We start from the raw sequence: 276,270 nt of genomic DNA, 5'->3' as shown, positions 1-276,270 counted from the left end.
TATCTGACTCCTGGTTTTTATTGTTAAGACCACAGGCCTCAGCCATGGTGACAGTTTTGCTTGCTCCTGATCCAGTTCTAGACCTTGACTAACACTCTTCTTCTTCTGCCAGGAATGCACATCCCAGCCATGGTCCTTGTCATCACTGTTTTCCTTCTTCCGAGAGGCTTGCTTAGTCAGCTCTAGCCAGGGTGGGCAACTGTCTCCCAATCATTCTCTCTAGAGCATCATTTTGTTTTGCTTCTGCTTGAAATATTCAGAGTAGAGGCACTGGATGTATTGTTACATGCCTGTAATCCCAGTTACCAGTGAGGTGGAGGTATGAGGATCATAAATTGGAGTAAGGATCATGAGTTTGAGTGAGGATCATGAGTTTGAGTGAGGATCATGAGTTTGAGTGAGGATCATAAGTTTGAGTGAGGATCATGATTTGAGGCTAGCTTGGGCTGCATAGTGAGTTTCAGGCCAGCTTGGGCTACAAAGTAATATCTTATCTCAAAACAAAGCAAAGCATGGGCCTGGAGAGATGGCTCAGTGGTTAAGAACACCCACTGCTCTTTCAGAGCACTTGGGTTTGTTTCCCAGCACCCACATGGAGGTTTACCACCATCTATAACTCAAGTTCTGGGTGCTGATGCTCTCCTCTGGCTTCTGAGGGTACTGCATGCATGTGGTGAACATAAGTACAAGCAAAGCAAAGCAAAATAAAAACAAACAAAACAAAAAGCAACAACAGGAAAGGCAAGGGGTAGAGATGCAACTCAGTGGCAGAATATTTCATGGTGTGCATAGGGTCTAGACTTGATCCCTATTATGACCACAAAAATAAACAAGGAACAAAATCCTAGTAAAAATCATCCAAAATTATCTTGTTCAGTCCCTTTTTCACTTTATAGCTTCACCTCTCTCAACTAAAGTACTAACTCTGAAATTTAGCACTTCTGAGACTTAGGCAGGAGGATCAAAAGTTCAAGGCTAGCCTTGGCTACATAGCAGTTTGGAAGCCAGGCTAGACTGTGTGAGATCCTGTCTCAAAACCAAACATCTTCCACCCCAAAATTAACTCTGAGAAGAAGGGTTCTTCTCTGTTTTTGTTTTTTTTTTTTAAACTTTTTGCGTCTCTACTTAATGCACGATTTGGAATACACTAGGTGCTCAATAAACAAATGTGTGCTATGTAAATGAGTGACCAGGTAAGCTAAAGGGACCAGGAGCAGAGACAGTCCCTTGAGACGTGGGCAGGAAAGGCGCCAAGTGTGTTTCTGGCACCTTTGCTTCATCTGAGGCTGCTCACCGTGCAGTCTGTGGATTCTATGGAAGACTGGTGAGCAGACGCTGAAGAGTCAGGTAGTGAGTGCTGGGACAGTGGATGGGAGTGTGACCGTTAGAGTGACCATACAGACGGCGCTGTCCTGAAAGGTGTTGCTGCATTCCTCTGTCCCCAGCAGCCCAGCTCTTGTACTGTAACATTCTATAACTTTCCATGGCTCTTTACAACTTACTGGGAGTAATTTTCCACATGGCAACCCAGCTCCATTGAGTGCAGCTGTAAGGATAGGGCCCCCAAACAGCTGGGAGGAACAGAGAGATGGGAAAGGGAAGAGCTGGTGCCTCTGGCTCCCGACTCTTCTTCACGTGGGAGAGTCCTGGTAGGTGACAGTTTTCCTTTGTGGCTCCTTAAAGAGAAAGGTTAAAAAGGCTGTAATACTGTCACACCTACTCACATCCATACACCTAGGTCTGTTTGTGTTCACAGTTTGTGGCTCACAACCCATAATATTTCCCAAGTGTCTAAAACAATAAGGTTAAAGTAGTTGGTCTTTGGTCCTTGGTTTATAGCATCTTGAGACCAGATGCACTCACCAGCATCATCACAAAGCGAGGTCTCTCTGACCTCTTTTTCTCCGCAAGCTAAGCCAGAGGAACTAGAACCTCTCCTCTCGGGAGCAGGGCCGTGAGAACCTAGAGTGACACTCCCTCCTTTGATATACTGCCCTAGTTCAGTGTCCACTGCTGTGAAAAAACACCAGGGCCAAAAGCAACTTGCAGAGGAAACTCAAAGCAGGAACATGGAGGCAGGAACTGAAACAGAGGCCATGCTGCCTGCTGGGCTGCACTCCATGGTTGCTCAGCCTGCTTTCTTACACCATTTCAGGACACCTGCCCTGGGGTGGCACCACTACAATGGGCTAGGCCCTCCCACACCAATCATCAATCAGGTGAATGCCCCAAAGACATGCCAATCTGATGAAGACATTTTCTCAACTGAGGTTCCCTCTTCCTAGATGACCCACACATGTGTCGAGTTGGTGAGAGCTAACCAGGACACTCCCCTACCTAGTCTGGCGATGAGTCATGAGACCTTATTCAGTTGATTTTCTCATTGTTGTGACCCACATACCTGACAAACAGCAACTTCAGAGAGCAAGGGTTTATTTGGGCTCACAGTTCGGAGGAACACGGTCCACCGTGGCCAAGGCATGGTGATGAGAGCAGCTTGGGCCACGGTACTGACCTGGAAGGCAACCATGGGGAATCCAGTGTTCAGCTGGCTTTCTCCTCTGTTCCTTTTGATTCCATCCTGGTTCCCAGCTTGGGGTACGCTCAGGGTGGGTCTTGCCTTTCTAGAGAAACCTTTCTGGAAACATCCACAGATGTGTTTCCATGGTGATTCTAAATTCAATTTAAGTTGACAGTGAAGACCAATGACAAGATCCTCACTTTGGTAGTGGTCCTGTTCCTGGGTAGAGGAAGTGCTGCTGAGGGGCCGAGAACGCAGCCAGGACTGGCTGAGTCCACAAGGCAGAAGCTCCAGAACCGAAGGCTCTTCCAGGCTGCCTTCATATCTATTAACGCGTCCTTTACAATCAGACCTGTGACACACCCGACCCCCCCCATCCCGACACCCGCACCCCAAGCAAATTAGTTGAACCAAAGGAAGGGATTGTGGAGTCCCCAGTCTTAAGCTGGGCAGACTGAAGTTTTAGAGGCCCAGACTTGTGAGTGGTGTCTCAGTGGTGGCACAGTGACACTGACTGTAGGTAGGTGGTGTCAGTCTTGGGGTAGAGGATATCTCTGAGCATCTGCCACAGAACAGATTGCTTGCTGGTGAGAAAACCCTGCGTACTTCAGAATCACAGAGATGGCCTGTGTTGTGAGTACACACAAGAGTTAAGTTTCTGTTTTGGTTTGTACCATGTGTTTGTACAGAAGTCCGTTTTGTCTCCCAGTTAGAACTGAAATGTGTGGTTTTAAGCTCAGAGCAGATATTAAGACACATTCTCCCCAGGAGTTTGGGCTGGAGCCTGGGGCATGCCTATTTATCATGGTTTCCTCTCTTTTGTGATTCTCTGTGGTTATTGATGTCTTTGGCTCTGGGAAAAGAACCAAAAACAAAAATAGCAACCCATGTATGAAAAGAGAAGGAGAGATCAAATGTGAAGGTTTTCAAGAGTGGACAGAGAGAGAGGCAGAGCCCCTCAGAGCATTTCCTTTAGAGTGGCCAGGGAGGCCCCAGTGGGATCGGGGCACTCCCACAGGTCTTTTACAGAGCTAAGGGGGCTGGGCTGGGTCAGGCTGGTGAAGCCTCAGCACGATCCTGGACCGCTCCCAGGCTCAGCAGGAATTACAGGTGCTGTCCCGGCTGTCCCCGAGGAGAGCTGGAGCTGGACTGGCTGTGTCCTGGCAGCCCTCGCTGGCAACAGCCTGCCACCCCCTGTGGCTGTGGCTCTCACTCCTAGCACTTTTGGGAAGAGGCAGTTGGAGAAAAATGCTCACTCATCTTGTAGTGTCTTGGCATTTCCCAGCACTGTGTTCTTATTGACTCAACAGCCCAGCGGCCTGGCAAGTTCTCCTCTTGTGTTTTGCTTTTTTTTTTTTTTTTAAAGAGAGCTTCAGGGTGCCCCCCAACCATTTTTCCTAAGATTAATTTGTTTTATTTTATATATATGAACGTTTTGCCTGCACATATGTAAGGGCAACTTGTGCATGCCCGCTGCCCACTGAGGCCAGATGAGTTATTGGATTCCCTAGAACTTGATTTACAGACAGTTGTGAGCTGCCATATTGGGGCTGAAAACTGAACCCAGGTCCTCTGCAAGAACAGCAAGTGCTCTGAACCCCTGGGCCATCTCTCCAGGCCCCTCCTGTCATGTTGAGTGATTGCTGCTGCTTAGGCCCCTCTCATGTCCTATCTGGTTTTTAGTTTAGATTTTTCTCACAAATCCATGAACTTCTGTACTATCTGGGGCACCTACAAAGCAATGAGGCATGCACGGGCTTGTTCTCCAACGTTCTGGCTTGTTCTACCATTTTTAGAGGGTTGGAGACTGTGGTTACCTGGCCTGCTCCATATGAGCCTCAGGATATAATTGGGCGACTACCTGCTGGAATGCACCTGGCTTGCTGAGGCAGGACCTAGCGCTCTGTAGGCATGGAAGGGAAAAGGGCCAATGGTGAAAGCTACAAGCTGGCCACATAAACTCGAGAACAAAGACACCACAGTTTAATTCACAGCTAGCAAGCAGATCCCTCCAAGATCAGAGGCAGGCCACACCTGCAAGGTCATAGATGCCGGTGAGGGCCACTGGCCAGCGACAGCCAACACCGGTAGGGAACAGAGCAGAAGTCATAGATGCAGAAGTCACAGATGAACAGAGCTGGGCACCAGTGTGTGACACCCTACCCCCCACCCCGCCCCGCCCCCACAACTGCTTGAGCAGCATGTGAATAGTACGTGATCACCTCCACAGTTGGGCCAAGAGAATATGCCAATATTCTGCTGACCCTGGATGGTTTTTTCCCCAAATGTGCTCAGAGAATTAACCGATTTCTACTTAACTTAATTTCTACAAAATCTGTGAGGCTACTATTAGCCTTGCCTTTTTAGACAATAAATACTAAAAGTTATTGAGAGTTTAGCCACACAACAAGCACTAATGTAAATATCCTGCATGTATCAAAAAAGTTCCATGTGGGGCTGGGTTTGTTGACAATCTGGATTGTAAGCAACAGAAACTAATTCCGGCTAGCAAAGAAAACTTTACTGATATGATGGTAGAGTATGTCATGGACAGCTTATCAGAGGAAGAGTTAGTGTGCCAGACATGGGCGTTCAGGGAACAGTTTTGGCCTGGTTTTGTAGGTACCTCAGAAGGTGGATTTGGAGATTAATCTGGTACAGGCTCAGGGCCTCCCCAGTCCCCATGTCTGTTTTAAATGTCACATTCCTGGGAGTGAGAATCTGATTGGCCTTTCTGGGGTCATTTACCTGTTTCTGAACCAATCAAATTGAAGAACTCTGTAGCTCAGGCAGATGACCCCAAGAGTGGCCATCTTTACATGGAGGTGTTCTCAGAGAAGCAGATTCACTCTGAGTCATTTATCAAAAGGCTAATAACCGCATGCTCATGTTTCTGGGATCCTGGTTCATTCCAATGTGGGTAATGGAAGAGGATTAAGTGGGAAGAGCCTGGGGCTAGCAACAGGGAGAGTGCAGGATGGTGGGGTTACAATCCCAGGTCCGAAGGAAGCGGTGGCTTCCAGGACTTGTGGAGATAAGCAGCTGTGCTACCTGGGGAGGTCCTCAGCCTCTCTCTGCAGCCCTGCAGGGTGGGACCCAGGTACAGAAGCACCAACATGTCATGCGCCTCCCGCCCTCCCATTCATTTCTCTGGTCAACTGGGAGAAGTCGGAGGGCAGAGGAGTCCCTGGAGACCGTCTGTAAAAGGCCAGCCTTCTAGGACACAGGTCAGGGTGGGGAGGGTGGCGAGCAGCTAGGGAGGTGAGAGGGGAGTCAACACCATAAATCCAGTTTATGGGCGAGTGACTAGTCCAAAGTTTGGAGAAGGAAGTTAGTAACCCCCTTAAAGTTGACACAGGTAACTGGAGGGAAGTCTTCGGAGCTGATTTTTGGTGGTTTGATACAGTATCTTTCATGTAGTCCAGGTTTGCCTAACTCTCTGTGTAGCTGAGGATGACCTTGAACTCATCATCCCCCGGCCTCTGCCTCCTCAGCTCTAGGATTTCAGGCACGTGCCACCACAACTGATGAAATGGTGGGGTTTGAACTCAGAGTCTCGTGCTAGGCAGGCGCTCTGCCAACTTAGCTAGGTCCCCAGCCCTGGAACCCGTGCTTCTGGATGGTGTTCTCTGTCACCTCCCAGATGAAGAGCCTGAACTCACTGTCCACACAGCTCAGGTGAGCGACTTAAGACGGAAGGTGTTCCCTCCTAGCTGCCAGAGCAAAGCCTCTCACCTGCCTCCTCAGAATGGTCCAGAGAGACGCGGACCCCCGCTTTTTCTTCAGACTCTCCCCCTGAGGTTTTCGGGGCCATGTGGTTTGGACGCTCAGGGGCAGCCTAAGTACCATCCATGCTTGAGTGGGGCACAGGCAGTCCCACTCTCCTGAGGACAGGGATGTGATGGAGATTTCAATCGTATTTCAATTAAGCCTCACTTCTCTCAGTCCTCAAGAGAGCCCAGCTAGGCCCAAACCACAGACTTGTGAGAGCAAATGCCATTATCAGGCGCCTGTCCATTACGCAGATGGGCCCATCGGCACCTCATTTGTCTGACCACTCACTTTCCTACCATTGCCTGGAGCCAGTCAGTTATGCAGAGGGAACTTCATTAATAATAATAATAATAATAATGTTCTCTGCACGGCTTTATTTCTTGTCTCATGGTTTTTTCTCTTCTTTAGCTAGTAAGGGGCAATGCCTGGCATACATTTACTGTGTATTAGATACAAGGATTACCTCATTTCATCTTGACAATAAACCTAGGAGGTAGGGTAGTAATACTTAATCCCCACCTCATAAATGAGGAAACCAGAGCTTAATGTGGTGCCTAAGGCAACATAACAAACATTGGGTCCAGGATCTGAGCCCAGAAAGATGAACTGCAGAGACAGCACAGCTCATCCGTGATGCCTGTTAGTGCCTCGGATGACCTGTACTCATAAAAGAGTGGACACTAGTTACCCTTCATCCCTTTCAGAGGTGAATTCTGATATATGTACAGAATAGGGACACGGTGGAGACGACATGTGATCACCAAATATGTGTGCTCTTTAAAAAAAGGATTTCTTTTACGTCTGAGTGTTTTGTGCATGTATGTACATGCATGTCTGGTACCTGCAAAGGCCAGAAGGTGTCATAGCCTCTGGAACCGGAGTTACAGACAGTGGTGAGCTGCCATGCAGGTTCTGGGAACTGAACCCGGGTCCTCTGCAAGAGCAGCAGGTGCTGACTGCTGAGCCATCTCTCCAGCCCCCACGTAATCCTCAAGTTCCCCTTTCCAGTGGAGTTCAGGTGGAGCTGTATAACCGTGTCTGGTCTGTTAGAGGGTGGCAGAAGTGATCCATATCAGATTCAGCTCGGGCACAAACCCCTCCCTTTCTCCCACCCATTCTCCTCCCTTTTCCTGTTTCCAGAATTGGAGGGCCCTAAGCGACTGAGTCACCACAGGTAAAGAGCTGTTACTGTTTGGAGAGAGCCAAGCAGTGGAACTGACAGCCTCTGCTGAATGGTAATGCGTAAGGCATGAGCTGGTGTTGGGTTAGACTAGATTTAAGGGTCTATTTGTTTTAATATACTTGTTAAGTGCATGAAAAAGTCAAACAGGCCGGGCGGTAGTGGCACATGTGTAGCTTGAGTTTTCCTGCCTGGCCCACAGTCAGGACAAATCTCTCTCACCTGCCAGTCCCACAGTCACTCAGACCCGACCAAGTAAACACAGAGACTTATATTGCTTACAAACTGTATGGCCATGGCAGGCTTCTTGCTAACTGTTCTTACAGCTTAAATTAATCCATTTCCATTAATCTATACCTTGCCATGTAGCCTGTGGCTTACCAGCATCTTCACATGCTGTTTCTCATCATGGTGGCTGGCAGTGTCTCTCTTCCACCTTTCTGTTCTCTCAATTCTCCTCTCTGTTAGTCCCGCCTATACTTCCTGCCTGGCCACTGGCCAATCAGTGATTTATTTATTGACCAATCAGCAACACATTTGACATACAGACCATCCCACAGCACACATGCCTTTAATCCCAGCACTCGGGAGGCAGAACCAGGCGGATCTCAGTGAGTTCGAGGCCAGCCTGGTCTACAGAGCGAGATCCAGGACAGGCACCAAAACTATACAGAGAAACCCTGTCTCAGGGGGAAAAAAAAAAGTCAAACAGTAAAACTGGACAGAGACTTGCAGAATGGATAAGAAACAACTCAACTGTATGCTCAACAAAGTGTGTGTTAGCTTCAAAGACAGTGGATTGAGAAAGAGTGGGGAGATGGCTCAGTGGGGAAAGGAGCTTGCCCCCATTCCTGACGACCTGAGTTTGACCCCCAGGACCCACATGTGGAAGGAGAGGACCAACTCCTGCAAACTATCCTCTGACTTCCATTGCATGCTGTGGCATGAGTGCAGACACACACACAGACACACCACAGACACATACATACACAGACACTTACAAGCAAACGTAGTAAAAATTAAAACAACAAAAAAGCTTCCTTAAAAAAGGACTAGACTGAAAGTATAAGAATGGTGTCTTAGTTACTGTTCTAGTGCTGTGATGAAACACCATGACTAAGGTAACTTATAAAAGGAGGTATTTAAGCATTTAACTGGGGACCTGCTGACAGTTACAGAGGGTGAGTCCATGACCATCATGGTGGGGGACATGGCAGCAGACAGGCTCGGGGCTGGTGCAGTAGCTGAGATATTACGTCTGATCTGCAAGCAGGGTGCAGAGAAAGGAGGGGCAGGAGAGAGAGAAGGCGAGACCCTGAGAAAGAAAGACTGAGCCTGGGCCTGGCATGGGCTTTTGAAGCCTCAAAGCCAGGCATACACCTCCTCCAACAAGGCACACCTCCTAATCCTTTCTCCAAACAGTTCCACTAACAAGGGAACAAGCATTCAGACATAGGAGCCTAGGGGAGCATTCTCCTTCAAACCACCACAAATGGAAAAAGATAGACCATGCAAACAGTAACTGAAGGAAAGCCGGGGTGGCTAACAGCAGACAAAATAGGTTTCCAGGCAAAAATTGTTGCTAGACAAAGACAAACATTTTTACAATCATAAAACAGTGAAAGCATCACAAATGTATAAAACTTTGAGCATATGTGCCTTCACTAACACAACCCAAAATGCATGAAGCAAAACTGGAAAAAAAATGAAGGAGTAGTTATCAGTAATATTCAATACCTACCTCACTTTGAGTAGTACACAGGGCAACTGGACAGATCACGGGGACAGGCTGGAATAAAAATGAACTTAAATAAATAAAAAAGGACGTAATAGCAAAAGAACTCTAACCACCAACAGTAGAATAAAAACTCCTCTCAAGTGCACCTGGACCATTGTTGGGAATAGACAAGACAACAGGTCATAAAAACAAAACCCTCAATACATGCAGAAGGGGCAGCAAAAGGAGTAACCCTTCTAGGGACAAACTGAATGGAAGGGGGCAACGTTTGCATCCAGAGAGCAGCAGGCTGTCCTTGACATTAGGGAAGACCTCACCAAACAGAAAGACACTCTGGATTCATGAATTCCAAGGCTTAATACTGTCAAGATGGCTACACTCCCCAGACAGATCTGTTCAGCTCAGACTCTATCAAGACCCAGCTGGATTTTTACAAAAGTTGACAAGCTTATAATAAAATTCATGAAGATTCAAGGTATCCAAACACATCTTGAGAAAAAACAAAATTGGAGGGCTCATGCTTTCTGACCTGAAAACTTGGCAAAGTATTAACAGAATAACCCAAATAGTGTTGCGCTGGCATGGGGGGTAGATACAGTGATCAGTGGCCAAAACAGAGCCTGAAATAAGCTCATGTTTGTATTGCATCCAGTGGACTTTCTACAAGGATGTCAAGAGCATTCTGGGAAAAACGAATAGTCTCTTCAATAAAAGTGGTAAGAAAACCTAAATAACCATGCAAAAGAGTAAAGCTGGACTCTCACATCACATACAAAAATTACCATAAATTTTATTGAAGACCTAAGTGTGAGAGCTACAATGATAGTACTGTCAGATAAAAACAGGTGGATCCTTATAGCTTTGTGTTTTATCTGCATGTGTACTATGTGCATGCCATAGAGGCCAGAAGAGGCATCAGATCCTCTAGAACTGGAGTTATGGTTGTAAGCTACCATGTGGGTGCTGGGAATCAAACCTGGTCCTCCACAGGAGCAACAAGTGCTAGCTCTATAATGATGTCTTTCTTTAAGAAGAGAAAAACACGCTTTCTTAAAGTCCAGGGTCCCATAAAAGACACTAAGAAACAAATGAAAAGACAACACATTGGCCAAGAGAAAACACTTGAAAGTCTGATATGCAAATGACATCTGATAAGGTCCAAGTATCCAGAATATGTAAAGAACTTTCATAAACCAACAATAAAAAAGAATTAATCTAATTTTAAAGTAGGCTGGCCATTAAGAGTTTAAAATAGGCTGTGTGATGATATATTGTATGTAACCTAAGAAATAAAGCTTGCCTGAAGATCAGAGGACAGAGCCAGCCACAGAGTTGGCCATAGAGGTCAGGCAGTGGTGGCATACACTTTAATCTTAGCACTCGGGAGGCAGAGGCAGAGTTCCATCTGGATTTCTGTGAGTTCAAGGCCACACTGCGCTCTACAAGATTAATCCAGTCTGAAAGAGAAACAGAGGCAGTGGTGGCACACACCTTTATTCCCAGCACTAGGAAGGTTGAAACAGGAAGTGATAGAGCTGGGCAGAGAAAGGAAGGAGGAGTCCCCTCTAAGACTCTAAGATGGGAGGAGACAGGAACTGGCTCTTGCAGGTTGAGGAGTTGGTGAGGTAAGTGTTGGTGGCTGTGGCTTGCTCTGCTTCTCTGATCTTTCAGCTTTCACCCTGATATCTGGCTCCCGGTTTTTATTAAGACCAATTAGGATTTGTGCAACAAGGCTGGCCAAAAGGTTGGCCATTATTGGTCATTAGAGAAAGAGACCCACAGGGGGTGCCCCAGGCAGCCAGGAGAAAACATGGGCCCGACCCCAGACAGTTGGGCACTATTAAGGTAAACAAATATATGGCGGGTATGGGAGAGAAAGAGAGACAGTATGGTTCATGTCCTGTGGAGAGAGGCAGATCCGAAGAGGTGAAGGTGGTGAGGACTAGGCTGAGGTGGGTGGCTTGCTTGTCACCATGGCCATGGTGATGTACGGACCTGGGCTGCTGCCACAGCCCTTGTCTGGATCTCTGGCCCTGCTGCAGCTGTGGTCTGGTTTGATGTTCACGGCTCCTGAGACCACCGAAGGCTGTATCAGGGCTGTACAGAGTTGGTCCCGCCCCTCACTGGCTGCAACACTAGGGACTGGCCCTGCCTCTTACCTGCTGCAGCGCTCCAGAGAGCATGTCCTGTACCTAGTCTTGGCAGCACAAAAATTGACCCTGTTCGTGGGGGCGTGGATGAGCTGGTCCTGAGAACATGAGCGTGGGAGAGCTGGCCCCACCCCACTCGTCTGCCATGTGATGGCGTGGATGAAGGAAAGATGCCCTCCCCCCTCCCCACCTGTGGCAAGCGAGAGAGCCGACCCAGTCCCTCACCAGCTGCAACACTCAGAGAGGGGCCCTTGCACAGCAGAGCTGACCCTGTCAACAGGGCATGGGTGAACCAGCCGGAGAACGTGAGCACGGGAGATCTGGCCCTGCCCCTCATCTGCCACATGGTGGCGTGGGTGAGGGAGAGATGCCCCACGACCACCTATGGCAGGTGGGCTGATCCTAAGGTCATGAAAGTGGAGAGCTGTTCCTGCCCCTCACCTCGCCTGGGTAACACATTAGAGCCAGTCCTGGTGGTGTAGATGTGGGTGACACAGCCCTGAGGGCATGAAGGCAGGAGAACCAGCCCCGCTCCTTGTTCCTTGCTGCATAGGGTGAACTAGCTGGGGCAGTGGTGAGGATGGGGCAGAGTGGGAGGGTTGACCAGGCTATGAGTTGACCCACCCTAACTCAGGCTCGGAACTAGGGCTGTGAGTTGGCCCACGCAAACATCCACTCCGTCTATGATCTGCTGGAGCACGTGAAGGGACTGGTTCTGCAAATCCAAAGCTGCGGGATCTCCTGACACAGGGCAACAACAGGATGTCCAAGAGGAGTCCCAGTGAGGGCCCAGTCTTGATAGTGCAGCAGAAACCAGAGGCCTCAAACCAGACCAATGATTCTTTGCAATGAACACTTGCAGGTAAGGATATATGGACAAAAGGGTAAACTGTGTGATTCACCATGTCACACTACAGCTTCTACAATGAGATTTTTCTTTTTTTTTTCCTCTCTTAAATTTTATTTTATTTTATTTTTTGAAGGGGGTGTGGGGGAGGTTGCAAGGGCAGAGGAGGGCAGATACAAAGGGACGGGGAGATGAATGGGATTGAGATGCATGAGGTGAAAGCCACAAAGAATAAATAAAAAGTTAAAAAGAAAAGAGATCTTAAAAAAAATAGGCAAAGGTTTTGACAGATATTTCTTGAAATAAGATGTAGAGTTGCCAATAAGCGTACAAAAAGATGCTCTCTCTGTCAATCATCAGAGGGATGCAAATCAGACCCACAACGAGATGCCGCTTCTGCTTCCTACTCACTAACACAATCAGATAAAGACAGTGGCAAAGGCTGCTGAGGATATGGGGAGCCTGGGACCCCCATGCATTAGTGGTGGGATATCAATGGTAAGGCCACTTTGGAAGACGATTTGAAAGTTTCTTAAAATGCTAAACATGGGATTACTGTACCAGTTACCAGTTTCCCTCTTGGACATCTGTGTAAGAGCAATACAACACACATCCACAGAAAAACTTGCACACAAAGGTATGTTGGCAGAATTATTCATATTAGCTCAAACTTGTCAAAGACCCTAAAGTAAGAGCTAAAAAGATGATATTCTCAAAAGGGACTATGTAAAGCTCCATGGCTTTGGATGAAATAATAGTTTCCTTTTTTTCTAAAGAAGAAAATAGACTTCCTCAAAATTAAAGTAAGCAACCTATATATCTGTCAGCAGATGAGTAAGCCAAAAATGGCGTGATCATGCAAGAGAATGTCATTTGGCTTCATACTACACCATGGATGGACTTTGAAATACTAAGTGAGAGAAACCAGACACAAGAAGCCTTATGCCATACAAATTCCCAGATTAGCAATGTCTAGAACAAGGATTCTTTGAGGGTTTGTAGCAGGCTTTCTTAGACTGCCAGCCCCCAAATCATGATGTGGAGACTTACTAATAGTTATGAATGTTCAACCTTAGTTTAGGATTGTTCCACTAGCGGAAACACATGAACTGTGGACCAATAGCTGAGGAGCCCCCATGGTACTGGACTAGGCCCTCTGGATAAGTGAGAGAGTTGTTTAGCTTGAACTGTTTAGGGGGCCCCTAGGCAGTGAGACCGGGACCTGTCCCTAGTACATGAGCTGGCTTTTTGGAACCTAGTACCTATGCTGAGACACTTTGTGAAGCCTTGGTGCAGGGAGGAGGGGCTTGGATCTGCCTCAACTGAATGTACCAGGCTCTGCTGACTCCCCATGGGAGACCTTGCCTTGGAGGAGGTGGGAATTGGGGGTGAGTTGAGGGGGAAGGCTGGAGGGTGAGAGGAGGGAGGACAGGGGAATCTGTGGTTGATATGTAAAATGAATAGAAAATCTCTTAATAAAAAAAGAGGAAAAAAAAGGATTGTCCCACTAGCTCTTATAACTTATTTTAACCTGTCTCTCCATCTACATTTTACCTTTTTTTCATTCTGTATGTCCTACTTTCCTGCTTTCTATGTGTCTGTCTGCTGGCAGCTGCCTGTCTGTCTGGCCCCTGGAGTCTCCCTCTCTTCCTCCTTTGTTCTATTCTCTCCCGAGCCCAGATTCCTCCTCCTACTTATTCTCTCTGCCTGCCAGCCCCGCCTATCCCTCTACTGCTTAGCTATTGACTGTTCAGCTGTTGATTAGAACAATTGGGTGCCTTAGGCAGGCAAGGTAAAATAAACGCAACACATCTTTACATAGTTAAACAAATGCAGACGAGAAGTGATAAGGCTGGACAGAGAGAGGAATATAAGGTGAGAGGAGATGGGAACTCACTCCCCTTTTGGCTGAGAAATTGGTGAGGTGAGAAGTCTCTCTAGTGGCTGGCTCCTTTGTCTCTCTGATCTTTCAGCATTTACTTCGATATCTGGCTCCAGGTTTTTATTATTAATACCAATTAGAATTCTCACTACAGGTGATGCCACAAGAAGACTCTCAGGTGATTAAAATGAGTAGTGGAAAATACCTGACTGAGGGCGTGACTGCCACTTGGAAGGATCAAAAAGCAGCAGGCAAGAGGAGAAAAGACAGCACATTTGAGACCACTGTTAATTGTTTTTTACTCTTGGGGGGGCACCACCCAGCTCCCAAATAAATCACACACATAGGCTTATTCTTAATTATAAATGTCCAGCCTTAGCTTGGCTTGTTTCTAGCCAGCTTTCCTTAATTTAACTTATCCTATCTACCTTTTGCCTCTGGACTTTTCTCCTTCTCTTACTTCTGTAAATCTTACTCTTACTCCGTGGCTTGCTGTACATGTAGCTGGTGGCTGGCCCCTGGAGTCCTCCTCCTTCTCTGGCTACTTCTCTTTTCTTGCTTCTCTATCTCTCCTCCCAGATTTCTCCTCTATTTATGCTCTCTGCCTGCCAGCCCTGCCTATTTCTTTCTCCTGCCTCACTATTGGCTGCTCAGCTCTTTATTAGACCATGAGGTGTTTGAGACAGGCACAGTAACACAGTTTCACAGAGTTAAACAAATGCAACATAAACAAAAGTAACACATCTTAAAATAATATTCTACAACAGACCCCTATCTCGACCAAGTGGTGCTGAGTATGGTCATTGGTGAATGGAACCGACTAGATGCAAACACATCAGTAGCTCCTGGAGGAAACAGTATTGTTAGAGCACGGGTCTGTATAAAAACTCAGGAGCTGATTGGTTAAGCCTTTAAGCAACTTCAGGCAAGAAGTGGGTCCCTCCCTTAAGTCTTGTTCTCCTCTGTTCCCTCTTTCCAGGTGGCCAAGGGAAGTAAGGGTCTAGGAGGAAGCTGTTCAGAAAAGAGGCAGGGATTGCAGCAAACAATGGGGGCGGGACTTCCTGCTTTATAATGTCTGCCATAGGTACCTTAGTATTGTTCCAGGCCCTGGCGCCATGGATGCTTCAGGCTTCCCTTTCTGAGTGCTTACATCCTGTTCCTGTTCTGTGGTTTGTATGTTGCCATGAGTGTCTGACGATGGACAACCTGCCATTTTAGTTCAAAGGTCCACCCTCTAAGGGAAGCGTGTCTGTTCTTGACTGGAAGGCCCATGAAGTGCTCTGATAGATTTTGTTTATCTTTTTGAGACAAGGTCTTGCTCTGTAGCCCAGACTGGCCCAGAACTCATGGTAATCTTCCTGTCTCAACTCCAGACCCTGCTTGTGGTGACAGATTGCACTTTGGTGGTTTCCCATGAGGAGCAGCAAGAGCTGGTCCATGTGTACAAACGTTCACTCAGAGGGACATGTTGACTAGTAATTTCCCTTTCTTGTCATGTCTGAATTTTTGGAACCAAGCTTTTGCAGATTATAAAAATGAGTTTGGATGTTCCCCCCTCTGCTTGTATTTTCTGGACACATTTTTAGATTACTATTATTTACTTCTTGAGTTGTTATGACCCCATCTTGGCTACAGTTTTTTTTTTTTTCTGGGAATGATTTTTTTTACTTTCCTTTTGGTACACTCACATCTCTATCTGTCTATATGACTATAAGTGATTTTTGTTTCTTGTGCCAATTTGGCAAATTGCATTTTAAGGAACTTGTATGTTTTAAATACCAATTTATTAGCCTAAATGAAGGCACATAGAAAGCCATTTGATTATTGTAAGGTTATTTATAATATCTACTTTTGTTGTTTCATTTTGAGATAGGTTCTTACATATGTATCCCTGGTTCAAACTTACTATGTAGCTGGGGATCACCTTGGACAAAAGTCTGCCCACCACCTCTCCAGGGCTGAGATTACAGGTGTGCCCCGGCACACCTAATTTTACATGGGATAGGACCCAGGGTTCCTGCAGCCTAAGCAAGCACTCTATTGCCTGAGTTATGTCCAGGCCACTGCCTAAATTATACTATCTTCTCTCAAAAAAAAATTGTATTATGTGGTATGTGTGTGTGTGTGTTAGCTCATGGGAATGCGGTATCTGCTAAAGCTGAGAGATGATTTTTAGATCTCCTAGAGGTAGAATTGCCAGGCTTTGTTACCAACCAACATAGGTGCTGAGACCCAACTGAACGCTAGGCCTCTTTAAGAGCAGCGAAAGCTTTTAATAAGTCCATCCATCTTTCCAACCCCTTTATATTATCTTCTAATGAACTTTAAAAATTAATAAAGAAATTAATTTCAAACCTCCTTCAGGTGTTTGTGTTTCCTGTTTCTCCTTAATTATCATGTTAGGAGTTTATCAGTTATTGAGCTCTTTAAAAATACCCTTTGAGTCTAAAGTTTAGGCTGTTAATGCTTTTCCTTTGTGTGTCTGTTTTCTATTCTTCCGTGTCTGATCCTTGTTCTTTCTTTTGACTTCTTTGGACTTTAACTGGCCTCATCTGCCTTCCCCTCATCCCACAGGGGATTTTCAGTGTTGATTCTGTCCTGCTGCTGAATTCTGGGATCCTGTTCCTCCTCCTTCCCATCTCTCCTATTGTCTCTCTGATCTTTCAGCATTTACTTCGATATCTGGCTCCAGGTTTTTATTATTAATACCAATTAGAATTCTCACTACAGGTGATGCCACAAGAAGACTCTCAGGTGATTAAAATGAGTAGTGGAAAATACCTGACTGAGGGCGTGACTGCCACTTGGAAGGATCAAAAAGCAGCAGGCAAGAGGAGAAAAGACAGCACCCACAACTCCCAACGCCGGCATGCTATCTCTTCCTTAAGAAAAGATTAGATCAAAGCTCAAATTCTCTACTACAACTATGTAGCCCAGGGTGGCCTTGAATTCAGAGAGCCACCTGCTTCTGCCTCCTGAGTGCTAGGATTAAAGATTTGTGCAACCATGCCCCAAAGTTTCTTTTTTTTTTTAAATATTCATTATTTTTTCCTTCCTAAAAACACAGTTAAGATCAGGTCAGTCCTAAAGGGTGTGAGAATGGTGTGTTGGCTAGTTTTATGTCAACTCAACAGAGGCAAGCTACAGTTATCAAAGAGGAGAGAACCTCAATTGAGAAAATGCCTTCACAAGATCAGGCTGTAGGCAAGCCTGTAGGACATTTCTCTTAATTAGTGGTGGATAGGGGAGGGCCCAGCCCATTGTAGGTGGTGCCATCTCTGGGCTGATAGTCCTGGGTTCTACAAGAAAGCAGGCTGAACAAGCCACGAGGAGCAAGCCAGTAAGCAGCACCCCTCCATGGCCTCTGCATTACCTCTGGTCTCCAAGTTTCTGCCCTGTTTGAGTTTCTGTCCTGACTTCCTTCAATGATAAATAGTGCTGTTTTGAAAGAGTAGGCCAAATAAACCCTTTCCTCCCCAAGTTGTTTTGGTTATGGTGTTTCATCACAGCAATAGTAACCCTAACTAAGACAAATAACAAGCCACTCCCTGGCAAATTGGATGGTGTGATTTCAGCTGCTGACAGCTGGTCAGAAAGGACATTACTGAGTACTTCAGTGAGGTGACTACCTGGACAAAGCTGTCCTTTGTGTTAGGGCCACGATCCTGCTGGAGAGCCTGGTGCCTTCAGCACGAGGGGTGTAGATTTAGGAGCATTGGGGTGTGTCTGTACCCACTCTGCAGAGCCGGCAGGCTGCAGTCTATGTGCAAAAGACTCTATGACAACGGTTCTCAACTTGGGGGGGCAACCCCCAAAGATCATCGGAAAACACAGATATTTACATTATGATTCACAACAGTAGCAAAATTATAGTCATGAAGTAGCAACAAAAATAATTTTATGGTTAGGGGTTGCCACAACGTGAGGAACTGTATTAAAGGGTCATAGGGTTAGGAAGGTTGAGAACCACCGCTCTAGGGACCCCTTGAAGAGAATGGTTTTGCAGATGCTACTTACTCGAGCTCAGCCTGAGAGGAGGCGGCTGTAATGGGATGTGATGCAACATGAGACAGTCATGGAAACTTCTCAGGGAGTACAGGGCCAATCTGCTGTGCGTTCTTTGTAAGAGTGACCACAGGAGACCAGGAAGCGTTGGGAGAAGGGTTCCTGCTCCCCTCCACACCTGCTATGAAAGACTCTGGGAAATATATTGGAAACAGCTGTGTAAGCCTCAAGCTGGGTTAAATTACGCTGGACTGGACCAGGAGGTCGAAGGCCTTCACACGGGGCTGCTGTAGGAACTGTCTGTGACATCAATGTTCAGCCTGACTGGGTACCACCCACCAGCTATGAAAAGGCCAGGGAGGTCAGAGGGAAAAGGTGGTGACCCTGAGAACCGTTCTGAGGTCCTCAGCTGAAGAGAGGGGGAAATGAGAGGGGCAGGTGGCCTTAGCGACATACATGATTGTTGCTGTGAGGTTCATAGGCTGCAGGCTGTATGAGAGAAAGGAAGTCTCCTTAGGTGTGTGTGTGTGGGGGGGGGGGTGCTGGTGAGACCTTGTGCGGGCTTTGAAGACACAGGAGGGGTTTGTGAGGAAAAATGCCCAGCAGCATAGCGATGCTCTCCAGCCCTGAATACTGCTCAGACCCTCATGGTTTCCCCGGGCCTTTCTTCCACCTTTGTAAATAGTCCCGTTACTAAGTCAGTCATTCTCACTGGTCTCTCTACCCAATTACCCTAACATCCTTCAACTAAATCATCTCTCAATCCATCCATCCCTGATGCGGGTGCTGTCTGTTGGGACCCTACTGACAGAAGGGCCACACTGTTGATGGCTAGTGGAGGCCTCTGAGATTCCAGTCCTCAGCCACTGTTGGGATGGAGGTTGGGGGCGGATTTAAAGGGCACGTGATGCTAACTTTCATTGTCCACTTGTCTAGATTTGGAATCACCAATGGTAGACATTTCTGGGTGTGTCTGAAGTGTTTCAGAGAATTAAGGGAAGAGGGAAGACCTTCCTTGAACATGGGTCCTCTCGTAGGTTCGGTTTCTGCACTGTACAGAAAGAAGACAGGAGGAAGTGAGCTGACATTCATCTCTTCGTGCTGCCTGAGCGCAGATGTGCTGTGACCTGTCGCCTCACACTTCTGCTGCCGCGCCTCCCCACCACGCTGGACAGCATCCTCAAACCGCGAACTCATAAACCCCTCCTCCAGGAAGCTCTTTTTGGTCAGGTGTTTCTCCACAGCAGTGAGAAAAGCATTGTGTATATGGTGGCTGTCTATCACGAAGGTGAGAACTCAGCCCTGGCATACCCCAGAGACCTGTGGTGGGAATTTGGTTATCCTTTGACGTCCGAATCATCAGAGTGGGCAGAGATTAGCTTCGATGTGAGGAAAGGAGATTATTTTCTCATTGACGGCGTCTAATACCTGACAAGAGGCAACCTAAGGGAGGGAGGAAGGCTGTTCCGGCCCATGGGCCGGGGATACAGTCTGCCATGGAGGGGAAGGCGTGGCAGTGGGACCAGCTCCTGTCCACAGCGATGGGAGAGTGCTCTCTCCCATCTCCGTGGGCCAGGAAGCAGAACAAGGGCAGTGCTTGCGTTCAGGTCATGTTCTCTCTGTTCTCTCTTCATTCATGGGCCCCAACCCTGAGAATGGAGTTGACTATGTTCTCACCCTCTCAGTTAATTTTCTCTAGAAATGCCCTTATAGATGCACCAAAAGTGCACACACACACACACACACACACACACACACACACACACACACATATAAAATGTCCTTATATATGTGTTTATTGATCCGATCAAGTTGTTGGAATGAACCATCACAGATACGATGGTGATATTAAAAGGCTGCAGGTGAGGGCCAGTCACCTCAGCTAGATCCATAGCATTTGCTCTCTGGAGAGGGGCTTTAACAGAAGGCCAGGTTTAGGGGGGCAGGGGTAATTGTAACTGGTGCCTACTGTGGAAGGTTGTGGGTGTATGTGACCCGGGAGCATTTTTATGAGTGGACCTCTCTATAACCATGAAGGGAGAACTGAGGTGCTTATAAAGTACCTCTAGGCAGAAGGCTCGCCGCCCTGGCTTCAGTGTCTACACACATGGAAGGAATGCTTGGGTCAGAAGGAGCTGGAAACACGCAGAAAATACCAGGGCCCCAGGGAGAGTGGGCACGAGGAATTTAAAAACAGGTTTGTGAGAGATCTAATAAATGCTGGAAGAGTGGCAGGGTTTGGAAATGCTGGTTTGTGAACAGCAAGCACTGCCCTGGAGCACTAAATGTGGTTTTGCTTACCCAGGCTGTGTGCTACTTCCTCTTAGCAAAGCAAGAAACAGTACACATCAAAACCCAGCTCTGGCCGTGTGAATTCAGCAGAATGTCTAATCACAAATATGTAATAGAAAGAAAATGAGAGCCGAGTGTTGTTTGCATGCGCTGTCCCAGGGCCTTTGCATGTGAGTTTCTCCTGCCTGGGGCCCCACTCTTGTATCTTTGCTCACGTCTCTCTTCCAGTCATGGCTTACGGTGGCCGCTTGATGAATGTCTTGTCTCAGTCGTTAGCTGACAACCTTCATGAAGGAGAGGACCACACTCTACGCTCCACTGCTCCTCTAGGACCTAGTGTCTGATGCCCGCTGGGGGCTCCGTAAACGGCTTTACAGATGCCAGTGTGTTTGAAGGCCCTTCCAAATGTGCTGGTTTAAAACTGGCCTCCTTGGGGTTAGGGATTTAGCTCAGTGGGAGAGCACTTGCCTACCAAGCGCAAGGCCCTGGATTCGGTCCTCAGCTCTGAACAAAACAAAACAAAACAAAACTGGCCTTTTCAGTGAGAAGAGGTGAAGTATAGTATGTGATGGTGGTGACTCTGGGCCTGTGTGACCTGAATTTCTCTGAGTAAAAACCTCTTTCTGCCATAGCTATAGTGGGAGTGAGTGTGTGAGGCCAGTATGGCCCCTCCATACATCAGAGCTTCGTGAACAAGTGTAGTGAGGGCTTTGAACAACTCAGACTGTGCCCTCACAGGTGGGAGAGACACCCAGCTCCCTTTGATGTCTTTGAAGTTGCCCAAATGTTTTCACTTAACTTTGGAGCTTATAGTGGCTCCTGCTACTCTGCAGACACAATGGCACCCCAAACAGCTGGGAGGAGTTTGGAGGTGTGAAGATAGCATAGGGTCGATATTCTTCTCTGTTTCCTTTAATGTGAGACTCTAGGCCCCGTGCAAACAAATTAGCCATGGAAATCAACGGCAGTTATATTTGGAAAGGAAAATGCCTTGATGGAGTGATAAATGAGAAAAGAAACACAGACACCATTGATCAGTGATGTTACAGAGCAACTTAGAGTGGCCAATGAGAAGGTAATAGGATGGCTCCCTGTCTGGGCAGACTGTTCAGTCAGTAAAGCACGGTCCATCCAAGCATAAGGACCTGGATTTGATCTGCCAGGATGTATGTGTCTGTGAGCCCAGCACTGGGGAGATGGATACAGGAGAATCCTTGGAGTTCTCTGTCAAGCCAGTCCAGTCAAATTGGTGAACTCTGGGTGTCTTAAAAACTACATGGAGAGACAGTGAGGAAGGGATCAGCCATCGACCACTGATTTCTGTACACACACACACACACATACACACACACACACACACACACACACACACACACACACACACACACGGCCCATGCTATCTGTCTCTAAATTCCCCTCTCCCGCTTCCTCCATGGAACACAGCTGGAATGGCTAAAGGTTCCCCTGTTGACATTTCCAGAAGAAAAATTTCTGTTTGCTGAGGGTGAGGGATGTATTTGAGGATGGCAAAGCGTGGGCTGAAAGGAGCCTGGGGGTTGTGGAGTGGTGTGCAGTTTTCAACACTTAATTAGGAAGAGGTTTTCTTTTCTTGCTTAGGTCATTATTTTAGGTCTGTGACCATCAGCTGAAGCTAACTGCCAGAAGCTCATTGTGAAATACTAAATCGTTGACGCACAAGTATCCCCTGTGTTTATTTAGAGAGGCTCAGAGCTAGGTGTGGTGGTGGTGCCTTTTAATCCTAGTACTCTAGAGGCAGAGGCAGGTGGATCTCTGTAAGTTCAAGGCCAGCTTGGTCTACACAGAGTTCCAGGATAGCCAGGGGTATAAAGAAAGACCATGTGTTTAAAAAAAAAAAAAAAAAGAAAGAACCTGCACTTTGCCACAGTCAATGTGGAGTTGATCTGCTTGGTGCAGGAATTATTTTCAGTATAAGGGAGACATGACTTTTGCAGATGGCTGGAGTCAGGGGCTCATCTTCTGGGAGCAGTAGACAGGTGATAGATGCCATTGAATCCTAAGAGATTTACTTCTCTATCCCAAGGACTTGTCCACTAGACAAGCAATGAGCTAAGGAAACTGTCACCGAGAGCTGTTGGGGTTTTTCCAGTGCCCTCCGGGGTCTGAGGACCTGGACCTCTGTGTGGTAGTGACTGTTGGGTCTTCATTCCTCACATACACTCTTTCCCTGGCTGTGTCCTCCTGTTCCGTGGCTTGGCCCATTTGGACGGGGAATCTTGCTGCCCCTTCCCAGAGCACCTTACCTCCTTCCCCTGAAGGGTTGTGGGAAGTTGCATAGTTGATAGCCAGCCATCTGCCCTGCCCTGCTCATGCTTAACGATGCAAAGAAGTAGTGGAATTCTGAAGTAGCAATGAAATGCCTTTTCAAACTTTTGGCTTTTACGTTCTTTATGTTTTTGTGATTTTGTTTGTAGACAAAAAGGCACATGACTCATAAAAGGATATAAGGCTAATTTTCTTTCATATTTTTATTATAGAAATACACATCTAAGGTAAATTTGCAATTTTAACCATTTTACAGGGGCAGCTCAGCAGCACTGGTTGAATTTATATTGTTATGTAGCTGTAATAATTTCTTGTTTGTTAGCTTTAGAGGTGGGGTCTTGGTTTGTAGTCAGGCTTTCCTGGAACCCCTCATCCTCCCAGCACTAGGTTTACAGGCTGGGGCCATCATGCCTGGCTTTCCTCACAATTTTTTTAGTATTTTATTTTCTGTATCAAATGAATCCCTTCTTCCCTCCCTCCATCTTTCCTTTCCTCTTCTCCTCCCTGACTGGATCTCATGCATCCCAGGCTGCTTTGAACTCACTGTTAGCAGGGAATGACCTTGAATTTAAGATGCTCTTACTTCCATCTCTCTCTCTCTCTCTCTCTCTCTCTCTCTCTCTCTCTCTCTCTCTCTCTCGGTTTTTTGAGAGAGGGTTTCTCTGTGTAGCTTTGCGCCTTTCCTGGAACTCACTTTGTAGACCAGGCTGGACTCGAATTCACGGAGATCCTTCCGAGTGCTGGGATTAAAGGCGTGTGCCGCCGCCGCCGCCGCCGCCGCCGCCGCCGCCGCCGCCGCCGCCACCACCACCACCACCCCCCGGCTTTTTTATTTTATTTTATTTTATTTTATTTTATTTTATTTTATTTTATTTTATTTTATTTTATTTTTTGGTTTTTTGAGACAGGGTTTCTCTTTGTAGCTTTGTGCCTTTCCTGGAACTCACTCTGTAGCCCAGGCTGGCCTCGAACTCACAGAGATCCGCCTGGCTCTGCTTCCCAAGTGCTGGGATTAAAGGTGTGTGCCACCACCGCCCGGCTTTCAATTCTTTTTTAATTTTTAAAATGGAGCATATTTTCTAGTTATCTGAGAGTTTCATGCATACATATGTACAGTGTATGTGGATCCTATTCATCCCACTGCTCCTCTCAACTCCTTTCAGGTCTATCCCTGACCCTCCCGCTCCTTCTCATCCTCATGTCCCCCTCTCCTTTTAAAATAACTTCTGAGCCCAATTGTGCTGCACGTGGGGCCAGCCAGGAGTATGGCCAACCAACTGGGGTTCACACTCTTAAAGACAACTGATTCTCCCCTGCAGCCCTCAGCTGTCAACAGCTCCTAAGACGGGGGTCAGGGCTCATGAGCCCCCCCCTCCTCCGTGCTCAAGTGTTGACTGGCGTGATTGTGTGCAGGCCGCCACAGCTGCTGTGAGTTTATAAGTACAATAATCCTGTCATGTACGGAAGATACTGTTTCACCTGAACCTCTGGCTCCCGAAAACTTTCTGCCCCACCCCCAACCACATCAAATACTTAAGCTGACTATTTTTCCCTTGCCCAGAGGTATCTTATCCTATGAGACTATAACCTCATTCTTAAAGAAATTCAGGAGCTTGGAGACTATAACCTCATTCTTAAAGGAATTCAGGAGCTTGAACCATATGCTTTTCCTCTGGTACAACTGAAGCTGGCCCTCTTCCTGGTGTCCCTGGTAGAAACCACGGTGCTGTGGATACATTGGGTGTTGATAGTACAGTGAAGGACTGATAGCAGCCAGCCTTCTGGAGCCTGCCACACAAATCTGATGCAAATACTGTGTGACAGGACAGTTACATACCCCTGCTTCTGTTCAGCCTTTGCCTAATTGTTTGCTGAATGGTTGGTGGATGGTCACTCCTGAGCCAAGTATAAGGAAGAAGATGGCCCAAGACTGGGAATGTCAGTAGGAATGCTGGGAAAGAGTATGGCATAATAGGAATATGTATGTGTGTGGTGTGGAGTGTAGTCAGATCAATATGGTGAGCATATCTCTAGGAAGCAAAGATCCTAGCCTTGTCTGAATTCTACACACCTCCCTCCCTCTCTCTATTTCTAAACATTATAAAGAACCACATTAAAATCAGAAACCTGGGCTGGAGAGATAGCTCAGAGGTTAAGAGCACTGGCTGCTCTTCCAGGGGTCCTGAGTTCAATTCCCAGTAACCATATGGTGGCTCACAACCATCTATAATGAGATCTGGTGCCCTCTTTTGGCATGCAGGTAGAACACTGTATACATAATAAATAAATCTTTGAAAAAATAATTAGCTGGGTGGTGGTGCACACCTTTAATCCCAGCACTGGGGAGGCAGAGCCTGGCAGATCTCTGTGAGTTCGAGGCCAGCCTGATCTACAGATCAAGATTCAGGACAGGCACCAAAACTACACAGAGAAATCTTGTCTTGAAACACCCCCCCCAAAAAAAAGATTAGAAATCCAACTTTTAAACCACAAGGCAAGAGATAGTGGAGACTGAGGGCTGATGATTCAGGGTAGTTCTAAGAAAGGGTTTAATAAGCAAGGATGTTTGAGGCTGTGACTCCTGTCTATGAAAAGTCAACTATGTTCTTGCCAGAATCTCATTCCTGGTGTCACCTAGTTTGATTTTGTTTCAAGTCTTGGAGGGAATGCAGTGACAACAAGAAAGGGACTCCTAATTTAATTAGCCTCCATCTAATTGAAACCATATGCTTGTTAGGCCTGATCCCCAAGAGCATCGGCACCGCTGTGCTTTCGGACCCAGGAGAAGCACAGGCTGTGGGCCCCAGCCCGAATCCCCAGTCACTAATCTCCTTCAGCACAACCCAGAGAGAAGTGAGAGACCTAAGCCAAATATCTCAGCCCCCGAGAGGCCAAACCGAGTCATCCTGAGCCCTCTTCCTCTCCCCGTCCAGGTCTCTCGTGATACCTATGAACTCCCTCTCCACTCCTGCCACAGCCCCAAGAGCTTGTGCTTTGTGATGAGGGCCAACTCCCTCCACTGGTCTCTAAAGGGCTCAGACTGGACTGTCTTCTTCTTAGGACCCCATCTCACAAAGCAGGAGCTGGCTCTTTACAGTGAAGGAAGGGCCACTCTACCCTCTGCCAGTGGATGGATGCCAGCTTGCTCAGGATGGCTTGTCCTAAGAAGGAATCAGTCTGCAGGTGAAGTGTGTGTGGGAAAAGGCTTGCACCCTGTCACACCACAGCACCTGGGTGGGCTGTGATGTCCTTCCATGGCAGGAGCCAACACCCCTGCCCTGGGCACCCTTCCCTCCAACCATTGTGTCTTCTTGCTGCCCTGTTTCTTCCCTGTTGTGAGACCATATGCCATGATTTCAGTCCACTCAATTCAATTAGCAGCAGCCCTCAGGCTGTTCCGGTCGGGAACAGACAGAAGCTGTCCAGGTACCTTTGAAGCACTCTCAGAAGCAGAACCCTTTCCCTACAGCCTCCTTTTGGGGTTGGGGTGTGCAGTTTGGCTTCTAGCATGGGAGACTGTGAGAGGAAGCAGAGAGACTAGGAGTTTGGACAATGCCACCCCCGTCTTGAATGTGTGCATGTTCAAAGTGGGGCAACTGTCCAGAGGACAGCATGCCTGTGTGGGAAGCGAGTAGCTCTTAGCATTTAAAACTGCTTCAGCAAGCCCCAGTCCCCCAGTGCATCAGAAGTACTTCCTGTTGGAGGTGTCCACATCTCTGGCTTCATGTGTCCTTTAAGATGTCAGAAGGGCTCAGTGAGTGGAACAGTTCATTGGAGGAGAGGAGCCAGCGTGGCAGGATGTTTTTCCCTGGAGACGGAAGCATGAAGGAAAGATTGGTGTAGGCTGCTGTTAGGGCAGACAGGGGGACAGGTGTCTCAGGGAGGTGGTTGTAACATGGATCTTACATGATCTTATTAATAAAAAAAAAAACTCAGAGCCAGCTATTGGGGTGAATTCTGAAAGATCAGAGAAGCAGAACAAGCCACATCCAATCTCACCTCGCCAACTTCTCAGCCAATCCTGTCTCCACAAACTGGAAGCCTCTGAGTCCTCATCTGAATGGAACTCAGCTGAACTACTACTAAAAGCCTAAAAGCTTAAAAACCTCTAGTTTCTGATCCTCATGCCTTATATACCTTTCTGCTTCCTGCCATCACTTCCTGGGATTAAAGGCGTGTGTCTTTCCCAAGCAAGACATGAGATCTCAAGTGCTGGGATTATAAGTGTGTGCCACCATGACTGGCTCTGTTTACAGTGTGGCCTTGAACTCCCAGAGATTTGGATGGATCTCTGCCTCCGGAATGCCAGGATTAAAGGCATGTGCTACCACTGCCTAACCTCTATGTTTAATATAGTGGCTGTTCTGTTCTCTGACCCCCAGATAAGTTTATTGGGGTGCACAATATATCAACCACAGGTGGTTGTAGTGGCAGAGGCTAGCTAGTATTCACACTGACATGATTCAATAGAAGGGAAGGCTTAAATCAGTGGTCTTTAAAGTGGGGTCTGCAGAACAATCCACTGAAATATAGAGGAAAAAGAGGAATAAATACATACATATATATTATAAGAATATATTTTTTGTTTAGAAATTTCTCATGCCAATATTTACTTAATAAATCCACACAGGCACTCCTATTCAGTCTACAGTCTAGTGTTGATCATACATAGGCAGGAAGGGAAGGGAACTTGGGAGCTCCTGGTCCAGGAACTTTCAAGTTTGGGGGGGTGGTCTTCCAAATGACTTCTATCCCAGGCAGTGGATAGATGGATTATGCAATCTGATTCTGCTGAAGCTGTTCTCATAAAACGGGTGGGTGGTTTGGGAAAGACTCCTGCAAAGGCCCAGAGACAGATAATAATATGAACAACAGACTCAGAAAAAATGAGTCCCTAGGAGAGGCTCCTGCTTTTCCTTCTCCTTCTCCCTCCCAGCTCCACAGAAATCAGGCCTTGTGCATACTACACACATGCTCTACCACTAAGCCCTATTCTCAGCCACAGAAATCTTCTTTGAGGTTCTTATTTAAGAATAAAAGACAAAATGTCAGGTGACATCATTGGAGAAAGCTGCTGCTCTGTTTGCCATGGTTAAAGTGACTGCATTGGTCAAGAGAGAAGACAATCATAAAGGACATTGTCTTAGTTAGGATTTCTACAGCTGTGAAGAGACACCATGACCATGGCAACTCTTATAAAGGAAAACATTTAATTGGGGCTGGCTTACAGTTTCAGAGGTCCAGTCCATTCTCATCATAGCGAGGAGCATGGCGGCATGCAGGTAGATGTGGTGTTGGAGTAGTAGCTGAGAGTCCTACATCTTGCAGGCAACAGGAAATGGGCTAAGACACTGAGCAAAGCTTAAGCAAAACAGACCTCAAAGTCTGCCCCCACAGTGGCACACTTTCTTCAACAAGACCACACCTACTTCAACAAGGCCACACCTCCCAATAGTGCCACACTCTGTGAATTTATGGGGGCTAATTACATTCAAACTATCACAGGCACCATATTAAAATACACTCAGAAAACATCACGGAAAAGTCAAAGGAAGGAAATTAGAATATATGATGTGTTGTGCAGGATGGGTATAGGCTTGGGTGTAAGTTGCTAACATATTTCATCCTGTCTTTGCCATATGTCTTAGCTAGGGTTTCTATTTCTATTGCTGTGATAAAACACCATGTCCAAAAGCAACTTGGGGAAGAGAAGGTTTACAGCCTGTAGTCGGTCATCTAGGGAAGCCAGGGCAGGAACTTGGAGGCAGGAGCTGATATGGTGGACACAAGGAGGGCTGCTTACTGGATTGCCTCTCGTGGCTTGCTCAGCCTGCTTTCTCATAGCACCCAGAACCGCCATCCCAGGATGGCACTGCCCACAGTGGGAAGGCTCTCCCATATCAATCAAGAAAACGCTCCACAGACTCATTTACAGGCCAATCTTATGGAGGCATTTTCTCAATAAGATTCTCTCTTTCTAGATATGTCTAGGTTTCTGTCAGGTTGACAAAAACCAACCAGTACACCATGAGTCTTCTCTATTAACCAAGTTAGTTCTTTGATGATTTCAGACATACATAGTGCATTCTGGGTATCCTCTCATCTCTATTGCCCTTCCCAGTCCTACTCCATGCCAGTCCCTTTCCCAGATTCATCACTTAGTTTTATTTTGTGCACTGTTCAGTTTAGTTTACGAGGGCCGTTGGACTGGGGCTGTCCACTGGAGCATGGTGGGGTCACTAGTGGGCATACAACTGAGGGAAATGACTCTTTCATTCCATGAATCTATCAGCTGTGAGAGTTAAGGACCCCTGAGCTTCTGGTACTTCCATGTCTTGCTGTTGATGGGCGCGTTCTTGGGCAGATCCAGGGAAGCCCGCAGTTGTTGAGAAATTCTGATTGCCTGGAAGATGCCATGCTTCCTGATGATAACATTCATGAAATCCTGTTTAGTAAAATAAAGATAAGGATGTGTTCACAACAATGGACAACTTATCCCACGGTGAGGACTACCATATGCTGGTAACCCTGTTTGAAGACTGCCACATGAAACCCATTCACTCTTGCCTGCATAAGCTGCCACAATAAAGTTGAAGGGATATGGTTAAGAAAGACCCTTAAAACACAGTGGGAGCTTTATAACATTTATAATGAAATATTGGGGGACACAGAAAATCCTGACTATTGCTCAGAAGTTCACTGATGTCTCAGGGCCAAGAACTTGATATCTGTGGAATTTAGAAATGTGTCTCTTTAACACAAAGGACAAATGTCCCAAATTTGCTGACCTCTGCTGACTATAACTGTTATAAGTGCACGCGTGCGCGCTGCGCGCGCGCGCGCGCGCACACACACACACACACACACACACACACACACAAACAACAGAAAAACCAAACCAAACCAAAAAACTCGCAATGTCTATCAGGCAAGGGGGATATTTTCAAGGAGATATTTTAATAAATGAATCACATTACAGGATTACACTACAAAAAGTGGCATTTTGACTGTTCCTATTATGTAAGTTTAATGGCAAAATGAAATGTATCACTGCTGTGGGATGTCTTTCTGTATGCTGTGAATATGTGTGACTCCCATTAGATAATAAATAAAGCTGTTTTAGCCTATGGCAAGAAAGCTTACAGCCATGTGGGAAATCCAAGTAGAAGCAGAGAGAGAAGAAGGGCAGAGTCAGGGGAGACACCAGCCCGCCACCAAAGGAGCAACAAGATGTCAGCAGACCAATAATGCCACGGCCACATGGCAACATATAGATTTAGAGAAATGGGTTAATTTAAGAAAAAAAAAAAAGCTAGCTAGCAGGAAGCTGAAGCCATAGGCCATACAGTTTGTAATTAATATAAGCCTCTGTGTGATTATTTTATAAGCGGCTGTGGGACTACAGGTGGGAGAGATTCATCCGGACTGCTGCACAAGGCAGGATGGGAGAAACATCTGGCTACATGTCCTCTTTCCCCTTTTGTTACAGTCTGCATGCATGTGTCAAAGCTAGAGGTTGTCTGATGTCTTCCTCAATTTATCCCCACCTTATTTTTTAAGACACAGTCATCACTGAATCTGGATCCTGCTGATTTGTCTAAACTGGCCAGCTAGTAAGTCCCAGGTATCCTCCTGCCTCTGCCTCCCCAGCACTGGGACTGCAGGGATGCATTGGTGCAAGGTCAGGATATGTGACCAAACTAAGGTCCTCATGCTTTCAAGAAAGTACTTTTACTGACTACACCAACTGGCCAGCTCTGAAAGCATAATGTTTACAATCTTATAGGTTCATTATCTCAATTAAAAATATCCTTTGTATTAAAAATATTTATAAAAACAATTGATGAAATACTCAGAGAATATTGATTTCAGTGACAATAGTTTTCTGTGCCACTTGATATTTACAGGTTGGGAGGTGTCACTTAAACAGAATTATGACTTAATAAATGCAAAGACAGTTCTTTTTATCTTTGCATGATATATCTTTTTAGGAAACAAATAACAACAGCCGGGGGTCTGGAGAGATGGCTCACAGTTAAGAGCACTTGCTCTTGCAGAAGATCCAGGTTCTATCCCCAACACCTGCTTGGTGGCTCACAACCACCCATAACTCTACTTCCAGGGGATCCAGTGCCCCCTTCCGACCTCCTCAGGCACCAGGCACACAGGTGGTACACAGACACACATGGGAGCAAGACATTCATACACATAAAATAAATTATATCAGAACAATAGCCATTAGAACCAAGTACTGCTATTAAGTGAACTTAGAAGCATATGTTCTTGTCTCATTAACTGTGAAACTAGGTTTAGTAAACTATTATTAGGGTTTAGTAAACTAGTTTAATCCCTGTGCACTCATCAGATTGTGGACAACTTTAAAGTGAAAAGAAAAATATACAGCACACCATTCACTAAAAAGAAAATAATTTGCTGGGCGTGATGGCACATGCCTTTAATCCCAGCACTCTGGAGGCAGAGGAAGGTCTCCATAGCAAATTCCAGGCCAGCCAGGGCTACATAGTGAGGCTCTGTTTTGTTTTGGTTTGCTGTTGTTGTTTTTAATTATTGGTTCATCTTTATCACATCTTTTAAAACTTGTTAGTGTGCTTTGTAATGTATATTGGCAGTCACATATGTATCGTTTATAAATAAGTAGATTGTAAGCATCAGGCTATGAAGTAGAAAGAATAAAATTTGGTGCTTAAATGAGACAGCTCTGCAGTGAGTGAAGATACGTAGTGGCAATAACTTAATCCCAGTGTGGATTAAAGACTGAGTGCTTGGTGATGTCAAGACTAGAAACACAGGCAGGCCATTAGGAGTCGAGCCTGGGACCCCCTGGTTGAGAAGCTCTCTACTATGATAGCACCTGCTGCTCTGGAGTATTCTGGGCCTACGATGGGATTCAAAAGCTATTAGCAGGCAGGAGGCTGTTAAAGCCGTGGGGATGGGCCTGGATTCTCTGAGTGAGCTGAGGGTGTGATCCAGGGATCTGGCATCCTGAGATTCTCCGGAGCAGAAGCAGCATAATGGAAAACCAGGCCATGAAAGCTGAGAAACCGGTCACCCAAGCCAGTGGAAAGTGTGCCTCACACAGCGTGGTTGTGCGAGGGCGGCAGGCACCGGGTGCTAACTTTGGGAGCTGTGTTCCAGGGAGGAAGGCGTGGTCAACAGACTCCAGTGCTTGAAAGAGGTGAGCAAGGGTGCACAGAAAGCTCCTGCTGGCCTTGGCAACTCGGAGGTCATTCCGGACTTTGAGGGGCGGGCATAGAAACCAGACCGCAGAAGGCTGGAGAGCAAGGGAGTGTGTGTGTGTGTGTGTGTGTGTGTGTGTGTGTGTGTGTGTGTGTGTGTGTGTGTACGCGCACGCTTGTGTGTTGGGAGGGGCGGGAAGGTGATTCAAGGGACCCGGCCGACACCTGGAGAAAACCAATGCTTGATGATCGGTTTAGCTACCGAGAGTAAGTGTCCTGGTGGGGATCGAGCCTCCAGAATCTCATTTTTGGGAAAGTCCAGGTGGGGAGGGGAGGAGGTCGGCAAACACCTTGGAGCCCGGCGTTGCAGCTGGGCTGGTGGTAGCGAGGCTCAGAGCGGGTATCCCCGCTGGCATCTGACCCCGGACTGTGTCGCATCCCCGCGGAGCCCGGGTGGAGCCCGGCTCGCTTCCGGCCGAGGACAGGGCGGCCACCGCTCCCGGGTGCTCAGGTTTCCTGCCGGCAGCACGGCCCAGCGCCCTGGGTAGCTGCGGGTCCTCCAGGTAGTGCGCGATCCCGCTGCGCTGTGCAGGCCGCTCGCGCTTCTCTCACCCGGCCACCCGGGCCCTGTCGCGCAGCGCTCGGCTCGATCCCCGCCAGCCGTGAGCTCCTGCCGGGCAGGCACCGGCTGCGAGCGCGGCCTGGTCGGGTCCAGCTCGGCGCGCCCGGCCCCACAGGCGTCAGGGCACTGCAGCCGCTGTCCTGTGCGCCCTGCCTGGCGCGGCACCTGCGCTCCAGCCCGGCGGCCAACCCCCATGGCCCTGCCCTCCGAACCCGGTGAGTGCGCACGATGCTGCGCTGCCGACCTTGGGCCGGCGTCCTGCGTCCAGTCCCTTGACAGCGAAGAGACTTGAACAGTGCCCACCCCCAAAGCTTGTCCCGGGCCCCGTGCTGCCTTTCCCTACCCAGCAGTGGCCTGGGCTCCACAGGCCTCCGGTGAGCCTGAGGCATCCAGGGTGCCTGGCTTAGACCAGGTTTGCAAGATTTAGGGAAATTAAACGACCCGGGACATGCTGGCTCCTGAGCTCCCGGACAAGTTTCTAGGCGCGTGCACGAGACCCGTTGGATGTGTTCGGCTGTGTGGACTTCTAGCAGGAGGCAGAGGGGTGCACGGGATAGTAGGGGGATGAGTCGTTTGAGGGCCCCTTTTCTCTGTCACTGGGTGAGGGAGGAGTACAGTCTTGTGCTTTAGTAGGTTGGTACCGCCCTAGAACTTCCTGTAGCTGCTTTGCGAGCAGATTTGCTAATGGCTGGTCTAGACTGGCAGAGGCCTGTGATGTAAGATTGAGAGGCCCTAGATAGAAAACTACTCCTAACTAGGTTGTCCCCAAACTGTATGTAGCTGGGAGCTTCTTGGTGAGAAATATGTCAAGTTACTGAGTAAAAGCTGGCATCACTAAGTCCAGCATGGTTCTGAGCAGTTGTGAACTAGGCTGGGACACTGTGAGAAGACATGCCTCCCTAGATTCAAAGAGTCAAGGATGAGATGCTGTGGAGCTTCTGAGCCAGGCAGAAGGAGCCTCTGCCTGCTCTGTTCCATCATTAGCTCCACCTCTGGCGAGCAACTTGGAGGGACCTGGCTTGCTCCGAAGAGGCTGTTCTCTCTAGGTGCATTGGTGGGAGACTCTTTGATCTTTCAGGCCTATCCATTCTTACCTAGCCTCAGACCTGAAGGCCTGCATATAGGTTAACAGGCCTTCACCTACATCAAGAAGTTCTTTGAGATGAAATATTCGCTTTTCTTGCTTTTATTCTTGCTGGTCACTCTTCAGATGGCCTCTAGATCAACCACAGATCTTGACAGTATCTTGGGGAAGTGAAATGTAGGCTTAGGATTAAGTAGGAATATACTTTTCTCTCCTAAAGCGGTTCAGTGGCCTGGTTCTGCTACCAAGTATATTGATCTATTTCCTCCATGTGCTGACCGCTGTAGGACAAGAGACAATGGCTCTGTCTTTCCACACAGGGTGTGAGGACTGACGAGGGTATAGACTGATGGCTTGAGTTCAGGATGTACACAGTCACCAAGAAGTGCCAATGATAGAGGCCGTGGCTTTCCCCCCAGATCTGGCTTCATGTTTAAACACGCCTTCCGTCTTCCCGTACCCAGGTAGGAACTTGGGAGAGCACCAGCTCCGCCATGGTGTTTGATAAATGTCAAATAAAAGGAGTCAGTGTCGGTGTGAAACTTTACATTCATTTCCCTGCCGGACTCTCTTGTATCTGATATCATGATGACGAAGAAGATAATGATGCTGACAGAGAATACCTACAAAACACATATGCTGAGCTAAGGATGAGTCTCAACACTTCCCATGTGCTGACTGATTAATCATGGCATCTCATGGCATTGCTATTTTTATTACTCTTCCATTGTAGGGAATAAAAAAGCCATGGAAATTTCATCATCTGCCCAAGGCCATATAAACAAGTGGTGGGACAGGATTCAATGCCACGTAGTCTAACTCGAGTCCATATTCTTAACCATACACACAACTGACTCTTGAGATCACCATAGGGGGATTCTACCTCAGCTTAGACCATTCACACACTCACTGTCTTATGTGACCATCTAGTCAATGTGTGAGAGTGTGTGTGTGTGTGTGTGTGTGTGTGTGTGTGTGTGCGCACCTTGGCACTGGGATATAAAAGCAAATGAGACCGGTGATGTGTGTGGAGGTGATATTTCACAGGTGCCCAACTCTTGTTACACATGTCTCAGAAACGAGAAGGAAATTGGCTTCTCTAGGCAAGCCTGTGCCTTGCTTTTAGAGAGCAGAGTACTGTGTTTCATGATGAGTTATAATTTGATTCCAGCCTTTGCTGTCCCCCATGTAGGGACAATTAAGTGACATAAATGAACACACCCTGGTCTCTGGAGAAGGAGATGCAGGTCTTGGATCTTGTTATCTTAGGTCATCCTGACAGCCATTCAGGAGGGACGGGGAGGGAAGTGAAGAAGCTGGGCGGACGGCTCAGTGAGTAAAGTGCTTGCTGCCCAAGCATAAGGACCTGAGTTCAGATCCCCAGAACCCACAGAAAAACTGGGCACATCAGTGCTCATCTGTAACCCTAGTATGAGGAGGACAAGACAGGCCGATCCTGGGGCCTTCTGGCCAGACTAGCTCATCACGGGCCAGCTCAGTAAAGAGACCTTGTCTCAGAAAGATAAGGTGAGGAGCAATTGGGGAAATTGACATTAACCTCTGGCTTCCACATGTTCAGGTGAGTGCATCTGCACACACACACACACACACACATACAAACACACACACCCACACATACAAACACACACACACACACATACAAACACACACACCCACACATACAAACACACACACACATACAAACAAACACACACACACATACAAACACACACACACACACACACAGAGAGAGAGAGAGAGAGAGAGAGAGAGAGAGAGAGAGAGAGAGAGAGAGAGAGAGAGAGAGAGAACGAGAACTGAGGCTCTGAGCAAGGGATGAACACTTCTCAGTCAGTCCATTGAGGCATGTGGGCCACAAGAAGCAGCAATATGCCAGTCTCAAGGTCAACCGTGACGTCTTGAGCATCACAGGTGCTTCTGAGACAGAGCAGTCCCTGTTCATTTAGCACTACACGCCCTTGGCCATCGTTCTGCCCCTGTTGGCCATCATTCTGCCCCGTCATCGGAGCAGAACTGCCTCACTCCTCTGTCTAGACCTGGTGGAGCTGGCCACACAGTTAGCTTGGTCTCAGGATGGCAGCTTTCTCTAGATTGGAAACTGAAGACCAAGAGGAAGGAGCTTCCCAGCTCTGATGCCATGGGATATTAATAGGTGTCCTTTCCCATGATGGGATGGCCAGTGAAGTGTGTTCACTTCACTCTCTTTACTGCAGGACTTCTCACTGATGCATCTGCTAGTAGAGATTGTGCAGGGCTGGGCAGAGGTGGCACACGCCTTTAATCCCAGCACTTAGGAGGCAGAGGCAGGTGGATCTCTGAGTTGAAGGCCAACTTCGTCTACAGAGTGAGCTCCAGGACAGCCAGGACTACATAGTGAGACCCTGTTTTGAAAATAACAACAACAAAAACCAAACTAAACCAAACCAGAAACTGTGGGAATCCTTATAAAAGAAAGCAGTGTTTTCAGATCATCTTCTCTTTTGGGTTCTACAGACTGCACTTTGTTTAGACCAAGGCTATCTAGAGTCCCATTAAACCTGGAGAGTAAAATTACCTGAGTGGGTTGGACTTAGAGCCATGGTCCAGGATGCTCACTTTCCCCACATACCATTGCCTTCCAAAATGCCAGCCATGAGAATCATTTGTCCCATCTGTCATTTGACAGAGAGAGAGAGAGAGAGAGAGAGAGAGAGAGAGAGAGAGAGAGAGAGAGAGAGAGAGAGTCCAAAGGCCAGAGGGTGTCAGAGCTAGAGTTCTAAGTGGTTACTTGATGCACATGCTGGGCTTGAACTCAAGTCCTGTGCAAGAGGAAGAGGCACTCTGAATCACTGAGCCATCTCTTTAGCCCCTTGACAGAACAGCTTACGGGCTTGGCTTCCCCTTCCCCCATGCTATAATAAGCACACTGAATTATTTAATGACCAAACATTGCTCCCGTTCAGGTTGTGTGTGGCCTGCTGACGGTACTGTTGATGAAACAGTTGTGTGGACAGGTGGACTGTAATCTCTGGGTTGCTGAAGGCCAGAAGCAGGTCATGTGTCAGCAATGTAACCCTGCTCTGGGCTCACAGGAGTCACAGTGTAGGCACAACAAGGCACAGCCTCTCCATTGGACATGAGGAGGTGACTCAGGTCCAAGACTGGGCCACAGCTAGCCTCCTGGTAAACAACTGACCTGCTCTTTCTGGGCTCCTCTCCCTAGGATTTCAACAGCACCGTGGAAATAGCCATCTTACTCAGGGGAATTTCCTAGACCCACACAGTTTGTTGAAGTCACTGGAAGGCTGTGTGTATCTCCAGAGCCTCTCCATTTTCCTAAAGGGCTGAGGAAAGGGTATACACAGGGCTTGTGTATGCCCTTTATATGTCTGGGTTGTCCTCTGTGGGTCACTTAAGAAAGGACAGCTAAAGAATCCAGCCTGCACTTTGGGACACTACTGTGAGCAGTGGTAAGAAGAGGCGGGCTGGGGTGAACCTGGTCAGGCCAGCTTTGGGGTGTTTTTGTGCACATGCATGTGCAGGAGAGAGGGGGGAGGGAGGGGGGAGGGAGGGAGGGAGGGAGAGAGAGAGAGAGAGAGAGAGAGAGAGAGAGAGAGAGAGAGAGAGAGAGAGAGAGAGAGAGAGAGGGAGAGAGAGGAGACAGGGAGACTGTGTTGAAGGGAGTCTGGCAGTGCTTGTCAGGCTGTGGGGTCACTGGGATGTGTGGCTTCTTTTAGGGATGAGAGGGAAGAGTAGGGTAGGTAGGCTTTTCATCTCTGCTGCCTGCCCCTCAGCTGCCTGCTTCTGTGTGGAGGCCACTCCTTATTCTGGGCTCTGTTCTTTCCTGGTCAAGGAGGAAGCAGTTCATAGTCCTTTCCTCTTTTTTGAGGGGGAGGGGAAGGAGGAGGTAGTGTTGGGCTCTGGGTTCCCTGTCGACTTGTGGGGCGCCTTCAGGAGGGTTGTTTTGCATGATGGGGCTGCTGACAGCAGGCAGAGCAGTCCCTCTATAGGCGAACCTCCTTGATGAGGTGAACCCTCTGTCCCATCAAGCCTCAAGTGGGGTTCCTACAGGAAGCAGCCAAGGTGATGGTTTCACCAGTCCCCACTCAGCTTTCATTGGAGCCTGGGCGTTGGAGGGAGGGCAGCTTATCTTGTGTGGCTGCCCTGGAGGGCAGCGGCACTGGCTGCTTTCATTTCTTCTGGTGAAGGCTGGGAGCAGGGCCAGGACGTGGTGTTCAGGATCCTACATCCACTTTGCCTTGGATAACCGGCATTACCTGAGGCCTTTAAGGCTTTTGGAAATTTTCCACTTGCGTTTCGTATTCGCAGGAGAATTTCCAGCCCAGACTTTTCCTGCTCACAGATATGCAAAGCAGAGACCTCCCACCCCAACCACAGCAGGGAGGACTCGGCTAGCTGCTCCAGCCCTGACTCAGCTCCAGGCAGCACAGGCAGCACGTCGCCTGTGCGGCATCCTCAGAATCATTTATGGAGACGCCAGGCTCAGGTCTGTGACATGGGTTCTGCACTGAGGTTCTGGCAGGAGAAGGGAACAGGTCTGCTAGTGTAAGGCAGGATTTTGGTGGCATTGGGCCACCTTTCCGGAGGGGCCACGGTGCCGTGGGAAGTTGCTGTTTGTTGAAACTGGTGGTGTTTTAGCGCTTTCCAACTCCTGGGGGATGGCTCACGCTCATTAGAGGGTGCTGTGTGTGTAGCAATAAGATAAGCGAGATCGTTAGCTGACTGATGCTGGTGAATTCACAGTTCAGCCTTACAAGCCTGCTGGCTTCAGTTGGTGAATGGTCAAAAGCCAGGCATGATGGGGCAGCTGGAACTGAGCTCTACTTGGCATCTGCAGAGTGGGCTTTCCTTGGCAAGACTGGCCTGGCAGGTGCTAGGAGTTTGAGGGGGGGAGGGACGGCAGGGTATCCATCCAGGATGGCCAGAAGGCAGCAGATGTGCTGCAGGGGTCAGGGCCCACTGAGGTCCATTTGCAAGACTGGGACCAAAGTCCTCACCAGTTGTGTGGGACACTTGTCATGATCTGTTAGCCGCCTCCTGCAAGTTCTGAAAAGAAAAGGATCTTGGTGGGAGGGGGCAGGAGGGAAGAGATAACGTGTGTGGGGAAATGGCTAAATACATCACATGCACGAAAGTGACATCATGAAACCTGTTATTTCATACATTTTTCATACATATTTACACTAATAAAAACTTAAGAGAGAAAAAGGAAAGGGCCCTAACGGGGAAGCACTATTTCATGATCCTAGAGTCTCCTGTGTGCCTGGTGGACCTGGGGAATGCAGCGTCTCCTCCATTATTGCTCTCAGGCCCCGCCTAACCAGGAGGTGTATCTTCTCTTGGGGCCCAGTTTGAGGAAGGCAGGTTCAAGCTGAGGAAAAAGGGGGAAGATCAAGTGTAAGGAAGATGTGTGAAGAGTATGTCTGGTTGACTTAGGAAACAGTGCTTCAGGGGTGGAGATGGCGGGCTGTGTAAGAAGACATAGAGGCATAAGGACTGTCCCAAATGCCCCTTCCTGAGGAGGCCCAGAGTGGTGTGTCAGGCTCAGGTTATGTGCATCTGTTGGGTGGAAGGGTGGTTGTACACAGCATAGGACCTAGGCAGAGAGCGTCTCTGTGGTACCAACCCCTCTGGGCCGGTACCTTTCTGTGTGGGTCAGGCAGGAGAGGGCCCAACAGTCAAACCTTGGAGGAAGACGTTTGACTTACTGTCCTCTTATGGAGTCTTCAAGCCATCCATTTTCTTTCTATTATCTTAGTATCTTAAAAATGAAAGTAGTTAGGTGTTGTGGCACACGCTTTTAAACCAGCGCTCAGGAGGCAGAGGCAGGAAGATTTGTGAGTTGAAGACCTGCCTCGTCTACACAGCAAGTTGCAGGCCATCCAAGTGAGCTCAAAAAACAAAATGAAAATAAGAAATGAAACTATAGTTGCATTGACTATTAAAATGAGATATCCCAGCTGGGTATAGCAGCTTATACATTATAGTCCCAGAACTCAGGAAGCTGAGGTAGGAGGATTGCTGCAAATTTAAGGCCAGCTTGGACTAGAGTGAATATCAGGTTAGTCTGTGCTATATAGCAAGATTCTATCTTAAACAAAAATAAAAACAAAGCAATCCAAACCCAAACAGCTTTTCCCTGCCATCCTGATGTTTTGAGTGTGTTACAGTCCCATGCCATCAGGTTGTTTTGAGTGTGTAACAGTCCCATGCCATCCTGTTGTTTTGAGTGTGTAACAGTCCCATGCCATCAGGTTGTTTTGAGTGTGTAACACTCCCATGGCATCTGGTCATTTTGAGTGTATAACAGTCCCATGGCTCTGATCATAAAGGAATGCATTTTTATATCATTGTAATCAAAGCACAGCACAGTTTTGTATATTAATTCCTTATTTACTATTATTTCATAGGATTTTAAAGATGTGGCTGCTCCTGTTTCCTAGTTCAGATTATTTTCTTGGTGATTTCAGGAAGGTTCACTTCTCCAGCAGCATTGTGTCCGCTGCCCTTTGTCTGGGTTTCCCTGCATGTACGTCTGAGATGTGACGTGAGGTTTGGGGTACTGCTCTTGACCAATGGACTAGGAGCTGGGGGCCAGGGCTCACATTGTTCCCACTTGCCTTCCAAGCTGGGCTCTTGGTGCTGCCCGAGCACCCTCCCTGTCACCTTGTCTTGAGCCTCTGCTCTGTCAGCCCCCAGCCTCCCACACAGCCAGCTCTGTTCCTCTTCCTCCCCGCAGGGGACAGGCTTCTGCTTGTTCTTGGCTGGTGTGTGGTCCCTGCTCCTCCCTGGACCCTCATGGTTGGATGCTGAGGTCCCCTCCTCCTCTCATCTTCCTTAGACTGAGAGGCCCAAGAAAGGCACATTCCTGGGGTGTGGGGGAGGGAGGGATTTGGTTTCAGAATCAAGACCACAGACACGGCTCTGACTGCCCATTACCAACCCGTTTTCTTCCTTCCTGTGTGTGTCATGAATTAGCCCCACATGCCACAGAGAAGACCAGTGCACTGAACCTCCAGCACAGGAAACCTCTCCACTACCTAGAATTGCGCCACTTACAATAAGAGGGCCCTAGAGACCATTTACATTGTCCCTTAATCTCACAGATGAGAAAAATTTGAGACCTAAGAGTGACTGACCCAAAATGGCCTAATGATCCCTGCCCCTGTAATTGTTCCCTGTCCTTGATGGAGAGCAGCAAGGCCCATCCCACCCTCATCTAGCCTGGCCAACAAAACCACCTGAAACATCCTTAAAGAAACTGGTAATAGGTGGGTGGGACAACCTGCCCCCCACCGCCATCTTACAAAGCTCCCAGGGAAGGCATCTGGACTGTTGACAAGGTGAATGCACCCAGTGAATATGCTCAGGACAGTGAGGGAGAAGGGAGGAAGGTGTGTGTGTGGGGGGGACAACATGTAAAGAGGATGAGGAAAGCTTCTTTTAGGAAGTGAATTTTCAGCTTCGTAAAGAATGTTATTGTTCAAAGCCTTTGTTGTATTTGCTGTGTCCCGTTAGATAGTTCTGGAAGGTTGGGGGGAACTTGGGATTTTGGTCTCAGAGTCCTTCTTTTCAGCACAAGGCCTTATTTCTTGCATGAAGAGTACTCCTGGATATCTCCAGGCTCTACGGAAGCTCATGGTTAGCCCTGAGCTTGGGCCTTCCCTCTTGGAGGAGTGGGTGTGCACTGGGGTGGTGCTGTGGCGGTGGTGGCCCCTGGCAGACTGGAGAAGGGTTGTTCTGAGCCCTCTCTTGAGCCCCTCAGTTTTGGAAGTGAAGTTAGGAGGGTGGGGCTGCCCATTCCCACAGGTTGGAGAAACAGAGGAGCCTAGATGATTAGTCCGTTCTTTGATTTCTGACATTTGCTGCTTATGAAATGTGAGCCGCCCTGGGTGCTTCACACCCACTTACTTATGAAACTAATTTTGCAATCTGGTCTGCTGGGCTTGCTCTGGGAATCCATCTCCATATCCACAGCTGACTCAAGGACCAGGCCTGGGGTCAGTGGCCTTCTGTTCTTCACTCTGGGGACTCGGGACATCCACAAAGCCAGGAAAGCTCACACTTGTTCTTTCTTTTCAGCCGAGATGCCTCGCCAGTTCCCCAAGTTGAACATGTCCGATTTGGACGAGCAAGTCCGGCTATTGGCAGAGAAGGTGTTCGCTAAGGTGCTCCGAGAAGAGGACAGCAAAGATGTTATGTCCCTGTTCACTGTCCCCGAGGACTGTCCCATCGGGCAGAAGGAAGCCAAGGAGAGAGAGCTCCAGAAGGAGCTGGCAGAGCAGAAGTCTGTGGAGACGGCAAAAAGGTTCGTTCCCATGACCCAGCTTTCATGTGCGTTGAGTTGTGTGACCTGAGTTGGGACATCTGAGGGAGATGACATGTCCCTGGGTCTCTGGTGCTTTCTTAACCAAGGCCACTTAACTCACAGCTATTTATTGAAGGATGCTTTGCTGCCTCTGCCTGCTTGAAAAGATCAAAAGCCACTGTTCTGATGATTGTGCATGTTCATGTGCATGCAAGTACATGTGTGGGGGGTACACAGGCATGTGTGGGCACCTACATGTGGAGGTCAGAGGTCAGCCTCAGGTGCTGTTCCTCAGAAATGTCTACCTTGTTTTGTATTGGAAGATTTATTTTATTTTTAATTTTAAATTTTGTGTAGGCATGTGTGTCTATGTGTGGGTATATACATGTTTGAGTGTGCCTGTCTGATCCCCTGGAACTATAGGTGGTTGTGAGCTGCCTAAAGTGGCATTTGGCCCTCTGGAAGAGCAGTATGAACTTTTAACTGCTGAACTCTCTCTTCAGCCCTAACATCTATTCGTGTGTGTGTGTGTGTGTGTGTGTGTGTGTGTGTGTGTGTGTGTGTGTGTGAAGCCCTCTGAATGAGCAGTGCAAGATTTTAACTGCTGGAACACCCCTCCGACCTCCACCTTGTTTTTGGGGTCTCTCACTGCGACCTGGGCCTCTCTGGCTAAGCTAGACTGGCTGACCTGTGAACTGACTCCAAGAACCTGCCTGTCCCTGCCTCCCGTGTGCTGGGATTATAAACATATAACACCAGGCCCAGCTGTTTATGTGGGTCCTGGGGACAGAGCTCAGGACTTCATGATTGTGCCATGGGCACTTTACCACCTGAGCCATCTCCCAGGCTCCCCTGCTGCTGCCATGGCAACAGATTGTAGGTGGAAGCACACACCATTTTCACATAGCATTTCCCTCTTTGGGAACTTAGGTAAAACACTAGTTTTACTTGTTTTCATTTTCTGTTAACATGCTTCACTGTTTGCCAAGCATGCATTGGGACTGCAGGTGTCCCAATGTGCACTATAGATAAAGTTTCTGCCCCATGGAGCTCACACTGGGTGGGGACAAGAATTAAGTAACTGTATAAATTAGTACAAGAATGACAAGTTATGATAAGGACTGGACTAGTCTGAGTCTAACCAGAAAACAGAAACCACCCAAATACTGGAAATAGAATTACCATGTAAGAAATTGGTTATATGGCTCCCGAAGATCTGAGAATACAAATGGGAGAGATTTACCAGAGGTGACATGTAGTAGAGGACAGTCACCACCTCTAGGTGAGACCGACGATAGAAAGATGTGCTGTGGCTGCATCTGGGGCTGGGGTCACCTGGGGAAGCTGGACTAGGCAGCGGCTAAGAGCTGTCTCCAGGGCTGAGAGGAGGGCCAGGATTCTGTCCCCAGCTTTACCCTTCCTGGACCTTCTGTGTTCTCACAGTATCTGCTGAATCTAGTTCAGAAGCCACATGACACCCTGGGAAAGAGAGGAGAGGGCGTAGACGGGATTGGAGACAAACGGGCCTAAGAGTGGTACAAGTGCTATGATGTGGATGAATAAGGAAGTGTGTGTGTGTGTACATGTGTGTGCGTGTGCATGTGCGTGTGTGTGTGTACATGTGTGTGCTTGTGCGTGTGCGTGTGTGTTATGTGTGTGGTGGGAATTGGGTGCAAATGAGAATGAAAGTGCACTATTGGAAGATGTGGTAGTCGAGGGTGGTTTTAGTTGACATTTCAAGTCTAGCTGTGGTTTGGCATGTGGCAGCCTGACAGGCAGACAAGTTAACCAGAGCCATGGGCCCTCACACCTCCCAGGAAGCCCATTTAATCAGAGGGAGCGGCCCTCTGCCTGTGGCTGGAGATGAGCGGGGACCCATCAGGCTAGCCTGTACTCCTAATAAACAGTATGGGTCTCAGGTAAGAGCAATGGGGAAGTTCTCACTTTCTTATTTTCTTAGGCAAGGAGAATTATAGAGGAATAAGGCATCCAGGAGTCTCTAGCGGGGCTGTTAGCCAGGTCCCTGTCTGCCCTGTACTCTGCAGACTTCAGCAGCTAAGAATGCCTTGGACCTTAGAACCTCATTGAATACTGCTCCTGGACAGACCTCACAAGGTCCTCATTTTACTTTTTTAACTTTTTTTTTTTTTTTTTTTTTTTAGGCAAGGTCTCATGTAGCCCAGGCTGGCTGTGAACTCTTGATCCTCCTGCCCCTACCTCCTAAGTTTTGATGTTACAGGCATGAGCCACCATGCCTGGTTTATATGGTCGTGAGGAAGGAACCCAGGGTTTTATGCATGCGAGGCAAGCCTTCTACCAGCTGAGACTGAACCATATCCCTAACACAGAGGTCCTTCCCTTTGAAAACAAGCCCCACTTCCTTTTTTTCTTGGCAGGATAGGATTTTGGCATTTCCTTGGAAGAATGAAGTTGATATTTGTATAGAGAAGCAGAGGCAGAGCTTGGCCATCTGTAAGATCAGTCTCTTTCCTCAGATGTGCCTTGAGCCCTTGAAGGAAGGGGTCATCGCTAACCACTGAGTGCCATCCTTGTGTCGGGAGGTAGCTGGCCTCAGACCTACTGCCATGTTCGTTCCTGCAAAGGAAAAAGAGTCAGACTATGGTGTCCCTTGTCTACACTGCCCTGGCATCACAAGGACTGGCCTCGGGGCTGAATGCTCGGCAGGGCCTTCTGTGTGCTGTGAATAGGGCATTCTGGGCCTTCCTAATGAAAGCAGGAGTCCCTGGCATTTGGAATTACCAAGAATAATAAGTGTCTGAGGCAAGTTTCCATAGACATCTTCAGAGGGAGCCTGTACTTTCCCATCAGAGCCCAGACCCAGAGCAAAATGGAAGCTTTGTTACTCTTGATCCAAATGGCTCTCTATGGTCTCCAGAGAGTTGGCCGCAAACTCTCCAGAAATGTATTCTGTCTTTTCCTGCTAGGTGGAAGTTTCCTGGTTTGTCTCCATCTGATTCCCTGGCTTGGGAACTGTATCTGCCTCTCACTTCCCAGGGTCCAGTCTAGGCCTTAGCCAGGTTGGAGACCAGTAGGTGTCAGGAAAGAAGAGGTGTCCTGCCTCCCCATTGCCACCCTGCACGTGACAGCTGGGTTCTGCCACTCACTAGCATGCTCTGTGACTCAGGGCAAAATAAGAAACCTCTCTGGGCCTCAGGTTCTTCCCCATCTAAAGGGGGGTGGTGGTGGAGGATAATGGACAGTCTTTACGGGGCATTTTGAAGAATGATGGAATTAGCATATGTAAAGGGCTTAGGCTTCCTGCTCCTGAGATTGGCGGCAAGAGCACCCACTGCTGTTGGATGCTGACAGTGAGTTCAGTCCTAGGCCTCCCACTTTTCCGTCCCTCCCTTCCTTCTCATATTAAACCTGGAGTGGGTGGGTACTCTTGGAGTTGAATCGACTTGCACAAGGACACAGTAGTGATGGGACACATCCTGTGATCTCACACTGTGGCCAGGACACTGTCCTGCCCTCTGAAGTGACCCCTGATGCTGCTCCCGGGATGTAGCTGCTGCTCCTGAGTGACATGTAGAGGAAATCCAGCCAGAGCTTCATTTCTAAAAGATAGCTGGACCCTTGACTGTTTGTCAGATGTCCTAGGGACCCCTGGGGCTGAGTACACTCACGTGTCTCTTTACTTCACTGCTCACTGGAGGAGCCTCTGTGTAGCCATTCAGATACCAACATCTCCAGGGACGGTACCGTCCCAGCTCCTCGTCCATCAGTGATCCCTCCCGATATTCCGAGCTAAGTGGTGACAAGGAGTCTTGGGACCAGACTCAGGCCTGACGGCAGCAGCAGGTCTCCAGATCCCCAATCTGTGAGTCTGTATTTCTAACTGAGACACAAAATGGGTCTTCTAGTTTGGGACACACCCCTCCCCGTACCGTCTGCTCCGACTGCCGTGGTGCTTGCAGAAGGCTCTTCTTATGGCACCATATTTTCTTCTCTTATTTGGACAAAACAAAACACCTACAACTCTCTTTAAGTCTAATATAGAGGCACAAGTCAGAAGCTGAGCTGTGAGCAGGAAAGATGAGCACCTGGCCCTTGGTACCCTGCCATGTAGGATTGCCAGCTCTTGGAACAGGGCAGGGCTTAGACACAGCCGGGTGGAGCTGGGGACCAGCTCAAGGCTGCTAGTTTTGTAGGTCGGGCCCAGATCTGTCAGACCACTCCCCGAGGGCTGTCTGCGCTGACAACAGCTAGGTTTCTGCTGGGCAGGTGGATGAGGGTCTGAAGGACGGAGGGCCAGCTGCCTTCGAAAGTAAAGTCTGGAGGCGAGCCCAGACTGGGGGGCCCTGGGGTTGCTGGAGGGTCTTGTGTCCCTGTGAGGCTCCCAGGTGTTTCTTAGCATGTAGAAGGCACAGCTTACAGAAAGCATTAGAAAAACCAGAATTGTTAAACATGCAGGCTTTTTTCTTCAAGGAAAGGACATGACTGATGCCTGTTCAACTGGAAGGACAGGGTAGATGTTGTCTAAAAACCTGGTGATTTTTTGCGATTCTATGGAGCCAGCCTTTCTGAATCCCCCAAATCCTGAGCATTGTTTAGGCCCTGATCCTGAGCTTTGTTTCTCAGTAAATGGAACCCATCCTTATGAAAGAGGCCCCAGGTCCTCGGCCTTCTCAATTAATTGAACACATCTTTAAACCCTTGCTCCCTAGGCCCAGATGCCTGAGCACTTTCTCAGTCAGTAAAACTCATTCTTATGCCAAAGGTCACAGGTGCCTTTCTACAAAGATATACTTTCCAAGGAAGTTTCGATGTAGCCACTCCTGAAGCTTTGTTGTGGTAATTGTCATGAGGAGACATTCCCCCAAATCTTACTGGGTTTAAATGTGTCAAAACAAACAAACAAATAAATAAACTGCTTGGTCCGACTCTAGAAGTTTTTGACCCAGCCCCGGCTAAGGTGATGACCGGAGTCTCAATCTTAACTCCCTCTGACCCCAACACCAGCGGCGATCCTGTCCTACTAATGCATGTGTTGGAACTCAGCCAACTTTGAGAACACCATGGAAAATGTTCTGAGCAACCTGTGTGCATACCAGAGTGCCTGCATCTCTCCTGTCTCTTTCTGCCTTTCCCTCTTCCTTTTCTTTTACAGCTATGCTGAGATCACTCATGGGCCATACAGTCCACCCGCTTACCGTGTGCAAAGTTCACCGGCTTTTAGTGTATTGACTCACATGTCACCAGTGTCGTGATCAGTTTGAGAATATATTATTATTATTTAAATTTTTAATTTAATTCATTAACTTTGTTTATTTGAGACAGGGCTTTGCTCTGTATCCCTGGCTGGTCTGGTACTCATTATGCAGCCCAGGCTGACTTCAAACTCCTGACAGTCCTTCTACTTCAGCGTTCCTCAGTGTCCCCTTCTGGAATTACAGGTGCACACTGCAAAGCCTAGCTTTAATTATGTGTCTGTGTGTGTGTACATATATACATAAACAATATAATGAATGTATATGATTGAAAGAGAGAGGAATGTCTTGCTATGAGACTGACCATGGGCCCATGGTCCGCCTGTCTCAGCCTTTTGAGTATGGGGATTACAGATGTGTACCACCATGTCCAGGCCTTGAACTTTGTGATCATTCCCAGAAGAAACCGGATGCCCTTGACCAGTCACCTCTTAGATACTCCTACCTCTGATCTTGTCTCCTTATTTTAGGACATGTTCTGATAAGTATATCTATCTTGCTTTTCAGTACCATGGTAGATTTGAACAAGAAAACTAGCCAGGTGGATCTCTGTGAGTTCAAGGCCAGCCTGGTCTACAGAGCGAGTTCCAGGACAGGCACCACAATTCCAAAGAGAAACCCTGTCTCGAAAAACCAAAAAAAAAGAAAGAAAGAAAATTAGGAACGTGTTTTTTGTGGCCTGAGCCTGTTTCTTGGTTCGTAACAAGAATATGATCAAAGGACCTGCTTCAGGAGAATTAACTGATTAAATGGACTAACACCCATGATAGGCGAGCACAGTGCTGGGAGCATGCCCTTGCATTTGTTCTTGTTTGTTTGGTAGTCAGCAGGGAGAGAGGAGACAACAATTACAAAGAGTAAATACAAGCATTGGAAGCCTAGAAGTCTAGGGACACAGCGTCTCTGAGATCGTGCCTGGATAACATGAGGATGGCCTGAGTCAGCCGGGGAGAATTTCAAATAATGTCCTGAGTGCTCTGACCAAGAGCTTGGGATTTAGGGATTTCATCAAGGAATGCCTCGGACAATTATTTTTAAAGAGTCAGGATATAAAGGGGGCAGACTTAGGGGAAGCATTTGGCTATTTAGAACAGCTGCCTCCCTGAGAATGTTTTGAGTAAAATCGATAAATAGTATTTGTTATGAATTGAGCGGAGTATAGCTGAAGTGCCATTAAATTATCTTGTTTTATGAATCTTACTAAACCAGAGTGCATAACTCTTTTTTTTTTTTTTTAGATTCATAGTTATCGACAAAGCTTTATTTGAAACATCCGATTCATCTGCTTTTACAGTGAAGTATAGAGATTATAACATTAACTATAAAGGGCAGTAAAAAGGGGCTGGGGAGATGATGCCATTTTTAAAGCGCCTGCTGTACAAGCATGAGGTCCTGAGTTTGACCCTCAGCACCTACATAAAGAAAGTGGGCATGATTGTATGCACCTACAATTGCACCTCTGCAGGGGTGGAGGCAGGAGGATCCCTGGCTTTGCTGGCCAGCCAGGCTAGCTGAATTGGTAGCTCCAGGTTCAGTGAGAGACCCTGTCTCAAAAGCTTAGGTGGAGAACCATTAAGGAAGACAACTGATGCTGACCTCTGGCCTCCACATACATACACAGAAACATATGCATACCTACCTCACACATGTACATACACACGAGCATGCATGTACATACTTACAAAGTAAATAAATTGCAGTAAGGACTGTGCTTTTCTCTGACCACTGGGGTCTTTCAGGAAGAAAGACAGCTGGGCAGGGCTGGGCAAAGTGTGATGAGGCCAGGGGAAGGGTGTGGAGGCAAATGGGGTCTGTCCTTGGTCAGGCTGGGAAAGGACGAAAAAAGAAGCCTTCCGGTGATCAAGAGGGACCTAAGACAAATAAGGAAGGAGGGCTTGTGAGTCTCTGCAGCTCATGGGCTTCTGGTTGCACCCTCCTAGTCAGGCTGCGGGTCACCAGGCCATGTCCACAGAACGAGCGGCCTCTGCCCCTGTTCCCTACACATTGTCTGTAGGCACCCTCAGGGCAGTTAGCACGCAGCGTGCCCCACTGCCAGCTGTTTTCATGTCCTCCCCACGTAGGCTGGGATCTCTGGTGTCAGGTGGACAGCATGTGCCAGCTCTTCAGCCGCTCCTCTCCTTACACAGGGGTCTCATTTCCATGTGGAGCAGTTCGGTAACCACGATAAGCCACCAGAGCAGCCGAGTCTGTGGAAGTGCAGAGACCTGGCCCACGCCCTGGCAAGCACAGCGTGCTGCTATTAACCATTCTTTGCTGGTTGCTGCCCCCAGCTTTAGTCTTGCTTTTCATCTGGAGTGGAGGGACCACTAGGATGAACTAGTATGCTGTGGGATGAACCCCCAAAACCTGCCATTCTGAAGAGCCCGCCCCCCCCTCTGTCCCTGTTGCTCCATTGTTCCTATGCCCAGTCTGGATTAGGTGTCTCCTCTGGGATCCCAAAATATCCCATGACATGACCACATTGCATGTTCAACATCTGTCCAACTTTCCAGCCCACCTCTGTGATCCTAGTGAGCCTGTGGAATCTGAGGTTATATTTGATGTACCTGTCATTACCCAGGACCTGGCCCTCAGAAGTTTATAGAGTGGGGTCACGAGTGGCCCCTTGCTTCACTGTGCATTTCTGAGAGCTTGGGGAGAGCCTTGTTTTGGCTCTTCTGCTTCCCTAGCGGGCCTTGGACAGACGCACAAGAGCAGAGGCTTCAGGAGGCTCTGAGAAGACCCTCCATGATAACTTCTGGACTTGGGTTTAGTATGTGAATCAGATGTTATGGGAAGGCTTTGGGGGAATGGGCCGAGTAGGAGTGGGAACATAATGGACGGCAGGGATAGCCAAGGAAGGGCTGTAGCGTAGGTGGGGACACTGGACTGGTACCAGGAGAGAACACACCAGCTTACCTTATTGTAAGAAGCTCCCTATGGCCTGTGAAGATGAAGCTGCTACCAAGCCCAGGCCTCAGGCTCGGTATGAAATTGGTGCCTTCACAGTGGCAAACCCTGCCAGCGCCTTGGCAAGCAGGCGATTTCTGCCGGGTGGTTGGAGGAAGGAAGGAACAGGCCAGCTGTGCCAGAGTGAGCTGGCTAACCCTGGTGTTCTAGAGGCTAGCACAAGGTGTGACAGGTGGGCTGTGGACAGACGGTTGAGTCCCTGGTGACGAAGTGTTTTATATCAGTGGCAACAGGTCACACTTTGTTCGACTCCGTGAGTGTTTGCACTGGCCTGGCCAGGGACAGGTGTTTGGTAAATGTTTACTAAATGATGCTTCACTCAGGAATGTAGGGCTGGGCGCATAAGTCTGTCAGGTCTTCCGGCCAGAGGCCTTCTGGTTCTCTAAGTCTGCTGAAGCTTCTGGTACTTCTGCATGACTTTTTATTATTGTGACACATGCAGGGCTCATACAGCCTTGTGAGGGAAAGAGTGTGTGTATGGTATATGTGCACACACACACATATGCACACGTCTGCATACTAGTATACTAGTCTATGGTCTACTGTAGGCAGAACTAATCAATCAATTGATTAATCTTGTGTGTGTGTGTGTGTGCGCGCGCGCGCGCGCGCGCGCACGCGCACGCGCACGCACACACATGTAGAGGCCAGAGGTCTTTGTCAGATGTCTTTCTCTGTGGCTCTCTGCCTTATTTCTTTTAGACACTGTCTCTTACTGACCCTAAAGGTAGCCATTCCATCTAGACTCACCAGCTGGCCTGCAAACCCTCAGAATTCTTCTGTTTCTGCCTTCCAGGGCTGGGACAGGCATGTGTCACCAACTCCCAGATTGTATGAGGGTTCTGGGATCTGAACTCAGATCTTCATGATTGTGTGGCAGTCACTCTACCCTTGGGCTTTCTCTCCATACCCCATAGGCAGAATTTTTTAAACGTCTCTCTCTACCAAGATGCCGTGCTCTGATCTCCAGACTCTGCATGTATAAGCTCTCACTCTTGTGATTACCCTGCAGGAAAGGTATCACCTGACATTAAGGTGGGGAGGGAGGTTGTCAGTGGACCAGATCTAATTACAAAGGCTGTCAAAACAACGCTTGTCCAGGCTAAGAACAGAGGGGGAAGTCAGAGAGACTGGGAATACAGAACACTCAGGAGTTTCCTGACTGAAGACAGAGGGCCCTCCTCAAGGATCAGAGTGCTGTCTGTAGGGGCCAAGGTGACCTCTGGCCAAGTCACCAGGGAACTGGGGATCTCAGTCTTCACAGTCATGCAGAACTGAATTCTGCCAACAATCTGACTGATCTTAGAAGAGAATTCTTTCCGGGGAGCTCAGTGCAGCCGATGTCTGTTTTGGCCTTTGGATGGCCCGAGCTTGGAGCTCTGCCAATCCCAGCTGACCTTCTCACCAGCAGAACTGGGGAGTCACAAGTGGGCATTGGTTCAAGTCACCAAGTCTGTGGTGATTTGTTACACAGCAATAGACAATTTAATTTCTGCTTCCAGATGCCAACTCAGTGATTAGCTGATGGTGATTCTATCCCCTACCCTGCCCCTCTCCAGGATGGTAGCCCTGAAGAGGTGACCCAGCCATTTTAAACTACCCTTGGACTTTTTTTTTTTTTTTTTTTTGGTTTTTTCGAGACAGGGTTTCTCTGTGTAGCTTTGCGCCTTTCCTGGGACTCGTTTTGGAGACCAGGCTGGCCTTGAATTCACAGAGATCCGCCTGCCTCTGCCTCCCGAGTGCTGGGATTAAAGGCGTGCGCCACCACTGCCCAGCTACCCTTGGACTTTTAAGTGTGAGCTCTCAGCCTGTGAATGTTTTTGTATGACAGTCTGTCTCATGTAGCCCAGGCTGTCCTTGAACTCGCTGAATATCACATGATGTCCTTTAATTCTGATCGGTCTATCTCTAACCCCCTGATTGTTTCGATTACAGGTGTGTGTGTGTGTGTGTGTGTGTGTGTGTGTGTGACCATGCCTGATTTATGTGGTAGTGGGGATCAAACTCAGGACTTTAATGAATTCTAGGCAAGCACCCTACCAACTGAGCCATATCCCCACCCATGTGCGACGGTCTGGCTAGAGCCACAGTGAATATGGGCAAGAGGAGAGTTCTCTGGGTACCAGCTGGTGGGTACCGGCTTCCTCAATGGAACAGATGTATTCATTCCTTTTAGGGCATTCATAGAAGAAGCCTAATAGATTCTTGACTTAGGCAGTCTTCCAGATTTTTTTTTTTAACTTTTCTTACCTGTTGCTCACCTGAGAAGTTACCCATTGCTTCTTCTCAGTTGGGCTACACCCCAGGCTAGACTGAGGTATAAGAGGATGATATTGGTATAGAGATGAAAGTGATTGACAGGCATGGATGTGACACAGAAACTGGAGTCTCATGGGATGAGCTGAGCCGAGTCAAGATGTCCAGATGATGCCCTTAGGGGAACCTCTGTGCTCAGGGTGCATCTAACAGCCAGGACTGGCTGGCTGGCCCACACTGGCATCTGTTCTCCTTGGTGCAGGGTGTTGGCTAAGTTCCAGATGAAGGACAGCAGGCCAGGGGAAACCTGGGGTGGGGTTTCCAGAGTTTCTGGTTGAGGTTCCTGAGGCAGCCTGGTTTGTCAGCCATGGGAGCCCCGGGAAGGTACCTCCTGAGAAGGGGCCAGTTCCATCTCTCAGCTGTAAGCAGCCTTGTCTCAGGGAGGTGGGAACACAGGTCCTTAGGGTAGACAAGTGAGAGCCAGAGAGGCCCATGGCAAGCAGGAAGGGTGAACTGGGTTCTGGAAGGTTGGGCAGGGAGGAGACCTGGACAGTGCCAGCTGGAAGCTGACTGCTTCTGGGTGAGCATGGGCCCACTTGGGATGGACTGATTTCCCACACCCAGCGTCACCAGGGATGTCTTAGTTACTTTTCTATGGCTGTGAAGAGACACCATGACCAAGACAACTTACAGAAGAAATCGTTTAATTGGGGACTTGCTTACAGTGTCAGAGGGTGAGTCCAGCTGCTGCTGCTGGCATTATCCCAGTGCTGAGTAATTCCTTCCTGAGGATCCCAGGCCTTGGAGTGATGTCAACTGAAACATTTTTGATTTTGTTAACAAAGGAAGTCATCACAAATCCGACTTGCCATGAACTTGCAGCATTTTAAACCAGCCTTGAGGATTTGTCTTTCGGTGCCGGAACTGGAGGTCCAGGGGCCAGGCCTCACACTGGTGCTGGTCAATTCCTCTCCTATAGCAGAGACACATGCAGATCTGTACCAGCTCCGGCTGCTGCCAGGGCAGCAAACGCCAGGCTTGAGGAAGGAGAAGCTGCCTAATGGCTGGAGAAAGCAGCTGCCATGCTGTGTGATTTTGTGTAAGGCCCCTGTCTCTGGGCCCTAACCAAGGAGGTTGACAGATTGATTACTCCCATCCCTTCTGGTTCCTGTGTCTAGATTTGTAACTAAAATACAATGTTGTGTCTTTGTGTCCCTGTCCATAATCTTCCTGGAGATTTCCTTTGTCAGGGCTTAGGGTTCGGCTTATTTGAAGAGAGTGTGCTGCCCACACCTTGGGGAATGCCTCTCTGACCCAGTGTCATTTCCATGTCCATGCACTGTGGTAGTGGAGCCCCTGCAGTGTGGTCTGTATCTGTCTGTCTGTCTGTCTGTCTGTCTGTCTGTTCCCTGTCACATTGACCCAGTATTATGTGCCGTGAGTCCCCAAAACCCCACCCACAGCAGTGAGGCATGACCCTAGGCACAGTGTCTGGAAGGCTGGATCGAGGAAGTCATAAGCAACCAGAACCTTGTGTGTGTGCAGGTGCGGGGGTGCAGGCCAGAGGCTGATGTCGGCCTCTGTTGAGCTCCACCTTAGTTTTTGAGACGGTCTCTTCACCAAACCCGAAGCTCTCTATTTCAACTAAATTGACTGACCAGAGAGATGCCCCGCCCCCCGGCCCCGGGGTCCACTTGTGCTGGGTCACCCACGCCCGCAGTGATGTCCAGCTCTTATGTGGATGCTGGGGCTCTGAACCCGGGTCCTCATGCTTGTGCAGCAAGTGCTTTATCACTGAGCATCTCCCTAGCCCACCAGAAGCTTCTCAGTGGTACCCAGCACCAGTGATTGACGGCAGTGGCATTTTCTGCCTCCCGAGACTCTCCCTGTTAGCAGCTGATGTCTCCCCTGTCCCTTGTTCTTGGCTCTTAGAAAGAAGAGTTTCAAGATGATCCGGTCGCAGTCTCTGTCCCTGCAGATGCCAACACAACAAGACTGGAAGGGCCCTCCAACTGTCAGTCCGGCTGTGTCTCCTGTAACCCCTCTGGTCCCCGGAGCCACTTCCAAGCCTGGGCCAGCACCCTATGCCATGCCCGAGTATCAGCGGGTCACTATCAGTGGAGACTACTGTGCGGGGGTAAGGTCATACGCACCCTTGAAGGCTGGCCCAGTGTGTGTGTGTCTGGGAGGTGGTGGAAGAGGGCCCCTAGTGGAGACTCTGGGGTGTGGGCATGTCTCAGGAGCTGCCCCATCCTGGTGTGCAAGACCAAAGGCTTCAGGCTGGCGTGCTGGGGCTGTGGCTGTGCTCAGTCAGTTCTGTGTGTTCCCCAGCCCAGAACTCTGCCCTCTGAGAAGGGTACCAACTAGATCCGTCAACATTCCCAGTGTCCATGGAGACTACGTGATGGCATTGACTGGTGTAAAATTAGCTCTTACAAGCTTAGGTCAAATCTTTAAATATAGGCTAGAAATCCCTCAACCAGCAAGAGAGGCGTTTGATGAGAAAATGAATAAACTTTTTCTATTCAACAATCCCCTTAGAGATGATTCTATAGTCATTTATGAAAGAGCTCCCTTGTTCTTCTTTAGGAGTGCATAGCATTTCATTGTGTGGTTGTACCACATGCATATTGACTTCCTGGGGATGGGCATTTAGATGGGAACTAATGCAGTTCTTTTGTGGCCAGGCTGCTGCTCTGCCAGCTCCTGGCTTTCAGCCTTAGCCTCCTGGCCAGGGCTCGGTGTCCACCTCACGCATGTGGGCAGAGTAGAGGACAGAAGTGGGCTGCATGCACGCTGAATGGAACGTGAGCTTGCACGGTTACCTCCCCTTCTTCCCTCCCTCTGTGCATATCTAGGGAGCTGTGAGCCTATGAGAGGCTCACTGACCTTGCTGAGCCTGGTACCCAGAAGGCCTGGGGCTAGCCACTAGGCCTGCGGGGCCCACAAGCTTGGCTAATGGCTGCTCCTTCCCGGGGACCCTGCACCTTCTCTGAGCTCCTTGGTTACCTCCTGAGGCCCTTGTCAGGCCGAGTCCTTTGGCTTTTCTGGGGGTGGGGACATGGCTTTGTCTTAGCATGTGTCTGCTGTCCTGTCCCTGTGGCTGCTCTGAGGCCAGTCCCCTGGAAGGTGCAGAGAGGAATGAACACACCCTTGTGTGGGGATTTGAGACAGAAAGGGAGCTGCTTCCACTTTAGAAAGCAAGGAGTCAGATTTGGGGAAATGAATGAGAAAAACATATGTTGACTGCTTCTCTCTGGTGACAGAGTAGGACAAGGGAGACCAGAGGGTTTGTACCCATGACACTTTATTTATCCACCCCAAGGGCATCTGAAGCAATTAGGAGAAATGTGAATATCAGGGTCTTGGAAGACAAGTACACAGATATCTGTAGATTCACAACATTTCAGTCAAACCAATGATGCTACGAGGCAGAGGAGGAAAATTCCAGGCCCAGCTTCCCTCACTCTGCTCCTCCGGCTTCCTGCACCTCGCCGTTGGTGTCCCCTCCCTCCTGTCATGCCTGTCCATCTGCATCTCATCAAGCAAATACAGACCTTAGTGACATTCATCCTCACTGAGTGACTAGGGTGATGGAGGCTGGGAAGGTGACCAGAGATCTCACAGGCCTCTGAGTGTGAGGAGAGCATCCTGGGGCTTTGTGGATCAGTCAGATCAGGGTCTGAAGTTGGACTTTGTAATCTCCTGGCAGTGATGGATCCTTTCTGGGCCTAGTTTCCCCAGTTAAGAAACAAAATGAAACCTATGGAACATCTAGTGCTAAAATGTGACTAAGAGCCCGGCTGACCTGATGAGTGGGGTGGTTGCCAGATTGACTGACAGCTCAGGATTGGCAGAGCAGCAGCCTGAGAACATAGATGTTTTGCTTTTAGCATCTGGGGATTCATGGAGTTTCTCAGTGGAAAATTATGGTGGTTATCCTTACCAGGGACAGGCCCCAGGCTCTGTATGCTGGGTGCAGCCACAGGCTTCTGGTTCAATCAGGATCCTTGAGACCAGTCTGGGGTGTGCAGGCTGAATACCCGTCTCCCTTCTAGCAGCCCTATCTCTCTTCCTGTGTCTCCTGTGTCAGGGTCTCAGAATGCAGAACCCGGCTGTACTTCCAGTCTTAATTTATTACAAAAAGGACATAGAGCAAGTCAGCAAAGGAGAGGGACTTGCAGGGTGAGGTCTGGGGGATACCAGGACAGGCTCCAGTGGGTCCCTCCCAGTGAGGCACCAACACCTAGTGACCATCAGGGAAGCTCATTAGAGACTTGGTTTTCCTCACACATCTGCATAGCACATCCTCAGTTCCAGACTCTTGGAAGGAACTCAGGTACCCAGCATAAATCCTAGTGTTTGTGTAAACAGATCACACCCAGTGAGACCCTCTTATCAGTCAGATGGGAACTGTCCTGAAATCCAGGTTCACGGGAGCCAGGCTCGCACAGGGCCTCTCCAAGCACAGCTGTCTCTGGCTTGTGGGCAGACCCTCTCTTGCATGCCTTCTTGCTGCAGATCACTGTAGAAGACTATGAACAGGCTGCCAAGAGTCTGGCCAAGGCCCTGATGATCAGGGAGAAGTATGCACGGCTTGCCTACCACCGTTTCCCACGGACCACAGCCCAGTACCTGGCTCATCAGGGGGAAAGTGCACCTTTGGAAGAGGGTCTCCCAGGTATGGAGTCTTGGGAGCAAGTGGGATCCTATGTGTGGGCCTGACTCAGGAGTTGGTTGGGGCTTTTTGTTGGCTGCGTATTTTTCTACCAGTGGTGTTTTTTTTGGGTGGGACTCTTGATGTGTTTGAAACAGTACAATCAAATGGCAGCACAGGATGGGTTGGGTAGGATTAGATACAGTGCCCATGTGCCCTGGGCAGAGCAAGCAGACTGTGAAGCGAAACACACTTGTATTCGTATCTGGATAGTGCCAATTTTTAGACCTTGAGCAAACTGCATCTCTAAATTTCAGTTTTGTGGTCTGAAAAATGGAATGCCAGCAAAAGCTGTCTCCCTGGGTAAGGCTGTGTGAATGTGTGTGTGGAGTGTTTAGTACAGATCTGGCATCTAGAATGTTCCATAAACGGCAGCCACATTTATGCTGCAAATTTAGGGAAGGGGGATGAGAAAGGACACTTCCTGATGTAGTGAGGGACCCAGGAGCAGCAGAGGCTGGAAATGAAGTCACTAAAACAAGGGCATGGGGACCGTCACCCTTGAAATCCAAGGATGGGGATCAGAAGAGGAGCTGGGGATTGCATCCAGGCCAGAACCCTGGCCACCTTGGGGTAATGGGTGCTAGGTTGTCTCTGTTTCTGGCCCAGTCTGTGCTGAGTATCCATTACCACCAGGGAGGGGCCTGGGTAAATCTCAGCCTTCCCAAGGCTATTTCCCTGTCTGTCTGAGGGACAGGACCCCAGTATTGGAGGGGCCAGGCGGGAACTACAGTCAGATGTGTGCTTTGTATGGCAGGAGGCCCTTGTGTCGTGGGCTTGAGTGTGGAAAGGTGACACAGTCTCTGGGTGGATGGGCTGTGGCTTCACACAGGCCTTTTCTACTCTCTTGCACCTTACACAATACTAGCACTATCTAGAGGTTCTTGGGCTGGCCTCCTGCTGTGTCTGATGGGTCATTAGCATCCTGCTCTGCTGTGTTCTGCTTTCTCTGTGGCCATCACAGCTCAGGGTCAGCCTGTTCCAGAGTCTGAGGCAGGACACCCTGCCCTGGACCCTGAGTGCTTCTTCCAATCAGGAGCCAAGGTTCCTCCTGCGTGGCAGGCAGCCGGCCTGCAAGGTGCTGGCTGACTTGCTGTGTTTATTCCCTGGCCAGAGACAGCTGATTAGGAGCCCCAGAACTCAGAGACTAATAATGCAGATGCTCTCAACAGCTGATGATTGTGTTCCCAGAAAACCAATTGGAAGCTGAAAATGTCCTAAGATGAAAAAGCATTTAATACATCCAACCTATGCTAACCATGCTCAGAACCTTTCTGTGAGCCTTCAGCTGGGCAAAATCATCAACTGCTTAGTAACAAAGTGCTGAATATCCCATGTAACTCATTGAGTATTATGCTGGCCGACAGACACACTTCTGCACAATCCTAAAGTCAAAAGAAAAACCATTAAATCGAGCCATTGGAAGCAAGGCCCTATGGGCACACCTGCTTATAAAGCATCTCCCTACCCACGCTTTTTACAGCCCTCCCAGCAGCCTGCTGGGTAAGGGGTGTCTCAGGCGAAGAGTCAGATCCGAGAGGCAAAGGGGTTTTCAGAATCTCACAACCAGGAAATAGTGGAGGTGTTTTACTGCTTGGGTTGGGCTGACTCAACCCAGTTCCCTGCTGGCAAGCAACTCCATCCTGGGCAGTTCCTGGGGATGCGGGGAATGGGGTGGGTAGGAGGGTGGGGTGGGGGGGTGGGGTGGATGGAGGCAAGGGTCTGGTCGCTGCTCCTTTTGCTCTTTTGGGGGACAGGTTGGCTTCTGTCTAATTCCTTGTCTGCCTTGGGCTCAGAAAAAAAAAATGTGGGAGGAGGGGGCAATTATTCCCCTCAGACATTCCCAATGTTGTCCATTCTCTCACTGGGAGAACACTCAGCCATTCTGTTCCAAAAACTCAAAATAAAATAAAACAAACATTCTTGGGGGCCAAGGAAGCCGAAGGTGAAGTCCATTTTAATTAAGCTAAACATACACTTATGAACACATGCACACACACACACACACACACACGCACACACCACACACACACACACACACACACACACACACACACACACACACACACACACACTGATATGCCAGCCTCGGGATAGGGTTGCCTAGAGACTGGACTATAGCAGCTAACAACACAAATCAGTGCATCTTCTGATACCAAGGTGTGAAGAACAATTATTCCACGCAGTGCTGAGGGTTATACAGACAAACAAAAACAAACCCGGGAAGCTGACAGATTGCACAAGTGTCACTTGGCCATCACTCATCCTGTTTTGCAGACTTCCACCCTCCCCCACTGCCCCAAGAAGACCCTTATTGCCTGGATGATGCGCCCCCCAACCTGGGCTATCTGGTCCGCATGCAGGGAGGCATTCTTTTCGTGTATGACAACCAGACAATGCTGGAACGCCAGGAGCCCCACAGCCTGCCCTACCCTGACCTGGAAACCTACATCGTGGACATGAGCCATATTCTGGCGCTCATCACCGATGGCCCCACGTAAGCCAGTCACCCCGGCTCCCCCTTTCACTGTGTGGGTGCTGTGGGAAGGAGCGGCAGGCTTTGATGCATGCAAACCGTCCTGGATTTTCCTTTTGGGGATGGTACAGGCTTAGAGTTGTTACTGCTTGTCCCCGCTGCACACATATGTGCGGGAGCTTCTGTGTGCAGTGGCTACTTGTGTCCTTACATCAGCTGTCACCCTCTCCTCAGGCCAGGAAACACCACAGAGAGCTGCCAGCCGGGGGCATGGGTGAGCCTGGAGGGAGCAATGAAGACTCACTCTTCAGCTCTTGGGCTTTCTGTGTTTTTGAAAGTAGCATGCAGGGAGCCTGGGGCCCTCTGTGTCCCCACCCATGCTCAAGGGCTTGGCTGGAGCTGACAGGGCAGGGGGCTCTCTTCCTGGCAGGGATATGAGCTAACCAATGGTGAAGGAGTCTGGGAAAGTGAAGGGTTGCCACAGTGCCATGTACCGTCTCTCTCAATCCTCCTGCCTTTTGGGGTTTGCTATGAGGGGTGTAGTCTCTGAGAAAAAAAAGAGTAGGACTGGGGAGGGTGGCCAGCTAGCTCTTGGTCCTCCCTGATCAGACGCCAGAATCAAGAGCCCGGAGAGGAAGGGACAGCTTCTGGGAAGCCTTCCTTGGCCAGGGGTGTGAGCAGTGACTCTTGTCTGAGAAGTTGTCAAGGAGAGTCCTTCTTGGGACAAACACTGGACAGAGTGCCATTAACCTTCCTTTCCTACCCTGAGACCCCTGTGCTCACCCCAGGGCTTGTCTCTGCATGTAGACGATGGCACTGCTGTGGGGGGGCATTAAAAATGTTATTATTGCCACTTATTATATGTATATGTGTATATCTGCATATGAGGAGGTCAGAAGCAGCCAGGTCCCCTGGAGCTGGAGTTACAGGCAGTTGGGATTTGCATACTTGGAATCAAACTCAGGTCTTCTGCAAGGACAATATGTGCTCTTAACCACTGAGCCCTCTCTAGCTCCAAGAAGCTGCTCTTTGTGGAGGCCTAGGGACTAGATAAGAAGGCAGCTGCTGTTTGGGAATGCTGGGGAAGCAGGATGGCATGAACTATGGTCAATTCTGTGTGGCTGGGCAGCTGAGCTGGGTGTGGGAGACATCTGTAGCAGCGATGCTCACCTTGGCTGGCTGAGGAAAGCTCCTCTGCCAGTGCTTTCTCTGGGTGGGGTGCCTGGAGTGTCAGTCCAACAAAGCTTTCTGTCCCAGTGTCCCTCACCCGCCCCTCACTGAAAATGTCCTCTTCCTGCAGGAGTCTCAGAGTTGAGGAGCCCTTAGGTCTTGGGATCTAGGGACTGACTGTTGGTCATGGGTGGATGGCTGGTGCCTCTGCATTCCAAGGTAGCTGGGCTGTACAAATAGTTTGACTGCTTTATTGATACTCCGGACCATGAATTCTATCTTTAAAGGATTCGGGTGGCCGAGGAGAGGTGAGGAGACAGCAGGAAGGCTGCTCAGTCAGACACTGGCCTTATTACATGCACTTCAGTCTGGGGTGCTACCATCTCCTCAGTCATGCACCAGGATGCTTATTCCTGTGCTAACTGTCCAAACACATAAGACAACAAAAACCTGCACGGGGTCCCAGAGTTGGGGCTTTCCGCCCCTGTGTCTTAACTGTCCCCTCACAGGCATGATGGCACATGCATGCAGGCCAGGACTGAGGGAAGCTGGAAGCATCTCCGTTCTTCCTCCTCCATCCTATCAGAGCCTGACCCTTCCACCCAGGGGTCACTACTCTCTCTGGACGTTGCTAAACCGCTGTTTGATGTGACTTCTTACTGTGGTCTCTCTCTCTCACCAACTTGCAGGAAAACCTATTGTCACCGGCGACTGAACTTTCTGGAATCCAAGTTCAGCCTTCATGAGATGTTAAACGAGATGTCAGAGTTCAAGGAATTGAAGAGTAACCCCCACAGAGACTTCTATAATGTGAGAAAGGTATGTCATGGCCAGTGTTCAAGATACTCACCTGGTCTGTTTAGGGCCAGAGCTGGGTGAGCATCAGGTCTCCTGGCTGGTCAGGTTTCTTGGCCAGAGGAGCCTGGTATGATGAGATGCGCATGTGCAGAAGGAAGACTGGTGAGCTGGGTCTTCAGATAGCATGGTACCACTCTAGATCTGTGGTGGGATGCCTCTGCTGGTGCACAGCTCTTTCTCCAGCATCGGAACATAGCCTGCTGACTGGTCCGAACAGTTAAGCACTGGTGTTTTTAGGGAAGTGGATGTGTTAGAGTCATCACGGAGGAAAAGCTGTCAAGATGTCTTTGGACTAGGAGGTGGCAGGTTAAAGTGAGTCACTGAGCTGCTCCTGTCTCTGCCCCTCTTCTACCTATGGAATGGCTGAGTGTCTCTGGCACCTTCTGCCTGCAGAGGTGGCAGCAAGGACAGGTGTGTGTGTGTGTGTGTGTGTGTGTGTGTGTGTGTGTGTGTGTGAAAGAATCCTGGCCTGGAGACTTTACACTTTCTTCCAGGTAAGTAAGACCCACTGAGACTTGTTGAGCATGGCGGATGGAGAGCAAGAGTCACTTCCTGCTGATAAGAAGTCCCAGAGACAAGTGCTGTGATGGGGTGGGAAATGGCTTTCAAGGAAAGGCCAGAACTGAGCAGGGGAGGGTGTGTGGTGTGGGGAAGGAAAGTGACAGTGGCATTCCTGTGGAGGGAGCAGCACATGCCAGCAGATGTCAGGAGGGAGGAGAGAAAGGAGAGAGGGCAAGTAGGTGGGGCTGGAACTTAGGTGACAGCCGGGTGGGGTGGGGAGGCTGCAGGACCGTGGGAAGGTTCTGAACTATGGAAGCCGATGGGCTTCTTAAGAATAAGTCTCAGACTGGACCAAGAGGCTTCAGAAGTGAGAGTAAGCCTCATGGGTTAAGACAGGCTTCTATCTTGGATGCCGGGGCAGAGGTGAAAGGTCATGGTTAGACCACGTAACTAGACACAATAGCCACTGTGTTCAGTCAGGTGGTGCCTCAGTTACTCTAAGAACTCGGCACATACCTGGCAGGCCAGTGAAACACCTCACCAAGTCCAGCACAGCCCTGCCCTCCGCAGGTGTGAATGCTCTGGGCCTGTCTCCTGATGCTTGGGGCCAGGGCGGCCTAGCTGACTGTGCTTCTAATATGGTTCTGTGGCCATCCCTGGACTACCCTTCACTATCCCTGGGCTGCTCCTTGGCCATGATGTGGGAGAGTGTCTTGGTATGAGACTGTCGGGGGAGTACAGAGATACTCTTGGGGTTCCCTGGCAGTCTGGGGTTGATCCTGCTCTATGACACAACAGTCTGGTTTGGGGCACCTTGGTTAGTCCATAAACATGAGTCCAAAGCTGCTGAGTTAGGCCTGTGCTTGTTCCTCCAGGGTGGGAGAGCTGGCCTGCTGGGTGCTGGATGCTTTATTACCCTCCTCAGAATCTGTGTCCTAGGGACAAGACTGGGATTTTAAAATCCACAGTGACTGGGAAGGGCATCCTATTTCTGTGGTGGCTGTCAGGTCCAGGGCCAGGCTCTGAAGGCAGGAGCCTGGGACATGGCATGTGTCTGTGTGGGTGGTAGGAATGAGTTATGACACTGTGAGCCCCAACTGGAAGGACCCTGTAACTGAGACACGTTTTCTGCCCAGTGCTTAGAAAGAGATGCTGTGTTTGCTACTTGCATGTTGGGTATTAGATGCAAATGGGCATTGTCCACTTTGGTTAAAGTGTCACATCAGGGACACCATAGGTATCATCTGGGCCAAGCCTGACCAGTGGGGATCGGCTCCCTGAAGCTATTCAAGCTTAAAGAAAAAAGTGTTATTGATTACTCATGTTTGCATGGTTGTGGGAATGGCCATTGTTAGCTCAGGTCCCTGATACCAACCAGTCCTGTGTTGAAATGTTACTGTTTGTGTGAACCTGGATCTCATGTGACCGTAGAGTATTCATGTAGATTTTTCTGGTGAATGGAAGACACTCATCTCCAATAAAGACCTTTTTTACTTATTCCTAATAGACTCACCTTTGAGATTCTGAAACTTGGACTGGGTGACTCCTGGATGGTCCAGCTGTTTTCATTCTCTATCCTGTGACTCATGGGAGCCACAGCAGGCAGTGTGTATGGCTGGGAAGCTGGAGGACATAGCTAAAATCGAAGAAGAATGTGTGGAGTCATGCTGAGATAGTAGTTAGGCCACACTACACTGAGCAAAGCCAGGCTGATCTTGTTTAGTCTCCGCTCTGAAGTGCTGGAGCCTCAGCCCTGCTCTGTGTGATGCTTCGGGTTTCACAGCTTTGAGTTGTTTCTGTCCCTCTTGGAGGAGTGTCAGAAACTGATGGCAGGAAGGACCCTGATGAGTGACTGATGTGTCCAACACCGTGGGCTGGCTGGGATAATGTACACAGAGGTCCAGTAGATCAAATGTCTGATTGGCATGCCTTACAGATGACCAACCAGCTGTGGACAGCATTTCCTGGCTTGAGGTCAGTGCCTCCTCACCCCAGCCTTGGCAGAGAGCCCAGTCAGCTGCGGCTCCAGGGTACAGGCTGGTGCCTGGGAGCACCTCTTGGTCTTCTTGAGCTCATGCAAGGTGACCCAGCATGCTGACAAGACTTAGTTACCTCTTCCCTTAGCCTGATAGATGGAACATAGCAAAAAGAGGCGATAGGGCGATTGGAATTTTAGGGGTGCCCTTGTCTTAGTTAGGGTTTCTATAGCTGTGAAGAGACACCATGACCATGGCAACTCTTATAAAAGAAACCATTTAATTAGGTAGCTTGTAGTTTTAGAGGTTCAGCCCATTATCATCATGGTGGGACATAGCAGTGTGCAGGCAGACATGGTGCTGGAGAAGGAGCTGAGAGTTCTACATCTTTGATCTTCAGGCAACAGGAAGTGAACCAAGACGCTGGGCATGGCTTGAGCATATATGAGACCTCAAAGCCCACCCCCACAGTGACACTCTTCTTCCAACAAGGCCACACCTACTCCAACAAAGCCACACCTCCTAATAGTCCACTCCCTATGAGCTTATGGGGGCCAAATACATTCAAACCTCCACAACCCTCACCCTAAAATTAATGACAGTGTTTAAAGAAAAAGTCAGCTCCAGCTTGTGTGTGCGGGGTTGGCAGAGTTGATAGAGGACAAGAGGAGAAGTTGCAGGGACCAGGAAAGAGAGTTCTTGTGACTGTGAGGTTGGAGCACATCTGTTTGGAAGGTAGAACTGATGGGATTGGCTGGTACCCGGAGAAGGGGATGGGCAGACTGAGCATCCCCCACTTTTTCATGGTGAACCTCTGAGTTCAGAATGTGCCATTTCTCAGACATCAAGGCCTGGGAGATGGTCAGGTTTAGGCTGCGGTCTGAGATGGAGAGTATAGTTTTGGGGGTACATTTGAATTCCTCAAATAGAGGTGTCAGATAGGCAACTAGTTAGCTCTGGAACTTTCAGCTGATGGTCCACATTTGGGAGTTGTTAGTGGAAAGTTTAAAGGCACAGATGGGGCCTAGGGAGATGGTCAGTGGTTACAGCTCTTGGTGTTCTTGCAGACGATTGAAGTTCAGTTCCCAGAATTCATGGAAGGCAGCTCACAACTATGTGTAATTTCATCTCCAGGGGATCTAATGCCCTCTTCAGCACCCTCCCGCCAGGCCTCTGCCTCTCTCTCTTTCTCTCTCTCTCTCTCTCTCTCTCTCTCTCTCTCTCTCTCTCCTCTCACCTTCTTTCATACACATTGGAGCACAACCACATACACATACATAAAAATAATCTTTAAAGACACAAGTGTCCTAGGTCTGGGGTGAGGATGAGCTGTCACAGGAGACCAAGGAGGAGAGGCCAGAGGTAAAGGGACAGCTTGCTGTCCTGGGAGTTCAGCATGCTGTGGAAGACCTGAGACATTCTACAAGGATGCTGAGATCCCACTGGGCTCCTTGCTGGTGCCTCCTTTGAGGAATCTGTTTCTACCAAGTGCAGGAGGACCCAACCTCTAGGTTCCTGTCTGTGAGTTAGAATTGGCTCTGAGGTCTGAGTCTACATGTTGGCTTAGAGTCAGGACACCTATTGCTGTATGGGGCTTGGAATTCCCGGGTTGGGGTGAGGTAGAATTGACAGAGAAAGGTATGGTGGCCATCCTTTTACCTCTATTAGGGCGATTTCTTTGGGATTCCCAGAGAAGTCAGTGGGAAGAGTGGAGTTTCAATGGTTTTATGAAACCATTGGAACTGATGGCACCGTGGGTTTACTCATCCACTCATGACTCACCTGGTACTTTGGACCAATCCTTGGGGTAGGTGCTATAGACTTGGATGCAGTGGACCTGGTCCCTATCCTTGAGGAGCTCCCAGGTAGATAGAAACATAGGAGAGGGGTCAGGAGGATGTGCCCATCAGTGTGGACGGCTGTACTGAGTGCCAAGGCTGAGCCAGGGAGAGAGTGGCTTAGCTGTACCCAGGGCATCAGGATTGGCTTCCATGTGGAGGAAGCAGAATGAAACAGATGAACTTGGTGGGAAGAAGACGACCTGCCAGGCTGAGGAAAGGCATGGGCAGTGTGATGCTGCACAGAGTAGCTTGGTGCCTGAGAAGCCACACCCACATGTGATGGGGTGGCGGGAAGGGGAGAATTAAGGTTGCATGCAGCCTTGATTCCAGGATAAAGTTTGGGGCTTGCCCCCGAGGATGTGAGGGCCATTTGGGGACTTGTCAAGAGGGGAAAATATAAACCAAAACAAAAATATCTTAATGCTGTTTGGAGGTAAGCTGAGTGGCAGGGCTGTAGGGAAGGAGATTAGCTCTGAGGCCTGGGGGATGGAAGGGCAATGGTGGGCACTGGCAACATCACCCATGTAGTCTAAGACTCTGCTCCACATCGAGGGTTGCGGTTCTTTGGTCACTAGGGGAGGGGACCCCGCTCATTGGCCAGTGGGGGATGTGTTCCAGGTAGACACGCACATTCATGCAGCGGCCTGCATGAATCAGAAGCACTTGCTGCGCTTTATCAAGCACACGTACCAGACGGAGCCTGACAGAACTGTGGCCGAGAAGCTAGGTCGGAAGATCACTCTACGGCAGGTGTTCGACAGCCTGCACATGGACCCCTACGACCTCACCGTGGACTCGCTGGACGTCCATGCGGTGAGTGAGCTTCGGCCCTGGCATCGCCAGCAGGGGGTGCTCTGCCCATAGAAGTTGTCATAGCTGTGCTTGGACAGTGGGTGGCTGGGGAATCATCTTCCTCTCCTTGTAGTCGAGGCTGTGGAAGGAATCTGGTGCTATTGAATAACAGGGCCGGGAACAAACATGGGTCGAAGGAAGACTATGGCAGCATGAAGTCGGATGGTTCCAGGGTCTAATCGCACTTGGGAGTCTTGTGCCCGTGGGTGACTCACTTAAGCTTTTATTTTCTTGTCTATAAAATGGCGACTGTGGGGCTGGAGAGCCGGCAGTTAAGAGCATTTACTGCTCTTGCAGTAGACAGGGATTCAGTTCTCAGAACCCATAGCTCACTATTGCCTGTAACTACAGTTCCAGGAACTCCAGTGCCCTCTTCTGGCTTTTGCAGGCACTGCATGCACTTGGAACACATCCAGCCAAATGGGCATACACACAGAAATAAAAAAATAAATTAAAATAAAAAGATTTATAAAGTGATGACTATCATGAACCTTGTTAATTTTCAAAGTTGTTAAAATGCTGACTGATGGTGCAGTTGCTGTGGAAACAGCATATGGTTCTTTAAAATGCAGAATCCCACAGTATTGTTGACTCCTACTCATACACTTGAAAACTTTGAAAACTGGGACATCAGCAGACACTTGCAAACTAGTGTTCATAGCAGCGTTACCTTCAGTAGTCAAAATGTAGAAAGCAATACAGTATTCAAAGACAAGTAACACAATGTAACAGATACACACAGTGAATACTGTTCAGACCTAAAAAGGCACAGTAAAAACTTTTTTTTTTTTTCTGATTCCATTTCTGTGATGTGTGTGGCACATGTGTGTACATGTATGTAGAGGCCTGAGGTCGATGCTGGGAATCATCCTGGATTGCTCTCCCACCTTGTTCTTTGAAGCAGGGTCTCTCAATCAAACTTAGAGCTCATCAACATGGCTAGTCTTAGCCAGCCTCTTTGGGGATCCCCTCTCTCTGCCTTCTGAGGCTGGAATTACAGGTGGGGCCACTACAGCCACCTGGCATTTATGTGGGCTTCTGGGGATCCGAACTCTGGTCCATAGTGTGTGCAGTAAGCATATTAGCTGCTGAGCCACCTTCCCTGATGCTAAACTTGTTATTTTTGACTGTTCAGTGGTCTTGTATGCGCTGTACGCCAGTTCTTCAGACCTCCAGGAGCTTGATACTCTGCCACTGTCCTGTCCAAAGAGTCCTATGGCTGACTGAGGGGACATGATCCTGGCATTCAGGACTTCCTAGGTTTTATGCAGGAAATAACGTAGAGCTGGGCATGGTGACAGATGCCTGTAATCCTAGCACTCTGGAGGATGAGGCAAGATTGTAGTTTGAAGCTACCTTGCACTACATAGTGTGACTCTATCTAAAAGAAAGGGAGGGAGGGAGGGAGAGAGAGAGAGAGATGGGGGTGACAACATTTTCCAGTGTGGCTGTCTTGTGACGGCCTGGAGACACATGTTTGGTCGTTACAGAGACATGTGGTAGAGCTGGCTGGTGTTCCCTCCTTACAGGGCCGGCAGACGTTCCACCGCTTTGACAAGTTCAACTCCAAGTACAACCCCGTGGGAGCCAGTGAGCTTCGGGACCTGTATCTGAAGACTGAAAACTTCCTGGGAGGAGAGTACTTTGCTCGGATGGTCAAGGTGAGTGAAAAAGTAGGGGCGTGTATGACCTCTGTCCCTTCCTCTCCCTGAAGGCCCTTCTACCACGCAGCACAGGCCAGTGCTGGTCTCCTGCTCTCAAGCATGGGCAGGGAAGGGGAGAGAAGGGGAAAGCTCGGAGCATCCTGGTGCCACCCCTGTCTGTTTGCAGCCCGAACTCGGCTGGTCGCAGGCTGGCTCCAGGTGGAGACATGGCTGCTGCCCAGCCTGGTTCTACAGCCAGGCCTGTTTCTACAGCATGCCGGTGTTATACCCTGGCCTCCCTCCCAGGAGAAGCCTCGGCTGGGGAGTGGGTGCTTACATGGCGGCACCAGGGATTTAGATCAGCCCTCCCACCCATGAGCAGGTAGCTAAAGGATCTCAGGGCCCACCTGGGGATTGGGGTCTCCCATGTGGCTGAGAGTCTCTTGGGCTGACTCAGTTCTTTTTGGTACCAGGAGGTGGCCCGGGAACTGGAGGACAGCAAATACCAATACTCAGAACCACGGCTCTCCATCTATGGCCGAAGTCCCCAGGAGTGGTCCAGCCTGGCCCGCTGGTTCATCCAGCACAAGGTCTACTCACCCAACATGCGCTGGATCATCCAGGTGCCCCGGATCTAGTAAGTAGTGTTTGTCTGCCCTGGGTCCTCTGGGGACCCCAGCCTGTCCTACATGGCTCCTATGCTATTGAGGGGAAGGCAGGGCAGGGGTGCTGCTGCTTGGCTCTCAGCACACATCACTCTTGCTTTTGAAGAATATATGGCAAGACCTTGGTGGGGGACTACCATCCTGCCTTTTTCTCATTGAGGATTTGGGTGAGCCTGGGCCACAACATGCCCGGCAGTGTCCTGCATTGCTGACCTCTCCCTGACTGCCTGTCAGAGTGCCTCTGTCATCCCCAGCTGGGCTGGGCATGGGGTTTAGTCTGTTCACTGGAAATCTGAGGACTCTTCTATCAGATCTCACCCAGCCTGAATCCCACCCCTTCACTCTGGAAGTGGCCTCTGGTTTGATGGGCACAGGAAGGGGCGGAGTTTGCATAACACTCACCACACTGGGGCTTTGCTCTGCTGAGAAAGTAACTGGCCCTCCTGGCAGATCAAGTCCTAACGAGCAAGCCTTTGATTTCCCCAGTGACATATTTAGGTCAAAGAAACTACTGCCCAACTTTGGGAGGATGCTGGAGAACATTTTCCTGCCCCTTTTCAAGGCTACCATCAACCCCCAGGATCACCGGGAGCTTCACCTCTTCCTCAAATACGTAAGTGTGGGGCCTCTAGTGAGCTCAGTGTGGCAGAGGAGGGCACACCTGCTCCACAGTGGGCCCGGCCAGACTTCCTCCTCCTCCCACTCTGCTTCCATCCCCAGCTCCTGGATCCCAGGCCTGGGCTGCCAGCTCCAAGCAGCTTTCTAAAGAGGAGGGGAAGCTGCTTCTCAGGGTCGTGGTGGCTGGTGATGCTTTGTCTGTCCCCAGTAGAGAAGGGCAGCCATAGGCAAGAATCACCAGCGCTTAGCCTGGAGGCTGGAGATACCTGATTTAAAAAAAAAAAAAGATTTCCCAGGTCCTTCCCAGCAGAGCAGAGACACCCTGGGGCCGCTGCTGTGCCTGGCCGAGGCTGGCCCCGGCCAGGGCCTCCTGGTCTGCTGTCAGGCATCTAGCTGGTGTCTCACGGCCATACCTGGCAAACCCAAAGGAATCCTCTACCCAAAGCCACAAATCCAGCCCTTGTAACAGGCTTTTTCTTTTGGGCCACCAACCAGCTCCCAAATCACGACACAGAGACTTATTATTAGTTTTGACTGCTCGGCCTAGCTTAGGCACATTTCTAGCTAGCTCTTTTAACTTAAGTTAACCTGTTTCTCTTTATCTACCTTTTGCCTTGGTTCTTATTACCTTTCTTACTTCTGTACATCTTACTCAACTGCTTCTCTGGTTGGCTGGCATCTGCCTGGCTTCCTGCCCCGGGCATGTCCCTCTTCCTTTCCCCCTTCTTTCATTCTTCCTTTTCTTTCTCTGGAACCGGGATTTCTTCTCTCTGCCTGGCAGCCCCGCCCTCCTTTCTCCTGCCTAACTATTGGCCGTTCAGCTCTTTACTAGACCAATCAGGTGCCTTAAACAGGCAAGATATCGTTACATTATTAAACACACATCCTTACATCATTAAATGCAGCATAAACAAAAGTAACACACCTTTGCACAGTTAAAGTAATATTCTGCAGCATAAACAAATGTAACACATCTTTGCTTAGTTAAGATTCTACAAGCCTATATGGGCCCAGAGCCTGGTCATCCCTCTTGGACAGCTTCCTAATTCACTTTGGTTCTGGTTTGCTCAACAATAAAATGAGGCTCCAGTTACCTCCCCCCCACCCCCCCACCCACAGTAACACTCAAGTACTAACTAGCTGGTGAGTTGGAAGGCCAGCAGGACTTGATGGGAGTGGTGCATAGCATATCAAGTAGGTTCCTCCCACCTCAGCCTGTCACTGCTGCTGTTGGCAGTGGCTGTTCCTGCAGCACTGGCCTCTTTGGCATGGCAAAAGGAAAATTTGGCAGCTTGGACTCACCCTTATCTGGCCCAGCCTCAGTTTCCTCATTGTGCCACACAAGGGCTGGACATTCTCCAGGCTGGCCACTGGACCCATTGGGAATCCCTAAGGGACAGACTAGGGTGCTGTACCCCATCTCTAGGCCTTTGAGGGATAAGACTGCAGAGGCCCAGGGTCCCCAACAGAAGTGAGAGCTCCTAAGCTCTATCTGGAGCTGAGCTGAGTCCTGGATGATCCTCAATGTCAGCATCCTTACTTCCCAAACAGGTGACAGGGTTTGACAGCGTGGATGATGAGTCCAAGCACAGTGACCACATGTTCTCAGACAAGAGTCCCAGTCCAGACCTCTGGACCAGTGAGCAGAACCCACCCTACAGTTACTACCTGTACTACATGTATGCCAACATCATGGTGCTGAACAACCTTCGCAGGTGGGTGAGGTGGCCCTGGAATGAGCCCCTGTTCCACACACATGTGATCCATGGGTATGTGTTCACTTCTGCCAACATGCACACCCAAGTAGATGTTAAATTTATCATGACTGCTCACACATGTGGGCATATGCATGAGAAGACTCAATGCCAATACATATGTGCATCATAAATACAATAATGCTATACATTTGCACACATATGTTCATATGTACATATTCACCAGCATATACCTCCACGTCAATCCCTGAGACAGGAATGACCTAGGACATGCCAACACATATGCATGCTTATTTACTCTGCAGCAATCTGCACACATGCATTTGTGCTTTGCAAAAATGTAACTACCATGTGATAAGCACAGTCCAGGCACAGGAGGGATGGGGGAGGGGTGAAGCAGATTCAGTCTACACAAGCCTGAGGGTGGTCTCCTGTGCACAGAGGAACAGGTTTGTGTTCCTCCACAAACCAGAGGAAGCACATGCTGGCAGGGGCCAGATACCTGGGACACAGGACACAGCCACATTCCCTTCTCTACAAGTCTAATTCCATATACCTTCCTTTGGGAGCATGGATTCCCACTGGCTAGCATGGAGCCAATCCAAGTTTGTGGTGTGGAGGTTTAGAATGGGGTGGAGAGAAGGGCCTGGGACCAGGGTGGAGGAGGTCCTGAGCTGAGCTCTGGGAGACAGGCTGTCCAGGTCTGGCTCTGTCACTGGCCTGCTCAGTGTCTTTCAACACAGGTCACCCTCTGGGCCTTTGCTCATTTCTGTGGTAAAGAGTTTGGACTTGGTTTCTCATGGTGGACGGAGGCCACAGTCCTGGAAAGTGGGGAAGGGGGGAAGGACGGAGGAAGGCCGGGGCCTCTCTATTGCCAGCCTCCTCTGCCCTGGACGTCAGGTCTCTTGGCTTCGACATTGTAGGAAGGGCTGTTTCTAGGCTGCACTGGCTTAGCTGTGCTGACCATGCCATGGGGATGTTCTCCCCTGGAGTGGGTCCTGGGCTGGGATGTGGCCAACGTAAACCAGGGGCATGTCCTGACCTGGAGCCTCTCTTCCACAGGGAACGAGGCCTGAGCACGTTCCTATTCCGGCCTCACTGTGGGGAGGCAGGCTCCATCACCCACCTAGTGTCTGCCTTCCTGACTGCTGACAACATTTCCCACGGGCTGCTCCTCAAGAAGGTAAGTGGGCCAGTCCCCGAGGCCATGCTAGGTGTGCTGGGTCCCCATCACCCACTCAGAGTGTTTGCTGGTCAGTGGTGCTGGAGGCCACGGCTCCTGGAGGGCTGGGCTACCTGGAGTCTTCTTAGGTTCACTCACTATTTATTTACATTTTTTTCATCTATTTTGATCATTATTCTTTCCCCTCCAACTCCTCCCCACCTCCCTTCACAGCTTCATGTTCTCTTTCTCTCTCAACAACAAACAAAACAAACAAATTAAAGCAGGAAAAACAGCAAACAAAAGCAATTGGGCACAGCCAGGCAGTGGTGGTGCGCACCTTTAGTCCCAGCACTCGGGAGGCAGAGGCAGGCTGATCTCTGTGAGTTCGAGGCCAGCCTGGTCTACAGAGGGAGTTCCAGGACAGCCAGGGCTGTTACACAGAGAAACCCTGTCTTGAAAGAAAAAAACAAAGCAATTGAGCTCACTTTTAATCATAAAATAACCAAACATATCATGGTTTAGATTAAAAAAAAAAAGTAACCAGAAATCACCTACTTACATTATAGATATAGTTCAATCAGTTGTTTAGTATTTCCAGCCCCTTTTTTCTTTCTTTTTTAAAGACTAATTTTTAAAAATTATGTTTATGCATGCATGTCTGTGTGTGGGTCTGTGCATGAATGGGTGCAGGAGCCTGCAGAGGCTGTCATATCCCTTGGAGCTGGAATTACAGGTTATTGTCAACTGCCCTAAGCTGAACTCAGGTCTTCTACAGGAGCACTACATGGTCTTAACCACTAAGCCATCTTCCCCAGCCACCTTCCTCCTCTATAGCATAATTTTAACATAACATTAAGCCACAGCGTTGTGATCCCTCCACGGTGACTAACAACCCTCATTCTGTGCGGCGATATTCCTAGGCCCTCATTCTAAAGGCCTTTGGACAAAGGACACACTATTGAGTCAGTGATTGACTCAGTCCCTGGCAGTGGGCACAGCGGCCATCTAGCTTTGCTTTGTGTAGGTGATGTCACTGTGAATCTGGGTACTCAGCCTCCCTACACATTGGGTCACTTCCAAAATATCCCCTTGCTCTGGCCCTGACATCTCTCCGGTCACACTTCTAAGGGACAGCAGCCCAAAGCTTGCCTCTTTCCTTCTCTTCAGGTTAGGTCTCTAGAGTGTGAACAGCACTCTGCTAGTCACTTCCCACCGCTGTGTCCAAATGCCTAACAGGAAGCATCTGGAAGGAGGAAGGGCTTATGCTGGCTCACACTTTGAAGGATTCAGCCCATCACGGCAGGGATGCTATGATATACCGGGGTTACATTGCCTCTGTAGTCAGGAAGTAGAAAATGGGTAGGAAGTAGGCCCTAGCTATTACCAAATGTCAAGGCCCCAAACCAGTGGCCCGCTTCCTCCAGTGAGGCTCTATTTTCTAAAGGTTCTACAACCTTCCAGAACAGTCCTACCAGCTGGAGACCCGGTACTCAAACACACAAGCCTATGGAGGGCATTTTGTATCCAAACCAATGAAAGGCTCAACTTGAACATTCCTCACACCTATGGGGTTCTTCTGGCCTGCCCACTTTAGGGGGCCTGTGGGGAGTGTAAGATGTGGCCTCCTGTTCAGAGCTCTTCCTACAATCTGGAGCCAAGAGTGGGTACTTCAAACAGTGGGCAAGAGTCCCTTCATGTCACAGAGCAATGAGGGAACACAGGTAGAGGATGGTGGGTCTGGGCACCCCGGCTTTCTTGGGCTTGGTGGAGACCCGTCCAGACGCTGCCCAGCCTCTGCTTTCTATTGACAAGCGCTTCTCCCGCATATCCCCTCTGGCACATGTCACATGAGTGTTTGTTGGTTCTTTTGCAGAGTCCTGTATTGCAATATCTCTACTACCTTGCTCAGATCCCTATTGCCATGTCTCCTCTCAGCAACAACAGCCTGTTTCTGGAATATTCCAAGAACCCGCTTCGGGAATTCCTGCACAAAGGACTGCATGTCTCTCTCTCCACCGATGACCCCATGCAGTTCCATTACACCAAGGTGAGGAGGTGGGGGAAGTTCAGTGGTATCCCAGCAGGCATCCGTCCTGGCCTGCTCCCCAGCCCCTGCCACTGTGAAGATGTGAGCTCAGAGCCCACTTTTGTTGTGGGGGTAGTGTGGCTTGGTGAAGACAAGGGGTGAGAGCCTGTGGTGAGGGGAGTCTTTTTGGATGTATCTCTGTGATATTGGTACAGTTATTAGAACTCTCTGTATTGTATTTCCTTTTATTTGTGAAGTGGCCATAAAACCATTTCTTCTTTAAGCTAATGGAGTCTAATAGTCTAATATACCATGCATTCAAAAATTGAGGCAAAATTTTTAAAATTAATGGTACTTGTCCCTTTAGGGGAGGGCAGGTTTCACTGTGTAGCCATGGCTGGCTAGAACCTAGAACTTGATATGTAGACCAGGCTGGCCTCGAAATCACAGAGATCTTCCTGCCTCTGCCTCTGCCTCTGGAGTGTTGTGACTGAAGGCATGTGCCGCCACACCTGGCTTTGTTAATAGTATTTTTATGATTATGCTTTGGGTCTCTGGGAGGAGAAGGGAAAGATGATGTCATGCATGGGAACAGCCACAAGTGTTCCCAGAACATTCTACTGGTGTTGACAAGATCAGCCACTGATTAGCAAAAAAATAGCAGCTGCAATGTCCTGGGCGGGGCTTCTGCAGGCTTGCAGCATCCTGACCCTTTACACCCAGAGCGGAAGCCATTACCGAGCTTCCTGTCATCTTTGTTGTGTCTACTGTGCTTTATGGTGTGAAAGGCTAGGGATGCTTTTAAAAATATTTACAAACTCACTTAAAAACAGTAATGTAATACCCTGGTTTCGCTTCTGAGTGTAAAAAATCTTTCACCTTTAAAAAACAGTAATGTATTGGTTTGATGCCTGTAATCCTAGCACTAGGGGGGCTGAGGCAGTGGCCAGCCTGGGCTACAGATGAAAGCCTCCATCAAAACAAAACAAAAACAACCAAGAAACTAACAACAACGATGACAACACCACACACACACACACACACACACACACACACACACACACACACAAACTCCACCCATCCCAAAATAGTAATGGAGTCATTAAGTATTGTATAAATAGCAAAAAATGTTATGAAAATATTTCCCAAAACAACAATCCCAAGAGGAGTGGCGTCGTTCTGCAGTTTGCGTGAATGTCTCACTTAATAGAAGACAGCTGGGTTCCCATCTCCAGCCCTGCATTCAATTTCTTGAAAAGCACCCGAAAGCAATTCTGCCTCACAACAGCTACAGAGTTCCCAAATGGAGTTGGCAAAAGGTCTCTGAGTCCCAGAGGTCTTTGTAACCACAGTTTAGCCCCTCAGCTGGAGGCGATCTGGAGTTAGACAGGGCTGGTGATGGATGGCAGATAGTTCCCAGCCAGAAGATAAGGCAGTGCCTTGGCTAAGCCCAGCCCCTTAGGGATTGCATCATCTCCCCACTTGGAGGGAGTCTTTCTTGTTCTTATTTAACGTTACATTTTTCTCATTTTAACTTTTATTTTTGAACATTTTTATAAAAATAGTATGTTAAATAAAAAGCAAAGCTAGCCAGCCATGGTGGTGCACCCCTTTAATCCTAGCACTCTGGAAAGCAGAGGCAGGCAGATCTCTGAGTTCGAAGCCAGCCTTGTCTACAGAAAGAGTTCCAGGAGAGCCAGGATTGTTACCCACAGAAACCCTGTCTCGAAAAACAAAAACCAAACAAACAACAACACAACAAAGCAACAGTAAGAGCACACACTAAAAATGTGCCTGACTGGGGAGAGTGGGTGGCTGGAGAGATGGCTCAGCAAGTAATGAGCACTGGCTCTTCTTCCAGAGGACCAGGGTTCAATTCCCAGCACCCACGTGGCAGCTCAAGGCTAACTCCTGTTCCAGGGGATCCGACACCCTCACACAGACACCTTCACACACACGGGGAAAACATCAATGCACATAAAATACAAATAATTAAAGTTGTACCTGACTACAGGGGTGCTGAACTTTTGAGGCAGGCCGTTGGCCTTGTGTAAGCTCCAGTAAGGGCCAACAGCTTAAATCAATCTAGACCTTGATTACAACTCTGTTCCAGTGGTTATATGAGGCCCTGGAACCAGACTACTAGTTACACTGAAACAGTTAATTACACTGCAACAGTTAACTAGTTGAGCTGCTTGACCAGGCTGTTGCCAGTTAGGGTTCCCTCTGCTCACTTCTGTTTTTCTGTCAAAGGCCTCTATCACTTTGTTAGTCAATCTCAGAGGCTACGGCTTTGGGGAGCTGCCGCACTCACAGATCCTTGCATGTCGTTTGCATGAACGCTCCTACGTTTCCCTAAGGAGCCTCCCTTTTATTATTTATTTATTTATTTATTTATTTTTATTTTTACTTTTTAAAGATTTTTTTATTTAGTATGTATACAGTGTTCTGTTTGTATGTATGTCTGCACACCAGAAGAGGGCACCAGATCTCATTGTAGATGGTTGTGAGCCACCATGTGGTTGCTGGGAATTGAACTTGGGACCTCTGGAAGAGCAGTCAGTGCTCTTAACCTCTGAGCCATCTCTCCAGCCCGCCTCCCTTTTAACAAGGACTGTCAAGGAAGAGCAGGACCCCAGCTTTCTGACACATTAGGCCCCCAGTGCTGGTGAGCAAACAAATCTAGAAGTCTCCTTGATTGATCTCCATTTGGTGACCCACAGTTGCTCACAAACAGATCTCAGGGGCTTGGAGTTCGAGGTGTGAGCTTGTTTGATGATCCCAGTGCGAGCGGGTAGAGGAAAGCCATGGGAGAGCGCTTTTCATGTTCCAAGCCTGAAGGGTTGTCTCTCTCATCTAACCTGTGTGCTCTGGGGCGGGGTCTAGGAAGCACTCATGGAGGAGTACGCCATCGCAGCCCAAGTGTGGAAGCTGAGCACATGTGATCTGTGTGAGATCGCCAGGAACAGCGTGCTGCAGAGTGGCCTCTCGCATCAGGTGACTGGGATGGGCTTGTCTGCCCTTCCCCCTTCACAAAGGAGCACACAGAATTCTGTGCACAGGTGCCTGCTAGGTCCTGGGATAGGAGACAAGCTGAGCCAGCCAGGTCTCAGGAGCACTGACGTTCAGGCCCCAGCAGAAACCTTGGGGGCCATCACGGCTGCCCCTCTTCTATCTCAGACCTGCCCTCCTCCCTCCCCTTAACCTATTTTTCTCCATAGCATGCGGCACTGCAGACACTGTGCCATGCATTTCCTCATGTGTTTTTCAGTTTCCCTTCCGAATGGAAGTTGAGTGCAGAGGCCCGTTCCATGTTATGTTGCCAGGCCCTAAAATAGTCCTGGCAAGAGCAGGCACTGAGCGCACACACGAGACTCAGGACCTTTGTATGGCTCCCGTAAGAATCAGCTGTGGAGCCAACATTGAGAACCGGGGCATCTGCTCAGGGGATGTCATTTGAACAGGAAGAGGCGGTCTTACAGGGCCTCAGGGGAGATGACAGTTAAAGGCCTAAGTGCTGTGTGAGTTGTTCTGGGATCCGGCCTCTCTAGGAACACGACTGCCTGCCCACATCACCTCTCAGGCGGGCTTCCTTGTTCCAGTCCTTTACCACCCAGGGTAGGCCCGTCGGTTCCCTAATTCTCTCTCCTCTCTCACAACGGAGGGAATGGCCAAGTGGTCAGATTTGGAGTCTCATGGGAGGAAGATGTCCCCGTGGAGGATCAGCTTTAGGGACACTAGACTGTATGCTGGGGCTCACGTCAAAGCTGTGTGGATACAGACATGAATCTGGTTTCACTTCTCTTTCTCTTGGCCTGCAGGAGAAGCAGAAGTTTTTGGGTCAGAATTATTACAAAGAAGGACCGGAGGGCAATGATATCCGCAAGACAAATGTCGCACAGATCCGGATGGCGTTCCGCTACGAGACCCTGTGCAATGAGCTCAGCTTCCTGTCCGATGCCATGAAGTCCGAGGAGATCACAGCCCTGACCAAATAGGCCCAGCGTTCCACACACACTTTCACCTTTTGGTTTAATTTCAAGTCTGCTGGGGCGAATGGTGGCCAAGATCTCAATCGAGGGCTTCTGTCTGTGACAAGGCTGCCTCTGAAGAAATCTCAAATTCCTGATTTGGGTTGCACTTTATCAACGTGCCCATTCTGTTAGCGTTTCTGAGCCAGATGCTGGCCACCTCTGGTGGGGGAGCTGGGAGCTGGCACTTGTGTCTACTTGTTCCTGATTTTCCACGTTTCTCTTGGGATTGCCAGTGCTTACATGGTTGGGGCTGGGACTTTGCAAGGCTGAATACCAAGTGACACATGGCCTGTGTGGTGTCTGCCACTCTCCTCTCAGCAGGCCCTGTGGAGTAGTTCCCATTTCAGCATCTGATGGCTGGCTGCCTTAAACCCCCTTCAAAGCCCCCTTTCATAAAGGGGCTACTTTGAGAGAAAATGTGAGGCTCCCTGTTGATTCGTGCATTTTAAAATGCTTTTCTTCACCTGTTTAGCCCCTCCTCCCTTCCTCGTTAGGAAGCCTAGTACATCCACTGATACCACCGCTCCTGTTGTGTGTTAATTGTCCTCATCCAGGACTCAATGAGTCATCTCAAATCGTGGGCTGTGAATCCATTTCATGGACCACTCCAGGGCTGGGGAAGACACAGGGTGAGGTTCTGGGGCTGTTAACATCATATTGTCCTTTTAATGAAGGCCTCTGTTCCTTTTGCTTTTAATATCCTATGATTGCAGCTGTTACCACCTTCCCCCAGGAGTCCGCCCAGGGCAGTGAAACACTCTTAAGGACACACAGGACAAGAACCAGGTCCCTGATCCAGTCTTTCTCCCACTCTTCCCTTTAGGATTCACAAATGTTAGATTTTTTTTTTTAAATCACTTTAACATGGTGCATTTTATTTTAAAACACAGATTTCTTCAGAAGCTATCAAGGTCCCAGGGACCAGGTAGAAAGTTTTTAAGATCAATGTGGAGTTAAACTTTATTAGACTACTCATCTTTGTTACTAGTGCCTAGAACACAGTAGGTGCTCAATAAATGCATATGAAATAACTGACTGACTTTCTCTTTTGGCATCTGTGTGTGCAGAATACTCAACAATGTTCAAAGACCCTCCTATTCACAAGGTAGAAGTCCTTCCGAATCACTGCTAGATGAACCTACTTTTACCTGGAAGATGCTTATTTGATTCTAGAGTATCTCATCCTGTGACTCTGTTGTTCTCCCAGTGGTCACTGCAGCTTATGGAACCATGTCATCCTCTTACTAGGCAAATCTACTATCTCACATGGCTGATTATGAAACTGAATGAAAGCCTGTCATTATCTGAGGGATTGTTTTTGAAAAGCCTCCATTTGTATACATTTGCCCAAACATAGCAAGTATTGTACAGATTTTTCATTGTATCAAATACTTTTCTAAAAAAACTACAAATAAAGTCTCTTAGGACTGTGACTCAATAGAGCAAATGTTTATTGTTTTAAGATGGGGCAGAGTGAAAAGCTATGAGAAGTGGAGGGCATTCACAAGGAAAACCCAGAATTTGCGAGCCGAAGCTCAGACCTTGCAGTGGTTATCTGGCATCTTTGCCAGCTTCTGCCTGCCCACAGGACACCAGCAGAACCATACCTCGAGTTCTTTTCCTAAATGTTCTGTTAGTCTGTTTGCCAGCATGTGCAGAGTCTTACACAGCCTGAAAGCTTCCAGGCTCTGGTTTCTCTAACACATTATGTTTTATTACATCCTGTAGTTCACTGAGCCTCTTGGGGGCTGGGGGTGAATCCCTGCTTTTGTTTGTTTTAGTTTGGAAGCAAAGGCAAGTATATGTGGACCCAAGTTTCTAAAGGGACAGGTTCCAGACAGTGCTTTGGTCAATTCCTAAGGGCAGATGGTTGCCTTATATCTTATTTAAGTTATGCTGCTCAAAACCAGCCCCTTGGTCAACCTGCTCACTTTGTCTTGAGTGAAAGCAGGTTTGAGAGCGTGTCTGGCTTCCTCAGTAGTTACTGCTTGCTGAGGGGTGGGCTCATCGTTCTCTGGGTCTTCAACACAAATGAAGGTAACTGGTTGTGCTGCATGTGCTGTTCTGTGTCTGCTCCATGACTGTTAGAATAACCATAATGCCAATGAAAAAGGGACACACAGCACAGACCAGCAGCCTCTGGGCTTCTTACCTCTAGGGGATATTCTGTAAAGCAGAAGACAGTGAAGAGCTAGGCCTATAGAGTGGCAGATTTATCAAAGTATATTTGAGGAGGCTTTGTGCTTTTGATAGCAGTGTGTGCTTCTCCACAGGATGGATGTCAGGTACCAGCGAACTCTCCTCTAAGCTGCTACCTCCTGCTTTCCTTGTGGGCAGTGAGACTCAAGGCGGTTCTCTACTGACACTCTTCTACATGGGAAGCACAGAACTGCCGGGGTGCAGTGCTCAATCCTCTACTCAGTCTAATGGGGTAGTAGGGTAGAAAAGGCAAGCAAAGTCCCTCATCAATGTGGGTGTGAGCTGACAAAGCAAGCTTCAGTTGGGAAACACCCCCAAAGCAAGGAAACTCCCAACACCGCAAATGCAAATTATTCATACTATCTTTTAATGAACCCAATTTCCCAGTGTTAAAAATCAGGGAACCAAAAGGTTTCCAAGCAGCCTTATTACCCAGATATATATTAATATAAGAAAATCATCTCAAAACAGCACGCAAACACAATCCCCAGAGCACAATATAAAAGTCTTCTAATAAATATAAATATTTAGTACATAAGAATGTGAAATTACATAAGCAAAAGTCTGTCATTAGCTAATGTTCACTTGCAAGGTTTACTTATTGCACATTGCATCAGTTCTCCTAAGAATAAAACAGCTTCTGCTGCCCTCAATCTTTACAGCAGTACCCAGCCAAACTCATCTTCTGAAATCCAGTGTCTACAGCATCCGAGTCAACCCAGTTATGAGTGAGCAGAGCACTAATAGTCCAAATTACAAAGGTTCTCCAGAGCAGGAGGCAGTGCACACATCGCAGAAGGCACACGATTCTCTACTATGGTAAGTGCATTCAGTATTATTTTAAAAAGACAAAGCTGTACAGAGTAGAAAAGGTGTATATATACTCATGAGACAAAGTGACAACTTTATGATCGGATACTACAGCAGGCAGGCCCTACCTACCATCCACACCTGAAGAAAGATGGGCAAAGAGCTTTGCTCATTTACTTGATGAGGCGAGGGGAGACACTGGCATCTCACAGTGGATCAGTTCGTATTTTGGAGCTCAGACTGTAAGGACAGGGCTGTGGACAATATCAAGTCACTGAATTCACTGTTTAATTCCTTCAAATGTGAAGGATTCTGGGGAATCAAAGTTTTGTCTATTGCTGAAAAGATACCAAACCCATAAAGCTATGTTCATCTTCAGAAACATTTTTCAACTAGGCAATTTGAATTAAACCCAGCAAGACTAATCCAAAAGGACAATTTTGATTTTTAAGGCTGGAAAATATCTCAGAGGGTCACTTATCTCAAGGTTTTAAAAATGTTCCACAGAGCACTTGAGAATCAACAGAGGAAGTTGAAACATCTGCAAATACAAATTTTAAAATGTGTTAGAGATTTATTTTTTGGGGGTGTGTGTGACATGTATGCAGGTGCCCCAGAAGGTCAGAGGAGGGTACTGGATTCCCTGGAGCTAGAATTACAGGCTGTTGTGAACCACAAACGTAGGTGCTGGGAATTGAACTGTGGTCCTCTGCAAGAACAGCAATTGCTCTTAACCACTGGACCATTTCTCCAGCCTCCACCCACAATTTTTTGAAATAGGGTCTCAATGTAGCCCAGGCTGGCCTTGAATTCACTGTGTAGATGAGGATGTCCTTGAACTTCTCATCTTCCTGCTTCCCCCTCTCAAGTGCTGGGGTTCCAGGTACACCAGGACTGTTTGTTTTTATGCAGTGCTGGGATGAAGCCCAGAGCTTCACATATGCTAGGCAAACACTCTACCAACTGAGCTACACTATTATTTTTACAAAACAAAAGCTTCTCATCACACAAATTTGTTACTTACTAAATTCTAATGAAACTGTATCACCAATCATTGTGATGTTTTCCTACACTGACTTAATGGTGACCACACTACACGAAGTTGATAAAAAGGACACCTATATTAATAAAATGCAGCTTCTGTATAACTGCGGTAGCATGTGTGCATACACTCAGTGCATATGGACTCTCACATTTTACTGGAAGTTTCACTGCTAAGGTTTGAAAACCACAAATACAGTCTGTTTTCCAACAGGAGCCCTACAGCAGATAAGGCTGTCTTGGGCTGGGAAAGCATCACACACAGCCAGGCCAGGACAGAGGCCAGCACTGCACCAGCCTCCACACCCAGAAGGACTCCTCAGCCATTTGGTCCTTCACTGTCCTGTCGTGACAGTCGGTAGACAACTGAAGTCTTCAGTACTTGGGGGGCAGAATCAAGTCATGTCTTTTTCTTTGAAAGGGAGTCTATTTGCATGTTCATTAAGATTTTAATCAAAAAATCAGTAAGCAGCAACTTTAATCATGTACCTTTGTACTTAGGAAAATAGGACCATTTGCAATTAATCAGTGAGAAAATTTCTATGGAATGCTAAAATTTCTTAAAGGTGACTTGACTTCATGCACTAGTTTTATTATAGGCTGAACTGTTAACATCAACGTTCTTACTCCATTAGCTATGGCCGAGATTGGCTGAGGGCTGTACTCCTATTACCGTACTCTCTTCAGACTTCGAAGAAGTTCAGAGAAACGGAAGAAAGGCAATCGCTCTCTAGATTTCAGGGGTTTACAAATGTGCGGTGAAAAGCTTCATCTGATCTTCCTTTTCTTTTAATCTAAGAGAGTTGAGGAAACGGAAGCCTCTGAACAGTGTCTTTCTCTAAAATAAACACTCTAGCTCAGGACTGGATGACTCAGTGTAACCTGGAAATATAAAAGTGTGTCTGTGATAAAAAAAGATTTCCTTCTGAAAAGCCAAGCCACATGGGCACTATGAACACCTCCCCAAGTCTGGAGAACAGCCACAAAGATTCTTCCAGTGGAGTCTGTTTGCAAGACGAAGTCCCAACCTCAGAGTCCTTCTCCGAGTGCTGCAGCACGGCATTGATAAAAAGTAGTCCCAGAACACACTGCTGAAGTTACATAGACCATCAGGAAGCAACTGGGCCCTGGTAGTAAAGGATCCAGAATGAACCACAAGGGGGCAGAGTGCACGCGCCTCAGGTCCCGGCAGAAGCAACTCTCACTGAGACCTTAGTTTCAGTCATTTATCTCTGGATGGCTACAACTTTGAACCCTCTAGATTGTAAACCTAGCTAAAGAGACACAGAACACTCCGTCCCTGAAAAGCAGTAGTGTCAAGTATTGCTGCTATCTGTAGCAAAGGGCTCAAGAGCAACCAAGAACAGGTGGACAGTGGGGACCTGGCCAAACAGTAGCAAAGTGTAGCCCACCCTACATGGAAGACATGGGAGTTTATTTCAGAATGGGACATATCATCAGAATAGCAAAAATAAGAGGGTGGGAAAACTGATCTTCCTGTGTGCAACACACCCCTCCACTCCTCCTCTACGACCACAGTGTATTTGGAGCTCACAATAACAAGAGTCTTCCCCACTCAGGGCCTGTGGGGCTGGCCTGCCTCATCAGCCATATTAAGAATATAGTTAGCCATGTCATCTTCAGTGGGTGCGTCTGATACCACCCACGATTCGTTTGCTCCAGTCATCTGTAGGCGACAAATGGGGCAGTTCCTGTGTCGATCACTCCTGTTAGGGAAGTCCAAGCAAAACAAGTTTGTTTTCTTTCTTCTTCTAAAAAACAGGTTTGTTTGAAAAGTATGTGGCTTTAAAAAATGCAAACACCATAAAAGTACACAGTGAAGAATTACTATTTCTCTTCATGCCAACCTTTATTTCTCTTCCCCAGTTGTCTACATATGTTACTAGGGATGGATTAAAACCTCAGCTTGTAGGAAACAAGGAAGTATGTACATGTCTCATTGACCTTGTACACCGATCCACATATCCTAGAAACCATCATGTACCAGCACATGTTATTTTATTCTTTGTTTGTTCATTTGAGACAGACTTGCTAAAGAGCCACCTAGGCCAGCCAAGCCTTGTCATCCTCCTGCTGTCAGCGTGCTCAGTGCCGGGAATGCAGCACCCACCACACCTGGACTTCAGTTCACTCTGTTAAAGGCACGTACCACATGGATATGCTGGACCATATATAACTAAGCTCCAGTAGAAAGACACCTAGTCCCCCATCTTGTTTGCGACCATCAGTCAGGATCTTTAATTCTTATTCCTGTATCTGAGTAAATTTTCTTTTATAATAAAATTCCTTATGTGTCCTAAGAGGAAGCTACCTCTTACCAGTGGGAGAGTTGGTCAAAGTGTAAAGTTTAAATATTTATTTTTACTTAAGTGGAAGCCACTGTGCCTTGGGACTCCTGTTTGGCCAGTGGCAGCAAAGAGTATTACTGAGTAATAAGGTCTTTTTTTTTTTTTTTTTTTTTTTTTTTCAGAGATAGAGTCTCTATGCAGCCCTGGCTGACACAGAACTTGCTACGTGGACCAGAGAACTTGCTATGTGGACCAGGCAGGCCTTGAACTCACAGAGATCTGTCTGACTCTGCCTCCCAAGTGCTGGGATTAAAGACATGCACTACCACATACTGAAAAATAAGACTTTTGACAAGTTAATTACAATTAAAGGTCTGATAAAATATCCTTTGGTTCAAAACCAAGAAAACTTTAGGAAATTGTACAAAGACAGAGCATTTGAGGTTTTAAAACAAGAGATAACACTTATATATTTTCTGATACAGAATACATGTATGGTTACTTAAGATTATGTTTTTCAAAGGAATTTCTCTTATCAAATACTACTTTGGAAACTTAAGTACCATAGTTGAGCTAGACATACATTATGAAAGAAAAGAGGCAATGTTTTTCTCTCCTCCCAGTGAAATCTGGGGCCAAAATAACCAGTTCATCAATTGCTCTTTTGCTTTTGTACAAAAGCTGAGCTTACTCACTCCAAAAACTAGATGTGAAATTTGGAGTTGGCATACATTTTTTGGTTGATTTGGGGCTCTCACTTTTCTGTACATAAAACATCACAATTTAAAAAGTCAATTTCTGCTTCTGGCCAGCAGAAACCTGCTTTATTTTCTATGGCAGTTTGAAAGAAAATGACCCCCAAAAGGAGTGGCACTATTAGGAGGTGTGGCTTTGTTGGGGTGGGTGTGGCCTTGTTGGAGGAATTGTGTCACTTGGGGGTGGCTTGAGGTCTCATATATGCTCAAGCCACACCCAGTGTCCACTTCCTGTTGCCTTCTGATCAAGATGTAGCCAGCACCATGTCTGCCTGCACCACCATCATGTCTCACCATGATGATAATGGACTAAGCCTCTGAAAATAGAATTAAATGGTTTCCCTTTGTAAGAGTTGCTGTCATCATGGTGTCTCCACAGCAACAGAAACCCTAACTAAGACATCTTCCCACTTAAAACAACTAACACACAGGACACAATGTCCAAAGGAAGGGTGTTAGATGCAGTTTCATATAAACCTGGACAGAGATAAAGTGTGACTTCCAAGAGGTGAGAAGCAGAGTGAGCCTGTGTTTGCAGGCCAGCTGCCCTGTGAGTTTCCAGGACTCAGAAAAGGAAGTAGGGGACCTTGGAGGCCTGGCGGGCTATTGGAGAAACAGTTGAGGCACGGCAGCTAGAGTTCACAGGGCAGAGCACCGTACAGCAGAGCCACACAGAGGGAGTGCCAAGAGACAGCAGGCCCTTCACTGAACAACGGACCACATCAGTGTGAGCACAGGAGCAAACGCCAGGAGGCTCCGATTTGGGGGGTGTATGCAAAGGCCTCAGAGCACACAGGGTCGTGCTCCCAGGGCCAGACTGGACCCTTCTAACTCTTGGAGCACTGAGTAGAGTACTCAGGATTGTGCCACATCAGTGGGGCATAAGTAACAGGAAACTAAACTTTGCTCTAGTTCTGCTAACAAACTGTAAAAGCAGAATTCCAAAGGGGCAAAGTGCTTCTAAGTAAGTAAATCACATTCCAAAACAAAGCTATAATATTAACATTAATAAAAAATATTCAGCTGGGCGGTGGTGGCACACGTCTTTAATCCCAGCACTTGGGAGGCAGAGCCAGGAGGATCTTTGTGAGTTCGAGGCCAGCCTGGTCTACAGAGCGAGAGCCAGAAAAGGCGCAAAGCTACGCAGAGAAACCCTGTCTCAAACCCCCCCCCCAAAAAAAATAAAAATAAAAATAAATAAATAAATAAAATAAAAAAATTCACTAATGAGAAAGGTAAAATTTATATCTGGTACTTAAAAAACACTAGAAGGCAGATAAGCAACTGAAAATATTGTTAAGACACAATGAAGAGAAAAAACAATAAAATCAATGCAGAACTCATTAGAACTAGCAGATAATGAGAAGCTGTAACTATAACCACATAGTCAAAGTACTAGAGAGCCACAATATTCAATGAACAGAGAAGTGAGGGCTAGAGTCTACACGGGAAACAAACATTAAAACACAACACAGCGACTGTCCAAACGAGGTACAAATTCAGGGGGTCTAACCCACGGTAATGGAGCTCACAGGAGGAGAGTGGAAAGGGGGATATAAGAGATTTGAGAAAACAATGGCTCAAAATTTTCCAATGTCAACAATACCATCAACCTACACCATCAACAAACACAAGCACAAGAAACCTTGGGTGGGGGCAGGGATGACGACAGGCACCTCCTACTCACACCGCTTAAAACAGTGAGAAGATAAGGACTGGCACCAGGCTGAAGAGAAAGGAAGGCACACTGCCCAGAGGGGAACAATAAGGAGACAGTGTCCCAGGAACACAAAGCAAAGTGATGAGGTAGAGCCCAACACGGAAGTCTGGGAGGAAAAACACTCTTGGTCTAGAATTTTGTATGAGAAAAGGTATCTTTGAAAGACTATGTTTAGATGTTTAATAGAATCATCAAGATATTCAATAGAATCTGCAGAAGAAGGTTCCCAAAAATACTAAGTGGATTTAATAAGATGTCAGGATACAAGATGGATGTGAAATGACTATTGTCTTCTTATATACTAGCAACTATAGTTAGGACAGCACAAAACTGTAAAACACCCAAAGACAAATCTGTCTGAGATCTGCAACACTGAGCACTATAAAACTGCCTGCAGAAATCAGAGGCCTACCTAAACATTAGGAAGCCACTGTTCCAAACTGATGGAGTCAATATGGTATCAATCAAGGTCTCTGCAGGCTCTTTTGTGTAGCTTGATACACTAATTCTATACTTCCTACTAAAGCACCAAAGCCCTGAACCAGTCCACATGACCTTGGAAAGGAGAGATTTGTAAAGCAAGGAAGTAGGACAAAATGAGACTGGAGTGAAACAGTTTATATCAGTGGACGGACGGAAGAGTCCAGAACTGATTTATACTTGAACAACTAATTTCAAAAAAGGTTCAAAGCCAATGTAGTAAAGACAGTCTTTCAGCAAACTAAAAATGGAGCACAGACTTAAATATGAAACCCTAAACTTGTAGAAGATTAATAACATCTATGCTCTTGAGGCAGAAAAAGATTTCATAGATGGGGTCAGTGTCTATCACAAATTGAAATTCAGCTTCACGAAAACAAAAACCTTCTCCTTCAGAGACATTCTCAAGAGAAAAAAGACAAGCCACAGAGGGGGAGAAATATGTGCAAGTCACAGGATAGAAGCAAAACTTCTAATAATGAAATGGGCAAAGACTTGAACAGACCATCACCTAAGATGCACAGACAGCAACTTAGCAGTCAGCAAGGGATGTAAGTGAGAGCCACAGAGAACTACCCCAGGCCTGATTACAATGCTGGTTACCATGGCCAAAGACAGTGGAAACTTCTATGTGGTACTGGAGAGGGCACAAAAAAAGGTAAGAAGGAGCTGGGTGTGGTGGCACACATCTATAATTCCAGAGTTGGGAGGCTGAGGCAGGAGGATTGCCACAAGTTCCAATTGAGGCATGCCTGGGCTATACACTATAAGATCTTGCCTCAAAAGACAAACAAAAAACCCAAAAACCTTTTTTAAAGTTTGAGACTGAGTTGGCAATTTCTTGAGAAATATCTGTTATATATGATCTAGCCACTTGAGGTAGCTACACAAGAAAAAGTCAAAATACATGTCCATAAAAAATACTTGCCCACAAACATACACAGCAGCTTTTATTTGGCACTTATCTGTACCTACAACATGGTTAAATCTCAAGATGATTACATATAATGAAAGAACCTAGACAGCAGAGAGAACACTGTATGGTACCACTTTAAAAAGTCTAACAAATCCAAAGTATTTTCAGAAAATGAAAGCATTTAACAGCTGCTTAAGAAGCAGGCTACAGGTGATTCTGGGGAGTGACAGATTTGCTCCTCATCTTGTTGTGACAGCTTTCATAAGCATGCACATAAATTAAAGCATATCAGACTATACTTCAGATACATGTAGCTTATTGCATGTCAATGATAAATTCTCCTAAATGCTCCATTATCTTGTAAGCAAATGACTTTAATTAGTTGACCAAATAGCTCTCCAGATCATACAGCTGAGAATTTGTTCCTCTACACATATATAGAGAATTATCGGGGTGGGGGGTGCTGAAAAAGGCAAAGTAATTCTAGATTCAAACTAGGTATCAAGATTCTCATAGTATCTGGCCAGGCAGTGGTGGAGCACACCTTTAATCCTAGCACTCGGGAGGCAGAGACAGGCAGATCTCTGAGTTCAAGGCCAGCCTGGTCTACAAATGGGAGTTCCAGGACAGCCAGGGCTATACAGAGAAACCCTGTCTTCAAAAACAAAACAAAACAAAACAGAACAAAAAAAAAAAAAAGATTTTTACAGTGTCAAAACCAAGTCACATCTCCACACTTCATAAGCAATAGGTATAAAAAATACTTGAACTAGTGGGCAGCATACCATAAAACTCAGAGTACTAAAGAACGAAGCTCTCATGGTTAGCACTGAAGTATTTGTATTTCCAGTTGTTTATTCATAGTCCCAGCTGACCTCTGCTCTCCAAGGGCAGAGGATAACTTACCATTTATCAATACACTTCTGACAGAAGCTGTGAGCACAGGGCAGGATGAGGTCAGCCCGGCCGTCCATGCAGATACAACACTCCTCCTCATCAGTCAGCTGCTTCACCCTGAGTGTGAAAACGGAGCTGGAACAATGACAGTCTCTGTCCATACACTTCCTACTCTGTTCCACTGCCTTAAAAAGCACCAGTAAACATCCACAGTATAAAGACAGCATGACTGACGTGCAAAGGGAACATCAGACCAAAATTAACATCTTTTGGGGATAGCAAATACATTAGGGAAGAAATACACCAGATCCATATGACTTAGCATTTCTGCTTATGAGCTTCCAATCTTCACCTGAGGGTGTCAGCAGCTGAGAACACAGTAGACTCTACAGAGTGACGGGGTGTCCTGACAGGGAAGCATCAGAGTCAGGAGCAGAAAGCCATTACAAAGGAGCACTGTAACCTGAGAAAACGAGACAGACTGCCAGCGGAAGCTACTCCATGCCACTTCCTGCTTCCTTCCTGGTAGCAATGAGCAGGAGGAGGAAGGAACCTTGCTCTATCTGACCACTTGGAGCTGAAAGGGTACCCCTTCCTGCCGCAGACCCTGTGAGGCACACTGACAGATGAGGATCACACAGGACAGCCAGTGCAGGAAGAACCCAGGAAACAGGCTGGAGACACTTATTCTGGAGAACAAGGCTCAGTGGGAATTTGACTAGTTTTTAACATTTGAAGGACAGAAGGGATCAGACTCATTTGGTGGAATTTCAGAAGCCATGCATGGTTGCTGCACTCAAGCAGGGCACTCTATAAGTTAATAATACCGGTGACAGGTATTATTAACCACCCACACATACTGCCGTTGTGTGCCAGGCACTATGTGTATCCCATCGATTAACTCCCCTAACTCTCTCCAGTCCTCTGGGGCAGATGCCATTGCTCTCAACTTCTTTCAAAAGATGAGGAAACTGAGGAAAGAGAGGAGTTCAGGTTTGAACACAGGTAAGTTGGTTCTAGGGCCTTCCATGTGCTGCCTGCAGAGGGAGGGCCAGACTGAGGACAGAGGACAAAAAGAAAACCTTCCTGGTAAGTGAAGCTATCTGCATGAGAAGAGGATTGCTTCTCTGCCGCACTGAGTCTCACAAAGCTGTGGGGGCAAGTGCTAATGCAACTTCTAAGTACAAACTGGTTTCCATTTGGTGCAATATGGCGCAGTCTTGATATTGTAGAGCACAGATAGAGCAGTTGCCAAGGATCAGTGGCATTGGAGCACCTCAGAGCTGGACAATCTCCAGCTCCTCCTCCAAACCACTGAGCTGCAATGGGCTAAACCTGAGTCCTAGCTCTGTCAATCAATCTCTAGTCACACACTTGTTCTCTAAACCCGCTTCCTCATCTGCCAACTGTATTCCTGTGGAGCAACTTAGGACTGAATGAACTGCAAGGACTCAACAAACACTAGCCATTAACAGAACTATGCGTCTGAGGTGAAGCAGGACTGCAGAAGGTCCCTAGGCTCCCCTTCTCCTTGCAAAGTCCTTTTCTATGACCTGGGTACCAGGGTACCACCAGCAGCCCACAACACATGAAGCCAAGTGGGGCTTCCCTAACCAACTGGCACTGCTCTTCCTATAAGAGTAACCCTTTCACCATCTTCCTGAAGATGGCCCCAACAGGAAGAGAAGTGCCACTTGCTTTTCAGTTGCTCAGTGTGTACAAACCACTTTCAGCTTTCAAAATACTCAGAATGGAGAAAAACACAACTGTGAATAAAGCAATAAAAGAGAAACTCCTAGCTGGGCAGTGGTGGCGCACTTTAATCCCAGCACTCAGGAGGCAGAGGCAGGTGGATCTCTGTGAGTTTGAAGCCAGCCTGGGCTACCAAGTGAGTTCCAGGAAAGGCGCAAAGCTACACAGAGAAACCCTGTCTCGAAAAACCAAAAAAAAAAAAAAAAAAAAAAAAAAAAAGAGAAACTCCTGTCAAACACATTCTGCAGGACACAGTCACTGCAGATCATGCCATCTCCCAGTGTCCCCAGTAAGACAGGCTAGCAACATGCCTGGAAACACAGAAGTGTTTTTCCAATGAGGCCTTTACAAATTTAAATATGTCACATCAAGCAGCAGCAGTGGGAGCCTGCAACAGCAAAAGCATGGAGGAAGGAAGGCACAGTAATCTATGGCCTGACAAACAAGCGTCATCACAGCAGGCTCCGCTGACGTCATCTCCTGCTGCTAATGCAATGTCAATACACACGCACGCGCGCACGCAACCGCTTGTTCTCTCCTGAGTGGACTGCCAAGACCTGGAGACAACACTGAAAAATTTAACTTCCAATTAGATAATTTCTAAAACAATTTTGCCAGTTTCTTGGACCTAATTTTATAAACGGCTTTGAGTGCCTAAAAACCTAGTAACGGGGAGGCATTAGTTGTTAATGTCATTAAATGCAAGAGACAGAGAGTGGGTTCCTGGAGAGTGAGCTGACAGACACACTTCCTGCTGTGAGCCACCTTAATCTGGGACAGTGAAACGAATGAAGTACAGGATAACCTCACGCTGACCTGGGCTATAACACAGGTACAGGCAACAGGACTGAGGTATCCCAGAGCACTAGGGAGATGTCACTGTGATCTCAGCACTTTGCCTAGTCACTGGAACTGTGTTACTTGGTACACATACCTGCCCATCCACAGACTAGCCTGACACGAGGTTACAGAGGATGGGTTCCCATCAGGCTCTTCAGAGGTGGAGCTCTGAGCCAACACTCCAGCAGCTTGACTTGTGATGTCTTTATAAAGCTGAATAAACTGGTATAAATTCATGATCCGTGATGCTTCCACAATACCACTGCTTTTGTTAATCTAGAAACATAACGGGGGGAGAGGGGGCACAGACACACAATTCAGTGAGCTATCCTAGGAACCAGAAACAGGAAAGTGAGAGTCTGATTAAAGAATGTACACATTCTCTTGAGTTGTGGAGTTCATCAGAGAACTTACCAAAATCTCCCATCTGACAGTCAAAAGAACCTTGCAAAGTTATCAGGCATCCTGTCTGGGGTTGCTAACGTCAGGTGACCTTCCCGAAGTTGAGAAATGAGTTGTAGAGACTGGTATTGAAATGTTTTCACTTTGATGTTTTAATGAATTCTTTTTTGAGACAGGTACTTGTTATGTCACCCAGGCTGGCCCAGGACTGGAGATCCTCCTGCCTCCAGTTCCTGAGTGCTAGCATTTCAGGCCTGTGCTATCATTACAAGCTAATAGTTTTTAATTAAAGAATTTACTTATGGTATTCTGCTACAACCGAAAAGAAGAGGATGAAGGCTTCCTCCTCCTCCTCCTCCTCCTCCTCCTCTTCCTCCTGTGTGTGGATTTGTGGGAATGGGGGAGTACAGGGGGTGCAGAGGCTAGCAGTTAACCTTGGGTAGGACACTGGCTACTTGCTCTGTCTGTCTGAAGTTCTCTCACTTGGCCTGGAACTTGCTGATTCTACTAGGCTCACAAACCAGTAGGCCTCGGGGATCCATCTGCCTGTCCCTGCCTCCTTGCTCCTGAGCTTACAAGCATGCCATAATGCTTGGCTTTTTCCCTTTTTAAACACGGGTTCTGGAGCTCAAACTCAGGTCCTCGTGTCTGCACAGTGCCTTCTACCAACTGAGCTATTTCCTCGGTCTGTTCTCGAATATCTTTATGCTACTTCGGACTTTTAAACTAGAGCCAGAATGCCACATTAAACTACAAAAAGTCAGTGAATTTTGAGATTCCACAAAATTTCATTTCCACGAAGTGGAACCAGTGGCCGGGAGAAAGTTCCTCTGTAGATTGTATCTCTACCCTCTCCACTTGACAATCTGATGCAAGATACTTGAAACAAGGATAGAGGACACTTTCATAAGACTTCCGAAAATCAGAGTGGGACATATATATTATTTTTTGAAATAACTAGTCAGTAGAATGAGGAGATAACACTTTTGAAGAGCTTGAGATAACTAGAGACTAGTTATAGATAGGAAGGCCTTCTTTTCAGCAGATGAGGTGGTAGAGAAGTCTGTATGAAGCTAAGAGTGGTGGCACATTCCTGTAATCCCAGCATATGGGAGGCGGAGGCAGGAGGACTGCTTCAAGTTTAAGGCCAACAGAATGAGTTGCAGGCCAGCCTGGGCTATGTAATGAGAACCTGTCTCAAAAAAACACCAAACAAAAAGTAAAAACAAAGAACGATATACAAAGACTGCGGGGACAGAAGTAAGTAGAGAAATCTTACATGTGCATCAAAATAAATGGAATATAAGGTTAGAAACTATGTAGAGAGATGAACTGGCTGGGTGTGGTGGTGTACACCGGAATGACTCCAGGACCCAGGAGGCTGGATGTCACAGCAAGACTGTCTCGGAAAGACAGAAAAGGGCAGGGTAACAGTGAGCCTTAGGATTGTGAAATGTGCCCATGGAAATGAAAATAGAAGATGACAGACTGTACATATGTTTAAAATTATCTCAGCAGTATTTGAGTGAAAATGCTAAGTTATAACTAATCATTTATTAATTGTTTACTATCTGAGAAAGTAGTAAAAAATATTGAGACTCAAGAATGGGTCAGATTCCATACTGTGAAATGTAGAATCATATCTAATATTCAAAAACCTGATTAAGTTTTGGGAAGCTAATATCTATGTGGAGATTCAAACATACAAGGTTCTTTGCAATAAAAAACTACAAACAGAGTAGAGAATAAACAAAACATGACAGGGCATTTAAGAAACATTTAGAATAAGCCTTCAGAGCTGAGAAAGGTGGGCCAGTATTCTTTTGAAACTGCACAACACAGAAGAAATCAACAAGGTGAGGCAGTGATAGAACATACAGAACTTTGCTGAGCTCAACCATGACTTTGACTTTCCAAGCACATAGGAAGCCAGTGGAGTGCTTTGAGCCAAGACATATCTACTTCACACTTCAATGGTGAGGAAATGGCGGCTGTGCTGAGAATACACTGAGGGACACCAGAATAGAAGCAGGGGCCACTTAGGAGGTGACTGGAACATTCCTGGCGTGACGGCCACCAGGAACAACAAAGTGGAGTGGACACAGTGAGAGCCTCTAGCTTCTGAACATGGTGGTCTGCAGCGCTAAAGGACAAAGTAAAGGACAACTGCAAGGTCTGAGTTCAAGCCCAAGAGGTGTAAGACACACACTGCATGAAGACCTGTCTGCATGCACTCGTGTCTCTGTCTCTGTCTCTGTCTCTCATACACACACACACACACACACACACACACACACACACACAGGTACATTCTACCTGTGGGCATGTGTGTGAAGTGCAGAGGTCAACCTTGGGCACTGTTTGCTCCTCAGGACACCTTTTACCTCTTCTTTGGCACAGGGTCTTGGGTTGGCTTTGAACTTATTAACTGGGCTAAGCTGGCTGGCCGGGAAGCCCTAGCGATCCTCCTGTCTCTGCCTCCCCAGTGCTAGGATTACAGTACTATGCATAGCTTTTTGTTTTTTAAACTGTGGGTTCTGGGAATTGAACTCAAGTTTTCATGATAGCATGGCAAGGGTTTTGCTGACTAAACTTTTTTCCTCAGTCCTCTTAAGAAGTTCCCTTTCTTTCTTTCTTTTTTTTTTTTTCTTTTGGTTTTTCGAGACAGGGTTTCTCTGTGTAGTTTTGGTGCCTGTCCTGGATCTCGCTCTGTAGCCCAGGCTGGCCTCGAACTCTCAGAGATCCGCCTGGCTCTGCCTCCTGAGTGCTGGGATTAAAGGCGTGCGCCACCACCACCTGCTGAAGTTTTCTTAATAAAGTTTTCTTCAGTCCATAAACTTTGGGGTTTTACATATTTATTTGATCTGTATCAGTGTTTTGCCTCCATGTATTTATGTGCACCTCATGTGTGCTGGTACCTGAGGAGATCAGAAGAGGGCATCAGATTCCCAGGAACTGGAGTTACAGACAGTTGTAAGCCACATGTGGGTGCTGGAAATTGAACCTAGGACGTCTGCAAGAGCAACAAGTGCTCTTAACTGCTAAGCCATCTCTCCAATCCCCTCAGTACATAATTTTTAATTAATTCAATAACTTTTCTAATGTCATAACCACAAAACATCCCATCTAAACATAATTTAAAAATGAATTAAATGTTATTTGAGGATAATTAGAATAGTGTATAGACAGACAAGAGAGGTCTTACTATAAATTCAGAAGGTTAAAATACAAATGCTTATAACTGTTTAAGAATCATAAATATGATGCTCTTAGGCAAATGTCGTGAGTATACCTTGTACATTCAGCACTTGGGGCACTGAGGCAGACTAACCGAGTTTTGAATTTCAGGACAGCATGGGCTATACCCTGAGACTGTTAACTCCCCCCCCAAATTTTTCCACACTAGACTTAACTCTTTCTAATCCAAATATTGGCTTCCCAAGATCCGTTGCAAAGAAATGCAAATAAAAATTCTTTGAATAGTTCTACCATCAAGAAAAAAAATAAAAACAAAAACATACAACCCAAGACTGGGTTTCTCTGTGTAGTCCTGGCTATCCTGGAACTTGCTCTGTAGACTAGTCTGGCCTTGAACTCAGAGATTCACCTGTCTCTGCCTCCTGAGTGCTGGGATTAAAGGCATGCTCCATTACTGCCCAGCTGTCTTTAATACTTTTATTTTTCTACTTAGAATCTCATTTTAAGAAAGAATTTTGCTGGGCATGGTGCCACATGCCTTTAATTCCAGCATTTGAGAGGCAGAGGCAAGTGGATCTCTGTGAGTTCGAGGCCAGCTTAATCTAAAAAAGAGTTCCAGGACAGCTAGGGCTATTACACACAGAAACCTTGTCTCAAAAAATAAACAAACAAAACCAAACAAACAAAAAAATGGAAGAACGAATTTCAATAGAATACAGTAATTAAAACTTAACAATACAGAAACACAGTTAAAGCTGCTGGGGCAAAAAAGAATCTGACTAATAATAATATCAAACATTAACTCTGTATCAAAAGAAGCAACAGAAAACCAAGGGGTCAGAAGCCTGATATACTTATATTCTGATTTCTACAGTTTATAGAGGTCTCTTCCTTGTAAACTAAGTATTTTATGAAATAAGGATAGAGAGTTGAGTATAATTTAGGTGACACGTGTACCAAACACAATGAAAGCCTCAGCCATGGCCATGCAAAGGAGATTATTTCTTCAACAGGTTTTTGGTCATCCAGTCCAAGTTGAGCTGCTGGATGCGAAGCACATTATTTCAGCCATGACACATAGTTGCAAGAAACAGTTTCTGCCCAAGGAGCCACAGAGAAACTAGGGACTGAACAGACTATTCTTTTTTAAATTTATTTTTATTTCATTTGCATTGGTGTTTTTCCCTGCATGTATGTCTGTACGAGGATGAGGATGTCAGATCTTCTGGAGATGGAATTACAGACAGTTGTGAACTGCTATGTGGGTGCCGGGAATTGAACCCAGGTCCTCTGGAAGAGCAGCTAGTGCTCTTAACCACTGAACCATCTCCCAAGCCTGACTACTGTATTCTTAATGCTGAATGTCAGCTGTGAGGTAGAAACCAAGAGCCACTGGAATTTAGAAGAGGCGAGAGAATTCCTGTGAAGGGAGACTATGGATGAGATGGCATCTGAGCTGGATCTTTGGAGACATCAAGTGTCAACAGCAAGAGTGATGGGAGCAGCTGCTGATTGTCCAAGTACTTACTGTTTCTACTTCAGTCGCTGGCATATCTGTTTTTATTCTGGCGTTCTCCACTCCCTGAACTGTCTTAGGGATCAATACTGGTTAGTCTGAGCTGAACCATTCACACCCCCCCCCCCCCCGTGTGTGTGTGTGTGTGTGTGTGTGTGTGTGTGTGTGCATAGAAGGTATGACTGAATATTGACCAATGGGTTATGGAGATCTCCTGGGCCTATAACCAGCTCTGGAGCCAGTATATCAGGATTTGCTGATGCATGAGAAAATAAACGGCTTTAGTTTAAACTAGTTTAAAACAAGTGTTCTGTGACTCCCAGGTGATGATCATGAAAGTGCATGAAGTGGACAGACATTCCAGGTGAGGGAACTTAATAAACAGAGGAACACCTTCAGTTCATTAACACTGGTGGGCATGCAGAATGCAAAAGGGAATAGTGCCCAAAACAGAAGTGCCCAAAACATGGAGTGACATGGTAGGCCCATGAATGCCGCACACAAGAGCAGGGGAGGTTTTGTAGGCAGTGAGGGCTGTGCAGTGTTAAGCAGGGTAGTGAGCTAAGGAAAGCTGTGCTTCAGAAAAGCCAGTTCATAGCAGCATAAACTGGAATGTGGAGGACTCTGGAGGTGTGGAGATTAGCAGTCTATGGCATTCTTGCTCAGAAGGGACAGGGGCCTGAACTATAAATGGTTTCTTTTCCTTAAGGACATGGCATTTGCCTGCATTCTTAGTTCCTAGAATAAGAATGACATTCTGCTTAATAAACTGGAAATAAAACACAGCAGAGGTAAACCTTACAACTCACTATGGAAATTTGACAGACTACCAAGGCAGTCTCTGGGGTCTGTGACTCACTAGCGTTTATTTGCAGTACATTATACCATTTATTCTAGTATGTTATATATACATACATATAGATAACATAAAAAGCTGTTTTTCCTTTTTTTATGAGTAAAATCCAGTGTTTAAAAGAAACCATCTTCTGAGATAACTCTCTTAAGACTGCGCTTTGTCCTTTAAGATTTGCTTAACAATATTAGACTCCATTCATGTCCATAAACAGAGTATTATCTTTTATATAATGTATTTTAGATCGTTAAGTGACTCACCTAGGGAGAGTCTGACTGGTCAGGAATGGACTTCAGGGAATTCACAACTGTGTAAATTATGGCTTATATGGCTTACCTTACCTTTTAGAAGAGGGGTTGAGACTGAAGAAGAGCTAATAAAACTCATTTCTTCTCAAAGGCCTGTGACTAAGAATTGCTATTCTACTTAATTTACTGGGAGCAGGAAGCTTTCTAACGCTCTGCAGCAGCTGCCAAGAAAACTCACTACAAGGTAGTTCGCTCCTGACAAAAGTCCACTCATAGCTCAGAATCACCACAGCCTCTCCAGTGGATACTGTTTTTAAGTGAATGTAATCCAGTGTTCTCAAAGGAAGGGATTTCCTGAGTTAACTAATTGTGAAGTATCATCTCAGAGCTAACTATGGTGTCCTCGGAGGGCTCCACAGCTAGATAAGCCTCAAAGGACAGCTGGAGGGCGAGGCTAAACTTGCTACCACTTCCTCCAATTACAATCCAATCGCACAGCAGTGACATTCAAACAGCTTGAAGGCAACAACAGCACATCCATCGATGCTTTAGGGGCTGAGACAGTGCCTCAGTGAAGTGCCACCACACAGGCATGAAGACCTAGGGTCAGACACTCAGCACCCGCATAAAATCCGGGTACAAAGGTGTATGTCAGCCCAGCACTAGGGGAGCAGAGGGGAGCAGATGCTGGGCACGAGGTGGGGCTCCTGGCCTGTCAGTCTAACAGCTTCGGTTTGAGTGTCTCAAAGAATAAGGTGAAGAGTGACAGGGAGGCAGACGCCTTATGTTGATGTCTGGCCTCAGCCATGACGGACACATGCATACACAGACTAACACACATACCACATACATACACACACCCTATGTTTTATAAGACTACAAAACCAGTAACATTTATTTATAGTTTATTACATCATTAAATGTGCCTCTAACTACCAAAACAGTATAAGCTCTGAAATAAGAGATTTCACCAATCTTACCTTGGTACAGACCACCCGTACAACCACTTTCCAAAATGCAGAGGAATCAGACCCAGGTTGTACCTCAAAGAGAAGATGCTTTTCCTGGCCAGCAGCTACCTTAGCAGTTCTGAAAAGAGGCAAGCACATTTGTTATTTTTATGAAAAGTAAAACCAGACTCAAGAAACACTTTCCAAAGGGAAGTAAAAGCAGAAGTGATTGTGATAGATTCCTACAGCACAGGGACAGAGAATGTTTTGAACATGCACTTAGTTTCCAATGTTTTTTAAAGTCAAAAGCTCTGTGGAATACTCATCTCCATATCTATATTTCAATTGTCTTTGAGTGTCTAAAAGGATGTTTAGAAAAAATTCATCCAAGGCTGAGCATGGCGACACTAGCCTGTGATCTCAGCACCTGAGAGATGGAAAGAAGGAGGATCAGAAGTTCAAGAACTTGAGGCTTCTTGGGCTGCATGAGGTCCTGCCTAAAAGAAAACATGCAGTAACAATTAACCTTGACAAACAGCCCAAGAAACCTTGGTACTTTAAGTAAAAGTTTGCTGACCAAATACACGTAATTCTGAGGAACACCTTGCTCTTGGTTGTGTCCTGTTTACATTACCACATTAACATACTTTTTTTGGAAAGCTTTTAATTTATACTAATTTTGGGTTCGGCCAAGAAAAACAAACAGTTTGTGATATTAAACAGACTTCTATTGTCCTTTCCTCACCAGCATAAAGACAACACAACAAACACACTCAGTATCTTGCTATCAACACCAACTAAAATCCATCTGAAGCCCTAAGACTGCAGCTCCCATTGCCACTGCTGATTTTGCTCTGAGCACCAGCAGGAGAGTTGCATACAGTTAAGTGCCTTCCAGCCAAGTAAAGCAACCGGCCTCAGTAAGCCAGCCAAAAGGCTGAATTAACTCAGACATGCCAGCTTCCAGTTGTTTCCCGGACACCCAGCCAGCCACACCTCTGTGCTGACTTCATGGCTGGCGGACAGGAGAGAGCACTGCACTTATGAAATGCCCAGCTCTAGCCCATGGGAATGAATTTCAAGCTACACGCTGGTATTGCTTAGTGTACAGCCAGCAGCAAGAGCTTAGGTTTCTCAACACCGTTAAAACAAGAAACCTACCAAAAATAAACAAAACAACCCCTCAAATTCACTCAAGTATCCTGTCCCAAGCACGTAAAAGGAGTCTATTTTACTGCTGCACAATAATTTAGCTTGAGGTGATGTCATAGGACAGTTTTTTTTTCTTCTAAAACTTTAGGTCAATAAGCAAAATTTCATCAAATAGCCTGAGTTTACATATTCAAGATTAAAGGATGGCCCATGTTATGAATTACTCCTCCAGGAGCTGGAACAATGCACTGGAGAGACGGCCTAGTGTTTGGTAAAGGGACTCGCTCTCAAGCCTGACCACCCATGTTCCACCTCTGGGACCCACATGTTAGGAGAGAACGGATTCCTGCAGGTTGTCCTCTGACCTCTACATGTGCACTGCCCCAGAAGTAAATAAATGCAACATTTTTACAAGTTGGAATAAGAATAAGGTACGACTAAATTCTCAATCCTATTTTACTCCTTACAAATATGATCTCAGAAACAAACTATTTTTCTTTTCTTTTAATTAATAAAATCCAGTGTTCTTAAAAGAAAGTATCTCCTAATAAAACCTTAGGACTGTCCTTTAGCCTTCATAACTGGCAGAAAATAATAATGCTATATTCATAAGGAAAGTATGATCTTACGTGTTTCATATTGTATGTCCCTTATCAAACATGGCTCTCATAAAAGCCTCTGGCACAGGGCATACATATCAGCACAAGCTATTAATAGTGACTACACTACTACAAATTCATATAGAGTGGTCCTGGGCTATGGGGTGGTTGAATGAGAAGTCATGTAGGATAATAAAGGAACTTCTGATTCACAGACGGCTGGCAGTGTCTGTCATCAATATGTGAGTAATCAGTTAAAATGCTCAAACCCTTGGCATAGTACTTTGTGCATATCGTGTGTGAACATTGGTAAGACTGAAGAGACTAGAGAGAACCCTTAAGATATCATTTAAGGGGGCTGGAAAGGTGGGTCAGTGGTTAAGAGCACCAATTACTCTTTCAGGGGACCTGGGTTCAATTTCCAGCACCTAAATGGCAGCCCACAATGGTCTGTAACTCCAGTCTCAGTGGATCTGGTGCCCTCTTCTGGCTTCTACAGGCACCAGACATGCATGTGGTACATAAACATACATGCAGGCAAAAACTTATACACATAAAATGAAATAAAAATATTTTTAAAATATCATTTAAAGTATCTTAGGCAAGTTTTAATTAAGCTCCCAAACAGACAGAAGATTGATACAGAATAAAGAAAAGTAGAAGAAGCTGCTACCAGAGGAAGTTTATGAGAAAAGAAAAAAGTGTCACCCATCCATCTGCCACGGGGGAACAAGCAGCAGTACTGAGAAAGCATAGGGTCTGAGGCCATTCGAGGGCAAAGAGCCCTTTGTACTGTAAAAAGCTTCTCCACAGATCAGCACACAAACTGAGGTGAAATCTATAAAGAAAGACTAAGTTCAAGGTGGAGAAATTTACACTATCATAGGAACTCACTTAGGAGAGTGAAGCAGACTGCACTTCAGAGAACAAACAGGCAGCCACACACACTGGTACACTGCTGGTGCTTCTGACTGTCTGACCCTTTTCCTCTAGTGGCCGATGGAAAATTCTCTTGTCTATGCACCCCTCTAAGTGCTTCCACACCAGAGTTTGAGCCTCTCAGTACCCCACTCTGAGCTGCAGTCATTCTAGAACTGCTTTGCCATACCTGATGTCTGTGTGCTGATTTCCATTTTAAGTTCCTCCCACCCCTGGTCCCTTTCCATCTTTCAAAATAGCTACATTAAAGTCCACTTAGAGCAGATAGTCAAGGTAGTACTTTCTAACTCACGCTAAAAATTCCCTTGTATCACCAGTGCACATGGTTACCTTCTGCACAGTCGTACCAAATGGGGTCATACAGGAAGGGAACAGAAGAAGATGAGCAAGCCTTACACATCATTGAGTTCAGTTACTCTCCCAAGAAACTCTTCATAAGTTAAGGAGCCACTTTCTCGAACCAAGGTGACGTGTTTTGCTACTTTTTCTGGTAACTTGTTAATAACCAACTGCGTCTGATCCGAAATTTGCTGTCCCATGGTGAAATGGTGTCTTTCAGAATTCAGAAAGAGTTTTGCTTCACATAGTTTCTGTTAAATACAATGCAAAAGTTATTTGTATGTAATTACAAAAAATACCAATATACTCATTGTCCTAGTTAGAGTTACTATTGCTGTGATGAAACACCATGACCAAAGCAACTTGGGGAGGAAAGGGTTTATTTGGCTTATACCTCCATATCACTGTTCATCACTGAAGGAAGTCAGGACAGGAACCCAAGACAGGAACCTGGAGGCAGGAGCTGATGCAGAGGCCATGGAGGGTGCTGCTTACTGGCTTGCTCCGCCTGCTTTCTTATAGAACCCAGGACCACCAGCTCAGGGATGGCACCACCCACAATAGACTGAGCCCTCCCCCAGTGATCACCAGTTAAGAAGATGACCTACAGGTTTGCCTACAGCCCCATCTTAGGAAGTAATTTCTCAATTGAAGTTCCCCCTTCTCAGATGACTTTAGCTTGTGTAAGTTGATATAAAACTATCCAGCACACTCATCCTTCAAAAAGCAAAGAAAAACTACAAGCACCTTAAGGGGGATTCAGTCAACTCAAATGAATCTGAGACACAATTTATTTAACCATGGTTTTTAAAGTAAAGATTTATGTTAATTTTTTTTAGAATCATACAGCCAAATGATTCACTTATGATACTGGAAGAGTGATGGGTCTCTTAACTATCAAAAACAAAAGCCATTCACACAAATACACAAAAACACACACACAGAGGCAGTCAAGTGACTGTATTTCCCTAAGAACATTTCCAGACTGTTTACTGCATGTCAGATTCCAAACTAAATGCTTTCCATATATGACATCATTCGCTATTCACAGTATCCTACAGGGTAGATATATTTTTTTATATCCCTATTCTATGGATAAGAAAATAGTTAAGTCAACAGTATGGGATAGATGTGATCTTTGAACTCTCACCTCAGGAAATTCCACTTCATTTACCATTTAAAAAAATCTATCTTTTGCTTTTACTCAAATTAACATATAAAGCAAGTGAAGTAGGAACAATTACATAGAAAGGAATTTCAGCAGAAAGCTTGCTTTATCGTTTAATCAAAAAATGACATTATAGCTTTAAATACAAAACATGTGACTTTAGGGCTGGCAAGGCGGCTTCTGTGCACCTGCACTTGCTGCCAAGCCTGACAACCTGAGTTCTATCCCCAGGAGTCACATGATGGAAAGAAACAACTCTTGAAAGTTGTCCTCTGACCTCTACACATGCAATGTAGCATGTGAACCCCTGGATACATATACGTATTGTTAGAATACACATGCGCAGTTCAGGAGTTAAGCAAAGGGCCTTGCATCTCACATCATCAGTGTGCACTGGCGACATCATCAGTGTGACATGTGCGAGGCATGGTCACACAATCAGAGCATGCGTGGTGTAGCTCCGTAAGCCCGCTTCACCGGGAGCCCCTAAAAAGCCAGACGCAGACGCCACCCTCTCTCTCTGCTCTGTTCCCCCCCACACACACCATCTTTCTCTCTGCCCTCCGCACATGCCCTTTCCCAGGCCTGGTCCTTTCCTACCCCTCTTCCTCCTAATAAAGCTCTAAAACCAATTCTGTCGTGACTGTGACCTTTCCACGTGGTAACCAGTGCCGCCACCAGTGCCGTTTATCATTCATAGCATTGGTGCTGTGACTGTCTTGGATGGACTCTTCCCGTCGCTCTGCGTCTGGAACTGAGTGTTGGAAACCTATACTGAGGTTCACTGGACCTGCAACTGCCCACTCCACTTTTTTCATTTGTCCAGACACTGGACCTGCACACCACACCCGCCAACCAGATTGGTATTTCCCACGGCTGTAGTGCCGGGCCCCGGAGGGTCCTCAGGCTGCGCAGGCACCAACTCAGTCTCTCTCTTGATGAAGAGGTCAATGCTGTCTGACACCCCCCCCGGGGGGGGGGTCCTCATGCTGCGTATGCTCCCAGCCCTTACTCCTCTCTTGACGAATGGGGAAGTAACTTATGCTGATTCATAGATCCTTCTCCAACCTTGGGGACATCTGGTACTAGAGTCTGATCCCGTTTCTTTACTTTAATTTTTTATTTTTCTCTTTTGGCGCTGCAGCCATGGGACATAGGGGCTTCCATCTCTTGGTTCCATTCCACCTCTGACAAATGCCTTAAATATCCCCAGATATCAGTAAATTCGGCTGCTTCAACCCCGATATTTCATGGGAATTATCTAACTTCTGCCAGTGAATGGGCAAATGAAAATAGTTACTTTTTCCCGCTTTTACTCAAGCTCTAAAGCCCCTCTCCCTTTCTGTCTCTCTCTCTCTCCTCTCTCTCTCTCTCTCTTTCTCCTGACCACCTGCATTCCTAAACCTAAGGAATCTCTGACTCCAAGGAACCTTATCGTATCTGTTCTCCATCCTGTGCTCCGCTCTCCGCTCTCTGGTATTGGGCGGGCTCTCCAGTACTGGGCTCTCACCTTAACTCCTCCCACTCGTTCTCATGCTGCCCTGAGAAGCACAGACCGGTCTGAAAGCAGGCTAGGATGCATGCAAATAAGTTTACAATCAGGTCCCATACGGGGATCACAGTAATCAGGATGGCTCTTTAGCCAGAGATCAGTTTACACCCTGCCTCCTGGCAGGTCTTCCCTAAAGCTGTCCTCAAGCCAGCAGACATAAAAATTCAAGACACGGAATAAAATCTGTCTCTTGTCTCCCAGAGCTCCCTGACATTAGGACTAAAACTCAAGCATCAGGAGAGCAAGGCTCCTGACCCCACAGGTAGAAGTTTCAGCTGTGGCATTTAAGGTGTACCAGGGAAGAGATGAAAAAGCCCAAAAAAGGAACTGCCAGATGCTGGCACATGCTGTCCAACCAGCTCCCCAAAAGCCGCCGGATCTGTTTCAAGTGTAGGAAAGACGGCCAGTGGGCCCCAGGCTTGCACCACTGCCCCACAGTGGGGACTGATAGGGCCTTGCCCAAAATGCTGCCAAGGTCAGCTGACTGTCCTAATGTACCTAGCGGCATAGGAACGCCAGATGAGGACCACCCTCTGGCTGACTTTCTAGGCTTGGCTTTTAGCGATGACTGATGCCCCGGCCACTCCCATCTCATACAGGGAACCCAGGGTAGCAATAATATCTGGGCGACCCATCTCCTTCCTTCTGGACACCGGAGCTACCTATTCTGTCCTGAGAGAGTATTGGGGCCCTACTTCTCCTTCTCGTTTCCCTATTGTTGGGTTAGGGAGGACAGCCTTACCCACCTCACCAGACTTAACTGTACTTTCAGGGTTACTTAAATGGGAAAAGATTTTCCAGCTAAGATAGGAGCTTTCATATCATTGCTCCCTCCATGTGCCTCACTCCAGACCTGTCAGAAGTGCTTCTCCTCCTCATGCATACAGACAGGGCCCTTATCTCTGCCTTGTCCCTAATTCCAAAAGAATAAGTTCTCACCCCACAAGCTTTTCTCTTCCCTGTTCCCTCTTCTAATTAACTGCTCAACTAATTGTTACAGGGCCACCACAGAGCTGGAGTCTAGGGACCATCAAGTAAGAAACTGTAACAGTTAAAAGTTATTTACACTCCCAGACTCAAAAGTGTCTCGGCTCTACAAAAACAGACTTTAATATAACCATCTATTACTGTTAAATGATCTCAACAATCGATCACCTGTGTCTCCTGAATGCTAAATAAAGAAAACAGGTGCTTTAAATAATAAAGCTTATCTCAGGTAAAAATTAAGCAGAGTACTCAACACTACAATGGTCACTAATTTTCTCATGGCTGCTTCGTAATACGTTCAAAATTTTTGTAAGCTCCAGAAACCAGCTTGAATCCATCTGGACAGGTCAGATCTGCTTCAGGTAAGTGCAACCCAAATTCCTGGTCCCAGGACTCCCCTTCCCTTATCCTGAGACCTCCCTGAAGGTAAATTTCTTTTTCTCTATCTCACCAGCATCCTGTCAGACACAAAAGCAGCCAGAGTACCAAGTCAAGAGGGATGAACAGCTCCGAGGCAACAGGACAGCCCACCACCCCAGGACAGCCCACCACCCCAGGACAGCCCACCACCCCAGGATGCCTGTCTACCTCAGAAGCCCCCCTTCCCTACAGGAGCCCACCGATACCCACCAAGTCAGCTGGAAGCAGTTTTTCTGGGAGAAACAATGCCCCTACTCCTATTCACTCGATTTTTTATAACAAGTAAAAAGTCTGGAATGTTAGAATTCTGCCCTCACTCCAGCTACATGACTGCACATGTGCAGTTCAGGAGCTAAGCAAAGGGTCTTGCGTCTCACATCATCAGTGTGTACTGGCGACTATATGCGCATGGCATGGTCACACAATCAGAGCATGTGTGGTGTAGCTCTGTAAGCCCGCTTCACCGGGAGCCCTCTCTCTCTGCTCTGTTCCCCCCCCCCCCCCCGACCATCTTTCTCTCTGCCCTCCGCACATGCTCTTTTCCAGGCCTGGTCCTTCCCCACCCCTCTTCCTCCTAATAAAGCTCTAAAACCAATACTGGTTCTGTTGTGACCGTGACCTTTCCACGTGGTAACCAGTGCCATTTATCATTCATTTCACGTACACACAAGACAATAAATATTTTAAAATGTGACTTCAAATTAAAGTATATAACCATAAATATGCATCACTTTCAGTATTAAAATTTAATATACTATATAGTTTTTAAGTCACTTTAAATATAGTGTAAGTACAATTATACTAAAAAAAATTAATTCCCCCATTACTAATTTGGGTTTGAACCTATGTGGTAGTAATAAATACCATACTAGAGGAATAATGAAAAAGAAGGAAAAGAGACTACTAAAACATAATCTCTGAAGGCAAAAGATTACATTTTAAATATACCCAAGTATAACAGACTCATACAACTATATTCAAAGAGGAACCATTAAAATTCCCAGCTTAGAGAAGATGACATCCCAGAACACAATAGTGTTGAATTCCATTTCATCCTAACCAAGGACAGTTTCAAAACAAAAATTCCCAAATGCCCAAAACCTAAGAAAAATGTAAAAAAAAAAACAATTTATAACATGAAATATAAAGTACGGCATTAGAGTGATTCCCATCAAGAAAAGCAGTAACTTCACCCTGACACCGCATATAGATATTTAAACACATGCTATCTTTACTTTCCATATGTCTGATTCAATGTGTGGAAACATCATAAGCAAATGGCTACAGACCACTGGAAACCACCGTCATACATGCTGTTTCTAAAAATTATGTTTAGCCGGGCTGTGATGGCACAGACTTTAATCCTGGTACTCAGGAGGCAGAGACAGGCAGATCTCTGAGTTCAAGGCTAGCCTGGTCAATGAAGCGAGTTCCATGACAGCCAGAGCTATACAGAGAAACTCTGTCTTGAAAAACTTAAAAAATAAAAATTATATTTAACAATATTTGTGGTGTTTATGGCCTGGGGACAGGATGGTGAGCAAGCAAAAAGACAGGGTTCTTGGCATCACAGGGATGGGCCAATAGTCATACAAATAAGTATATAATTACAAAATGACAAACACTAAACCGAACAAGTACAGAGTGCCTTGAAAGCCTTGAGAGACACTAGTCTTGAGTTGAAAAAGAAATCCTGGGCAAACACTTGAGTTCAGAAAGATAGTCTGGGTTTTCAAGAGAGTCAGGGCATGATGGGAGGACATTTTAGACACAGGTTTCCAGAAGCATCTGAGATAGGTAGATCATGGTGCCTTTAAGGGAAATAAAAACACTGGGATGACCAGAGAAGGGAGATGTTGACACCAAAACAAAATCAAGATGGGTGTTTAAGATTTTTTTCAAATAACTGGAAGGAGCCTCCCACTCTACTGTGTTATACAAAGGGCTGACCACACAGGGGGTTTTTATTCGCTCAAGGCAGCCACACCTTTAAAAGAGTACTAACACATTAGAACACATTCAAGAGTCATGGTTTAGAAAGAGAAACAAAGTGACTGGCTGTGGTCAAGTACAGCTATGTAATGACCTGTGCAGCACAAAAGCCTGTTCAAATATCTGAGGAGCTTCCTCTTCCCATGGAAGAGGAAGTGAGGTTTTTTTACATACTTACCAAGAGCAGATTGGCCAGTAAGTACACAGGGAAGGGCCAGACTTATGTAAGAGTGCCCTACCAACACAGCAATGGAATGGGCTGTTGTAACATACGTGAACTGTTCAATGACATAATATGAAAATGTTTAAAGATTGCAAGTTCATCTAATGAGTGACGCAGAGAAATTTCCAGGTGCAAAATGGAGGTGCTAACCTATAACCCAGTGGTTCTCAATCTGTGGGGTGTGACCCCAAAGACCACTGGTAAACACAGATATTTACATTATAATTCATAAAAGTGGAACAATTACAGTTATGAAGTAGCAATGACAATAATTTTATGGTTGGGGTCACCACAACAGGAGGAACTGTATTAAAGGGTGGTAGCGTTAGGAAGGTTGAGAACCACCACTCTAACCTAATACTTTGCTCTCAAAACGAAGCGTAACTTTCCTCATGCTTTCCTGTACCAGTTTAGTAAACAGTGATTCTAACTAGCCAGCCTGATACTTCCGATTCCATCTACACTACCTAACAGAGAAAAACAAACTTCTGAAATGGTCTAATCAAGACTTAATGGAATGCATGACAACTTAAATCAACATTTGTAGGGAAGGCCACAGTCCCCCCCCCTCTACCTTCTCAGGGTCTCCAACTGCCCCAAGGTCAACTAAAACAAACAGGAGAAAACTACACATTTTGGTTGCTTTTTACATATATGGGGAAGTCCTCACAAGAAAACTAAGACCCTAAATAGGATCCAAAGCATAGATACTCACTAGACAAAGAGAAGTAAATTGTGAAAAGCTGACAAGACAAAGGAGTTGGGGCTGGGGCACTTTCCCCCAGTAAAAGGCAGGTATTTGTAAATCATTGCTTTGGCCCCCTCTTTAAAGAAGAAAAAGGTAGGTTCAAGGACACTTCTTTTATCTGCTACTTTAGAAATCATCTGTACCTGAAAAGACTTCTTATGCCAAAGTGTCATATTTTGATACCCTACATTGCTCATCAAAACCCCATCTGAAAAGAAGCCTTTACTGTTTCTTGAATTAGAAAATATTGCATTGTCTCACAGGTACCCTAACTCTGAGTGGCAAATACCCATTGTCTCACTGGTACCCTAACTCTGAGTGGCAAATACCCACTGTCTCACTGGTACCCTAACTCTGAATGGCAAACACCCATTGTCTCACTGGTACCCTAACTCTGAGTGGTAAATACCCACTGTCTCACTGGTACCCTAACACTGAACAGCAAATACCCATTGTCTTACAGGTACCCTAACTCTGAACAGCAAACACCCATTGTCTCACTGGTACCCTAACTCTAAATGGCAAGATTCATAGTGTGAGGCAGCATATTGTTTTCCTGTAATTGCACTTAGTATCCAGGAAACTGAATCAGTGAAACCCCACACCTACCTGAGGGCCCAGAACCAGGGTGTTCACACTGGTTAGGAGGGAAGGTGTTGCATTTAACCAATTTCATCACTAGTGTAAAAATATGATGGACGATATGAGCATCCACAAAGGCAATCTGCTGAGGTCACACTTCTGTCACTAGCCATAGCTTTTTCAGTATCCCTCTTTGATGAACTAATATTGCTATCACGGCATGTATCATTCAATTAAATCACTTACATACCTCTCCCATGAGTTCTTCAGGATACCTACCTGTGTTCTTGCTTCTGGACAAAAGATAAGTGTATAATATTTCCCTAGTCAATATAGTGCATTTTTTATTATTCATCTAATATTCTTTTATTAGCTCAGTCATGCATCCGTACTAACATGGAGTAGAAGTTAAAAATATATTTATGGAAAACATAAAATTGTAAAAATTTATCCCTGATATTTATATATATTGGGAAACTGTCACAACAAAATATCTCCCTTGAAATCACAGAACAGTAGTACTGCTTGCAGATATAATTTGCTGGCAAACTATTGGCAATAAAATTTGGTAAAAGACAAGTCTGTGGTCAAGACTCCTCAAAGAGCTAGTGGCTCTCAAACCCCTGGGCCACCTCTAGCGTGGCCCCTTCTAGCAAGGAGGAGATGCGCTTCCTAAAAGCAACTGGAAGTTTTTGTAAATAAGAGCTGTTATTCTGAAATGCACAGGAACATCAAGGATTCCAAAAATGCCACATTCTTCAGTGGGTGGCACATGCAGCTGATCACTTCTTCTAACAAATGAGTTGTTGTAGTTCAAGTATTCCTTATCAGAATATAACAACTGCCATCACTAATAAGTCTCACACACAGAACTCTAAACATTTAAACCATAAGCCATTCAGAAATGGATTAGAGGGAAACTGAGACAAAGGGCAAGATGACGAGGTGGAGGCTGGAGAGCTCAGCTGGGAAGTACTTACAGGAGGCACCAGCGCCTGAGTTCTACCTGTGAGCCCGTGTGAAAAGACAGTGCGTTGGCACACTTGGGATCTTAGTGCTGGAAAGGCAGAGACAGGAGGATCCCTGGGACTTGCCAGACAGCAGGTGTAGTCTAACCAGACTCAAGGTTGACTTCTGGTGTGTACTTGCACTCCCCGCTCCACACACACACCACACACACACACACACACACACACACACACACACACGATGACTAGTTGACAAGGACTGTGATATTAAAGGCATCTTTGAAAGCTGTTAAAGTTTGTAACATCTTCAATCTTAGTAATAAATACTAAGTTCTACAACTGGGTCTTGAAGGACACTATTTACCTTATTATTCACTGTTTACACAAACTCTAAATTTACAAGAAGTATCAGCTGTTGAAATTAACACAGATGTAATAGTCCAAAGATTAAACTGCTTAGTCACTATAGAATCTAGAATGCCTGTTCTGGGTCAAAGGTCTTAAAGAGGAGAAAATGAAACTAAATTTTGTTTTAAAAAAGACTGAAAACCTACAAACAAATAGAGTACTAGGTCATTGCTAAAATCCTAATAGTACCAGGGTGTTGAGTAAGTACACTTATTTTAAAAAAATACATAATTTGTATGAATTATCTTTACACCTTCTCTGCCTTTTAAGAAGAGAAATCAACTTCCTCTAGTTAGAGAATTTATATGTATTTAGAGAACCAAAAGAGATCAAATACTATATATAGATTTCCCTTATATATACGGTTCCCTTATGTCAAACGACAAAGACATTTTTGAAAATCATATTAAGGAAGAAAATATATAGAAACTGAAACCAGATAGCAAGAAAGGGGGGTGGGGTGGGATCCATGCTACTTCTGAAGGTTCTGAATACAGAAGGCATATCTTCTCAAAGACAACTATCAGGACCACTGGTTGGTAAGCAGCTCACACCCAGGACAAAATTCTGAAGGATGAACTTCCTTCTATAGCAAGAATAGGCGGGGGGGAGTGGAGACGATCAACTTAGTTTGAGACGTAAGGACTAAAAGCAAGGGACTGTTACTGCAGCTACACATATGCCAGTAGAAGGCCATGAAATGCTGGGCATCGTGAAATGGGGCTGGGTCCGAATGTAAGGCATACTGTCATTGATTTAATAGGTAGGCGGGAGACAGTTCAACAACATTAACCCACATTTGTAACGAAACCGCACACAGAGGGCGACTTACCCTACAATTATGATTAGCAAGGAAACTTTTTTTTAAATGTCAGTTCTCAAGGTAGCAATTAGTTTGACAAACAAAGGCCCAGGTGGACAGCCAGGGCGGGTTTAGGAAGGTTGGCCGACGCTACAGGCCCCGGCTTTCCCCCTCAGGAGCCTTGCCCTGTGGCCACCCTCCCGCCCCGGCCCCCGCCCCTCGGCCCCTCCTCGGCGCACCTGCTCCGCTAACCAACAGCTAAACTGCTTATTGCGCCAGCGCCAAGATTCAAACTAGTCAGAGCTGGTCGGAAACCTCTCCTCAGCACCACCACCGCGAAGGCGGAAACAGCGCATCCACCCGCCCCTGGAAGCCGGTGCCCCAAGCCCGCAGCCGAGGCCCTGATCTGGGCGGCCAGGCTCTCCCCCACCCCGCCCCGAAGCCCGGCTCCGCAGCCTGCTGCTGCTCGGGCCTCCACTCCCTGCTCCAGGACCGTGGAGCGGCTGGGAAAGGACACGGCGAGGGGGCGGCGCTGCAAGGCTCACCCTGTTCAAGGCATGCTCTCCCCGAGCCAGCGACGCCGCCTCGACCGCTGCTCAGCTAAGCCCGCTAGGCGGCAACGGCGCGGCGGCCGTCCCAGTCGCACCTCAGTGACGCAAGGCCACGCCCCTGCGCGTTGCCTGGAGACGGAGCTCCACCCCACCTGCTGGCTTGGGAGGCCTATTTTGGCTCAAGGCTGCTGACACATGCTTGCAGGCAAAATACATACATAAAAATCAATAAAATAAAATAACTTTTTTAAAAAGACAAAAAAAATTAAAGAGGCAAGCTGTAGACTTGGAAAAAGCAAAATATATTTAACAAAGGACTTCTAATGAGAATCTCAAACAATTCTTACACCTCAAAAAGAAACAACCCTGTTTTCTCAAATGGTCAAAGACTGGACGAACCTTCTAGATTACGGACGGTAAATAAATGAAGTATCAATGCAATGCCACAAGAGCAGCTAAAATTGAAAGGACTGTATTAAATATTGGTAAGAAGGCCAAACAACTGGAATTATTATAGATTGCCTGTTGCATGTATGTAAGATGCGTGTAAGATGATTGTGGAAAGAGATTGTGGCCATTTCTTTAAAAGCTAAGCACACACACTCCAATCACACAACCCAGTCGTCCCACTTCTAGTATATATCCACACAAAGACTGGTACACAAAAATTGTAGTTATTTGTGATAGACCCAAATTGGAAACAACCAGATGCCTGTTTAAATGAAAATGGCTCCCTTAGGCCCACAGGGAGTGGCACTGTTAGGAGGTGTGGCCTTGTCGGAGTAGATGTGGACTTGTTGGAGGAAGTGTGTCACTGGGGGTGGGCTGTGAGGTTTCAGATGTTCTTCCAGTGTCTCTCTCTCATCATGCTGCCTGCCAATCCAGATGCAGAACTCTCAGCTACTCCGAAGCACCAGGCCTGCCTACATGCCACCATGCTTCTTCCTGCCATAACAAGAGTGGACTAAACCTCTGACTTGTAAGCCAGCCCCAATTAAGTGTTTTCCTTTATAAGAGTTGCCGCGGGGTCATGGTGTCTCTTCACAGCAATAGAACACTGGCTAAGACACCTATCAACGGGTAAATGGAAAACAGTTGATTTTTTTTCATAAATTCATAAAGCCCCACCATGGAATACTACTCAGCAATAATAAAGAATACATTGACACACTCAACAATGTGGATGTACCTGAAATACTCAGGCTGAAAGAAGATAGGCTTTCCAAAAAATCTAGAAAAGGCTCCCTCTTCTCCAAAGAATCTTTAGTGACAAAAATCAGATCAGGGGTTGCTTAGAGAATGGTGTCAGGTGGGAAACTCTACAGTGACAGAGTGGGAGCTAGAGATGGCTAATGCGACGGTAGGACACTTGCCTGCCACGCATGGAGTCTTGGTTCATACTCAAGCACCGCCCCCTAAAACCTTCAGGAGGGTAGGAAGAAACATTTTAGGGTGCTGACTGTGTTCATTGTCTTAGCTGATGATTTCACAGACATAAATGTAATGTGAAAACTTCTCAAATTGTACACCATACTCATATGTAGTTTATGGTCAGCCAAGTACACTTCAGTGAAGTTACGGAAAAGATGTAGCTAGTTTATTTTAAATGTCTCATAGTTCTGCTTAATCTGAGCTTGGAAGTCAGAAAAATCACTCTATATAAATTGTCTACAATTTTATAAAGTAGGGCCAGTACTCCCTTTATAGTGAGTACAATGAAGATTGGAATAAAAGAGAGATTACAGGACCAAGATAATATAAGGTGATAATTAAATTAATATCATCGATGACAAGTCTAGACAGTTGCTGCATAGCATAACAACTTTCTTAACTTTGCAAATGTATGATGAATTAACTAGAATATAAAACAAAATAAGGCCACTATCTTATTAATAAGTGTTACCCTAAACATATGTTAGTCACTGTTCTATTGCTGTGAAGAGACACCATGACCTTGTACAACTCTTATGAAAAAAGTGTTTAACTGGGGGCTTGCTTACCATTTCAGAGGCTTAGTCCATTACCATCATGGCAGGGAGCATGATGAGAACCCACAGAAGTCTGGTCAATTATTTACTAAGGGATGCAATGGGAATAACACACAAATACAGAATGAAGCGGCCCTGCTGTCTCCTTTTCCACCAGGGAAGGATGGGGAAAGCTCTGTCCAGCTCACCAAAATGTGGCATCAGGAAAACCTCCACATCCCAGAGAGAGTATGCGACCCTCCTCCTCAGTTCTTATCTGGTCGTGTACTCAGAGAAGACCACGCCCCATAACGCTAGTCACCTCAGTACCGTTGGCTAAACAGGTCTAATTCCCACAACAGGCATATATGACGCTGGAGAAATAGCTGATAGTTACATCCTGGCCTGTAGTCTGAGAGAGAGACACTGGGTTGGCATGGGCTTTTGAAACCTCAAAGCTTACCTCCAGTGACACACTTTCTCTAACGAAACCACACCTCCTAATCCTTCTAATCCTTTCAAATAGTGCCATTCCCTGGTGACTAAGCATTCAAATATATGAGCCTATGGGGGCCATTCTTATCCAAATCACGACAAAGTATAAGGCATTAACCACCATCTGTCATAAAGTTATTCTACAGCAGGACAAGGAAACCTTTTCCTATGTATAACAAAAGTGTCAAAATGTTTATAGGAAATCATGCATATAGATAGTAAGTTACAGAAGAAGATGTCTCCAAGTTCATCTTCCTATAAGAAAAAGGACTTTCTTTCTTTCTTTCTTTCTTTCTTTCTTTCTTTCTTTCTTTCTTCTTTTGATAAACTCTGTAATTTGTCATGAGTATTCAGAACTCCACAGTTTAGGAATTTTCCAGTCAGTGATAACGTGAGGACTGAAGGCAGTCTCATTGAATACATTCCTGTAGTGACGCTCAGAAGCATTTGCCTTTTGAAATGTATATTTTTTTTCCTAGGAAGGTATGTCTGAGGCCTCCTCCCAGTCTGTAAGGTCATTAAACATCTGTGCCAGGACTGTGGGAATACTGAAGGAAGACTGTGAGTGGCCGTGGATGGTAAACATTACCAACTTCCTGAATGGAGTTGATGAAATTGCAGGGTTGACAGGGCTGAGAACACTATTTACAGATGAGGAAATGGAGATCCAGAGGTAGGAAGTGATTTACCCAAGAACTACAGAGCAAGTAGATGGAAATGGGGTTAGACTCCAGAGTTCTCAGGCTGCCCCTCTAGTGCTCTCCCTCACAGCATGGTACTGCCTTCAGTTCTCGGTGTAGACTAGAGAGGAACTAGTTAGTCACAGTTAGGATCAAATCTCTGGCTGGGCAGCGGTGGCACACGCCTTTAATCCTAGCACTTGGGAGGCAGAGGCAGGTGGATCCCCAAGTCCAAAGCCAGCTTGATCTATAAAGCAAGTTACAGGGCCCAGAGCTACACAGAAAAACCCTATTTCCAATAAAAAGAAAAAGAAAAAGAAAAAAGAAAGAAAGAAAGAAAGAAAGAAAGAAAGAAAGAAAGAAAGAAAGAAAGAAAGAAAGAAAGAGATAGAGAGGAAAAAAATCAAATATTGTTATCTCCCAAGATGCTACACTCTGGGGCTTCCTTATCTCACCCCATCCTTTCTTTTGCTGTTTCTACATGCACTCTGCCCTTAGCCCTCTGATTTTTTTTTTTTAGACACTTTGGGAGCTCATACATCTTCAGCTCTAATTTTATGTGTTGCTAATTCTTGTATTTCTTTGGCAATCCCATCATCTACTGCCACATTTACAGAGAAGAGCTTCTGTAGGCATGAACGAACTATAGCAGTGGCACCAGATGTCAGCAATTTTCACATCAAGGTGGCTTCAGGATCCAAGTATCAGTGCTGAGGTCAGCAATAACAACTGAAGAGATGGCAGTGCCTGGAGGACTCTGTGGTGGTTGCAGAAGTAGACATCAATCTCTAGGTATCATCTGAGAGGGAGCACTGTGCTATCTAGGACAGTGCCAGGGAAGCAGCATAGAAGCTGGCAAGGTCAGTGGGCCTTGTGGGTGTGGCAGTGACAGGAAGATAGAGACACTGTGCTTAGGGGAGACAGTGGACCTGGGGTGGCACCCAGAGGAAATGGTTGCAGTGCTTGTTGGGAAATGGAAAAACCAGCAGAGGTGGTTGATGTGCTCTATGGAAGGTACAGTAGCTGTGAGCAGAGTAGAATTAGGCCAAGGGCAATGGGGAAAACTCAGTACCGTGTGGGAGGTAACCACACTGGCTTGTGAGCACGTTGAGTAATATACTTGTAGATAAACCTGGAAGGTTGTCACATTGCCCTAGGAATGCCTTTCTGATCTTAGGTAAATCAGAAGGGTTATGCTTCTGCTTTAACAGACCCAGGGGAATGAAGGTCACAGCAGTGCCTCTCAAACCATAGTTTTGGGAGAGGAGAACAAAAGAAGTCTATCCATTACAACATGAATAATTACCTCTTTCTCCTGCCATGCTGTGTTAAATCAGCCAGTTACCCCCAGTGCAGGGGTCTCTGTAGAGGCTATTTTGTGCACACAGCTGGAGACTTAAGTAGGATTCATAATGAAAAATATATAATTGGAGCTACAGACCCATTTATCAGACCTTGTGGTAGTTTGAATGTAATTGGGTCCCCATAAGCTCATAGAGAGTGGCACTATTAGGAGGTGTGGTCTTGCTGGAGTGGGAGTGGCCTTGTTGGAGGAAGTGTGTCACTGTGGAGGTGAGCTTTGAGGTTTCCTATGCTCAGGATACCACCCAGTGTCTCAGTTGATTTCTTGTTGCCTGCAAGATGTAGGACTCTCAGCTGCTCCTGCAGTTCCAAGTCTGCCTGCATACTGCCATGCTCCCCATCATGATGATAATGAAACTGTAAGCAAGTCGCCCCAATTAAATGTTTCCTTTATAAGAGTTGCTATGGTCATGGTGTCTCTTCACAGCAATAGAAATCCTAACTAAGACAGACCTCATTTCTCAGTTCTGATTGACCCTACAAGACTCTTTCTCCACACAGGTGCAAACCTCAGCTTAACCACTGAATTCCTGTCATTCTGAGTGAGCATCTTTGTGTTTGAGTTTCCCTGCACTGGGGTTTCCCATGCAGGGCTGTTGGGGAATATTATTTTAAGGTGTGTTACTTTTGTTTACGTTGCCTTTGTTTAACTCTATGAAGATGTGTTACTGTGCCTGTCTAAAATACGTGATAGTCTAATAAAGAGCTGAACAGCCAATAGTGAGGCAGGAGAGAGAACTAGGTGGGACTGGCAGGCAGAAGATAAATAGAAGGAGAAATCAGGAACAAAGGAGAAGAAGGAGCAAGAGAAGGAAGAGGACTCCAGGGGCCAGCCACCCATCTACACAGCAAGCCACAGAGTAAGAGTAAGATTTATAGAAGTAAGAGAATGGGAAAAGCCCAGAGGCAAAAAGTAGATGGGATAATTTAAGATAAGAAAAACTGTCAAGAAACAAGCCAAGCTAAGGCCAGGCATTCATAATTAAGAATAAGCTCCATTTATTTGGGAGCTGAGTGGCAAGTCCCCAAAAGGAGCCAAAAAAATAAAAAATAAATAAACCCTAACAACACAGGGCAAGATTCTTGGCATTCAAGTTAGGATCAAGTTTGTCTCTTTTCTCTGACATTGTTTCCAATGCTTACCAGTTCCATACATCTAAATATATACAAACAAACAAAAACAATAACAAACAAACCTGAAAAAATTTCCCCATATTTATTATGTTCTTGATGGCAGAGGTGAGTCAATTTCAACTCAGAGAGAAAAGGTCATGTTTGATAGTCTTCATTTATCCTTTGGTTAGTTCATAGCTGCATTCTACATCAAGAAAAAGCCATCAAGGTAAAACTTAGGTGGGAAGGAACAGTTGGCTGTATAGAAAATAGTCTTAGCACTTAATACAGATAACCAGCTTCAAAGCTTATGTGCATTTACTCATTCCGCATGTACTGAGAGCTACTTTGCTTTTTAAAAACAATTTACTTATTTTTATTAATGGGTATGAATGTTCTGTCTGCATGTATGTCTGTACACCACCACATTCATGCCTGGTGCTCACAGATCAAAAAATAGTGTTGGATCCACTGGAACTGGAATACCAATGATTGCGAGCTGCCACATTGGTTCTGGTAACAGAACTTAGGTCTTCTTCAAGAGCAGCCAATGCTCTTAACACTGAGCCATCTCTCCAGCCCTGTGAGGGCCTTTGTTGTATGTGGTACCTCTATGTATCTGCACAAACATTAAGAATGAAAGGAGAGATAATGTGTGTAATTACAATAATGCAAGGTGGCATGTGCTCACATGGCAGTGGGAGCAAGCTGCACAAGGAGCAAGAAGGATTCATTACTGTGAAAGGAGACAGTCTTCTAAATGGCTCCCCAAGCTCCCTGCTTCCTGGTGTGCACGCACTTGTACAAGCCTCTCTTTCTAAGCATGAACTGGACATAGAGACTTATTTCTGAGTAAGGGGTTGCCACTTCCTATGGTGATATTTTATTTGTATTAAAATGTTATTTGTATGTTAATAAATAAAGTTGCCCGGGGGTCAGAGCTATTAGCAAGCCATAGGAAAGCAGGGCAGTGGTGGCGTACACTTGTAATCCCAGCACTTGGTAGGCAGAGCTGGGTAAGTCTCTGTGTGTTCAGGGATACAGCCATTATTGGATACACATGCCTTTAATCTCAATACCAATCATGGAAAACCTGGAGGCCTATACAGACAGGCCGTGACGAGGTGGTCATGTGGTTGGGTTTACAATCAATGAGAAGGCAGAACAGGAACTCTATATAAAGACTTTAACACAGGGGTAGCTCTGGTTCGGAGAGGTAGGACCACTGCAGGAGGAAGGGTAAGGTTTTAGCTCTTAGCTCTGACCTCTTGGCTTTCTTCTTTGCATTGGTTCTGTGTTTCTTATTTAATAAGAAGGTTGGTTACATCTACAACTTCCAAGACAAGTCTAAAAGATTATGACTGCTTTTGCTCTGGCTCTTGCTCTCTGGCTCTTCCCTCACTGCCTCTCATGGGAACTCTGAAACAGACTGGTATGTAGGACCTGAGTCCCAAGTAAAGAACTACCATGTGTGAACTTGTCTGTGTAATCCTTTTCTCACAGCTGTGACTAAATGCCTGAGAAGAGAGAGAAGATTTGTCCTGGTTCAGTCTGATGGAATAACTCATCACAGCGAGCAGGCTTGGTGCTGGGAGCAACCAGAATCCGTGACTGCAGCAGCATCAGGCTTCTGGCTCATGCTACTATGGACCTGGAAGCAAAGAAAGGGCAGGAAGTACAGCTGGGCTATAAGCCTTAAAGCCCACCCTAAACCTGTTTCCTCTAGGTAAAGCCTAGCTCCCAAAGCTCCACAACCTTCCAGAAGGGCAGAAGTGGGGGGGACCAAATGTTCAACCACATAAGCCTGCAAGAGGAATTTCATGTTAAAATCATGACACTGACCAACTTCAATGAGACCATTTGCAGTAGAGACAGCCCTGAGGGTGATGTATATAATACTTCTGCGTCTGTTTTACTTTTGTTAAGTATGGATGATGATGTAGCCCTTTTTCACAAGCAATATAGCTGGAAGTTTTTCTGTGTTCTGCCTTGCCCTGAGGTCCTGTAGCCACTTACAAAATAATCACTCAGAGGCTTATATTAATTATCAACTGTATGGCGTATGGCAGGCTTCTTGCTAGCTAGCTCTTTCATCTTAAATTAAACCATTTCTATTAATCTATGTATTGCCACATGTTCTATGGCTTTATCTGCTCCTTGAACGGCAGTTTGGTGACTCTCCCCTCTCTCCTTTCTCCTCTCACTATCTCTCTTAGATTTTCCTGCTTGGCTCCATCCTGCCCTGCCATAGGCCAAGGCAGCTTTACTTATCAACCAACCAGAGTAACACATATTCACAGCGTACAGAAAGACATCCCACAGCAAAGCAGTATTTCTATGGAAATAAAGGAGCAGAGGATTTTCTAAATGCTTTATTTATTTCACCTCTCAGGTTCTTCTTACTGAGAAAATGAGAGCTGGTAATACATTTGTTAAAGGCACACAAAGATATGTATTGGTATGTAGAGGTAAGAATATACTTTCCAATATGTTAATAATAAATTAAGGTTGTAGAGGTTGCTGTATTAGAGAAAAATGAATGGCTTAGTCTCAGCAACAAAATATTAGTTTAGAAGTAGATAAGCTAGGGATATATCAAAACTGGAAAAATATTAGTTTCAGACAACACTCTACTATACACAACTATATGATGAACACTATTCAATTACAGAATATCATACCTTACCTAGCACCTGACATCTTTAGTCCAAAAATCCAAAAACCAAACTTTTACCAAATATGAAACTGTTTGAGAGTCAACATGATGCCCCCAGGGGAAAATGCCACACCATGAAACTTTATCTCGTGTACAAAGTTATTTTTAAAATATTGTATGAAATTACCACAAGGCTATGTGTACAGGTATACATGAAACATAAATAAATTTCATATTTAGACTGAATCTCTCTAATATATCATTATGTAGATGCAAGTATTCCAGACTTCAAACATAATTCATAACACTGTTGGTTCCAAGCATTTCAGTCAGGTAAAGGATTCTCAGCCTGTGGTAGATTACCTGACATTTTTCTTTTTTACTTTATTACCTTTAAACATAGTTGTTTTCTCATAATGGGTTCTGTAACAGGTAAAAATGGAAATGTGCATTTTTGTTTGTTTCGTTGTGTGTATGTGGGGGTGGGCAGGTTCTCGGGGATTGGACTAGGAGCTTTGTGCCAGGTAAATGCTCTGCCACAGAGACAATCCCCCATCCCCTTATTTTGTGTATTTGTCTATAGGGAACAGCAGCAACAGTAGAAAGAAGAGAAAGTATGTCTGTGTTCTAAAACGTGATTCCTATCTGTTTTTGGAGTGGCTCCCCGACCCCAGCCTGTATTTACAGTCTGCCAACAAGGCTGATATCAGTACCCGGATCCCTTCTAGTGCCCTGTTTATTTTGGCTTCCCAGAGATTAGGTCTCAAGTCACCAGGCTCACCATGACCTCCTGTGGCTTTCCTTATTTTACTTGTGCCTGGTTCCAAAGCACCTGGCTGGGTGGCGTGTTTCCCTGTAGGAAGATTTTGGACTATGGGGCTGGCCATGCCTCAGGGACTCTGGGCCCTGGTGTCAGGCAGCTTGGAGGCTGGTATATGACTGTAAGCTGAGGAGCTGTTTTAGGGCCCAGTGTTTGAAAGCCCCCTCCACTCTCTGGACTGCTGTGAGACAGACAGGCTAGGGAGGCTGTGGCGGGATTGGAGGTAGGAGGGCAGAGTCCGGAGAAGATTGCAATAAGGAGAGGCCTCCATTTGAAGGACTCCATAGTCTTTTTCTAATTAGGAACCATTAGTGGCTTGCTTCTTTGGTTCTCTGGCATGAAACTTGCCTCAGGTGGACCTTCCCAGCTTTCTCTCATCTAAACTTCAGCTTCTAAGCATCGCACCGTAGTTTTGGGTGGACTCTTGGGCTCCTCTGGGTTTTTATCAGTTTTCTTGGATTCCTCATTAGAGTTGATGTCATCGGCTTTCTCCTCCTTCACAACCTTGGTTTCAATCATTTCCTTCTGTTGATTCTTGTTCGTGAAAGGGAAGGCCTTCACATACCTGTAGGTGCACATATATATCACAATGAGACGCACATCACAGCAAATAGTACTTTGTCTACCACAGGACAGGCTGGCTCTGTTGCCTGGGCACCTTTATTTTGATGTTAATATAGTTATACTTAACTATATCACTCCCCCATTTTAGTGGACTCATTCCTATTGGATAGTACCGATAGGGCCAACTCTGGATGTCTTCACAGCACCTTCATCTAAAACAAACCCTCCCCCCCACCCCCCACCCCCCACCCCACCCCCACCCCCACCCCCCCGCCCAACTCAAATACAGCCTACATTTTCCCCTAACATTGACTTCTCCTTTTATATTCCTTGAGTGTGGTGCCCACTGACCGATATCCACTGTCTGTCTAGATGACATGCTTGTGTGAGGTCAGGGAGTAGGGAGGTCTAAGAGGGGTGCCCTCTCCATTTTGACCAAATGCCAGTAGCAACCATGAAAGAGCATAAGCTAGGTGCACAACAAATGTGACAACAGAAGTGACAAGATCAGAGATGTGCCAACAGCCTCACCTTTTCACGTAGCAAACAGCCAGTGCAGCTGCAGCACCAAAGAAGAGGAGGGCCAGCACCAGCAGGGCTGTGGGGACACCTGAGGGAAGACAGGCTTGTTGGTCTTTTGCTTGCACATTGTGTTGTCTGTGCGTGTAAAGATTCGTTTTTACATGCGATGCGGGTGAGAGATGGTGCAGAAGACCCTTCTCTGTGACTATTTTTAATCATATACATATAATTTTATTTTTTATAGTGTGTGTGTGTGTGTGTGTGTGTGTGTGTAGGCAGGTGGGTGTGGGTTCTAACATGACACCGTTCACATGTGCAAGTTAGAGGACAACTTGTGGGAGTCAGTTCTCTCCTTCCATGATGTGGGTCCTGGGGATTGAACTTACATCGTTGGGCTTTGGCAGCAGGTGCCTTCACCCACCCAGTCACCTCACCAACCCTCTATTTACAATTCAGGGAGTTCTGTACTTTTCCTTTGTCATTGCAATGTGAAAAGTAGAATTTGTTTCTTGGACCTTGAGACTGGTCTCACAGTCCATGTAAGAAACAGGCATTTGGATTAAAGTCATAGGCCGTGCAGGTACATATTTTTGTGTCTATAGTAAAGGATGATAATTCACTTGTGAAAAGCAGTGAAGCTCTTTTATGCTCATGATGTGTGACCTGACCCTTGAGGCTCTTTAAGAAGCTAATTCTGAGTCTATTGAAGAGGAGCTTGTGTTAAGATTTTATTTGTGCCTGGTAGGTGCTGAGTGCCGGGTCTGGGGATGAGCTGGGTGATGTGCATTTGTCTGCCACACACAGTTGCCCACGTCCAATAGACCCAGAAGACATTCACCTCCAAACCCAGCTACTTCATTCTTGAATGCTTTTCCACTTTCAACAGGTGGTTCGGTTGTCGAGGCTACGGTGTTAGGTTCCGTATAAACTTCCGTGTTACAGACCACCTTCGTCTTCCGTACCATGACGGTGGAAGGTGGAGCCCGGGTGGTAGTTGGTGCCCGGGTGGTAGCCGGAGCGTGAGTCGTGAAGTCTGAGGATAAAGCCAAGTAGGCACTGCTGCTGACAGGGAACTCCATTGTGGGTGTTTGAGTGTCGAACATGGGGTCGAATGTGGTGATGATTTCTGGAACGCACGAGTTAGCCCAAATGTCTGTTGGGAGAAGGAGAAGTAAGCATGGCAGACCCCACCAGGGCTTCTCACTGCAGTCAGAATTCAGGTCTCCCCAGATTCAAATCTAATCTCAATTTCCTTCCTTAGCACCCTGCAGCGTCCACCTCCCCTGAACTGTCGATGAGGTCTTTGGTGACTCAGCCAAGCTGACATCATGAGGCTAAGAGACTCAAAAGCTCAATCTCTCTCTCAATGGTCCTGCTATTCCACTAGCCCCTCAGTTTTTGCTACAATTTCTTAATCTCCCTGGCTTTTTCAGTGATTCCTTTTCTACCTTTAAAACTGCAGTCAAATGCTCTACCATTGAGCTATAACCTCAGAAATAATGGAACGGTATGGTCGAGGTTCGGGGGGGATGGGAGTTGGGGGGTAGGGGTGGAGGGACGACTACGATGACTGGACCGGAGTGGGAGAGCAATGAAAGAGATATCTTGATAGAGTGGACACCATGGGGATAGGGAGAAACCTGGGGCTAGGGAAGTTCCCAGGAATCCATAAGGATGACCCCAGTTTAGACTACTAGCGATAGTTGGAGAGAGTGCCTGAGCTGGCTTACCCCAGTAATCAGATTGGTCATCATATAGCTTTCATCCAGTAACTAATGGAAGCAGATACAGAGATTCACAGCCAAGCACCAGGCCGAGCTCCAGGAGTCCAGTCAAAAAGAGGGAAGAGGGATTCTGTGAGCAAGGGGCATCCCTTGTGGGGAAACCTACAGAGACAACCGAACCAAACTAGTGGGAACTCATGAAATTTTGACCAACACCTGTGGAGCCTCCACGTGACTGAGGTAGGCCCTCTGCATAAGCGAGACAGTTGTGTAGCTTGGTCTGTTTGAGGGGCCCCTGGCAGTGGGATCAAGATCTATCCCTGGTGCATGAGCTGGCTTTTTGGAGCCCACTACCTATGGTGGGACACTTTGCACAGCCTTGATGCAGTGGGGGAGGGGCTTGGTCATGCCTCAACTGAATGTACCAGGCTTTGCTGACTCCTGATGGGAGGCCTTACCTTTCCAGAGGAGGGGATGGGGTGGTTTGGGGGGCAGAAAGGCTGGGGGGCGGTGGGAGGAGGGAAGAGAGGGGGATCTGTGATTGGTATGTAAAATAAATAAAATGTTTCTTAATAAAGAAAAAAAAAACAAACTTCTGTCTGCTCTTTGCTTAGCCAGTTCTCCCCTAGGCTTCAGACTTCTCTAGACCAGGTGTCTAGACACATACTCTTGCCCTTGCCTGATCTTGTCCCAATTCTCATCATTTTGTCCCCCTCTGGGGACAGGGCACTTATCTGGATTATTGTGCCTGGTGTACAGTGCATGCTCAGTGAACACCTGATAAAGAAGAAATGAGGAAAGGAAAGAAACCAAAGCGAGGAAGGAGTAACTGGGGGCGGGGCGGCGTGGGGGAGACGTAAGATATCACTTTAGAACAAGATCTAAAATAAAACCTCTCAGTGCTGGGGCGGGGTCAGTGCAGGGGCGGGGTCAGTGCAGGGGCGGGGTCAGTGCAGGGGCGGGGGAGTGGAGAGGAGACAGAGTAGTGCTTTCCGATCTGCTGGATGGAGTTTAGAGGAAACACATCTGTCTGTCTTCTAGTTCCGGGTCAGCGATGGTACCAGATGTTTAGCTATCTCGTGTAGCACTTATCAAGTCTTCATTTACACAGGAAGGTGCTGAAGTTCATGGACATCAATCACAGTTAGGAAATGGCAGGGCTACACAATATCTTACACCACAAATTTACATCTATTTTAAGCCCCTGGTTATTTATAGCACTGGATGCCACTGGCCAGAATTACAGCTGTGCAGAAATTCCTTCAATAAATTGATTTGCTTTTGAAAATTAAATGAGTCACTAGTCAAGGTCGTGAATACTGCTGATAAATGTTCGACTCCACATGCATCAAGTCAATGTTTTATCCTATTCATGGTACTTTGAAAACAGTCTTGTTCAAATAAACATCATTGTAGACTCTGTTGCCTCATGTTTCCCATTCTTTAGTCTTTGCTAGGCTCTTCCCTCAGAAAATGAACATTTTTTTTTTTAAAGCAAGGGTAGAAAACCCAGAGGGCTCAATAGACTGTTGGGTTCTAAAACACACAGACTCATGAAGTCCAGTTCCTGCCTCTGGTCAGAGGAACTTGGGTGGAGTGTGGAGGACTGATGGTGTTCATTCAACAGATGCTTACGGGGCACCATCTCTGTGCCAGGCAGTGCTCTAGATGCCATTGACAAAGTCCCTGTTCTCAAGGAGCTTCTAATCCATTGGAAGAGTACAGATAACAAAAGATAAGCAAGCCACGAATTTCAAAAGATTATGAACAGTGAAAAGAAACTTAAACGCAATGTGGTTTAGACTGGTAAGGGCAGAGATGAAGGATGGCTACTTGGCTAGAGTGATGAGGGGACGTCTCCTGGGGAGGCTGTACTTAACCTGAGACCCAGTGGTTCAAAGTGCCGGTCACTAGAGATCTAGGGCAGACGCCGGAAGAAAACAAAAAGTACAAGAGCGAGAACTCGACTGTGCTGAGCCCATTCAATGAACAAGACGGCCAGTGTGGCTGAAACAGAGCCGAGCTCATCTGTAGGGCGAGGACAGGAGGTCCTGGTCAGCAGGATGTGTGTGATCCGAGAATGGAGACGTGGGAAGGTAGAGTCAGGTCAGGAGAATGACAAGGAGCATAGTGCGGCTCCAGAGAATGGTGGGAGGTCACTGATGAAGAAATCCTGCAAGCAGGAGGCCAGGCTGGAAAGACAGATCCAGCCGGGATATCAAAATTGCTAGTCACCCTGCTAAGGGGCTTGGGGTTTACTCTGCAGGACAGGCCATTTTTTCCTGGGGTCTACAACCCTTTTTAGCCATATTCAAGAATTTTCATATGCATCTATTTTTATATGCAAAAGAAATCACATGCTACATACTAAATTATTTGGAAAGTCACCCAAGGCTGTAGGGCAAACAGAAGAGTAACAGTTACCAAATGGATGCGGTGGGGGAGGGGCCAGGTGCAGGGAGAGGGAGGACATCCAGGAGCGGAGAAGGAGGGTTCTTGCAAACTGCACAGAAATAGGAGAATCTAGAAATGTCTGGTTCCTAAAACTTAGAAAGATTAGGAACAGCATAGAAGTCCACCAATAGAAGATGGGCTGAATAAATTAGTATACAGACAGCCACTGGAGTACATTAAAAACACAGCTACTAAACATTAGAAACGTCTCTATGAGCCAATCCAGACTAATGTCCAGGCTGTAAGTGGAAAAAGCCATTCACAGAGCTGTGTGTGGTATTCCAGTTTCCTTTTTGTGAGAAAAGTAAACAATATCCCACAGACCTTTCTATATGCCCAAAACAAAGGCACAGACCAGAAATGAATAAAGATGGAAAGATTAGGAGGAAAACCACTGCAGCATGTTGATGTTGTATGTATCTGAAAAAAATGAAAACAATAAAATCTGTACCCTATAACAGAGCACAAGCAGAAGCAAGTCAACCTCTTCTACTTCAAATGAGAGTCTAATCACAACGGGGCTGGGTTTTGTCTAGTCACTTCTGCACAAAGTTCCCTGACCACATGTCCAGCAGGACCTTCTTCTAGGGGACGGTGAAGAAACCCTCCTTTTTACTCATTAGTATTGTTTCCTAAGGATACTGGCTTTGCCATTTTGAAACTGTTGTAGCACAAGAAAATGTGTTGTTTACTATGAACTAAGATGTTGGGTGTAGGAGATGACAGATAAAACAAAGTCAGAAAAGGCAAATTATTACATTTGAGTTGGAAACATCAATATAACTGCGTGGTTCACATACATGTGTCGTCCCCCCCCCCCCCCCCCCCCCCCCCCCGCGCACACACACACACACACACACACACATACACACATGTGTGCTTCTTTGAGACTCAATGAAAATGCCACTAGTAATGAGGATAATTTTCATGAAGATCGTGGTTTCTGGTTAGCATTTTGCACTCAAAAGAACCAGGGCTCTGTAGAGAAATGAGCTATTATCTCTCCACCAGAAACAGAGAGGGTACAAAGTGAGCCTGGGCCTGCCCACTGCTAGGAAGTAGGACTCCCACATGCCAGATTTGGAACTTGCACAGGACTTAAAAGAATAATAAGTACAAAATTTACTGTAATATGCCTGACACATTAAATAAATCAAATGTCACATGTCTGTGGTAGTATAAGGTAGAGAAAGTGTGTGTGTATGTGCATGCTTTTGTGTGTTGCGAGGGGGGACTAGCTAATAAGTGTAGAGAGGAGGAATGATTTAGAAAAATCCCTACTCTGCAGTCCCCTATATAATAACCATTTTCAGCAAGGACCACAATGATAGTTTAGAGTGAGGATATTTGCATAGTACATATCATATGCTAAATTACCTACTAACTACAAAGGAGAAAACTTACCTTCTCATTTCATTTTCAGTCTGTTAGTCACTGCCTTAATCAAATAATCAGTTAGCGCAATTGATAATGTGAACTACTGACGTTTGGCACTGTTTACTGTGATGTGATCTCAAGTACACAACACCACCTACAGCAGGAATTGAAGCCTCTTGACCGTTCAGGGTGTAGGAAACAACAGGGGCTGAGAATACAACGTACAGGAAAGCAGGAGGAAACAGACCGTCTGAGTCCCCTTCCTTTCTTCTGTTTAGTGGGAGGGATGGGTACCATAGCACTGTGCTGCCAGCAGGTGGGGAAACAAGGCAGCTAGGAGACAGGGCCAGCTCCCAGGAATAGTGGCCAGCTCCCAGGAATAGAGAGCCGGCACACAAATCACTCGGTCTCTAGCTAAGACAGGCAGAAGGGACAGAGAAGGACGGAGACACACACACACACACACACACACACACACACACACACACACACACACACTGAACTATTGGTGAAGGCAGGGAGCAGGAACCCTTCTTATGTCTAAGCCCTTTAGTTCAGAGAACTGTTTGGAATTCCTGGATTCAATTTTGCTGAAGTTGGTTGGTGAGCATTTCTTGTCTTTCAGACCTTACAATTAATATTGATGTCTCTCTGTATGTACATGACCACTTGCTATCTAACCTTCAGAAAGTCGGACATATGAGTATATGTGAAAAGAAATGAGTCAAGTAGCCTTCTTATGACACAGAGAACAGCTGGGTATTAGTCGAAGGAAATGTTCTGAGAAATGACTTAGGAAAGCTATTAGGTTAGGGCAACCAAGGCCTGTGGGCAAGATGGACAAGATGACTGCAAATCATGAGCAAATCAGCCCTACCCTCTAAGTTTCAACTTCTTCCTTCAAAAGAGGGAGATTGGGCCTTACTTTCAAGATGTCAGGTGCAGCATGTGACTTATGTGGGGCAGTGGAAAGAAGTGTCAGAGTTAGACCCAAGTGTGAACCTTCTCATTGAGACTGTACTTTGAATGTGGCTCAAGTGTATCCCCCAGTGTTTACGTGTCAGAATCCAATGTGGCAATGCTAAGAGGTGATGGGACCTTTAAGGGGCAGAGCCTAGCAGGAGTTCATAAAGGGCACTGAAGAAATCAATGAGCTCTTCTGGGACCCTGGTTGGAGCTGGGAGTGCATTATACTCCGGAATCCCTCTCTGGCTTCCAATCTCAGCACATGAGCGCTCACTTTTTCTCCCTCACAGTACTGACTTTGTGATACAAGAAACCCTCTCCATAGTCAAGTAGTTGCTGGGCCATGACCTTGACTCTCCAGAACGGTGAGCTAACCTTCCTTTCTTTATAAACTTCTCAGCTACAGTTATTTCATCATAGAAATGGGGAATGTCTACCACAGAAACATTAGACAAGTGGACCAAAGTCCCCATAGATACATTTCCTTGTTTGAAGACAAGATGATAAGGCTTCCTCGGGGGAAGTTCAAGGTTCTTTGAGATAGCTAACCTCACAATTGCTTTGTCCAGAGGGGATGCATCACATACATAGAGACATCTGTTTCTTTCCCACTTCCTGTTTATCTTTTAGGAAACCCAGGCAGTGGAGGTGATAACCCTGAGCCTCTGGAAATGCCCTGATCTTATGCTACCACTCAGTCGCAGTATCCTCTCTAACATTTTCCTCTGAAGGGCACATTGCTCCGCTGAGCCTAGTCTCGGGACATTTAGATGACCTATTACTGCTTCTGGTGCTGCTCAGGTTGCTTGTGCCAGACAGGCCCCAGATCCTGAGACACCCAGAGATGTGCCACATGAAGCGGCTGGAGGTCTGACTTACCAGATGAGTTGTGACAATACGCTCTGAACTTTTGGCTGAGGGGAACCTTCCAAATCAGGACCCCTTTCCCATTCCTCCCACACTTGTGGTTTGGAAAAATCCGAGGGATGGCGGTGATCCGTTCTCCAATCCACCCGTAGCTGTAGAAGAATACAAAATACACATGGGTTGAATGGACAGAGGTTAGAAGGCAGCAAGTCTACTGCTGAGCAGAAACACCGGCTTTAGTGAAGCTCTTTCTTACCTGCAAGTCTCAAAGCCGGACTTCTGCGCTGCTTCCAGCTGGTCCTTGCTGGCCAGGGTCAGTCCCAGCACCTTGCAGGCCTCCTCGGCTTCTGTGAAATTCATCTGTGTGCTTGCCTTTCTGGCCACAAGGGCGACCCCCTTGTATCTGCATGCAGAAACGGAAAGCTCTGGAAAGAAATCATAAAGTCCTCAGCTGGCTTCTGGCTTTGCTCCCAGCTCTCAGGCTCTCCTTCCTCACAGAGAAATCATTGTCTCGACCCGGGTCTGTGAGGCTGGTGCTGGTCTTAGAAATAACAACACAGGCCAGGAACAGCCCACAAGGACTGCCTGCTGGGTGGGGTGCTTGTGCTGCCTGGTCCAGGCTGTAAACCTCCAGATCAAGAGCTCACAGAGCACTCTGCACTAAGGAACCTGCCGATCACATGAGGGCTTTAGCTAGCAATCAGCTCCTGGGGTGGGGTCTAGGTGATTCAGATGCTGCAAACATTGTTTTTTAAGTCTATAAAAGGAAACCTCTGAGACTTTGAGGAAGATAGAATTCAGGGTTCTGGTTAACAGAATAATAATTAGCAATATTCCAAAGTAATGTGGCTGGGGACGTTCCTGTTTTGACAGGGGCTGGCCATGTGCTTGCTGGAAGAGAATGTGAGTTCTTTGTTTCAGGTCCTTTCTGGCCATGGGAGGACAGGCTTACTCAGAAATTCCTGAAGGAGCTGGCAGGAAATCTTGCAGGGCAGGGAAACTAAATAAAGGAAGCTGAGTTTGAGTCAGGGCAGGGCTTGGTATCACCTATGCTGCTCTGTAGCTCCGAGACCTTACGCTTTTATCTTTTTGAGCCCATTTCCTTGTTTGGAATATAGAGAGCATCATCTACTGCACAGGGTAGTAGGAGTTACATGAATAAATTCTAACAGGACTTAGCATAGCATCTGCCATATTAGGAACTAATAACTATAGATAACACCACTACCATTTAGTCTTCTAAGCATTCCAGTGTATCCACCACAGATGGATTTTCCTGGGAAGGCTGAGGCAGTGGGACTTGTCAGAATATTTTTTTTCTCAAAATCTAGTGGATTTGGGAGCTCTTTTGACAGATTTGCCAGGAACTTACGGACCTATATAAAATCACCATGTCATATTATATTCCAGTACCTTACTCCTATTGGGCTTTATCTATGAAGGTCCATAAAAAAGGTATTTCAGGCTTGTAAGTCCAGCCTTTGGTCCAACGACCTCATGAACCTGAAGAGAGCCTAATGGCCCAATTGTAAACTTACTTAAAACATCATGAACTTTTCTTGTGAGACACACACACACACACACACACACACACACACACACACACACACACCTACCTGCTGGGCTTTATCTATGAAAGTCCATTTCAAATTCCCAAGCCTGTGCAAAGCATTCCTCACCTCTCCCACTGTTAATTGGCTATTGGGATCTTGGGGACAAGTCAATGCTTTTATCTGTGAACTTATACCTTGTCAGGCCTGATGTTTGGAATTAAACTAGGTAACATGTACCTAGCAGAGCTTGGATCCACAAGAAGCAATCAAGTATAGAAACTTCATGCTTTCCAGTTTCATTTAGAAATTCTAACAAGGAACAGTATGTTCTTGGGAATCATTTAGGGCGGAGTCAACACCAAGCATTAGTATTTACCACCTGCATGGCATCAGACAAAGCCCTTGGCCGTGCTAATGCTTTCTTTTCATATAGAAAATGTTTTATTGAGAGGAATCAAAGAAACTCTATATACTTGATTCTGCATCTCTCAGTAACAAATCCTTTAAGAAGTCCCATCTGCGCCCACTCACCACATCATCACAGAGGCCAGTAGGACCTTCTGCTGGTAGCCAGTTAACTTTCTCCTCTTTCCAAGAATTTAGTTTCCTTAGAAAAATTGCCATTAGTGAGGACGAAGCAAATAGGTGGAGTCATTGTCAAAGAATAGTTTCTAAGGTCTAGGGATGTGGCTTAGTTGGGAGAGCTCGGCTAGCATGCACAGTGCCTTCGGTTCACTCCTCATTGCTAAGACTGGACACGGTGCTACACACCTGTAATCCCAACATCCACAAGGCGAAGGCAGAAAGGATCAGGAGTTCAAGGTCATTCTCAGATACATAGTGAATTTGGGGTTAGCCTGGGCTATAAGAGACCTTGTCTTTAAAAATAATAGACTCCAAAATAACTTGCGTAATGGCAGCATTGCAGGGGGAAATGTGAATGGTCTCCTGATGGGATTTCTAAGAGGACGCAGGTTTATTTGAACATGACAATTCTGGTATTTGGTGGTGGGGAACCAATCATCTAACTCTGACCTCTCCTAAAAGTCAAGTCCAGCCAGGCAATGGTGGCGCACACCTTTAATCCCAGCACTCGGGAGGCAGAGCCAGGTGGATCTCTGTGAGTTCGAGGTCAGCCTGGTCTACAGAGTGAGATCCAGGACAGGCACCAAAAACTACACAGAGAAACCCTGTCTTGAAAAACCAAAACAGAAAAAAAAGAAGGAAAAAAAAGTCAAGTCCAACAATGTATCAATCAACACTGAACATCTGTCTGCTCTTGATACTGCTCCCGTCTCAGGGCATCTTCAGCAGAACAGTTTCTCCTTAACAGCCCTGTTACTTCCCTTGCCCAGGACTGTAAGCAGCGGTTTGTGGTTTCAGTGCTTTTCCTACTATGCAGAAAGAGGTTTCCATGTACGTGTCCTACAAACACAGACTCCACAGACCCCTCCTTCATAGCTGCTGATGGCAAACATTTAAACTGTGCTTTCAGTGATTTCCTACATATTAAATTTACCGCAAATTAAAATCTTGTATTCCACTAGTGGCAGAATAGCCTTGTGATTAAAACAATTACAGGGTAGTATAAAGTGGGTGATATCTAATAAGTTACCCATTCTTCCTCTGGCTTAGAGATTGCTTTAAATAGTCACAACCCTGGCTTGCCTCTTAAATGAAACCCTTTGAAAACAAATGACTTCTCATTTTTTATTTCAAACTATCATTATTAAAAATATTCCATAACCCAAAATAAAATCCCAAGTGATGTAAAGGTAAATGTAAGTCATTTTGATGATGCTGACAATATAGTGAAAACATCTCTAGCTGAGCAATAAGACCCATAGCATCTTCTGTGACCTCAAGAGTCTCCCCCAATCCCAACAGTCCACTGTCAAAAGCGGAGTGGGCTTAGTTCCCAAGACTTTGTCTATCCTCACTTTAGAAACCTGGTAAGACACCTACCTTGCACTGAGACGGCACCTTGGACCGGGAGCCTAGTGGTCCAAGTAGAGGCGAGGAGCAGCGCCAGGCTAATGTGCTTGAGCATCGTGCAGCCAGCCCCTCAGGAGCACTGCAGCTGGCCACAGCTGTAAAGGAGACAGATGCTCAATCACCAGGCTGGATGGAGAGTTCTGGAAATATGTGGAGGATTTCCCTGCCTTCAAGCTCCTGATTTGTCAAAATCACTAGAGGAAATGAGTGACATCCCTTGAACGCCCTGGCTGTACTTTGTGGATGGCTTTCTGGAACATTTAGCTAATGCTGACTCAGAAAGCACACAAATGAGGAAGGCAGATAGCACGGTGTCAGCTGCTGAAGATTTCCCCAGTTCCCATATTCCCCTGTGGGCTCAGTTCCCACACTCTTCATTGTGATGGTTTGCAGAGCCCATTCATTCATACACTCCTGTGACTGCCTCTGCCTCTGAGAGAGACTGACGATGAATTGTGCTTCTTTCCTTTCTACCACCAGTTGTTTCCCTCCTGTCTCAGCTGCATTGCCTTGTAATGTATAGAGAAGTAATAGTGAGGCTCATTCTGATAGGAAATGCTCATTAAAAAACCACTCATTCCTTTGGCACTTCTTACATACATTGGACATACCAACATTGCCAGGAGATCCTTCCTTTTCAAAGAGACTAGACTCATCCAAAGTCTCATTTAGGGCCAAAGCCATGGTTCAACAGTCAAGAGCACTTGCTGACCTTTTGGAGGATCTGAGTTTGGATCCCATAACCCACGCTGGGCAGCAGCTCATAACCACCGTTATTCCAACTCCAGGGCATTTGATGATTTGATGCCGTCTTCAGACTTCTGCAGGCACCCACACTCATTGCTCACACCCACTCATAAGTATATATGCATACATATCAATAAATCATTTTAAAATCCATATTTATAAAACACAAATTACAGACAATTTATTTTTTTAATTAGACTTTTTTATTTTGATTGGTATAACAGTTATCACCACAGGGATTATTTATCTATTTAGGTTTTTCAAGATGGGGTTTCTCTGTGTAGCCTTGGCTGTCCTTGAACTCACTCTGTAGATCAGATTGACTTCGAACTCAGAGATCCACTTACCTCTGCCTCCTGAGTGCTGTAATTAAAGTGTAAAAAACCACTGCCCGGGTTATTATATCACATTTTCCTTAGTAACTTCTGCTGCATTCTAGTATAATTCAACATAGACTCCATCTTCTTCATCTGAACCACAAGAGAACCATCCACACTGTGTAAGTCAGAATGCACTTGGTATTTCCAAATTGGATTTTCAAGCGGTTCATTTTCTTCAATAACTATAGTTAGAGCTTTTGAGTAATGTCTTAAGCAAAGGCTTATGAGTTTTCTCCAAAATAAGTTTCCTTTATGGGAGTGGTATTGCCTATTCAAAGATTTGTTTGTATTATTTTTAAACTAATGTGTATGTGTGTGTCCATGTGTGGGTATGTGCACATGAGTGCAGGGATCCAGGGAGGTCAAAAGAGGGTGTCAGATCCCAAGGAGTTGGAGTTATAAGTGGTATGAACTGCCCAACATGGTGCTGGGAACTGAAGTCAGGTCTTCCACAAGAACAGAACTTATTTTTAAATGCTTAGCCATCTCTCCAGACTGAGTGTTGCCTGTTTAATTCAATACATGAAATCACACAGATCACTAGCTCTACATAATTGGTCTGGGTAACAAATTTCGATATATGTGCAGAAAATACCAGTAATGAAAATCTGTTCTCCGCAAACACTGAGCACTTCCAAGAGGCCAGGGAAATAGTCCCTGAACAGCTCCAATTTAAACTTGTTCCTTATTTGTGTACAAACCCTGGGTACTACATAAACATATGGGACTCCAGCACCGCACTTCCAGAAAGAGAGGTAGGAATCATGTCCTTTTGTAACTGTCTTTAACGCTTAACACCGTGATAGAAAGAATACATCATCACAAGAAGAAGGGAGAGAGGATGGCGGGAAGGGAAAATTAACTGTAGGAGACAAAGCATGTGAGGAATAACTTATGAGAAGTCAGAAGACACTGGCTTTTGTAAACAAATGGACAGTTGGGGAATTCTTGGATAAAGAGAGTCTGAATGATTGTACTGGGGTTAAGCAGTGAGTTTCCAAAATAAGGAAACGATTTGTTAAATGACCTGGGTGAGAGAAGAATTTAGGCCCTGTTAGAATATGATTGGGAATAAATATTATTTTCAAGACAGGTTCTTACTACGTAGCCAAACCTGGCCTGGACCTTCTTTTTAAAAAAACTGACAATTTTATGTATGTATATAATGTATTCACCCCATTGCCCTCTCTTATTATCTCTCTACTTCCTCCCAACTCCCTCTTCTCAGCAAGTCCCCCTCCTGAGCAGGGACTCCCTATGACCCAGAGTCTGAGATTGTTTACATAAGCATGGACGTGGAGTTGTTTACTGTAGCATGGGCAACTTAGTGGTTACATTCCTGAAGAAAATGATGACTTCTTTGGCAGCCAGGATCTGCCAACAGCTGCTCATGAGCACTTTCACTGGCTGTGAAGGAATGTGGATGGTCTCGGTCTTGTCCAAGTGACCACAGCTGCTGTGCTTCATGACTACAATGGCCACGTCGTGCCCCAAAGACAGCATCTCACAGAGCGCTTTCTCACACTACAGCTCTTACATTCCTTCTGCTCCCTCTTCAACCTTATCCCTTGAGTCTTAGGTTGGGGTGGGGGTGGGGTGAAGAGTGGTATAATGTTCTGTTTAGGTTTGAGCACTCAGCTGTCACCTATTCTCAGCATTCTGAGCAGTTTCCGAGCCTCTGTGCTAACCGAGGTAGGTGATGGGAAACTTGATTGGGATTCACCGCCTCCCTGAGTTAGAACATGCTCAGCTTCAGCTTCTAAGCCTCTCCGTGTAATAAGCGTGGTTACAAAGTACTATTCTAGTTTCCTTTTCCATTGCTGTGATAAAACACTCTGAGAAAAAGCAACTTAGTGAGGAAAGCGTTTATTTCATCTTACATTTCCAGGTTCCCATCCATCATTGAAGGGAGTCAGGGCAGGAATGCAGGGCAGGAACCCGGAGGCAGGAGCCGAAGCACAGACCATAGAGGAATGCTGCTTCACAGCTTCTGAGAGTGTTCAGGATGAGGAAGAGCAGCCATCGGTGGGGTCCACTTCTAAATAACAGCTAATGCTATCTCCAAAGAGAACAACAACAACAACAACAAAAAAAGAGAGGTGTTTATACAGTTAGAAACGAGGAAAATTAAATGAAGGGATTATCCATTAAGTTCCAAAGGACAGCGTCAAATACGGCATGTGCAGGCCAGTTTTACTCCATAGTTATTAAAGTCAGAAGTTCATAGGTCTCCAGACCACAAAGCTGGGCCCAATGTCAGAGACTGAGCTTAACTCAGAGCTGAAGATTTTTAGTTGTCTTTTAAATTCAACATGTGCAATTACAATTTGAATAGCATGGGGGGTGGTTAAAAGTAGCAGCAGAGAAATACAATACAATCCAGAGTACTGGGCTGAGGATGATGTCCATATTTGGGTTTAAATCTTACTAACACTAATAACCCACATGTCTTTGAGCATATTTTAAGAAGCACTTAAATTCCCTGGGCCTCAGCTTCATTGCCTGTAAAAGAACAGAGTTACATGAACTTCAAAATAACAGTAGTTCTATGGTACCAAATATTATAAGGATTATTTTTAAGAAATGTACAGGTGGGCCAGGGTTGGTGGCATATGCTTTTAATCCCAGAACTCATGAGGCAGAGGCAGGTGGATCTGTGAGTTTGAGGCCAGCCTCGGCTACAGAGTGAGTTCCAGGACAGCCAGAGCTATACAAAGAAACCCTGTCTAAAAAAAAAAAAAAAAAAAAAAAAAAAAAAAAAAAAAAAAAGGAGAAGAGGAGGAGGGAGGAGGAGGAAGAGGAAAAAGAAGAACAAGAAGAACAAGAAAAGAAATCTACAGGTAGGCAAATGCATTAGTCACTGTAGTCTGACTACTGCAGCCGACAAGCCCACGACTCAGCGGCTTACTTGACAAATCTTTGTGGTTTTCCAATGACTGACAGGTGGTGATGGTAGTTAGTAATGGTGGGTGTGTACACTGAGGATTCCACGGCACGGTTTATTCATAGATAGAGGCTGCCTCCACCTGTCTCCCGCGGCACTCCCGTCTTCTAATATCTCGAGTTCTCTTCCTGCATCTTCCCAGTGAACCAGCAAATGTAGATAATGGAGCTGAAGATTGCTTTTGAGGCCAAGCCTGGAATATATCACTCCTGTTTATAGTTGAGCAATCGGAACTTAGTCACATGTTCCCATCGAACCTGATTAAGGAGTTTTAATTCAGCTATGTACCCAAGAGTAAAGAAGAAAAATGACTTGGTGAACACGGAATGGTCTGTGCTTGAGTGTCCTTGCCTGGTCACCCGATATTGGGCTCACTATGTCTCCCTTTTGCAGAACACAATACTCTTCTCAAGGGAGGTCACCCAAGGTCCTACCCTGCACAGAGTCCCTGATCTCTGAGTTATGTCTTGACTTAGTTATCTTTCAGCTCCTATGATAAGTCATAACCAAGGTGACTTATAAAAGAAAACATTTAATGGAGGCTTACAGTTTCAGATGGTGAGTCCATGGCCATCACATGGGAAGTATGGTGCTGGAGCAGTAGCTGCGAGCTTACGTCCTGATCCACTGGCATGAGGCAGAGAGAGCTAACTGGAATGACTCAGGACTTTGGAAGCCTCAAAGCTTGCCCCCATTGACACATCTCCTCCAATGAGGCCACACCTTCTATTCCTTCCCAAACAGTTCTACCAAACTGGAGACCAAGTATTAAAATAGATGAGCTCCTGGAGGCCATTCTCATTCAAACCACTACATGCCCAGTACTCCAATCAGGTATAGCTGTGGCAATTTGTAGACTTGGACCTATGGGTATAAAAGGGTGTATACCACTCCCCAATGTACTGGTGAGGCAGGATCTAGATGACCTCAATGCAAGTTCCCACTTGTCAAGGGGAAGGATGGAAGTCACAGCAATCACCAGGCTAAAGTGGTTCAGGAATGCCAGAGAAATGGCATAATGAAGGTCATTGCTGTGGATGGGACGCAGTTTGAGTGACACTCACGGGTGTATTTTGGTTAAATGGCAGGTCTCTCGGGTGATACCATATTAGGAAGAGGGGCTAGTGGGAAGGTTTTCTCGTGCAGTTCCATTGGGAGCTCTTGGGAAGTGGTTGTTCTGTAAGGAGCAAGCCTAGCCTGGCCACCCCTTTTCTCTCTGCTTCTAGTTTTTTGACACGTAAGTGACTGCTTGCTCCCACATCCACTGTCACTACCATCTGCCCTTCACTAGGAGTTCCTTGTCAGAACTGAACTGACAAAGGCACCATGACCTTGAATCCCCAGCACTGTGAACCAAATGAACCTCTTCTTAAGCTGAGGGTGGTGGTGCATGCCTGTAATCCCATCAGTCACAGGGTGGAGGCAGGAGGATCAGGAGTTTAAGGCCAGCCTGGACTACAAAGTGAGAATCTGTTTCAAAACAAACAAACAAACAAACAATAAAACAACCAAGGCTGAGGGGACTGTTGAGGTGAGTCAGTGGGTAAAGGTGTGCCTCACTAAGCCTAATGACCTCGTTCAACCCCCAGCACCTCCATGGTGGAAGGAGAGAACTGACTCCCACAAGAACAAAACTGGATACTCTATCTTGAGACTAACAGTACCATAAAATGTAACATATCAACAAGAGTATCTCATATTCAAAACTTGGAGGATGGCTATTGTCAATTTTATCAAATCTAGAATCATCTAGGTCCTAGATTCTAGGAGGCTCATCTCTGGGCATGTCTATAGTGGATGATCTAGGTTAGGTTAATTGAGGTGTGAAGACCTGCCCACTGTGGGGGGCACCATTCCTATGTGAAAAGGAGAAAGTGATATGAGTACATTCTCCACTCTGTTTCCTGACTGCAGCTGCAGTGTGACCAGCTGCCTTTAGCTCCTGCTGCCCAGAATTCCCCACCATAGCAAGCTGTACCCTTGAAGTGTGAGCCAAAGTAACCCTTTCCCCATCAGGTTGTTTTTGCCAGGGTATTTTAGCAACAGGAAAAGTAACAGACACCTTTGGGGAAAGATCCAATCTTTCCAGATTAGATTCCGATTGTGTTTTGGGGGAGAAATTCAGGTCTACGGTTCTGTGTGGATCTAATTCAGCATCGGAGAAAGATTAGGCTTCAGCTCCACATAACAAAGAGGCGTCTGACTTCTGCCAAAGGTTTGGAAATGTGCGTTTATTTTCAAACTCAGCTATGTGACATTCTACAGTTCAACACCAGCACACCTACCTGTGTGAGGCTTAACATCAGGGACTGACAGCCGGTGACGTCAAGTCCCGGCTCTCCCTTGCCATTCCCTCGTCCCAGGCTGTACAAAAGAAACAGACTTCATTGTGGCTAGGAAGTGAAGGCCCTTTTAGGAATTGACATCAGTGATGATGTGAACACGTCCCTCTACAATAGAAGGCTGGCAACCGGACCCTCAGGGCTAAGCAGAACCGTAGGTTTCAGAGGCACCTTGAATGGGAACTTCGATTTCATTTGACTGTTACGTCTGGAAACCCAAGGCTGACTTCCATGTCACTGGCTGTGTGGCAGCGGCTGTGACTGCTACAAGTTATCCCTCGTTTTCCTGAAAAGGTGAACCAACAAGTGCGTTTTTAGCTGCGCTGCTCTAAACGTGGCTCCGCTCTTTGGAGATGTCCTTTTCCTCAACTGCCCTTCCAGCTGGAGCGGTGTGGTGGCTGGTCTAGGCCAAGGACTCCTGCAGGCTTTGGAGGCCAGGGATGACGCTGAAGCAGTTTACACATGCTCTCCTCGGCTTTGTCTCACCCAGAACAGGGGTGGGGATTTGTGGCCAAATGGACTCACTCAAGCTGGACCTTTTTTTGGTGTGGGGTGGGGTGAGATTAGACATTGACCCGCTAGAGTCCGAACGGCTGCTCTTTCTGCATCTCGTCTACACTCTGTCTTGGGCTGTAAGGTGCTTATGAGTTAAATCTCCTTTGGCTGTATCTAGTCCCATGGAAGACTCCAGGTAAGCCATCTACCTATGCCTGCAAAATCTCACTGCCTCGCTCTGAACCTCATTACCTTTAATGACACATCCTTGGGCTCTTCACTATGCCATTTTCTAGCCACTGTAAAGGATGTCCCTTCAAAACCGGCATTTTAAAGTGAGGTCTAGTCAGGGTGGGTTGGGCGTGGGGTGTCTCTCTAAAAGGAGTGATTGTATTTGAACTTGAGAATGGTTTCACTCGTGTTCTCTCAAAGTAAACAGAGAAAGATAAAAATAAGCCAAGGTCAGGAATCAGTCATGACAGGTTTCTCTTGGAGATAGGAATGATCATGAGGGTGGCGGTATTGGGAAGCCTCAAGAGGTCACGCTCTAGGCTGCCCTTCACCTTGACTGTTCGCTTGTTCTTTTAACCAAAGTGAAATGATTCTCTCCAAAGTGTTTGCCATGGTAGGTACCTGCCCAAGAGATGGTGAAACATCATATTCAAGGGAAAATGTCCAGGGAGACAGATGTATAAATAAGTTAGACAGCATGTACAGGACAATGACTAAAGTTTAACAAGTGCCAGCAGCACTAAGTGGGGTGCCACCCATGATGTTGGGTGTGGTAGAACATGGAAGGAGGCCCCTGAAGCCTGTATAGAGGGTAGTGTTTGTGGTTGGTCCTCAGGAGTGGAGAGAAGAGAGCAAAGGCAGGGGAGATGCCCATGAGTTGAAGCACAGTGGGAGAACCATGACAGGTTTGGGACAGCTGAAGGGTCAGATGGGGAGGGGCATCAGACCGGAAGGCACCTAGCTGGGTGACCATAGGAGAGGGGTCAGGGGGTACAGTCTCTGGAGCTAGACCACTCTAGTTTGAATGACTTACTTACTAGCTATATATGCCTAAGTTGTATCAGTGTGTGTGTGTGTGTGTGTGTGTGTGTGTGTGTGTGTGTGTGTATGTGTGATTTATGCTTCTGTTTCCTTATTTGAGCATGGAGAGAGAGAGAGAGAGAGAGAGAGAGAGAGAGAGTACTATCCATTTCAGATTTTGTTTTTCTTGAGGACTAAATGAATTACTATCTATATAACACTGAGACAGTTTTGGACTCACAATAAGTCCTGCATGCATGTTAGCAACCAAAACATTGAAACAGAAAAGCAAGCACGAGAGATGGCCAATCTCCAACTGATGAGTGAAGGTAACAGCTGAACAGTGTGAGAGACGCCGTGCTGGAGGTGGGACGCACTCCTTCGGTTTGCTGCTGAACAGGTCCTCGGAAGGACACATTTGGGCGGGAAATAGGAGAATGGCAGCCTTGATGTGCAACGCAGAGTGAGAGTCTGGGGTGGAAGGCACACCTTTTCTTACCCACGGGGTGGGTTAAACTGTGTAGGATCACGTTCAAATGCAGCACACAGCCAGGGAAGAGACTGTGCAGAGCAACAGCTCCAAACTGGCATCTGAAGACACGATTTCTTAGGGTTTTCAAACATCTTCAGAGTATGTGGAGGGCTCCCCGTATTGATGCCTGGTGACTACTGTTCCACACCTAGTGAAAAATAATTGATTGGCACAACATGGCTGCCACCAAGCAGAGCACACTTCCAGAGAGTGGGTGTGTGTGCACAAACATGTTGTGTGTTCTGTCCATATGTATAAAGACACATTATATATTAACTCACATCTTCCTGTTTCCTTTCGAGCATGGGACTACTTTTAGCCTGTGTACTTTTATGAGAGAGCTTTCCCACTCTCAGACAAGAAATGGTGATTCTGAAGGAGAGAGCAAAGGCTAAAGAACAGTCATGGTAAATGAAGTGGGAAGACATCCACATGTGACCCCAGGTCCCAGGTCCGATCCTTACTGTCAGTACTGGCCATTAAGTACAACTCTTCCTGGTTATGAAACACAGGGAGGAAAAGGGAGAGCGGGCTTCTCCCTGTCTCCTGAATGAAGGGGTTTCAGTTCTCCCAATCCATCTGAGCCAGGGGCAGGACTCTTCCCTTGGGCCAGAGTCCTCCGTGAAGGCCACTTCTTTGTCCACCACCAGACCCTTTCCCAGAGCAGTTTTGCTGATCCCTTCAAAGCATCAGGTTACTGTGTGTGAGTAGCTTCCATGGAGGTGATGAAGGTGAAGAGAAAGCCTCCTTGTTCCCCAAAGGGATGGATGAGTGGCCACATGTGCACACCTGGGCCTGACACACTGTACTTGGGGGCAGGGTGTTGGGTGAATGCACCAGAGCAGGGCATGGCTAAGGACTCTGATGTCCTACTGCTCTGCTGGCTGCTCTTGCTGGAGTCCTGAGCTCCACCAGGAGTCCCGCTGGGCTGCGGAGCAGGTGGATCTCCCAGGGGGCCCATCGGCCTGCTCTGTGCAGGAGTTATAGGAGCTGTAGAGCCCAAGCACAACACTCAAGACCAGCATTACTGCAGCCATCATCCAGATCACTTGCCAGTGTTGACACAATTTGGGATACATGACTTGTAGGAAGTGGACCAGTTCTTCAAGTTTGCTGTCAATAAAATAGGGATAGATTAGTATATTGAGCACATATCTGATGCCCAGAACCATACTTCCCTGTCTGGTGATATCTTCTATGCTAAGGCAGAGGTTCTTAAGCTCAACAATACAGAGAGTCACCTGGCAGATTGTATTAAAAATATCCTAGGCCTTCTGAATGAGAATCCCAGTTACGATGTAAGATCCCTGGATGATTTTGGTGCTACTGGTCCATACTATGGGGAGGCTCATGTAGATGTTTGTCAACTTCATTATACCCATCCTACACTTTGTCCCTCCTTTTCTTCCCCCACTCTCTCTAAACTCTGTTCTCTCTATCCCTTCCTCTTTGTCTCTCTCCCCTACTTTTACCACATCCCCCCTCCCCCTTGCATATTTTCCAGCTTCTTCACAGCCCATCTTCTCTCTTTTCAGCTTAGTAAAAAGACATTTGATCAGAGTCCCATCCTAGAGGTTTCTGGAGATGTCCTGCACATTTTAAGCAAGCTATATTTTTCTCCTGTGTCTAATTCCAACTCTGTGATTTGCAAAGCAAGATTACTGAGGGTTACCAGACCAAAGGGGCGGGGAAAGTGATGAGGGCTTCCTGTAGACCTCATAGCTCACAAAGACACTGTAGTGCTCAGGCTGGCTGCTCAGGAAGATGGAAGCTTGAACAGAGAGCTGGTGGGAAGTAGATGGGCTGCCATGGACCAAAATACTCGGCAAATGCCCTCCTAAGAAAGGGGCCAGGTCCTTGAAATGCTTGCCTTGGATGCCATGGCCATAGGGGACAACAGTTGGTCCCTTGTCCATGTGGGAACCCCATCAAGCAACTTCAACTGTGCAAGTCACTACATGACTTGGAAGTAGACCAATTTCAGCCATGCAAGCCATTACATGACAGCTAAGTACATTTGCTTCTGAGAAAAGTCGTTGGCTATTTATGCAACTATTGAGAAGAGAGAGATTGGAAATACAAGCTTCCTTCCTTCTAGCCCTATTTATCTTTAGATCCTAGTGGGAGTCACTTTTTGAGCTATTTGTGTGCGTGTGTGTGTGTGTGTGTGTGTGTGTGTGTGTGTGTGTGTGTGTATGTGTGTGTGTGTGTGCTCCAAAACAGGTTGCTGATATGTGGAGAAGCCCACTCTAAATCCAGACTTACAGATTTACTTTTTAATTATGCATAGGGAGGGGCAAGCATGCTCACTAGAGGGCAGGTGTCTGGAGGCCAGAGGCATCAGATCCCCTAGAACTGGCTATACAGGGGGTTGTGAATTCAGGTCCTCTACAAGAGAAAATGTTCTCTTCATTGCCAAGCTGTCTTTCCAGCCCCTAAATCCATCTTCATTCTAAAAAAGAGGTAGTCAAGAGCTGGGTCCATGATTCTTAAGTGGTCACCCAGTTTTTAGCCTAGAAGAGAAACTGGAAACAAAATTAAGCTAAAACTAGAATTCCTTTGGGTCAATTTTTGATGATAAAGCTTCTGTTTTCAGAGCATTATTGGAAAAGTAAAGGCACCTGCTTAACATATCATTCAAGCTCACAGAGCAAGTCTGAATCAGTGGTGAGAAAAAAGAGGCGGTTTTATGTCACATAGTGTGAGTCTCAGCTGTGTTACATAATAATGCCGCAGACCACATTAAGAAGGTGTTGGGTTGCTTCGCTCAAAGTTCCTCCAGGGATCAATATTTATAACAGATTACTTTATTACATATAAGAGAGAAGAAACTTAGACACGAAGACTTAGAGTTTGTTGTTGTAGCCTGTAAACAAGGGCCTAGCTGCTGGGCTTACCTAGTTCAATGTTTTTTATTTTTTGATTTATTTAATTTGTGTAAGTGCTTTGCCTGCAAACATGTATGTGTACCATGTGCATGCCTGGTTCCCATGAAGGTCAGAAGAAGGCATCAGATAACCTGGAAACGGAGTTAGGACATTTGTGAGCCATGATGTATATGTTGGGAACTAAATCCAGGTCCTCTGCAAGAGCAACAAGATCTCTAAACTACCAGGTCATCTCTCCAGCCCCAGGTCAGGTGTTGCAAATGGCCATTGCCCAGAATTGCTCACAGGATGAGCAGAAAAGGACCCAGGCAAATCTTGGTTCCCTGGGCTTTCATGAGACAGGAGGGAGCTGTCAACTGCCAGAGATCGAGTTAGCTAGATAAGGCCTGTGCTTTGTAAGCAAGACTGCTTATAGTTATGCGCTTGCTTTGTTTATTTCTTTTTTTATTCTTCTGCAGTGTGTGGAAGTGTTGGAGATTCTAGCCTGTCTTAGAAGAATTCAAGGTGCCAAAGGAGGGGCTTCTGTCCAGGCCTGGGCTTGACAAAGGCAGCCTGGTGGTCTGCAAAATAAATGCAGATGACCCCCAAGAGGGAGGGGAGGTGTAAGGAGGACTGGGTGCCATTGGTTGCTCATTGCTCGCACTCAGGGCTGTCCTTCCGTGATTAAATTTGAGGCGCTTTGACCAGAGAGGGCGGTGTAACTGTCACAGGCTTGTTCCAGAGAGGGCGGTGTAACTGTCACAGGCTTGTTCCCGGCACTCTAAGAAAGCTCTTCCCTTGACAGTGGGGTTGACTCAGGCGGGCTGAGCCTCTTCCTGCTGGTTGTATCTTCTACCACTGGGCTCGGTTGAGGGCATCTCCAGGCCCAGAAACACAGTTATCCTCTCTCCAATCTTCACTTACTACCTTAGACGTGTGAGTAGGTTCTAGAGCTTGCCAGCAGGAGGCTCAGATTACAGACACCGTGTCTGGGATCAGTGGCAGGTGATCATACCCTAATGGTTTTGTCCACAGAGGTTCTGGACCCCAGGATAGTCGAGGGTATCTAAAAGAAGATTTCAGTGAAGTGTTCCAAGATGGTAATAAGTATATTTAAAACAAAACAAAAACAAGACTTATGGTTTTGATGTACTAATAGAGATAGCTGGGCAGAATAAATGAAATTGGGGCTTTTCTGGAAATTTGGGTGTTGATCTGGTCCTTATACTGATAAAGGAATGCATGCCTCTTCTTAGGAACAGTTCATTCTGTCCTTAAACATATTCCTATGGGGGGTAGTCCTGGCCTATCGGGTTGTGACCTCATTGCATGGAATACCCTGCAACTAGACAAGGTTATTTCTCTTGTTCTTGGTCTGGGGATGTATCTCAGTAGAAGAGTGCTTGCCTGCCATTTGCAAGGTCCTGGGTTCAGTCCCAAGTGCCAGTTCTGTTTTGTTTTAATTTACTGTTCTGTGTGGTAAAGTGAGATCTACACCTGTTGGAGCAAGTCACGGGATACAGACTTTCTCTGTGTCCGTCTCCTCTTCCCCTCATTAGAAGAAGATACCCTGCAACAGAAAATACTGTGTTTCCAACCTAAGTGAAGACAATGTGCACATGGGCAAGTGTTTGGTCAGTACAGCAGGGCCTGCTACAGACTGAACTGAGCCGAATTTGTTCCCTGCCTCACGTGCCCCTCTGCTTCCTTCTGCTCTTCTGGGTTTTGTCCAAAACCCTCTCTAGGAATTCAGGCCTGCTCCTTTGATCTGGACTCTTCTATGGTGGTGGCTGTGGAATGGGCTGACCATAGCTTGGCTGAGAGTCCTGGGGGGGGGGTCCCCTCTCCCTTTCTCACCCCCTAACAGCTATTAATGGCTTTCTGCCCTGCCCATGACCACCTCTGACCCCTCAGCTCCTGCAAGTGTGCCATTTCTAACTGAATGTTCTCTCTTGTCTGGAGTTAGTGCCTTCTTGAGTTCTGTTGGCCGACAACGGGGGCCCCAGACCTACTGCCACCCAGGAAAGGCGTTTCCATCCGTCTGGCGCAATTCAACAGTTAAATGACTTGCAACCCATTCGGGATCCAAGTGTAGGCTTCCAACCTGCTTCTCTGGTCCTTCTCTTCCTCCTCAGTTCCTTCTACCTCCACTGGTTCCTCGGGACTCTCTGTCTTCTGTTCTTCCTCCTCCTCCTTCAGGTCTTGAAGTTCTTCAGTCTTCTTTAGCCCTTCCTGGTATCTGCAGGGCAAAAAAGAACAACTGAGTCTGGGAGGGTGGCACCCAGGGCATTCTTGCCTGAGGCCCAGGGGGAGGGGACTCAAGAGCCTCCAGTCACTTCACACTTCCTGTGGCTCCATGCAACAGGAAAAAGCTGGAAAGCTCTGCTGAACCCCAACACAACTCATGTCAATGCCATTTCCCCTCCCTCCTCAGCCATCCTTCCTGTTTGTGTGACAGTGTGACAAACTGATGGGAAAAAATGTGGGACAAGATCTACCGCTGGTTATTATCCTACAGAACATTCCCCGGAGATAAGACTGCGTTTCCCCTGTGGAACCCAGGAGCTTCAACTTCAGAGGGACCCTCATCTCAGGCTACTGGGGTGTTTCTCAGAAATGTCAGGGCTTAACATAGGGAGGTACCCAGAAAATATTCACAAAACCAGTGGAGGAACTTTGCTCTCATGTTTTCAGAGGCGAACCTTCCTTAAAAGCCCCCCATGATTCCTCTTGGGATCAGTACTTCCCTGAGCGTATCTGCTCACTCATCTGACAGCCAGGTGTCTAACTTCATTAGTGTGGCTGGGACGACCCCACCCACCACTGAGTGACTGCCACACAGATACCATGGGGTTCTATGCCCATGGTAAGCTGGACCTCCCTCAGGAGCCACGGGGCACCATGCCAGGCTACAGGTGAGTTTCTGTCTTGAGTCACGGGCCTTTGCCCCTGCTCAGTGCTGAGCAGCTGACAGCTGGCCCCGGTTGCTAACGTAGCTCGTTTAGAGACAGGCCAGGGTGGAAATGGCGGGGCAAGGGCAGGAGGGAGGAGCTCCAAGTTACAGGGAACACCAGGGTGATTCCAGGACGCACAGCTGAAGGTGCCCTGGGCACTGTTGGCAGCAACCTGACAGCTCCGCACACGTGCCAGCAAGCCTCAGGCAGCACCAAGAGGAACCTAGCCCAGGCCCCTGGTGTTTAGGCCTTTCTAGGCAGTGGCATCATGGCTGAAAAAGAGAGGAGTCTAGTTGAAGGTAGCCATTGTCTAAACACACCCCGTGTCCCGATTCTCTATGTAGGCCTTTCTTGACTGAAAGAGGCTTTGGGCCCGTTGATTGCTTCCCGAAAACTCCTCAGAAGCGAGCCAGGGTGTGGGAAGTTCCCTTCTGAGACCTGCCAGGTGCCCTTGGGGTGGTGAGGTCTGACTCACCCTTTGGTGTAGGCCTCTTCCTCTGCCCTGGCCTTGGTCTCCTGGCTCGTGTCCTCCAGGCAGCTTGGGAGCGGCCCAGGGGCACCAGCTTCACAGTCAGCCTCCGCATTTGTCTTTCCACTAGAGAGAGGAGGGAAGTACAGGGCGGTCGTTGCAGGGAGAGAGTGAACATCTGCAGACAAAACCGTATCTTTGGCCTGCTTCCTGATTCAAAGAGGAAACCTAGGCTCTTTCACTGGCTTTCAGGTTTTAAAATGTCTACCTTGAGACTGGGTTATATACAGACCCGCCCTGTGAATCTTCCCCAGACCACTGAGGAGGCAGATACTACAACAGCTCCCTGAGCCTGATGCTCCCAAAGCCAACTTTGTTCTCATTTCAGGAGGTGCTGTGAGGGGACAGGCAAGTGTCACAGACAACGGAGCACTGCCACGAGGAGGCAGAGGTATTCACTTGATGTAAGAATATAAAGAGTGAATGATGGCCTAAAAAGAGAACATGGAAACAAGGAGCAGAGATCTCGGGATCAGTTATCTTCAAGCTCATATCAGGAGGAGGGGAGGAGGAGGAGGAGGAGGAGAAAAAGACGGAGAAATGGCAGCTCGATCGGTAGGTACACGCCGGAAGGGGGCGGAGGCTTGGGAGTCAGGGAGAGAGAGCTGACTGTGTTCTACTGCATCTTCTGAAAGTCTGTGTCCCTGGTGGGGTTTGATGAGGCAAGGATCCCTTGAGGTAATGATGAGTGAGCTTAATAAGGAACAGGAAGTGAAAAAGGTACAGCCACAGTTGGGCTAGGAAGGGGAGTGGGGAGCACATTGGCAGGACTGCTCAGTGGAATACATGGGTCGAGGAATGCAAGCATATTCAAACACAGGCAGAGAGGGCCCGGAGGCAGCGGAGGGGATGAGAGAAGATGGCCAAAGCGACAGTATCTTTGATGAAAGGAACCAAGACCTTGAAAAAGTAAGACGAACCTCTCCTTAACTGGACAAAGAGGAAAAGAGGAGGACAGAAGGGTGGGTCCTGACAAAGATGAACTGCCTCCTGTCCAAATGGTAAAGCTGAAGTGCCCTTCTCTTTTTTTTTTTTTTTTTTTTTGTTTGTTTGTTTGTTTGGTTTTTCAAGACAGGGTTTCTCTGTGTAATTTTGGTGCCTGTCCTGGATCTCGCTCTGTAGACCAGGCTGGCCTCGAACTCACAGAGATCTGCCTGGCTCTGCCTCTCGAGTGCTGGGATTAAAGGCGTGTGCCACTACTGCCTGACTTGAAATGCCCTTGTTAAGAATAAGGCCCAGTCTTGTGCAGAGAGTGAGAGTAGATGGTCTGAGAAGGCTGAGAAACAGCAGAAGCACAAGCATCATGTGGAAAAGTAGGAAAATAGGCACACTAGCGAATCACCTCAGGATGGCTGGGCGTGCTTGGAGTCTGCCTAACATATGAGTGGGACCACAAGTTCAAAGGAAGCAACCTAATAACCTAATTAAGATGGATTCTGCAGCCATCTTGGTGCCCCTAATCCAACTAGAAGTGACGGCATCATGGAGGAGCCCAGAAACAAGACCACGTTGTAAGCTGAACCTTCTTGCAGGAAGCTAAGGGGTCACCGCTGCTTTTCCTTAGGCAGGGTCCAAACCTTCAGCTTGCTCCCTACTCTTGGCACCAATTTCCTATCTCTTAGCTTTCCCCCAGACCTTTAAAATATATGTTTCATTAGGCTAGAACCCAAACCCCATTGTGAGCAAGAAAGATAAGGCTCTAAAAATACTAGCTATTCATAACATTTCTCCTCCTGCAAATTATGCTCTCCACTCCCTTCCCTGTGACCTTAGCCTAATGTGCAGCTTCCTATTTGCTCAATGACTGGAGCAGACGAGGAAAAACCCACCTAGAGTCCAGGGTGGGGGCAGCCATTATCTTGTGCAGTATATTTATACATTAGAAGTGAAATACAGTCACCACACTTTTAGTTTCTTTTCTCTATAGCTGCCCACATTAGAGGGTCCTTAAAGAAACGTGAAGAGAATGTGCCCAAGACAGACCTGGTTCAAACTCCAGCACCCCAGGCTCAGAGACCTTAAATACCAGCCTAACGCTGTGCAATCTTGAAACCCCCTTGCCTGGCAGGACTGAGGACATTCTAATAGAAAAGACACCTGTGGCCTCCCCTTGGCTATCAGACTATCAGAACAATGTAACCCAAGAAATTGAATTCTCCTTGGGAATCTCATGCTGGTAGAAGCCTAGGCCAGCCAGAGGGGAAACTGTCTCCCCCCAAAAAAGCCTTGCAACTTGCCAGATCACCTTGCAGGACAGACTGGAGCTGAGACTGTGGTGGGTCAATGATTGGAGGGACCATAACTTGACCAGACTGTCTAGTTATGCTTATCTCTCTGGCCCTCTACTTAAACCCAAACCTCCTGTCAGGACTGAAGATGTATTGGGCAAAAGGTCACTGGGTCTCTGTTTTCCTTCCCAAAATAACAGTATTGATTAAATCCATTTTCTGCTTTCTACTATTAATTTGGCCCTTTTAACTGGCTGATTGGGCTGTGACCTTAATTCCAGTAACAATCAGTGTGTAGGAGGGCTCAAATTTGGCTCTGTTGCAGGTTGATGCTGACCCATGCTTTAACTGTGCTAGCTACTGTCCTTGGGAGGCATTTCTTCCTGGCAATTAAGACACATAAGCTTACTACTGGCCCACATTCACATCACTGATGGTGGCTGGGCTGTTCACTTTGGCCAGTAGCTTCATGGCAAGATGAGCTGTCTTCCTTGGTCCCTCCTTCATTTCTCTTCTGGGGCTCTGACTGGTGTGTAAGGTCCAACACATCTGCTAAATGAAGCTATCCCCAACATATTCCCATAGCCAGCAATGCTCCTTCCTCCACAGACTTCTTCAAGTATGAGAGACTCAGAGGGCCTTGGTTTAGCACAGGCAGGATGCTGGGATTGGAGGTGGGACAAATAGAGTAACGTGCACACTTCATTGTTATTTTCTGACTTCTAGACCAGCCTTAGCGTTCCCTAAATATCTTCTCCAACTATCGGGCAGTTTCTCCTCATGAATCTTTAAGACTCAGATCAAATCCTTCTCCTCTGTGAGAACTTTGCTGATTTACCACTGTCTCCCAGGCCAGCTGTCTAAATAAAGTGGAACGTTTCCCTACCTGCCTATTCCTCCCTCTGATCATGATCACACAAGGGGGCTGTGTTTGAAAGGTACCTGCTGTGGACTAGAGTGCATTTGTTATTCCAACTTCACAATGACTTGTCTAACCCCTGTATAGGAAATTGGTGAAGTGAACAATCCCATCTGTAAAGGAGGATTTCCTGAGAACCTAGAATTTGACTGTATTCATCTCTGTAACAAGAGCTGGGCACAATCTGTGTCCATCCCAGGAATCACTGGGTGGACTGTGGCATCCATCCTCAGTTTGGAATCTGTGCCTTCTTTCTGGGTGAGTCATTAAACTATGGCTGTGTTTATCATTGTGCTCAGCTTGGTCACATGAGGTCTGTTTGTTCAAAGTAAACTGTTGGCCAAGCTGGTTATTAGTTTGTTGGTGAGTAGTATTTAAAAGTGACTTTAAGCCTTTCCAAAGGGCAGATCTTGCCTCTTGGACTCAGCAATGTTGCTAAATCATCCCAATTCAATTCAGGGGCTTCTTTTAATAAGCCCACCCCAGAGGACCTGAGCTATGGGACCTTCTTTACCCGCTTGTACCCAGTCCCAGAATCTTGGGTAATAAATACTCTGGAATATAATTTTCCCCAGAATACAATCAATAAGGGGATAGATTGCTTGCCATGACAATTTAATGACCCTGGCTGCCTCAAAAGCATAAAAGACAGAGATTTTAAAGACAATAGCTAACGCTGCATTGTGACACACCAGCATTGTGACCTGTTCATAAAAATAATCCACTGACACTCTCCCACATCCCAGCTTTGTTGACCCCTTTGTGAGGTTCTGCACACACTCTCTAATAGCCTGCTCTGTCCTACTCTCCATGCCCATCCAATCACTGGGTTCTCCCCCAAAGAGTTCTCCTTTCCTCTGTGGTCCCTCTGAATGTCCCCTATTCTTCCATTAGGAGGTTAAGAACATGAGGCAGGCCAGCTTCTAGCTGTGTAAGCTCAGGGAGCATCTCTGGGCATCATCTTCCTCATCAATAAGACAGAGACGTTAATAATGTATCCACCTCATGAGATCCTTGGCAGAATTAATAAGGAATGGACAGCAATTAGGAGGAAAGGCACCTGGCATGCAAGGAATGAATTTTAACTAAGAACAGGAATTGTCATCACCACCACGGCCATCATCTTTCTTTGAATTCACCACTACCATGGAATGCTGTTAACCTCCTATTTACCTAGTTGGTGATAAAACCTTTAGGCTTAACTTTAAAAGCAGGTTCCTAAGTGGAAACATTTTCTGAGCCCCACCCCATCTTACACCCACACAGGGTTAGGGGTACATTTTCTCATGTGTTGGTCCCTTAGCAACGTGCACTTCCTTATGACAACATTCATCACACTGTGGAAAAATAGGCTGCTTCCTGTCTGGCTTTCCCACTAAACTAGCGCTCCTTGAGAGCGCTCCATGAGGCTGACCCTGAGAACACTTGTCAAAAGAACGAAAGAATAAAAAACCACGGACATACAGGATAACTAAAAACCATTCTCTAGCCGTATGTTTAAATCTATACATTTCTAGACCTTTGTTGCGTTGAAGAGTGGTTTGTTATGATATGGCCTATAAGAGCAAGACTCGGAGCGCTCTAAGCTCCCACGGGACAGATGGTACAGTCAGCTGCTCTGTACTATGGACTGGCCACAGTCTACTTGATCATACTATCACACGCCTAGCCAGTTCCCTTCCTTATATGGAACACTTAGGAAATGGGGAATCAGTTAACATGAAGCTCAATGCAACAACGAATGTCTGGTAAATTGTAACACATTACTTCTCTTCAATAATGTGAACTAGGCTAACTGGAATTGGTACAGCTATACATAAGTAGAGAGGACATGAATTCATTTTCACTTGCAAATTGTTTCACTATTGGTCACTTGGGGATCTATGATGCTTTCAGATCTGTGCATTTGGAGGAAAAAAATCAGTTAACATCTTCTGTAAGTCCACAGGGAAGAGCTGCTGTTGTTTGTAGTCTCCAGAGTCTCTCCTAGCTTTAGACCTCCTTCCCCTCTTTGCAGTCATTTTTATTTGGATATATTTCCAGAAGGTCAGTCAGCCACAGCGTACACATGGTCAATGGCAATTTCTAGCTAGCCCAGGAGGAAGCTACAAACTCATCCTGGGGACCTCTGGCTTGACTCTGTGACTCACTTTGTCCTTTTAGCTCCTGATTTTAAACCTGTGAAGGGTGCCACCATCCAGGATCCTCACACATTGATACAGCAGATCTGGGGCTGTCCATCAGATTCTCAGATTCTCTTACAGAGGACATCTTGAGTTCTTAATGGTCTCCAAAGCCTTGGACATGAGCTCTCAGCTGGCCTGACTATTAGTTCTGAATAAGAGTCCACCAAGGAGAGCAGGGGCCTAGATCTTCTGCCTTGGCTGGGTCTGTAGGCCTAGAGCTAAGGAGAGGCCTTTAATGGCAGTGCTCTGAAATGGACTGCATGAGCCCAAAGTGAAGGCTGACAGAACTTCAGAGAGCATAAGGGATCATTTCTAGGGAGATTCAGAGGCCGTGAATTAGGCATCGTGGCTCTAGGTGGTAAGATACTTTGTAGGCTAGATACTTGTGTTTGGTGACTAATTTGTGGTCTCTTGACAGTTTTCCTGGAGTGATCAAGAAGGGAGAGGAAGGAAGAGGATGCACTCTGTGATGAAAAGGATGGACATGCTGGTAAGTGACCAAGGGGGTAAATACCAGGCAAATACTGACAGTAACCAGCGGGCTCTTGAGTGGGAACTTGGCAATGACACACACCGGGAGTCTGGAGGTAGGGAGCTCGGGAGCCTCTCTGAACTGACAGGGGCCCAGCAGTCACACTCCTGCCAGACATCACAAAGCCTACAAACAGCAACAGAACGAGCAGGACTAAAGCTGCTGCAAAGCAAAGAGAGAGAAGTGAGGTCTGCACTCCACCAGCTGAGGAAATACACAAGGAGAAAGTCCTGAGACCTGGCAGCTGTGGTCCAGATGTTTTCCAACAGGCAAATGAAAAAAGTTCAAAAAGTAAGCTATAACTACCCCACCCCACGCCCACAGTGCAGAAGAATGACCTTAGTGCTCTGGCTTAGCATGAGAAGATGCAAATGATTGTGTGGGTGCCTGGGAAAGCCAGGCCCAGGAGGCCCTCTCAAGCTCTCAAGCCAATATGTATCTTCCCACTTCTTCACAGAAAGATGTTTTAAAAAAAGGAATTTACCCTTCCCAAAGTCACCGTGTTTCGGGGACCCTCTCCCCCTCTCCTGGATAGTTTAAACCCATATTATGATTCTATCCCCAAATGGAAGGAATATATTCATCTTCCTTTAGATATAGTCCTGCCTTGGGCTCTGGGATGAGCAGCCACTTGCTACAAGCCTGACAATGGCATCAACATGAAGTGGTCAGAGTGACTGGTTCATGAAGGAACCACAGAGAGATGGAATCCTGCCACACTGGAGCAGCCTACCCTGGGCTTGTTATCTAAGCCCCATTGAATTAGAGCTTTTTTGTGTCCATAGCTCCAGAGAACCCCAACTAACGAGGAGGCTTGCTACCCCTTGGAGGGTCTTAGGAAGGGTGTACTTGGTCTCAGCCACAGTATCGTCCTGGTCCAAGAGCTTTACAAAGCAAGATCTGAAATCTTTGTGTGTCTCAGAGTCGTATTCATTTCCCCTAGAACCCGATTTTCTTTCTATTTCATTTTTGGTTTGGGGATGAGAGTAAAGAAAGCAAGTTGGGACTTTCTCTAAGGATCTCCAATATTAAGAGGAAAATGAAGAAACTTACTTTTCCAAAAGTGCAGGCAGCACCGGGGGGACGGATATGTTGCTTTTTCCGTTGGGTGATTCAGACTGGATGGAAAAGAGGAGCCAGAACTGAGGGTGAGTGAGCCGGGCCTCAGGTGATGCTGTGGAGGGCTGCTGCTGACCCTTCTCTCTCCATCCTTCTCCCCCCACTGCTTTCCAGTCTACCTTGGAAAGCTCCATCCTAGCAGGGAGCCTCAGGGTTCCTGTCCCACTTCCTGAGGACCAGCCGGCCTCCTACCAAATGTGGGTCTAGAAGTCCTTGGGATGGACTCACATAAGCACCACTGTCCCTGCAGGTGCTGCTCCAAGCACAAAGGTCAGGAGGAGATGCCGATGTCACAACGTGCACAAGCTGGCAGACATTTCTGGACAGTTTACCTGGGAGCCCAGGCTGCTCCACCGCAGCCGTCATGGTTAAAGCATACGCTTTCAGCTCTGCGCCTACACTAGGATCACCTGGAGTCCGGTAAATAGGACTGAACCATTCCAGAGTTTTGGGGTGGGACCCATGATCAGGATGTTTTCAGTGTAGCTTTTGTGATTTTAAAGACTAGTTCTTGTTGTCAACCACTTGTCTAAAGGTATACATTCGGAAACCATAGATCTAGTAAAAAGGTTTGTTGCTAATTGACCTTTTCTAGTCTCATAAAAAAATTTCAGTTTTTAAAATTTTTATTTTATGTGCATGCATGTTTGCCTGAATATATGTCTGCACCATAAACTTGCATTGCACATGGAGGCCATAACAGGGTGCTAGATATCCTAGGCTTGGAGTTACAGATGGTTGTGAGCTACCATGTGAGTGCTGGGAATTGAACATGGGTCCTTTGAAAGAGCAGCCAGTGCTCTAAGGTGCTGAGCCATCTCTCCAGGCCCTTCAGGTTTCTTTGTTTCAGTGATTTGGAGTTTGAGTTCATTTCACAGACAAAATACTGACAAGGTAAAAGAAACGTAACAGTGATTGCTAGCTATGGGTATAGTGGAGCTTGAAGTGACTTGACCAGTTTCTTGCACACTGAACCTCTCTCTGTACAGCTGTGCTAGTGTGCACAATGATTAGAAAAACCACTGGAGAAAGGTGTTCAAAAGTTTTAGAAAAAAGTCATCAAATCCACAAAGACTATAGGTATAGAAAAGATTTTCTTATACATAGAAATTGCCTTCATCTGGAATGAAATGGACATTTTCTCTGCCTTTCTTTGTATACCCTATAGAAATATTAAAAAATAAAGAAGAAAATTAAAGTGATCTGTTTTATCATTGTCCAGAAATAACCATTATTGTGATGGGTAGTTTTTAATTATCAACTTGTCATAGCCTAGAGTCACCTGAGAAGCCAGTCTCAATTGAGGGATTGTCTAGAAGAGCTTGGCCTGTGGTCATGCCTATGGGGGATTGCCAACTAAGGCAGGAAGGCCCAGGCCATCGTGGGAGCAGGAAGACCTAGCTCTGGTCTGTGGATGTGACGGCTGAGTTCCTGCCTTGATATACCCCCAATGATGGACTATAACCTGGAATTGTAAGTCAAATAAACCCTTTCTTCCCACTTTCTTTTTGTTGGGATATTTTATCACAACAGAAATTAACCTAGAACAACTATTAAATTCCAAATATTTCTTCCATAATTTTCGATGTCTACACAGAGACACCATTTTTAAAAGTACAAAACAGGAAGCTAGAGAGATGGTTCAGCAGTTAAGAGCACTGGCTGTCCTTCCAGAGGACCTGGGTTCAACTCCCAGTACCTACATGGCAGCTCACAACTGTCTGTAACTCCAGTTCCAGGCATCTGAAACCTTCACACAGATACACATGCAGGCAAAACACCAGTGCACATAAAATAAAAATCAATTATATCTTTTTTTAAAGTACAAAACAGAATTATATTACATATACTCCAATATATGTGTTTATTGTACATAGAAACTGCTATTTCTTCACAATACATCATGGGTGATAGTTCCACAGAGATTCTTTATTATGGTGTCTACAATTGGCTTGCCAATCTCCTACTGATAAGCACTGAGTTACCCTCGGGGCTTCATCACTGCAAACAAGGCAGCAATGAGTAACCCAGGATGAGACCCCGTTCACAAACTCAGGCTCTGCGGCCAGAGCCTTGCTTTAGATACAACTGACACAACCCACTGTACCCTGCAAAGTTTGTTTGTTTGTTTGCTTGTTTGTTTTAAGCATCCTCTCCTTAAAGAATTTCTGTTCAAAGGGGCGGCTGTTTTTGAGGTACACCTCCTGAGCCGCCTGTGCTTTGCTTGAGAGCACAGAGAACGAGTCTCGGAACAGTGGGACGGTGACATTGGCTTGCTTTGTGTACCTCCATCCATAGTCCCTGCTGGAAACTTCCTGTCCCTCTTGACCCGTCCCCATCTGCATCCTCTCTGCAGCAGTGGTGTGAAATGTAGAAAAGGACAGAAGGCAGGCGACATCATACTCACCAGAGCTGGTAGGGAGGGGATGGGTGATGCACTGGGGGTTTGGCCAGGAAGGTTCAGGGCGTTAAACTTGGGAACCACAGCGACACTGACCCTCCGGCGGGGCATGTTCTATGGGAAGAGAAGTGATTCAGGCCTCCTGTCTCGGGAATAACAACAGTCATGGTTCTGAGGGTATTAGAAAAGCTTGCTGGCCTCTAACATTCAGTAGTGCTTTGGTTTGGGGTGGTGGTTAGGTTAGGAATCAGTGTGGAAAGAGTGAACCAAAGTTGACCGAAATTCCTGTTGGTCATGAGTAATCTCGCAACACATCTCCATTTTACGTTTTGAGACCCCATTCTCTGAGTAGCATCCTAGAGAGTCTGTAAAAACTGCCCATGGCAAAGCCAAGGTGTCTGCATCATTTCACGTTCACTTAATGCAGAGTCGGGAAGACTACACCTGAGCAAGAAAGATGGGGTGTCAGAGGCCGTGTGAGCAAGTGTGAAAGCTGAATTCCCCGCTGGTACCCGTAGGTCCGAGAGTGAGTGATCACTTGAGTGACCATGAAAACTTCTGTCATGCTTCCTCTGGGAACCCTGGGATTCCCTTGACCATGCATACCTTGCCCATCGTGAGGGACATAGATCGCGCCGTGCGGGGGACCCCATCTTCTATAGTAGGAAAGAACAGAAGAAAATGGGTGAGTTTCAGGTTGGGGTCCAACATCACACAGACAGGCAGACATTAAGCCATTGCTGGGTCATAGCTGGCTTTGCAGGGATGACTCAGAGTTCTAGGCCTTAGGGACCCTTCACTGTTTGATGTTTCACCCTGTAAGAAAATCATCTGCCGCCAAGGGACCCTCTTGACGAAACGTTTATTCTAACTCCACCAGACACTACCAGGAGCCCTAGTCATGGGCTTCTGGGCTTCATTTGACACCACTGTAGTCTCTGGGGTCACCCAGGATGGTGTGTGAACAGGACTCAGTAAGCTTGAAGCATATGGACCCATTCCATGTTCTCTCTAAGGATGGACTGTTGGAAACACTATAAGCAAGAAAGATTTGATGTTAAGGATGAAAATTTGCTACTTGAAGTCGTTTCAATGTATTACCTATGCTATGACTCAGCACAAAGGGAGCTACCACTTTTCCTCCTTAGCATGTATACTAATGATACACTTTATATTCAGTGTTCAACAGTGTACTTGCTTAAGAGTGCTTCCAGAATACAACTGGAGACATGAAAAATGTTTTTATTTTTCAAAATTGTAAATTTTGTTCTCTTGAATATGTTTCCAAGTTCTATTTGCCCAGAAATTATCAGAAAAGTATCTTCAAGGTCAGTTGAGTCCCCACATCCTAGAGTCCGTACGTCTCTCTGTCCTCCACAGCCCATAGTTTATGTATGGCCCTTGGAAACCACATAGCTGTATGCTTTGTTTTGTTTTTTCTTAATCTGAGGATCTTTGCCAACCAACAGCTTTACAGTGTCTATAATTTTTGTGAGGGTTAACACATTTGTGTTTATTTCTACCATCTCATTATCTATATTTTATTTACCTTGATTTATTCTTTGATTTTTTTCTAAGTTTTCCCCCATTCTAAACATGAGTTGAGGAATTATCCATTCTAGTTCTACCTTTGGGACATGGCTTTAATTTCTGATATTATCTGGCTTTAAATTTAAAATTAATCAAGATCCTCAGGCTTTTCCTAAATAGAGCTCAAAACAACTCTCTCCAACCTTAATTAGAGTGCTAGTCACCATTTTTATGTCACACTGTGTATCCCCAAGTTATGCATTATTCATCTAATTAGCGACTACCGGATGCTGATTTGGCTCTGTCCACGTGCTTATGAACATTCTTGATCACCAGCCTTTCTTGCATCTTGCATCTGATTGGGCTCCATCCCACCCCCAAGCCCGGTACACTCTTTAATTGTCCCTTCAGCAAGGACCTGTGAAGACCACTTTCTTATCACAGCCTTCCCTAGCCCTGGGCCTTGCATGACTACCCACTTAGTTCTCCTGGGTTCTCTGAGGGTCAGACCACTGCCTTCTGGTGCTATTGTAGCTCTGGAGAATTGTTGTCCACTCGCTAATTCTCTTCTCATTACTTTTAAGATCTTTACTTATCTTTTTTCTATTTGTGTGTGTGTGTGTGTGTGTGTGTGTGTGTGAGAGAGAGAGAGAGAGAGAGAGAGAGAGAGAGAGAGAGAGAGAGAGAGAGAGAATACATGTGCACCACATTACGCTCATACACACCAGGGGTCAACATTGGACATATTTTTCTTTTCTTTTCTTTTTTCTTTCTTTTTTTGGGGGGTTTTTTTGTTTTTCGAGACAGGGTTTCTCTGTGTAGCTTTGCACCTTTCCTGGAACTCACTCTGTAGTCCAGGCTGGCCTCGAACTCACAGAGATCTGCCTGCCTCTGCCTCCCGAGTGCTGGGATTAAAGGCGTACACTACCACTGCCTGGCTTGGACATCTTTTTCTATCTCTGTCAACATTTTTTTTTTAGGTAAGATTTCTCACTGAAGCTGGATCTTGCTGTTTCAGCTAGACTGGCTGGCCAGAGAGGTCCGGGGATTTTCCGCTCTCCAATTCCTCAGGACTGGAGTTACAGGCGTGCACCACATACTTGAGGGGTGCTGGGGGTCCCAACTCGGGTCCTCATGCTTGCACAAGTGCTTTACTCACCGGGCCATCTCCCCACTCCTTATTTTATCCTTTTTGACGTTTCCATTTCATATGTGTTTATTTTTTTCATAGACTTCACTATACTACCGAATCCAGTGATTTGTGTCTTTCTTTAGCTGTGGAAGATGCTAGGTTATTTCCCTGAAGATTTTCTGTGCCTAATTTCCCCCTTAGGGACCACCTGGCTCTGGACTGTAGGCTCTCCTCTGTACCCCATGTCCCCAAAACCTTCTTTCATGTTTTAATCACTGTATCCATTTCAACTGCATCTTGGATAACTATCTCAAGTCTCGCAGTCAAGATGAGCAGGTTAATATTCTGGGAGACTGGCATTCATCAGGGTGGGAGGAAGAAAGCCAGAGCCACGTGCACACTAGCTCTTACAGGGTTCAGGCCAGATGTGACTTGCTCACCCACAAAGCCCTCCACAAGGCCGAGTCTATCTTCTACGGGATGGGAAATAAGTCGGGGGAGGAGCTCAGAAGACTGAGAGACCCCCTCTACCATGGCTACCACACCCCCCACACCTACCAAGTCTCCGCATCCCTGACTTCTCATTTTGAGGAGTTCTAATTTTTTTTTTATAATTACTATTTGATCTTCTGTTTTCAATCTGCCTTTCCATGTCTCTGCTGATTTTAAAATCCTGATTACTTTACTATTTGATGTTCTTGGGGTGGGGTCTTACATTTGGTGGGTCTAACGATTTGTGTTCCCAGTGGCCTGTTTTACTGTGTGTTTGACACTGTGCACGTGTCCTGGGGCAGGGTGTGCCTCTCTGCGGCGGCTGACAGTATTCCTGGAGCCACCGCCATCCCGCTGTCCTTTCAGAGTCTCCACAGCTTGAGGAGCTGCTGCAACCACTCACACACTTTTCCTGTGAGGAAGGAGGGAATATTCTGTGTCCACCCAGGGTGCAGGTGGAACGGGCAAGCTTCCGTGTGAAGGAGGGAATATTCCGTGTCCACCAGGGTGCAGGGCGGAACGGGCAAGCTTCCCGTGTGAAGGAGGGAATATTCTGTGTCCACCCAGGGTGCAGGCGGAACGGGCAAGCTTCCGTGTGAAGGAGGGAATATTCTGTGTCCACCCAGGGTGCAGGGCGGAACGGGCAAGCTTCCCGTGTGAAGGAGGGAATATTCTGTGTCCACCCAGGGTGCAGGGCGGAACGGGCAAGCTTCCGTGTGAAGGAGGGAATATTCTGTGTCCACCCAGGGTGCAGGCAGAACAGGCAAGCTTCCGTGTGCTTCTCTCCTGGCTGGTGGGTGAGCTTTCTTATTCCTTGCATAGACTCTATCTCCAGGCAGTCCCTAGAAGGTCTTGGCTTTCCACGTGAAGCAGAGTCGGCTCTGCCACGGGGCTCCGAGGCTGCTCTCAGATAGTCCTGACGGCAAACACTTCGTTCCAGAGAGGCAGGGCGGCTCTGGCCCCAGCACGCCTCAGGGTCAGCATGGTTTCAGTTCTCCTCTTGTTTCTGGCTATTTCTATTTCCTTTCTTGTGGATTCAGCTGTTCTTTTAGACGACTTGTTTTATTTTGTCCAGCAGGAAGTTGTAAGCATTTCGGTTAAAGGATTTTTTAAGTTTTCTGGTCACCCCAAAGAGCAGAACCAGAAAACATTCTCTAATAAGTGAGAGTTCAAATACGTGAATAAAATTCCAATCTTGCGGGTGGGATAATTGGAGAATTTACAATAGATTGTATAAACGTATAGAAGTATAAATAAATGCCTAACAAACGCATGGAAAAGCATCAAACTATGGATTAAAACTATGAGATAAAACAACTTATGTCTATAAAATCATAAATATGTTTCAGAAGAAAGAACAAGTTTGGTGATCGGTATACAATGAATCAAGCATTATAGTACCCCACTAAGTGACTATGTCAATGGATTACTTGAAAGTAATTTAAGTAATTTATAAGCATTTCTTTTCCCTAACATAGTAATGTTTTTATTTTCATTAGCTTTTTAGTTAGCAAACAAAAGAACAAGGCATTTTCACACATGCATGTCATTGCACTGGGCTCATATCTGCCCACCCCACTGCCTTCCCTGTCCTTTGCCCACTGGGCCCCTTCCTCTCTACAAATACCCCCCCTCATTCAGCTAGTATTTATATTTCTAGAAGTCTGTCCAAAAAAAAAAAATCCAAAATGCTGATAATCAGCATGCTGCATGTTCAAAAAAAATTTTTTTTGAGACAGAATTTCTTTGTTAGCCTTGGCTGTCCTAAAACTCACTCTGTAGACCAGGCTAGTCTCAAACTCATAGAGATCCGCCTGCCTCTGCCTCCCGAGGGCTGGGATTAAAGACGTGCACCACCACCACCTGGCTCCAAAAAAAAAAATTTTTTTTTTTTAGCAACTTACTTTTTAATCAGGGGATATTTTATTTCATTATAGTCTTCACAGCCTCAGCCATAGACAGAAGGCATGTAAAGGCTTTTTAGAAGCATGCTATTAGAGAGTGGCCATGGCACATCGCAGAAACATAACCTACTGACACACAGATTCACTGGTGCTGGACTCTCCGAAGCAGCCACAGGGGGGTAGAGCTTGGAAAAACAATCGAAGGGGCACCACGTGTCTCCAACCGTGATTCTTTAGTTAAGACTTGCTCTTGAGCCCTTTCCTTTTGCTAGCATTTTCTCAGGTCCCCCCACCCCACCCCAGACTGGATTGTGGGACTCTGCGGGGTCCACCTCACTCCAGAAATCTGTTTGCTGTATTTCTCTGTGGGTGGATGTACATGTTTGGGTGGCTAAGTGCAAGTGTATGTGAGGGAACGTGTGCATATAGAAGCCAGAGTGTCTTTCTTGATTGCTCTCTACCTTATTTTTCGAGACAGGGTCTCTCACTGAGCCTGAAGCATTCCTATTTGCTAGACTAGCTAGTCAGCAACTTCGGGGACCCGCTTGTCCCTTTCTCCCCAGCACCAGGGTTACAGACCAGTTTGGCTGCCTCCAGCTTTTTCACATGGAAGCCAGGGATCTGAGTTCAGGTCCTCCTGCTTACATGGCAGGCACTTTCCCCACTGAGCCGTCTCCCCAGCCCAAGAAGTCTGCTTACTTTTGTTGCTGAACTAGGAATGGGGCTATGTCATGTGGGGCAAACCAAAAGTATTCAAAAAAAAAAAAAATCCCAGAATGAATGAATGAGACCCCTGGGTACTAGTCACCCCATAGGGCATTTCGGGGTTTTTTTGTTTGCTTTGTTTTTTGTTTTTTGTTTGTTTTCCAAGACAGAGTTTCTCTGTGTAGTTTTGGAGCCTGTCCTAGATCTTGCTCTGTAGACCAGGCTGGCCTAAAGACGTGTGCCACCGCCGCCCAGCTTTGGGTTTTGCTTTAGACAGGTTCTTGTTCTACAGTCCAGGCTGGCCTGGAACTCCTGCCTTTGTAATCCTGCCTTTGCCTCCTAAGTGCTGGCATTATTAGCATCCGCTGTGATGACACTGACTTTACCCCATAAATTCTAGATACATTGGTTTGCAGGAGATCTGAACCTTGTAGAGAAATAATTATCAAACCAACATACTAGGATTTTCTTGGAATCACCTTGCCATTTGTAGCCGAGAGCAGTTTGTTAGGGGCCCAGATGCCTGTGGGTCAGGAACCTGGCTGCTGAAATCCAAAGCAGACAGCCCTGAGCACGCGTCCATGGCCTTTGGACTCTGGGAAGTGTCACCGATACTCCCCAGGAAGCTTGTGAAACCTCCTGTTTATAAAGGTTTCTCAGTCTGTTATACTTTCCCTCTGCCTGCTCTTAGTAACACGGATGTTTGCATTCCACAGGGATTCCTGGTGTGACAAGCTGTTTTCTCCAGCCAGTCACCCTCCTGGACCAGACTCCAAGCCCTGGCAGCACCCAGGGAGAGATTCCAGTCCAATGCACTGTCATTTCCCTGCTGGCCTGAGCAAGAGCTTCTGAGCTCATCTTTCCCTACTTCAGCTTTGACCCCTACTAATGCATTGTGCTTGCCGAAGTCCGAGTAGCACAAAAAGAAAATATGGACATGTCATGTGACATGCTCCCTCCCAACTCCCTGTTCCTACCAGACAAAGGCCTAGTTGCTAGTGTGTCCTGGAAGGTGGCCTTGGTCTGCCAGGTCTTATGTTCAGCCTCTCAATGTTACCCCAGCCACACAGGTTGTTTCATCCTGTTCTCATCCCCCACCTCCACACCTTTACACACCCTGCTTCCTCCACCTGTTTTGCTGACTTCCTCCTCCCATTTTTACTTTAAACCCTGCAGAGATGACCTCCCTGGATGTATCCACCCTTGACTCCTTTGAGCAGAATCAGGTGGCCTTTCTCGGTCTTCTTACACCAATTTGCATGGAACTTTTAAAACATTAAGAAAAGAATCGCTGAAGTATGTGTCTTACCCATGCATCTGTGTTTGTCTCCGCAATAGCTCACCTAGCTAGGCTCTCATTGTGCCCCAATGCCCGGACTCCATCCCTCCCCTGGACTGGTGCAATATCCTCACAAACACAGAATATTTCCTGGCTCTGTTCTTTTGGGTGACTGGAAAACTTAAACATCCTTTGACTGAAATGCTTGAACATTTCCGCTGGACACAATGAAATAAGCAGTCTCATGAGTCTGAGGCCAGTCTGGGCTAGGAATGCTGATTTGCTCCAGTTCTATAACTGATGTACTACACTTCGAGGATGCCGCTTCAGCAGGAACATGCTCATCCATTTTCCCTGACGGAAATCCTTGAATCCCTGATGCTTTCCAGAATAAAACCCAGATTTCTTAGCAGGTGATGCCCAAAGGGTGATCCCAAAGCATAAAGACTTACGGGGCCTGGGGTCACTCACAAAGCGGGCGTGGTGTCTGCCGTCAGCCACTTTGGTTAACTGTCAGGAGCTGGGAGGCCCTTGGTACCCTTTATGCTTTTTGATTCTAGGACCCCAGTCTCACTGGAGCAGCTGCTGTAAAGGCCCCATGAGCAGCTCCAGACAGAAATGCAGAGTGTCCTCCAGCCAGAAACAGCCCCTGAAGGTGTCCTGATTTCTGTGGCGTGGGCTGAAAGCCATTGGGGACCTGATCTCACAACAAGGACAGAAGCCCAGTTCCTTACCAGAGGGACCACAGCTGCGGCTTGAATTCTGATTTGCGAGTTTCTTAAATTCCATGAGCTCAGCATGGTCCTTCTCGTACGTTCTCTTCAGATTCTCCACATACTGCATCATGACCTCTGTTGCCTTTGACATACGCTTTTCCTGCAGGGAAGAGGACACACAGGAACAGCTGAAGAAAGGGCACTGTCCACACTTGACCGCTCTGAGCTCAGTCCTGGGCTGCCAGAGTAGAGAGGATACAGGGGCCATCAGATGGGAGTCGGTCCTGGGTGTCTGTTGCCTGTGGCACTGGGCTAAAGGTGGACTGGTACCTGTGTCCAGGGAGGAGAAAGGCAGCCACATACTGTGAAAGTGAGAGGAGGAAGGGATTGCTTTACTCTAGGAGAGAACAGGTCGGGGTGGCTTTGTGGAGATGGCCTGGAGCACAGATGTGGGTGTGGGCACATGGACTTGGGCAGGATAGACAAAGGTCCAAGGCCAGGGAACTTCCAGGCGTCCGGAGGCAGAGGCAGTTTCTCATAGGACTTGTATGTAGAAGGTTTATCCGCCAGACAGGAATCTTCTAGAATGACAGTGGGCACCATTCCATAGTATGCTGGGACACTGAGCCTATCCAAGGGCTTCTGCAAGTCAGCATAGCACAGACATCCCGCTCCATATAAAACAAAAAAAAGGCAAGAAGCCCTTGGGTTTGCTGGGAGGAAGTGCTCTAGGGCTGGGTTTTAAAGAACTTAACATGCCAGATGAAGGAATCTTGACTTCCTCTGCAGAAAAAGAGGAATTAGTGGATTTGTTGAAGTGAGGGGTGACCATGTGTGAGTGGAGACGGGACAGGAGTGAGACTGGGGGCAGGACAGCAACAAGGAACGTGTCTGAGCTGCTCCAAAGGAACCAGTGAGGACACAGACGGCAGGGTGGGGGACCACTTTAAGAAGGATACAAGTCACGAATGGTGCACATCTGTACCTTGGGGTCACGAGTTTGAGGCCAGCCTAGACTACATACTGAAATCCTGTCTCAACAAATCAGTAGGGGCTGGAGAGATGGCTCAGTGGTTAAGAGCACTGGCTGCACTTCTAGAAGACTAGGGTTCAATTCCCAGCACCCACATGGTAGTTCATGACTGTCTGTAACTCCAGTTCCAGACAGGGATTCCCAGGGGATCCAATGCCCTCGTCTGGCTTTTGCTGGCACTAGGTATACACCTGGTGCACAGATATACATGCAGGCAAAATACCCATACACGTATAAAAACAAAACTTTAAAAATAAATAAGTAAAAATGAAGAAAAGAGGCGTGAAAATAGAATCTATAACATGGGGAACCAGAAACATATTTGGAAGAGTTCCTTACATTGGAGGTGTCCTTTCTTCCCCATACTCCCTAGGGTCCCCAAGAGGACTTAGCTTAGGCATTGTCTGTACTAGAGGGGTTTCCTATAAAGGTCCCCACACCCATGTAGGGCTGAGACTTCCCTAGCATCCTTCTGGTGTTGCCCCCAGCTGGACTACTTCCTAGGTCACACTGCTGAGTCAGGCACTCTTTCTGTAGAAAGACAAAGGGTGGGTCAGCCTGGTGGCTTGGCTGCCTTTCATTTCACAGGCAGTGTTTGGGGACACACCCTCAGAACATCCACTCACACACAGTGTGGCAGGACATGGTTACAACAGTGTTACGGGGGAGCTACATGCTTTACATGCATTGCGTCAGTCCTACAGGGCAGACATCGTAAGCACCCCTGGTTTACAGCCCAGAGTGACTCTCAAGTGTGGAGAGCTCTGTGAAGTCCAAGGCCACAGTGTGAATGAGGGAGACAGCCTGCAGGGGAACTCAGGCAGTTGGCACTGCAACACTGTATGGAGGCCCCATGTGCTTCAAGACTTCAGAGTGGCCAAGGTGCGGAGTCTAACCTGAGCCTGCACCCAGCTCTGCCACGTATTGGCTTCCATCTCCCTGACCCGAAACACTTACTGAAAGTGTTTGGGGCTCTGTCAGGTTTGGGAATATTGCACATACATAATGAAGTATCTTGGGAGTAGGACCCAAGTCCAAATACATTATTCATCTTATTATACATGTTGCCCAGATATAATTTTACACATTTTTAGTGCATTTTGTCTGTGTCTTATCATAGAAAATTAGTTGTTTTCCCACTTGTGACATGATAGAGACACTCAAAACATTTGGACTAGTTGGGATTTTCTCCTATCTGGAAGCTATCTTTCTGAGAATATGCAACTTCACTGGGGCAGGGATGGGGGATGGAGGCCACTTTACGGGGTCACTGGGTGGGTTGAATGAAACAGCACTTTCACCTGAAGCATGTGCTGTCCAACACTGGTTCTGCAGGAGCTGAGTATGCATTTTGTGAGAACAATGACGAGAGAGAAGCTCCCAGTCACATAGATTTACAAAACACACAGGAAAAGCTAAATAGACTTCTTTCATAGGGAATTCTCTAACTTAACTATGGTGGACCAGCTCTAAGGGAGGAAGGCAGTACATAGTCTACCTCAAATTTCCAAGTCCACAGAAAATCCCCCAAGGCATACTTGGAAGGGTTGGTAGGCACCAACTATGTTGGAATATCTCAACAACCTATATAGAATGCCTGGCCTAAGCCGGTCATCCAGGGGTGGTGCCTCTTCTGGTCCCTGTTTGGGTCATGGTGCTAATGACTACAGTTGGAACAGTGTCAGCCAGCAAGGCCTAGGGCTGGAGGGCTCACCTGGCGCACAGCCCCAACCACTTCAGCCCGGCTGGAGAGGCGGGCAGCCAGGCGATGCAAGACCGCGATGTCTTCCAGAAGCTTCTGATAGGTCTCTCGGTGCTCACAGTGGTGCCAGATGGATGCTGAGGACTGAGGGATGACAAGGGGCATCACCCAGAGTTTCCAAACTGTTTTTCCACATGTGCATGCTGAGAACCTAACCCCAATGCACAGGGGGGGGGGGGGGGGGACAATGGGTCCTTGGGAAGTGACGCCATCACAAGGGCAGAGTCCTTGTAAATAGGAGCAGTGCTCACACATCAGGGGCCCCAGAAATTTCTCTTATTCTCTTTCCACCATGTCAGGCTATAATGAGAGGCTGGCCATCTACACGTCTGAAGAGGGTTTCAGTAAGGACCTGACCACGCTGGAACCCTAAGCTTGGATTTCTAGCCTCTAGAGTTAAGAGAAACAACATGTTTGTTGTTTAAACCAGCCAGGCCAATGGTAATTCACTATAGCAGCTTGAGCTGACCGATGCATGCCAAAGCTGGATTCATTTTCAGGAAACAAGCCCTGGGTCTCATCCTGGCTAGGAGAAGAAACTCCAACAGAGCCCAGGCCACAGTGTCTTCCAGATACTGGAGAAGCCCAGTGGAGACACACTACATCTGGCTGGTCTCAAAGGAGTCATATCCAAGCCAACCAGCCCCCTCCTAAGGAGCTGCCCAAACCCTCAGGATCTTGTCTCAGCTACTCCTTGTCCTTTGCGGAAGGCTCTGTCAGGACTGTGGCTCCCTTCTCCTTTCCAGAGATAACTTCCGCTACTGCTTAGTGAGAGGAGTGTGATATTGGGCCTCACCCTTGGAGACAGCAGCTCTGCAAGGACTCCTTAAACTAGGCCCCTAATTACCGTAATGGAAGCTTTGAAGTTTTCCAGTTCCTTCTCAGTGTTCTCTTCCGTCAGGTTGCGTTCCCTTTCAGCCTGGTTAATTCTAGATTCCAAGGTGTAGCTGTCATTTCTAAAGGCCAAGGACAGTTGTACAAACACGTTCTGTTGGGAACAAGAGTGTGGTAGAGGTGCTGGGAGAAGTCACTGCTGCCAGTAAGGCCGCAGGTGGGATTCTTGCTCAAGTTCCTTACCAGAGTCCTTGGAACTAGTCACCAAGGCCCCCAGGTGCAGATGAAGCCCCCTTCACAGTGAAATACACAAAAATGCACAAATGACAACCCTTGAGCTGCAGAGGACAAATGTAACCATCAGACAATAGCATTCTGCCTTTCCCTGAATCAAGAGTGTGACGTGAGCGCCCGTGTTTGGGTTGAGATAGGTTTAGACCAGTACAGCTGGCCCTGTAAGCAGTCTGGATTCGTACTGGGATCTACTGTGTGTGGGAGTGAGGGGGGGGGGCGGGTTGTAGAGGAGTGGGAAGTTTGCATCAAATCTCTGATCTAAAGAAGTGCCAGGTGAGCTTCAGTCTTGTGGATTTAAAGCAAACTTCAGTGTCCAGCCTCATTATTTCTAATTCCTCTGTCAATTTTAAGTAACTTCCATGTTAGACAAGGCCAGGCATGGATCTGTTGAGATAAACTTCCAGGAATAAATAGTCCAGTCCAAGACAAAACACACCATATGGGAATAATTTTTTTTTTAATTTTTAAAACATTCTGTGTGCATGGGTGTTTTGCCTGTGTGTATGTCTGCACACCATGAGTACAGTGTCCTTGGAAGCCAGAAGAGGGAGTTGGATCTCCTGGAACTGGAGTTACAGATGGTTGGTTGTAAGCTACCATGTGGGTGCTGGGAGTTGAGCATAGGTCCTCTGGAGCCTTAACCACTGAGCCATCTCCAGCCCCCAAGAATGAAGTTTTTAAAGGTGGCGTTGATCAGATATGGAATTCCTAGGGTAACAGGAAGCTACCAAGAACTAGGCTCATCCTATTAATACCACTCACTGCAATACATTACTACTGGGGAAGAAAAATAGACAAATGGACTCCACACAAGAAATAGAAGGACGTGAGGGAGGGGCCTTCAATTCCAGTTGCTTCCTCTGCCCTGCCTGAAGCAAGTGGGAGGAGCAACTTGCTTTCTTTCTCTTTCTTCTTTTGTGGTGTGTGTGTGTGTGTGTGTGTGGTGTAGTGTGGTGTGTGTGTGTATGGTGCGGTGTGGTGTGTGTGTGTGTGTGTGTGTGTGTGGTGTAGTGTGGTATGTGCGTGTATGTGTGTGTGTATGGTGTGGTGTGGTATGTGTGTGTGTTGTAGTGTGTATGTGTGTGTGTGTATGGCGTGGTGTGGTATGTGTGTGTGGTGTGGTGTGGTGTGGTGTGCGGTGTGTATGTGTGTGTGGTGTAGTGTGTGTGTGTGTGTGTTGTAGTGTGTATGTGTGTGTGGTGTGGTGTGTGGTGTGTGTGGTGTAGTGTGTGTGTGTGTGTGTGTGTTGTAGTGTGGTGTGTGTGTGTGGTATAGTGTGGTGTGTGTGTGTGTGTGTGTGTGTGTGGTGTAGTGTGGTATGTGTGTGTGTATGGTGTGGTGTGGTGTGTGTGTGTGTGTGTGTGTTGTAGTGTGTGTGTGTGTGTGTATGGCATGGTGTGGTATGTGTGTGTGGTGTGGTGTGTGGTGTGTGTGGTGTAGTGTGTATGTGTGTGTGTGTGTGTTGTAGTGTGGTGTGTGTGTGTGGTATAGTGTGGTATGTGTGTGTGTGGTGTGGTGTGTGTGTGTGTGGTGTGGTGTGTGTGTGTGGTGTGGTATGTGTGTGTGTGTGTGTGTGCAACAACATACATGTAGAGGTCAGGGAGTTGGTTCTTTCTGTGTACCGTGGATCATGAGGTTGGCAGCTAACACAGTATATACTTTTACTCTCTAGCCATCTCATCAGCTCATGTACTCTGTGGTCACTGACTCTGTCTGGCTTCTGAAGTTCACATAGCACGGCCAATGGCAGTTATCTCCAGACAAGAACTGACCCCTAGATGATGACGGTGGTTCTACTGAAAATAACCCCTGATTGATCATCACAGTGTGAATTTTGTAGACTTGCTACATTTAACCCCACAACGACTCTCTGGAGTGAAGACTCCTACACCCATTTACAGGCAAAGAGACCAGGACTAGAGCCATCATGAACTTGTTCAAGGAGACAGAGGTAGCAGCAGAGCAAGGACTTGACCTTAGATGACCTGGTTCCCAAGTCTGTTTTACTCCCACCGTGTTGAGGGCTGTGCGAGCACACATCTGAAGACAGGACCTGGCATTAAGTGAGCTGCCATGGTCAATCTCCACAGATGCTGGGGTGGACTTCGACTCACAGCCCAGTGATGGGGATTCTCTCCTACCCAGCCTCAGTCTGTGAACAATTCTCAATGCTTAGCTCTCTATGCCTGACTCGAAGGGTCCTGAAGTCAGTTGGAATATTGATATCCAACTCTTCCTCTTGGTAAATCTTGAGTCTGGGACCTTGAGTGATTGTTTTATTGCCCGGTTTCTCTTCTGCTTTAAGTCTTGCTCTGTCCACTTTGCAGAGCAACTGGGAGATCAGCTGGATGGAGGGCTATGCGCACGCTACAGTTACTACATCTGGTTTGAGGTCATTGTGCCACCTGGGGTAGACACTCCAGGTTGTCTATCTTCCTTTGCTCACTTATCTGGTCCACTTCACCAATCCTCCCTGTCTCACCTCTGCCATGTTTCTTGTCCATCTGTCCCTTCACCAGAATGAAAGTTCTTCTCAGCTCACCCATCACCCAACATGGGGACAAGGAGCCCACAGGGTTGTCATGGTCAGATCAAGGAAGGCAGTGACAACAGCTTTCACACTGTTAGCTGAGTTGGCCTTCCTGCTACCCAAACTCTCAGGAACAAGCAACTTTGTCCTCCAGACCAAAGTCTCAAGCTTGAAATCTGGCCACATTTTTTAAAAATTGAAATAATAGAAACCCATCCATCAAGGGACATTAACAGTCTCTGAAGGGCCGGGTGGTGGTGGTGGCGGCGGCGGCGGCGGCGGCGGCGGCGGCGGCGGCGGCGGCGGCGGCGCACGCCTTTAATCCCAGCACTTGGGAGGCAGAGACAGGCGGATCTCTGTGAGTTTGAGGCCAGCCTGGGCTACCAAGTGAGTCCCAGGAAAGGCGCAAAGCTACACAGAGAAACCCTGTCTTGAAAAAAACAAAAAAAAAAAACAAACAAACAAAAAAAAAAAAAAAAAACAGTCTCTGAAGGTAGAGGCATCAGCAACCTTCTCACCTCCAACAAGACTTGTCAAAATCCTCTGTAAATGGAGGCAGGCAAGAAAAACTCAGCAGTGGGCTGGGAACAAAGATCCAGAATATTCCACAGTCACTTGTTCTCACTCTTGTGTAAGAATGTTGGGGCCACAGGCTGGAGGAAGCAATGTTTGGATAAACCTCAGCAAAGAGAGTCGCCACATCTCACAAAGCCCTTGAATCACTTACCTCAACTTCCTTTTCCGTGAGTGGAGGGGCGCTGTGAAGGAGAAAAAACGCACGAGTGAGCATTATCCAACCCATTAACTAAAGCAGAAGGTGACTTCGGATGACCATGCATTGCCAGAAAAGGACTGAGCAGAGTTTGTGAGAGGACAAGGATCCAGAATCTTCTTTGTCCCCTCTGTCCTCTGTGAGCCACTGACCTTTAGAGAGGTGATGTGGAAAACATTAGATGTTGGGGTCAGCCCTCCAGGACAATCACTATGAACCCTCTAAATTCCAACTTGCTCATATGTAAAAACCAGAATAATAACAGCTACCTTATGTAAGCCTTATAAAGAATGTGTGTATATATATATATTTGCACATACACATACATATGCATGAACATGTGTGTAGTATGTATGTGTGTAAATACAGTGTAGTCTTTCACACACACCAGTTCCATATTCCTGGAACCAACCAACTATATATTGAAAGCTTTAAAACAAATTATGTCTATACAGAATTTATTCAGACTTCTTTGGCCACATTCTCTAAGCAACACAGAATTGCACTTATTTATATAGAATTTATACTACATTGGCTATCATAAATCCTGAATTGATCATTTAAAGTATGGGAGGGTTGTATAGACTATGTAAATACTGTGTCATTTTGTACAAGGTCTGGAGCATTTGGATTTTGGTATCTGTGCTGTGTGTGTGTGTCCTGGAACCAACGCCCACTTCGGGTTAGCTGTATATGACATCTTGGCTATTATTACTATTCACCCCCAGGCTGTGAGGAATCAGAAAACACACATGAATTTTTCACTTACTAACTATGTGTCTGATCTGAACTGTAGCTTTTGAGGGGCTTCTAACACTGCAAAGACTGATCCTTCCTTCCTAGACTCTGAAGACTGTGACAAACATCCATTTGGTCTAGAAACTACAAGATAAGAAAGGGGTTGGTAGTGTTCATTGCAGCGAGATTCTCCGAAGCCTGGAATCAGGGTGGCGAGTGAGTACCAGCTGACACAGAAACCTGAGAGGTTTCTGTGCAGTTTCCATAGCCTGTCCCAGTCAGCAGACTCCTTATCTGCACACCCACTCCATGTGGCTGCCAGTGCAGCACTTAGTAACTCAAGCTGGGCCCATTGGAAGCCCAGATAACATAAATACCACACAGGCGCTTTCCTGTGCTGGGTGGGGAGGCCAGAAGGGGTCCAACTCGCGTCAGAGGACTTGGCAAGCAAGCAGGCCATCAATAAACTTCTCAGGAAACACAGTTTTCCTCCCTTGGATGGGTACGGAGGGACCCCGAGAGCAAAGGCAGGGGTCAACCTTCTCTGCAAAGGGCTGGTTCTCACCCTTGACAAGGGACATTGAGAGCCTTCCTGTCAGGATGAGACAGCAAGACCCTGTGGCCATCAAGCCACAGAAAACAGAGCATGGGGACAAACAACAGCAAAGGTGTCTGATGCTTTCAATTCTTGTCACAGCCCCACCCCACAGGCCCTGTCCTCTGAGGGTCAATGCACTCTCTCGTTGTTATGTAGAGCAGGCATATGTCTGGGGGTTATGAAAGTGCTCAGAATGTGCCTCAGACAGCTAGGTTCATTTGGGTATTACATGAAATTTACATCTTTCCATAATTAATTCAGCAAGCTTGGTTTTCTACTTTGGTGACACATTCTGCCTTGGACTACAGAACACATCAGTATATGTACAGTAAGGAACAGGGTGGTGTGATGTCAGCCAAGTGGTTACATGGCACAGCCAGTTCTTAAGGCAGAGCTCAAGACTTGCATGTGCAGCAAGGAGGTGGAACCACAGGTCTCCAAGACAATGGAGTAATGGAGTGTCTTCTCAGGTAAACCTGTGTGCCCTCTTTGACATGTCTGTTTAAATCCTTTGCCCATTTTGGGAAACTCTTTATTTAAATTTAATAGAATTACAAGAATTCTTTGCAGACTCTAGAAACATGTACCTTACCAGGTAAATATATTTGTCCCCATTCTGTGGGTTGCTTTTCACTTTCTAGACAGCATTGACAGGGCAGGCTTTTTATCAGGATTATTATGATGGTGACGAACTTTTCACCTCTTCTTTCTAAACCTTACGCTTGTGCTTTTCCTGTCTTATCTAAAGCCGTGGACCAGCTCAAGCTCACCGCTCCTAAGGATTGCCTCTTGCTGTTTCCCCCCCAAGTGTTCTACAGCATTATCCCTTCCACTTAGGTCTGTGGTCCGTTTTGAGCAGGTGTCTGCATACTACGGTAGCTTCGCTCTTTTGCATGTGATCTGCCAGTTGTCTCACTGCTGTTTCTTAAAACTACTCCTTTTGTTTGGAAAGCTACTCACCAAGTCTTTGCATGTGTGGCTTCTTCTTGCATCCTGAACCCCTTACTATCCCGCCGTCAAGACCTTCTTTGACTCTCCACATGCCTCACTCTGATGCCATTCTCTGTATTGTCCTGCTTTATGGTCCTCCTAGCAACTTCATTATCCCAAATCCCTATGCTTTATTCTCCGATCCAGTTCTCAAGGATGTGTTCTGTGTTGACATTGTCCCAAGTCCCTGCCCACACATGGTCTCTGCCCATGGCAGAACACTTGGACTCTCCTAAGAGCAATGAAGCTGGAGGAAAAAAGGCACTCGCTCCCTGTGAATAGAAGTCTGCTCAGTTCTTCATGTGGTTTTGGATGTTGTCCATCTCTCCATATACAGCATGTCCCACAGGCAAAAGGTTCATTGGATTGAACCATGTGCCCTGTGGCCCAAAGCTCACCACTCTCACAGCTCTGGTGACTCTTTTGTCCTCAAAGGTTCTTGGCTGTGAATCCCATATACTCCTGGCATTGGAAAGTACTTTGTGTTTGGATGCATCAGCCCTGCCTGGACCACTAAACTGTATCCCTTCTGGGATAAGGACCAAGACTGATACTCCTTTGTGTTCCACCCCGGCTCTAACATGGGTGCCCCCTGAAAGGTCTTCAAAAGCTGAGGTTCTGATTTTACCTTCCGGTGAGTGACTTGTGAACCCTCAGTTTGCGCAGCAATATGTCAGAAATGTTGGGCATCACATCCAGACCACTCTTTGACTCTTCTTCCTCAGTTCCAGGGGCGAGTTCAGAAGAGACCCCTGGAAAATAAGAGCGCTTCCTTAGAGGATGCCTGTTGGAAATCATACTAGCCGATAGTTTCAGGCCTCAGGAAGACTGTCAACACTTGTAGACACTTTGTCACATGCCAGAGACCTTACAATTATCATCTACCTTACTTTACCCTCACAGAGCCCTGACGAGCTGCTTCTCAATCATCCCATTTTACAGGTGGATAACACAAGGCTCATCACAGTTGGTAACCTGCTGAAGATTACAGGCACAGTAAATGACACAGCCTGACTGCAAACCAACATCTGTCTGTCCCCAGCTGTTCGTTCCCGTCACGCTCCACTGTGTCAAGTCAGAGCATACATCAGCGTTTAGTTGTGATGGCAACTGGAAGCTGGTTGGTTCTTTGGTTATGGTGTTTGGAGAAAACCTCCCTATTTGGCAGACTCTTCAAGGGATCTCTTGACTGATAATTCTTTCCCAAATAAATTCAAAAGTGCTGTTTTCTAGCTCCTACCTAGAAATCAACATCTGGTTTGCCACCAAATAGTAACAGAAGCGGGTGTTTTCCAGGATAAAGCTAAGGTCACCAGCCCTGTCACAGAAATACGGATGCCTGCTCATCAACAGAGCCAACAAACAGCCTATGATGCCTCCTGAAATGATGCAGGATTGTATCCGGGAAACAGAGAGAGCAAACCATAAATCTCTCTTCTGCTTGAACAGCTTTTGGGCCCTGCAAACCAGCCCTTTCCTGGATCTGTCCCCTATTCCCAGTTGCTCTTTAGGGAATCCTACAGTTCATGCTCTCTAGACACCATCCCAGGTCTATACATATTTTGCTTTGTTGCTGTTTAAGAGACCTAGGTGTACTCTAGCAATTTTAACACAGGACATTGGCCACCATCCTTGTCATTGACCTTTGCATCCATGCAGGATAGGCTTGCTGTGACTTACTGTGTAGTCACAGCATATTTAGAGCAAAGTAAAAGCCTCACACTTCTTTCATTTGAGCCACTTCAGGATCCCTATCCTGCAGAGTGAGTGTTCTGTATTTCCATGCAGCAGTCTACTCATATTTACTGTCTTCCAGGGCCTTTGACCTAGCAGTGTTCCAAACTTGCTTGTCCATTTTCCAGAATTACAGGCCAGGCTAGAGATCAGGACTGAAGACAGAGTTGTAGCAATCATTTAAATGGAGTTAAGGCTGGGATTCTTGTCACCAGAGGAGACCAAGCAGGGAGGGATGCTGTGGGATGTATGGCAAATGTGTTGCTAATTAATCAATAAAACACTGATTGGCCGTTTGGCTAGGCAGGAAGTATAGGCGGGGCAAGGAGGAGAATAAAGCTGGGAAGTGGAAGGCTGAGTCAGAGAGACACTGCCAGCCACCACGATGAGGAACAGCATGTGAAGATGCTGGTAAGCCATGAGCCATGTGGCAAGGTATAGATTAATGGAAATGGATTAATTTAAGCTATAAGAACAGTTAGCAAGAAGCCTGCCACGGCCATACAGTTTGAAAGCAACATAAGTCTCTGTGTTTACTTGGTTGGGTCTGAGTGGCTGTGGGACTAGCAGGTGAGAGAGACTTGTCCTGACTGTGGGCCAGGCAGGAAAACTCTAGCTACAGAGGGAAGGAGGCACACTTGGCCTCAGTAATTAAGTTTTAAACAATTTGATCCTTTCTGATAACAGAATGGTATTACAGGTTCCCTGATATTTCAGTTATTCAAATGAAGGCTAAGGACCATCTGTCGGGGAACGAACAGGCAGCCTATGTTTCTGGGTATATAACATTAGACTAGATGTTCCTGTAGCTACCTGCCAACTCTTGGGTTTTCTGCTGGCATTTATTGCTCATGGACAGTTCCACGTGTCAAGTGGCAAAGCTGTGTCAGCTGTGGCTTCATTCTATATTTCTACCACACTTAGCAGAGAGTCAGTTAGGCAGGGAGCTCCAGAAACTCTGTGTGTAACTGAAACATAACAAATCTAATGTCATATGAAGGACACACCAGAGGCTTCCACCTAAAAAATTCTTTTAAGTTGAGGGAAATGAGGAGGAGGAAGAGGAATGAGGATGGAAAGGAGAAAAGAAACTAAGTAGGTCGTCTAGCTCTTGTAAAATAGCAATCCCGTAACTGGATACCAGGACCAAACGCCATCTTCCTGGAAGCAACCAAATAAACAACCAAAAAGTAAACAAATAAACAAACTGCCTCTTCATACAACAACATGCAAATATAGGAAAGGGCCATATTTAAAAAAAACAATGGCTAAAAACAGAATTTCCTAGAAATAATGTGGTGCCCCCCACCTGTGAGGCTCCTTTTCTTCCTCCCTCAAAGAATAAGGGTTTTGTTGGGTTTGTTTGTTTTGAGATAGAGTGTCACTATATAGTCTGGGCTAGCCTTGGACTTGTGTGGGTCCTCTCGCCTCAGCCTCTTGCATGCTGTGATTACAAGCATGCCTCTCACCACCTGGCTCAAGAGTGGGTTCTGGAGAAGAAGGAAACTTCAAAGAAAGCCAGAGCACAGAACAAGGAAGGAAGTGGACAGAGTGAGTAGGCAGCCTGTGGAGGGAAGTCAGGAAGAAAGTTTCTCCAGAAGGTTCTACACTCTACCAACACTGCAAAGACAAGAGAGAAGCTGCTGTCTGTCTTGCCATGTAGCTTTTCCCACCAAGGAGGGGAGAGGAAGGGAGCAACGGGTGCCTGGTACTGTATCAGAATTGCTTACCTTGAACAATACGTTGGGGTTTACCAGAAGGGAAGACTAAAAGTAAACAAATAAAGCCATCTTTTCTGATGAAGTGAGTGGCAGGAGACGTATGAACAATTCCAGCTGAAGCTACCTCATGCCTGCAAGTCGCACTTCTGGAAAACAGCAGAGTGGCCAAAGTCCTGGGATTTTACCTATCTTTTCTTCCCTTGGCCTGGCAGAAGAGTGAATGGCTCCTGGGGAGGGTTGGGTCAAGTCTGGATAATAAACATCTATGCAGACTCTCGCTATGTTTCTATCCTAAATTGTGCTCCAAACCCCACTAATCCCCGGCCGCGGGAACAGAAATATCCCATCTTGGCACAATGAACTCAAGTTTCGGACTCTGAACGAAGGAAAAGAAAAGCAGCAGAAAGGCAGTCCTACCAAAGCTACCGCTCACAGCTTCGCCTCCACTTCTCCGTCCCGCCCACTCAAGCGGCGAAGACGCCCACCCAAGCACCAGTCCGCAGCTAAACCACCGAGGAGGAGGAGGAGGAGGAAGAGGAGGAGGAGGAGGAGGAGGAGGAGGAGGAGGAGGAAGAGGACACAGAGAGCTCAGCCGAGGCAGGAGGGAGTGAACAAAAATAAACCTGCCCTGCACACAAAGAGAAGAGAGGAAAACCAGATAGAAGTGGCCGGATCAGAAAGAACTGAAATGAAAATGAGTGACATGGCAGCTAGACAAAAATACTAGAGTTAAAAGAGGAAGGAAAGATAGAAGGTAGAAGGAAGGAAGAATGGAAACACACAGGAGGCAGATGTCAGGATGGACCCAGAGATGCAAGAACACAGAAAAAAGCCAAACTGCATTTCTGTGCAAAATATACACTGTCAATGCTCAACTCCAGGAGAAATTAGAACCTGAAAAAAAAAATCTAAAGAAGAAACCAGAACAAGATAAGAAGATCAAACACAGATGGACAGGGATTCCTATTTAAGGAAACAAAGTAATGACTGAGAGCAGAATGAGCTAGAAATTGAAAACAGCCAGTCGGTATATTGAAAATGAGGACATGTAGACAGTTTCGCTTGAGTTGGTAAGGTGGTTGGGACAGATTGAATGATCATAAAGAATGTACAGAGGAAAAGAAAGATGGAAGGAGGTGGGTCCTAAGTTGAGTCCTACTGACTATTTCATCTAACAAACAAGATATTCAAAGACATAATAGGGAAAGTTGTCCTCAGTGGAGGGGAGAGATGAACTTGGAGGTTGACTGTATGTAGGATGCTTCTGTTTTTAAAGCATGTCTATAAAGAAATGCTACTGCTGTTATTCTTAACAGAAAAAAAAAAGACACACACAGGTAACACAAGGGCTAATGGACACCAGAAACCAGCCTGCCCCGGGCTTCTCTACAACACTGAACACAATGGAAGGAGTTAACCAAGAATTTTATAACTGTGCGGGCTAGTGCTAACCAAGACAACATTGTCAAATATGCTACAGACACAGAACACCTCTGGTGCTTGCTTCCCAGGGAAACCACTAGATAAGGAGAGACAGCTAAATAAGACATAGGTCAAATTAAAATGCCTAGGGATGGTCAGCCACAGGAAGGAACTGGTGGTAAGGGTGAGACTCTTACTCGAGTCCATATCTAGACAACTGTGCAAACCGGTTGCAGAGCGGAGTGTAAATGTTATAACGCAGACGACGTACGAAGAAGAATTCAGCATTCAGACAGGCAGAGACGGGAAATGGGGAAGACATGGCAGGAGAAGAAAACACTTAATGAGATGTTCTGCTCCCGTTGTTTTCTCCATGCTCCAGCTTTGAGGTCTTTTTAATCTGGGAAAGACTGCCTCCCCTAGGCTGGCTAATTCCAGGAGCGAGTGGGGAAACTCTCCTTTGAGTGTGTCTTTGGCATCTAAACCGATCTAACCAATCTAGAACCTATATTCCCGACCATCTCCTTTATCCATCTCGCACACCAGTGTTCATCCTTGCCTTACCTCACCATGTAGCCAACACTCAGACACCTCTGTCCTTTCCAGTCTGCTAAAATTACTCAGACGATCTGACCCTAAGCTTACTTAGGGTACCGACTCTGCTCAGCCCACCCCTTACCATGAAAACCCCAGTAAAGGGCTGAGACTGCTTGCTGTCCATCTTCTACCTCGTGACTGACCCTGGTCCCTTCCCAGGTGGCCCAGGCGGTACTGTACCTCCTATGCTAGGAAGTCTATGAGTATAAACTTCTCTGACGACAATTATTTCTCGGTCCCCATGTCTTGCCATACGTGACCCAAACAATGCTGGGTAAGGAATTTAGAACAATTACCCAAAACCAAAGCATTAATGCCAGGAAGATCCACCACAACTCTAAACCCTTACTGTATTTCCTAATACATTGTCAAAACTAATTTCTCCTCTTTGGAGGAAGCGATTATGGAGATTCAGCAAGTTGTAGAGTTTCACATCGCTTCAACTCAAACTCAATTAAATTGTAATGTTTTTATCTGGAAAGGTACATCTAGTATACTCTCTCCCCTTCCTCCCTGCCTCCTTCTGTATTTGAGGGAAAAGGGACCTGTTTTGGTGCAACAAGGTAGTTTTTTCTCTCTTCTCTCTTCCAAGGCTAAGCCACTGGTTAGAATAAATTTCTCTGCATCTGTCTTCTCAGGAAGGCATTTTCCCTATGTGAGACATGGGACTGTGGCCCAGCCTCAGGGTATGTAGAAGGACCATCCACCTACCTTAGAATCCTGATCCAGCTAGCCAACCACCGCTTAGATAGCACAACTGTTGAACTTGTGTTGTGATATATTATAATGACTCCATCTACCCTTGGGTTTTCTCTCACAGATAGTGAAGGTAAGTCCATTCATTCATGAATTATTTCCCTAATTGTTGAGTAATTACTATGTCCCAGGCAAGGGGGGCTTGGAGCTAAAGATAGATTCCCTGCTGAGCAAAACCTTCACACGGCTGTCCCTCTCAGGGCTTATCACTTAAGAGGACAGAGATATCAGAGGAGAATCCCAAATGGCAGCTCACTGGGTAAAGAAGAAGAGAAGAAAACCCTCCAAAAAGAGGGGCAAGTGTGTGCCCAGCTGAGAGATGGGGGATGAAGGAGCTGTAGAAGGATAACCCAGTGTTGGCAGCTGGGGAGAAAGTGGTTCTAGAAGATGCTCCGATGCTCCGGGAGGTGAGTGGGGCAGGGACTCTGGACACCGTGTGGCCTATCTACGAGTCGAGAATGTGGTCAGGAGACAGCTGAAACACTAATGGCTGCTGGGACAAGGCCGGCTCCTTATGGTCTGAGCCCCACCCCCACGTTTTGTTTCCCACTCCCAGACAACAACCCAAGGAGTGGACCACATCAGACTCATATCTTTGTCTTGAAATAATGACCGAAGAGTAACACGTTGTGCAAAATGTTCCCTGAGAAGGGAACAGGTTGAATCATCAGGAAGGTCAGATTTATCAGGGAAACGAGTCCTCAGAAACTGAAAGAGCTGAGCTTCTGAGGACTCCAGAATGCTCTGAGAAGGACCTTTCCTGTCTCCCAGGAATGGCCAGCAAACCTCACTAGAGATTCGAGTTGAGCCTGGAAATATTCTCTGAGCCAGAGCTCAGAGGACTCCTAATCCTTTTGTTCTGAGTAGAGAGGGTGGGAAGGGGCCTGTGGATAGCTGCAGCCCAATGCTGTCCTGTCACACATGGTTGACAAGCTAGAGTTCCACAGTCCAGCAAAAGTCATCACAATGAATGTCAGGTTCTAACTGAACTAAAGATCACACAAACAGTATACCTGTTTAGTGAGGTCTGCAGATGCCATAATTATCCCCACCACAGAAGCAGGCAAACTGAGGTGCAAAGGAATAAGAAACTTGCCCAAAGCTCAGCATCCAGCAGATGGTGAAACCCAATATTTTAATCACCCACACCCTAGACCTGAGAGAATAGGAGGAAGTGTTCATTCATTGAACACCCACCAGCGTTAATTTTGTTTTCTTTCTCTTTTTTAAAGGTTTTGTGCATATGTACCTGTGTGTGTGTGTGTGTGTGTGTGTGTGTGTGCGTGTGTGTGTGTGTGTGTGTGTGTGTGTGTGTATGACAGAGAGAGAGAGAGAGAGAGAGAGAGAGAGAGAGAGAGAGAGAGAGAGAGAGAGAGAGGTGCCATGATTACAGACCTGTGCTCCAGCATTTGGCTTTTTGTGGGTCCTGGGGATCCACACTTGGGTACCCACACTTGCAGAGCAAGTGCTTTACCCACTGAGCCAGCTCTCCAGCATAGTTTTCTTTTTAAAATTGGGTACTTAGAGTAGTCAAATTCACCTACCTACTTGTAAAACTCAGTGATTAGTCTATTAATATTAGGTAGTGAGATTTTGCTACGGACTGTGTATATCTAGATTAACATAATTTTGTGGGAAAGTTTGACTATATGCACACAACACATACACACACATACATGTAAATACCTTTTAATCCACCCATTTTACTTATAGGATGACATCCCTTAGAAAGTAAGCATTTCTATAATATGTAAGAGAGTGTTCATTATACCATTGTTTATAGTAGAGAGAAATGAGGGGAAAGAAATATATGTCAGTTTAATTTTTATTTTAAAAATTTAAAGCTACATAGGTATTAAGTGGGAAACTGTCTAGGTATATTGTTAAGTTGAAAAAATGATGTGACAGGTACCTAGCCAGCCACTAAACTCTGCCCACATGAATGAAGTTTGAACGTGGCTTACGAACAGCCATCAGACTAGCAACCACGCTCCCAGCCTCCTTTGCTGCCAGTGCAGCTAGGCTACCACAGAACTGAAACCAAAGAGGCGTTACAGTTCACACCCTGCTCTGGATTCTCTGTCTCTTCTCCCTCTCATGGGACTCCAGATCTGCCCAAGAGCCTGCTGGAAAGAGCAAAAAAGACGTGAGGGTCCCTGGATGGCTGGGCAGAGCAAAGCTAGCCAACGTCTGAACGTTTACTCTGGAGTTATAACTGAAGAGTGAACGATAATACAGTGTGTCTGGATTCCCAATTTAGATTTTAGATTTAGATTTTATTTTACCCAATTTAGATTTAGATTTTATTTTACCCAATCCAAGAAAAGTTGCAGATACTTCAAAACAAACACAGTTACAGTTACAGACTTGAATGATGGCTATGAAAGAAAATATACCAAGTACCCATTTAAAAAAAAAAACAAACAAAAGGAAAAGAAACAGAAAATACTAAATAAATTGAATGGTATATAATCTGTTCAACAAATATATTTGATAGACTTCAACACCAATTTTGAGATTTGGGAAAGAAAAATATGTAAAAAAAAATTTTAAATTATATAATAATTATAAATATATAATTATATATACATATATATATTAAAAGGTTAAATAATACCTGTCCTGGTTAGTTTTTTCATCTTGGCACAAATGAGACATATCTAGTAAGAGGGAATCTCAACTGATGAATTTTCTTTATCAGACTTTCCTATGGACATCTCTGAGGGGCATTTTCTTGATTAATGATAGGTGTGGGAGGGTCCAGCCCAATGTGGTCCTCAGCGGTATCAGAAAGCAAGCTGATCAAGCCAGCAGCTTTCCTTCATGGTTCCTGCCTCTGCTCCTACTTGAGTTCCTGCCCAGATTTTCCTACATGATGGCCTGTGATCATGTAAGCCAAATAAACCCTTTCTGCCCCCAAGTTGTTTTGGTCAGTGTTTTATCATAGCGACAGAGAGACCTAACTAGACAATATCATGTTTTATAATGATTACATATACTTTATATCAAAGCATAGAAATATAATTTTAAGTAGTACATTTATCTAATAAGATGCAATAAGAGAGAGAAAAACACACTAAAATTCACTCAAAAAGAGAAACAAGACAAAATGTTCTCCTTATCACTATTATCAAGTTTGAGAGCGTTGCCAAAGCAATAAAGCACACACAGATGCAGAGAGATGCACATTGCCTCCCATGGGCAGGAGAACAACCATGATGACAGTGAACCAGATAAAATAAAGGAACAGGGATTGTGTTGTAAATTCAAAAAGAAAAACTGTTCTGCAAAGTAGCCAAAGCCTTAGAAGTTACACACATCTGGATTCTGATCCTGCTTCTGCAGTTAAGAGACACACCACCATGGCCTTCATAAACCTCAACTTTTGTGTGTCATGTGACCACAGTAAGGCTGCTTCTCATGGTTATTGTGAGCACTGAGTCTGACAGGGTCAAATATTCAGCATAGCATCTGGCATGCATAATCATCCTAGCTTCTGTCACTGTAACAGTCACTGGAGTCAGCACGCTACTGTATAAGAGCAGTATTTGTGACACAGGAAGTATGTAACACCAAGCCACATTCATCTCCACCACTAGTGATCCACCAGAAAATCTAGTGAACTAAGAGTCTTGGTTACCAAGAAGCAAGTGAAAGTGGTACCACAGAGTGTAACAAGAGCCATACGCAAAGCACATTAGACACTCTGGAAGAGAAAAAAGAAATACCTACACATGTCTAATGGAAAGCTAAATGTCTGCAAAGTAAAGCAATGGTTTATAAATTGCAAAGCAAGTAAAGCTTAGACAGTCCTTCTGAATCCAGTGTGTGAGGTGCACAAGATGGTGTAAATTTCAAATGTGAAGGAGGCATACAGATGTCACGAAATGTAAAACTCCATTCACTTCTGGTGTAGACTCCTGTCTCCTAGCTCCTTGCTCATTATGTGATCTTGATTTGGTTCTGTCTAGAATATTAACACATACATTGCAGAAGAAAAGCAAGTAGGAAAGACCAATCCCACTGTACAAGACAGCACAGTCTTATTAAAGCCACGATTAAAATGTGCCCTCTTGACCAGAAGGATACAGAGCCAAGCTGGATGTGGTGGCACACATCTGTAAATCCCAGCATTCAGTAGGCTGAGGAGTAAGGATTGCTAGTTCCAGGTCAGTTCAGGCTACAGAATGAGATTTTTGTCTCAAAAAGAAAAGAAAGAAAAATGAAACAAAACAAAAATTAAAAAATATAAAACAAAAGAGAATAAACATAATCAACAACAACAACAATGAACAGGACCCTTACTCCCCCATAAATATATGAATGTAACATGTGACTGTTTCAGTCACAAAGAAATATAGACACTATTAAAATGTTAATGCAGAAATGAGCTCTTAAGTCTTAAAATACCTATTTTTTTTTGTTGTTGTTTTTTTGGTTTTTCGAGACAGGGTTTCTTTGCGTAGTTTTGCGCCTTTCCTGGGACTCACTTGGTAGCCCAGGCTGGCCTCAAACTCACAGAGATCCGCCTGGCTCTGCCTCCCGAGTGCTAGGATTAAAGGCATGCGCCACCACCGCCCGGCAAAATACTTATATCTTAAAATGAAGTTCAGAGGACATTCAAGACCATTGGTCTAATAATATTGGTCTAAATAATGACTTCCAGGCTACATACTGAGACCCTGTGTCAAAAAAACAAAATACAACAACAACAACAAAAAGATGAAGTCAGAGGTATTAGTAAAATAAACACAAGTAAATGAAACTATAAATATGTGAAGCATGGCATGTGCATGGGGATGCACATGCACACACACACACACACACACACACACAAAATAATAAACTAAAAAGTTTTTAAATATCGGAGAGATGGCTCAACAGTTTGGAGAAGATCTGGTTCGATTCCCAGCACCCACATGTTGCCTCCAACTGTCTGTTACTCCAGTTCCAGGAGATCTGATGCCTTCTGGTTTCTGTTGGCCCTGCATGGACATGGTGCATGGATATATGTGCAGACAAAACACCCGTACACGTAAAAGAATATAAAAATAATTTTAAACATTAAGAAAATATTCAAACAAAGTGTTCATATCTGTTATGCACAGACGTCACATATATTACTAACAGCCAAAAAAATAATAATAATCTAGGCCTGAAATGGATAGATATAAAGCAAAAAAGTTACTACCAAAAAGAAAAATTTAACCTTGAGCATGCTAGAAAAAACTGAAATAAAAACAAAATGTCATTTTACAGTAGTAATAATAGCACATTATAACTGTCATCCTTTTCATTTCCTTGTTTTGAAACATAGAGTCATGCCGGGTGGTCGTGGTGCACACCTTTAATCCCAGCACTTGGGAGGCAGAGGCAGGCAAATCTCTGTGAGTTCTAGCCCAGCCTGGTCTACAAAGTGAGTTCCAGGACAGCCATAACTACACAGAGAAACCCTGTCTCAAAAAAATAAATAATTAAAAAAAAGAAATATAGAGTCACTCTGTAGCCCAGGCTGGCCTCAACTTGGAGTCCTCCTGCCTCAGCCTCCTGCCTGCTAGGATTACAGGCATGTGCCCTCATGTCTCATGTTCTACTTTGCTTCTCTGTTGCTGTGATGAAACACTGACCCAAAACAACATGGGGAGGAAAGGGCTTATCTGGCTTACAGGTCACAGTCCATCATCATCAGGGGAAGCCAGGGCAGAGGCTCAAGGCAGGAACCTGGAGGCAGGAACTGGAGCAGAACCATGGAGGAACACCGCTTACTGGCTTGCATTTTAGCTGATTCCAGATCCAGTCAAGTTGACAACCAAGATCAGCCACCATACCTGGCTATAACTGTCATTAGTAATGACCTCCTGCTTCTTACTTTATTATATTCTGGTCAGAAGGACCAAATCAGAACAAAATCCAGAAATTGTCATGCTTAGAAGAGAAATATACACATACATTTGGAACATTTGATAAGAAGTGAGTATATCTACACTGATCCAGAGACACTCAAGTCTGAGAATTTATCCCAAGGGAATTCCTTAAAAGAAAGAAGAAACAAAACAAAACAACCCCACAAGCACAAAGACAAAACGACAAAACTGTTTATAACAGATGGAGAACTATAAACATCTGAAATATTTTACAATAGAGATGGTCACACAGAAGGAAATATGAACCATTCAGCCATAAATATGAAATCTAAATACATCTAGTTATGATAACTTCAGTGAAACAAATCTTTAAAAGGAAGTTATATCTACACCATCAAATCAACTTAGGAAAAACAGTAGATACTGGAAAGAATAAAACTGTGACGGGGCTATGTATAAAAGCTTTTTTAAGGATTTCTTTACTTTGTGTGTATGAGTGGTTTGCATGCTTATGCACCATATAGGTGCCTGGTGTTGGAGGAGGCAAGAAGAGGGTGTTGGCTCCCTGGAACTATAGTTACCGACAGTCATGAGCTGTCATGTGGGTGCTGGGAAGCAAGCCCATGTCCTCGGCAAGAGCAGCAAGTGCTCTTAACTGCTGGGCCATCTCTCCAGCCTCATGTATAGAAAATCTTAAGAGGTTTTTTTAGTGTTTTGATTAAAAAAAAATTACAAGTGAAGAGGATACATTTAGAAGGACACCTCTAAATATGGTTAGTGTTTTGTGAGTATGCATATTTATAAACATATGTGGTTTAAATCCATGTATGTGTACAGAGGGTAGAGGAAGATGTTGGGTGCTCTTGCTCTGGCATTCTTTATCTTACACCTTGAGGTTTCTGGAGGTAAGCTGCAGCCAGCTAACCACATCAGCCCTCCTGTCTCCATCCCTCACAGCTCCGATGTTACAGACATGCATTGTGGCCACAACTGGATTTTTATGTGGGTGCTGGGGATTCAAACTCAGAACCTCATGCTTGTAGAATGAGCACACCCACCCTTGAGCCTTCTCCCTAACTCCAAGATGGGTGGTTTGTTGGTTTGTTTTGGCTTCTTAAGGCAGGGTCTCGCTACATAGCCTTGGCTGTCCTAGAACTCACTCTGTAGACCAGGCTGACCTTGAACTCACAGAGATCCTCCAGCCTCTGCCTCCAGAATGCTAGGATTAAAGGCATTTGCCACCACACCCGGCTCAAGATGGTCAATATTTTAAAAATAATTTAGCCTTTAAAAATGTTTTCCTAGAGATTTTACCTCTGGGAGCCTTGTTAATGCTGAGTAGGTATTAGTTATTGTATTTCAGCCCAGAACTTTTCACTCCCCAGTGATACCCAGAGTAGTCTCACATGGCAATTTATAAGATGACTGACACTGGCCATGGACAGTGTGAGGGGGAGTGTGCCTTTCCAAAGGTGCTCTATGAGGCCTGGGACCCACTAGAACCCACAGGAGAAAGGCAGAAGTTTCCAGAAAGTGGTCTTGCAGTCACTGTCCTGCTCCCCATGCGCTGGTCTCCTCTGGATTAGTTTATTTAAAATAAAATGAAGCTAAAACATGTTTGAGAACTGCTCCTGGGATGGCTAAGCACGTGATGACGTCAGTAGCTCTTGGGGCCTCAGTTTCCTAACAGTCAATGAAGGCAGACATCCCTGCCTCTTAGTTTCCTGGGAGAAGATTGAATCAGAGTCCCAAATGACTTAGTCTGCAAAATGCTAGAGAGAATTTACTGAGATGATATGAAGAGAGGTAGGGTAAAATATTGTACAGCCTCGTTTATGTGAGGGACCTAGAGAAGGCACAATCCACACAAACAGGAAGTGGCATGGTGGTGGCAAGGGGCTGGGGGAGGGGCATGGGCAGCTGGTGTCTTGTGGGTGTGGAGCTGCAATTAGGGAAGATGAAAAGGCTCTGTGGATGGACGGGGTGACGGCTGCACAATAGACCATGACTGGACTCAAAGCTGCTGAACCACATGCTGAAAATGATTAATGCCACATATGTGTTATATATAACACTGTATACATCACCACTTAACAGATGGCTAAATGCCAGCAAAAGCAAAGATAAGATCTAGACATAAATACAAAATAAGCCAGGAAAGGGGGGATTTTAGAGCAGGCGGACTTACCCACCGCTTTAAGACACAGGTACAATGATTCAGAGGGCAGGGGTGACGGCAACAGAGCATATACAAAGCACAGGGGCAAGGTGGTGAGTGTCCACAGGGTACAGGCCTGGAGAAGAGGGAAGGACAGGGAGCCTGCCCTTCTAGAAGTATCCCTCCGAACACATTCCTTCTCCTCTGCCCATCATGAAGCACTCTGGTTATAGGTCGCTTTTATGCAGCTGTCTCAGAAACTCCTCTGTGAACTCTTACAACCTCATCCATTTGACCCTTCATAAATACTTACTCAGGGCCTACTAGTGCCAGGCACCGTTGTAAGCATGCAGCCTACAATATGTGTAAAGACACACGTGTGTACACAACTGACTCTCGCGGCCTCTAGGGATCGCGACATGTACCAGGTGCTGTTCTAGGTACACTGTAAATACGCTAATTCATGTACTCTCCTTGATAACATTCAAGGCAACTAGGACAGCCCGTGTTACAAGGTGTGAGTGGGAATTGGGTCTGGTGAGGCTTGTTCAGTCAGCAGCAGAGCCAGGGTGAACAGCTGGGGCTCACACAGGGACATTGGCGAACTCAAGGGAAGAGCAAACTCAGGCGGGGACAGGGAGGGTCCTTGCCTTATTTTCAGAGAAGTGTGGTAGAGTGTGGGGCAGTGGAAGCAAAGCCCTGGAGGGCAGGGCTGGGTTGTGGACTTTGCGGTGACAGCAGATTAGAAAGAGAGAGCGCTGGTGTCTTGGAAAGAGGAACCGATCTATTTGGGTGGCTTCCTGTGTGTGAGGGGGAAGGCAGTGCCAAAAGTTCAGGCCTGGGGCACTTTCCAGACCCACTGTCACTAACAGGGCTGGGGTGGCAGGAAGGAGACAGGCTTGGGCACGCTCTGCCTCAGTGGGCTGTTCAATGGGCTTCCCCCGCTCAGGCACAAGTACTGATGGGAAATCTGGTGTTCGCATGTGAAACACCCTTGACTCAGTGGACTAGCCAGTCCTGGGAGGGCACCAGGGAGGGCAAGCGGGGGTGGGGGTGGGGGGAGCAGGGAGGGCAAGCAGGGGGAGGGGGCAAGGGGGGCAAGAAGGGAGGGCAAGCAGGGGGAGGGGGCAAGGGGGCAAGAAGGGAGGGCAAGCAGGGAGAAGGGGGCAAGGGGGGCAAGCAGGGAGGGCAAGCAGGGGGAGGGGGCAAGGGGGGCAAGAAGGGAGGGCATGCAGGGAGGGCAAGCAGGGGGGGAGGGGAGGGGTGGCAAGAAGGGAGGGTAAGCAGGGAGGGTAAGCGGGGGGGGGGGGGGGGGTAAGCAGGGGGGGTAAGCAGGGAGGGTAACCAGGGGGGTAAGCAGAGAGGGTAAACGTGGGGGGGTAAGCAGGGGGGGTAAGCAGGGGAGGTAAGCAGGGGGGGTAAGCATGGGGGGTAAGCGGGGAGGGTAAGCAGGGGGGGTAAGCGGGGGAAGCAGGGAGGGTAAGCGGGGGTGGGGGTGGTGGGGGGTGGTAAGCAGGCCCCAGCAACCTACCTTTGTCCTGCTCTGCAGCTTCACTCAGTTCAGGAAGCTTGAACCCCACCAGGTTCTGGTTTCTCATCATGATGTGTTCCTTGGTGAGAAGGGGAACAGACACAGTTCAGAGGACACACCAGGCCAGACTCTTCTCTCTGTTCCCTACGGCTCTGTTACCACTCAGCCTCAGGTGGGTTTCCAAGGACGGTGGCCAGAGTGGGTAAGTTGGCATGACGTGGTATGGGGAGGCCAGAGGGGCACAAGGTCCTCTCCCGGCCCATAAAAGGGCCTGAAATCCCACCATTTGTGCCGCACTCATCGTGTTAAGAACCACCTCCCACACAACCTGCTTGTAAGTTCTGGGCCTCAGGGGAAATGAACTGCCCGGCCTTACTGTGAGGGGTGTGTAGGGACTGTGGAGTCCTCAGGGACTAAGGACTTTGACACTAAGGTCCTGAATATGCATGCAGCTGCTTCTGGGAGCAATTACTGAAGGACGCGTAGCTGGCAGTGGCTTCCTGCCCTCCTCTTCTGTTAAGTGACAGTCCTTCTTCAATGACCTTTATGGCCTGAGAGTCTGCCTGGGGGACTGAGCAGGCGGAGCTAGGGTGAGGGTGTTGTGGACCCAGCAGGCCACTCTTGCTCCAATTCCTGTCAGACTAGAGCCCTCTAGTGGGATCCTGGTGCCATCCAAGGGTTTTCAGCCTCCTGGTGACAGAAGCCACTTGAGTGACTGGCCTCTGAGTAAAAGAGGAAAGAAAGAGGCCAAGAGAGAGCACTCGGGAGCCAACAGAGCCCAGGCCATGCCCTTGATGACATACTTAGCAAGCCAGAGGTCCAGAGCCCCTCAGCGGTCAGCACAGCGGACAGGGTGCAGAGTGTGCGCCGGCCGCCGTTGCCAGACCAGCTGGGGCATGAGCATCTGGACTCTCTGCAACTTCCTGGGCTGAGAAAGTGACCTGAAGGGGTGTGGGGAGTTCTGAGGGAGTGGTTTACTCTCCCAGCATTTGAAGAGCATGATGGTGAACCCCCAGATGTCTGCCCACTTCGTTTCCTCTTGCCTTCATCACAGATGTGGGGTGAGGCCCACTGTGGGTGGCTCTGCCGGACCTTGTTCTAAGCTACCAGGTACCGTGGGCTCCGGAGTGGAGGATGGGGGTTCTATGTGGAGTGTTCATCTTCCTAAGCCTCCACCCCAAAACATCAGAGAAGATCAAGATTCTCTCTCTCTCTCTCTCTCTCTCTCTCTCTCTCTCTCTCTCTATCTATCTATCTATCTATCTATCTATCTATCTCTCATCTATATCTATCTATGACTGGCTTCCAAGTCACTATATAGCTGAACATGACATTGAATTTCTGATCCTCCTGCCTCTGCCCCTTGGGTGCTGGCATTATAGGCCTGAGCTACCACCACACATGGTTTTATGTGATTCTGAGAACCCAGATCTTTGTGCATGCTGGTGTGCACACACTCTACAACTGAGCCACTTCCTCAGCCTCAGGGAAGCTCTCTGGACAGCACAGTGGCCTGTTAGGATGTGTCCTTGCTAGTGTAGATATTCCCATTGGAGCTGGAGCCCTACAGACCCTCACTTCCTCTCCCCAGTAGAAGAGCCAGGAGATAGTGTCCTCCTCCAGGCCCTAATCTATAGGATCCCAGTCTCCTTGACCTGGATTGAGGTTGGCCTTCTGAGAGAGAAGGGACTGAATCAGGACTATTTTAATCCAGTTAACCCCTCCCTTTTACAATCCGGCCTCCCCTTCCTCCTCCACAGTCACACATTGTATAGCAGGGCAGCCCCCTGACTGACCACTGTCCTAATTTGATGACCAATGGAAGTTGAGGACACTGAAAGAAATTCACCATGGAAGAACAGCCCCTTGCAGACATCATCATAGTGGTCCTTGAGTCTAAGGTCCTTGGTTAATAGGTACCAGGAGGGCAGGCTGGATGTCATTACAAAAGAAAAGCCTGCTTATGCTGGTCTCACCCAAGTCTAGGCATGACCAGATACTCCATCAAAGGCTCTTGCCCCTAGATGTAGCTGGAGGAGGAAGACAACCCTGGATAAGGATTCCATATGGCCAGCTTCCCCTGAGCATGGCTAAATGTGACTTCTATCTATTAACAAGAGCCAAAGGCACCTGAAGGTGCTGCTATGGAGATGTGACACTGACGGAACTGGCTTTTCAGGGTCAAGTTTGGGACTCCCTGAGGTCCAAGCTGCCCTGTCTCAGGGCGCAGCCTGAGTACGAAAGTCTGTAGCTCATGGGGGACCTGGCATGCACACACTGTGCATGGGGGCAGGAACCCACCTCCCGAAGCTTGGTCAGTTTCTGCATGCGCACAGGCTGAACTTGTATCTGGAAGTCTTTGAGCCCAGGTGGCTTGGCTGGTTTGGCTTTGCCTGGAAACCGCTTCTCTTCCTCTGCCAGAGGCAGCTTGGCAAGTACCTTCTGCAGCAGGGGACCAGGTTCGTCAGGGCTGCTGTCCCAGGAGACTCCCCGTATCAAGGGGGGCCGGGACACAGGGGGCCGCAGTTCAGCTTTGGGGCCAGCCTTGGGCCCCACAGGCTCTCCAGCAGAGCCTTGTCCCCGGGGATGTGGAGAGACAGTTCCTCCAGAGCCTTGTACTGTGCTTCTGGGCAGAGGGCTGCCTTCCCTGGCTGTCTTCAGGGGCTGTCTCCCCAGCTCCATCTCGGCAGGGCCAGGCTGGGGGCTGTTCAGGGCCATTTTCCCACTGATGCTCGCTCCAGAAGCCTGAGCCATGGGTGTGGCCTCCGGATGCTGAAGGGGGTCAAAGTTTTCCTTTTGTTCTACTGTAAGTGCTTTGGATTTCTCCACTGTGGGAGAGCGGGGAGCCAGTCTGCCTTGAGACACTTTCCTCTGGTCATTCTGCTTCCGGTCGGCTAGCCCTTTGGAGACATTCTGAAAGAGACAGGTAGCGTTGGGACCCTGGAGGCAGGCTGAGGAGACTCAGACCTTGACAAGAGGCCTATTTATGTATATGCAAATGCAGTGAGCCCCAGCTTCCCTGCAACTTCTCTGGAGCTGAGAGGAGCAACGGATATGTCTGACTGTGGCTGGATTTGGGGGTGCAGGATCACTCTTCTGGGGCCTGCCTTACCTCTTTCCCTCTCAGACTTCCATCTCATAAGATGGAGGCGTCTTCTGCTTGCCCCAGCACCCACCCTCTACACATCCATGTCCATACATCTCGAGGGTGCCCAGGCGCCAGCCCAGGCTTCTGAGACCACGTTCCCCACATTCAAATCTTTGCAAAGTGAGCAAAGCACAAACTCACAGGCTCGCCGAGGTGAGGTGAGGAGATGTCGGCCTCATGCCCCTTTTGCTGAGGAAGAAAACACAGGTCAGCAGCAATGGGAAGAGGCCTGCGCCCTCTTAAAGCTTAGCAGGGTGTGTAAATGCCCCCCTTCAGCCCGCGCCTCCCTCATTCAGGGGTTACAGAGGGTCCAGGGATGGTAGGAAAAAGATCCACTGGCCTAGAAGTAGCAGACGGGTGTGGTGTTACCTGCGGTGGTGCTCCCGGCAAAGGGGACTGTGGGCCACTGCCTGTGTCGAAATCTGCAATGCGCCAGTGAAGGTAAGTGATGTCATCACCTAGCCCTGCATTTGTCACTTTGACATCAGTTCACCCCTGCCCCCTGTCCCCCCCACCACAAAACCTCTTTGAGCCCTCAGTTGTAAGGTCTGGCAGTTAAAGCGCTGTTGCTGCTCACCTGCCAGCATTAAATTACCATAGAAACCAAATAAGGAAAGAAAGTCATGGGGGACCTCAAGGTTTGATAATTAGGAAGCATCTGTGCATATTGGATCCCGGGCTTGCCCTCCAGCACTGGCAAGGGCAGGCTGCCCACTGTGGTACTCTGGTGGCTGAGGGCATGGCTCTGAACACAGCCCGGAAAGGAAGATCCTGAAATGCATCCTAGGCTTGGAGAGGTAGCCCGGTGGTAGAGTGCTTACCTTGCGTGTGTGAGGGCCTAGGTTCAGCCCTAGCACCACAAAAACAAACAAAACTCAGAGTGGTCCAAATAGGAGGAGTCAAAATTATCTGTGATGACCCCTCTCTGAGCAAAGAGCACCCATCATAGCCCCCTTCCCGTGACCTCAGGCCTGCCCTCACTCAGTCTGTCTTCTGCTGCTTGTCATATTATTCCCAACCCTCAAAGCCTGCCCCCATTGAGGGGGTGGGGTCAGCCTCACCTGGTGGCGTGGAGATGGTGAGTGAGCAGCTCCTAGAGGGTGTAGGAGAAGCTCCAGGGCTGAGGTTTGGGGAAACAGCTGTAGAAACAAACAACACCTGGCTGGCATTCATGAAGGGCTATGACTTCCACCATCTAACAAACGCTCCTCTCAGAGATTTCACCCCAGGAACCCAGACTGCCTTGTCAAAGTCAAGGGCTGGTTCTATTACACCCCAACTTTTGCTATGGCCACCTCAGCAGAGGGACCTTCAAGTAATTTCCAGTGTGGGGTCCTATTCCTTAGCCTGCTAGGCCTGACCTCGGAGGACTTTCTAGAAACTGAGGACCTGGCATTGTTTGACAGGAAAAGCATGCAAGGCTGCACTTTCTAGATGTTGTGGGACCACTCTGATTTCAAACGCTCTCCTTGTCCTCCAAGATCATTAATCTAAAACCCACATCATCTTTGCTTTCAGGAAGGAGAGAAACCACAGCTCAGGGTGGCAGGGGGTCCTGGGAAAATCATCTCCCTAGCCCAGAATTTCTCTCGAAGTCTGTCTCTTCTCCAGAGTTGGAGAAGGAGCTTAGACCGCCTCCTCAGACCTATGCTAGGGAGATGCCCACCCCAGAGCAGGGTCTTCATAGGGAGGGTAGGAATGTTAGGCAGACTGTGTTGTGCAGGGCCACGAAAGGGTTGGTGCATGTGGGAATTGCACAGGGTTTCTCTGCATGAGTGCTATGGACCTAGGCATTGATGAAGGAGAGAGGTTGGGACCAAATAAGAACATGGGTGTCATCTGGAATGGTATTTGTCCACCCATGGGGAAGGCCCAAAAGCAAACACAGGAGAGTTCTCGAGGTAGAGTTGGCTGAGTGTATTAGAACTCTGGAAGCTGAGCACAATGGCTTCTCAAGGGGGCATCTCTGCACGGCTTAGGCCTTCTAGAACCTCTAGAAAGGCAAAAGGAACAGGTCACTTGAAGCCCACCCTCTTGGAAACAAGGTCCCTCTGCAGCTGGGGCCTGGTCCTCCCATGCCCTCCCCCAGCCCAGCCTCAGAGGGGCTCAGGGCAGCTACCTGCCCTGCTGCTGGTCCTGCCCTACCTGATGGGGAGTCTCCGGGGCTGCTCCTTGATTTCCTCCCGCGGCGGGTCAGGAATCGCTCACTCACCAACTTGGCTTCTTCCAGAAGTGCCAGGTTTTTCTTCTTGTCCTCCTCTGAGATGCTGATGTCTGGCAGCTGGTCATTTACCAAGTCAATGACATGTCCTGTGGGGTCTGAAGAAAGAGAATGAACTTCCAGTGACAACCACCTCATCTTAGAGGTCCTGCCACGTCAGAACTCAGCTATATCGCGATGTCAGGATGGAGGGCATGGAGACAGACAGTGGCTTCCTCAGCAGGCCTGGCTCCTCTGGCTTCTAGCCTCTGTCAGAAAGGTTCAGGAAGCACACTTGGGTTCCAAGAGCTGTCCTAACTCTGCTTTCAAGGGAGTCCTACCTTCATGCTCTGTTTCTTTACAAGCTAGTCAGTGGGTAGCTAGGGACAAAGCTCAAAGCTGCTGTCCCGAACCCCAGCTGCAATCCCATGGTCACCTTTCTCTTTTTCCTGCTTATCCTTCCCCAAACTGCCCCTTCTCCAGAAGTGCCCTGGATGAGCTGACTGGGTGGCACTATCTCCTTGCCAGGCATCCCTTCTTCTTTAGTTTCCATGTCCAAGACCTGGCCCAGGCATAGCATTTACCTATAAGTGTCTTTGGGACCTGTCCCTGTTTCTATTCCTGTTTACAAGCTCTTACTTAAACAGTTCCTGAGAAGCCCCTGTCTTCAAACCAATCTCTGCCCCCTGGTCTATTGCCTATAGAATGACCTTTCTAGCAGCCATATCCGATCATGCTGTTCTCCTGCCTCATCCTATGGAAACTACTCAGAGTCCCCAGCATCACATCTAAACAGATCACCAACTTTGCTGGCTCTATATCCTCCTTCCAAGACTTTGTCTGACTCTAGCCCTTCTGTGGTTCACTCCCAGTCTGCCTCCCCTGCCTCCAGGCATGCCTCTTCCGGAAGTGGCTCTTCATCTTCACTGGGAGAAACCCTCTGAATCACCATTAAACAACTCAGGAAGAGCTAGCCATCCCCACCCACAACTCTGCATCAAGAGCCAAGGTTAAGTGGGAGTGGGTCCCAAACCAGCTCTGGCCAGTCAAGCAATGCCATCTAGGCTGCCCCAGGGATGGGCTAGGGGTGACCACGTGAGGCTAGTGAGAAACCATCATGGGAACTGAGAGGGAAGAAGGGCTTCACAGAAGAGACAGAAGTGTGGAGGTGCAGCCAGCCATTTGTTCCCATGAACGAAGCGTCTTCCCAGGAAGAAGGCTTGCACATTAAAGGAGATGAGAGACGGAACGGTACACTACCTAGCAACCCAAATGGAGTGCCTGGATCCCACAGTACCTGAAATCATAGACCCTGAAGGAGGAGGAGATGGTGGTGGAGGAAGACAGCAAGGAGAGGGGGAAGGAAAAGGGGGAGGGGACGGGAAGAGGACCTTATTATTTTAGAGCAAGCTAATATGAGGCTCCATCCTTTGCAGTGGTTGGGACACATAGACGCGGCACAGTATTCAGGCGTTTGGCTGCTACAGGACTCTGGGGTGACTCCAGCTTCCTATCACATCTCTTCTTCTACCTACAGCACCAATCTCCCTCCTGTGTGTCCATCTCTTTAAGGGGAAACTCAAATACCACTTTCCTTGGAATGTCTGCACATCTTCCCTCTCCCCTGGGAGGAGTGGGCCCCTTCTTACCTTGGATTCCTTAGTTCTCCCATGAACGGGCCTTTAGCAACTCTACCGGCTCATTTCCCGATACCCTTATACAGTGTAATCAACACTGAATACAAAAACCAAGTCTATGTGACCCCTGTCCTTTAATGGTCCCATGAAGGTATGAAAAAACACTAGTAGGAACCAGCAGGTGAGCACAGGTACCAGCCTTTCACATGGGCACACTCCCACCTGGATGTCACCTGCCCAGTACAGCCCCCTGACTCTGCCCTTGAGACCAGTGCTGAGCATCACTTGTCTGTCTTCTCTGACTTCTTCATCTTCTTCTTCATTCTGACATTGAAACTAGACATCATTTCTTCTGGACCCAAATATGGAGAGGCTGATCTCCTCTACCCTTTGAGCTTGGGAGAGGAAAAGAGGCCGAGTCCGACTAAGCGCAGCCAGCTCACACTTGCTACTCAAATACATCCTCCTATTGACCAGCCCTTACCCACAGAAGTCAGCGAAGCTGTGGAGACCTTCAGATGTCGGTGGGAAAGCCTTCGGTGGGGGCTGGGAGCTCTGAAAGACAGGACATGGTCATCCTGTTAGGAAATCTACTTGGAGAAGTAGATGAGATGCCTCTACAGTCTCTCAGTGTCATCCCAGAGCATCATCTTATGGGCACACACCGGAGTCCTCTGACTGTCACCTTAGGAGTGTGTTCAATGGATGAATTCCCAGGCCGTACTCCATTCCCCCACCTCAGAGCCCCTGGGAGTGTCATAGACTCAGCAGTTCTCTATGCCATTCTGTTGCCCACTCAAGGTATCCAAGCCCACTCTCAGGGCTGAAACTTTACTACAGTATTTACTGTACATGAGGACCCAGACTCTATGTAGAGCTGTCTTGTGGATCCCTTATGAAATAAACATAGGAGCTGGTAGAGACATGGATGATTTCTTTTTTGAGAGAGAAGATCAGAACATGGTTTCACTGCCCTGCAAAACATGAAGCTTTTATGTTTTGATAAAGCTTTTATGCTTTATAGCCTTGGCTGTAGACCAGGCTGGCCTCAAACTTACAGAGATCCACGTGCCTCTGCTGCCTGAATGCTGGGATTAAAGGCACGCACTACCACTGCCCAGCTACATGTAGCTCTTTTTCAAGATTTATTTTTAATTATGTATGTGTGTGCATGTATTTGCAGATGTATGAGGAGGCCAAGGCATCAGATTCTCCTGGAACTGGAGTTACGGATAGTTATGAGCAACCAAATTTGGGTGGTGAGAACCGAACTCAGGTCCTCTGCGAGAATAGTATGTGCTCTTGACTGCTGAGCCAACTCTCCAGCCCCATGAGGCTGTCTTATCTGACTTCACAATTTTATTCGTTTTTCCACCCACTCCCACATTGATTATACATGTATTTTCATTTCTTACATCTTCCTTGGTATCCACTCTGCCCTTTTGCTTCTACCCTTAATTAATGGATACAGAAGGCTTTGACGTGCATACTCACTCTGGGTTTGTTTTCTCCCAGAGACAGGGTTTCTCTGTGTAGCCCTAGGCTGGTCTCAAACTCACAGAGCTCCACCAGCCTCTACCTCCCCAGGGCTGGGATTAAAGGAGTGTGCCACCACACCCGGCTTCACTCTATCTTACAAGAATCACCCTCTGACTAATGTGGTGTTGACCCTCAAACCCAGGGCCTCGTACTTGCTAGGCCAGCACCTTCCCATAGATCTGTATCCCAATCCCTGACAGTTATCTTTTAATTTTATTGTAAGTGATACCTAGACAACCTCATCCCAGCTAGATCAATGCAGGGACCCATGGTGAGGGAAACAGGGACAGTGACATCCCTGTGATGGTGATCCACTGTCACTTCCAAAGGATTATCTTCCAAGGAGGACCCGGTTTGTCCACAGCAGGGCTCTATAGTCACAGGCCCACATCTTCCAGGTTTGTTTGAGAACACCTGGGCTGATATTATGGAAATTTTCCCTGCCATGATGTCTTGTGCTTTTCTTAAACTCTCACAGGGCCTAATATATGGGGCCAAATCCAAGAGCAAGAACTTCATTTTGGGAAAGAAGATAATAGAGGAAAAAAAAAATCCTGAATTCTTGTTCCCATTTTGAAAAGCTATGTGCCCATATTTATTTTAATTTTGAGATAAGGTTTCTTGTATCCCAGGCTGTATTTGAACTCCCCATGTAGCCAAGGATGATCTTGCACTTCTGATCTCCTGCCTCCGACTGAGTGCTGCAGTTACAGGTGTACCCCACCATACCCGGTTTATGTGATCCTGGGAATTAAACCCAGGGCTTCATACAGCATGGCAAGAAGCAAGCTACCAACTGAACTATATCCCCAGTCCTCTTTATTAGTAAAGTGATTTGGAGAAGAAGAAAGTATCTCTAGAAATAGAGCTATTGATCCCTCCGTTTTAGAAAGCATTGTTCCTCTGCCTGGGCTGCATACCTGTTGATCAGGTTTCGGTCGGTTTCTCCTTCAGGTGAACTGGCATCCCCCGTCAGGATGATTGTGGGAAGACTGCGAAATGGTCCTGCAGAGGGAGAGTCCTGGTGGTTTAGAGCAAAACACAAATGGAGTTAGGCCTGGGCTGGGGGAACATGCAGGGCCTTGGAACTGCAGCCTTTCCCACAGTGTGACTCCCCAGGCCATTGCCACAGGTCACCAACTCGGTATGTTGGTTTGTCTGTTTCAGCTTCCTGAAGGTATAACTGAGAAATAGAAATTGCATATATTCAAGGTGTGAAATTTTGTGTAGTACATTATGATATGGCTACAGATGAGCGAATGAACATATGGACTACCTCAGTTCTCTCTCTCCCTCCCTCCCTCCTTTCTTCCCTCCTGTGTGTGTGGGGTGCACTGCCATGTGGGTGCCAGGAATTAATCCAAGTCCTGAGTCAGTGCTCTTGACTGCTGAGTCCTCTCTCCAGCCCCTCAGTTTCTGCTTTCCTTGAAACTGAGTAATAAGCAATCTCAGGTCCATATTTCTGCATAGGAACTGTGGTCAGAATTCTAGCCTGGCCTGGTTCAGTCATTCAGGTCTATGGACTCAAAGCCTTCTGCTATGGCCTCTCCAGTGGCTTGGTGTGGCCTGCCTTTCTGGCGTACAAGATATTTAGATTTGAAATCTCCCTGATGCTCAGGTTCTTGTTAATGAGTCACTCTTGCCGCAGAAAGGCGAATCAACACTCCTATAATGTGCACAGGATTTTGTCTCAATTGAATATTTGAGCTCTAGAAATTCTCTTGTTGTGTCTGCCTGACTTAGTTAGAGCCCTTCTCATATGAATCCCCTGGTGAACAAGAGACGTATGTTGGCTAAAATTTCATTTTTCTACTCATGTATCATATGTGTTTCTGCCATCCCCATGGTGGAGCTTTTACAAATTCCAAGCATGCATTGGTGCTGAAGAAAAGAGATTTTATTTTAATTCACTGACACTCTGACTACTTCCTAAAACAACCAGAAACAACCAACAGGAAAATATGTAATCATGAAAGAAAAATGAGAGGATGGGAAGTCAGTCCATGAGTGTGCAGTTGGCCATCGAAAATATTGCTTTACCCCAGGGCCACACCAAACACAGGCAGCATCCTTCCCATGTGCCACACTGCTTCTCCGTCTGTCAGCTCGTCTTTATTGGCACTTCCCCTGGTTTCTGGTGTGCTTCAGACAATATTCTCTTAGCACTCTATGCCGCACACTTCCTCATGGGGATGCCTCTTCCTCCAAGAAGCCCTGAATCCATATGGGACAGGACACACAGCAGGAGGGAAGCAGGCTAGGGCAGCACTGCCCCTGGGTTCTTGTCCCTCTTCCTGTTGACCCAGACTCCCCAGGGGTCTATCTCTCTTCTTCTGGGGGTCAGCCAACCTCTGTGCCACCTCCAGCAAGCTCACTCCAATCATATACAACAAGTCACATTTTGTTCCCCTCTAATAAATCTTATAGAAACATTTAAATGTTTATTTCACTCATAAATTCCCAAGGGTGCACGATAGTTTCCTATGCTCCTGAGCACAGGGATAAATATAGACCAGTGTCATAGATGGGAATACGAGCTTCAAATCCTCACTATCACATGACTAGGTCTGGGCTAGGACACTTTAAGAACAGCTCCGGGTCTAGCCCAGGCAAGTGTGGGGGTGTGGTTTCCGTGATGGCCTTGGGTGACATGAGAGGAGGACCCTACTGGGTCAGTGTGAACAGGGAAGAAGCTGGGTGGACCTGCCATGGAATCCCAGTCGGGTGACCTCCAGAGAGAAATTTCATTTCTCTGATCTTCATGTTTATAAACATCAAATGGAGCTAATACTCCCTAGACTGTCTTTAAAAACAAACACAGATAAAGCAATAAGAATGATGGCAGGGAGGGCTGGGAGGTGGGTGCACATTGTTTGACTATATCCACAGCCTCTCTGCTATAGCCCAGAAGGCAGGCAGGGACTCCCTTGGGAGAGGAATTTGTGCTCTTAAGACAAAATAAAAAGATTCTCAGGGGACAAACAAGAAAACGATGACTCCAGTGTCAAGTCCTAAGGCCATGGGAGAGAGGGGAAGGACTTCTGTTGGGCATGTGGCTCCTCCGTGCAAAGCAAAGAAAGCATTCTTTGTCCCACAATCCTGAAGGCTTGCTCCCTAGTGTATGCTCCCATGTGCCCAGGGCCCACTCTGATTCTGTCAGCCTCTGTTGGTGTCCACTCAGTTCCCAGAAGTCAGCGATCCAGTTGTCAGAATTTCCTGCACTCTTTAGCTAGCCTGTTCTTACTCTCAGGCCATCACATTTCAAAAGTGTAGAGTGGTACACAGTGGGTGTTGGCCACGCTTTGTAAGACGTCACTCAGCCAGGCAGCCGTTCATCCACCATCCTTTTCAGTCCTCCCTTCTGGATGCTATTCCTTCTTTCATGTCTTCCTCCCTTCAGTCTAACCATCCAATTACCCAACCTGTCACATGACCATCCATCTATCCAGGCATCCACCCAATCATCCATCCATCCAATCATCCTTCCATGCATGCATCATCCATCTATCCACCCAATCATCCATCCATCTAATCATCCTTCTATCCATCCAATCATCCTTCTATCCATCCAATCATCCATCTATCCATCCAATCATCCAGACAATCAACCAGCCTTCCTTCCTTCCCCCTTTCCTTCCTTCCTTCCTTCCTTCCTTCCTTCCTTCCTTCCTTCCTTCCTTCCTTCCTTCCTTCTGCTTCTACCATACATGTGTGAAAGTTGTGATCCCTGGCCCCAGGTTGTTCACATTCAGTTTAACAGGGGAGAGAGAAACAGGACAAGCCACTCTATTGCTCACAGTGGGAACCAAGGATGAACCACTGTGATATGCACTCCCGACAAGATCACCATTTCTGAAATGCCCTATTTTGATTGAAGCAGTCCTACAGCTCTTCTCATAGCTCATGTGCTGTGACAGTCTTCTTGATTCTTTCGCCCCAAGCCTCCTCTCCATCTAACCATAGACGATGAAACATCAGTACCCTCTCCCCACACCTGAGGTCACTGCTGCTCAGTACACTGGCTTTATTTACAAAAGGAGACAAAGAAGGCGGGGTCACGTACACAAGGAATCTTCAGCTTGAATCTACACTTAACTGTGACATCACTATGTTACCTTTGACAAATACACAATGCCTTGGGTCCAGTATCTTTATCTGTAACAAGGAGGAGTGATAATATCTATCATGGATCAATGAGTAGCAGGTACCCAATAAACATTACTATTACCTCCTATGCCAGATCCTAATGCCTTATTGATAACTTCTGCAAAGCTATTTCATTTTAGATCTTAACTGAGACTATCTTAGAAGGGTGTGATGACCTAAATGAATGCTATGGTTCAAATGTGAAGTGTCCCCCATAGGCTCATAGATTGAAGGTCCCCAGTTGGGGGTGCTGTTTGGGTGGGTACTGCAAACTTTAGGGGAGTGGAGCCTAACTGGAGGAAATTAGGTCAGCTCACCAACGTCCTAGTAGAATATACCTTGTCCCCACCCCTTTCTTGTCAAGCTTCCTATTTCCTGTCTGTCATGAGGTGAGTGGCCTTGCTCCACCACATGCTTCCTGCTGGGACATCTTGCCTCACTCTGAGCCCAGGAATAACAGGGACAAAGGATAATGGGCTGAAACCTCTAAACCCATGAGATGAAGATGAATAATTCCTAAATTGGCCCAGGTACTTCTATCACAGTTATGGAAGACGAATTATAGAAGTGAACAAATACTCTCAAGGAAGATGACACTCGTGTCCCAGATGGAGTGGTTAAGTACTTCCAGTTCTGGAGGTGAGCATGTACTCAGCTCACCTGGGTGTTCACACCTGTAAACTAACAATACCTGCCTCCTGGCATTGTGAAGCTACCTTGTAGTGAGTGCATACAACAGGGATGGGATGAGGGGTCTCACTGGGTGATTGTTGGGCGACTTCCCTGCTCTAGGAGGTCCATACAAGGTTACAAGGATTTTATATGCATCATCAATTTCATCTCCACCTCAATCCTGATAGAAGATTGGTTGTTTAGGTCCTATAATAGTTAGTGTTAATTGCCAACTTGATATAACTGAGAATCATTTGGAATCACTTGGAATGTGAAACCCAAGTACTCTGCCATGCTGCTTACACCTATATGCCTGGGACCCAGAAGCATTCTCTGTCCCGGGCATGTAGTTATAAGAACTTTCTGTCTGCCTAGGGGGTGTCCTCTTACAAGAGGGCAGACCAGTGTGATGAGCTATGAGCCCCAACTGCCTGAAGGGAAAGACAAGATGGGTCTTGACTACATTGACACCAACAGAGAAAGAACTTCTGATGTTCTATGGTGGCACTTACTAGGGTCTCCAATTTGGATCCCAAGAAGAGGAGCCTGATGGCTTTAAGGCCAGAGGTTCCCAGGTCTCCACAAAGGGATTACCTCCTTAGAGTCTCTATTAGTTACATTTGTCACTGTTGTCCGAAATGCCTGACCAAAGTAGCTAAGGAAGGAGGGTTGACTGACTCATGGCTTGAGGGTACAGTCCATCATAGCAGAGAAGGCATGGTGGCAGGAGTGTGAGCTGGCTAGTCACACTGCATCTACAGTCGGGAAGCAGAGAGAAATGAATGCCGCTGCTCAGCTCACCTTCTCCTTTTCTTCATTCTGGGAGCCCAGCCCATGCGATGGTGCCACCTACATTCAACATGGATCTCCCACATCAGTTAAACTTTCTCCCTGGAAACACCCTCGCAGACACAGCCAGAAGTGTGTTTCCTAGGTGGCTCTAAATCCCAACAAGTTGGCAGTTAAGGTTGACCATCACAGGGCCACATACAGAGAGCTGCTTCTCTGGAGCCCATCCCAACTTCATCTCAGAGCTTTAAAAACTGGGGACAGGAAAGGGAGGCAATGCCTCTAAATAGCAGAGTACCACAATGGTCTTCAGCCACAAGGCTGCTGTGCGACAGGACACTAATGTCTGTCTGGAACATTAAAACCTGAAGCACAGAGCAGCTGCTTTGAGAGAACTGGAGTGTCTCAGAGCTGCGGCCTAAGATAGGCTTAGTTTGACAGAGTACTTTTTTGGGAACCACACTGTGCTAGTTTATCCTCTGGCTGAAGAAGGATGAGGAAGTCACAAGTATCTTGGAAGGATGTGTGGCCTGGGCTTGTGCTCTGAAGGGGAAGAAGGAATTTGGGAAGACCCTCTGTCACAAGCTGCACTGCTTTGCAGGATCAGAGGACTGTCTTCTCTGGGGTCCCAGGCTAACTCCCCTTTGACCATGCCTTCAAGAGCACAGAATAGTGTCACCTTGGCCCAGGCTGCACACGTCTCACAGAAACTCTGAAGCAAAGTCAGCAGTGCTCAGTACAAAGTAGAAACCAGGAGCATGGTGTTCCTGAATGCCAGGCTTGAAGTCCCTGGTTCTCTGCTTGTGAGTTATGCAGCCTCAGAGGAAATTAGTTTTCTCTCCTGACTTGTAAAATGGACTAAAGGTTGGATACAAGACACAAAGTAATCAGCCCAGAATGCCCAGGAAACTCTCTCCGTGCCAGCAAGCTCACATAATGCTGTGCAGGATACTGGGAGAGAAAAGACACCAGTCATCAATCATCTTACCCAGTAATGGACCCTTCATGCTATGATACCAACATGCCTGGCAAGATGTGCCCACTGATGCAATAGTGGTATGATGGTTGTGGAGATGACCAATCACTTTCTGATTGACTGACGACGAGGTCTGCTCTCCAGGAAGGATTTCATGCCTGATGTTATAAACCTGATCAAAAAGCTCATGATTTAGGAAGACGCCAGAGTAGAACCCTGGTCATACTGTCTAACTGCCTTCTAAATATGTACGTTTATGTCCATAGATCTGTGCTACTCTCAACTTTGCAGAGAAGCTTCTTAGTACGGTAGGTAATAATTAATGCAGAGACTCATAACTGGCCAAAGTGCTGAGTATAAATAACTGAGTGCTCAGCTGTGGATGGATCATCTTATCAACCTCCCACCATCCAAGGCTCAGGAAACATCTCAGAATAGGGGACAAAAAGAATGTAGATGGGAGGAGAGCTAGAGAATGCTCACTTCTAGACATGACATGGCTGTCGCACACACCAACTCACAACAACTTTGCTAACCTGCACAGACCTTTGTAAGATCAAACCAGTCAAAATTCCAGCGTGGATGGAGAGGGACTCCACAGCTCTACCTTTAGCAGAGGAGCTACTGGCAGTTGGTAGCTACTGAAGAGGGAGAGTCATTCTCCACCAAGAAAGAAGCTGCCGGTGGGTGGACTGTGCCTCTTTGTGCACATGGAATAAGCAGCCCTAAGTGGGCTCAGGGGCTATTAATAACAACAAAAGGACATGAAGTTGGGAGGGCGATAGGTGGGCACTATGGAGAATTGAAGGAGCTAATAGTGGGTGGATAGGATCAAAATACACTGTATAAATGTATGGATTTTTCTAAAGAGCAATTTTTTTTATCTAAAGTGAAATGTATTAATACAATTGCATAGTGTCTGGTGCCTGGCTGCCTATTATTATCAAGTGGCTTTGTGTGCAGGGAGGTGGAAGACAGAGGTGAATGGAGGATGTCAGAGCTGACAATGGGAAGGCAGATGGTCCATCCATGAGCTACAGTGACCTCCTCCTGGAGGCTTCTAGAAGGTTGTGGGGAGGGGGGACTTGGACAAGTAGAACTCAGGCTTTATTATCATGAACCCCTACACCCCAAGTGTGCTAGGCACCTCTGAGGATGTCATGCCGTCCCAGTGAGTCAGCTTCCTAAATGGCTTCTGCTCACAGCTCAGAAAAATCACTGATGACTTGACCACATTACATCTGGGGTCTGTGGCTGCGCAGTGAAGAAGAGACAGGCCAGCATGCATTCCTCTGTGATTTCTGCTCTAGGTTCCTGCCCTGACTTCCTTCAGTAATGGACTGATACTTGGAAGCATGCATACACGTACGATAAAATAAAGCCTTTCCTCATCAAGTTCCTTTTGGTCATGGTGTTTATCACAGCAACAGAAAGCAAACTCAAACATTTGATCTAGGATCCTTCCAGCTGATAGTCTGTCATTCTGTGGTCCCTAAACATCCAGGCATGTGTCCTGACAGCTTCCTTTCACTCAGAGCCCCAGAGAATGCCTCCTGCTGAGAATACACTGCAGGAGCATTGCGGGGAGCCTTTGCTTCACTGCAGGGATTGATTACAGCTTCCAATTAGCAGTTTCAGGGAAGAGAACAATTTAGCCCTCCAACTTCAGTGTTTTTGTTGTGAGGATTCAGGCTAGTGGTGGGAAGTGGAGGGTTGGGACCAGAGTATTCAAAACTAGGACTGGACCCGGGGGAGCTATAAGCTCGAAAGGATGCTCTGTTCCAGGCCTGCTTTGCCGAGTGGGAATTCACACAGACGGGGACTTCCGGCTGAACCCTGCCTGGCCAGCCTCGCTTTCCTGGCTGCCTGGCTTCTATGCTCCCAGGGAGCCAGGCTTTCTGCCCCTGGAGGCTCCAGCTAGCTTGGGAGATCTGAACCTCCCCTGAGGCTGTGCTGCATCAGGCGCTCAGCATGGGCAAGAGCTCGTTATGACCCAAGTCTATCTGACTTTTGGGGAACTCAGGGGGGCCCTGGTAGTCAGATCTGAAAGTAAAAGAATGCTGAATCTCATGTGGACCTAAGTTAGACCTCTGTTTAAGAGTGTAAACTGCTACAGGGCTGAGCTGACGAGGCAGAACGGAAGCGGCCACAGCTATGGCTGTTCGGAGTAACATACAGGAAGTACAGGGATGAGAAATCTAACAGACTTGGCTTCCAGGTCCTGGATGAGGATATGGAGGAGCTGGGATTCAAGGCCAGTGTGGTCATAATCTTAAACCCTGTTCACTGTCTTCTCTGAGGGACCTGGACCTTCCGGATCTGAGGTGGCCTGAGTCCCTCGAGAATCCTCCTTCAGGTTCCAGCACTGCCAGAGCCACTGGAACTTGCAGACATTTTCAGGATAGCCTCAGATTCCTACAAGCCCAGAGACAGGATCAAGGCACTTGAAAAGCTTTCAGAGACCATCAGAATCCACCTCATTATTCTGTAAATACTGGCTCAGGCTCCAGGTCACAGGCAGGAGTAGCTTGTGAGGAACTGGCATTCAGGGCTCCTTCTGGCCAATCAAGGTTCTTATCCTTGACTCCAGAGCCTGCTCATGGATTCCTCCCATGCTGTGGCACTAAGAAGCTCACCTTCATCTAGACCCTGGTCCTCACGTAGCTGGACCTACAAGCAGCCGACAGCCACAAAGGTTAAGGGTTATAAGGGGAGTGGCTTTTGTTGTCTTGTGAGGATATGATTTTAAAGCACTTTAAAAAAAGATGTGTGCCGGGCGGTGGTGGCGCACGCCTTTAATCCCAGCACTCGGGAGGCAGAGCCAGGTGGATCTCTGTGAGTTCGAGGCCAGCCCGGGCTACCAAGTGAGTTCCAGGAAAAGGCGCAAAGCTACACAGAGAAACCCTGTCTCAAAAAACCAAAAAAATAAAAAAAATAAAAAATAAAATAAAAAAAGATGTGTGTGTGTGTGTGTGTGTGTGTGTGTGTGTGTAGAAGAGGGCATCAGACCTCCTGGAGCAGGAGCTACAGGCAGTTGTGGGTGGGTACTAGGAACTGAACTCAGGTCCTCTATAAGAGCAGCACCCTCTCTTAAATGCTGAGAGCTACAGATGTAGGAAGAATGGGACTCAGCCTTTACAAGGGATGAAGTTGTATCTTTGCTAATCTTTTATTTACTTGTTTTAGGAGTGCTTTTATTTGTAGGAGGCACAGAGGTTCTTGTGCTCACAGGCAAGCACTAGGGGAACCTGGAATGTTAAATGCACAGGGCTGTTCCTTCAAAGGAAGGGATGCATAACCTGCTATCCAAACAAAAGGCTGGAAGAGGACATGGTTAATAGCCTGGTGACCTTTGTGCTATATGTGTGGTTGAGACCACACCAGAATCTTCCCTAAACCCTTATTGTATGCTTGTTTTTCTCAATCTATAAAACCCATTTTTACAGATGGTGTTTTGCAAAGAGTTTCTGTGTAATCATGTCTGATTTTTATTTAGCTTATTTTGTGCTTTATTATGCACACGAGATTGAATTAATTATCACCAGGAAAGTTTTTGCCAAATTGTGCTGTGTTTAAATATGCCTAAAACAAACTACTCAGAGTCAGACTTCCAGAGTTTGAGCTAACCCCAGCTACCTAGTCGTGTTGAACCGAACTATCTTCTTGCCTCCCACAGATTGCTACTCTGTTGGCTGTGGAGGTCACAAAGACTCCCACATTTATTCTTGGGTTAACTGTTTGGGGAAATTGCCCAAGATTTGGGATCCAGGAGACTGTGAGCTCAGTATGTTACCATCGTTAGTGAAGTGGAGGGGTCAGAGATGACCATTATGAGAGGGGTACAGGAGTGACAGAGTTGAAGAAATCCAGCGAGGCTTGGGAGCAGCCACGCTTGAATCTACTCACCAGCGTCTGCCTTCTGTGGTCACTCCGTTTTCATTCCCCCAACCCCCCAGACCTCAACTGCCTTCCAAGTTGCTAATGAACAGAACCTACCATAGCCCAAGATGCCCCAGGATAGCTGAGCTATGGTCTGCAGACGGAGAGATGGGAGTTTGGCTCATTGTTTTCTTTTTATTTTTTAGACGTTCAAGGAGAAGATATTCCCTCATCCCTAAGCTGCCAAGTTCATATCTCAAACACACGAACTTGGGGTATGGAGATACAAGGGACTATTCATTTCTAAATATTTGCTGTCTTAGTTCCCACAGTAATAATATGTAAGAAAACAAATGTCATCACAATATGAGAACATTCACTAGGAATCTGTCCATCTGGAAAAAATGATGCTCACTTACACACTCTTCTCTGGCTTAGTAAGTCTCTTTCATCTGGCTCTGGTCAGTATGGATCAGAGTCAGATACAAGAGCTTCGCACAAGTTCAATGCAAACCAATTGTAAAGTTCAAGTCAAAGAAAGTAGTGGTGGTGACCTTCATAAGTAAGGTCTGTAATCCAGGAGGTCAGATGGAGCTGGGCCAGGGACCAGATAAAGAAAAAATGAGGATGATATCAAGATAGGTTCTTCAAAAGAGAATGACTTCAATATCTTGAGGAAATGGGTATAGCCTTACATTTTAAACATCGTCTTGACAGAGTTGCTATAAAATCAAATGTGAAGAATGTAGTATCATGTGAACACATTGTTTGGTTGATAGAAAAAAAAAAATAAGCAGAGGCCGAGGAGATGGCCCAATCAGAAAGTCCCTACCATAGAAGCATGAGAACTTAAGTTTGGATCTCTAGCACCCACGTAAAAAAGGAGAGGGGTTGCATGGGAAACAGACAGGAAGACCCCTAGGGTTTTCTGCTCAGCCAATCTTATTGGATTGGTGACCTCCAGGCTCAGGGAGAGACCCCGCCTCATAAAATAAGTTGGGAATAATAGAAGAAGCACTCAACGTCAGCCCCTGGCTTCCATGTCCATAGACACATGTGCATACACTACATATACAAAACAAAACAAGTAACATACATATCAACACCAAACACTTGATCCTTTGTTCAATTTGAAAATAAACATATAACCTATACTTTATGATCATATATAGCTAAAGATACCTTTTCTTAATTTAATTTGCAAAAAAAAAACTCAATGATACGCTATTGCCATTGTTTTTGTTATTTGTCTGGGTTTTTGTTTTGTTTTGTTTTTTTGAGATAAGGTCTCAGTCTGTAGCCTAGGCTAGTCTGGAACCCATGGTGACCTGCTACTTCAGGTTCCTGAAGACTGGGACTCCAGGCATAAGCCACCATACCTGCCTCAATGAGAATACTCTTAATGAACACTTTAAAAACCATATTCTATTTTATTATCAACTTTTACTGAAACCCTGTCCTATCCTTTACTGTGAACTTTCGATATTCACTTGAAGCAGATTGTTTCAAAGCGGTCTTTGGCTATGTCTGCTACCCTGTCTCTTCTACATCGTTCTCAAGGGCAGAAGGGAGCATTCGGGGCCCAGGTGGTTTGAAATCTTAGGAAGCCTTAGTCATACACTATACAGATGGTTCCACACTCAGGATTCCGGGACCCCGGAATCACTTAAATGAACTCAGGGTAGCATATTCTCCAGACAGAGAGCCACACACCTTCCCCAGGCACCCACCACAGCCTGCACTGCTGTTCCTGCACTCTGTGGCCAGCTTGAAAGCGGTGGCCTCGGCCCAGATGCTCAGCTTGGCCCCCAGCCAGGCTAGCCATGGACAGGAAGGGGCACTTACTTGGGTCTGATCTGCCTGTGGCTCTCCAGGGGGCTCCTCATCCTCAGGAATGTGGGGCATGGCAGCCTCCTGGCTGGAGTGGCTGTGTGTGCCTGGAACCTCTGCTGTGTCAACCCCAAAGACGCTCCAAGAGGCTTGTGCTCCGCAGGCTGGGGAGATGCCAAAAGGACAAGTCAAAATCCTTTCCATCCCTGTCCCCAGCTAGGTTCCATTTCCAGGATCCAAGAGCCACAGATCAGCTGTTTGGTTTTACATCCACCCTGAGGTCAGGCGGGGCGAGGCTGGGAGTGGGCATTGGGAATCGCATTGCCTCCCGCTCCCTGGCTTTGTTTACACAGGCAAGAGTGACCTTTTGCATCTAATTTGGTCCTTACAGTAAACACATCTATTCCAGAAGAGAAACATTTCAGCTCCTCAAAGCTGTAGCTGAGGGAGGACACTTCGCTGAGATCAGAGGCCATCTGTACACCATCTTCCGAGCTCCTACCGGCTGCATGACTGCCATTGTCAAGCTCACGGGATGGCCTTGGATGAGGGTAGACATCCATAGTCCCATTCTATAGGTGCGGGAAGAGCCTCTCAGGGTGGAAGCCACTTGTCCTGGGTCACACAGAAAACTAAGTGCTTGCACCCAGGTCTTCTTGATTGGCGGCCACGGCTCTTCCCACTATACCACACACCCTTTCCTGCGGTCTGCTTCCTCCTCATGGGGAGAACAAAAGACAACACCATTAACTGAGTAACAACTGTGTCCCAGCTCCTCAGTGCATGGTTGCTGACTGCTAGAGCCTATAGGAAAAGCCAGAAAGCTCTGCTGCTTCCCGTGACAGAAGATATCCTTCCTGTCCCACAGAGAGGGCCTGGAACGTTCCTTAAACCAGAGTGCTGGTTGGCTTCAGCCCCCTCTCCCCCCCCCCAGTCACACACCACCCTCTGGATGGACCCGGGTCTCCAAAGCAGGGAAGGTGTTTGATTCGTTATGAATATTCCAAAGATCCACCAAAAACTGGTGGTCTAAATAATTTAAACCGTGTTTGTGTTTAAAGAATTGGAGACATTTAGTACAGGAGCTGTCAAAGGGGGCGCTGTCGTGGCTTTTGTCATTTACCCCAGTAGACAGCCCACTCAGCATTGAAGCATTTGGGGCGACCCCTGCTGGTCATCTTGGAAATCTCATCTCAACTAGGCCATTCATGCAGATTTTTTTTTTTTTCTTCTTTTTTATGGCTTAAGACAGGGTTTGATGTAGCCCAGGTTTGCTTTGAACTCATTATGTAGCTGAGACTGAATGATTCTCTTTTCTCCACATCCCAAGTGCTAGGATTCCAGGTATGTGCCATGTCTGGCTGAATCATTCATTCTTTCTTCACAAACTTTCTGTTAGGCCTGTGACCTGTGCTGTGACACAAAGAGAGGGTATAGTCTGGGCCCTCATTGGGTCTTGAGTCCAGTGTTGGGAGGCAACTGAAAAACTGTGATCGGCATAAACACTGCAAAAAGAGGAATTAAAGAGCCCCTAACTATGCAGACGGGGAGCGCGATGTGGTTTAGTAATGGCTGTTACAGGGGGTGTTTGAGCTGAGCCATAACAGAGAAACTCGAATGGAACTTATCTATTTGCAGAATAGCCCGGGGCTGGGCAGGGTAGATGAGTGGACAGAAAAGAAGCCACACTGGGCTGGGCTCCAAACAGATTTATCTTGACTAAGAGACTAAGAGCTGTGGGGCCAGACCACTGTATCTTCCATCCCCAAAGACTACTGGACGAAGAAACTGAATATCAGGTCCCCCAAAAGTGTGCTGTCTGGGAACTTTGATCATCTTTCCTTAGACACCAAAGTCAGTAGCAACGGCATCAGTGGTGCGGAGGGGACTGCACTGGAACGGGGGTAGTTGAGGGTAACAACAAGCTGGCTCACTTTCTCAGGTAATGTCACTGCCTCACCCCTGCAAGTCCAACCTATCTTAACAGGAACAGTTTCCAAAGTGTGGGAGGCAGCCATTCCACTCTCCGCTTGGCTCTTAATCTACACAAAGCATACTGTGTCCTGTAAAACAAGGATTCAGACATACAAGACCATGTTCAGAAAAGAGAAGATCCTAGGGAGACAAGAATCTGTGCTTAAGAACTCAAGACTTTAGCCTGGGCCAGAGAAGCTGCAAGGGAAAGCAGTCTCTTCTCCAATATCTAAAAGGCAGTCATGTGGCCCTGGGGTCTCCAAAGGACAGGTATATACGGCCAAGTGAGAAGGCAGAGGAACCTTTTCTAGAGTCTGGAGCCAACTAAAGATGCAGGACAGTGCTCGGCAAGGTCAAGTGTTTCCTGTTCCTGGGAGATGTTCAATACTGGCTGGCTCAAGGGGTCATGGGAATTCCAACCACAGCAGTGGACTTTTCCATTTTCCGAAGTCCTGGACTCTTAACTAGTCACAACCAGCCACAAGGATGCTCCCAGCCCAGGGTTCGTTCAGCGATCCTAGGATTATAAAACCGTACCAGAAATATCCCATCCAACCCTGCACTCCCCTCTCTTGAAGAAAGACCTCTGCCAGCCCCTGGCCAGAAATAAAACCTCATGAACAAGGTCAGACAAACCTGGAGTTGCTGGCTGCAGCAAGGTAAAGGCTGCCTGCAGTCCCACAGCTGAACAAGATGGAGTCCGTGCGGCTCCAGGGGAGCCCCTGTGGCCCGCTGTGAGCCATTCCCATGCTGCTCGGGCTCGGTGTGCTTTCCCACCCATTATTATAAACTTGCTGCTTAAAATAGCAAGGCAAAAACCAGTCCAGCCGGCAGGGTAACTCACATCTGGGGGGTCTGCGGGGGCTCATGGGCATGTGGACCTCACATCCATCAGGGCACAGTTTGGAATACAACCTCCAGGAAGCCAGGGTCTGAGTGCCAGCCCATAAAAGGAGAGAACACTGAGTCATGTTTGTCTCCCTGCCTCCTTTTCAATCCACTTCCAAATATTTCCTGATGCTTCTCCAGCCAGGTCAGGTTTAGTGAGTCATGCCAAGAACCAATCAGCATTTTGGACTCTTACCAACAATTAAACAGAACCTAGCCCATTTTACAGGAAAGAAAACTGAGGCATGGAGAGGAGAAACAAACAAGACAGGGGTCAGTTACCTTTGTACTTAAGGCAAACTACCCAAGAGCCTCTGCGGGGATAACCATCCAGTCATTTGTGCACATGAAGAGGCTAGACATCCCCAAACCATCCTAAGATATTTTGCCCACTTCATGAAAGAAAGCAAAATAACATACCTTCGTCATCCATACATCAGTATCCCTACTCAGTATCACACACTACTGTGTATGGTCAAGTGCTATCCTCATGCTTAACCCCTATGAGAGAGGGTGTGTGTTTATTTAGTTTTGTTTTTGTGCAATACTGGGAATTGAACCCAGGGCCTTGAGCATGCTAAGCAAGTGCTCTGCCACTGAGCTACCCCCACCGCCAGCCCTTTGCTGTAAGTTTTATTACTTTCATTTAGTGTGATAAAAACACCAAGGCTCAGAGACAATCAGTAAAGCCGTATAGCTGGTAAGTGTGAGTCCAAAGGCGTCAACTTCTCTCTTACCCAGAGTACAGCCAAAGAGCCTTGTGCAAGCCCCTCTCCAGCAGGTAGAGCCAGAGGCATGGAGAAGAGGGAACACTGAACCCTTGGCTGTCAGGCCAAGTGTCTTCTGAGGGTAAAGGAAGGAGCCCAGCTTAGGGAGGTGACTCAATGGATAAAGTGTTTGCCACACAAGCATGAGGACCTGAGTTCAAATCTTCAGAGCCCACATAAGACTGAACATGACAGCAGGCATCTGGAATCCCATTGCTCCGAAGGAAATATGGGAGGAGAACACAGGAAAATTCGAGAGGCTGGTAGGCCACCTCGCCTGCTATGAGTAGCACAAACAAGCTCCTGCTCAAATAAGGTGGCAGACTAAACTGACATCTCTGGATGTCCTCTGACCTCCAAACATGAGCTGTGACCCATTCGTACCTGCCCAGCTTGAGGTTTCACACTCCTAGTATGTGGACACACCTAGTATGTGGTGTGACAATGTGTTCACTCACAGAGGGAGGTAGCAGCCCATTCATTGGCCTTACTTTTCACTTGTCCAGTCACACAACTGTGCAGAAACTTGTTCATTGACCCATTCATGCCCAGAAGCCTCACACTTAGGTCCAAGGCCTAGGCTCTGTCCCATAAAGAGCTACCTCAGAACACTGTGGGCTGTCAGAGGACAGGCAGGAAGGCAGGAAGGCAGGAGGGCTCTGGCAATTGAGGCCACATACCTTCATTCTATTCCCAGCAGCCATCGGGGCCTTCCTGTGCTCATTGTCCCAGGGAAATTGAAGTATCAATGGTAGACAAAGGAAACTCGGCCCACCTGGTAGGTCCCAATGGCTTGCCAGGCCTCAGTGAGCACCAGGCTGTCTTCAGGAGTGAGGGGGAAGACATGAATAGTCTATACAGAAATACCCGCAGTGTTCTCAACCTCCCTGGGCAGTGGCAATGGGAGCACAGCACTGGTGATACAATTAGTTCCATTTGGCAGAAGACAGAGGCCTGAAGACGTCACCCAGGAATTGCAGTGGCAGGCATGCCCAGTGTATCTGCCTGACTCTGTCGGTCCCTGTGGGGCCAAGTCTGCCGGCCTCTCTCTCAGCGCCTGGTGACCTGCTCACAAAAGATCAAACCCCTCACTTGAAGCCACAGTGTCCCAGGAGCATGGCCTGCATGCTGTGTGGTTCTCACTGGCTCTGCTAAGCTAGACATCAGGGGAAGAGCCAAGAGGCCCTTGTGGAAAGCAAGGGGTTAAGCCAGCCTCGTGGACCTCACTGGGGTGACTCAGTCTTCTCAGAAGGGAGGGTTTTGTTCTTACAGCTTGGGATTTTTGCTTTCATTTAGCACCCAAAGAATGCGAGTGTGATTAGACTGCTATTAATATCCAGCCTAGCCTCTCTCTGGGCAAAGGGCTGAGGCAGGAGACTGTTTGGAATAACTATGCACGCATCTCTCTCAGCCCCTCTACAGATCCAGAGGGGCAGGAGGCTGCTTCACCTGCTCTCACTCTTGTAGAAGGGGTGTTGAGGCTGAGAGAAAGGCAGGGATTTGACCAAGGCCATAGTTAGGGAAGGCCAGCATCAGAAGAGGTCCGTGAGCCCCTGCTCCTGGGATGTGAGTGTGAGGCTGGCCCAGGGCAAGAGGCAAGCCAATGTGAGAGCAGCGCTTCTGGTCTCCCTTCTACTCATGGTCCCTCTCACAGGAGAGGATCCTCTTTCTTCCCTCACCCTGGGTGCCATGGAGAAAGTCCTCAGATGACCTTGATGAGACTGAGGTACTGGGCAGAGACTCTGTGGCCTGGCCAACTGCAGACCTGTGTCCTGCATCCTGAGTGAACCGGGTCTACCTGGGAACCCAAGAGCTCAGCAGATCCAGTTGCAAATCTCCCAGCTCTACCCTGCTGGACTACCTTAGCCTCCGCTTCCTCATTTGTAAAAAGAAGGTGACAGTGCCTACTTTTATGGTTGGTGTAAGGGTTAGAATAGTGAATTCCTGCAACATGCAGACACACAGCATGCTCTCTGGAACTTTCCATGCCTGCTTTGAATAGGCATCTGAGTTCTCCCAGCCTCAGTCACGAAAACCTGAGCAAAGCCCCAAGATTGTGTTGCTTATCCCAGTGGCTCAGAATCACACAGGGGCCTCAGCCTGGCCAGGGCTTCTCCCCTGTATGCACCAGTAGATAAACAAGCATTAGATATGACAGGAGCTATGAGGCCTACAACCACTGGCATGCCTACACTCCCACACAGCCACTGGCTTCAGGAGGTGGTCTGAGAGGCGTTCGGCAAACATTACTGGGCTGAGGAAGAGGGCACAGGGCTGGGGGGTGTCCTGGTCTGTGCTGTATCAGTCCCAGCCTACGCCATGGGTCTGTGCCATGCCTTGTCCTGGGTCTGTCTGGTTCAGACCCCTAGTTATTTCTGCCACCCCTGTGGTAATGGTGAGTCCCAAAGGTTTCCATGTACAAGCAACAGGTGACCACCTCCCCCACCCCCCAGGAGAGAGCCTACCACAGTGGCTGACCACACTCAGACTTGGGTTGTCTGGACAAGTGGATGCATGAATGAACACTCACACCATCGATCCGACAATGGGCTCCCTGACTCTCTCCTGAAAGCACATTTGGGTCTCTGGGAAGAATGGGGAGTAAGGATGGATGGAGAAGGTAGAAATGGGGATGTGAATACCTAGAAGACATTTCCCCAGGACTGTCCCCTCAACACCACCTCTGTAGTCCACAATGGCCACTCCTGGGAGTCTCTAGTGAGCAAGCCCTGCTCAGAGTGGGCCGGGCCGCACTAGGAGAGTCTGGGACCAACATGTTGGCTGTGTAGGGAGTGGGAGAGAGTTCCCCAAGACAAGAGTGCCGCTGAGGCACCTCTCCCAGGGCCTTCCTCCTCTTGTGTATGTGTGTATGTCTGTGTGTGTGTGTGTGTGTATGTGTGTGTGTGTAGGAAAAGGAGGAGACTTAGCTCTGCCTTGTCAGTCTCAGACAGAATGGAAAGGGCTCAGAAAACAAAAGATGACTCAAGATCCACCTGGGCAACAGAGTGAATTTAAGGGCGACCCGGGCAGCTTAGTGAGACCCTGTCTTGACATGAAAAATACAGGAATGGATAGGGATATAGTTTGGTGGTAGAGTGCTTGGCTAGCATGAAACTCTGGCTTTGATCCTCAGTTCCACAAAACAAAACAAAAAACCCTAAGAGTTAAATCAAGAAGAAGGATAAGTATATAAAGGCTGTATGAAAACTCACAGATAAGTAACAACAAGTAGGATTTATCAATATGTGGTACAAATTGGAACCGGTTAAGAAAAGCAGACTTATTCACAGTGTGGCTGAGCAAACTTCCTAAATTCTCTGAGGCTTATTCTGTGTCGTTCTCACAAGGTGAGCTCACCTGGCAACTGCTCTCTTTGTGGTTTTCGTGATTAAATGTGAATAGATGGGGGAGGGGAGAGAAAGAAAAGGGTGGGCAGCACCATTTCAAGTAAAGGCAACCCTCCTTCCTCAGGATGATGGGGTGAGGGGAAAGCAGAGACAATGCTGATGTTGGGGAGTCCCTGAGGGACCCGCTTCCTGCTTCTCTTGGGAGGTGAGCAGTTCCTAGTCTGAAGTCTTGGGCCTGTTTCCCAGACAGAACTCTAGGGAGGAGACTGCCCCCAAAGAGGTAGCTCCTTGGTATGTCAAAATAGACCATGCCTGTGGACACGCTCTGGAGGCCGTGACATCCCAGGATTGGGACAGCCCAGTTGTCGCGGTGTCCCAGACCTAGGGCTGCCTTGAGAAGGACTCAGCGATGCAGTTGTCCATCCACTTGTTCAGACAAGATGTCAATCACCTCCAAACCCAGGCACACCATCATGTCCATGCCCACCAGGACCAATGTCCTGTTCACTGCTGCCCTGATACTTACAAAGTCCTGGGTGCAAATGCCACTGAAGCACAAGGAGGCTTGGGCCAGCCCTGGTTATCTGAACTCTAGATCCCCTGGCCTTTGAAGACTGCTCAGGCCTGGGCCAGACCTCCTTGCTCCCACTTCCCCTCCCCCACCATGACAGGAAATAAGCCGAAACATCTCTCCGGGTTTCCTCTCCAGCTTGTTCACTTCAGCAGTTCTTATTTTAAAAAAGAAGTCCGCTTGAAAACGTTTTTTTTTTTTTTTTCTTCTTGGAAATATGTGTGATTGCTCAACCCAAGACAGTTCAAAGGCATCAGGAATGGCAGGAAAGTATCTGAGCCTCCTACTTAGCTCCAAGCAGAAATAAATCTTAGCCTGTTCCCTTTGTGGCTGGCTGTCCAGAGATGATTCCCTGAGTCAGTCACGCCAGGGTGATGTGAGTCATCTCTGGAGTCAAGGACCACACGGTATGCCAAGTTCCAAGAGCCCCCCTAAAGGGCAGGGCCTCCAAGGGATGCTCAGAGGAAGTGAAGGGTCAGGACCTCTCTCAGGCTCTGAGATTGGCTCTGCCTTGCCCAGGTAGGTGAGTCTGAGGGTCATTAAACCTGGCTGAGCCTGGAATCCTAGGTCTTTTCTACCTAGTGTTTTAGACAAGCTTCTGCGGTGGGATATAGGAACGGTTTACCCAGCTCACAAGGGCCCGCTCTAAATTTTTCCAGGCTAACTTCATAGGTGAGCTCCAAGTTCTGAAAGACCCTGTCTCAAAACAACAGCTAAGATCAACACTAGAGGTTGAACTCTCGCCTGTACATGCATGTGCGTGCACACACACACACACACACACACACACACACGCACACGCACACGCACACGCACACGCACACGAATGCCCCCCCCCACACACACCAGTACAGATCAATGCACAAAATCAAGTTACACAGACTTACAACTGAGTAAGTCAGGTAAAACTGAAGGGCGTCAATACTCAGTCACTCTCTTGTGATCTTGCTAGGTCTCACTATGATCTGTGCTCTTGATGGGATCTTGTAGTGGAAACTGTCCAACGACATGCCCTGTCCACCTCGTCTCGGCTGTCATTAGTTACATCCACTTAGCAGTAACGGGAGCATCTGCAAATCGCCCTGAGTGAGCGCCACCCCTTCTCCCAGAGTGCTGGCTGTTAACATTTACCGCACACCCTCAAGCAAGGCAAACCTGGCTTTTCATTCTTGCCAGGTGCACACCGAACGCTGTCACCCTGGCTTCGAGCCTGCCAGTTGCCTTCAGACAAGTCCTCCCTGGAGTACCACAGAAACTGTATGTTCTGACCACAGTATCCAACAAATGGCCACCCTGGGGATCCTCACTGTGTTTTTATGACCTTGCACACGTCTTCTCCTCTATGCATGAGCTGCTTTCCATCCCTGGCAAACTCGTACTCATCCTTCAAAACCCAATTCAAATACACCCTCTTTCCTAAACCACTCCTCCTCTTGACCCCAGAAAAAGTGATTCCTTTCCTGTATTTGTTCCTACTGCTGTCACAACCAGTCACCACTAACTTGGTAACATAAAACAGCACACATTTATTATCTTACAATTCTGGTGTTGAAAGTCAAGTTCTGTTTCAGTAGGCTAAATCTTAGTGTAAGGCGGGGGCTGGAAAAATGACTTATCAGTTAAGACCACTGGCTACTTCTCCAGAAGACCCGGGTTCAACTCCCAGCACACACAACCATCTGTAACTCCTGTTGTAAGAGATCTGACACCCTCTTCTGGTCTCTGAGTAGTGCACAGACATCCATGCAGGCAAAACACCTGCACACATAAAAATATCAAACTTTCAGAATAAAGAAATAAAATCTGAGTGTAGTTGTCTTCCTCCTGGAGGCTCAGGGGAAGAAGGCATATCTTCATCTCCAGCTGATGGAGCTGCCTTGAGCCCTACCGCCCCCCCAACCCCTTCTCCCTGCTCCCCAGCCTGCAAGGAAGCTGGCCTCTTCTCTGACCTCTGACCTCAGCCTCCACGTGTGTATTTCCTTCTCTGACTTTGTACTCCCTGATGTAAGGACTCCAGTGACTATGATGTTGTGTCTGTCTCTGCAGGTGACCCAGCCGATCTCCCCGTCTGTTCACTTGGCTCCATCTACAGAAAACCCTTTTGTACTTCAGGTGACATGCTCAAAGGTTCCACTGTGACTTCTCCCAGAGAGCTTTGCATAGGTCTCAGCTCAGGTAGAATATATATGCCTCGGGGACTGGAGAGGTGGCTCAGGGGTTAAGAGCACTGGCTGCTCTTCCAGAGGTCCTGAGTTCAGTTCCCAGCAACCACATGGTGGCTCACAACCATCTACAATGAGATCTGGTGACCTCTTCTGGCCTGCAGTCATACATGTAGACAGAACACTATATACCTAATAAATAAACAAAACTTAGAATGTATAAATGCCTCAACAGCAAGGACTTGTCTCTTCATACTTTCATGAATATCCTTATAAATATTCATTATAAAGATATAAATATTCATATCTTAGTAATGTGCCGGACAGGACAAACAGAGAAGAGCTGTTCTCTAAGTGTTTGTTGAGTGAATCAACAACAACCCAGTCTGTAATACATAGGTAAGGAGGCTTTGCTTTAATTGAGAAGCAGTTTCTGTGAACACAAGGTCCATGAAGAGACAGTACACAATCTCCTTCTGGGGTCAGGCAAGTAAATGATGGCAGCACCTCTGCGGATTGATGGGGTCTATGGTGACAGACTGCAACTGTCACTTAACTAGGGCGGCTACTATTCAGTTTTGGGGTCAGGAAGAAATACCATCTTTTGCTGGCAAGCACTTCCAGTTTCCAAGAAAAGCCAAAACTCTAGCGCTAAAAATAAAACCACCTGATTTAGAAATGTTAAAGCTAATACCAAAAAAAAAAGAGAGAGAGAGAGAGAAAGAGAGAGAGAGAGAGAGAGAGAGAGAGAGAGAGAGAGAGAAATACCACAAGGACCAAACTCGTCTCTGGGGAGTTAGACTGCAGCTCCCAGTTGTCACCTCTGATTTATGCCCTCGAGTCCGTCCCTCTGGGCCTTACCTACCAATTAATCTATTTCAATCTCACCAGCAGTGCCAGCCATGAGCACACTCGGGAAGGCCAATGAGCAAGGCAGAGCCCAGTCCTTCCAAAAGGCCGGTGGTGCCTCATCAGGTGCACATAGAGTTCTGTTCTCAGGGTTGTGTGGTCCCTGGGGTAGCTCCTTGCTGCATGGGCCTAGAGATGATTGCCCTGAATTGGCCTCATTCCTGGCTCCGTTCTAACCCTGCCTTGAAGCTCAGGGAGCCTGACAAAGTAGTGAGCTTCTCTGGCTTCAGTCTGTGGCTGGTAAAGAGGGCTTATCTGCTTCTAATAACTGTCATAGGTACAAACTACAGGAAGTATTCAAGTAAGGGGTACATCCAGACACTTGCCACATGTTCCTTAACTCAACTAAGGATAACACTGAGAACCTAAGTCCTCCTTTGTGACAGTTTGAATGTAAAAACGCTCACCACAGGCTCCTATGTTTAAATACTTGGTCCCTGAACTGGTAGTGCTGTTTTGGAAGGTTATGGACCACTAGAGACCTGTGGCCTCGATGGAGGAAGTGGATCTCTAAAGGGTGGGCCTTGAGGCTTGTGGCCCCAGCTGGTTTCCTCTCCTGTCCCTGGCCTCACACTCCTGCCAGCCCAGTCTGAGCAGCACTACCACCATGCTCTCCCACCCCCACCCTCCTCCAGGGTGGACTGTGCCTACAAAATAAACCATTTCTTCCTCAGGTCACCTTCTGTCAGCCATTTGATTATAGTGACAAAAAGAAGGAGATAACACACCTCTGCCTGGCATCCCACCCACATCCGCTCTTCCTCCACTACATTCCATTTCAGACTCACGCACAGACAGAGGGGCCTGGACCAGAGGGCCAGCATGCTTCAGCTCTGAGGATTCCTTGAGAAGATGATGAACGAATGAGTGAAGGAAACAGGCACACATTCTCTTGTACATTATCAAATGGTCCCGCCTTAATAATATAATATACTTCCCAAGGACTCAGAAGAGAAAGTACGAATGGTGAGAACTATTTTCGGGAAATGAATCTAAGTACACCGAGCTCTTAGTCCATCTGCTTTATTCCTCTGGGATAAAATCCTATCTACACTGCTTCAGTTCTGTACTCAAGCCCAGCTCCTTCCTTGCCTGATTTCTCTCTACATTTATCTGCTGTCCTCTAAGTTTTATCTTAATTCTTTCATCTTAGTTCCGTCCCATCTAGGTTCTCATCCATCTAGTTCTTTCCCGTATCAGCTCCTCTCCCATCTCCTTCTTTCTCATCTTGTTCTTCCCCATCTCAGTACATTCCTCTCCAGTTCTTACTCATCTAGTTCTTCTATTCTCTTTTCTCCTCTCTGTCTCCTCACCTCTGAAAATAAAACTGCCTTTTTTATCCTTTGACCCTTATCTCTCCAAACTATCTCTGCTCCCACTGTTTCTGGTGAGTGTGCTCGGTCGCTAGGCAACTTGGCTAGGCAACTTCCATCACAGCTGGATGTGCCTGTAAGTTGGAACCATTTATTTCTGAATTAATTGTTAAGGGTGGATCTAAAACTAGAGATAAGACTTTGGAAAGAAGAAAGTTAAGCTTAATTAGCGCATTTGCCAGACCTTCTCAAACAGGTAGTCTGGACACTTAAGTCTGTTCTTAGAGAGTACAGAGGTATCTCTGATAAGATACTTCCTCCATCTGGGGATGGACCTGGCCAGATGCTGCCAATGACGATAATTACAGGGAGGCTTGAACTGGGGTTCTGGCTGTGTATAATTGTCAGCACAGGAGGTTATCTAAATATTCCATTAGTAGAGGGGAAATGGTGCCCAATGAATGATGGAAAAAGCTACAATAACACACAAGAAATTCATAGCAGGAAACAGTTAATAATCAAAAGCCAACATCACCAAGACTCCTTGAGCCTCAGCTGGACCTCTGGAAGACCCTTGGCTTCTTCCAGGTATTAGCTTGTCATAATCAGCTGAAATCCTACTTCATATATTTTTGCAGCTTAACAAACATATGTTAAAAGTACAAGTCCTGGGTCTGAGAGTACCTTGGGAACTGTGATCCCTTCAGGACTAATCTCCCTGGTGACCCCCATCACGGCTTTTGGAGCTCCCCACACAAGAAGTGGGGCAGAGCCAGCCCTGTGTGGGGAAGATGTGAGCATGCACTGGTTGGGCTGCTGTACATTCAGGGGTGTGGCCATGTCCAACCCATCCCAGAGGGCTTCCTCTTTTAGCTTCTGCATTTTTCTTTTCACTGGTTTGAATGTGGAATGTTCCCCCACTGGCTCATGTGTTTGAGCTTGTGTTTCCCAGCCGGTGGTGTCATTTAGAGTGTCATGGAACCTCTAGGAAGGGGAAGCTCACTGGAAGAAGAGGGTGATGGGGGTGGTGTGGGAGCTGGCTTTGAGGTTGAATAGCCCAGCCCAACTCCCGGCTCACTCTCCACTCTCTGAGTGTGACACCATGTGACCAGCCACCTCACACTCCTGTTGTCATGCCTTCCCTGCCATGACGGGCTGCACCCTCAAACTGTGAGCCAAGAGAAAGCCTTCTCCCTCAAGTTGCTTATTAAGGGGTACTTGGTCATAGCAGTGAGAAAGTAACTAATTCAACCACGCTTGCTGGTTTTTCTGCCACATATGTGTGCAGATTTCCCCCAGAAAATTCCATCCACGGAACCCTCTCAAGCACAGGGCCCCCTCCTCTCTGCCCCAGGCCTCTGCCATTCCACCCAGGAGTCCTTGCAAACTGACTTTTAGGACAAACTCAGCACAGGACATGCAGTTTCACCCTCAGCCTGCAGCAGGTCTCTAACACTCACCCTGCTCTCTCTAGTGCCCCAGGGAGCCACAGCACCCATGCAGCTGGGGGGCGGTGTTCTCAGGGGAGGCAGAAGCCCAGTGTCCACTGCTCTGGCACTCCTGAGACCACCTCCTTCTCAACAGAGGGCAGCCATTAGGGTGTGCAAGGTGGAAAGAGCCTTGAAACCCAAGCCCCTGATTCCTTCTCCAGTATGGAGACAGACTCTGAGACTCACAAGTCCTGCTCACTGGGTGCCCAGAATCACCCATTCCCGTGAGGCAGGCCTTTGGGAACACTTGTCCCTCATTACAGGCAGAGGACCAGGGGTGCCATACCAGCTTGCCAGCCAGTTCTGGCTGCACTCCACACATGGCCCCTCTGAAGCCAGTGTATGCGTCTAGACCAGAGTCAACAACAGCATCCCGTGGAACTTGGACATGCACCTGAAGACAACTATCCCATAGGATAGGGATGAGGACAGGGGAAATGGCATTTGTCCACATAAGATCTGAAAAGTGTCAAACAGAAAGCCAGTGGCAATAGCCTTTTCTTCCAAACTTTGTAACAGACAAAAACAAAACTTTGGCCCAGTACTCTCCCTCTCATCCCCCAAACTGTCCAGTTCCCAGCATGTTTCTCTTTTGCCCCCCTCTCTCCCCTTCTTCTTTACCTCCTTTCCAAGTTTCATTCTGGGAAGTACCCGTTGGGATCTCTATGTGGACCTGGTCTGGAAATGCCAGGAAAAAAAAAAGATGCTCTCTACAATGGCTGCCTGAGTCATCCATTCCCTCAGCAAGGCCTGTCAGGGGCCACCATCCCATGCACCAAGCATTGACCTGAGGCTTCACGGAGAGTCTTTGAAGGATGCATCCTCCCAGAAGCCTTCCCTGACCTCTCCAGGATGCTGTGTATTCTTGGCCTGAGAAAGCATCTGTGGCTACCTTTGCTGGCCATGCAGTAGCTTATGTTTCCTGCACATATATGACATCAGCCCAAACCCAGAGCAGACAGCTCACTTTCTGGAAGCTTCTGTGGGAATGTGGCACAGGTCGCTCAATGCCTGAGAGGCTCTCTCTTTTCGATGCTGGATTCTTGTGATCAAACCTCATTCTCATATGGCACACTGTAGCCCCAGCACAGACAGAGGCTCTGGGCAAGGGATTATAGCTCCATTTTACAAGTGAGAAAAATCAAACTTCAAAGATGTAATATGGACGCTAGTTACACAGTCAGAGAAGACAGGATAAAGCGGGCCTCCCAGCCGGGCAGTGGTGGCACACGCCTTTAATCCCAGCACTTGGGAGGCAGAGCCAGGCGGATCTCTGTGAGTTCGAGGCCAGCCTGGGCTACCAAGTGAGTCCCAGGAAAGGCACAAAGCTACACAGAGAAACCCTGTCTCGAAAAACCAAAAAAAAAAAAAAAACAAAAAACAAAAAAAATTAAAGCGGGCCTCCCAACCCAGCATGGTGCCTCACGCTTGTAACCCCAACGCTTGGGAGGCTGAAGCAGGATGATCCTGACTTCTAGGCTAGTCAGGGTTACATAGCAAAATCCTGTCTAAAGGAAACAAATAGGCTGGGGAGATAGCACAGTAGATAGATGCTTTCAATGCAAGCATGATGACCTGTGTTAGATACCTAGAACCCAGGTTAAAAAAAAAAAAAGCTGGCCGGGCAGTGGTGGCGCACGCCTTACTCCCAGCACTGGGAGGCAGAGGCAGGCGGATCTCTGTGAGTTCAAGGCCAGTCTGGTCTACCAAGTGAGTTCCAGGAAAGGCTCAAAGCTACACAGAGAAACCCTGTCTTGAAAAACCAAAAAAATAAATAAATAAAATAAAATAAATTTTTTTTAAAGCAGATTATGTGACCATGCTTCTAATCCCAGTGCTGGGGAGGCAGAGACAGGAAGACCCCAGGGGCTCACTTGGTAAGTGTCAGATGAAAGAAAGACCAGGTCTCAACAGAAACCAAGATTGAATGACTTCTGAGGAACACACCTAAAGTTGATTCTGGCTTCCATGTGCACATATACCGTGTACACACTCACACGTGTGCCCATGAACACATACAAAAATAATAAAAACAAGCAAACAACAACAAGTCATCCAAAACTGCCATACCCAGACTGCTCTCTGCACTGGTAACAGTTGGCAACCGGAGATGTTTCCTAACAGTCTTGATGGCTCCAGTTGCCCGTCCTACCTCAAGGGCGGCACTGCCAACCAGGACATGCCCTGCGGCATGCAGCTCTTCTCTGGGAGCTAAAAGTCCTCCCAGTGTCCCCAGGATGAAAAAGCAGCAGCTGAGATCATCAGAGACAAAGGGAGAGCCTTTCCAGAGCGGGTGGGATGGAGTGTCTCGGCTGAGGTACCTCTACCCTATTCATCTCCATAGCTTGGGGCTGGGCTGCAGGGGGTAGTCAGGTCTGGTGGCTCTAGGGGGCCAAAGGCAGTTTGGGACAAGCCTTCTTGGGGGTGAAGTGCCTTACTCATGGCCATACTGAATGACCTCATAACATTGATGTAAGTTTTCAGGTATACCCCACTTCCTGCCCCTCAAGTTCAGCCTCCACATTGCATATGAGGAGCGGTCATGACAGGAAGCCAGAAGCCTAGGTAACAACGCCAGGGTGGAGGTAGCCTGTGGAAATCTACATACCACCTCCCCTGCTCACAGAGATTGGCTAACAGGTGACATATGGATGAACCACAACCAACAAGACACAGTAAGATGTTGCTGGGCATGCTGGGAAGTTTTACTCTTAACTGTAGACTGATCATTTAAGAGAATAAACCCGAATCCCTGCTGTGATGATGAAGAACTTGTTCAAGGATGACGTCAGTGTAAAACAGAACACAGCTGAGAGTCAAAAAGAAACAAGCCCCCAGGGCTAGCCTCCAACACGAGCTGTGGTTGCTATCTCAGGCTTTTCCCGTTTCGAGAAACGATACTTGGTTTTTAACTCTGATACTGGCTTTTGTTGGCTTTTGGGCACTGATAAGAAGGAGCCGCACCTGATGTGAACAGTGACTTGGTAAAGCTGGGTGCACAGGGGCCTTCTACACACCAGACCCTTCCCTCACCTCTCTGTTCTGCCACTTGCCTGAGAGACCCAGCTAGAAAAGCAGACCTATAGCCAAGAGGCTTGTCCTGAGCTAGTCTGTAAGAATATCCCCATTACCATGACTTTGTCTTCAGAACTCTTCTCCCTTGTGGGCCCTCTCAGATGCCCCATGCCTCCTTAACACACACACACACACACACACACACACACACACACACACACACACACACACGCACGAGTAAGCGCTTACATTCCAGAGGAGGGACTAGGATTGACCACCTTCCATGTCCCTGCCTAAAACATACCATGACAAGCATCAGGTATACTGTTTCATAACACAGACAGGAAAGAATCACAGGGTACTTCCCTCCAGGGAGCCAGGATATGGGAGTGATTCCTTGGGAGAGTATTGATATTTATCCCAACATGGGCTCTACCTGACTTTACAGCCTTGGTCTTACCTAGCTCTAACAGCAGCCTGCATATTCTGAAGCTCAGCGGGATGAGCCAGCATGTTGCAAGCATCATGACGGCTAGATATGCCCCATAAACAGGCCTGAGCTGAGTGTTGTCTGACTCCCAAGCCCAGGGTTCTGTTCAGTATCCCATGATGAAAGCTTCTGAAACTGTACAGAACAGAGCATCTGGGGCATGAACCTCAACAGTAACCACCACCCAAGCCACTGACATGGGACCAGAGGCAGTTTATCTGGCCAAGCCTTCACCAATTCATCATGGAGAAGGTCTTGTCTTTAACAACCAGATCCACATTGTTCCATTGGCCACACCACCATTTGTTATCCTTGCAAGGGCTCAACCTGTTTTAAACTGTTAGGTAAACAGCACAGAGTTCAATCCCAGGGTTAAACTGAGCCATTCTCGTGGAACAGTCCCTGCCTGTATAAAAGCCTGAGTCAGGACAGATGGAACAATGCTTCTGTGGCTCTTCAGGGAGCCACCCTTGGAAGGAAGGGCAGGCCAGCAGGCCCCCTTTGCAGGTTGGGCCCCAAGAACCCCAGACCCTGGGAAGTCGTTGGTGTTGGCAGAGTTTATTAGGTCTGCCCAGGCCTTCAGAGCTGGGAGCTCCCACACCTCAGGGGATATCTGCCCTTGGGGACCTGTGGTAGGCTCTTTCTCTAGCCTTCTGCCCTGTTGTTCAGTTAGTTGTGAACATGGACTTCAACCTTACATTTGCTCTTCCTGGCTCTTGGATTTCAAAATCCTCTTAAATTGTTATGAAAATGAGTATGTAAATATATGCAAACCAAACATACTATATCTACTACTGAATCTAGCACAAAGCAACTACCAGGATGGTAGCTTTTATTGTTGTTGCTCCCATATTATTACAAGCATTCCTCTAGCAGAGTTGAAGAAATTACCCTGTGCACCAAACATGATTTTCTCAATAAGTAAATGTGTACTGGAATACAGCCACATCCATTTATGTAATGCGGCTGTTTCTCCCCCTACAAGGACAGTTGAATAGCTGAGACACACATTATCTAATCCCAAAATGAAACAAAAAATGTATTTACTATCTTTTTGCAGAAAAGTTAACCAACCCTGTTCCAACATAGTCACAACTATTTGTTTTCAGGGTGATGTCTCCCACACTTGGTTAACAACTCAAGGGTTGTTCCAGCAGATTCTTCTGTGTCCTTCCAAACTCAGTGTCTCTCATCTGTGTATCTCTGACCCTTAAGGTGTAATTAGGTTCAGCAAATGTTGTACTGAAAGGAATCCTTTCCAACACACTTTGAGCACACACTTCCAAAGAGCCCCTGTGGGAAGACGGGTCGGGTTTTCCTGAAGATCGAGGCTGAGGGAATCAGTGGCAAATGGGAGTCTTAAAAAGGACATTTGTGACTCTGAGGTGTTCTTGGCACCTCTGTTCTGAAGCTGCCTCTCCCCTCGAGAGTAGGGGACATGCTGACTAAGTCTCCCTGTCTCACTGTTTCCCATCACCCACTTCAACACCCTAGGCCTTGGTTAAAGACTGTTTTCCCTTGTGGACAGGGGAGGAAACCCCCTCTTTTAGGAGATTGATTGTCTTACAAAAGTTAAAGACTGTCTTCTATTCAAGAGGGCACATGTGGGTGACGGACATGTCACAGTGACTCCTCTGGTCCTTACACTGGCCAATTTGGCTTACCCATTTTCTTTTCTTTTTTTGGGTTTTTGTTTGTTTGTTTGTTTGTTTTCGAGACAGAGTTTCTCTGTAGTTTTGGTGCCTGTCCTGGATCTCACTGTGTAGACCAGGCTGGCCTCGAACTCACAGAGATCCACCTGGCTCTACCTCCTGAGTGCTGAGATTAAAGGCATGTGCCGTCACCATCTGGCCTTACCCATTTTCAATAAATGAACTGGCCAGTGTTGTGGTCTCCTCTGCAGATTGACATTTTGTTTAGTTTCAGCCACCCATGCGCTCACATTTTCTGAGCAAACCTTGAGGGAAGAGAACTAGAATTTTTCAAAGCAATATGACCAACCACCCATTTTCAAGCTGGGAGTGAAATCGCTCTATCATCTTGGTCAGTAGTATCCTACCCCAACCTCCCTGGGTTTGGGTTTTCAGATTTGATACAATGGTTTTTAGACTTTCAGCTCCCTGGAGTGCTGGCTAGAGGCCTGGGTCCCCTATCTCCTGGTGACCAAAGGCCAGACAACAGATAGCATAACAGAGATCCTGCCCCTCCCAACTCCTGTGCTGTGTTCAACATATCATAGCCCTTCCCATCAAGTATGGCAACTCTATTCTGTGGCTCTTTCTTTAGGCTTTAGCACGAAACAGCTTTAAAATATATATATATTTTAAATAAAATAAAAAAAAATATATATATATATATATTGGAATAACCCTCTGCAGACTGTGGAAATGTATGGCTTTCATTGTTAATAGAAAGCTGATTGTCTGATAGCTAGGCAGGACTTTGGGGACAGAGAGAATGCTGGGAAGAAGAAGGGTGGAGTGAGAGGAGATTACAAGCCAGATGCAGAGGAAGCAGGATGTGTAGAAAATGAGGTAACAATCTATGAGCCACATGGTAGAACTTAGATAAGAAATAAGGGTTAATTTAAGTTGTAAGAGCTAGTTAGTAACAAGCCTGAGCTATCAGCTGAGCATTTATAATTAATATTAAGTCTCTGTGCCAGCAGTCCCGACAAAAACTCCACCTACACACACACACACACACACACACACACACACACACACACACACACACACGCAGAACTCTGAACATACAGCTCTCCCCAGAGGCCCAATGGGAAGCTACACACAGACAAAAACAACACCAATTCTTCATCATCCAGGATCAGGTAGCCCACCACTTGTTCAGAAGTAATGTCACCTCCTCCCTCCTCCCTCCTGTAGATATTCCCATGGGCTCAAATCCCAAGCCAGCAGCATCTTGATTATCTGAGGGGAAACTGGTCCTCCTGGAGTTTGCACTCATTTTTATAGATTACACTGTGAGTGCTTTATAACTTCCTGCTTCCTAAAAGGGCTTACAGCTAGATGTCAATAAAAAATACTCAAAGGCTAAGAGAATTTAAAATAACAGCTGACAGGGGATCGGAGAAGAGCGAGAAAACTTGAGCTGAAGCGGGATGGCTCCTGAGCACCAGGAGCTCCAGTGGAATGTCGAGCCTCTGATGGAGGAAGATCAGCATTGTCTTGTTCTTGCTTATTGAAAGCATCATAGAACAAAGAGCAGTTAACAGTCAGCTCACCCCAAGTGGACTCTGAGCCCTAATGGGAGCAAAGCTGGAGCAAGATTTTACAATTCAGGATTTTTCAAGTTCATGCACAGAAGTACTCCGTGTGCATGTATGCTGCAAGTCACCGTGCTGTTTATACATCAGGATCTGGGATGGCCTTTGCTTTGCTTTATTTTTAATTTTTAAAGTTGATTATTATTATTATTCTTACAGTGGGATGGGCTTGTGTGTAAAGGTAAAAGGAGGACTTTGTGGAATCTATTTTTTCCTATTTTTATCCACTTAGCCATCTTGCCTATCTGCTTTTTCTTTTTAAATCAGTTTTTAGGGCTTGGGAGATGGCTCAATGCGAAAAGTGTTTTCTGTGTGAGCATGAATATGTGAGTTTGGATCTCCAGCACACACGTCTGTCTGTCTGTCTATTTGTTTGTTTTCTAAAGGCGGGACCACAACTGTAACCAAAGCACTGGAGGGCAGAGACAAGGGTATTGCTGGGGCTTGCTTGGGAGATAGCTTGATGGGTAAAAGTGCTTGCTGTGTGAGCATGAATATGAGTTTGGATTCCCAGCACACACATTTTTAAAAAGCACTCATTTGGACCTTCTGCAAAAATGTTCAACATCAAAGATGCTCAACCACCAAGGAAATAGAACTCAGAAAAAACAATGCATTATCAACCCACTCAACAAGAGGGAAATAATGCCTGGTACTGGGACCCTAGACAACTGCTAGTGAAGTCATGGATCTTGGGGGAGAGCCTACAACCACCACTTTACTAATCCAGCATCATCGCTGACTACATTGTAAACATTTGTCCTCCATATACCAGCAGATAAGTGTAGTCCTCACCCCTCATTAAAGAAACTTCTCTTTGCAACAGACAGAGACCATTACTGAAAACCACAACCAACCAAAGTGCAGAATTATGGAGCCCAGTCTCACACCACAAAGCAATTCCTGCACCTAAGGCTCAGGGGACATTGTGGGAGAAGGAGTGGAAAGATGGTAAGAGCCAGAGGAATGGGAGTTTGCTGAGGGACTGACGTGTCTTCTAGGAGTATCAGAAACTGCACCTATAAAGGGTCACCAACATGACTGCCTAAACATGAGCCAAACAGCGATGACACCAGTACACAGGCCGAAGTGGACGGGGAAAGAGCCTGAGGCCACAATCCGACAGGCAACTAAGAAACGCTGAGAGTGGGAGAATAGTCCTCTCTAGCGAAGAGCATACCTATTAGTTATCCAATACCAAATGATCAGCCTTGAAAACATACACCGCATATACATACAAGTAACATTACATGTACTGGGCAGATTGTATTTATGTATTTAGGTATATATTCCCTCATATACATGTATATGTACATATATATGACATATGAGACAATTAATGAAAAAAGGCCATGGATTTGAAAGAGAGCAAGGATGGGCATATGGGAGAGTCTGGAAGGAGAAAAGGGAAGAGGGAAACAATATAATTATATTATAATCTCAAAAAAGGCAATTTACAGAATGCCCTATTAGTCAAAAACCCGTTATGGTAGCAAAAATCACAAAGCCAGATAACAAATTTCGCGATGTAGAAAAATTAGAGCACATACGTTGTTGATTGCAATAGTCAGTGGTGAAAGCGGTAGTTCTTTTACAGCAGTGGTTCTCAATCTTCCTAACGCTGTGACCTTTAATACAGTTCCTCGTGTTTCGGTGACCCCCAACCATAAAATGACTTTGTTGTTACTTCATAACTGTAATTTTGCTACTGTTATGAATTGTAATGTAAATATATGATATGCAGAGTATCTGATGTGCAATCCTCAAAGGGGTCGTGACCCATAGCTTGAAAGCCACTGCTTTAGAGTCTAAAGGTTAAACAGAATCACACTGATCTATCAGTTTCACTTTTTCAATTTACCCAGGAGAAAAGAACCTATGCCTGCATAAAACACATGCACAACATCCACAGCAGCCTTTCCTGCAATAGTGAAAAGGTGGACACATACTACATGCTTATTAAAATTGATCAATGGCTGAACAAAATATGATATAACCATACAACAGAATACTATTCAGCCTAAAACAACTGCATGCTAGACTATGCATGCATCTAGGGGAGGTGGGTAGAGAGATAGTTTAGTGGTTAAGTACACATACAGTTCTTACAGAGGACCTGAGTTTAGTTCCCAGCATCCACATCAGACAACCCACAACCGTTCATAACTGCAGCTCCAGGTAGATCCAACTCTCTCTCTCCAGACCTTCATAGGTACTACACTCATGTGCACATAGCCCCTCCCACACACATGCATAATAAAAAATAATGAAAATAACAAGTGAAAAGATGAACCTTCAAAACATTATGCTAAATGAAAGAAATCACTCACAAAAGACATTGTATGACTTCATTCATATGAAATTTGAGAATACAAAGTAAACTGTGGACGCTTAGGGTGGGAGGTGGGGGGTGGGTAGAAGGAATGAGCAGTGGCTGTTAACATGAAGGGAGTTTCTTGAGGTTGATTAATTAGATTGTGATGATGACTACACACTCTGAACGTATTAAACACAGTGTAGTCATTTGAATCAGAGGGTTATATAGTGCATGGATTACATACTAATAAAGCTGGTTTAAAAGTTGAGAGGAAGAGTATGCAAGCTGCCCTATATTTTTACCTCTGTGAGAAGTTTCCTCAAACAAAAGGTATGGGCTGGGGCCAAAGTTCAGTGAGAGTGCTTGCCTGCCATGTGCAAGGTCCTCAGTCCCCAGCACTGCAGAACTGAACCAAAATATAAAAGACAGGGGCTGGAGAGATGGCTCAGTGGTTAAGAGCACAGGCTACTCTTCCCGAGAACCCAGGTTCAATTCCCAGCACCCACATGGCAGCTCACAACTGTCTGTAGTGTCTGTTCCAGGGGATGCTCATACAAACATATATGCAGGCAAAACACCAATGTACATAAAATACAAATAAATAAATTATATATATATATATATATGATAAATAAAAGACATGCTGGGTGGTGGTGGCACATGCCTTTAATCCCAGCACTTGGGAGGCAGAGCCAGGTGGATCTCTGAGTTCGAGGCCAGCCTGGTCTACAGAGCGAGATCCAGGATAGGCACCAAAACTACACAGAGAAACCCTGTCTCGGAAAAAGAAAAAAAGATAAAGACACTAAGTGAGATGGTATCTAAATCCTTAAGTGTACACAATACAAGAAAAACAGAGGAGAGAAGTAGAGTTCTCTGATGGGATCGTGTTGGAAGGTGTGAAAGGGAGACTTGGAAAAGACTTGAAAGAAGAAGAGGGACAAAAAACATGGACGTAACAAAGCTACTGTAGACAGGCAAGTACAAGCAGGGCCAGTGCAAGCTGGTATGCTAGTCTAGACAAAAAGGTCACAGGTGTACACACACACACACACACACACACACACACACACACACACACACACCAGTTCCAAAGTAGGATTTTTTTTTCACTTCAGGGTATATACTGTTTCTCATGGGATGCACTTGGAATTCTGCCAGCAAAGGCATTCACAAAGATGAGCTTTATGAGCATGGGCACAAATGGGGACTGTGTCATGCAGTTCTCATCCTGAAGTCTCTATGAATAAACAGAGACAGAATTTACCCCACAGTCAGAGATTCCCAGGCCGGTTTTGTCCTCATCTGTAGGGAAAAAGTAGGGAAACAGGACTGTGAGCTATTCCAAGAGCACTAGGCCATTCCTCTGGAGTTCCAGCTGAGAACTACCCCAGAAGATGTTCTGGCTGCCTCTCTGTCCGTCCCCTCCCAATGTGACCATCATGGTGAGGAGATCACCTGTCAGCCTGCCCCTTGGCTTAGGCTCTCCTGTTGGTGATGGAGGAACTCAGCAGGAAAAGCGGCTGTGACCTGTGAGCGGCACAGTGTTGGCTCCCTGCCAACTCAGCGGAGGCGAGAAGACCAGAGAAGTGTATGGATGTTTTTTGTTCTCATCTTTCTTCTCCCAAACTCAAGGCTTAGCCAGAGCTCAAGCTGCCCAGTGTACCTGAAATGGCCTTGTCATCCCTCAAGATGGCAGATTGGAGAAGTTGGTGTTGGGTGCTTCCCGCTCGGGGCACCATAGAGAAACAGGAAGCAATCCCAGGAGGGAGAGCATGAACAGATCCTGCAGATTCCAAGCATGTTGCACCAGTGCTGGGTGGGGAGCAGCCCTTGAGCTCCTGCAGGGCTCCCTAAATGTCCACCATTTAAAGCAGCAGTAAATGAATGTAGTTCTGCCTCCAAAATTCGTCCTAAATGCATGTAAAATTGCCTTCCATCCTAAGCTGGGCCAGTCCCTTGGGAATGATGTCGCTATTTCTAAAATATCCCTGTTTTCCGATCCAAATTTCCATCCGGGCCACCCTGGGCTTCCCTTCTGTCCGGTCCTGCTCTACCCTGCATTGCCTGAGCTGCCTCCCAAGCAGGAAATTCTTAAGTTGCGTCTTCCACTTGATGTTACTGAGTTGGAGAACTTTAACCTGGCACACGGCTTAGGAGAGCAGAAACAGTTCCTTTGGAAACTCCTAAAACTTTGGAGGTACAGACAGGAAGATCAGTCCAAGGCCAGGCTTGGCTTCATAGAGAGTCTGAGCCCAGACTGGGCTCTGTGAGACTCTTAATAAAAATGATGATGATGATGATGACAACAATAATAATGACAACAATGAAACAAATCTTGAAAAATGAATCGTTCCTTGGAGAAGTGGCCTGGGTGGGTCTCTGTCACGGAGTTGTGACTTAATTCCTAAGAATGAAGTTTGGAAAGTAAACTAGCATGCCCACAGGGGCTGGACTTTTCTAATAGACATATTCTGAGAGGCGGGAGACAGCTCTAATTTGCTTCCTCTGTATGCGGGTTTGTCTGTTATGGAAACATACAATAGGTAATTTTGTGTCTGGCTTCTTTCATGTAAACAATGTTTTGAGGCTCATCTGTGTTGTAGCATTTACCAGAACCTCGTTTCTTTTTATACAGCTGAGTAATATTCCATTGTATAGATACACCACATTTTGTGTGTTTATTTATCAGCTCATAGACATGTGGGTTGCTTCTGCCTTTTAGCTTTTGGAAATAGCACTGTTATACATATTAATATACCCACTTTTGTTGGAACACCTATTTTCAGTTGCTTTATGTATATGCTTAAAAGTGGAACTTCCAAGCCATGTGACTTAATTCACCACCTCTCATCCTCACCAACAAAAGTAGTCTCTGTTTAGATGACGTCATGAGATGAGAGGCCAAGGCTCTTTAGTGGAATTTCATCATGATTTTCCTTGTGGCTCCTTGAAAGGGACTGTTTTAATGCCAATCTCTTTCTGCTTGGAATCTTTCCATTGTACAAGTGATTTCCTGTCTACTTCTGAATACATTCAGACAGCAATACTGCCAGGCAGACAGACACTGTTAGGTCTGTCCTATAGATGCAGAAGGGAATTGGCAAGATAACATGGCTATGAAGGTCCAGCCAAGACTGACACTCTTCTGTCCATCTGTCTCTCTGTCCAAAGTCATTTTGAAATAGTTGGCCTTTCTTGAATTGGTTCTCAGATCACCACTGTTCAGACAAAGCCCCAATGCATGATGGTCAGGGCTGACACAGGTTTCTGCAGACACTCTGCCAGCTGGTGCCTCTTTATTGTTTTTTAAATTTTATTTTGCAGTACTGGAGACAGAATCAGGAGTCCCGGACATGCTAGGCAAGTGCTCTACCACTAAACTAGATCCCTGGCACATTTTCAACATTTTAATTTTAAGTCAGGATCTCACTAAGTTGCCCAGACTGGCCTTGGATTCACAGTCCTCCTGCCTCAGCCTCTCCAGTAACTAAGGTCACAGGCTTACACCACTAGGCTTGGGCGGTATCTCATTTCTAATCTGCCCTTTCTCCTGGGGCAGATTCTGCCCAGACCCGAGAATAATGTGTACCTTTCCTGGGTGCTCCCCTACTTTCCAGAATCCTAGCTGGGTGATCTCTGCTCATCCTTCTGCCAAGGTGAGCCTACCTCAGCCCACGGCTCAGCCAAAGCTCTATGGAGTGGCTCCCTGGCCTTTTGTTGGCCCCAGGGGAGGCCCTTTCCTTCTCAGGGAGACATCAGCTCTTGAGCTAGGGTGTCTTAGTGACCTCCAAACCAATGTGATGGAGCCACGCTGGCCTGTGGACTGGAGACTTCTAGTCCTAGTATTCCACGTCGGCATGGGACCAGGAGATAACAAAATAACAAAAATAAGACAGGCAAGAGATGACAGGACACAGTACCAGCCTTCCTGTCACAAAACTCCTTTCTGAGGTCTGAGGGCAACAGTGTGTTTCCTGGGATCCAGGCAATCTCGGCGTGCCAGGCAACAGATTTGCAGGCTGTTGCCAGGGCCCGGTGAAGTTTCAGAGTGTGAAACTCTACATCTGAGGCAGCCCTCGGGATTCTGTAACTGTCCCCCAATTCCAGGTGGTAGTCAAGATAACAGGGTAACATGGTCAGGACTAACTACTTCATCAGACGTGGAAGGACCAGGGTCAAGGACTCACAAAATGCTTCAATTACAAAATCAGAAGGAAAAAAATGGACTTTTAGGTCAAAGAACATGTTTTGGTAGATATGTTTATCTTCCCACTAGCCTAGAAAATAACACTTTAAGTTATTTTTTACTCTCCTTAGCCGAGGATGTCCTTAGACTCCTGATCTTCTTCCCTCTACTTCTGGAGTGCTGGGATTCCAGATGTGGGCCATCATTTCCAGTTTTATGCACAGGGCTTGTGCATGCTAAGCAAATACTCAACCAACTGAGCTGCATTCCTAGCCTGTGAATATTTTCTGAAGGAGGAAAAGACCCATGTAGACAGAAGTGCCTGGGGTCCCCAAGATGCTAGCAAGAGTCTGGGGGCAGGGCAGGCAGCGGTGAGCTTGGTTGTCCCATCTAATGAGTGCCTGAAACTGAACTCTGGAGAACTAACTCGTGAAAAGCTCTCCAGGTGCAGGTTCTGTGGTCCTCAGGAGACTATAGGAAACACAGTCAAAGCCAGTGCTGTGGGTGTCTGCTGGCTGCACAGTCCATCTCCTGGGTCTTCCTGGGCTCCCCAGTTCTCCACTTCAGGAACTTTAAAGGTGTGCCCAAAGTTTGCTGGACTTCCGAAATTCTAGTGTCTATAAGGTTCATCCCCTCCCCAGAACTGAGCTCCAGGGTCTATGAGCACTCTCCTGCTCCTAAAGCCAGAGAGCCTGGAGCAAGTGAACGTACAGCCTGGGGAAAGGGAACCAGGCCCTCACAGCTCTGCTAAGGATGGAAACAAGACCATTGGCTCTGATCTGAGCGGTGGATGTCTAAACTGAAGCATGAATCAAGCATCTTGTTAACAAAACGACAGGGAAATAGGCATTCCTCCAACAGTAAATGTTTCCTTAAGCACAGCCTGATGCCAGCCCAGCTGTCCCCAGGGGTACTGCAGGGCCTTTCAGAGAGTGAGCCTTAACAGCTGGCTCTTAAACACACCTGCAAGGCCCCTCCTTGTCACCCACACAGTGTCTGTCACAATTATTGCCCTGGAATGGCCTCAATCATGCAACTGTCGGGTAGATCCCTGGGCCTTGCAGAGTAAACAGTCTCCAAGTGAGGAACCAAGCCCTTGGAGAAAGGAGCAACAGCTTGCTCCTGGGCACAGTGTGAGCTAGGCTTAGGAGCAGGGATCACCCCTTCTATGCTAGCTTTATTTCTTCTCAGGAAATGGCACCAGGGGTGGGTATTGAACACCTTTCACTGTCTTCACACCTGGGAGGTCTCACTCATCCATTCATTCACTGCCTGCCATAGACCCACGGAAAACCTGCCACAGAATTACCATTTCTTAATACCTCTCTGGAAACCTACAATGAGCTAACCTTTTTTGTTTGTTTGTTTGTTTCTTATTATAGGTACGAGTATTTTGCCAGCATGTATGTAGATGTACCATGTGTGTACAGCGCCCACAAAGGCCAGAAGAGGGTGTTGGATCCCCTAGAATTGGAGTTACAAATGGTTGTGAGCTGCCATGTGGGTGCTGGAAACCAAACCTGGATCTTTTCCAAGAGCATCAAGTGTTCTTAACCTCTGAGCCATCTCTCCAGTCCCTTGGGCAAACTTTTTTGACATCTTACAATTCAACCTGTACTTCCCTCCTGGCCTAGTCAACTCCCAAGTGTGAATTCCACCCTTTCCCCTCATCCCGGCTATTGCTCTTGCTCTTGCTCACGCGTGCGTGCTCTCTCTCTCTCTCTCTGACAGGGTCTTGCTACATAAGCCTAGTTTGCTTGGAAATCACTATGTAGCCCAAGCTGGCCTCAAACTCATAGAGCTCTGCCTGCCTCTGCTTCTCAAGTGCTGGGATTAGAGCTAGAATTTCTAGCTCTCAATGTGCTGTACACACTTGGCAACCAAGGGCAATGTGGCCTTGGCACTGACACTTTCCACCTGTGTGATCCTGTCTCAATTCTCTTAAATGGAAATAATGTTATTAACTACCTCACAGAGTAACAAAGATATGAAATGGTATAGGTAATGTACCGACACAGTATTTAGCTGACATTCAATTAATGCTCGCTGGTATAGCAATAATAATAAGCCTTTTGTTGTTATTCTTGTTGTCATCAAATAAAACACATCCCTACAGATTTCATCAAATGGAGCCTTCCTCTCTGAACTCCGAAAAGGTGCTTTGTGTGCATACATGAGTTTGGTGCCTTCCAAACTGTAAGAATACTGATCTAGGGACAACTTGCCCAGCATTTCTGGGTCTAAGACATGAAATCTTCAAGGCCCAACACTCCCATACCTGTTTTCCCTGGGTCCAGCAGAAGTAAGAAGTAGTCTGCCCCTGAGTCAGGGAATGTCCTGGAATGCCATATCTGTCTGTATATGCTGGCCACACAGGGACAAGAGCAAGAAAATAAAGCTGCCCTCCAACCGATTAAAGGTGAAATTCCCACACGTGATGGATGTCATTCTCTGTGACGTGCTGGGGACTGGGTGGGGAAGCTTAACAGGTGAGACAGAAAGGCCAAACCAAGTTAACAAGTCAAAACCTCTTTGAAGACACCTTTGATTTCAGCAGTTTCCCCTTTTTGAGGAAACCCTGCATGTAAGACAGAGGTTCTCAACTTCCCAATGCTACAACACTTTAATACAGTTCCTCATGTTGTGGTCATCTCCAACCATAAAACTGTTTTGTTGCTGCTTCATAACTGTAATTTTGCTACTGTTATGAATTGTAATGTAAATATCTATATGCAGGATATCTGATACGGGGCTCATGTGAAAGGATCATCCAACCCCCAAGAGGTCTCGACCCACAGGTTGAAAACCGATCATCTAAGCGCTGATTCTCCATAACCACATCTGTGTCTCATGATCCTGAGCACTGACTGTTGCTGCTGAACTCATGCTGGGTCATTCAAGATCTTCTGAAAACTTAGAGAGTAGAAATCACTGGAGCCTGGTCAGGCTGGGCCTGTGCCCTAAAGAAATGGCCCTCCTAGTACAGTTGGCCCATCTGTGGAATACAAGACATGCCAGGACTTAGGGTGTATGCAAGTAATCCCAGCATTTGGGTGATTAGGCAAGAGGATCATGAGTTCAAGGCCAGCCTGGGCTACATAGCAAGATCTTGTCTCCAAAAATAAAACAAACAAAAAAAGAAATACAAGATAGCCTGACAGAACATAGGGAAAACCTTGGAAATTGTTTTCTATTTTTACTTTAAAAAGTAGAAACAAATAAACGTCCTTAATATTCATAAGTATTTCCCAGTGGTGACATTATGCATCCATATGTTGGAAGGTCACTGTCATGACCACCACAATGTCTATCTCTATGACAGTTGTTCTTGATTGTCAACTTGATTGGGTTAAGAACCAAACACCTAGGGCATTGGTGAGGCACACCTATGGGTATGCCTATGAGGGCATTTCCAGAGAGAAGCCCACTCCAAATGTGGGCAGCACCACCCTATGAGCTGGGTCCTGGACTGAATAAACGGGAGAAAGGAGAATGCCAACTGAACACCAGAATCCCCCTTTCTCTGCTTCCTAGTCTGCCCAGACGTGAGCAAGCAGCTCATCCTCCCGCTGCCATAGCCCCAAGCTGCTCCTGTGGCCATGTTTTCCCACCGTGATGGACTATATCCTCAAACTGGGCATCTGAACTCAAGTCTTCTCACTTTTACAGCAAGCACTTTACCCTCTGAGACCCTGAACATGTAAAAAACGGCTTCACATGTGCAATGGTTTAGATAAAGCATTCCATTTCCTCTTCATAATGACCCTTTGAGCAGCCCTGTTGACATAATTATGTGGGGGAGACAGAGAAAGGTTAAGCTTTTTGTCCAAGGGCACAAGGCAACTTGTGGAGATGGGGTTGGGTCTTGGATCACTTGTTACTTTTGACCATCTCTGTTGACTGTGGAAGCTTCTATGAACTCTCAGGGCAAAATCCTTGATAAACCATAGACGGCGGCTCAAGATTCACAGTGCAGGACTTGGCATTTCTTGCCAGCAGAAAGCTCATGATGTTAGACTTATGTTTTCTTTCCAAACAGAGGAAGGGGCTTGTTCATGGGGAAGATTATGAGACCTTAGAAAGATTGTCACATATTGAAAGAAGACAAGTGGGGGTGGGGGACAGAGTAGAGCAGGCCTGGGATGGGGATGCAGGTGCCCTTGATTCATGCTCCAAGAGTCAGGGCCTCTGTTCTGAGCAACTGCACTGAGGCCTTCTGGGACTGGTTCATGAAGGAGTAGGAATGGCAGGCTCAACATCCTCCCCTGCCCTGAGTCCCAATGTGTAAGGTGCAGAGACACAAGCTGGAGACTCAGGAGTGTGCAGTTTGCTTGGTTGATCTTGTCTCTGGTGGCGAGGTTGGTGGCTCACATGTGTAAGCATCACTTGAGATGCTGAGGCAGAAGGGTCACTACAAGTTCCAGGTTAGCCTGGGCTACAGAGTGAGTAGTAGACCAGCCTAGCTGCATAGCAAGACCCCATTTCAAAGAAACAAAGACTAGTTACTAGATTTGTGATCCTGACTCAGTGACCTAGCCTTCCTGAGTCAGTCGGCTCCTAACTATCACCCTTAGATGGTGTCTTAGTTACTTTTCTGTTGCTGTGATAAGACACCATGACCAAGATAACTTATAAAAGGGAGAGTTTGGAGCCAGGGAGATGGTGCAGTGGGTACACAGTGCATACAAGCAAGCACTCTCACTTGAGTGCATTCACATTCACACACACACACACACACACACAGAGGAAATTAATTAATTAATTAATTAATTAATTAATTAATTAATAAAAGGAAGAGTTTGCTTGGGGTCTATGATGTCAGAGACTTAGCATCCATGGCCATCATGGGGAGCGTGGCAGCAGGGAGGCAGGCATAGCACTAGGGCAGTAGCTGAAAGCTCACATCTTGAGACACAATTGTGAGGCAGAGAAAGAGACTCTGAAAGGCAATGTGGACTTTCTGAAACCTTAAAGCTCACCCCAGTGACACCCCTGTCCCAACAAGGCCATACCTCCTAATCCTTCCCAAACAGTTCCACCAACTGGGACCAAGCATTCAAATATATGAGCCTATAAAGGCCATTCCCATTCAAACCACCACAGATGGCTAATATATGAATTTAATGAGATATTAGTTACATCAGGTGTGACATATACATCCTGCTCAAAATGGCAGCTCAGAAGTAACCCAAAAGAAGGAGGTAAAGAAAACATTTAATTTCTGCCTGGAATTGCCTACATAGAACTTAGATTGTAGGGGGAAAAAAATCAAGGGTTGGAAAGATAGCTTAGTTGGGTTGAGTAAGGTCCTGAATAAGGACTTAAGTTCAGATGTCCCTATCTGTGAGAGACCCTGTCTCAAAAAATAAGGTGGAGAGTGATAAAAGACATGTGATATTGACCTCTCGCCTCCACACTCAGATGTACACATGTTCAAGAACACATCCACAAGCACACATCACACACACACATACATACAAAAAATCAGTCTAAGTCCTTCCAGTTGGAGCAAGTCTTGTACAGGAAAAGCTTATATTACACAAGTCCTCTACCAGGCATATCTGAAAGCAAAAAGTCAAACATCCTGTGAGTGGAAAGGACAGGAGCTGAGGGCTCCCACTCTCATGTGACTCTTAACCTCAGGGTCTCTCACCAAGGCATGCACCCATCTCTTGAGGCTCATGTCTCTTGAAAGGTACCAGCCAGACACTCGCTGTGTTGCATGAGAGATGATAGTACCAGTTGGCTCCACTGAGGGCAGGACTCTGATAGAGCTCAGAGGCATGCTCTGGTGGACAGCTTAGCCCCTCCCCCTGCTCTTTCTCTGTGGAATTAGTGCTAGCTCCTCCAGCTCTGAGGTTTAAAGGGTCCTGACTCCCCTATGGGTGTGGTGATTTGAACAAGAATGGTCCCCATAGGTTCGTATATTTGAATGCTTAGTCACCAGAAAGTGGCACTATTTGAAAGGATTAGAAGGATTGGAGGTGTGGCATTGTCAGAGTACATGTGGTCTTGTTGGAGGAAGTATGTCACTGGAGGTGGGCTTTGTGGTTTCAAAAGCCCAAGGCAGATGCCCCCACTTTGCTTGTGGATCAGGATGTAGCTCTCAGCTACTTCACCAGCACCACTTCTGCCTGCCACCATGTTCTCTGCCATGATGATAATGGACTAAGCCTCTGAAATTGTAAGCAAGCTCACAGTAAAAAGCTTTCTTCTATATTTATATGAGTTTCCTTGGTCATAGTGTCTCTTCACAACAGTAGTACAGTGACTAAGACATGGGCCAGGGGTCAGTCTGCTCAGGGTACTATTAGAAAGCCTCTGGCCTCCATATAATTCCTTCTTCCATAGGAGCTTTACCTACCATATCAGGGAGATTAGCCTCTGATTCCCAACAGGCTTTAGGGAGTAAAGGAAGGCGGTGTCCCTCATGGGGCCTTCTGAAGACCCTACCAGGGGTCAAAGATAGTCCTCTGGACAATGAGTCTGCTGCTGGCCTTGAACTGTCTACACAAGTAAGAACAGGACACAGGGTTATGTATAGTCAGAGCCTCAGACTGAGAGCAGGAGTCTTCTTTCTGGGACTTCTGGAAAGGAACAGATGGTGGCTAAACACAGACAATAGGCTGAGGGACCAACTTTACAGAGTAGACACTGTCCATACCACAGGTGGGGAAACTGAGGCTGCCGCACTCAATGCAGTTCCAGATATGTCTGGTCAGTGAGATTGCCACATGTTCAGCCCAGAGCACCATGCTGCCCTCTGCACAAAGTGCCATCTCTCCATGTGACCATGAGGGCAGAGCTGGTTAACACAGAACCACCTCTCCACAGAGGCTCAGTGTGCACCCGACCACACCTGTACAACAGGTCTATGCTGTGTGTCTTCAGCTTGCTGCTATTGAGCCCAGAGCTTCTGGAAGCATCTGCTGTTTCACTGAGTCAGCAGGAGAACTGGTTGTGGCCTGTGTGTCCGTTCTCAGGGAGGCCACTCTGGGAACTGCATCTCACTTCTACAGCAGGCTGTGAAGAGTGTCCATGTTCATCGTCACGGGGTTGAGCTCCCCCAACATGACTAGCACTGTTATTCACTATTCCACAAGCTATTGGCTAGTTGGATCCTTTGCACATGACTCTGGTCATTTTGACCTTGCCTATACATCTATTTACTTAATATTCTTTCATTTATAAGTGATGAACCAAGGTTGGAATCTGGGCCCTACCACTTACTAACTTTATGTTGTTGGACAAGGTCCTTATCTTCCCCTCTCTGTGCCTCATCTGTACTGAAGACAATGATGGCAACTGCCTGGAAGGGTTGCCATGACAGCTTCACGAGCCACTGCTGGTGAAGCTCTGACTATCACCCAGCACACAACAGGCATTTGGTGCATGCCAGCAACCACTGTCACATTTATTTAAAGGGGAAACGCTATGTCCTATCTAAAGTGATAAAAGTCAGTACCAGTTAACACAAATAGAGAGCTATAAATGCAATGAAAACAGTTATTACACTCCAGCTATTGCTTACCAAAGGTTCCACACCAAGACCTGCTCTCTTTTTCCCAAGAAGAGAGACAAGGAAGCATAAGAAAGCTGTCGAAGGCACACTGGTGGATGACCACTTCTGGATCTGCCCAGGCCTACCTGTTCATAGCAACTCTTTTCCCAGACACTGGACTTCAAACACAGAATCCCTCCTTGGTACAAAAGACTGTGAGGATCTTGAAAGAGTGTCCAGACCTTGTGATTGTCTGTGCTTAAGGCTGGGCAGCACCCCACTGACAGACATCTTGCAGACCGGGCCTACACTTCAGGCCACACAGCACATATCCGCCTCTGAGAACTGAGTTTCCAAACATGTGGGAAAGCCATCATGCCATGTGTGTCCCTCAGATAATCCTCTAGGGAAATCCACACCACAAACACCCCTAACAGGAAGGCTGATTAAACTTCCACAGCTAACATGACTCTGCACGGCGAATCCATTGCAAAGCCACTGTGCTTGAAGAATCGCTAACAATGCAGAGAAAAGATCACAGTGAAATGTGATCTTTTTAAAAAAAAAAAAAAAATCAGACTGCAAAGCCATTCGAGGTCTTAGTTTCATAAAAACATAGAACAATGTAAAGACTCTCCAGGGCTGGGATACAGCTCAGTTGGTAAGCTGCTTTTCCAGTGGTCTAGTTTGCTTTCTGGGATAAACCCATGACCAAAAGCAACTTGGGGAGAGAGAAGCCAAGGCGGGAACTCAAGGCAAGAGCTTGAAGCAGAAACCACAGAGGAATGTTGCTTACTGGCTTGCTTCCTGTGGCTTTGCTTAGCTACCTTTCTTATATAGCCCAGGCCCACTCACCCAGGGATGGAACTGCCCACACTGGGCCCTTCCACATCAATCAGCAATTAAGAAAATGCCCCACAGACATGCCCACAGCCCAGTCTGGTGGAGGCAATTCCTCAGTTGAGATTCCTTCCTCCCAGGGATTCTTAGGTTTGTGTTGACAAATATAACTATGGCACCCAGAACACATGAAGTTCTGAGTTTGATAAACTGCAGCACATATACTGAGAGCAGTGGTAGGTACTGAGGAATAAGATCAGAAGTTCAAGGCCATCTTCAGCTACTTGTTGAGTTCGAGGCCAATCTGGGCTATCTAAGATCTTGTCTCAAAAGCAGGAAAACGGAGGAGAGAAGAAGGGTGGAGAAGAGCTTATAGATGTACCTCCTGAAACATGCCTAATCTCATATGATCTCAGAAGCTAAGCAGGGTCTGGCCTGGTCAGTCCCTGAATGGTAAAAATGTAAATAAGAAATATACCATCATAGTAGCAATATTTGGCTCTGAATGATGAGATTCTGAAGTGGTTCTTCTCTTTATAATTACTTCTGAATTTCTTTTTTATTCTCATTTCTGTATTCCCCAAGAAAGCTTAGCAGAAGCATAAACTACTGTTACTACCAGAAAATAGTTGAATAAAAATTATAAATAAAGGAAAATAATAAGAAGTAAAACTTTAATTACATTATTTAACCATGTTGTTATTGAGAAGACATTTGGCTAAATTCAAGATTGTTTTGACAATTTCTCACACACACACACACACACACACACACACACACACACACACTGAATTGTGATCATATTCACCCTCAATACTCTCTCTTATCTCCCTCCCATTCCTGCTCCCCCTTCTCCATTAGGCCTCTTCTGCTGTGTCTTACTTCTGTTTCTCTTTTGACCACTGAGTTAACCAGGGTTGTCTGTGTAAGCATGGGTAGCATGGGTAGGGGCTAGCACTAGAATACAGGCAACTTAGCAGCTACACTGATGCAAACAAATGGCACCAAGACAACCATTAACCGCCAACAGCTCCTGGGAAAGGGTGGGGCCTTGTGAGACCCTCCCTAATCCATGATGGATTGTTGAAGGATCCAATCTTGTGCCTAAGGCCAGTCCTAGCACAGTTTTTTATATCTGTCACTGGCTGGGGAAGCTTTTCTGTCTGGTTGTCACTTGCTTTCTGCTCCCCTAGAGAAGTCCCTAGCAGGGTAGGCAAGGTTTGCTCAAGGTCACAGACAAGAGTTACCTCTGCTCAGGAGCCAGGTCCAAAGGTCCACCATGTGAGGTTGACCAGGGCTGCCACCTGAACCCCTAAGTCCACAGGGCTGGTATAATGGCCCCTTTTCCTTTCTCTTTGATTTCCCTGTTTGGATAGCAGCACTAAATAACTAGCCCTGGGACCTGAGTTACTAACTACAGGCAGAATGACATCTACTGCAGAAGTTCTCCCATCCTAGAGAGAACCAGCCTGCGCTAGAGAGAGGACTTCAGTCTCCCAACTGCTGGAGCCCATTTATCATATAAACAATCCAGTTTCCTCCCAAGAACTCCCAGAATGCTTTATCCCCAAACTAAGAGCCCTGGGCCTATTGGGAATTGGGAATCACATGGTTCTTACTCAACCTACCTAAGATACTGGGTCACTTGGCGGCACTAAATGCCTTCTAGCCCTAGGCCCCCATCTGTAAAGCTGAGGTTCAGACATATGTCCTAGCAATGCTGTGGGGTCATGTGACACTTCATGTCATAGCCCCAGATGAGCATGACGGTTTGTGTTCCTCCTACTGTCCTCTCAAGAAACAGGACCCAGCAGAGGTGAATGAGGCATGAGTGTGTGTGTGTGGGTGGGGGGGGGGGTGTCAAGAGCAGAACCTCTAGAGATAGTCAACTGGGGTTAAATCAGCTGTGCAACTTCTCTGTGGCTCAGAAAATACATTTGCAGGCAACGTCTTGTTCGTGTTGTGGCAATTAGCAGTTTTCCTTCCCAGAGGGTCATAAAGGGTGCATGGAAGTGACTCACCACCACGCATATGGGAGGAGACATAGGCTTGAGTACAAACAGCCACCTCCAACACATGTGCACACATGCCACGGAATTAGGAACCAAACGTAACAATGACAACCGTTTTGTCGCTTAGTCGAAAATCAGAGGCCAGTATTGGAGGCACTCACAATTGTCAGGAGGGAACCCATGCAGACCGGCTTTCAAATCCCAGCTCTGACCCTTCTTCTGTGCCTTAGGCAAGTCACAGAACTGGGGAGGAGGTAGCTGCACAGACCCCACTGGCATGTGTTACCTTCCTACCAGGTCCTGCCTCACTTGTGCTCCAGCCTGGCAGCTCTGGCACCTTCCTCCTCCTCCTCCAGGCAGAATGAAGCTCAGCCAAGTACAGGGCTGCCTCACTTCCTCTGCCACCCCAAAGCTGCCTGAAGAGTGTTAAAGAGCAGCAGCTGTCACTTGTGGAGGCAGGAGCGCCAGCCAGGGGTCCCAGGCCATGCTCTTGTTTATGCAGACTGTGAGGCCTCTCCAGCTTTTACAACTGTTTACTGCGCAGAAGGAAGCCGGCAGCTGGGCCTCTCCTGGGCCTTGCCCTGCTACCTTCCCTTTGGGAAAGTCTGTCTGAGTGCCACTCATGCTGGGAACAGCCTCCAATGACCTCTGGAGGGGCACAGGCTGGAACACAGGCACACGCGCACACACACACACACACACACACACACACACACACACACACACACCATGAAAGGGTGCAAGGTATGGTGGGCTAGGGGACAGGTACAAAAAAAGAGATTGGTTCAGAGATGGAAACAGGAGCTGTGGACAGAGCACAGGTCGGGAAGGTCAGGCATAGAAATGGAGCGGAGTCAAGGATGGAGATGGCTGGACCAACAGCAGTTCACATACGTAGACCCCAGGGAGAAGAAAGCAGAGGCACCGGAAGTCCCGGGGAAGCAAGCCCACCCTGCCCATCCTGCACAGCTCCGGCATTACTCTATGGCCACAAAGGATCCCACAGGAAAGCCAGGGCTGAGGGTCTCCGTGAGAAGTCACATCTTCACCCCAACCTGCACATGCTTTCCAGAAGCAAGCAGAAGAGGCAGGATTTAGTGAGGACCGAGAGTTTCATTTCTTATTTAAAACTTAAGACAGCAACAATAAAAATGCTCGGCTAAAATAGCACCCAACCAAGCCACTTCCCCTGCAACTTAAAGTGCCCCCATCCCAGCACCCTGTACCTTTAAGGAGGAGAAGGCGCCTCTCTGCTTCCCTCGGACTGAAGAGGCAGGTTATTCTAGGCAATAGCGATGACTTACCTAAAACTGAGTTATTCCCCTTTCCTCCCTGGCCAGCCTCTCTTCACTCTGGGGAGCTTTTACCATTTAAGGTCAATGTTACATCTGGCTCCAGAGCTCCAAGCTGAAAAGCTCTGGCTGCAGAGCCCCGGCTGCCTGCCTCCTCCTCAGAGAGGGGCTGGGATGAGGGGCTGGGACTGGGAACCAGAGTTCCACCAGGCCCCCTGCAGCCTGGCTCTGGGGATAAAGGCAGGAGAAGCCTCCCAGCCAGCCTCAGGGTTCAAGGAAGTTTGGGCCTGAGTGGTAGCCCCTCATCCTGGGCTCTTGCAGGGGCACCCCCGTAGCCCATGGCAGTGCCTGGGGGGCAGTTGGAGATGCCCAACACTGTCCTTGCCAGAGGGGGATGAAGGGGACATATGCAAACCAGTCTCCCACCCCTGAGTGTCCAGCAAGCATGTGAGCCTAGATAAGATCCTGGCCCAGTGCCAGGAGAAGCTGGGAATGTTTCCTGTCCCATGGATTTGGGGGCGGAGGCTACTCCCATGCTAAACCCTCAGGACTGCCAGAGAGAAGGGCATGGTGAAGAGGGTTAGCTAATTCCAGGCCTGGCAGCAGCCCCACGGGTCAGTCCAGCTCCTTCACTTAACAGTCCTGTAGCCTTAACGTGGCAAAGCCTCAGTCTATTCATCTCTGAAGTGGGACAATAGTGAAAGATCAGGACACTGTGGGCCAGGGGCTCATAGGTACTAGAACAGCATGGATGAATTTCTTGTCCCCACTACACCCCTCAGCTCAGGTAGGAAAAGCTGCCTCTCTTCTGGAAGTCCACACCCTGCCAATGTTTGTTCCTCACCTTCCTCAGATACAGTACCCAAGGCTAGGATCACAGACTGTCAAGCCTAAAACAACCACATGGGGGCTCCACTGCCCCTTCTGCCATTAGAGATCTCAACAGAGAAGCCCTTAGGTGGGTAGCAGATTACCACAGGATACTCAAATTTAAATCTCAAATGAAATGCAATTATTTCCATATAAGGATGCCCCAAATACTGCATGAGACATGCTTGTGCCACAAGATCATATGTGATTCATTTGAAGTTCAAACGTAACTGGGCATTTTACTTGCTAGACCTGAGAATCCAGCCCTGGCCATTGCTTGTTAGTCCTGAGTGAGAATATGAGGGATTGGAGCTCAAAGGCCAATGGGCTCACGTCTTCTTCTGCCAGGATGAGCAAAGGCCCCATCTTCAGCCCCTAGCCACAGGCCAGTCACCAGAGCAGGTCCTCTCAGACTGATCGGGACCAAGTGGTGCTCTGGCCAGGCTGGCTTCCAGCGCACGGTCCTGGCCTGTCTCTCTTGGGTGTTGAGTAAGCTTCCTTCTGGGTAGCAAATCTGCCCCCTGGCTTCATTCATCACTCTTTCTCCTGGGAATCCACATCTGTCTGTGGATGCGCATCCCACTGGCAAAGCCACAGGTGGAAACTACTAACATTGACCGGGCTGTCTAGCTGTGCTCTACCGACCTCAGAATGACTCAGATCTCTAAACCTGAACTTAGAGGCTCTGGACTCCTTTTCCAAAAGTTCTCATTTCATAGACCTGAGCCTGAAACAAGACACAGGCACCTGGTCCAAACTAAGGTCCTCTGTGACTCTCAACATTCCTAACTTTGAGACATGTTGCTCTAAAGCCATGATTCTCAACCTGTGAGTCCTGACCCTTTGGGAGTCAAGTGACCTTTTTACAGGGATCACATATCAGATATGCTGCTGCATATCAGACATTTATATTATGATTCATAACAGAAGCACAATTACAGTTATAAAGTAACAATGAAACAATTTTATGATTGGGGATCACCACAATATGAAGGACTGTATTAAAGGGTCACAGCATTTTGGGAAGGCTGAGAACCACTGCTCTAAAGGGTATTATTATAGGAACCAGAGGCTAAAAATGGAACCTCAGGCTTTGTGTGCTTATGAGTGTGTGCACACGCTTGTACGGGTGTAAGCCACTTAGCAAACGCCTCCTATATTCCTACACAGTACATTAGATCATTTTCATGAAAGTGTGTGTCTACCTCACAAGCGTCTTATCAAACAGAATTATTGCATTTTTCCTTTGAAGAGGAAACTGGGGCTGAACGAAACGGAGCAGCGCTTCAGATGCTCTGCAGCCTTGAGTGCCAGGGCCCAGCTGTGAGCGGAGGTGGTTCCATCCACCATTCCTTCCTCTTCACCATCCACCACCCTTCCACCACCGTTCTTATCCCAAGGTCATGGGTGGCCTCTGTGAGTCTCTGAGCCAGCATTCCATTCCTGTGTCTCTTGGTAGAGGCCCAAAGCTTGCCCCAGCCTCACAAAGCAGTCACCAAGTGACTTTTTAAAACTCACTTCAGTGACAAGCATTTTGTAAAACATCCTTTGGTGAGTGTGCAAAGCAGAGCAAGCTCTATAGAGGACACATCAGCACTGCCAAGGCTAGGAGGCCCATGCCCTTTGACCCAGTTCTACTTCTAGGAATTTATTTTATAAACAACTCCCACACTTGGAAATGACAGATGCACACGATTACTCATTGTAGCACTGTGTATAAAAGCTGGGGGATTAGGAATGACATAAATGTGCACTACTTGGGGGCCATAAAAGAAGATGGGGTGCAGCCATAATAAAGGAGGAGGGAGCCAGTGCCCTAGTGATGAGAAAAGACCTCTAAGACAGTGGTTCTCAACCTGTAGGTCATGACCCCACAGCATCGCATATCAGATATTTACATTATGATTCATAATAGTAGCAAAATTACAGTTATGAAGTAGCAATGAAAATAATTTTATGGTTGGGGGGGTCACTACAACATGAGGAACTGTATTAAAGGGTCCCAGCATCAGGAGGTTGAGAACCACTGCTCTAAGATGTATTAGTACATGGGAAGATAGCTAAAAAAAGATCTACCACATGGGTGGGGAAAAGTGTGTGTAGATGTATATTTATGTACATACGAAGACGCTTATGTCCATTCATATATACCCACACTCAGAGTGCACTCAAAAAGCTGGCACAAAAGTCAGTCATATTAAAGCATTATCCCTGGAAAAAGGAATCTAAGTTGTGGAATAAGGATGCATCACTGGGGCTAGTGAGACAGCTCATGCGGTGACGGTGCCTGCTGGCAAGCCTGACCACCTAAATTCAATTCCCAGGCCCCACATGGTGGAAGGAGGGAACTGACTCCAACAAGCTGTCCTCTGGCCTCTTCCTGCCCACCATGCTCACGTGCATACATACAAAAAAAAAAAAAAAAATGAAGACGGGCAGTGGTGGTGCACAGCCTTTAATCCCAGCACTCAGGAGGCAGAGCCAGGTGGATCTCTGTGAGTTCAAGGCCAGCCTGGTCTACAGAGTGAGATCCAGGACAGCCTCTAAAACTACACAGAGAAACCCTGCCTTGAAAAAAAAAAATGAAATGAAAAAATTTAAAGACTAACCACTGTATTCACTGTGTCTTACTTATGCATTTAAGGTCTTGGGCCACAGGACTAAGTCATGTGTTTTACATTCAATAATAATAATAATAATAATTGCAAATTACTAAATTGGCCTGTAAGTATATCTGTCAGCAGAGAATGGAAAAGGTGTGTTATATACTCCAGCAAGGAGACTGAATTCTATTAAAACTCCATTTCTGTGTTCAAATAAAAAAAAAAAAAAAAATAATAATAATAATAATAATAAAACAAAAGCATTGCTCTGAGCTCTGAGAGATTTAATTAACTTGTCTTCCAGCACTGCCTCTGCCAACTGTCAGGAATGCTGGGAAGATTCTGACTAAAGGTTATTAGTGTGTGTGGTTTTTTTTAACTTTTATTTTGGAACAATTTCAGGAATACAGGAAGTTATAAAAATAGTAGAGTTTCAAGTACTCCTTCATCAGCTTCTCTCAATGGTGGCACTTATAACACGGTTATGTATTTCAGAACTAGGAAATTGACATCAGGATGTAACTGTTAACTAAGATGCTCTTATCCCTATGGTTATTTTTTAAATGTAATCTTTCCATTTATGCACTGAAAATGTTCACTGATGGGGCTGCAGAGATGGTTAAGAGCATGCACCACTATTACAAAGGACTCTCACTTCAATTCCCAGCATGCAAGCTGAGTGGCTCACAAGTCTGTAACTCCAGCTCCAGGGGATTCAACAGCCCCTCTGACCTCCATGGGTACCTGCACTCACGTGCACAGATACATACATTTACATATAATTAAAGTCACAATTAAAGCCAGACAATGATGGTACATGCCTTTAATCCCAGCAATTGGGAGGCAGAGGCAGGTGGATCTCTGTGAGTTCGAGGCCAGCCTGGTCTACAAAGTTATTTCCAGGATAGCCAGGTCTACACAGAAAAACCCTGCCCCAGGGGGAAAAAAATTAAAAACAGTGTTGACTGAGTATCTTTGGTGAGCTGATCCAGTGCTGGCTGATGGAATGTGGTAGGAACACCTGTGACCCCTAAATTCATGTGACAGCAGCGTCACTGAGGCCTAGGATCCAGCACGAGGAGTGCTGACCACAGCTCTAAAAAAAGGAACTGGTGTCCCTCGCTGTCCTGGTCACGGAGCTTCACAGCTTGCCCGAAAGCTGACTTTTAATCCTTAAAAGAACATAAGCAATTACTCTGGCTATATTTATCCATGTTCCTGGAGCCACACAGGGATTTGGCCTCTCTCTACCAAAATCTCCAGCTCATCACTCATCCCATCAGCGACCATCATGTGTCCCTCAGCACAAACGCAATGGGCCAACACAGGCATACTGGACCACAGCTCGGGAGTCTCTTGACTGACCATCTGACCTTTGGCCGGGAAGAAGTTTTAAGGACCAGGAAAACAAAAGCTCATCCTGGGACAGAGGGGACGCCAAGGGAGGAGACTTGGCTTCTTGCCAAGAATGCAGCCCGCCCTGGGGTTGATTGCTGGACAGTTTCTCTGGGAGCTTGATTTCCCTGCCCTGTTAACTTAGTGACTCTCGAGAAGGCCCAGCACTTAGCAGACCCTGAGTGAACGAACACTGAGAAGCCGGCTGAGCAGGCCGGCAACAACAGGTGTCATTCACTGAACTCAGGATCAGGCACTGTGCCGGCCTCTTTGCATACATGCTCTAATGCTGCCATCATCGCCAAATACACACCATGTGTAGCTTCCCACTCCCACATCCTAAACGAAAATTTCAACGTGGAGAGCTGAGGAACCTTGCCACCATCTTGCAGTTTGCTAACTCCAGTGTCTCTAATTCTAGGGTCCCCAAGTGACCAACCCAAGACCACAGACTATACACACAAGATCCCAATCTCTGTCCCTCCTCCGAGATAATAGTATCCCTTTCCCAATAAAATGCTAGCAGGGACTCCTTAAAAAAGGAATGTATACTTAAGCTGGGAGTGGTGCAACACACCCTAATCCCAGCGCGTGGGGGGCTAAGAAAGGAGGAGTGTGAGTTCCAGGCAGCCCGAGCTCTAGAGGAAGATACTGCCTCAAACAATAAGTAGACGGAGAGAGAAAAGAAGGTAAGAGAGGAAAAGATAATAATATATCTCAGCCATGAGGAGAATGGGAGGGAAGGGCCATGATGGGCATTTCTGCAAGTTTACAAGAGAAACTGGAGGAGCGGTGTCTACCAACTCAGGGCACGAAAGCTGAGCTCCACACAACAGACAGAGAAGGGTGTCTAGAGCCAAGAAGTAGCTCATACCTGCTCTGAGACTCCTGAGAGGTTCAGGTGTGACAAGGACAGGAGTGAGATGGCCAGAAAAGACGTAGGTGACAGAAAGCTCTGGACAGAGAGGCAGAAAAGAATGGAACCTTTGTACAAGGTAAGTGATCTTAGGCTAAAGTCAAGAGAGCTATGAACTAGCTATTTCTTTTTCATATTCCCAGACATTTTAGCAGGAAGCAAATTAGCAAGCACAGTTTTTCACTGTCAGCTATGGAGAAAGAGCAGAGTAAATCATGTACTGAAGTGGAGAGACAGAGCCAGAGCCATAGAATAGCTGGTACATATAAAGACGTAAATAGATATGCAGATGTAAATATATGCAGGTACCCTTGACATAGGATGGAGTCACATCCCAACACATTCATTGTAAGTTAAAAATAATGTTACTTGGAAATGTATTTAATATACATAGCCTACCCAACATCATCACTCGGCCTAGACTACATACACTCACTAACAAGTGGCCTATTTTATAAGAAATGTGGGATAACTTATTGACCACCTGTATCTAAAAAAAAAAAAAAAAAAAAAAAGCCACTAGCAACAGTTCAGTATGGAATCCAAGTTATTTCCAGCAGGTTTGTATGGCTGAGTGTGATCTACCACTCACTGCTACCATATGGGAGAGTATGATATTGCATATTTCTAGCCTGGGAATTTTTTAATTCAAATTTCTACTGAACAACTTGTAAAACTGAAAAATCATTGAATTAAACCATCATAATCCAGGCACTATCTATATGTATCCTTATATACATTCATACATATATACCTATGTCTGCGCATAAATCTTCGCCCATTTTCTAGCTCCGGCCACTGAGAAGACCTGCAATAAGGATGCTCCAGGAGCAATGAGTATATTTTACACTCAACTTTTTTGTTCGTAAATACTATTCTCCAACAAAAGGAACCAGTGTCTTTTCCTTCTTTCTCTTGTGTGTATATGTTGTACTCATGAGGTGAGGGCCATGTGTGTGCATGTGCATGTGGAAGGTACAGGTTGATGACCAGTGTCTTCCTTCGTCACTGTCCACCTCACATTTTGAGAGTCTCTCACTGAACACAGAATTTACTGATTTGGTTATACTGGCTGCCAGCAAGCCCCAGGGGTTCCCCCTGTCTCTGCCTCCCCTACACTGGGATTACTAACATCCTAGGTTTTGTTGTTGTTGTTGTTGTTGTTGTTGTTGTTGTTGTTTTGCATGAGTGCTAGAACAGGGAAGGTGTGAGGTGAAACTAGAGCTTCTTATGTCACAAACAGTATCAAGATGTCAAAAGTATGGAGAGCTTCTTGAAGAGGCTCCAGCTGGCCACATCTGAGACAGCATGAGTGTGCTGGCTAGTTTTATGTCAACTTGACACAAGCTGGAGTCATTTGGGAAGAGGGAGGCGCCACTGAGAAGATGCTCTAACCAGACTGACCTGTGGACAAGCCTATGGTGCATTTTCTTGAGTTATGATATGGAAGGGCCCAGATCACTTTGGGAACCACCAGGCAGGTAGCCCTAGGTGCTAACAGAAAGCAGGCTGAGCAAACCATGAGGCTCAAGCCGGTAAGCAGAATTCCTCCATAGATAGCCTCTGCTTAAGTTTCTGCCTCCAGTTCCTGCTCTGACTTCCTTCAGTGGATTATAAGCTGAAATAAACCCTTTCCTCCCCCAAGTTGCTTTTAGTCATGGTGTTTTATCACAGTAATAGAGGGCGAACTAACACAATGGACAGCCAAATGACTAAAGCTAGTAAAGAGGTATAGGCCATTGAATAAAATAAAAATTATGAGTTCGTGCTGATAAAGACAAACCAAGGAGAAAGGGAAGTTCTATTTTGCAGTAGAACAAAATCTTTGATAAGTGTAAAAGAATGCCAAAACTAGACAATCATGATTTGGCAGTCATGTTATTTATTGATGGGCAGGGGACACTAATAAATGTTAAAACTCCTGGTTGAAAGTTTAAGAATCACAAGTGTTTGCATAGTCTCAAAGTATTTCCTCCATGATATGCTAATTAAGAAGATTTACATGGAGAAACTTGGCAGAGCCAAGTGAACAAGATTGTGGTGATATTTTATTTGTGCTTTAATAAAGTTTGCCTGGAGATCAGAGGAAATAAGAAGCCATTTTAAGTAAACATAGAAGTCAGGCAGTGGTAGCACATGCCCTTAATCCTATCACTTAGTAGGCAGGATCTCTGTGTGTTCAAGACCACACTAGGGAACAGAGTCAAGCGTGGTGACACATGCCTTTAATCCTAGTACCAACCATAGAGACCTGGAGGTCTGTATAGACAGACAGAAAGTGACAGAACTGTGTAGGAAGAGGAAGTGAGGTAGCTTGGCTAAGATAGCCCATGAGAGGGCAGAACAGCAAGGCAATAAAGGCATGGTAGATAGGAAGTAACTCGAATTTGGAAGCTGCAGAGTTGGTGAGGTAAGGTTGGCTGGTGGCTTTCCCTATTTCCCTGATCTAAGGCTTTCACCCCTATATTTGGCTCTGTGTTTTTTATTTAATAAGACCATTTAGAAATTTGTCTACACAAAATTAACAGTAGTGGGAGAGACTGACATAGGCACTCCACAGCATCATTGTTTCTGCCGAAGATGGCGCCTGAATCTCATCACCAGGACAAATTCAATTCCAAGAAAACTCTTCAGAATGGCAGCACCATTATATTACTCCACAGAAAAGGGGGTCCAAGAGTCCTAGCAATTAAATGCAGCAAGTGATCTGGGGTTTTCTTGGGACATTTAGCAAAATCTGAATAAAGTCTGTAGACAGTTCCAGGGGAAAAGAGAAATGCTAAATAAATAGACAATAAATGGATAGAGCATACATGCATACATAGATAATATGTATATGCACAGGATCGATGACTGAGCAAATATGTCAAAAGATCAGTATCTGAGTATCCAGGTAAAGAGCATACAATAATTATTGCTACTGTGTTGGGGAATATTATTTTAAGGTGTGTTGCTTTTGTTTACTTTGTATTTGTTTAACTCTGTGGAGCTGCGTTACTGTGCCTGTCTATAACACCTGATGGTCTAATAAAGAACTGAACGGCCAATAGAAGGCAGGAGAAAGGATAGGTGGGGCTGGCAAGCAGAGAAAATAAATAGAAAGAGAGATCTGGGAGAAAGGAAGAAGAAAGAAGGAGCCAGAAAAGGAGAACTCCAGGGGCCAGCCACCCAGCTACATAGCAAGCCATGGAGTAAGATTTATAGAAGTAAGAGAACAGGAAAAGCCCAGAGGCAAAAGACAGACAGAGCTAATTTAAAGTTAAGGAAAGCTGGAAAGAAACAAGTAAAGCTAAGGCTGGGCATTTATAAGTAAGAATAAGCTTCTGGCCGGGTGGTGGTGGTGGCGGTGGCGGCGGCGGTGGCGGTGCACGCCTTTAATCCCAGCACTTGGGAGGCAGAGGCAGGCAGATCTTTGTGAGTTCGAGGTCAGCCTGGTCTACAGAGCAAGATCCAGGAAAGGTGCAAAGCTACACAGAGAAACCCTGTCTCGAAAAACCAAAACCAAAAAAAAAAAAAAAAAAAAAAGGAATAAGCTTCTGTGAGTGATTTATTTGGGAGGTGGGCCCCCCAAAAGAACAAAAACACCCAACAACATTACTGTTCTAGAAGTGATTTACTGAGGACAGAGCAAATAAGAGGAGGGTCTGGAAATCAGAAATGCAAGAGGACTCGGGGCAGCCAGAACAACTTGGAATCCAGAATTAAAACCACGTCCTTGCTAAGAAAGAAGAGAGACCCATGGGGCTGGGGAGATGACTCCATCAGTAAAGTGCTTGTTTCACAAGCGTGAGGGCCTGAGTTCAGATCCCAGCACCGACGTGAAAAATGTGGTAGTCACCCCAGCGCTAGGGAGGCAGAAACAGGAGGATTTCTGGGGCTTGGGGCTTGCTGGCCATCCTGTGTAGGCAAATCAGTGAGTTCTGGGTTCAGTGAGAGACGCTGTATCAACAAATGAGGGTGAGAGGGACTAAGACACCAGACATCAACAGTTAGCCTCCCCTTACACATGCACACATGTGTACATAGGAAGGAAAGAAAGGAGGGAGGGAAAGAGAGTGGGAGGGGGAAGGAAAATGAAAAAAGAAGTCCAAGTATCTGCTTTGGGTATCTGGGTAAATTAATTCATGGATGCTTGCCTGCTGGGCTCTGCTAGGTCCCGATTCCACACCAGGCCAGGCAGGGAATAACCTTCGACAGCCCTACTCCTTACAGCCATCTTCCTGGCCTGCCTATGGGAAGATGGGGCCTGGCTAGGAAGGCCAGAAAAGCTGCAGAAGTCCAGAAGAGAGAGACAGCTCTGGGGTCTGGGGCCGTGAGGGAGGGCCTGTGGAGGTGCTACAGGTGGGCCAGCTGAGTGAGAAGACTGCAGAGCACAATGGTCATAATAGATATCACCATGGAGGGAGGCTTCTTGGAGTTACAAGCAACAGAAACCAGCTCTGGCTAGCTCAAGTGGAAAAAGAGCTTGTGCCAAGGATAACTCGCTCTCTATAGGCCTGAGGACAGAAGAGGAAGTGCACACAGCCCCAGGGGAGCAGAGTGCTCTCAGAACCCTGGCCAGGGCTGTCTCCCACAGCCCGGGCTGTCTCCCCCCAACTCCTCCTCTCTCTGTGCCTTCTTTAGTTGCAAACCCATCTGGCTATGGCCCATAAGCCTCCCAGCTCCAGGCTTGTCTGTGCCTTCTCTCAAACTGGCAGGAGAAATCTGACCTGCCAGTGTGTGCTTAATCGGGTCCCATACACCATGAGCGGCCTTGGGGGCAGCTAACCCTAATGGGTCACATGATCATATCTGGGGCCATGATATAAGCATCATGGGCTGCTTTCTTGGGTTGCAAAGCAATAAACGATGTCACTGAAAAGGAGTAAGGGAAGGTCCTCACATTTACCAAACTCTCCCCACATGCCCAGTGTTTACTGGATGACCTGAAGCCACCTTACCCGATGGCACAGTGAGGTAGATTTTATTATTCCTAGTTTACAAATGGATAAATGAAGCTTAAAGGAAGTTAAGCACTCATCCAGGATCTCAGAGGTAGAAGGCAGCTGCTTAGGATATAAATAGAAGCTTGCCCAACTACCAAGTCCACATTCTTCCTTCAGAACACTCTGCTTGGGGGCTTGCTATGTCAGAGCCCGTGAGGACTATAGGATTTAGTATAAGAAAACCACAGAGGTCTTACAGCCTCAATGTGCTTGCTCTGCTAAGACAGCCCCCTCTTAGCACCTTTTAGGGCCTCATACCTCTGGAAATCTGAAAAAAGCTATGGACTCTGTTACCAGATAACCCACACATCACAGTAAGCTTAACTGGAGTATACAGACCCCCCACCCCACCCCGTGCACCCCCATCGCCCTCCACAAGCATCTCCAGTTATCAGTGGCTCACCTCCCTACTCAAATTCTGCAGGAGAACGAGCTTGCTGCTTCCCCTAGCTTCTAAACAGGTCCCATGACACAACAGATTGCTTATCTCACCAAAGGAACAATCCAACCTTTCTCAGATTCTCCCTCCTGGCTTCACATGGATTTTTTCTGTTGGATGGAAAAGTGAAAGAGATGTGAAGCAGAAGATTTTTGAGGTTTTCGAGCTGACATTCCACCGAGATGAATGTGGACAAGAGCCTAATTTCACTAATCCTGAAAGGGACGCGCTGGCCTTCCTGGGTCACTGCCTGCACCATGCGGCCCTCCTCCCCAGCCGGCGGGTATGGAGCCGCCTTTTGAAAAGTCTTTGAAGTTACAAAGAGCACACATTACTTTTTAAGCGCAAACCCTGGAGATGTTCTCTAAGTACCTTTCTTCAAGTGAATGCTAACTAAATTGAATAAAATAGTTGTTGTTCATAACGATAAATAGAGAAAGAAGAGGAGTTGGGGGAAACTACTTATTCTTCCCTGTCTCCCTGATGAGCAACTGCTGAACTGCCTCAGGCTCAGTCCTCAGACCTAGATTCTCTTCTGTATATACTCATCATTAAGAGTACCTTATCCAAGCTCAAGATTTTAAATGCCACCCACACACTGAAGACCATTTTTTCCCTATCACTAAAATCTATGTGCACCTGATTATGTGTGTGCAAGTGCATGTGGATTCACATATGTGTGAGTGAGTGCCAGAGGTCAACCTCAAGTCTGCTTCCTCAGGAGATGTCCATCTTTGTTTTTAAGAAATGGTCTCTCAGCCAGGCAGTGGTGGCGCACGTCTTTAATCCCAGCATCCCAGCATTCAGGAGGCAAAGCCAGGCGGATCTCTGTGAGTTCGAGGCCAGCCTGGTCTACAGAGCAAGATCTAGGACAGGCACCAAAACTACACAGAAAAACCCTGTCTTGAAAAACAAAAAAAGAAAGAAAGGAAGGAAGGAAGAAAGAAAGGAAAGAAAGAAAGAAAGAAAGAAAGAAAGAAAGAAAGAAAGAAAGAAAGAAAGAAAGAAAGAAAGGGTCTCCCACTGATTTGGTTTGCAGATTTGGCTAGGCTGGCTGGCCAGTGAGCTCCAGAGATCTGCCTGTCTCCTCCTCAGTGATAGGATTATTGGTGCTTGTCACCATGCCCAGTTTTTCCCATGAGTTCTGGGTTTAGAGCTCAGGTCCTCACACTCACACAGAAAGCACTTGACCAACTGAGCCATCCCCCAGCCTCTATACTCTGAACACTCAAAATGTTTATGTCCAGCCTGAACCTGTCCCTCAGGCCCCAAAGTCACACATTCAACTGTCACTCAACGCCTCTTCTTGGATGTCTCACAGATCCCCTCCAAATTAACTCAGCCAACCTGAGTCCCTGCTCCATTTCAGTAAGTGGCCAATCCATCCTCCAAGCTTCTCAAGTATTCATGTAAACAGTGTCCATAATACCTGTCTTGCTCACCACATGCCCTTCAGGAAACCCACCGAAAAACTCTGCCGGCTTATCTACAAGTGTCCAGAATGTGACCATTTCTTACCAGGTCCCTCAGCCCACCCTGCTCTAAACCACTGCTCTTCCCTGTAGTGTGAGCAGCTCAGTCACCTTCTAACTGCCCCCTTGCCCCTCAGTGCAATTGTATAAGGTCCTGTCACTCTTCTTCTTGTAACGCCCCAGTGACTCCCCATGTAGTCAGATACAAAGCTAATGTGGGACCATGCATAGTGGTGCACGCCTGTAATCCCAGCACTCAGGAGACCAAGGCAGGAGGAGTGTGAGTTATAGACTCTTCTGGACCACATAGTGAAACTTCACCTCAAAAAATCATGGCTTTTGCAGCTATTACAGAAGTCCACAACTGGCCAAAATGCGGAGAATAAATAAGCATGGGGTACCCAGTCCTAATTGGTACATCTACAGTGTCACCCCTAAACCTAAGGCTCAGAGAACATCTCTTTTGAAGTGGGCTGGAAGAGTTGTAAGAGCCAGAGAACCAGGATGCCTCCTGTGAGATTGTGTCTCCCAGCAGTAACAGGGAGGCTGCACCCATGAAATCTCAATATGGTTGCCTAAACAGGACCTGTGTAATGAGAGAGAGAGGTTCATTCTGCAAGGTCTGTTACTAGGGAACCTGACTAACACACTGACTTCATCACTCCTCCATCTTCAGGTCCACCCCGTGCTCTGCCAGGCAGTGCCCTTCCCCAGCCATCATCTGCTGACCCCTCCACGTTCTTGAGTCCCTCCTATAAGCATCGGATCTGAAGCTGCCTCTTCTGCCTGTAGCTCTCCATCCACTCTTCCGTGGCTTTCTTACACCCATCACTACTAAAATGTTGTATATTTAGTGCCTTTTGTCATCTGTCAGATCCCTGGTGCTTCCAGCAGCACCTGGAGGATGTTTATATTTTGTGCTTGACTAACTGGGAGGATGGATTGGCCACTCACTGAGATAGAGAAGACTGAGGGAGGTGCACACTCCGGAAACACTTAACTTCCAGGATGAGTGGATGAAGGAACTGCGAAGCTACTAAGTACTATCATATTCTGACTCACATTTACACAAGCGTCATCTCACCTTCAAAGATCTCTTAGGTGGTAAAAGCCAAGCTGTGAACCCAGATCCAAGGAAGGAAACTGGAAATGTTGAAAGGGAAATGTTGAAAGGGAGGGACGCAGAGGAGAAGGAGCAAGCAAACACCCAGGAGCAAAGACTCACCGTGCACGAAACCAAACTCACCTCAGAGTGCTCCCCTAAAAGTGTTGGGTGCGTGTCTTCCAGTTAGGAGGCTCAGGTCTAGAGAAATGAAACACCTTATGCATGATCACACAGCTGCTCTGGGACAGGACTAAGCCTAAACATCCTAAGGTCTGTGCTCTCTCCTTCAACAAAAAGGGAAGGCCTGGTTTCCATGGCTACAGTAGAGTTCAAGACCTACCTCAATCCCCAGGAAATAGATTGTTAAAAAGATGTCTGACAGAGTCAATGCCATCTAAATCCAAGTTAATAAAGGAGGTTATAAGGAAATCAGGCGAGGCAGGCAAGGGTAGGAAAAGGCGGCCACGACCTCTGTTCTTGGCAGCAGCGTGCAGGTCCATTTACTCTATGGAGCCAGCTGGCTGCTAGTTATGTTCACGTTAGTGTGACCAGAACACCTGAGATGATTTGAGAGAGGGAAGGCTTGTTCCAGAGGGAGCCATCCACCACTCACAGAAGGCATGGCAGAGTTCTTGCTGCAGGAACATGTGGCAGACCAGGAATCAGAGAGTACTGGGACAAGACCTTCAAAGGCCAGCCCCTAGTGACTACACATGCTAACCAGTTACCATCTTCTAAAGACACACAGCCCCCCAAATAGCACCAGCATTTGGGGAGTAAGTATTCAAAACAGGAGTGTAAGGGGCATAGTTCAAATTTAAACTCTAACAACATGGTATTTACAAGTATTGGCCCTTCTGGAATCTCATGAAGGCAGTACCAACCAGGGTTGTTGCTCTGTGTGCAGTGGTCTGCGGCCTCAGCATGTCTTTTATTTCAACAATGTCCAAAAAAATCGCACAATTATCTGAGAATGTCCTCCAAACATGGAGAAATATCTTTGTCTCAGAACTCACAAACACACCAGGCAAACTGTTTGTTTTCGTAACCCTGAACTTTCACATTCAAAATAAACCATGTACTAGACAAAAGAATTCACTTTGGACCAGAGCCTTCCTTTGTGATCTTCCTTCCTTTCTCTGGATGAAAGGCAAGCATCTTAGCACCTCTGAGCCTGCGCTGGATTCTCCCAGTGACTAAGGGGAGCTAGGACTTCACTCATGTCTCCTAGGTTGAACTAATGCCTAGTGTTTTTCTGGATGTTGAAAGCATCTTGGCATTGAAACACTACAACATAAGACCCTGAGACAGACACTTGGATCATGGGTCCACAGGAAGATCAAGTCCTAGTCTGTCCTGGTCTGCTTCCTGTTGCTGAGATGACAGTCCAAGAACACCTCAGAGAAGCAAAGGGTTTATCTGGCTTACACTTCACATCGCAGTTCACCTTTGAAGGAAGTCTGAGCAGGAACCTAGAGGCAGGGACTCAAGCAGAGACCATGTGGGGATGCTACAAACCAGCTTGCTTTTGGATTCACATTCATCTACTTTTCTTATACCTCCCAGGATCACCTGCCCAAGCATGGCACCTCCCACAGTGGGCTGGGCCCTTCCACATCAATCATTAATCAAGACAATGCCCCCACAACTTGCCTACAGGCCAATCTGATGGAGGCATTTCCTCAGCTGGGGCTCTCTCCTCCAAGGTGACTCTAGTTCGTGTCAAGTTGACAAAAACTAAGCAGCACAGTCCCTTACAGGCGCATGGTCCTTGGCAGTACCATGGCTCTGCATGTGAGCTGCCATCCTACAGCCCAGAGATTACCTACCTGTGTTTAGAATTTAGATGTGCGGTAGAAGGGGTGTTGGTGCTAATGGGCTAAAAATGATTTAAACCAGAGAGGCTATGAGAGGGACTATGCTATTGTGCAAGCCACTGTGCAAACAATGAGAAATGGAGAAATGGAGTTCACTGAGCATAGAACTGGACTTAGCATCAGCTACTGATGGAGTTCCAAAGGCGCCAGAGAACACAGACCAGAGAGGGTTGGAGTTCAGTTGGTGGAGTGCTTGTCTAGCATGCAAGAAGCCCTGCACTCAGTCCCCAACACAAAAGAAAACAGGTGTAGTGGCATATGCCTGTGCTGCCAGCACTCACAGGTAGAGGCCATCCTGGCCCAGAGACACTGTGTCACCCGTGTTACTATAGAGAAGTCAGAAGAGTGGGGAGTCCAAGACCTTAGGACGAGACTGGTATTATTTCTCCAGGAGCCTAAAGACTCACCACTATTCTTAGAGTATTGGTAGAATCCAAACCCACAGCTTAGTAATGATATCCATAGCTTAGTATTCCTTCATTTGTTCATCCGTTCAAGAGATGCCATTCCAGGCCTCCTCCATTCATGGCATCCAGCAAAGGGGCCCAGCTGCCAGCAATGGGAAGGACTCTGACCTCTACATTCCCCCATTCACATTTCATCCATTTCCTTCTTAAAGCCTTCCTCTGCTGCTGCAAAGCTGGGAGTCTTCTCCAAGGAGTTAGAAGACCCCCATCTCCATCTTTACCCTTGAAAATCCAAACACCTGCTGTAAAAAACCAAATCCAACAAACAACAACAAAAGGTTAGGCGTGATGGTACATACCTTTAACCCCAGCACTCAGGAGGCAGAGGCAGGTGAATCTCTGAGTTCAAAGCCAGCCTGGTCACCATAGTAAGTTCCAGGCTAGCCTAGAGCTACCTAGTGAGACCCTGACTCGAAAGAAAACAAAACAAACCACTGGCAGCTGCCCAGCTCCAGCTTCAGTGGTCAAGGATGCTCTGGGTACACTTTGACGTACTCCCTCATAAGCAGGTCTCAGTTATAAACTGAATCCTGATTACACTGAAGTTCAGCTTGGGCATCAGATGAATTAATTGGGCTTTCTTACAGAGCATGGTAAGGGGCTACTGGCAGGAAGGTGGGAAACCCCAGAGCAGCCGCATTGGCAAGTCTTAATTGCACGTGGATGATGGCATCTCAAAGCTGCATAGATGAAGAGCTCTCCTTAAGTAACTTCCCCCAGCCTATAGATGCTCTAGCCCCTCCTGGAGATGCCACGTGCAATTAGGGCAGAATTATATACAGATGGCTGGAAAAGAGGAGGAAGAAGTAGTTCTCCAGAAGCAGAGCCCTGAGTGGGTGGTATAACATTAACTTGCCCTTGTTTGAAGAAGAGGGTCCCATTTCTGCAGGAAGCAAAGCTATTAATCAAAGACCACTCCCAAGTCTTTAAAACACTGAGGCACACGAGTGCCCAGGTACTTTTATCAGCCCAGACTGTTCGAGACCTTAGGCAGTTCAGCCCTTGGCACTTGATAAATAAGCTCTAACTATCGCATGTGAACAGATCAGGGAAACAGGCTAACCGGGGTGGGAGGATGTTCCCTCCTCAAGGAGCTGTCAACGGACTGAGGAAAAATTGTCTAAGAGATCGAAATTTCCTATTCCATTTGGTTTGCCTTGCTTGCCTAAGCCATACTGAAGCTCTACCCTTCCCCATCTACCGAAGCAGGGTTAAAAATCCCATGTCTTCGTTCCCCAGTGATGCATGCTCTAAGTGTCTTTCTGGGATTCTACTTCAGACTGGAGACTGGGAAGGGACACAGAAGTCTGTCGTCCCTAACAAGGTTTCTGAGAAGCATGCCACTGAAATCTAAGGACGGTCCCAACTCATGAAAGACAAAAATAATGACTAGGGAGCTCATGTAAAATGAAAGTTTTAGAATTTCCTAAATGCCTGTAATTTCTCTCAAAAAATACTCCATGTAACTACTTGTAGAAGACTACTACACTGTTCTAAATAAGGAAACAAGGAGGACACTTCCTTTTGATCATAAGAATAACGATCTGGACTAGAGGATGCTCAGAGATAGGAGGACCGCATAGAGACAGAGGTGTTCAGGTTTGGTAGGTGTCCTCACTAACAGGAAGCTCTAAGAACACACTGGGGCTAGAGAGCAAGTGGCAACCAGTGTCTGACTGGGCTGTTGCAACAGCCTCCACTCTGGCCTCCCTGCCTCCAGCTCTACCACATTAACCCAGTCATTGCACAGAAAACTAGATAATGGGGCCTGGCGTGGTGGTGCACGCCTTTAATCCCAGCACCCAGGAGGCAGAAACAGGTGGATCTGTGTGACTTCAAGGCCAGCCTGGTCTACAGAGTGAGTTCCAGGACAGCCTGGACTGGTACACAGAGAAACCCTGTCTTAGAAGAAGAAGGAGGAGGAGGAGGAGGAGGAGGAGGAGGAGGAGGAGGAGGAGGAGGAGGAGGAAGAGAAGAAGAAGAAGAAGAAGAAGAAGAAGAAGAGGAGGAGGAGGAGGAGGAGGAGGAGGAGGAGGAAAAGAAGAAGAGAAAAACCTATATAATCAACGTGTGTGTGTGTGTGTGTGTGTGTGTGTGTGTGTGTGTGTGTGTGTGTGTACATATGCATACACATGTAGAGGCCAGAGGAGGACACCAGATATCTTGCTCTACCATGTTCCACCTTATGCCTGTGAGACAGGGTCCTTCACTGAACCTGAAGCCTGATTTCGTTTTGCCTGCACTGGCTGGTCTGAGAGTCTCAGTGTCTTCCTGCCTCCTACCCTCATGGCCCCAGTGCTGGAGTATAAGCACATGTGGTCGTGCCCGATGGGGCATCTGAATGCAGGTCCTCACGCTTGCACAGTAAGCTCTCTTACCAACTGAGCCATCTCCCTCGCCCCGACTAACCTTCAAGACTCAGGGCTTTAATTATTTTAATTCTGCATATGTGTATATGCCTGTTTATGGGTAGGTGCATGTGAGTACAGGTGCCAAAGAGACATCCCATCAGGCATCAGCTCCCTCTAGAGCGAGAGTTACACACAGGTTGTCGTGAGCGAGCCAGGTATGGGTGCTGGGAGCCAGAGCTAGGTCCTCTGCAAGGGGAGTGCATGCTCTTCACCACTGCACCATCTCTCCAGGCCCCTTAAAGACACAGTTTTGATCAGACTGTCCACATAGCACAAATTCCTTTTTAAATGCCATTCACATTGTTTACAGAATAAAATTTAAGTCCCTCAAGCTAAGATCCTACACAATCCAGCCATCTTTCTGATTTTATCTCCCACTTTGTCCCTCCAGGAAGGCTGCCACCACCCCATGCTCAAGCAGCTCCTCGATACTGGTTCACCTGAGTGCCTCGAGGTTCCGGCTTCCGGTCTCTGCTCTGCCTGCTCTTCACACTCCCCCCTCTTTGGACTCAGTGGAATCCCATCTGTTCTTCACAAGTTCAGACTAATAAGCACCTCTTCCCCAATGCCTCAGCTGAAAATAAGTACTTACTACTCATTGCCTCTTGGGCATGTGTTTAGGTACGTGTGTATATGTGTTCATGTACATATGTGTACAAGTGCACATGTATGTGTGTACAAGTGGACGCCAAAGGTCACCTTAAAGTGTTATGCCTCAGGAGCTGTTCATCCTGTTTTTGAGCCTGGGTCTCACATGGAGCTGGGACTCACCCATTCAGCTCAGCTGGCTGGCCAGTGAGCCCCGGGGAGCTGCTTATCTCTGCCTCCCAGCACAGGGATTACAAGTGTGTGCCACCATGCTCGGGTTCTGACTTGATGCTTACACAAGAGCTGCTTTACTGCCTGAGCCATCTCCCCGATCTCTTGTGCTTCCTAGTACTGGCTTTCCTCCACATAGCCACCACTGTGCTTCCATGTGCTTTTCCCACATCACTTTTCAACCTGGTGAATGTGAACTTTTAAGTCAGGATCATGTATAATGATCTTACCTATATGTATAATTGCTGCCATGACATGGATAGTGTGGTGGTTTGAATAGGAATGGCCTCCATAGACTCATGCATGGTGTGCCCTTGTTGGAGTAGGTGTGACATTGTTGAAGGAAGTGTGTTACTGTGGGGATGGGCTTTGAGGTCTTATATGCCCAGGCTATACAGAGTATACAGTCTCACTTCTGTTGCCTAAGGATCTGGATGTAGAACTCTCAGCTACCTCTCCAGCACCATGTCTGCCTGCACACTGCCATGCTTCTTGCCATGATGACAATGGACTAAACCTCTGAACTGTAAGCCAGTCCCAATTAAATGTTTTCCCTTATAAGAGTTTTCTTTGTCATGGTGTCTCTTTATGATAGAAATACTAAGACAGAGAGCCAATAAATACTTGCTGAATATGAATTGGGCTAGAAGATAAATTAATGGATCCAAGGTAGTTCCTAAAGGATAGAGCCTTGCCCCAGGTCCTCCTCAAAGTCAACACAGACTCAAGAGTGAAGATGGGGGCTAGGTCACAGCATCCCAGGCTGGGCTACACCCAAGGGGCCACTAACAATCCCCAGGGGCCATCAGTCAGGGGTCTGAAGAGCTAGGGCATTGTTGCAGTGTTCACAAACAGATCCTAGGCCTGATGGGAGGCAGACACGACAACTGTCCAAAGGACAGGCCACCTGGATGCTGATGCCATCAGTGAACATTCCAAATACTTAAACGTCCCACTCTCATACCTGCCTTTCAGAGTGGAACCTTCCCAAATATGGCTTCCCTTGGAAAAGCAACCATGACATTAGCCTCCAGATAATGGCATAAAGATATATTGAGGGGCCAGGGCTGTAGCTCAGGTGGTAGAGTGTTCATCTAGCATGCATGGATTTCTGGTCCAATACTCAACACAGCATAAAGTGAGCTTGGTGGCCTGTAGCCCTAGAGGTCCAAATGGACACCTGGCTCATGTGTGGCCTGCAGCCCTAGAGGTCCAACATGGACACCTGGCTCATGTGTGGCCTGCATGACCTTGGATGCTACTCTGTCTTTATGATCATCCCTGCTGACACTGCTTGGTCCAGGAGAAAGACAGAACAGACTCTGCATCTACACACAAGCTGCTCCTACTAGGGTGACTGTCGTGCAGCTCAACAGACAGGGCTCTCTGAAGGGGTTCCACAAAAAGTCCCTTCAGTGACCAAGGCTTTAGTAAAACTTCTGAGCATGCTAATCACTGTTACGAGTTAGCTGTTACCCCAAAACTCACATGTGCAAATCCTAGTCCCCAGTACCTCAGAATCTGACCTTATTTGGGAATAAGGTTGTTGTAGTTGTAGATGTAATTAGTTAAGATGAGATCATTAGAGTGGGCCCTGGTCCAATATGACTATTAGTTTAAAGAAGAAAAGGAAATTTGGGCACTGAGTCCCTCATAGGGAGAGCAGCACCTCAGAGGGAGACAGAAAGAGAAGCCATCTAAAAGAGCCTTCCCTCAGAAGGCTCCAGCCCTGAAGTGCTCTCATTTCAGCCTTTAGAACCCTGAGTTAATGGATTTCTACTGTTTAAACCAGTCAGCCTGTGGCACTTCGTTACAGCAATCTTAACAAACTAGCACTACATTGAAATGTTTTCTCACTATAAATCAGGCTTCTTTGTGTTAATTATCTTTATATTTGTCTTTACATTAACTCAAAGAATTATTGAGTGCTTTCATTTGTTCTGCTTGCCCAAACGAGGACTCCAAAGTTCTTCTGAAAGGTTAAGAAATATGCAAAGAGCTCATGCCTTTAGTCCCAGCACTCAGGAGGCAGAGGTAGGTGGATCCCTATGAGTTTGAGGCCAGCCTGGTCTACAGAGCGAGTTCCAGAGCTGCCCAGAGAAACCTTGTCTTGAAAAACCTAAAAAGAAAGGAAGAAAAAACAGGAAAGAAGGAAGGAAGGAAGGAAGGAAGGAAGGAAGGAAGGAAGAAAGGAAGAAAGGAAGAAAGGAAGAAGGAAGATACTGAGTTGCTGAGTCGCTATTGGAGCTCAGCTGTCCCTCCCTGGAGCCTTGTTCATTGTTCTTTGTCCCACAGAAGAGATTCCTGTGTCTTAAAGCTCATGGCCTTTAAGTCAAGCTCTAGGAGATTTGAGGGCAACTGCACTCACATGTGCACGAACACACACACACACACACACACACACACACACACACACACACCACAGCCTGGTAACCACAGACTTCATGTGGTCACGTTCAAGCAGTATTGCTATTAACACAAATGGACTTCCTGCCCGTGCTGCTGAGGACATGCAGCACATGTGACAGCTCTAAGATGGTCACACAGGAGCTAGGGTGGCCACCAGATCAGTAAGGGATGGCAGGGGAAGCCTGGCTGGCAGCAGGAGGCAGGAAGATGAGGCAACCAAACGTAACAGGCTTGTGTTGTGGTGAGAACGAAGCCAAAGTGAGCATGAATGGGAGCTAAGAGGAAAAGGAAGGGTAGGAAGGACTGGAGGGAGCTGATGGCTGCACAGGTGAGGAGAGATCACAAGCTAGGGAGATCATGTCAAAGTGATGTCCCCTTGAATAAAGGAGGCTTGGAGATTCCTATCTGAGCCCACAAATATTTATGAGACACTTTGGAGTCTGGCACATTCCTGAGCATGTTTAAGACATATGCTCCATTTAAGGTCATAAGTCAAAAAGGGAAAATGGGGGATAGGAATACCCCCAGATATTTTTACTTCATGTCAAAAGATGACAGTCGCCTTGGTGCTGGGCCTGCTGCTGGTGGCCTGTGCACTTCAAGAGCTGTCTACTGACTGCAGGCCATAAATAAGGGCTAAAGAATGTCTTTGCAGATGTCCCAGATGTCCCAGAAAGCTTTCAACTGCAGCTAAAAGAAAGAGGACTTTAAAGATGGGTTAATAGAGGAAGTTTGCCTCCCTCCCAACCAGGTTGTCTTACTTAGCTGCTAACAGTAAACCAGTGTTAATGGACCTAGTGGGCCTAAGCTGTATAGAGTGAGCTGAGTACCAGCAGAAGGCCATAAGAATCCAGGGCGGGCAGAAAACAGCTTCACAGTCATGTGGAATGGAGCAAAGGGGTCTGGGGGCTAAAAGAGAGTATGGAAATGGAGCATCCAGGACTCAAGGGGGCAGAAAAGCTGCAGCTCAAGGACAGGGTCATCTCAGGGCTGGCCAGAAGTCAAGTAAAGAGCATCCCTCAAGGAAGATGCTGCCTCAGGTCAGAAGTGACTGGTCTTAGGGGCTGACCCACTTGGAGCTCAGGTTGGGTGGGAATGAAGTGTAGCTGACAGGAAATAACTCCCCTTACAAATGAACAAAAAGGAAGGACCTGTGCATGGTGATCCCAAAATTCCCATGATGAGCTTACATTCATTCTCCTTGGTTCAAGTTCAGGATCAGCATCTTGCCAAAACATGGCCCCTTCATTTCTCTTCTGACTCCAGGCCAGAAAGCATACTGACAAGCCCAGAGGATGTGCCCCAGCCACTTCCAGCGGGGGTGAGGGTGGGGGTGGGGGTCTAGCTGCTATCAGCTGGCCACAACAGCTTCCCTGAGTGTCTGAGGTCTCAGATATGGGCTTGTAGGCTCACTAGATGGGGCCAAGGCCAGCCTGCAGGAAGTTGGTGGCGGGGAACATATCCCTCTCTGGACTCTGCTCATCCATCTTGCCAACACACTGACACTTTCTCCAGTGCGCATGCCTACTTCAGATGGAGCATGAATAAGCGTTTTTAAGGGCTAACTAGTCTAACATACATGTAAATGATGAAAAATCAATTTTCTAGAAAATGGTCAAATTTATGAATCTCATTTTAAGCCAAGCCTATAGCAGAGTAGAAAACCATGTTAGAAAGTGAGCCATTGGATATCCAACTCTGGCTGGTAATGGCTGCCTGGAACACAATGTTCAGACTCTAAGGGAGCCTCTAGAGTGTAAGCTGACATGACCATTCTTGAAATCAGTATAGAAGTTCCTCAGAAAACTCAAAGTAGGGCCACCCTATGGCCCATATGCCCCAAGATCTCCAGATCTCACTGCATAGTACTTACTCATCCATGTTTATTGCTGCTCTATTCACAACAGCAAGGAAATGGAATCAATCCATCTATCCATTAAAAGGTGAATGGATAATGAAAATGTGATACATATGCATGAGGGATTATTCAGCTCAAGAAAGAAAAGGTGTTGGTTGCAGGAAAACAGATGAAATTAGAAATCATATTGGGTGAAATAAACCAGATCCAGAAGGACAAATGTCACATGTTTCTCTCATACATGAGACCTAGGTTCCCTGGGTACATACATGTATACACAAATGACATGAAAAGGAAGCAGGAAAGGACAGAAGAGAGTAGTGGGTGAAAGTAGTCAAAGTTCATGGTATGATTGAATAAAAAGTTAGGAAACCATGACTTTGTACAATGAGTATACACCAATGAAAGACTTCAAAATCACAGGCCAAGGAACCCACTCAGTCTAGTAGAAGCTCTTGATGCACAAGCATGAGGACCGGGGTTTGATTCCCAGCACTCACATAAAGCCAGGTGCAGTAGTGTGTGCCTGTAACCCCTGTGCTATGAGCCAGAGACAGACCTTCAGGGCTTGCTGGCCTGCCAGTCCAGCCAAAGCAGGAACTCCAGCTTCAGTGAAAGACCCTATCTCGAAAATAAGGTGGGCAGTGGTAGAGGGAGTCACCCAATTTGACCTCTGGCTTCCACATCTGTATGTATGGGTCCATGCACCTACACACATATATGCATACACATCTACTGCATACACCTAAAAATAGTCATATCATGGACTGGAAAGGTGGTTCAGTTAAGAACATTTTCTCTTCTTGCAGAGGATCTGGGTTTGGTTCCCAGCACCTGCATGGCTATTAACAACTGTCTGTAACTCTAATCCCAGAGGATCCTCTTCTGGCCTCTGCAGGCACCAGGCATACATGTCATGTATAGAAATACATAGAGCAAAACACTCATACAAATAAAATAAAATAAAATAAATAAATATAAAAAATCATATCACCATGAAGGTGATTTGTTCACTATTTAAGACTATTGAGTTCTAACTACTATATAATTTTTGATTTATTTAGTAAAATATTTGAATTATTTTTAGAGGTTAAAAAACAAAGTTACTTTTCAAAACTCAAACCCATCTTTTTTTTTGGCGGGGGGGGGGGAGAGCTGAGAATCAAACCCAGGGCCTTGTGCTTGCTAGGCAAGCGGTCTACCACTGAGCTAAATCCCCAACCCTGCAAACCCATCTTTTAACATCAGTCTTCTATCCAGGTTGGGCACCCAGAGCACTCTGTAACTCATGAGCTGTGTGGTTAACCTACAATCAGTGACTGGTTTTAGAATTCTTTGTTGTTGTTGTTGTTCATTTATTATTTATTTATTTATTTATTTATTTATTTATTTATTTATTTATTTAATGTATATGGTGCTCTATCTGCATCTACAACTTTATGCCAGAAGAGGGCATTAGATCCTACTATAGATGGTTGTGAGCCACCATGTGGTTGCTGGGAATTGAACTCAGGACCTCTGGAAGAACAGCCAGTGCTCTTAACTGCTGAGCCATCTCTCCAGCCCTAGAATTCTTTTAACCATGAGTTCAGCCAAACAATACACACTTGTAGTGTCTCCCTCCATGCTATCTCGTCCAGTGCATATGCATCCTTCAGAGACGTCCACATGCCAAGCTGGTCCCAGAGATGCTCCTATGCTTGAGATCCACACTGTCTGTGCATTCCAGCCTGTCCTCTCTTAAACTGCAAAGGTTTACCAAGTGAATGTGGCGGTGGTGGCTTGGAAGAATGTTGGGGGCAGTGTGTGAGTGTGTGTGTGTGTGTGTATGTGTGTATGTGTGTGTGTCAGAGAGAGAGACCCATGGTGCTGGCATGTGATGCTGACCTTTAGAGATAGAAGATGAGAGTAGGATGTGGTGGTGCTTACCTGTAATCCCAGCACTGGGGATGTGGAAGCAGAAGGATCAGAAGTTCGAGACCAGCCTCAGATAGTACAGAGACCTTGAAACCCTGCCTAGATAATAAACAACAATGACAGGGTGGAAAATAAACACAGTAAACCCCATCACAAATCAGAGTCTCCACTTCTTACCC

The 276,270-nt window shown here is 46.8% G+C and overlaps 4 protein-coding genes and 1 long non-coding RNA gene across 6 annotated transcripts; 2 read left to right on the top strand and 3 right to left on the bottom strand.

Moving 5' to 3' along the window:
- The first annotated feature begins 41,704 nt into the window (after positions 1-41,704).
- On the top strand, positions 41,705-79,269 carry Ampd3 (adenosine monophosphate deaminase 3). The gene is made up of 14 exons (XM_059251512.1): positions 41,705-41,925; positions 54,315-54,519; positions 56,904-57,063; positions 59,377-59,596; positions 61,435-61,564; positions 66,540-66,734; positions 68,303-68,434; positions 68,890-69,053; positions 69,568-69,694; positions 71,251-71,414; positions 72,477-72,597; positions 74,453-74,626; positions 77,492-77,602; positions 78,427-79,269. The coding sequence occupies exons 1-14, from the start codon at positions 41,705-41,707 to the stop codon at positions 78,601-78,603; spliced, it is 2,301 nt and encodes a 766-aa protein (XP_059107495.1). The 3' UTR covers positions 78,604-79,269.
- Positions 79,270-84,103: 4,834 nt separating this feature from the next.
- On the bottom strand, positions 84,104-113,064 carry Rnf141 (ring finger protein 141). The gene is made up of 6 exons (XM_059268863.1): positions 112,950-113,064; positions 102,612-102,805; positions 99,556-99,664; positions 92,453-92,634; positions 89,776-89,883; positions 84,104-84,416 (listed from the first exon to the last, which is right to left on the bottom strand). The coding sequence occupies exons 2-6, from the start codon at positions 102,752-102,754 to the stop codon at positions 84,266-84,268; spliced, it is 693 nt and encodes a 230-aa protein (XP_059124846.1). The 5' UTR covers positions 102,755-102,805; positions 112,950-113,064; the 3' UTR covers positions 84,104-84,265.
- A 49-nt stretch (positions 113,065-113,113) lies between these two features.
- Positions 113,114-117,370, top strand: LOC131900130 (uncharacterized). Its single transcript, XR_009376169.1, has 3 exons — positions 113,114-113,440; positions 115,897-115,995; positions 116,714-117,370. It is a non-coding gene; the product is annotated as an uncharacterized LOC131900130 (long non-coding RNA).
- Positions 117,371-122,142: 4,772 nt separating this feature from the next.
- On the bottom strand, positions 122,143-134,219 carry Lyve1 (lymphatic vessel endothelial hyaluronan receptor 1). Its single transcript, XM_059251504.1, has 6 exons — positions 134,041-134,219; positions 130,779-130,947; positions 130,535-130,674; positions 123,973-124,287; positions 123,144-123,222; positions 122,143-122,613 (listed from the first exon to the last, which is right to left on the bottom strand). Exons 1-6 carry the CDS (start codon positions 134,123-134,125, stop codon positions 122,427-122,429), a joined length of 975 nt encoding a protein of 324 aa, XP_059107487.1. The 5' UTR covers positions 134,126-134,219; the 3' UTR covers positions 122,143-122,426.
- Positions 134,220-141,884: 7,665 nt separating this feature from the next.
- Irag1 (inositol 1,4,5-triphosphate receptor associated 1) lies at positions 141,885-250,617 on the bottom strand. Of its 2 annotated transcripts, XM_059268848.1 has the most exons (21): positions 250,483-250,617; positions 212,201-212,349; positions 200,814-200,914; positions 198,839-198,909; positions 196,663-196,836; positions 195,579-195,656; positions 194,887-194,939; positions 194,659-194,706; positions 193,671-194,282; positions 191,370-191,448; positions 176,215-176,338; positions 173,216-173,246; positions 169,678-169,818; positions 168,783-168,914; positions 166,054-166,195; positions 158,884-158,933; positions 158,284-158,391; positions 155,811-155,875; positions 148,839-148,958; positions 147,514-147,648; positions 141,885-143,655 (listed from the first exon to the last, which is right to left on the bottom strand). In XM_059268848.1, the coding sequence occupies exons 2-21, from the start codon at positions 212,258-212,260 to the stop codon at positions 143,412-143,414; spliced, it is 2,568 nt and encodes an 855-aa protein (XP_059124831.1). In that variant the 5' UTR covers positions 212,261-212,349; positions 250,483-250,617; the 3' UTR covers positions 141,885-143,411. The 2 variants fall into 2 exon arrangements, with proteins under 2 accessions (XP_059124831.1, XP_059124823.1); XM_059268840.1 differs by lacking the exon at positions 250,483-250,617 and having other exon boundaries at positions 212,201-212,362.
- Positions 250,618-276,270: the final 25,653 nt, after the last annotated feature.

Source organism: Peromyscus eremicus, chromosome 1, assembly GCF_949786415.1.
Source record: "Peromyscus eremicus chromosome 1, PerEre_H2_v1, whole genome shotgun sequence".
Classification (NCBI taxonomy): domain Eukaryota; kingdom Metazoa; phylum Chordata; class Mammalia; order Rodentia; family Cricetidae; genus Peromyscus; species Peromyscus eremicus.
Note: the sequence above shows the minus strand (reverse complement) of the source record. Positions and strands in the feature narration are given on the sequence as shown.

Coding starts and splice junctions, on each gene's coding strand:
- Ampd3 (XM_059251512.1), top strand. CDS start 41,705: ATGCCTCGCCAGTTCCCCAAGTTGAACATGTCCGATTTGGACGAGCAA. Junction 41,926..54,314: donor TCTGTGGAGACGGCAAAAAG/GTTCGTTCCCAT, acceptor CTTGGCTCTTAG/AAAGAAGAGTTTCAAGATGA. Junction 72,598..74,452: donor ACGGGCTGCTCCTCAAGAAG/GTAAGTGGGCCA, acceptor GTTCTTTTGCAG/AGTCCTGTATTGCAATATCT.
- Rnf141 (XM_059268863.1), bottom strand. CDS start 102,754: ATGGGACAGCAAATTTCGGATCAGACGCAGTTGGTTATTAACAAGTTA. Junction 92,635..99,555: donor TACGGGTGGTCTGTACCAAG/GTAAGATTGGTG, acceptor TTATGTTTCTAG/ATTAACAAAAGCAGTGGTAT. Junction 89,884..92,452: donor GCTAGTCTGTGGATGGGCAG/GTATGTGTACCA, acceptor TTTCACACTCAG/GGTGAAGCAGCTGACTGATG.
- Lyve1 (XM_059251504.1), bottom strand. CDS start 134,125: ATGCTCAAGCACATTAGCCTGGCGCTGCTCCTCGCCTCTACTTGGACC. Junction 124,288..130,534: donor GTATTGTCACAACTCATCTG/GTAAGTCAGACC, acceptor TTCTCCCAACAG/ACATTTGGGCTAACTCGTGC. Junction 123,223..123,972: donor TGAAGTAGCTGGGTTTGGAG/GTGAATGTCTTC, acceptor GTCTTCCCTCAG/GTGTCCCCACAGCCCTGCTG.
- Irag1 (XM_059268848.1), bottom strand. CDS start 212,260: ATGCCCCACATTCCTGAGGATGAGGAGCCCCCTGGAGAGCCACAGGCA. Junction 200,915..212,200: donor CACAGGCAGATCAGACCCAA/GTAAGTGCCCCT, acceptor CTAAACCACCAG/GACTCTCCCTCTGCAGGACC. Junction 155,876..158,283: donor TCCCCTCCCTACCAGCTCTG/GTGAGTATGATG, acceptor TTTTCCATCCAG/TCTGAATCACCCAACGGAAA.